Source organism: Anser anser (assembly GCF_964211835.1).
Source record: "Anser anser genome assembly, chromosome: 23".
NCBI classification, from domain to species: domain Eukaryota; kingdom Metazoa; phylum Chordata; class Aves; order Anseriformes; family Anatidae; genus Anser; species Anser anser.
In genome coordinates, this window is record NC_139744.1 from 5,985,141 (window position 1) to 6,217,428 (window position 232,288).

The 232,288-nt window shown below is 55.8% G+C and overlaps 14 protein-coding genes and 1 long non-coding RNA gene across 50 annotated transcripts in view; 4 read left to right on the forward strand and 11 right to left on the reverse strand.

Moving 5' to 3' along the window:
* Positions 1 to 10,607: 10,607 nt before the first annotated feature.
* FZD2 (frizzled class receptor 2) lies at positions 10,608 to 13,068 on the reverse strand. The gene has a single exon (XM_083808909.1). It carries the CDS (start codon positions 13,023 to 13,025, stop codon positions 11,352 to 11,354), a length of 1,674 nt encoding a protein of 557 aa, XP_083665035.1. The 5' UTR covers positions 13,026 to 13,068; the 3' UTR covers positions 10,608 to 11,351.
* A 9,469-nt stretch (positions 13,069 to 22,537) lies between these two features.
* On the forward strand, positions 22,538 to 77,554 carry GPATCH8 (G-patch domain containing 8). 6 transcript variants are annotated; one of them, XM_083808964.1, is made up of 10 exons: positions 22,631 to 22,685; positions 37,556 to 37,630; positions 43,562 to 43,579; positions 45,660 to 45,732; positions 55,822 to 55,866; positions 57,951 to 58,018; positions 58,476 to 58,562; positions 62,530 to 62,673; positions 71,856 to 71,986; positions 72,352 to 77,554. In XM_083808964.1, the coding sequence occupies exons 6-10, from the start codon at positions 57,992 to 57,994 to the stop codon at positions 76,199 to 76,201; spliced, it is 4,239 nt and encodes a 1,412-aa protein (XP_083665090.1). In that variant the 5' UTR covers positions 22,631 to 22,685; positions 37,556 to 37,630; positions 43,562 to 43,579; positions 45,660 to 45,732; positions 55,822 to 55,866; positions 57,951 to 57,991; the 3' UTR covers positions 76,202 to 77,554. The 6 variants fall into 6 exon arrangements, with proteins under 6 accessions (XP_083665088.1, XP_083665090.1, XP_083665089.1 ...); XM_083808963.1 differs by lacking the exon at positions 55,822 to 55,866; XM_083808962.1 differs by lacking the exons at positions 43,562 to 43,579; positions 55,822 to 55,866 and having other exon boundaries at positions 22,538 to 22,685.
* A 1,215-nt stretch (positions 77,555 to 78,769) lies between these two features.
* On the forward strand, positions 78,770 to 87,476 carry ITGA2B (integrin subunit alpha 2b). 11 transcript variants are annotated; one of them, XM_083808970.1, is made up of 30 exons: positions 78,770 to 80,082; positions 80,160 to 80,290; positions 80,366 to 80,463; positions 80,533 to 80,698; positions 80,763 to 80,812; positions 81,065 to 81,110; positions 81,251 to 81,379; positions 81,456 to 81,503; positions 81,669 to 81,712; positions 81,831 to 81,890; positions 82,156 to 82,208; positions 82,320 to 82,528; positions 82,808 to 82,990; positions 83,070 to 83,115; positions 83,193 to 83,297; positions 83,399 to 83,454; positions 83,548 to 83,699; positions 83,821 to 83,946; positions 84,446 to 84,516; positions 84,613 to 84,760; positions 84,871 to 84,963; positions 85,048 to 85,127; positions 85,241 to 85,315; positions 85,391 to 85,493; positions 85,566 to 85,718; positions 85,793 to 85,903; positions 85,991 to 86,104; positions 86,320 to 86,427; positions 86,510 to 86,632; positions 86,867 to 87,476. In XM_083808970.1, the coding sequence occupies exons 1-30, from the start codon at positions 79,916 to 79,918 to the stop codon at positions 86,954 to 86,956; spliced, it is 3,138 nt and encodes a 1,045-aa protein (XP_083665096.1). In that variant the 5' UTR covers positions 78,770 to 79,915; the 3' UTR covers positions 86,957 to 87,476. The 11 variants fall into 11 exon arrangements, with proteins under 11 accessions (XP_083665096.1, XP_083665104.1, XP_083665102.1 ...); XM_083808978.1 differs by having other exon boundaries at positions 80,160 to 80,698; XM_083808976.1 differs by having other exon boundaries at positions 80,160 to 80,698; positions 83,399 to 83,699.
* A 286-nt stretch (positions 87,477 to 87,762) lies between these two features.
* Positions 87,763 to 95,688, forward strand: FAM171A2 (family with sequence similarity 171 member A2). The gene is made up of 9 exons (XM_083809057.1): positions 87,763 to 87,921; positions 89,767 to 89,994; positions 91,570 to 91,662; positions 92,027 to 92,185; positions 92,267 to 92,443; positions 93,216 to 93,332; positions 93,444 to 93,570; positions 93,786 to 94,961; positions 95,501 to 95,688. Exons 1-9 carry the CDS (start codon positions 87,837 to 87,839, stop codon positions 95,553 to 95,555), a joined length of 2,217 nt encoding a protein of 738 aa, XP_083665183.1. The 5' UTR covers positions 87,763 to 87,836; the 3' UTR covers positions 95,556 to 95,688.
* A 158-nt stretch (positions 95,689 to 95,846) lies between these two features.
* On the reverse strand, positions 95,847 to 100,779 carry GRN (granulin precursor). The gene is made up of 10 exons (XM_083809059.1): positions 100,700 to 100,779; positions 99,301 to 99,476; positions 99,085 to 99,226; positions 98,666 to 98,775; positions 98,462 to 98,570; positions 98,279 to 98,376; positions 97,718 to 97,942; positions 96,928 to 97,152; positions 96,138 to 96,380; positions 95,847 to 96,042 (listed from the first exon to the last, which is right to left on the reverse strand). Exons 2-10 carry the CDS (start codon positions 99,460 to 99,462, stop codon positions 95,917 to 95,919), a joined length of 1,440 nt encoding a protein of 479 aa, XP_083665185.1. The 5' UTR covers positions 99,463 to 99,476; positions 100,700 to 100,779; the 3' UTR covers positions 95,847 to 95,916.
* A 715-nt stretch (positions 100,780 to 101,494) lies between these two features.
* TMEM98 (transmembrane protein 98) lies at positions 101,495 to 104,733 on the reverse strand. 3 transcript variants are annotated; one of them, XM_083809088.1, is made up of 8 exons: positions 104,583 to 104,720; positions 104,088 to 104,238; positions 102,810 to 102,993; positions 102,462 to 102,593; positions 102,202 to 102,235; positions 102,004 to 102,119; positions 101,863 to 101,922; positions 101,495 to 101,750 (listed from the first exon to the last, which is right to left on the reverse strand). In XM_083809088.1, the coding sequence occupies exons 3-8, from the start codon at positions 102,938 to 102,940 to the stop codon at positions 101,546 to 101,548; spliced, it is 678 nt and encodes a 225-aa protein (XP_083665214.1). In that variant the 5' UTR covers positions 102,941 to 102,993; positions 104,088 to 104,238; positions 104,583 to 104,720; the 3' UTR covers positions 101,495 to 101,545. The 3 variants fall into 3 exon arrangements, with proteins under 3 accessions (XP_083665214.1, XP_083665215.1, XP_083665213.1); XM_083809089.1 differs by having other exon boundaries at positions 104,088 to 104,205; positions 104,583 to 104,624; XM_083809087.1 differs by lacking the exon at positions 104,088 to 104,238 and having other exon boundaries at positions 104,583 to 104,733.
* A 1,215-nt stretch (positions 104,734 to 105,948) lies between these two features.
* ARHGAP27 (Rho GTPase activating protein 27) lies at positions 105,949 to 117,709 on the reverse strand. Of its 4 annotated transcripts, XM_083809068.1 has the most exons (16): positions 117,331 to 117,709; positions 116,546 to 117,138; positions 112,072 to 112,503; positions 111,735 to 111,950; positions 110,984 to 111,094; positions 110,807 to 110,874; positions 110,616 to 110,703; positions 109,116 to 109,220; positions 108,598 to 108,696; positions 107,835 to 107,928; positions 107,590 to 107,709; positions 107,405 to 107,503; positions 107,063 to 107,140; positions 106,809 to 106,943; positions 106,621 to 106,726; positions 105,949 to 106,446 (listed from the first exon to the last, which is right to left on the reverse strand). In XM_083809068.1, exons 2-16 carry the CDS (start codon positions 117,116 to 117,118, stop codon positions 106,269 to 106,271), a joined length of 2,502 nt encoding a protein of 833 aa, XP_083665194.1. In that variant the 5' UTR covers positions 117,119 to 117,138; positions 117,331 to 117,709; the 3' UTR covers positions 105,949 to 106,268. The 4 variants fall into 4 exon arrangements, with proteins under 4 accessions (XP_083665194.1, XP_083665193.1, XP_083665195.1 ...); XM_083809067.1 differs by lacking the exon at positions 117,331 to 117,709 and having other exon boundaries at positions 116,546 to 117,324; XM_083809069.1 differs by lacking the exons at positions 116,546 to 117,138; positions 117,331 to 117,709 and adding an exon at positions 115,531 to 116,531.
* A 409-nt stretch (positions 117,710 to 118,118) lies between these two features.
* On the reverse strand, positions 118,119 to 138,631 carry PLEKHM1 (pleckstrin homology and RUN domain containing M1). 4 transcript variants are annotated; one of them, XM_083809066.1, is made up of 13 exons: positions 137,020 to 138,436; positions 136,845 to 136,934; positions 134,787 to 134,868; positions 132,935 to 133,182; positions 130,912 to 131,547; positions 128,969 to 129,302; positions 126,030 to 126,270; positions 124,667 to 125,563; positions 122,665 to 122,810; positions 122,357 to 122,550; positions 121,816 to 121,879; positions 121,123 to 121,280; positions 118,119 to 118,936 (listed from the first exon to the last, which is right to left on the reverse strand). In XM_083809066.1, exons 3-13 carry the CDS (start codon positions 134,826 to 134,828, stop codon positions 118,810 to 118,812), a joined length of 3,087 nt encoding a protein of 1,028 aa, XP_083665192.1. In that variant the 5' UTR covers positions 134,829 to 134,868; positions 136,845 to 136,934; positions 137,020 to 138,436; the 3' UTR covers positions 118,119 to 118,809. The 4 variants fall into 4 exon arrangements, with proteins under 4 accessions (XP_083665192.1, XP_083665189.1, XP_083665191.1 ...); XM_083809063.1 differs by lacking the exons at positions 136,845 to 136,934; positions 137,020 to 138,436 and adding an exon at positions 138,565 to 138,631; XM_083809065.1 differs by lacking the exon at positions 136,845 to 136,934.
* Positions 138,632 to 139,560: 929 nt separating this feature from the next.
* On the reverse strand, positions 139,561 to 154,893 carry LOC310885569 (leucine-rich repeat-containing protein 37A-like). 6 transcript variants are annotated; one of them, XM_083809075.1, is made up of 14 exons: positions 154,792 to 154,893; positions 152,669 to 152,740; positions 152,149 to 152,220; positions 149,388 to 149,459; positions 148,871 to 148,951; positions 147,299 to 147,370; positions 146,292 to 146,366; positions 145,662 to 145,780; positions 142,250 to 143,658; positions 142,051 to 142,146; positions 141,095 to 141,159; positions 140,317 to 140,377; positions 140,082 to 140,230; positions 139,561 to 139,997 (listed from the first exon to the last, which is right to left on the reverse strand). In XM_083809075.1, exons 5-14 carry the CDS (start codon positions 148,927 to 148,929, stop codon positions 139,787 to 139,789), a joined length of 2,316 nt encoding a protein of 771 aa, XP_083665201.1. In that variant the 5' UTR covers positions 148,930 to 148,951; positions 149,388 to 149,459; positions 152,149 to 152,220; positions 152,669 to 152,740; positions 154,792 to 154,893; the 3' UTR covers positions 139,561 to 139,786. The 6 variants fall into 6 exon arrangements, with proteins under 6 accessions (XP_083665201.1, XP_083665199.1, XP_083665200.1 ...); XM_083809073.1 differs by having other exon boundaries at positions 142,250 to 143,655; positions 149,388 to 152,220; XM_083809074.1 differs by having other exon boundaries at positions 139,561 to 139,994; positions 149,388 to 152,220.
* Positions 154,421 to 161,319, reverse strand: RDM1 (RAD52 motif containing 1). 2 transcript variants are annotated; one of them, XM_083809084.1, is made up of 8 exons: positions 161,181 to 161,319; positions 160,080 to 160,259; positions 159,572 to 159,694; positions 158,897 to 159,059; positions 158,222 to 158,320; positions 156,594 to 156,682; positions 154,980 to 155,112; positions 154,421 to 154,891 (listed from the first exon to the last, which is right to left on the reverse strand). In XM_083809084.1, exons 1-7 carry the CDS (start codon positions 161,265 to 161,267, stop codon positions 155,011 to 155,013), a joined length of 843 nt encoding a protein of 280 aa, XP_083665210.1. In that variant the 5' UTR covers positions 161,268 to 161,319; the 3' UTR covers positions 154,421 to 154,891; positions 154,980 to 155,010. The 2 variants fall into 2 exon arrangements, with proteins under 2 accessions (XP_083665210.1, XP_083665209.1); XM_083809083.1 differs by having other exon boundaries at positions 154,421 to 155,112.
* A 141-nt stretch (positions 161,320 to 161,460) lies between these two features.
* On the reverse strand, positions 161,461 to 166,010 carry LOC310885575 (somatotropin). The gene is made up of 5 exons (XM_083809090.1): positions 165,861 to 166,010; positions 164,193 to 164,356; positions 163,412 to 163,525; positions 162,888 to 163,049; positions 161,461 to 161,765 (listed from the first exon to the last, which is right to left on the reverse strand). Exons 1-5 carry the CDS (start codon positions 165,868 to 165,870, stop codon positions 161,565 to 161,567), a joined length of 651 nt encoding a protein of 216 aa, XP_083665216.1. The 5' UTR covers positions 165,871 to 166,010; the 3' UTR covers positions 161,461 to 161,564.
* Positions 163,532 to 165,867, forward strand: LOC310885576. Its single transcript, XR_014574856.1, has 2 exons — positions 163,532 to 163,669; positions 164,635 to 165,867. It is a non-coding gene; the product is annotated as an uncharacterized lncRNA (long non-coding RNA).
* A 155-nt stretch (positions 166,011 to 166,165) lies between the features above and the next one.
* Positions 166,166 to 174,847, reverse strand: CD79B (CD79b molecule). The gene is made up of 6 exons (XM_083809085.1): positions 174,645 to 174,847; positions 173,006 to 173,059; positions 172,062 to 172,373; positions 171,451 to 171,569; positions 171,106 to 171,147; positions 166,166 to 170,791 (listed from the first exon to the last, which is right to left on the reverse strand). The coding sequence occupies exons 1-6, from the start codon at positions 174,709 to 174,711 to the stop codon at positions 170,693 to 170,695; spliced, it is 693 nt and encodes a 230-aa protein (XP_083665211.1). The 5' UTR covers positions 174,712 to 174,847; the 3' UTR covers positions 166,166 to 170,692.
* Positions 174,848 to 177,711: 2,864 nt separating this feature from the next.
* Positions 177,712 to 223,171, reverse strand: SCN4A (sodium voltage-gated channel alpha subunit 4). 3 transcript variants are annotated; one of them, XM_083809061.1, is made up of 26 exons: positions 222,072 to 223,171; positions 211,678 to 211,976; positions 211,244 to 211,364; positions 210,324 to 210,411; positions 209,577 to 209,705; positions 209,365 to 209,456; positions 204,510 to 204,806; positions 202,334 to 202,397; positions 201,805 to 201,946; positions 200,673 to 200,885; positions 198,560 to 198,715; positions 198,169 to 198,292; positions 197,371 to 197,609; positions 195,569 to 195,742; positions 194,915 to 195,271; positions 191,662 to 192,093; positions 187,295 to 187,424; positions 186,871 to 187,025; positions 185,765 to 185,938; positions 185,315 to 185,437; positions 184,766 to 185,044; positions 183,366 to 183,419; positions 182,010 to 182,147; positions 181,365 to 181,469; positions 180,389 to 180,659; positions 177,712 to 179,948 (listed from the first exon to the last, which is right to left on the reverse strand). In XM_083809061.1, exons 1-26 carry the CDS (start codon positions 222,979 to 222,981, stop codon positions 178,756 to 178,758), a joined length of 6,459 nt encoding a protein of 2,152 aa, XP_083665187.1. In that variant the 5' UTR covers positions 222,982 to 223,171; the 3' UTR covers positions 177,712 to 178,755. The 3 variants fall into 3 exon arrangements, with proteins under 3 accessions (XP_083665187.1, XP_083665186.1, XP_083665188.1); XM_083809060.1 differs by having other exon boundaries at positions 194,915 to 195,742; XM_083809062.1 differs by lacking the exon at positions 222,072 to 223,171 and adding an exon at positions 221,008 to 221,021 and having other exon boundaries at positions 191,653 to 192,093; positions 194,915 to 195,742.
* A 2,031-nt stretch (positions 223,172 to 225,202) lies between these two features.
* Positions 225,203 to 232,288, reverse strand: part of LOC310885570 (vasoactive intestinal polypeptide receptor 1-like) — an 8,347-nt gene continuing 1,261 nt past the window's right edge. Inside the window, exons 2-12 of one of the 5 annotated variants that reach the window (XM_083809080.1) lie at positions 229,578 to 229,685; positions 228,584 to 228,693; positions 228,313 to 228,410; positions 227,981 to 228,113; positions 227,269 to 227,422; positions 226,737 to 226,797; positions 226,435 to 226,501; positions 226,244 to 226,335; positions 225,966 to 226,095; positions 225,681 to 225,722; positions 225,203 to 225,343 (exon numbers count right to left, since the gene is read on the reverse strand). In XM_083809080.1, coding sequence (XP_083665206.1) covers positions 225,251 to 225,343; positions 225,681 to 225,722; positions 225,966 to 226,095; positions 226,244 to 226,335; positions 226,435 to 226,501; positions 226,737 to 226,797; positions 227,269 to 227,422; positions 227,981 to 228,113; positions 228,313 to 228,410; positions 228,584 to 228,693; positions 229,578 to 229,685 — 1,088 coding nt within the window. In that variant the 3' untranslated portion in view covers positions 225,203 to 225,250. Of the gene's footprint in view, positions 225,344 to 225,680; positions 225,723 to 225,965; positions 226,096 to 226,243; positions 226,336 to 226,434; positions 226,502 to 226,736; positions 226,798 to 227,268; positions 227,423 to 227,980; positions 228,114 to 228,312; positions 228,462 to 228,583; positions 228,694 to 229,577; positions 229,686 to 232,288 lie in introns of all 5 variants that reach the window. The other 4 variants (XM_083809078.1, XM_083809082.1, XM_083809081.1 and 1 more) reach the window with 4 other exon arrangements.

Here is a 232,288-nt window from a genome sequence, read left to right on the forward strand (position 1 = left end):
AGAGGTTCAGGGGTTCAAGGTTCAGAGGCTCCAGGGCTCAGGGGCCCAGAGGTTCAGGGGTTCAGAGGTTCAAGGTTCAGGGGTTCAGAGGCTCAGGGGTTCATAGGTTCAGGGGCTCAGAGGTTCAAGGTTCAGGGGTTCAGAGGCTCAGGGGCTCAGAGGCTCAGGGGCTCAGAGGTTCAGGGGCTCAGAGGTTCAGGGGCTCAGAGGTTCAGGGGCTCAGAGGTTCAGGGGTTCAGAGGTTCAGGGCTCAGGGTCTCAGAGGCTCAGGGGCTCAGAGGTTCAAGGTTCAGGGGTTCAAGGTTCAGAGGCTCAGGGGCTCAGAGGCTCAGGGGTTCAGAGGCTCAGGGGCTCAGAGGCTCAGGGGCTCAGAGGTTCAGGGGTTCAAGTTCAGAGGCTCAGGGGCTCTGAGGTTCAGGGGTTCAGGGTTTAGAGGTTCAGGTGTTCAGAGGCTCAGGGGTTCAAGGTTCAGAGGCCCAGAGGCTCAGGGGTTCAGGGTTCAGAGGCTCAGGGGCTCAGAGGTTCAGGGGTTCAGAAGCTCAGGGTTTCAGGGGGGGAGCTGCTCCACTGTGGGGCCGGGCTGAGAGTTGGGGGGGTTCGGCCTGGGGAAAGGAAGGCCCCAGGGAGAGCTCACAGGGGCCTGCCAGGGCCTGAAGGGGCTGCAGGAAAGCTGGGGAGGGACTCTTCGTTGGGGTGCGGTGACAGGATGAGGGAGAATGGCTTAAAGATGAAAGAGGGGAGATTGCAAAGAGATATTAGGGAGAAACTCTTCACTCTGAGGGCAGTGAGGCCCTGGCCGAGGCCGCCCAGAGGAGCTGTGGATGCCCCATCCCCGGAGGTGCCCAAGGCCAGGCTGGATGGGGCTGGGGGCAGCCTGGGCTGGTGGGGGAGGTCCCTGCCCAGGGAACCTTTAAGGTCCCTTCTGCCCCAAACTATGCTGTGAGGGGAAGGCCATCACCCTGCCCTGGGGACTTCTCACCTCTAAAGAGCATGGGAAGTGGGTACTTTCCAATGGGGACCCCACCACGGCTGCCCTGTTGGCGACACCTTCGAATCGGTTGTGCATGGCCCCAAAACTGGCCACCCCCACCCCTGCCTCTGTCCCTATCTGCTGCCCTGCCTGGTGCCCACAGAGCCCCCCAGGGACAGTGACTCCCACCATGGGCAGCCCCCACCCCACAGCCATTCTGGGGACCTAGGGAGCACCCAGGAGTGGTGTGGGGTGAAATGAGCCCGGGATTGCTGTATTGTAACCCCCAAAATGGGGCTGAACCCATAACCTATAGCTCATAACCCATAAACCATAACTTAAAACCCACAATTCATAACATATAACCAACAAACTATAACTGATAATCCATAACTCATAACCTATAACTCATAACCCACAACTCGTAACCTATAATCCACAACCTGTAACCCATTACTCATAACCCATAACCTATAACTCATAATCCATAACTCATAACCTATAATCCATAAGAGGAAACCCCATTCTGATTGATCACCCGCTGCTTGATGTCTCCAGCAGTGTTCTGGGGGATGCTGTAAGTCCACCAAAGCTCTGGGATCTCATCCCATGGCCAGGAGCACCGGGCATCCCAAACCCATCTGCATCCATCTAGCCACGGACCCGTCCGTTTGCTCACCATATGAAAAAATCCCTTTGTCCTTGTGCAACCCGCGGAAGGGTTTGCTGCTTCATTGCTGACATGGAGCACTTTGGCTGGGATCGCCCTGGATTTAATTAGCGGGCGTAGCTCCCAAAAAACCCCAAACGTGGGTTTTGGGACTACAGCCGTTGCGATGAGCACCCTGCAGCCAGCCCAAGGCTGCCGGCACCAGAGGGTGGTGCAGGCAAAGGCACGGAGCCGTGAGCGCTGCGAGAGGCGACCGCAGCCCCACGCTTCAACCTCTGTAATAACAGTAATGATATTTCTTTTAAAAAGTGCTGTTTTGGGTTCATGGCACGTTTTGTTCAACCTGAAGCACAAGGCAGCCTTGGTTTGGGTGCTTTTTGAGCAAAAGCAAAGAGGGGGAGAGCCACGCAGCAACCAGGGGTGAGCCGTGTGGGTGACACCAGCCTCCGGGGTGGCTCGGGTGACACGGCCGTGGGGGGGGACACAGAGCTGTGGGGGGGTGGGGGGGGTGGGGGGGGTGGGGGGGGGTGGGAGGGGTGGGCAGCACCCAGGCACCCACTTCCTTACGGTGCTGCAAATGAGTGATTCGGGGTGCTGGACTCCAGGCAGGGGCCCCGCTCCTTTGCCACCCCTAACACCTTCCACCCCTTAACTTCTCTGTTCTTTTCACCTTTTTTCCCCAATTTTTGTTTTTGGAAGTGCCTGCCTGAGCTCCCAGCCAGCTGCTGGCTCAAATAAATATTTAACTGCAGGGTAAACACTCGCATTTTCCTTCTCTGCTGCTCACATTCTCCCTCCTCCCTCACCAGCCCCTGGTGTGAATGCACTCTGAGAGCGTCCTGTGGGTCAGTAGGGACCAGAGTGAACGCAGGCCCGAGAGGGCCGTGCTGTGGGGACGCCCCTGGGTCTGGTCGGGGGACACCATCAGCACGGCCTCGTGTGTGTCCCCGCTGCTCCCTTTGTCCCCCTGCCCCTGCTCCCTGGCCCCCTTGGGGTGCACCCAGGATGAGGGGGTGTGTGTGAGTGCACGTGGAACACGGTGTTCGTGTGCACACGTGTGTGGTGTGTGCACACGTGTGTGGTGTGTGCACACGAGTGTGTGCATGATGTGTGCACGGTGTGTGCACGGTGTGTGCATGCACACAGGTGGGCTTTGCATGTGCAGCTGGCGGTGCGCACGTGGGGGCTGCGCATGTGCATGCAAATGCACACCATGGTGTGTGTGCATGTATGCATGCACACGTGTGTGATTTGCACATGCATGCGCAGGCCCACGTGCAGTGAATGTGCTGAAACGTGCGGCGCACACGTGTGGATTGGTGCACGAGTGTGCGCGGTGCGGTGTGGGCCTGGAGTGTCCTGACCCCAGCGTGCCCCTGGCCTGCGGGGCTGCGGGCTGGGGGCTGTGCTGGGGGGCAAAGGGAGAGGGAGGGAGGAGGGAGAGGGGAGGGAGGAGGAAAAAGAAGGAAGAAGAAAAATGAGATGGAGGAAGAGGGATAAAAGAGGGAGGGAGGGAAGGGAAGGGAAGGGAAGGGAAGGGAAGGGAAGGGAAGGGAAGGGAAGGGAAGGGAAGGGAAGGGAAGGGAAGGGAAGGGAGAAGGGAGAAGGGAGAAGGGAGAAGGGAGAAGGGAGAAGGGAGAAGGGAGAAGGGAGAAGGGAGAAGGGAGAAGGGAAGGGAGAAGGGAAAAGGGAAGGGAGAAGGGAAAAGGGAAGGGAAGGGAAAAGGGAAGGGAAGGGAAAAGGGAAAAAAATGGAAAAGGGAAAAAAGGGAAAAGGGAAAAAAGGGAAAAGGGAAAAAAGGGAAAAGGGAAAAAGAAAAAAAAGAAAAAAGAGAAAGAAAAGAAAGAAGAAAAATAGAAAAAAAGAAAAACAGAGAAGGAAAAAGAGAAAGAAAAGGAAAGAAAAAGGAAAAAAAGGAAAAGGGAAAGGAAAAGAAGAAAAACAAAAAGAAAAAGGGAGAAAAAGGGAGAAAAAAGAGAAAAAGAGAAAGAAAAAGAAGGAAAGAGAAAGAGAAGAGAAAGAAGAAAAAAAGAAAAAGAAAGAAAAGGAAAAAGAAAAGGAAAAGGAAAAGGAAAAGGAAAAGGAAAAGGAAAAGGAAAAGGAAAAGGAAAAGGAAAAGGAAAAGGAAAAGGAAAAGGAAAAGAAAGGAAAATGAAAAGAAAGGAAAAGGAAAAGGAAAAGGAAAAGGAAAAGGAAAAGGAAAAGGAAAAGGAAAAGGAAAAGGAAAAGGAAAAGGAAAAGGAAAAGGAAAAGGAAAAGGAAAAGAAAGGAAAGGAAAAGGACAAGGAAAAGGAAAAGGAAATGGAAAAGGAAAAGGAAAAGGAAAAGGAAAAGGAAAAGGAAAAGGAAAAGAAAGAGAGAAAAAGAAAGAAAAAGTAAGAAAGAAAAAGAAAAAGAAAAAGAAAAAGAAAAAGAAAAAGAAAAAGAAAGAAAAAGAAAAAGAAAAAGAAAAAGAAAAAGAAAAAGAAAAAGAAAAAGAAAAAGAAAAAGAAAAAGAAAAAGAAAAAGAAAAAGAAATAGAAATAGAAAAAGAAAAAGAAAAAGAAAAAGAAAAAGAAAAAGAAAAAGAAAAAGAAAAAGAAAAAGAAAAAGAAAAAAGAAGGAGCAGGGAGCAGCCCCACAGGCCAGCACAGGCCGGGGGCAGGAGCTGCCCCAGCCTCCCCCGCCCCGTCCCCCCCCGCCGTTTCCCTTTTGCCCAAATCCCAGCTTTCTGCCCCAAGCCTCCCAGAGCCCGCAGCTTCACCCCTGGCCGAGCAGCTCCTGCCCCGACCCAGGCCCGCAGCAGCGTCCGGCTGCGCCTCCGCGCGTCCTCCTCCACCACCTCCAGGGCCCCGGGAGGCCACGAAGGCCGCGGTGGCCTCCAGCCCAGGGCCTCCTCCCGCCGCCATCCCACCGCACCCCCCTTCTCCACCAGCCAGCCCCTCCCGAGCCCCTCCTGGAGCAGCCCCGTGGCCACGTCCCCGTCCCCAGTCCCCCCGTCCCCCCATGCCCACGTCCCCACCCCTCGCGGCCGTCCCCCAGCCGCAGGGGTGTCAGGGCGAGGGGACACCCGCGGGGACGGGGACGGGGCCGAAGCACCACGGCTCCGCGGGGACACGCTGCTTTCATTAGCTTGGCTTGGCTCGGTCCCGGCGCAGCGGCTCCCCGGGTATTTTTAGCCTCGCGTCCTCCTGCTGCAGCTGGACGGGGCCGGGTGAGATGGCGGCCGGCCACCGCTGCGCCAGGGCTTGACGGGCCTCGACCCCTGCCCCGAGGGTGCTGGGGAACCGCTGGCGTTTGGGGACCTCCAGACCGGGGGGAGCTTCATCTGGGAGAAGCTCTGTCATCAGGGAAGCCTCCGTGGTGAGGAGCCTCCGCTGTGGGGAAGTCTCCATCACGGGGAAAAAGTCCACGGTTGGGTGAACATCCGCTGTGGGGGAAATTGTTTTGGAGGAGCTCTGTCATCAGGGAAACCCTCGTGGGGGAAACCTCCATCATGGGGGAACCTCCACGGAGAGGGATCCTCCGTCATGGGGGATCCTCCACGGAGGGGGAACCTCCATCATGAGGTAAGCCTCCATCAGGGGGAAAAACTCCGTCACAGGGTGAGCCTTCATTGTGGGGAAAGCTTCATTGTGGAGAGCCTCTATCGTCAGGGAAACCTCCATCACGGTGGAAACCTCCAGCAAGAGGAAAAGCACCATTGTAGGTTGAACCTCTGTTGTGGGGTTTTCCCCCTTCATTGCGGAGAGCCTCCATCATCAGGGAAACCTCCATTTTAGTTAAACCTCTTCTGTGGGGGAAACCTCTGTCATAGGGGCACGGAAACCTCTGTCATAGGGGCACGGAAACCTCTGTCATAGGGGCACCTCCCGTCCGGGGAATCCTCCAACACAGGGGAGGCCTCCCCCATGGGGCGCCTCAACTGCAGGGAAACCTCCACTGCGGGGAACCTCTGCTGCGGGGCAACCTCCGTGGTGGGGAAATCCTCCGTGGTGGAGGAATGGCCACCGCCAGAGACCTCCCTCGTGGGGGGAGCCTCCCTCGCGGGGAGCCTCCGCCATGGGGGGAGCCTCTATGGTGGGGAAACCTCCATGGGGGGAGCCTCCCTCCCGGGCACAACCGCCACGTGTGTGCGTGTGCTTACACGTGCATATGTGTGCGTGCATGTGTGTGTGCCTGTTCACGTGTGTACGGCTGTGTTCAGGCGTGTGTGCAAGCTTGCACGCAGACGTGCCTGCAGCGTCACACCGTACATGCATGTGCGTGTGCACATCTGAGCACGTGTGGGCATAAATGTGTCCGTGTACACTCAGGGGTGTGTGTGCACGGTGTGTGCTCGTGCGTGAGTGTGCATGTACGTATGTGCACACGTACGGGCCCTACTGGTCTGTTCACACCCCCCATGCCAGGCGCCTGCTCGCTGGTGTGCGCCCCCGTCTGCTCTGGTGAGCACACGTCTGCACCCCTGCTCACAAGCACGTCTGTGGCGTGTCCCCTCCTTGCACAAGTGTGTGCACGTGCTCCCCCCCCCACATCTGTGTGCTCAGATACCCCATCCTCCTTTGAATGCACACACCACTCTGCACGCATGCAAGACATGTTCTCCTTCAGGCACACACTCCTTGTGCCCCCTTGCACACACACGTGCTCTTCGTTGCACACACACCCTTTAACATGTATGATCCCCTTGAACACACGTGCTCTTTGTTGCACACATGCCCTGCTCACACATACATGCTCTTCATTGCACACACACCCTTTAACCCACGATCCCCTTGCACACACACGTGGACTTCATTGCACAAATGCCCTTTAACACACATGACCCTCTCGCGCACACACAACCCTTTGCACACATGCTCCCCTTTGCACACACCCCATCTTGCACCTCCAAGTGCCTTCCCCTTGTGTGCACACTCCCCTTTGCACACTCACCTGCACACACATGCCCTCTTTTCCACCCACCCGTGCCCCCTCGCACCCCGTCCTTGCGCACGCTCTCCCCCTTGCACGCACCCCCTTGCACACCCCCTCGCACACCCAAGCGCCTCCCCCCCCCCCCCCCGCACACCCGCCCTCCCGCGCCTCTTGAGCAATAACGCTGGGATTAATAAAGCCGCGGAGCCCTCCCCTAATCGACTCCAGCTGCAAAAACATTCCCCGCATTCAGAGGCGGCTCTGTCTCCGGAGCCGCCGCTCGCTGCCCAGGCCAGGCCGAATTCCTGCCCCGGCCCCCGCGCCCTCCTCCCCGCGGGACAGCTGCGCCGGAACAGCCCGCGCGGCCGCAGCCACCCCGGGGAGTGGGAGGTGGGGGCTCCGGGGGGCGGCGAGGAGGGGGACGGGGGTCCTGGAGCAGGAGGGGGCAGCACGGCCCCAGTGGGTGTGGGGAGGGAGGTGGGGTGCTGTGCCGCTGTCCTGTTTCCAGCCGTCCCGTGTCCGTGCACCCTATGACCTCCCATCCCGTGTACACTCATCCCATGTTCACCCACCCCAGTGCATCCATCCCACGTTCTCCAGATGGGGTTCGGGGTGGAGGTTGGGTCTCTTATCCACCCACCCATGTCCACCCATCCCGTGTCGTGTCTGCCCATCCCATGTCCACTCATCTGTGTCCGTCCATCCCACATCCATCCACCCCATATCCACCTAACGGATGTCCCTCCATCCCGTTTCCATCCATCCCCTGTCCATCCATCCCATGCCCACCCAATCCATGTCCCTCCATCCCAGTTCCATCTATCCCATGTCCATCCATCCCTTTTCCATCCATCCCACCTTCTTCAGGAGGGCTGTTGGGATGGAGAAGGGGCACCACGTCTGTTTGTCCCAAGTCCTCAAGGCAAGGCGCAGGGAAGGAGACCATGCGTCGCACCGCCTCATCCCAGGGTCTCCAGGAGGGTGTTGGGGTGGAGGCAGCCCCGTGCCCTCCTGCCCTACACCCTGCAGGAGCTAGGGTCGCGCTCCCACCGGTCCCTCTTTGTTCAGGCAGGGCAGTGGGATGGGGACGGTGTCCCTGTGGGATGGTGTCCCAACCCTCATTAGGGAGGTCCCTAATACCTGGGGGTGCATGACAGCCACCAGTGTCCCCACCAAAGCACTGGGACACCACCGAGGGCTGATAGGAATGATCGGTGGGGACGTGTGACGTCACGACAAGCTGTCCCTTGTTGTCACCAGCTGCTGGTCCCCACCACCTCCCTGACCCTCGGCCACCCCCGCACATCACTGCAGGAGACGCGGGACGCAGGGCGGGGGGTTTGGGGGAGATGGACCCCCCTGCCCCAAGGGGACTGTCACCTGTGGCTGAGCTGCTGGGACTGGTCGCCATGGGGCAGGGACAAGGGGTGGGGGCTTCCATGGGGCAGGGGACAGAGGAGACATAGGCTGTGAGGACAGGGTTGCTCATGGGGCTGGGCATGGGACAGCCCATGGGACGGGGACAGGAGACTTCACGGCTGCGAGGTAGAGGAACCCGTGGGCCAGGGGACCTCATGGGTCAGGGGGCAGCAGCCCCCAGGACATCCCTGACCTACACTTCTCCCAGTCCGACCAGTTCTTTCCCCAGTTCTTCCTTGCTGGGGCTGGGAGGATGCTGTGGGGGCTACCCCCATGTCACCAAGGACCAAAAACCTGAGCGAGGCTTTGGGGAGGTCACCAAAGCTCCGGTGTCACCTACACAACGACGTCACCGGTGGGACGAGCGGTGGGTGCTCAGCGGGTGGGGGGTGGGGGGGCTTTAATTGACTTCTGCTGCGCTGGGACAGCTGTGAAAACAGAGCGGGGCTCATTAGCAGACATCAAAGCCCCCCCTTGGCCCAGCCTCTTCACTTTGCTCGGAAGAGGGAGAGGAGGATGGCGTCGGCACAGCCGAGCACCCCAAAATCCCGGCGGGGACCCCGGGGTTTGTCCCCCGTGGGCGCTGGCAGGGGTTGCACCCAGTGTCCCATGTCCCAGCTTTGTCACCAGCTGGGGGGGGGGGGTGTCTCCCAGCCCTAGGGGTGACCTGTCCCCAGGGTGGCTGGGACACCTGGGGCAAGCTCGTCCCGCGGTGACCCAGGGTTAGGAGGGCCTGGGGTGACCCATCCCTAGGGCGACCCATCACTGGGGTCCTGGACCCGGGGTGACCTGGAGCTGGGGTGTCCTGGACCCGGGGTGACCCGTTCCCTAGGGACATCTGTCCTTGGGGTGGCCTGTCCCCAAGGCTGGACCCGGGATGATGCACCAGGGGACAGTGAGGGGATACAGGGGGCTTTGCTCACACCCTCCAGCTCTCTCCCTGCTCCACTCACACTCCCCAAATCCCGCCCCCCCCCAAAAAAAGCTCCCTAATAGACCCCAGGCTCAGCCCCACAGGTGGGGAAGGATACGGCCAAACTCCCCCATTTGGTTCAAACCCCAGTGCCCCCAAAATGCTGGGGGACCCCGGGGGGGGGGTGCAGACCTCCCAGGGGCACCCCCGGCGCGGGCTGCGAGCTGCCGGCTGGGTTTTGCTGAGCGGGGGCACGGGAGGCTTTAAGAAAGGCCAGATCCTGCATTCCTGGCCGCAGAGTTTACATTCCCCCCGCTCCGTCCCCTGGCGATTCGCGCACTGCAGTTTCGCCTCCGAAAAAAAAAAAAAAAGAAAAAAAAATCCCAAAAAGCACAAAGGGATGCGGAGCTGGGTGTGATCCGTCTTGGTCGGAGCAGGGCTCGGATGCCTTCCTCCGAGCAAATAACAAGAACCAGCTGCCGCACCCGGGCTGGATGCGGCCCCGGGGGGGGCTGGGGGGGTCCCGCTCCCATCTGGTTCCCTTTAGGAGCCCTCGCCCCGTGATTTCCCCCCGCCTCGAGGACGCACGCGCGGGGTGTTAAAAGCCCCGAGCCCACGGGGTGCGGAGGTTTGGGGCGACGGGATGCCCGGCCCTGCGGGGTTTTGTCCCCCGACACAGCCGCGGAAATAAGAACTCGGCACCGCTTAAATTCCCATTTCCAGAGGGCCCTGGCCAGCCCAGCCTGCTGCTCCGAACTGTGGAGGGGGAAAAAAATAAAATAATAATAATTCAAAAAAAAAAAAAGACCTGGAGACGTTTCCCCCCTGCTCTCCCCCCCAGCTCATCGCTGGAAAATTAAACCGGATCCAAAGAGTTTTTCCTTTCCAAAATGTGCACTGGAGACGCGCGAGGCGCTGCCTTAACCCTTTCGGCTCTCGCCCGCAGCTGCCCCAAATCGATTTTTTTTTCTTTTTTTTTTTTTTTTTTTAATTTTGGGGGCACGCGGGATTTGGGGTGTACAGGATTTGTGGTGTTCGGAGAGCGCCTGGGCTGATGCTTTTCTGAGGAAGGAGCGAGAGAAACTTGGCTCGCAAAGCTTTTCTTGGCAGACCCAGAAGTGTCCCCGAAGGCGCAGGGGGGCGAAGCCGCCTCAAGGCGCTGGGGCTGGTTTGGGGGAGACCGCGGGACGCCCCCAAACACCAAACTTTCTCCGTTTGGGAAAGGTTGGGTTTGTTTTTTAATGTAAATCCGAGCGCTCTGTGCCCCGCCGCCGCCAGCGATGCTGCGGGACAAGACTCCAAATCCCTCATTTTCGCCTTTTCAGCCCAAATCGCACGGAACCGACCCGGGGCCAGCCGCAGTGCCGGGACGTGGACTTTTCCACGTGTTTTCAAGCTCCCCGTGGCACAGCCTAAAAACCTAATCCTGCAGAAAATGTGAGCTATTTCCTTCGGGGGAGAGGCGCCCGACCGCGCTCCCAGCCCGTTGCTGCAAGCGTGCCCTGCAGCGGGGAAATCCTCTGGTTTTTGTGAAATAGTTTTTTGTTTTTTTTTTTTTTCTTCTGCAAAAGCTCTTTGTTTGCAGCTGGAGGGAGATGCTGCTTCACCCGCAGGGCACAAAAATCAACCCTGGGGGGGTCCCTGGTCCCTTACACCCTCCTGCCACCCCTCCCAGCAGCACCCATGGGCGACCCCCCAACTGTTGATTTGGGGAATAAAAAAATAGCCTTTAGGAGTAAGTCAGCGGATTGTTTTACTCGTCTGTATTTGCAAAGGACGCGGCTTTAAAAAGGAGTTGGGAAGGAAACGTCTGTACCCGGCGAAGCGGGGGGTGGCCGAGGGGGGGAACAGCGAGGGGAGGTGGGGGATAAAAAATAACTGAAAAAAAAAATCCCCAAACCTTTCTTGGTAAGTTTCCAAACAGCGAGTGAAAAAAAAAAAAAAAAAACCGAGATTTTTTTTTTTTTTGCCCCCACTCCATTTTCCACGTATCCGCGACGCCCCAGCTCGCCCCGCCGGGGGAGAGCCGCCACAGATCGGGCTTTTATGGAAGTTCAACGGCAAGCGGCCGCCCCCGGCCAAGACAAACAGCAGATCCGCCGCTGCGGCTCCGCCGCCCGGCCGCTGCCAAGGCGCAGAGAGGGGAGGGAAGGCAGGAAAAAACCCCAAACCCTCGGTAGCAAAAAGAAGGGGGAGAGAGGGAGGACGAGGCGCCGCTCCCGGCCCAGCCTCTTCGCGCTCTCGGCAGTTCGGTTGTTTGTTTGTTTGTTTTTTTCCTGTTTTGTTTTTCCTCCTTTTTTCCTCTTTTTTGTGTGTTTTAAATAGAAATATATAATTAAATTTACAAATGCTATTTACAGGTTTAATTACAAAAAAAAAAAAAATCAAAGAGAGAGAGAGACACCCCTTAGACGTTAATAAATCTAAAAAATAAAAATACCCCCAATAAAACGGAGCCCCGGGCGAGCGGCGGGCCGCGGTCACACCGTCGTCTCGCCCTGCTTGCTGTTGGTGAGCCGCGTGTAGAACTTCCTCCACGAGTGCAGGGTTTTGCCCGACCATATCCAAAAGCCCGAGGTGATGCCCACGATGAGAGTCATGAGGTACTTGATCATGTAGACGGTGAAGTCCGGGCTCATGCGGGGCGTGAAGTGGAGCGGGCAGGGGATGGCCAGGCTCTTGCAGTTCTGGCTGATCCAGCTGCGCTCCCAGTGCTCGCGGAACGCCTGCTCGTAGAAGTAGCAGGCGATGACGATGGTGGCCGGCACGGTGTAGAGGACGCTGAAGACGCCGATGCGCACCATCAGCCGCTCGAGCTTCTCGGTTTTGGTGCCGCCGTGCTTCATGATGGTGCGGATGCGGAAGAGGGAGACGAAGCCAGCCAGCAGGAAGGAGGTGCCGATGAAGAGGTAGACGAAGAGCGGGGCCAGCACGAAGCCCCGCAGCGGGTCGATGTTGTTGAGCCCCACGAAGCAGACGCCGCTCAGCAGGTCCCCGTCGATCTGCCCCATGGCCAGGATGGTGATGGTCTTGACGGCCGGCACGGCCCAGGCGGCCAGGTGGAAGTACTGCGAGTTGGCCTCGATGGCCTCGTGGCCCCACTTCATGCCGGCGGCCAGGAACCAGGTGAGGGAGAGGATGACCCACCAGATGGAGCTGGCCATGCTGAAGAAGTAGAGCATCATGAAGAGGATGGTGCAGCCCTCCTTCTTGGTGCCCTGCACCACCGTGCGGTAGCCGTCCTCCTGGAAGCGCTCGTTGCAGACCACCCGCTCCTCCAGCACGAAGCCGGCGATGTAGGCCACCGACACCATGGTGTAGCAGCCCGAGAGGAAGATGATGGGCCGCTCGGGGTAGCGGAAGCGCTGCATGTCCACCAGGTAGGTGGTGACGGTGAAGAAGGTGGAGGCGCAGCACAGCACGGACCAGATGAGGATCCAGATGCGGGCGAAGCGGATCTCGTCCTCGTTGAAGAACATGTGGCCGTCGGGGCGGGCGGGCTCGCAGGGCGCCGCGCAGTCCTTCTCGCCCAGGAACTTGTAGTTGAGGTAGCTGGGCACCTTCAGCGCCCGCGGGCAGTGGAAGGGGTGGTCGAGGGTGGCGTAGCGGGGGGCGCCCGGCGTGCCCTGGCCGGCCGGCGGCGTGGCGCTGGTGAGCAGCGCCGGTGAGCCGCCGTCCTCCGAGTGGTTCTGCCCCACGCAGATCTGCTCGGCCCCGTGCCGGGGGAAGTTCTCGCAGCGCAGCCGCTCCGGCCACTGGAATCCGAATTTGTTCATCAGGGCCTCGCAGCCCTGGCGGGCGCGCTCGCAGATGGAGCGGCAGGGCGGGATGGCCTGCTCCAGCACCGTGCAGACGGGCGCGTACATGGAGCAGAGGAAGAACTTGAGCTCCAGCGAGCACTGCACCTTGACCAGCGGGTAGAACTGGTGCACCTCCAGCCCCGCGTCCTCCTGGTTGGTGTGGCCCAGCAGGTTGGGCATGATGGTCTGGTTGTAGGCGATGTCGGTGCAGAGCGGGATGGAGATGGGCTGGCAGAAGCCGTGGTCGGGGATGGAGATGCCCTTCTCGCCGTGCAGCTGGCCCCGGCCGGGCGCGCTCAGCCCCAGCAGCAGCCCCAGCAGGGCGGGCAGCGCCGTGCCGGGGGGACCCCGCATGGTGCCGGGGATCGGGGGGCTGGGGGGGGGGGGGGGGTCCCGGCACTGGGGAGGGGAAGGGTAAAAGGGTAAAGGGGGGGGGTCCGGGGCGGGGAGGGGGAAGGGGGGGGGAGCCCGCCCGGTGTGTGCTGGTCCCGGAGGGGCGCTCCCGGGACGGGACGGGACGAGGCGGGGGGGGGGAGGGGGGGGCTGCCGCCGCCGGGGTCCCGGAGCCGCTCGGGGGGGGGGCAGCGGAGCGCAGCGGCCGCTCCCCGCTCCCCTCCCGCCGCCTTTGTGCGGGGCAGCGCCGCGGGCCCGCCGGGAGGAGCGGCCCCCCCCCGCCCCGCCCCCCGCCCCGCCAATCACATTCAAACGCCGCCGAAGCCCCGCCCCTCGCCCCGCCCCGCCCGCCCCCCCCACCCCCCCCACCCCCCCCACCCGGCACCGGGGGGCACCGGGCCCCTCCCCGCCCCCCCCTCCCCACCCCCCCCCCCCGCCCAAAACTTTTCCGCGCTCCGAAACTTCCCCCCCCCCCCCCCAGAGCCCCGAGCCCCCTCCCGCGGGGGGGGGGGGGGGCTGCCTTTTGGGGGTGCAAAGAGGATTTGGGGGGGGGGGCGGAATTTCCCTTCCCTGGGGGTGTCCCGTCCCCGTGTCTCCCCCCCCCCCCGCCCCCCCCCCGCACGCACCGAGCGCCGCTCGGGGCCCCCCGGGGGGCAGCGGGACAGGATCGGGCCCCTCGGCCCCCGCGGAGCCCCGGGGCGGGGAGGGGGGGGGGGACGGGACACCCCTAAAACGGGGCGGCGGGAGGGGGACGGGGGGCAGGCGGGGGGCAGGCGGGGGTGGGGGGGAGGCCCCCCCCGGCCGTCTCGGCCCCCGGGTCCGGCAGGGGCCAGCGGGCGGCCCGCGGCCTCCCAGCGCCGGCCTCGTCCCCGTCCTCCGGAGCGGGGCTTTCTCGTCTCGCGCCCTCCCTGCCTCCCTCCCTCCCTCTCCCTTTCCTGTAACTCAAGCTTTTGTTGTGAGCAGGAGAAGCCCGGCTGCCTTGAAAAGAGGGCCCCACTGCTTTTCAGAGCGTAATTGAAACCATTGCGCGGCTCCCGGCCGAGGGGGAAGGGCGGGGGGGGGTGGGGGGGGGCTCCAGAAAAAAAAAAAAAAGTCAAATAAAATAAAATAAAATAAAATAAATCAAAGCCGCGGGGGACGCGCGCCCCGCCAGCCCTCCCGGCTCCCTCCCGGCTGCGGGGTGCCGGGGTGTCAGGGACCCCCCCCCCAGTCTGTCCTGCCGGGGGTCCCGCGTCCCCTCGTCCCCAGCCGTGGCGGTGGCACCGAGGGGCGAAACGGCTCGGGGTCCCCCGGCACCCGGGGATGGCTCGGGGATCCCCGGAGCCTGGCGGGCACCCAGCACCAGGCCCCGTCCTGCGGGGGCTGGCGAGGCGCCGGCTGCGGGGGCGCGAGCGGAGCCGGATCCTGGCCTCCCGCCGGGTCACTCGGGCCCGTCCCGGTTTGTGGGGTGGCCCCGGCTCCCCTCAGAGGTACGGGAATGGGGCCCGGTGGTGGCACCCCTGGCGTACCCCACCGCCACGCTTCGTCCCCGGCGGGGGACGGTGGGGGCGCGGAGTTGTCTGCGCGGCCACGTGGATCCTGGCTTCCTAAAAGTTCGGGATTTTGGCTTCCTAAAAGTTCAGGATTTTGGCTTCCTACAAGTTCAGGATTTTGGCTTCCTACAAGTTCCAGATTTTGGCTTCCTAAAAGTTCCGAATTTTGGCTTCCTAAAAGTTCAGGATTTTGGCTTCTGACGGGGTGTGTGGGGGAACGCTGTGCCCAGCCGGGGGCTGTCCCATGGCATCCCCCCTTCTCCTGCGTGCTGGTGGCTCAGGATAGGGGGGTTCCCAGCACCTTTGAGCCCTGGGGACGCTTGGGGACACGGTGAGGGTGCTGAGCCCTCCTGGGGACACTGAGGCCAGGGAACACCGCGGGAGGTCCCTCCTGCTCGCCGTGTCCCCTCGCAGGGACTCGCGCTGCCCCGCTCCGGCCTCGTCCCAGTGCAGCGCTGGGGGTGCTGGGGGCACCCAGAGCTGCCTGCCCCTGCCCCCAGCACCCCGAGGGCCCCAGGGGGTGGCCCGTGGGTGCCACCACCTCGGGAGAGGCCGCACCCGGTGGCTCTGGTGGCCCTGCTGGAGCCTGGCACAGCCCCTGCCCCCCCCCAGTCCTCAGGACACCCCCAGCACATCGGGGTGCCGGCAGGCCCACGGACGGGGGACACAGCAGGAAGCCACCGGGGAGCTCGGGCAGCCCCACGAGCAGCGCCCAGCCCACGAGGGAGACCCACTCTTGTTGTTGTTGTTGTTGTTTTTTTTTGGGGGGGGGGGGGGGGAATCAGACCCTGCCATGCCCAGGTTCCCCCTCCAGCCCTGGGGAAGGGCACGGAGGAGGGCGATGCAGAAAGCGGGGCGCGGAGCGGCTGCGCTGGGGGACGGCAGGACAGGGACCTGCCGCGGGTGGCCCCGGGGGTCCCCGACGGCTCAGAGGAAGCCCCCCCTCACCGCTCCCCCCCCCCCCCCCCCCCCCCCCCCCCCGGCCCCTGCCCTCGGCTTTGTTTCACACTTAAGAGCCGCTAATTAAAACCAGCCACAAAAGGCCTGGCTGGCTGCGGGCTCAAGGTGCCAGCGGAGGCCGGGGGCTGTCACCAAGGGAACAGAGGGGGCCCCAGCATGGGCACCGGGGGCCGCCCGCACCCCCTGCGGGAGTGGCGCACACACGCGTGTACAAGCATGCACACGTGCACATACACGCGTGTACAAGTGTGCACACACGCGTGATGCCCTGGTGGGAGGGGAGAGCGTGTGGGAATGGGGAGGCATGACGGGGGGCTCCAGGGGTGCTGGGGGTGGGAGCGTTGGGGGTGCGCGTGTGAAACGGCTGCTGGCGTGTTTGCACACGCGTCTGCGTGCGTGTGTGTGTCTGCATGCACAGGCGTGTGTCTGCACGCACACGTGTGCCTGCACGCACAGGCATGTGTCTGCATGCCCAAGCACGTGTGTGTCTGCATGCACAGGCGTGTACGTGTGCTTCTGGCTGTGTGCATGCGTGTTGGCACACACACGTGTACGGATGTACGCCCCCGTGCAGCTTTGCTGCTCCGTGCTTCCACTCTATCTTGTGTGGTAGGGAGGTCAGCGGGTCTCGGTTGCTGGTTTGCACTGGTCCGCACTGGTTTGCACTGGTCTAATGCTCTGCAGCGTCTCCGCATGCTGGTGGGGTCTGCGACCAGCACTGGCAAGGGGCTGGGGGGTGCCCCCCTGCGAGGTGCCCCATGACAGCCCGGTGGGCGCTGGGCACCCCGTGGCCTCGGTGGGGTCCCTGGGCTGGGCCGAGGAGGCCGACGGCTGCCCCCGACCGTGGCCGTGCAGAGCGGGGAGGGCTGGGGCTCGGCCTCCCCCGGCCCCGCTGCGGCCCCTGGCCCCGCCGTGCCCCGTCCGCGGGCCGTGCCGCGCGGGGAAGCTAGCTTACGCACACCTTGACCTTGCTGGCAGGGGAGGGATCCCTCGAGCTTGTCTGACACATCTCCTGCCAGCGCCCGGTATTGAAAGCGTGGCGAGCTCGCGCGCGGAGGAGCCGGCATGAAAAGGCAGCTTAGGCATCTCCTGCTGCGAGAGATGGATTAGGGGCTTCGGGGAGGGCCGGGGGGGCAGTACGAGGCACAGCCGCCGCGGCGTGCCGGGGCCGGCTCCGTGCTGGAGGACGGGCACGCGGGGCAGAGCGGGCACGGTGCCGCGGGCCGGCGGGGAGAAGGGGGCAGCGGGCCGGGCCTGGCGGGGCAGGGTGCTCGGGGCCCCCCGAAATGGGCACCGGGAGCACCGCGAGGAGGAAGGGGACACGCGGGCCGGGATGGGGACGCGTGGGCAGCGGCCACCCCCGGCGGGTCCCCAAGGCATTCGCCGCCTGGTCCCGCAGCTGTCGCTGTCAGGACGTGGTATTTTTAGAGCGGCAGGTCGAGCGGTGACAATTTTTGCTCGTGAAAGTGGGCGGCACGAGGCGGGGGCTGCCGGGAGGCTTTGCAACTCCCCGCCAGCTCCAATGTTTCCCCTTTTTTCTGTGGTTTGGGGTCAGAAACGCCCTGCTGGCCCCCAAGGAGGGAAGCCCCTGGTGCTGGCAGGGAGACGTGCCCATGGGGTGCCCATGGGGAGCCCGGGGCTGGGTCGGGATGTGTCCCCTGCATTCCCGAGGCAGCGAGCGATGTCCCGGCTGTGCGCCCCCCATGCCGTGGTCCCTTCCCGGGGGTGGCCCCGGTGGCAGCCGGGGTGGGGTGCCCACTGCAGGGGTGCATGGAGGGGACGGGGCGCCCCGATGGCATGGCCGTCCCTCCTTGTCCCGGGAACAGCTGTGCCTCTGGCAGATGCCGGGGGGGGACCCTGCCAGCAGTGGGCATGTGACAGGAGGTGACAGTGCTGGCTGCTATTTATACTTGTCCCTTGACAGAGCTACACGCTCTGTGACCCCGCGGCGGGGGCCAGGGGTGCCAGGGGCTGTAAACCCCTTCCTGGGGACAGCGAGGGACAGACGGGGGGCAAGCGGCCACGAGGAGCACATGCCATGGGCAAAGGGTGTCCCTCAGGGTCCCCTGCCCTGCCTGTCCCCAGCTGTGCCAGCACCACCCCAAGTCACCCTGTAGGCTGGCCCCCTGGCGTCTCACAGCCACCCCAACTGTCCCCACCGGGTCGGGGGAGTCCCCAGGGAGGAGACCGTGACACTGAGCTGTCCCCGTGCCCAGCGAAGATACTGAACCACCCCACAGATTTGTTCCTGGGGACACACACGTGTCCCCATGGGGCACACACATCCCTGTGGGGCACACATCCCTGCTGGACACGTCCCCGCTGGGCACGGGGTGTGGGGGACAGCTGGGGGGGGGCTGCTCTTCCCCAGCCCCCCCGGGCTCTGTTCCCTGCCCGGCCGGCAGCTCGGGGCCCAGCCCCGCACAAAGCTGCTTTACAAGAGCAGAGGGGGCCCAGGCGGCCTCCGTCGGGCCTCCTCCTCCAGCCCCTTGCGCCTGGCCCGGCCCTGCAGGAAGGGGCCTCCCGCGCTCCCAGGCAGCAGCTCCGGCCTCCCCCTGCTCGCACACACGCACACGTGCACCCACACACGCACACGTGCACCCACACACGCACACGTGCACCCACACGTGTAGGTGTGTGCTGCACGCGCGCGCTGCCACCTCCCAGGCATGCAGGCAAAGGCGGCGCCGGCGGTGTCTCGCGTGTCCCCACGCGCTCACACACGCGTGTGCGCGGAGCACATGGGCAGGGAGCTCACCCCCGGGGACGGGAGCGCTCCCGGGGCTGGCACCCCAAGGCGGGCTCAGCCCCTGCCGCAGTTCCCCGTTGCCGCAGCCGGGCCCTGACCAACCCTTTGGCGCTGAGGGAAACTGAGGCACGGGGAAAGGCCAGGCTGGGGAGGGACAGGAGCCACCGGTGTCCCCTGCTGACCCACGCGGTGGGGGACCAGGGCCAGGCTGGTGCCTCGAGCAGCGTCGCAGAGGGCACCCAGCCCCTGGGTGGGGGCACCCTGGGGTGCCAGATCCCCCCTCACCCCAAAGTCCAAGCAGGCAGGGCCAAGTATCCCCCCCCCCCCCCGCCTTACAAAAATAACCATGAACCCAGCAAGGGGGGGGGGGGAGGCACGCTGACACGGGACGTAAGCCACCAGAAGGGACCCAGCCCCACAGCCGTGTCCCCCAGGTCCTCAGAGCCACCCCGGATCGTGGGGCCCCGTCTCCCCGGCACTGCGCCCCGAACTGCGGGGCTGCCGCCCGTCCCTGACCCCAAAGGCGCGTGTGGGAGCTCCGTCTCCCCAGGCCTCGCACGTCCCTGACCCCAAGTGCGTGGGGGGCTGTTCTGCGTGGCCCCCTCCTGCCGGGGAGCGGCCCGGGGGGCCCACGGTGCGGCGGGGGGCCCACGGCGAGGGTCCCGCTGCCCACGGCGCAGCCCTGCCTGGAGCAGCAGCTCCCTCTCGTGGGGGCCGAGCAGGGCGCAGGGAGCCCCCCCCCCGAGGCCCCACGGGTGGGGAGGCTGCGGGACACGCGTGTCCGAGCCCCGCTCGGTGCGGGTGGGATGGGGCCGGTCAGGTCCCAAAGGGCAGGGGGAGGCAGAGCCCCCCGCCCCGAAACGCAGCCGTGACGCCCGGAGGCCGAGGGAGCAGCGAGCACCCAAGGAGCCGTGAGGCGGGTGCTGCCGGGGCCCTGTGCAGGACAGGGACCGCTGGGGACAGTGCCGGGGGTGGCAGCTCCCAGCTCCCTCCTGCCGCTCCCCGCCGCCTCCACCCCGGGGACACCGGCGGAGGCCCTCGGTGGGCGGAGAGCGTCTGGGAGGAATGACCCCAAAACCGAGGGAGGAATGGCCCCGGGCACCGGTACGGGCTGGAGGGGCGACCTGGCGGAGAGCAGCTCTGCAGAGAGCGACCTGGCGGTCCCGGCGGACAGCGGGCCGGCGGGCAGGGAGGCAGCAACGTGCCCTCGTGGCCAAGAAGGCCGAGGGGATGCTGGGCTGCATTCGGAAGTGTCGCCAGCAGCTCAAGGGAGGTGATGCTGCCCAGCTGCTCGGCCCTGCTGAGGCCACACCTGGAGTCCTGTGCCCAGTTCTGGGCTTCCCAGCACCAGAGGGACGTGGAGCTACTGGAGCGAGTCCAGAGGAGGGCTACGGAGATGATGAGAGGAGTGGAGCACCTGTCATACGGGGACAGGCTGAGAGAGCTGGGCCTGTTTAGCCTGGAAAAGAGAAGACTGAGGGGAGACCTCATCAACGTGTATAAATATCTGAGGGGAGGGTGTTGAGGGGATGGAGCCGGTCTCTTTTCTGTTGTGCCCAGCAACAGGACGAGAGGCAACAGGCACAAACCGAAGCACAGGAGGTTCCAGCTCAATATGAGGGGGCATTTCTTTACTGGGAGAGTGACAGAGCACTGGGACAGGCTGCCCAGAGAGGTTGTGCAGTCTCCTTCTCCAGAGATATTCAAAAGATATTATCTTTATTCAAAACCCGCCTGGGTGCCATCCTGTGCAAGGTGCTCCAGGTGATCCTGCTCGGCAGGGGGTTGGACCAGAGGTCCCTTCCAGCCCCGGCCGTTCCGTGATGCTGTCCCCACGCAGCACGGATGATGCTGGCGCAGGGCGCAGCTCCCCGCCCAGAGGGAGATGAGAAAAGCCGCCTGGAGGCTCCTCTCCAAAAATCCCTGCCTGCAGGGATGGCACGCAGCAGCTTCCCCAGCTCCATCTGCCCACGCCGCCACGTGCCACGGCTGCAGCAGGGATTTGCCCAGGCGGCTTCCCCGGGAAGGGGCCTGGACACGGACCTGATGCAGGAGGAGAGGGGTGAGCCCTGGCACCGCGGCATTTTGGGGAGCAGAGCGCGGACAGGCACAGCTTCAGCTGGATTTCCACAAGGCAACGAGAAGTGCACGAGGGCAGGGTCAGGCCCAGCCTTGTCAGCAGGGGTAGCAGAAAAACAGGTGTTAGAAGTCCCCTCCCTGCCTTGTTAGTCTGGCCCCATTTCCGTGGCATCACTGCTGTCACCTCGCACCCCAGTCCCCTCCGCCCCCCCACAGCAGGCGGTGTGGTCACTCCGCAAGGCGCCAGCTCCGAGGGGCTGCGTCCCTGCCTCTGTTTGGGGGTGATGTTTGCAGAGCGCGGGTTTACTGAGGGCCACTGCTGGTCCTGGCAGTGGGAAACTCGCCTGAGGGTACCCAAAGGGGTTTTGGGAGGAGGATGAGGGGGGCAAAGCTGCGCAGCAGTGCCCTGTCCTGCTCGGCACCCAGGCAGAACAAATTGGGATGGCTGGGGACAGGGTACAAAGTTTTCTGCTGATTGGCAAAAGCCCTCACAGACACCAGGCAGTGCGGAGGGCCCAGCTCTTGACCACAAGGCCTACAGACAGGGCAGCAGACTGCTTCAGCGCTGCTGCCAGCAGCACAAACACGGGGCGGACTGGTCCCACCCTCTGGCAGAGGTGGGGAGAGTCAGGAATCGGAGAATTTCCTGGGGGGATTTCTGTAGGGTGGCTGCAGGGGGATGAGAATGGCATCCCTCCCGGCAAGTGTCTCTCCAGGCGGGAGTCCTGGCAGCACAGCCCAGACTGCCCGGCACTAACAGATGAAGCCAGCTCTCTCACAAGCCCGGCGCAGAGCACTTTGGAGCTACCCAAGCAGCCACCACTTCAGACCCCCCTGCACCCGAGCCACAGCCGGCAGGTGAGGCCCTGCAGAACGCTGTGCAGGGCTCGTCGCCAGGGGCACTCGCCTCACGGACGGGTAACGTGGCGTGGTACAGCCTGCTGAGGCCCGTTTCTGAACAGCCTTCCTCGACAAGCAGAGGAGGCTCCGGGGCGACCTTATCGCACTCTGTAGGTACCTTAAAGGAGGCTGTAGCGAGGTGGGGGTTGGTCTGTTCTCCTACGTGCCTGGTGACAGGTCGAGGGGGAATGGGCTAAAGTTGCGCCAGGGGAGATTTAGGTTGGATATTAGGAAGAACTTCTTTACCGAAAGGGTTGTTAGGCATTGGGATAGGCTGCCCAGGGAAGCGGTTGAGTCACCATCCCTGGAGGTCTTTAAAAGACGTCTAGATGTAGAGCTTAGTGATACGGTTTAGTGGAGGACTTGTTAGTGTTAGGTCAGAGGTTGGACTAGGTGATATTGGAGGTCTCTTCCAACCTAGGTGATTCTGTGATTCTGTGACAGGGCAGCAGAGGGCAGCATGCAAGCAGGAGCCGGGCAGCAGGACCCGTGGCGAGAGACAGAAACGGAACGAAAGGAGACAGACGGGAGCCGACGTTCCTGCTGCCGGGGGCTGCAGACACGGCGGCACACGCGCCATGCCCGCAGCCAGCCGCTCGCAGCTGTGTCACGGGATGGAAAAGCGGGGCCTCGGCTGCGAGCTGGCAACCCCCGGCACCGCGAGGCGCTGCTCCCGTGCCGTGACACCGGGCAGCCCGGCCGGCTGGGCTCCCGGCTCCCTGCAGCGGGCCGGGCTGAAGGCCGGAGGGGCACGGCTCCTCCTGGCCCTGGGCGCTGCGGCCCCCCTCAGGGCTGGCTCCCAGCAGCGCGGAGCACCGCACGCTTTGCTCTGGCTGCCAGGAGCCGCCTCAGGCCGGCCCCAGGCACCGCGCACCTCTCAGGGGCAGCCCGGGCACCGCGTGCCCCCCTCGCGGTCGCCCGCCGCCGCCCCTCTGAAGGAACACGCGCACCCCCCCCCCCCATCCAACGACACCCTCAGCAGCGGTTAAACAAGCCCGCGCTCCTATTGGCTCGCACTGCTATCACTCAAGAGATTGCCGCAGTCCCATTGGCCCGTGTCGCGAGGGCGGGAAGGCTGAAGGCGGGCTCGCGCTCTCTCCGTTCCCCCCCCCCTCCCCTTGGGTCTGCCGCCTCCGCGCACGCGCAGGGCGCGAGCCTCCCTGCGGCCTTCGGCGGAGCGACGGCGGCGCATGCGCGGCGCGGCGGGGCGGCTCCGCGAGGGGGCCGCGCCGTGACGTCCGTGCCCGCCCGCGGCGGGGCGCGTGCGCAGGGCGCGCAGGGGGCGGGGCGAGGGCCGCGGTGCTGAGGGGAGGCGGCGGCCGGGCCGGGCCGGGCCGGGGCGGGCGGCGGCGCAAAATGGCGGACAGGTTCTCCCGCTTCAACGAGGACCGGGACTTCCAGGTAACGGGCGGGGGCGGCCCCGGGAACACCGGGGGGTAGGGGGGGGGCCGCGGCTGCCCCCCGTCGAGGCTTTGTGCTCGCCGGGGGCCGCCCCAAGGTGACCCGGGGCCGGCGGCGGGCAGAGCCCGGACCCCCGGGGCCGCCCCCGGCCCCGGCCCGGCCTTGAGGGAGCCCGCTCGGGCCGCGGCCGGAGAGCGGCGGGGTTAGGAGGGGAACAAAAGGAAGGGGCCGAGCTGCGGCCGGGCCGGCTGCCCGCCGAGCGGGGCTCAGCGGCGGCCCGTGCCTTTTGTCCGCGGGCCGGGCGGGGGGTGTCGGGTCGCCGGGCGGGGGCGGCGGTGGGGACCGCGGCGTTGGGAGGCAGGGCTGGAGCCCGTCCCGGCGTCCGGGGGTAGCTCGGCTGCTCTGTTCCGTCGGGACGCCCCGGCTGCCCGCTCCCCTGGGCAGGCCGTGAGGGGACGCGCGAGGGGCGAGTGGCTGCGCCGCTCGGGTCGCCTCGGCCGCGGGGCGTCGGTGTGGCTCCCCGGCGCTGCCCTAAGCCTGGGACGGTTCCCGTTAAACGGGGTTGAATGGACGGTTTCTTCGTTAAACAAAGAAACGTCTCATAATCAGTACCGAAATGGCCCGATTAGGCTGCGAAGTTCGTGTTTCAGGAGGCGGAGCGGGCCGGATCTTCGATTTCAAAGCGTATTTCTTGTAATAGTTTGGTTTTGGAGGAGAGTACCCGGGAAGCTAACGCAAGCGGGGCTTTGTAGGATATAGCCAAGAAACGGGTAGGTTCTGTAATCCTGTATCGCCCAGCCTGTGCACGGGGGGGGCCTTTTGCTTGTTCTTGTTTCTGTACCTTTGTGGTCAACCTGCCTTCACGAAAAGTAATTGTAGCAGCAAAACCTGTTACTGTGTCACTGCGTTGCTCTGGTCATGCAGGGAGAACGTGCAGTGATGCCAGGGAGGAAACAGGGCTCCATTACTTGATGCCAAAATCTTAAAAGCTGCTGAGCATGCTCGCAGACAGTAACCCAGTCCCAACCCTGTTTTCCTCTGACTTTAGCAAAGGGCACTAGTTTTAATTAGGGCTCTATCCGCGCCAAATGTCAGGCTTTCCACGCTTTTCCCATAGGCTGAAATAAAAGGTAGGGTTTGTTTTTGTCGTGGGGTAACTTCTGTGTTCTCTCTGAAAATTTGTAAGTGAGAAGACATTTTGTGCATTAAGGCTCCTTCCAAGGGAAAAGGGGAATCGGTCCCCTGGGAAGAAACCAAGTACAGAACAATTTGGAGTCGGTTAAGGCTTGCGGAGGACAGAACGTCAAAGCGATGAGTTATAAAAGAGCTGCTCAGATGGGAGGCTGGGGGCCCGCATATCTTGGCCAAGGTCGCACTGGATTTGTGGGAGCTCGGGTGTCTGTGCAAGGAACCCTGATGCTCGGTCAGGCTAATCATTTCTCAGAAATATGCTGGCGGAGGAAGGATTTTTGGATCTTAGTTTTTTCCTCTTTCTTCATCAAAATCGCTTTTGGAGATGACTTCTGGCTTTTTTTTCCATTTTTAGACCGAGGTGACTTGAGATAACACTGGTGTGGAGTAAAGGAAATAACCTGCTATGCTGAGTGTTTGCAGGCCTGCCGTGAAAGCTGCGCCGTAGCACTTGCAAAGCCTAAGAAGAAATACGTCTGCCTTTGTAGGTGATCAAAACCAGCATGCCCAATTACTGCTCTCACAAATAAGATTCTCTGCCTGTTAGTGTGAAGTCATAAACTTGTACGTAGGCTCCCTTTGAAGGACCTTTTGTCAGGGTTAAGAAAGCTTTTTGTCACCCCATTTAGAGCAGTTTTAATTCTAAGCTTCGGCAGCTGAACTTTGTGTGATGTGACAGAGCGTGGCTGCGAACGCGACCTCGTGTTACTGCTCGCCTGCTGGGACCGAAGCAGGCACGACAAAAGGGAGATGGTGCTCTAAAATTACCCGGCTTGGAGCAGGGATCGCTGCAGCATGGCGAGGGGGGTGGCGGCGGCGGAGGCTGCAGAGGAGGCCCTCCGATCTCGTTCTTGGGCGATCTGCTTGTGATCTTGTGATCTGGATGAAGTAAAAGGACGTGTGCAGCCTCGAGAGAGGGAGAGAAACAAAAGGTCGGGAGTAAAGCGTATGGGTCAAAGGAACCTTTTAGCTGTTTGGAAGAAAGACAGATGCCTTGGGATTAGCGATGTGGCTGAAGGAAGAGAGCTGCTGGATGAAACAAACAGCGCTTCAGCCTTCTCTTTATATGTTGTCTGCCTTCTTGCTGCAGAGAAACTAGGAAGAGTCCGGGTTTGGGAGGGTTGGCTTGGCCAGGCTGTGAGCTGAGCATTGATGTGGGCAGGGGAGAGATGAGGTTAGCACTGCAGAGCTTGCGGAGGTGATATTCAGGTTTCTGCACTTGTGAGATGCCGAGAGAAGTGGATTAAAGGTGAGAGAGCTGCTGATTGCTGTTCTTTCCTCCCGCGCGCCTGGCTAAAGGAAGCTCAGCGCGATTAGGGGGAAGGCAGGAATGGAAACGTACAGCACTGGGGGAAATCCCTTCGGGAGGGAAAGGGCCTAAACCGGCGGAGAAGCAGAAGGCGTTAACGGTCTGAAGCACACCGAGAGGGGTGAGGGGAGCCGGGCTGTAGGGCAGGGGGGTCAGCTGAGGACTGGAGAAACAGGGAGGAGGGGGGGGGGGGTTCAATAGGGGTGGCTGTAAAGAAAGCGGCAGGGGGAATGGCCCCGCTGTCAGGGGTTGTTAGGGACGCTGGGAAAGAGCAGTGAGTACACGGGTAAGGTCAGACAGCCTTAAGGAGAAAGGTGGTGGTGCGGAGTGGGAGGAGGAGTGTGCGCTCCCAAGTTACCGAGTCCTCTCTGGGGCAGGGTGGGAGGAACGTCAGAGCTGAGCGTGGTGTGAGAGCTGAAATTGCCAAAGGAGCAGGAAGAGGCATCAGAAAATCTCGCTGCAGCGGGGTGGTTAGGAGCTTTGCTTTTTAGTACATTGTTTTTTTTGGTTTTTTTTTTGGTAGGACTGCCTGGCAGCCAAGTCCTGCTTTGGCTGTGTTGTGTAGGTTTAGAAGCTGCACGGAGGGCGCAGATCCTCTTCCCTTTTTTGCTGTGTGCTCCCAGACCCTACAGAAACCGAAGGGGAAGCCCCAGTGCTTTGACTGTGTTCTGCAGGTGCTGAACTCGAGGGCAGCCACGGTGAAATGCGCTGAGCTTTGCTCCCTGCAGAAATACTTGATCTTTCCCTGGCCAGGGCAGCACAGCAACTTGTTAGGGAGACTTGAGGCCATGAAACGATTTACCGAAGGAGGAAGGATGTTACCCGTCGTCCTCCTTTCTTAACTTACCATTTCCAAGCCTAAAGAGAAGTCTGAAGGCTTACCCGAACAAATCCCGACCTCCCTCCCCTCCCTGTAACGCGAAGGGTTTTTTTGGGTGGGTCACTGCCGGGCTTGCTCCCTCGGTTAGGAGGTCGCGCGACCTGCCTGCGGCGGGGGGTCTGTCACTGGTCAGCTTCCGCGGTCTCCGTGCCTGGCTGGCTTCCCCCCGGCGGGGCCGAGCTTGCCAACCTCTGTAGCTCCCGTAACTGTGAGCGATGGCTGTCGACGGTGCTAACAGGGGGTTTTAAAAAGCGTTACCGAAAGCAGCGTTAAATACACGAGACAGCTGCAATAAGTAAACATATTTTTAGTGTTATTTTTGTGTAATTGCAGGTTTTTTTTTCTGGAGATTAACTAGACGGAGCTCCAAGGCTGAATACCACGGATGTCTGTGTGGCACCGAAATCCAGTGGAGCTCCCAGTTAGTCACAGATGTTGAGAAAATGTTTTGTTGCTATCTCTTTCTCCTTTGCATTGTTGAAGCAGAAATATTACGAGCCATATGTGTATATGTGTGCGATAATTTCCTCTTCCTACGTACACTGCACTTCCTTGCATCATTAGCCAGACGGAACACAGGCTGTTCTGTCTCTGGGTTTCTTCGTTCCTCGTGTAGTCTGTGTCATGGCAGAACGCTTCCGTGAAGCAGCAATGCCAAGTTCTCCAACCCGGCTCGAATTGTGGCCCCTCTGGACCTCGGTTCCCCTCCTCTCGCTTACGCCACGGAGACAGGCAAGTTTTTTTCCTCAAACTCTCCAAGAGCTGCCCGAGTCGGACGTGGGCTTCACGACTTGGCAGCCCGTCAGGCACGCGAGAAGCGGGGCTGAGCTTTGCCTTGGGCTCGCCGGCGTCTGGGCCGGCAGCACAGAGTCCCGCGATCCTCCGGGTTGTCAGCAGCTTCAGCTTCGCTTCGCGCGCGTTGCCTAAGGCAAACCTGCTGGGTTTTTGTAGCCTTCAGCAGGCCGGGGCTGCTCGCGGGTTGTAGGACGGAGTCGGTCAATGGCTTTTCTCTGCGCGGCAGGGAAACGAATAGGGCCGTTTTCTTTTGCCGCCTTGTGCTGTCTGGGAGGAGAGAAAACATAACGTGGGTGGATGGTGGAACGAATAGGAGCGGGGTCACTGCAGAAGGTGATATCCCAAGTTGGGGCGACACAAGATCCATGTGCCCGAATTTGGCTTAGATAAATGTAGCTGGGAGCAGGCCAAGAGGTAGCCCTCTTCCACGGCGTGCTTTCTGTCCTAAGAATTAATCTTTCATCTCATTTATCGTTAGGCCATGGTTAAATGTCCAGCGTTACAGCACAGGACGAGTTCTGCTCTTACCCCCTTGGCAGGGCTCACCGACCCCTCGGGTGGGCAAAGCGGGAGCATCGGGACCGCGATTGATTTTTGTCTGCTTACGTGAGCATGGAAAGGAGGGGAAAATGGGTAAAAAAAAAAAAGTAGATCAAATAGTATTGCTTCCAGTTCTAGAAGATGACAGGAAAAGCTGAACTTGGGCATGAAGTTTTGGAAGCTGCAGGGTGAATTAATTCTCTGTAGACCTGCTGCTTCCTGGGTTGCACCTTTCCCTACTACATTTTTTGCCACTTTTTTTCTTCTCTCGTGCAGCGACGTTCTCTGTTTGCGGCCAAGGCTAACTAGGTGGGAAAGGAAACTTTTGTTCTCTGCCTGACGAACCATGTCTAAGCCATCGCAGCTTCTTGTGAGTCTCCCCCTCTTCCCCTGCCCCACAGCAAAACCCTCCTGAGCGGCCTCCAGGTGCCTGCTGCATGGGGGTCGTCAAGCTTTAGGACATGACCTGATCAGAAAGCCCAGGTGCACTTCCTGGCCAAGATTGCCGCGGTTGGTACGCCTCTTTCTGTTGTGCTCTTCTAAACTCAGTCATTCTTAGTACTTTCCATCTTCAGGCAGCTCTAGGAGTAATTAATGCTTCTGAGATTTTAACCGTTCAGAGTTTTAAAGCCAGAAGTCGATGTTAGGATGTCAGCTCTAAGTATCTGGGTATTGCTTACCTGTCTATTTCCATCATTTGACCCCATTTTGAGTCCAGAAATGAGTGCTTGGCTACAGTATCTTGCGAAGACAACTGTTAGCAGCGAATGTTTTCCGTTGGAGATTCTTCCAGGAGTTACTCCAAAGCGAGGTGTGCCTGCCTCTGTTTTTCCTTCAGATTTTTCCGTTTTCAGCTTTTATCTGTTGTTCCTTGTTACGTCTTTCTCTCCTGTGCCGAAATTTGTTCGTGCCATGCCTCCTGTGAGGGCATGTATAACAATTCTGTCTTAGCCCCAGGCTCTGAGAGCTGTCACAGCCGGATCTCTGACTCCTGTTACCGCAGGACATTTTACTATTCCCTTTGCGTTGTTACGGCTTCCTGCGTCTCAGCGTTTTCCAAAGCCTTCACTGTGTGACTGGAAGACTTGCGTGGCAGCGCCTAGAACACTTCCCGTCTGTGTAACACGCGGAGATAACCGTCTTTTTTACTACTTTATTTGCCGTTCCTTTTCACCCGCCCTTGGGTCGCGTTTCTGTCCTTTTGGCGCTGCGCAGAGCAGGCGCCAGCAGCGCGGGTTCCTTTCGGTCCCAACCCAGGTCGCTGGCACGCAGCTCAGTTTGCTCTGTGCAAACGTGTTGTCCGTGTTGTCGCTCGCTGTTCGGCAGGCTTCACGAGCTGCGGATTCTGTTGACGGTTACTCTGTTTTCCCTGCTGGCCGTTGATAAAAACACTGAATGGCAGCGAGCCTTGTGGAGGGAGCTTGAGTCCATCCCACGTGCTCCTGAGCGAGCTGTCCTGTGATGTTCTGGTGTAGAAACAGTCCTTTAGCAAGTCAAACACCATTTATTTTGTTTTAAAAGACGCCACTAGAAATACTTGCAAGCACGTGGCGGTAAACCAGTCGGACCCTAGACAGTAAATGACTAGCACCCATCGGGGCATTTTCCCTTTCTCTTGCTTGAAAGTCCTTGATGGTGATGAGGATGTGGGTGCTGGAAGCTGCAGCACCTTCTGCATCGCTGTGTTAAGAAGAGGCTAAGAGAAAACCGGGAGAGTTAAAGCAGTGCTGATGCTCCCCAGTACGGGTGCTGGAAGCGTCGAGGAGCCGAACAGCATCCTTTGCGCGCAGGAGCAGATTTAGAGCTGGCATTGGTGGCGGCAGAAGGAATCTGAAAGGCGTTAACTTGTTCTTGGTTGGTGCCAAAGTCTGCAAAGCAGAGCGAAGCAGGGACCTGCCTCTGGCTTCCACTCCTTGGACGAGCTGTTTATCTCTGAGCTGTAGGACATGCTTGAAATGGGACCGCTCTAGCGAGGTGTTTATATGCACGTTTTTGTGGTTTAAAGCTGTGACCTTAAAGCTCTATCGGTAGTCCTGAACGTGCTCTGGCGGGTGTCCTTTCAGTGTTTTTGGACTTAGCAGAATTTTGCCATCAAAATTAATTTTTAGGTAGCTAAACAAAAGGCACCTTCAGCATCTCAACGTGTAATTACAAGGTGCTTCTTTCAAAAGTTGCCAATTTAAATTCATATCCAAATCGTAAGTGATTGCTTTTGTTGTATTGACTCGAGAGGATTTTCTTTTGAAGTACTCTCAAAATAATTGTGTGTTTGCCTAAAATGTGGTTTTGCTGCCGCTTTCACAAGATGTTGACTGCAAATATGAAGCTATTTCTGAGGGTGTGAAGGTGTACACTGTCCGTACCTACACTCAGGTTGCTTATTTACAGGAAGGGGACTAGGGAAATGACTTACGATGTGCCGAAGGCAGTGAAAACATGAGCTGTTGTTTGTGAGTGCTTTAGCTCTGCGTTGCTGGAAAAGGAGCACTTCAGTTTTTTTGAAGTCTTTGCAGTCACTTCAGGAAACAACAGGGGAAAAGAAAATGGTTTTGTTCTGGGAAACATTAACAAAGGCTTTCCAGGTACCACGTTGCTTTTGTATCACTGCTTCTTGTAATTTTATGGAACTGCTTGACTTTTAGAAGTGTCCAAGAGAGCTTCCTATGCGAGCGAAGGGTTGCATGGAGTTGTCTTCGTAAGCGTGTATTGGCCTTCAGAATGCATCTTCACGGTGCATAATGAATATTCAAGAAACACTTCGAAGCTACGCTTTGCAGGAGTTGTTTTTGAGTTCTCTGGATGGATTTCTGAACATCACCACGGTTGTCTACATCAATTACGTTTTGGAGATTTTCCATCATGTGGAGTCATTGGGTCCCGCTTAGCTTATAAGGGCAGCGTGAATTACCGCCCGAGATTTGCAGTCAGCATACATTCGGCAGTATGGATGGTGCGGAGAAATTAGAAACCCATCAAGTTTTGATTGCGTGCTACAAACAGTTGATTAGCCACGGTGTGCCTGACTTGGTTTTCGCAGCTCCCGCCTCAGTTCTGCGTTGGCTGGGCTCAGCGGGGAGGCTGCCCTGTGCTGGAGCCGTGCACACGGGCTGAAGGGCTGTGCAGGCGGACCTGGGCACGCGTGGCTTTTCTCCTTCCGTCTGTACCCGCAGTCGGTTTCTCCCATCCCACGGAGCTCGGGCTGCGCGAAGTTGGCTCCGCACCAGGCGACCCGGCCAGGAAGGCTTTTATGAGAAAAGAGCTGGAGGCAAAGCAGAACGCGATGTGAGACCTCTGTAGGTTGCGCTTTCCTCGACACAGAGGCTGGCGGAGCCTTTGGTTTAGGCGAGAGTGCCTGGTGCTGCTCCGTCAGGTCCTTTCACGCGGCTCCACCATTCCCTGCCTCGCTGCAGCGCAGCCGGAGAGGCAGAACGTGGGCAGCCTGCTGGCCTCCGGCCGTCCCTGGAAGCTGGTGCTGGAAGTTGGGCTGCCCTGTCCCCTCCCAACTGTTCCAGCTCCTTGTGAGAATTTTAGATGTAATGGGATGGCTGTTTCTGGGCTCACTGAGGCTTTTTCTTTACCCAGGAAGGTACCGGCTGCGTGCAGGCAGGCAGCAAGGGTAGCGGAGAGCTGGCGTTTGCCCAGACGTGTTCGGGTGCTGCTCCGGCTCGGCTGCCGAAACCTCCCGTCTGCGCTGCCCTGACCCAGGACGGCTGCGGGAGACGTCAGCTGCGCTTCCAGTTGTGCAGGCGGACCCTGGAGAGTGGAGCAAAAAATGCTGTGACTCGTAGCTAGCTAACACGGTCCACCCCGGCTCTAGCTGCGCTACGAAATGGCCTTGTCAGCGGGTGCCAGCGGCTCTTCCTAGCCATTCCTAGTGTCTCCTCTGCTATTTTAAAACAATGCCTCAAGAGCTTTCAGAAGGTGGGAGTGTGTTTGGTTCAGTACTTTAAAGTGGCATTTTTGGGTAACGACACCCACTCTGGTGGTTTGACTTAGTATTTGGAGAATTTAAGGTTTACTGAGAAAATTCTTAGATAAATAGAATATGCACAGGTGGTGCTAATTTGCTTTAGTGTTTTAAAATTCCATTTTCTAAAGCAAATGGACTATGAATATTGTTTTCTGAGTCTTTCTGATGTTCCACCAGTGTGAAAACTTAATTTTTGAACACGCTGTGCTCTTTTTGAATGCAGTTAAAAATCGTGATCACGCTGTGCTCTTTTCCAGTGCATTTAAGAAATAACGAAGATGAGTATAGTGAGGCTTTTCTGCCAAGTTCTTTTCTTTAGATTATGTGCACGGTCACAGGGGCGTGTTGCTGTACGCCCTCCTGAGCTGGAGGAAGGTGAGCGTGGAAACAGAGATCGCTTCGGCTCTGACATCTCAGCGACTGCGTCCTGCGCGTTCCCTCCTTGGTCACCGCTGATGTTAGCGCCCTTAGCACGGACGCATGGTTGTGAGCTGGAGTCTTCACCTACGTAGCTCTGCTTGCAGTTGTCTGTGTGAGTCTGGAGCAGGCAGGATTTCCCCCAGGTGCTCACACCGTAGGCTCTTTGTCTCTGATTACTGTTGGGTTTTGTGGCTTGCATCATTTGCTTTTACATTAGCAATAGTGTTGGTGTAACTGAGCTCTCTTGTTGAGCAGTAACTGGAAGGGCAGCTGAACGAAAGCGTTCTGAAAGAAAGCCATTGCTTGCACATCTCCATTATGCTCCTCTTTTGTTGTCGTCGGCTGCTCTCTCCGCTGGAGTGCTGCGTTGAAATGTTCAGCCTAGCCGCCGAGCTGTGGACTGCCACGCTTACTAGATGGGTAACGTACAGCTGTTTGTAAAAGAAGCCACTAATTCCCGTCAGGAACGTGCGCTGCATGGGATGCGCTCTGCAAGCTGACATCTTAATATCCTCTGTGTTTGGACAGATCGTAAAGAGCAGTCCGATAATTAATATCCAGGGAGGTCTAATAGCCTTGAGGCAGCCGAGTGACTCATCCTCCTCTCCTCGTGGTGGTGATGCTGTAGGTGACTTAGAAAATGCAGTGCTCGGAAGTCTGGCCTGGTTTTGGATCCACCCTTCAGAAGCAGGGTGAGAAGGGAGGGGAGAGCATGTTTTTCTTCCGCCTTGTAGCTGTGAAGATGCTTTTAGAAGAAGTTTCTTTCCTAGGAAGACCTGTGTGTCCTTAGATGCTTTGTCTTTGCCAGCCTTCTTGAGAGCCTGCCTCCTGGAGATGACCAGCTGCTGGCTTACAGGGGCCAGGGTAAATTCGGGGATGCCCAGCTTACCCTGACAAGTGGGCGTAAAACACCAAATTAATTTCACTTGTATCGAGCTGTTTATTGGCAACAATTCTTGACGCTAAATACTTTGGGTTGGAAGTGTGATTACATTGTTAAAATTTGAAATTGTAGCAGTCAGACCTGGCAAGTATAATGTTTGGGACCTTGGAGGAAAGAAACGAGCAGCAGTGCTCTTCCCTTCAGGCTATTTCACTTGAATTGTTTCAGAAAACCCGGTGACCTTTTAGTCTTGGACAAAATGGGACTTACTGGGCTGGAAGGCCCAAGTATTTGCTGCCCAAGTAAGGGAGCATAAGGGTCAAAAATCCCACGTAGAGGCAGCTTTTGCTGGTTGATTTTCCAAAGCTGTGCTCCGGACTTGATAGTTTAGCGTGCGAGAGCTCCGAGACACAAGGCTTGGCTGAGAGCTTCGTGCACGGATCCAACGGGGAGAGGAGGGGAAAGGGAAGGGCACGGGGCTGCGAGCGACCGGGCGGTGGCTGCAGAGCTGTGATGATGCCGCCAGACGAAGCACAGGCCGCGGGCATCTTGGCTCCCGGAGGCGAACGCAGCAAGCCCAACAGCTGGCGTGCGGCGTGGAGCGAGTGCGCGGGCGTTAAAGGCTTGCCCTTGCTCCTCATCCCGGCAGTGAAATATGTTGGACTTTGGGGTGATCGTAGTGACGCACCTGGCTGGAGCCTTCGCTGCGGGATGGAGTGCTACAGGTAGCACAGAAGGATGCTGGAGTGGAAGCCCGTTGTCTTACTTGCCCTGCTCTTTCAGGATGGGGCTAGCAGCTGCGAGGAGGCAACGAAAGCAGTGCGGCACGTCTTGTTTGACAGCGCCCGGGCCAGGAGGCCCCGGTACAGCCCTGGAACTGGGGGTGCCGCGCTCAGCCCTGGGGAGCGCGCCGCTGGAGCAGGCAGGGGCCTCGTCAGCTGGCAGGGCCACGATTTAGCATCTCTCTGGGGCAGTCACATGGGAAAGATGATTTGGGACTAGGTTTTGAACAAGCGCTGTGGTTTTTCTTTTTTTTTTTAATGTGGCCATTATTTGATGATCCGGTGTCCATTTGATGGGGATTGAATTACTCTCTATGCTTAAAGGTTTCTTCTGAAGAGAGAAGCATTGCTCACATCTGCAGAAGATGCAGATTAAATTCATATTAAAATGTGGTCTGTGCTTACAGTTCTCGTGTGCCAGAAACGTAGTTTATTCTCAACAGATTCAACATTTAGGTTTTAATTAATTGTTAGATTTAAATGTTAAAGTATTTTGTCTCCCTCTGATTCATTGTCTTAAGACACAGCGGCACAGAAATGTGAAATGGATCCGTTCGATGTGCCAGGTTGAGGAACTGGAAAACAAAGACAACAGATTGAATTCCCCCCAGCTTGTTTCGGAGCCAGCTCCAGGGCCGAGGAAGCGAAGGGACAAACTGTGCTGCCTCAGCCCCACGGAGTCCCGGCTCCGAAAGGCCTCTGATCACGCGATGGCAGGCAGCACCGCTTTAGCGAGGGTTTATTGTGGCAGCAGGAGCGGGAGCCCCTTCTCTGCTTGCTCCTTAGGCACCGTTATGATGAATACGCTCATAGATTTGACCTCGGCGCGACTGCTGGATTACCTCCTGGCTTTTTTTCCAGGGTGAGCTACTTGATGGCAGAAGGAAAATTTTTCCTTTGTTTGCTTTAAGTATTGAAAAAGAATGCTCTCCGTGATGCCTATTGCTTTTGGTTTGGTTTGGACACTTTGTTACCCTGGTGGCTTAAATTGCCAGGGGTGGAGCAGACGACTTCCTAATATAGTGAGCGCGGTGTTGGCACCCCCCGGGGCTCGGCGCAGTGTGTGCCGACGGAATTCGCGTTACCCAGGAGTTCGGGGCGATGGTAAGCACCCTGCCTGCTTCCACACGAGGCGTTTGTAGTGCTGCTACTTGTAAGAGCAGGCAGCCCAGCTCCACTCCCATTACCGGTAACAAAGCCCCGGAAGTATACAAATATATAATATAAATCCCCAGGTATATAAAGTAGATAATAGTGAGATCCCTGGGACTTGGAACAGCTTTGGTTGCTTTTTGGCTTCTTTGCATTTGTCTCTGATCTGTTCAGTCTCCTGCGTAGCTTCTGGGAGGAGACTTTTTTTTTTTAAGCGAAGACAAATAGAGTTGTAAAGCCCCAAATCAGCAAGGTGTGCTTTCAGAGTGGAATTGACCCTTGCCTTTTTTAAAAAATAATTTAAATGTGTTGGCAGGCAGTGCACAGAAGGAGACGGTGAGTAGGCAGAAATATTTTGCCAGCTCCAGGTAATTTAGTTGGCATATTCTGAGCTATCTGCAGGCAGCAAAATCACATCGTGAAATCAACGGGGGAAAAGAAGCCTATGCCTTGGCTTTTGCTGGGAGTGTTTTAGGTGCTCGTTACCTAAATGTTTTGTGGATTTCGCTTTTGTACATGAAATTTTACTAACGTGCAGCAGCCGACAGCACAAATTCAGCAGCAGCATACATGCTCTTGACTGCTTTTGTTCTCTTGGGCGCTGTTTTGGGGAGGCTGGGCTTGCTGACTTCACAACACGTCCGTGTATGCTGTGTACAGCTGTGTTGTGCCCATCTCCAAAAGCTACCAATTTTTGTCGTACGCGGCTCAAATGCTGCAAGTGCACAGTAGGTTTGCCTTTAGCTTGCTTCTCAAAGGCTGTCCGAAAAAGTAGTCGGGTGGGAGCGGATTGCTGCCTGCAGGTGAAACCCCGAATCTGCTCTGGGGACGTGGGAAAGAACCGCTGGGTGCAGAGCGTGGCCTGGGTGGGCTGTCTGTGCCCCGCGGATGATGGATAGGGCAGAATTTCGGGTGTCAAGGCACGTTTTCTTGGCGGCAGGTTTCTGTCAGGATGCTCTCTTGCAGATTTGCATCACTGGCTAGGAACACCAGTTTCAGATGATTTTTGGAGGCTGTTGCCTGGCTTGTAAGCTTCCAAGAGGCAGTCCATTACGGCTGTAATTTGCTCTTTCTCATGCTGGCTTTCATTAAAATTCTTGCAGAAGGAAAAGTTGGTGTTGGTGGAAAGGAGGAGAGCAACAACATGTTTCTCTTGGCAGCGGTGAGAGGTGTTCCTGCTCAAAGAAATTGCGGAGCTGGGATGCAAGTAAAAATCCCCCCGTGTTTGGTACTGGCTGAGGGTTCTGGTGGCACTGGGAAGGGGACGGTGACAGCCTTCGGGGGCTGCATGGGGCCGTGACACCGGGCAGTGCCCAGGGGAGGTTGGGAAGCTGCAGAAGCGGCCCCTTGCTGGGCCTGATCCCTCCAGCAGGCACCTCTCCGCTTTGTTTTCGAGCTCGCAGTGAGCAAGTGGAACTTCTTTTCCCCCCCCCCCCCAAGGTCTGTGTTAGCTGTGGTGGTTGTTAGTGATGCGTCGTGAACGTATCGAATGGCCGAAACTGGTTCACAGCGTTAGCGATTTCAGGAATTCGAGGCTTCTGAGAAGCTCCACCAGAGACGTGGATTTCCTGAAATGGCCACTTGTGCTGAGGGTGTTCCAGCACCGGTGGCTGCTCTCCAGGACACCGGCTGCCATTTGCTTCCCCAGCTCGGGAGCCCCTCTGCTCGACTCCTCGGAAGGACGGGGGGTTCGGTTCTGCCCTGCAGCGGGCGCGTGGCACTGGTCTCCGGCTGCCGTCGCTGCTGTGCTGCGCTCACGTGGCCCGGCAGGATGGGGCCTGGGGTGGCCCCGCTCAGAAATCAGCGATCTGAAGCACATGTGGTGTGCGTGTGTGGGAGCTAGGTGTGGCACACAATAACAATAATCCTACTTCCTTTTCCTATCCACGTGGCCACTCTGTAGGACTGCAGACACCTCGCGGGCTGCAGCTATCTTACGGAGTTGATCCAGGAGCGTAGAGAAGCGAGGGGCTTGGATTTATCGCTACCTGTAGCCTTTTCTTTGCCCTGTGAGCATCTGCACGCTTTATTAGTGTGCTGTGCATCTCTCAGTCCTCTTTCCTCAGACGTGTTCATCTGTTTGGCCACTGCCACTTCTGTGTAGCGGCTTTAGGTACCGTGCTCAGAATGCTCCCGCCTGGTGCTTCTGGACCAAGCATCCAGCCTGCAGGCTGGCTTCGTGGCACTGAACCGAGCGGCTCCTGGTGTTGGCGGTCGCTTGGGCTCACCCGGTGCTGTGCGGCTGGGGGTGCGGGGAGGGGGCTGCTTCAGACCATGGCCATGTGCCGGGGCGCGGCGAGGGCTTCCTGCGGTACTGCTGTGGGTTTTGGTTGACTCGAGGTGCGTGACGTTACACATATGCTACAGGCAGTTTGGATTCCTGATGCAAGGAAAGCCTTGCTCTTACTTTAAAAAACAACCAGCCAACCAAAAATCCCAAGCAAGAAACAAACCAAACAAACCAACAACACAAATAAACAAAACACAACGAACAGCAACAACCAAACGAACCAAATAACAAACACGCAAAACAAAAAACACCCCCACAAAAAGCCTTCCTGGAGCTGGTGGGGTCAGTTCCTTCTGCTTCTTGTTCTGTGTGGTTTTGGCCAGCACTGGTGCTTGTGGTCAATGTTTCATAGGCTTTAAAACAAAACAAAATGAAAATAAACAGCCCCCCTAAAGTGTTGGCATCTTAATTTTTTGGTATTTTACCAACTTCTATAACTTGTGATCCTCATTGAATTGGTACAGTTGGGTTTCAGAATGACTTTATTTTTCCTATAGCCTACATACTGAATGGAGGCTGTATTTAATGAGTTTATATTTAGCCAGCAAAACAAGTATAAAATCTAACATGCACAAGATACAAGCACAAGCCTGTATCTTGAAATGACGCCGCGGGCACTGTGTTCTGCTGTAGAGCTAACAGTTTCCTTCTCTTACAGGGCAATCACTTTGATCAATATGAAGAAGGGCACCTGGAGATAGAGCAAGCATCTCTAGACAAGCCTATAGAATCGGTAAGATACATGCTTATCATCATCAAGCCACCAAAAATTAGGCCGTGGTCGGATGGTACTTGATGTAAATGCAGTCAAATTGGTTAGGAGCGGGCTCCTTTTTGAAAATGACAGTGCAGGGTTAATGGTTGTGGTGAATTGCATGCCAAGATTAAGTGGGCCAGGGATTTAATCTTTAAGTAGCTCTCCTGAAATTCTAGGTAACTTAAATTTTAGTTCATTGTGATATTTCAGAACATATTTACGATAATACATTCACTTGTAGACGCTTATTTTGTTCTTTATGCGTTTTGTTGAAGAATCAGTGTAATTCTTATGTGAACCTAATGGAAGACCGTAGTAAAATGTATTTTGATCCTTTATAGTTTTTAATTTCGGTTTAGTACTGGTGTGTTAAAGAACAGTGTTAGGATGACATCCGGCAGTATGGAAACATGGATGCATTAGCATTAGTATAGCAGCCCTTCCCCATCAATCTGAAACTGTGCTGTGAGTTTCTTTAAAGCATTTTTCATTTTTTTTAAAAAAACAACTCTGAATTGGGTATGGAGAGTACAGTCAAAAGATGGGGAAAATTAAGTTTTGTTTAGCTTCACCTTTTTAAGCTTTTTGGAGCTTTTAAATTTTTCTCTCTGCAAAGCATCTTCTGCTAGTCTCAGGCATGATATCTTGTTCAGCCTAAACTTCACCCGCGAGTTTGGCACTTAGCTTTTGCCTTTCAATTTAAATATTCATTTGCAGTTTCAGTACAAGAGGAGGAAAACTGGTAGGGAACAAAGGAGGGTTGCCCAGCAGTGTTCTGATTAAGACTAGTTTTTTGTTAAAGTTAGAACTTCCCAAATATTTCTTTTCCCAGATAATAATTTTGAAGTTTCTTCATGTTAGCGTGCACTTAGAAGAAACTCAGTGTTAGCAAAAGATGAATATATATTTTCATTCGTGTGTAGGTTGGTGTTGTGTGTGTTTGTGTGCGTGTTTAGATGTTTACAAAAATTTACACAACTTGGGGTGTTCGACATTTTTCTTCCGCAGCAGTTGGCCCATATTAGCTAAGCAGCCATGATCTGGTTTGTATTGCACGGTCTGCCTTTTTTAATTTCTTCTCTAGGGTTTCCTTTCCCCCTTCTTATTTCTGTTCTTCTGGTCCAGTGAACACTGCATATAGTACCTACTGTCTTAATGTGCTGGCATGATGCTAGATTTAGGCATGGCAGTAATCGATGACGCATGAGATAATGCTGCAGAGATGGGAATTTGTATTCAATGTTTTCCTGAATACTTTAATCTTATGCTGTGACATGGGGATTTTAATTAAAATGCCAAGCTTGTTTTCTTGTGTAGATATAATGAGAAATACTTGTGGGTATCCTACCTACTCTGTGCTGTGTTGGAAATTAGCATTTACAAAATAATTAAAATACTACCTACAGACTAGCCTGGTTATCTGCTTTCTAAATGTTTTTTCAAACAGGGGAATAGAAATGGTCATAGATCAAATCTTTATGGTATCCTGAAGGAAGTGATGCCTACTGAGGCCTGTAAAGTCTGAACGAACACACAGACTCACAGTGAATCTTGGATCACCTGCAAATGTAATCTTTTGTTGCAGTTTGATTAATGTTGAGCTGTGGCAGAGAACTGCAATTAAATTACAGCTTTAGTATCTCATTCATGCATGTATCACCATCCAAATATTGTGGCATTATTACTGTTACTCCAACTTCATTGTAGGTTTTAATAGACGCAGTGTAGCCTTATGGTTAAATCTGAAAAACATCTGATGGAGAGGAGAATGATTTACCCCTTAAGAGAAGAAAAAGTTAAAACCTCAAGTTCTTATTTTAACATCCTCCCCCCCCCTTTTTTTTAATATCTATTAAGAGAAACAAGCATTTGAGGAGAAAAACCCTTAGCCTGGGACACTGAACTCTAGGAAAAAGTCACAGAAGTGATGAAATGTGTGTTCTGCATTGTCACATCCACTGTGCTCTGTGTTGGAGCGTGCTGGAGCTGGCTTCATGTGCTAGTCCCAGAGTTCAAAAGCTGCAACTGCTGCACAGTGGCTTGTTTTTTCCCTGACTTGTAAACAAGCCTGGTTTTTAAAAAGTGCCATCAGAAACAAACCAGTTGCTTTAAAAATCTTCATTATCTTCATTAAGTACACTGTTGATTCTTGAAAGAAAACCTGTCGCTGGGAAGCACAAATAATTGTCAGGTTTCCTGCCATCAATGACAACAATTTTGCTCCCACCCTAGTAATGACCCATGTGCTTTTGAAACTGGCAAATTGCACGCATTAGAAGGAGTGGTTTCCTTGTCAGAGTCTGGTGTACCTGTCCTGCGAGATTTTTCACTAGGAGAGTGGTGCTCACGCTGCTTTTTCTGGCTTCAGGTATTTCATGCTGTTGGCCCACCCAAAAGTGCATAACATGCTTGAACTGAAATTGAGAGGGAAGGAGTAAGTACAAGTATATAACCTGCGAATGCCACACATCTAAATACTTGCAATATTAACATTTATTCACAAATTGTTTCGTAATTCTTAACCAGCTCGCTGTTAGTAATTCAACTGACCTTTACAAAGGAATGAATCTGCTCTTAGCAATGAGTAAGAGCCTGTTCCACATTGTGGAACTAGTTCAGATGACAAATGTCTTTGTGCGAAGGAGGGTGTTCAAAACAATAGCAGATCAAAGCACTTCCCAGGTAAAGTTTAAAGTTCAGTTACTCCACAGATCACAGTGGATCAAATATATTCTCTTAAACGTGCTTCTTGCAGCTTCTCGCATCTCTTTAGTAATACGAAAGCTCTCTAAAGGCAGCTTGCATTTGGAAATCCCACAGGGCAGAGGGTTTCGCTGGAAGCACTTGTTTGACTGTCACCGCTGAAGTGAGATCCATCTCTGCAGCATTATCTGTTGAGAGGTGCTGACTGTACTGCTACAGCATGCAACTCAAAGGTGGCTGGAAAAATAGGTTTGGGAGTCTACAGATCATTACAATGTTGAAATGTGTCCTCAATTAGCGCACTAGGATTTTGTTCCTGTGGAAATCCTGCTTTGTACAGCTTGTTTAGGCCAAAGATGTCTGGACTGAAACATGCGACTATAACCAAAGTATATTTATGGAAAACAGAGCTGACACGAGCTAGTGGATGTACGTAGGCTAAGTGAGAAGCCAGCTATTTTCCATTACGAAATTGAAGAAAGTATTTCCTATCAATGAACTCTTCGTAGCTGCAAAGACGAATATTTATTTTTCCCCCGCAAGTAACAACTTTTGTTGTTCTTCTGGCTTGAAAGATGCTGCACTTACACTGGCTGGTCATGTCAGTGGAACCACTGGTGTTTGGTGTCCTTGAAAATCAGAGCACTTAGCCTTTCCTTGATTCAAGAAGCTGCATGCGTTTGTTTAAAAATATTTTAAGTGCACCGAGTTCAGGTTTTTCAAACGGGAAGTCACAAAGTATTGCAGCTTTCATAGAATCCAGATTTTCTTCACGTTAATTTACTTGTGTACTGAATCTTGCTGTGAATTCACGGTTTTCTTTGTCCCAGCAGTACAGATCAAGTAGGAGATAGCGATACACCCTTAGAGCCCCCCAGGACAGCAGCTCTTTCCCCCGCAGACCACATGCAGAGTGTCAGGGAGTCGAACCAAGCCGTCATCGTTGCAGGTTGGAGGCGAGGCTGCGTATCGTCCACTGATCCTGGAGCTTGGTAGCTTGTCCTCGTCATCACTAACAAACGTCCTTTCCCTCTCTCTAATTCTGCTCAGTCACACGAGGAGGTCCTTGCCCTGCGCAGGGTTTCAGACTTCAGGTGCTAGGCGCTCGAAGATCCCAGGCCGTTGTAGACGTCTGCACGAGCTGAAGTTGGGTTTTGTCGCACTGTATATCTGTACGGATCTGTGGACTCCACTAGTTCCAAAGTGTAATTTGATGAGGCTGCTGATTTGACATTTAGCAGTAGCCATATGTGGACAGCGCTATAAATAATGTGCTTCTTGAAGCTGAATGGTGTAGCATTACTATTTGGCTTTTCTCTCTAGTCTTCATTGTGTCATCTGTAGTGAGCTATAGGTTTTGTTTTGGGAATCTTTTCAACCTCTTGTTTGCATGGGTTCACCCGGTAGCATCCAATCCTTGCTTATAGATTCCTCAATACACAGTCAGCACAGCTTACAACCCACTCAAGAGACGTATGGTTCCTGCCGATGCCGAGCCGAACAATGCGAACGCAGCACGCGGGGTGGCGTGGGCATCGTACGGAAAATCTGTACTGGGCACAACTGGTGTTGGTTTATTCGTAACGCAGCTCGATCCACCTGTTGCAGATTCTCTCCACATACAACATCATCAAACCCTTTCAGTTCTCGTACGCATCTTTTCATCATACGCATTTTTTTTTTTCCTATTGGCCAGGACCTTTGTCAGAAACTCGTGCTGGGGGTATGGTGCTCAGGAATTGCTGATACCTGGGAAAAGTGAGCAAGGGCACCTGGTCAGGGCGCAGGACGGGGAACTGGGGAAGCCAGTTTGAGCTGTTTGAGAAGGTCACTTTGCAGAAGATTTTCCAGAGCAGCTTAGCCGACTCCCCTGAGCGTCTGGTGAAGCGTAGACCTTCACGTTTCTGACGTGCCTTTGAAAAAGTCGCACTAAATCTGCCACGCGAGGTTCCCCATCTGTAAATGGAAGCGATCGCCTCTGCTGAAGAGCTTCAGTGTGCTGAGAGTAGTGCAGGGAGGTGTAAATTGTTGCATCGGGAGCCTGCCAAGGCACTCGGCCTTACGCTGAGCATCCTGCCATCTGGGGCTAGCGGTGTGCAGCACTACTGCTGGAGAGCCAGGAGTAAGGCTGGAGTAAGCTTGGAGTAAGCAAGAGCTCCTTTGTTCACCCGGCTGCTGCACATGAGCTCCGAAGTGAGCGCGCAGGCACCAAGGGCTGGCAGCTCTGCTCCGATTTCCTGCTGGAGCTGGGGGCGTTTTTGCAAACCACGGCAGCTTTCTGTAGGAAAACTGCTGCAGCACGAGGCTAGGCTAGTCAAAAGGCACGGCAGTTCTTGACAACAGCAGGAGGCTTGGTGTAAGAGAGATGGTTTTTTCCTATGGGAAAGAGTCCACGCTTTTACAGAGCTTTCACTTAAAAATGTAATTGGAAAAAAAAAAAAAAGGCAACCAGCGGTGGCAGCACTTGCAGCCCCGTGTCAGAGTTTGGTCCTGGTATCCCCAGTTACTCGCCTGTCAAAACAGGTCTCACATGCGAGCCTAGCAATTCTGGCCCTCCAGAATTGAATTTTTTAGGGTAGCATTTACACTGAAGAGCGTTGCTGCCAGCCTCCCGCTGTGAGAGGTCTGTGATAGGGCTTTGAAATGCAGGAAAAAGGTAGGACGTGGTTAGAAATCGTCATGAGCAGACGAGTGGCTAGGTCCCAACTTGAATGTTAATACGAAACTCTCGGGGTTGTTCTCTTGGTTCAGTGAAACAAAGGCGCTCCATTTAAATTCGGTGATTTTTTTTTTAAATTAGCAAGTTTCACTGCTTAAGCAAACAAATGGAAGTGATCGGGGAGAAATGCCCCCTTCCTGGGAACTGAGGCACGATAACGTTCAGGCCTAATTCCAATTTTTGTCAAACAACTTGCGACCATCCTCTTGAGTGGTTTTGTAAAAGTGGTGCTAATGTGTATAACCCTTCTAAATTTTTCTTTTTTCCCTTTAACATTTGTTTACCCCTTCACTGTGTCAGTCACAACACACCGCTCTTGAATCTCCCAGCTGGTCTTGACTTGTTGAATTTATTTTATGCTTTCACTCTTCTTTAATAAATACATTACTTGCAAGCAGTGAATTGAAAACAAAGCAAAAGAAAAACTACCATTAGTGATTGGACAGTTTCTTACTTTGTGTTACATTTAACTGTTCTTTTGACAGCCCAGTTTTTAAAGCCAGGTTCGTATGGAAATGCTTTCACTCCACTTGCACTGCTTTTGGAAATAGCATACTGCTTCATCTGTCTGTTTATTTTAGTGCATTCATAACACAACACAGTCAGCACAATGTCTCATCTCCACTTAGCAAAAGATCGCAAAGTACTCCTTGTCCTTTTTTGAAAACGCAGCCATTTTTGTCAGCATCGGCTTTTAAAATCTGATTCAATAATCCTTTGTCAGCTACAGTTGACGTGCTAATGGTAGAACAATTAGTGCGTTATCCGCAGGCCCTATGAACTGGGGCCCTCTTTGCAGGAAGGACCGCGCGGTCCCTGGGGCCGTTAGATAGCGGTCTGCAGCAGGTATGGCCCAAGGTAAGTTTGCCTACACTTCCACCCCGGTAATCTCCATGGTCTTTGTGATTGGAATACACGTTTGTTCGTTTTTCCTTTTATTGCGTACACTGATTTAAGCTTTTACAAGCAGACATTCCCTTACTCCTTGTTTGATTTTTTTTTTTTCATGTAGCCCTAATTATGTCCTGGGGGAGAGCCAGGAGAGTGGGAAAGATGTACGCTGGTGCCTTGGAAAATACAGCGAGACAAAATGTCTCACTTCACTGGTGTATTGGAAAAAACCGAAATTTATACTCGATAGGATGTTTTTTGAGGAAAAATGTCTCCATGCAGCCAATATCTTTGGGAAGATTGTGTCTTTCAAGCTGATTCACCAAAGTTCTGCAAACTGTGTGGTCATTTTCTTCAGTGGGGAATGAATGGAAGGAATCACTGCTGTTCTGATTTCTGTTGATGACTTGGTTATTTAATTACAGAAACATGCAGCATTTTTTGTACGGTTCCATGTACCACTCAATATTATGGATTCACAGCCCGTTGTGATTCGGGGTATTTCTGTGATATCCTGAGTTGTGGTTTGTGTAGTGGCAATTAATAACCAACAAACATATCTGGTTTCTTTCTTGCCTTTTTTTTTTTTAGATTAGAGGGTGGGCACGTTCCTACCCAAGAGCCCATTGGTGAGGAGCTGCCAGTTGCTCACCGCTACTGAACAGCGGATTCCTCAGCTTGAGGGTTACGAGGGTGCCATTGGCACTCCTGGATTTTGTCATTGGGAGGAAGAAAACTTGCAAAAAACCAAACCAAACAACCAGAAGAAAAAAACCCACCCTATAATGAATGACACTCTGAGCCCTGTCCAGCCTTATTTAAAAGCTGACACTTAATTGCTGCCTCAGTACTTTTCCACTTAACTTATTCTGAAATAGCCTTTTTTTTTAGGAAGATGAGACATTATGCTTATTGTTTCCCCTACATGCACTAATGGTTCCTTGCTGTTAACTTATTGCTAGGCCTGTTTCATTCTAACATCTTAGTATTTTTGTTAGTTTACATGTGAAATGCATCACCCAGTCTGTGCTTGAGCTCATTTTATTTAATTGATTTTATTATTTTTTTTTTACTAACCTCACTGTTTTTTCAGTTTAATATTGGCTGCATGCTAGTTTATATATATATATACATATATAAAAACCCAATCAAGTCTAGCCTGGATTTTGCTATGATTGTGTTTTGGTTTCTAGTGGTGGGGCAGTCTTGCACTTACAACTTACTCAGTATTATAAAAGCCTGACACACAAACAAAATGACTAAACACATTGTAGATTTTCTTTACAAAAAAAAAAATCTTAAGTGGTGCTGTCTAGGTGATGGATATGATTGTATAAATAGCTTGATTTTATGCTTTTTACTGTCAATTTTTATTGGTACACTTTATTTTCTCCCACATTGCTTTTTTTTTATTATTATTTTTTATTTTAAACATGATGCACAAAAGTTGCCCAGCACACCATCAGAAAGTGACCGTCCCCGATACCCCGTCCCCCTGGAAAAATTCTAGCCAGCAATTTTTGACATTTGTCTTTCCCTTATATTGGGCATATATTGCCTTTTCAGTAGCATTTTTTTGCATGCATATATATGTAGAAAATCTCTTGCTCATCACATGTTTAAATGTCAGCGGGAAGGGAAGAATATATTATTGGAATATTTTTGGTTTGTTTTCTCTGTTCTGTCTGTCAGGATAATATTGGACACCGCTTACTCCAGAAACATGGGTGGAAGCTGGGCCAGGGATTGGGAAAGTCACTGCAGGGTAAGTCCAGCAGCTTCTGTCTGAAACATTCAACACCGGCTTCAGTCTTTAACAAAATTATTTCTGCTTTTTGTTTCTAGATTAGGTTTTCTTTCCATTATTAATATGTCCAAACAAATGCACTGTTGAGTTTCATGTTTAGCAATTTGCGAGCGGAAGCTGCCTCTTCCCCGACCGGTGCAGGTTAGACGTGACGCGTGCGTGGTGTGTCCCCGTAAGGTCGCCGCGTGGGGCCCTTCTGAAGGGAGGTGACTTAACTGCCTACTCACTAACAGGTAGTTGTGCAGCTTCTGAAACTTCGTGATACTCTGCTGGCTGGATGCTGTGATATTAAAGAGAACTAAAAGCACAAACCAGTTACAGTGATCTGTCTGCATGTTTCACAGCGGTGTCAGAAGCCATTAGAAGGCAAGGCAAAGGGCCCACTGGCGGCTGAAAGTGGTGGCAGAGGCTCACGTGGATGGGAGAGGCTCGTTTCTGGTCCCTGCGGAGGGCTTCCAAGGGTCTCCTTACTTCTCTTACCCTGCAGGCTCCTTGCTAGGGACTCAGAAAACCTCCCTAAGACGCCGTAGCGCTAGTGGAACCAACACACCCAGCCCTCGCTCTGCCCCACGTCAGAACTCTTCCTGGGGCGCCAGAGATGCCCGATTTGAACCAAGCAAATAACTCCCGGTTCCCGGGGTGGGTGGGCTGCCCTCAGCTGGGTTGCCGTGAGGAAAGCCCCAGGTAGCTTCCTACCGCCGGAGCAGCTGCCTGTGTGCTTGGTGTCTGCCTGTGACCCCTGCAGGAAGGCGCTCGGCGTTACCGCAGGTGTGGGACTGTGCGCCCAGGCTGCTCCTGTCGAGACCTTGTGAAGTGTTTGAACCTCAGCGCGCCCCGAATTCCTCAGAGTAACTTGCTCCTGTTCCCATAGCCTTAGTCTGAAGACCTGGGAGCTTGTAATTGGACTTCCCTGCCCCTACAGTGACCCCATTAGAGACATAATGTCTGTGCTGTGGAGGACTGTTGGAGAGGTAACGAGTTCTGAGCTCTGGAAATGCATATTAATCTCTTGAGCTAAGGCGCTCTAACTTCTCAGACAGGACTGCACTGGTGGTTAATGCTTCTCGCTTCCTCTAACCTGGTTTCATGTGAAATTCTCCGGTTAATGCATGGCATTCTTACGGTCCTCTCTGCCCCGTGCTGGTGCCAAAGCTCAGGACGTGGTTGCAGTCATCACCTCTTAGGCTTCCGCTTTGGCATGGCATTCACTGGATGTGTAATTTGGTCTGTTTTCTCTTTTGGGTGCCCCATATTGCTCTGTGTGTCACCAATGTGGAAACATGGAGGCTTGAAGGAAGCTAAAGCCCTCTCGCAGCCCCAGCCGGATTCGGAAGCACGGCCCCGAGGGCACCGTGCGAGCCCTGTCGCAGGCACTGACCTAGTGAAGGAAGTGGCAGATGACTGCACAGGGCGAGAGGTGGTGGCACTGTGTCCCGAGGCTGAGACCCAAGACTGCCCACGGCAGGGTTCAGGCATTTGCGTTTTGATATTTGTCCAGCCCAAGACTTTTACCCACTGTGCGTTTTGGAGCGTTGAATCTGTGCCCTGTCTCATGTATTATCGAAGCTCGCGCGATTTGAACCAAGTGGAAGCTGCAGGCAAGCTGTTGGTACAGTCCGTGAGGGGCTTTCTGCATTTCCTGCATTTTAAGAGAAACGCGGGAGCAAGACCAGCCTGCCTAGTCTGACCCGAGCACGTGCTGAGGCTTTCCTGATGGAGGCTTTGCGGAGGGTACAGGGATCGTGCGGTGCCTTCACCTTCAGGCAGGGCAGGGCGCTGGGTGCCACAGAGCTGTCGAGGGCGCTCCCCTCGGCTGCCAGCAGCCAGAGCCTCTGGTGTTGCTGATGGTCACTCTGGGAGCGCTTAATTCATTATCCAGTGACCTTAATTACGTCATTGTCCCAAAATCCAAATACAAAGTGCAAGGGGGGAAACGTTGGCATCCAATTTTAATCTTGTTCTAGGAGTTTGAAGAGCGAAGTCGCTTGTTGTGCGTTGAGAATAGAAGAACAAAACAAAACGGTTTTCCCTTCTTCAGAAACGTCCAAGAGAGATCTCTAAAGAGAGCGAACAGAAAATGCAGAGCCTCTGTGCCGTGAACCCTGCATGTTTCGAGCTGTGCTTGAGCCTCAAATTATGAACAGCCCATGGGCGATTTGATACAGCGGAAGCAGAACCACTTCAAGTAAAGTTTTGCTGCAGATGTGTTATCTGGCCTCCTGTAGCTGGCTGCGGAAAACCTTTGCAGCAAGCCCTCAAAACTGCATTTGGTTTACACGTATTGAATTGGGAGTACCTTCACCTTTTTCCCCCGCGTAGTTGACGTCAGTTAAGCAGGAAGTTGAGTTCAGTGTGCTTATTTTCATCGTTGTGCAGCTTTTAAATCTAGCTGTTTGTCTGTGCTGGGGCTCCCTCCTTAGTTTCAGTGAATCTGAAAGTTCTGGTACGTTATGCTGGGCAGCCACCAATACCTGCTAATTCTGTAAGGCCCTCAAGTTGTTCAACAAGGGCCTGGTGCCACCAGGCTGTGCCATGGCGATGGCTTCCCTTGTGCTAACTAGCCACTGTGGATGTAATCTAGCAGCGAGGGTGCTGCTTCTCTGGGCAGTAGCCAGAATACCCTAAAATTCACACTTGCCAGTTGCTAGCGGTGCCTCTTGCTGTTCTTATAGTACGGTGATGCCTGGCTGATTGGCTTGTTCTCTGTGCGATGTCAGAAGCAAGCGGGGTAGTTTTGCACCTCCAGGAGAAGCACCTCAAGGCAGCAGCCCTCGCTAACCGTGATAGCGGTGCCTTTGTGGTGCTGGCAGAGGAGCTGAGCCTCTTGGACCAGAGAGCAAGAAACCCCCGTCCTCATTGACGTAGCTGGCGTACTGGGGGACTGCGATCCAGCTGGAACGCGCCAGCATGCTGCTTGATCTTCGATTTGTATCGAGTGGAATATCGGGCAAGGGTAGTGCTCTCTGAGTGGGAGAACGATGGTTTGGAGAGGCTCATAATGAATTCAGCAGTCATCCCTCTGCTCATCTCTTCTCCTGATGTATTTTGCATTTTTCTCCCCCCTGCCAGCAGCTTGTATTTGGAAGTGATGCTTCGACTTGCTGACGGCTAGTGAATATGAGAAAGCAGAACGGGGGCTGCCAGTTGATAGGGATCACTTTAAATCTGGAACGTGCGGCTTGGGGAGCCGTTGTTTGTCTGGGGAAAGATGTATGATGATTTTGTTCTGACATGAGAAGATGGTAATTGTAGACCGTTTCCCATTCTCGGATGGGGATGTGTAATTGATAATCAAGAAATCTGTGGCCTGGTGAAGAAGTTAGCAGTAGGTCAAAAACAGGGCCCGACTGTCGTGTGCAGCCCCCTGCTAAATGGGCCTCCTAAATAAATCACAAGTGACCTGAGAGTCAGAAGGGCTGAGTAAGATCTTGAATTCAGGTGTTCTGGTGCTTTCTCTTGGAATAAGTATTTCATGTGAAGTTGGAGCATTATGAAAAGCATTGGAGGGTTGACATGCAGAAGTAGTATAACTTTCATCGTGCCTTTGAAGAGAAGCCTATAAAGATATTTTCATATCTTCCCCTTGTTTCCAAATTTTTGCTGTAGTATTTTAAAAAAGTTTTTTGTGCTTGAAAACATCTGTGTTCTCTTGGTCATTGTGTGTTTGATAGGTGGTAACTCCTCTAGGAGGAATAGCTGCAAGAGAAGTAGTTGTTGTCTCATTTCACTAGGGAAAACGGAGCAGAGCAGATGAAAGCTCTCCTTAGGGAAGACAAAGGCCATCGGCACTTTGCTTTGCCAGGAAGGACAGGAATATGCAACTCTATCTGATGTGTTCTGAAAGAGAGGATAACGGGTGCCCGCTGAAGCGACCCAGCCTTTCAGGCTGGCAGGTGTTTTAATTTGGCTCTCTGGCATCCTTCAACTAACTCATCGGAGGAGTCACGTCCGAGGAAGTAGGTGGTTGTCTGGGGTGGGGTTGGGGCTGTCGGGGTGCGTGGGGGAATATCTGATAAATGTCACCAGGATGGCTAAGAGCAAGCGGGCAGATTGTAACGGAAAGCTAAATGTCCAGGTCTGGCTTCAGCGAGTTAATTCAGAGCCCTCCTCCCCTTCCTGCGGTCGTCCTGCAGCTGCCCCTGTTGTTGTTGGTTGTGGCGGTGTGTGAAGGGCTCGTTAGCTGGGAAGGTTCGTCTGGCTGGTGCTGGCTGTACAGAGGGACTCCGGCTTTGGCTGGGCACGGCTGGCTCATACCCAGCTGGGTGCCTGTGAGCGGCTTCTGGGCAGCCCTCATATTCCTCAGTTTGGTTTTTTTTGGAGCCCTCTCTTAGGGAGATGTTTGCTTGACTGCAGCCCTGACGCTCAGCCTTGCTCCAGCACCTGTACAGGGCGCAGTTAAGCTAAGCTTCCAGTTACCATTTTCCTCTGCATGCAGCGTACGGTGTGCAATTACTTTGCTTGTAATCCACGTGAGCGTTGATTTCATTCACGCTCTTACAGAGACTGGGGTTACCCTGGTCTTTTGTGGTGTCTCCGAGAGGTGAGTCAGAATTGAGTATTTTGCTATGGCAACAAATAACATGTTTTTGTCACAGCATAGCTACTCTTAAGTACTTCTGTTGCTGAATCGAACCATTTGGATGATACGGAGTTGTTCCCGTAGAACTAGAATCGAGCCTTGAAGCCTTGTTTAAGTTTGCTTCGTGGTAGTCTTTGGGGGACCAGGACAGCCCGTCCGTCACTTGCTTGTGATGAAAACGTTACTCGGTGTGAACTAAGGTAAGCTGAAAGGTGGATGGCACAGCGTCTGGCATGCTGCTTTGCACTAGTGCCTGTCACCTCTGTTTCCAGAGAACAGGAGCAGTAGGTGCATTGGGAAAAGGGAGGTCTCCCTGGGGCAGGTCTGTAGAAGGAGCAGTGACTTCACCTGTAGCCTTCGGCTGGAAAGAAATGTTTCCTGACCCCCGATTCCTATTTAGCAGTGTTTTCTTCTTAATTTGGTTATGTTTTTAGCAAAGCTTTGGCATTCTTTCGACACGACTGTTCTGAAGGGCTGCCTGAATCCTGCTGGAGAGCTGCGATCCCCAGCGATCTCTGAAACCAAGCCTCTGCGGGGTGTCGGGGTGGTGCCGTTCCTGTTGGGCACGGCGTGCTGCAAGCTCGTGGTGCGTTGTACTGGTGACGTGCAGGAGGCAGCAGTTACAAGTGTGCATAACAGAACTTTTGAGTTTGTTTTATCCTTTCATGAGCACATTTTCTAACGAGATTCATTAAAATACATAGCAAAGTCAGGCAGATTTGTTAGAAAGTGCTGGAATTCAGTTCCCCACCTGACTGTATTACTGTTGCATGGCTTCCATTGAAAACAAACTACCAAGTGGATTTGTGTTCTATGACTTGCAAATTCTGTGATGATAAATACAGTCATCACCCCTCCCATCGGTTATACCATAATGCAGTTCTTATTTGGCATGTTCTCACTAAATGTGTTCAGACAAGCTCTTATTTTCCTTTCTTTTAGCATCAAGAGTGAAAGAACAGATCTGCCTAAAAAATGCTAAAAGATGTGCAGAGAGCAGGAGGAGCTCGCAGGTGAACTTGCGGTTAAGGCAGGAGTTATCCCTTTTCTGGCAGCCTCTGTGATAATTTCATGCGTGAGACCAAGCTCGATAAGAGTCACTTTTCCAGCAGTGTGCTAGGTGGCCGCTGGCGAGGCGTGCTTTGGTTCTGGGTGCTGCTTTCTTTGGACATGTGGGGAGCGATAAGTGGAGCTCCGACCACTCAGGCAGCTGAGATCAGTCACAAGTGTGATGGCTTGGCAGCTGCGGCTTGGGGAAATAAGCTCAGGGCTTGAATTCCAGTGGTCTTGAATCCTGGCTGTCAGCAGTTCACCAAATGGCCAATATATTAATGTATTTTTCCATTCGTTAAATCCTCTGATCTCACAAAGGCAGACAGAGTAGATGTTTGTGAGGCTTTGGGAACACAGAACAATGAGCATCCGAGAAAAACAGCACGAGGAAATGAGGAATTCTGTATTTATTTCTGGGTTTTGAAGCTTTGTAATAAATACAAGAGAATATGGAAGAAAAAGACAAGAATGTTTAACAGTGCCATTATTCATTCAGTATTGAATGATTTGGCAGTCTTACACAAGAAAGATGTAAACATGGCCTTATCTTATATCTTAATGTGTCCTCACGAGGAACCTGAGTTCTGGCATAGACTGACATTTCCGTGCTCATGTTTGCAGCATAAATCATTGCAATGGCTTTAAGAGAGGAGTATTTTCATGTAAAGTTAGCTTTAAAAAAAACAGAAAATTGGTAATGCAGCTTTGAAAGCCTGCTATCATCATGCCGATCTTCATCACCGTGTGAAAATGCCCGAGACCGCAGACCTAAAGGAAGGGCTTGCAGGGCTCCCTCTGCTCCACGCGAAGCAGTTGCCCCCATGCTCGCTCTCCAACGTGCAAGGTCCTTCCTTCAATCATAGGCTGTAAGTTTTGGGTAGTTTGAGCGCGTGTAGGCCATGAAATCGTTATTCCGTCAATGACGCAAGGTCACTGTGGTGCTGAGACGTCCTTCTCTTGGCAGGGTGTCAGGCTTTATTGCCCTTTGTGCAGTGTTAGAACAGTTTTAATAAAACCATGAAAGATGTGTTGGTGGGAGGCAAGTAGCCAAGGCCGTGCGCGACCTGTCCCCGCTCCTGCGGCGTGCCCTTGGGCCAGACGGGCTCCTCAGCCCTCTCCACGTACCGAGATGAGGTAAGACAGCGTCTCATGCCTTGGATTTATATTCTGGGTCAATCGAGATTGATGTTCATGCTGTAACATCGTCCATCTTGTTCCTTAATACCAGTCATCAACTGCGTTAGGAAACTGGGGGTGCTTTTTGACCCAGATTCTGTCTTCCCTTACAGAAGTTCAGTGAGCTCTGAAATCACTGACCCCTGGTTTTCTGCAAGGGTCACCCTTGGCTTGTGTGTCTAAGAAGTTTTGGGCTCACTTGAAGTTTCTGATGCGATTGGGGTGTTTGCAACTTGGCTTTCATTTGTTTTTCTCCTGCTTAGTAAGGATGAAGTTCACAGCGCAGTTTTTGCATGCTTGAAAAACAGCTTCTCCTCCTCGGGACTTGATCCCTGTTGCTGAGGGTGGCAGACGACTTCGCTTGAATCTCTTGGTTGTCTGTGACCCCTTCCAGAAATCTGAGACAAACAAGATGAGCTCACAGATCACATTCCCAGAGGAGACCAGCATAAAAGGTTGCTCTTGTTTGTTTGCTTCTTGTAGCAGTCGGCATAAGGCTGAGAATGTAGCTTTGTTTTTAGCCAGCAAGGAGCACCACAGAGCCTGCCAGGGCTTGTTGACCAGTAAAAATTAGTGGATTTCCTCATCCCTTCCCTTTTGTTGTACTGAATGAGGAGTTTGAGTGTTTTACGTGACAGCTCTATGATTACCTAAATGTGCAGTAGACACAGGAAAGTTTATAGTGTTTGCATAATCCTCGTTTTAGAAAACGAAACTAATCCACCAGCAGGATGACTCCTCGCTGTTCCAGATGTTCCTAGAGGCAATGTAGCTGAATGGTGATCACGTCCTGCGTCTGTGGGTGCTTTGCTGTGGGTGTTGGTGCCTGAGAACCTCAGTGGGGTTGGACTGGGTGATCTTTAGGGTCCCTTCCAACCTCAGCTGTTCTGTGATGCTACGGCTCCAGGCACCTCTTTACCTTTCACAGCCCACGGTGGGGTCCGTACTGCTGGTAAGCAACCCAGCTAACCCATATCCATCAGAACCAGTTGGTGTCATCCTGAAACTTCCCCATGCAGTCTTCAGGCGGCCGCGTTTCTCATCGCTGCAGTAGCAGCTCTCCAAGAGGAATTAAAACCTCCTGGAAAGCTGTCTCCTGTCATGGTGCGGTATGAAATTGTAACGTAAAGATAGCAAATAAGTAAAAATCCTCTGTGCTCAACGTGACCCCGTCTCGGTGTGTCCTTCCGAGATGCTCAGTTCATGAAATTCTCCTCCGATGAAGCCTGTGATAGCAGTCAGCCCTCTAGGATTGTTTCCCACAGAGCGTGTACCTGGGATGAATTCCTTAACAGGTGTCAAGGTAGGGAGCAGGATTAAGGCTGTTCTGTTACTTTTGGTACTTGTATGCTATGCGTAAATGATAATATGAAATAGACCAGGTTAAATTACATTCATGCATAAATTTAGGGGTCCTTGTTCCTCAGAGCATTACCTCGTTTATATCTGGTTTTAAACAGACCTTCAGAAAGGCCTTATATCCACTGTGGGTGCATGGGATTGCTGGAGGGAGGAATCCTTCTGAATCTAAATCATCGCCGACAACTGTTTTCTGTTTTGACTGTTTAAAAAAAAAGAAACTGTGCGCTAGCACTGAAAATGCCAACATTTCGAGACGGGCTCAGATGGCAGGTCCATCTGGCGCAGCGTCCTGTTCGGAGGCGCGGAGCAGCATCTGCGCGCCGTGTCCAGAGACAGGAGCAAGCACCCTGCAGCTGGCAACTGTGAAATGCTGATCTTCAGAGCAGAGCGTGACTCGGTGGCTCGTACTCTTGCTGAAATCCTGCAGCATTAGGATTAACTCTTTCTCCGAGGCTTGTTAGTTTGTAGCTGCTGGCAAACTGTTTGCTCATACCCAGTAAGTTTGTGCAATCCAAGAGGAGTGGATTCGGAGGAGCCCGTCCCTGCTGCAGCTCGGCGAGGTGCTCCTGCAGTCCGCTTCCTTTACTCTCAGGTTGTTTTCTAAGGTGCAGCTCTCATGTAAGCCGCTGCTTTTTCTCAACCCTCTTGAGGTTTGTGCTTTTTTGTCCTCCCCAGAAGTGTTTCCCCTTTGTGGAAGCATTTATTCAGCAACCCCCTCTTGGGTGGGGTGTTGTGGCACTGTAACGTGACAAGTCTGTGAAGGAAAGAGCCTGTGCCCTAGTTCTGAACGAAAGTAACTTTTCAGAGGCTTTTTGGGGGGTTTTTAGGGGAAGGGGTGTGGACACAGCTGCATGATTTGCCGTGTGGAGGGGTTCGTTGTCAGGCTGGCAGTGCTCACAGCCCTGGTTTGGTGTGAAGTGCTGCAGTTCTTGGCCTTTCCTGCAAACTCAGCTTTCCCCTTCGCAGTGCTGGTGTACCCGAGAAGGGTCAGCGAGAACCCTAAAGCCAGGAGCCCTGCAACCTCCGAGAACCACGGTTATGTGCTGGTAAAGCTCACTTTGTAGTGCGGAGAACCTTTGGATCCTTTTCCTTGAGGGAGTTCTTTAAAAGAAGAACTTAGAGCTTAACTTAAAAGCCCCATTTTCCCCTTTGGCTGTTCTCCATCTTCTGCCCAAGCCTGCTTGGCATTCAGCGGGGTTAGGGGTGGCTCTTTGGCAACCGACGTGTTTCTTCCTGCCCGCCGCAGTGGCTTTCCTAGGGCATGGCAGGAGGCTCCCCAGGCCCCCGTGACCTAGCGCCGTGCCTGGCAGCGTGTCCTGCTTCCCCGGCCTGCTGTGTGGAGCCCTTGTTTCGGTGCTGGAGACGTGCTCGGAGTGCTCGACCTTGGCACATGCCAGCTGGATGTCACGCTGGGCTCCGGCTGGCTGCTGTCTTATTTCATCCGCAAGGAAATAATGGTTAAGACTAAAATGGAGGCATCGCCTTTTGTGTTAAATATTCCCCTCTTAAAACAGAGCTTGTTTCCCCCCCCACACACACACAAAAAAATATTGGTAATCGCCTGAAGGTCCTGATTTGGTTCTTTTTAAATTGCCTGCTTAAATGTGCCAAAGTGCATCCTTGAAATTGGGCCATCACCAGGAGCTCAACCTCTGCCAACACCTGCAAATGTCAGGTTGCAAACGCAGCCGTGAAACCGAGCAGCAACGGCTCAGATGTACCCACTCCCTGATTCCACAGGGCAAAGCATGGTGCTGGGGTGGAGGGGTGAGGAAGAAGCCTCGTATTATATTAACCCATCCTACCTGCCTACTACAAACGGCCTATTTTCTGCCCCTAATGGTTTCTGCCTAACAAATGGTGTTTCTTTTTTACAGCGTTATGATCCTGGACTTGTTGTGGTGATGGTAAACTTAGCAGTGGTAATTTTTTATTTTCAGACTGAATTACTCCTTTTGTCATCAGTGCACCAATATGTTAGGCTTACTTTCTCTGTTGTAGCCATCATCCTTCTGCTTGGTCTTTCATTTTCCTTTCCTTTCCTTTCTTTATGCACACTTGTCTGATCCTTGTTCATTAAAGGGTATTGCTAAAAAGGGATGTTTCTGTTTGTGTTAGAACTGCCAAAATCAGTTTAAATGTAAATTTCTAATACTGTCCAAACTTGATTTTCCCCAACACGATGGGCACTAGCACTTGCTACTGCAATTTACAAATAGATTTTGAAAAACTTTGACTGCCTTAGAAGGCAAAAGTACTGATGCATTGTTTGTACGCAGGGGTTTACCAAGGCAATGAGGCTGCATCAAAAGATCTCTATTGCTGGAGAAACCAAACCAAACTAAAACAAACAAACAAAAAAGCTTGAAAAAAAAAAATTCTTGGCACTTGCTGCCAGTCATTCCATTTGGGTTTACCACTTACCAGTAAATCCCTGGCTGAGACGTTATGAAAGTGATATTGCACTTAGGAAGTCATTTTTATAACCTGTCTTTAATTTGGTCCTTTTGCTAAAAATTGCAGTCACTGCTTACTTTATTATACCATTGGGCATAAGAGAAACATTTTCAAATGGAAACCGATGTTAAAATACCCAAATGAAAGCTTAAACCAAAGTACAATTTTGGACCAACTCGACAAATGCTTTTGGAGTTGGTGAATATATGCCTGCCGTCAAATGTATGGGCATGGAAATGAAAATAAAACCATTAAATGGATTTCTTTCTGAAAGAAAAATACATACTTCTGTGCCTCTAAGAGTGTTTTTTTTAAAAACAAAAACAAAAAAAAAAAAACCTGGACAAGGCAGGTTGCTGAGGACTCTGGAGTCCGAAATCCATGGATTGCTGCTTTGGCAGAAGTTAGAGAAAGCTAATGCTGAGAGGAGAGCAGTTGATGCACATACGCATTTTCTGAGGCAGTTTTAAAGACTTCAGCCTTTTGTGCATGTGGATTGCGATGTAACTTTTTTGGCATGATTAAAACCTGGAGATCTTTTAGCCCAAAGGTATAATATATGTTGTATGTGTGTATAACAAAACAGTTGTTTACACCAAACCAAGAGCAATATTAAGGGAAGTAAACATTCTGTTTTTTTACTCAAGGTATGCACCAGAGAAGGTAAGTACTTTTTCAGTGGGCTTACATCACAACAAACAGCGCGAGTTGTGATGTAAAATTTCAATAAACAAATACAAATTAAAAAAGCTGTGGTAGTAAAGTGCTTGTCTGCCCCATTTTGCTTTGTTTGGCTGGTTATGAGTGGATTAAAGATATGTTTAAACAACAGCAAAAAAAAAAAACAACCAACAATAAATCTCCAGCATAGTTTGATTAGTTCAAAGTCAATTTTCTTCGCAACTAGTCCTTTTCACAGCTTACAGATGACACAGCAGGTGCTGGAGCATCTCTCCGCAGGAGCTGGGAAGCAGGGCACTGACCACCTGGCCTGGGTTGGCGGCGCTCCTTTTGAGGGAAAGGAGCTTGGCTTACGCGCCGCTCCGCCAGATTAGCATCCTTCCCTCTTGGGAGGTGCCAAAAGCTGGTGGGAGGGAGGCTTCCACGCTTTTCACAGGGAAGTCATGGTCAATTCTCGATGTGGCAGTGCAACAAAACATGTTTAATAGCTTTTTTTTGCTTGTATCAGAAGATTAGGAGCACATATTGCGTGGTGTGGAAGCACTGAGAAGGTTCATTGCTCAAGTCCTGTTAGCATCCACGTGCTAGGACTTGCCACGGTTGAACATTAACCACGAGTACGTTTTACCCAACCGGTTAATGTTCAGAGGATAGCTTTTGTCAGGACTAGAGGTGTGTTAGACTTGAGCCGGTTTGGAGCCGAGAAGCAGGTTTGGCTGTAAGCTGTGAGAATGGCTTGTGTTTGGTTCACTGTAGCTTTCTGGTCTCTGCACTCCAAGGCAAGATCTCTAACCACCCAAACCCAATGTGTCAAGTGAGCTGTGGACACGGACCGGCTGCTGACCACCCGCCTGTGTTCCTGTTACAGGGAGGACGGATCCCATCCCGATTGTCGTCAAGTACGATGTCATGGGCATGGGGCGGATGGAGATGGAGGTAAGTTTGCCCGGCTCCGGCACGGCCCCTCTCACTGACTGCCTGGATCTCGGAGAGTCTGTAGGGAAGAAATTAAAAAGTAAGAATTTGTGCGTCAAAGGTGAAGGAAAAACTTGCTCTTAAATCAAGACAATAAGCAAACATTTCTGCTCAAAATGCACACTGTTTACCACCGGTTACCTGAGGTCTGGATGGCACCCTAAACTCCTCAGCTTTTTGAGTTTCACTTCTGCAAAACTAAGGCTGCTGCTGGCAGTGGATGGGCCTGCTGGGAGCCACCAGCTCGGAAGGATTAGCAAGCTGCTTTGCACGTGGGTTGCACTGTGGGATGACAAAACAAGGAAAAAGAAGTACAATATGCAAAGATTCTGTTTCAAACCTCATCTTTTAAATTACACATTCTGTCAGTCTCAGTAGTGCAAAGTATTTATGGGACAAATTACTTTTTTTTTTAAAGCTTGACTACGCCGAAGATGCCACTGAGCGGAGGCGTGTACTGGAGGTGGAGAAAGAAGACACCGAGGAGCTGAGGCAAAAATACAAGGTACTGAAATAGGGGCACTAACATCAAAGTCCCCAGGGGCTCAGTGGGAGGGGACTTGTTCTAGTAGGATACGGCTCTGACTGTTAGGCTGCGGTAATAGTAATAGGACTTACCTATTGTTTATTATTGGTGTTGAGATTCTTTTTATTTTAACGAATGGGTTATTCACTTCCTAGAATTAACCTTGGTCTTTGTTTCGCTGCTAAAGAGCTGCAGGTTAGCAGCAAGGCTTTCTATCAGTGTGCTTTGCTCTGGAAATAACAGTTTTAGGATGAGCAGAACGTGTCCTTCCCTAGACCTAGGCCTGCCAAAGTTCCCTGGTGAACATGCTACTTTGTCAGTGCAGAGTCTGCAGACACAAATTTCAGATGGACAGTTATCAACTGGAAATGATGTATCATAGAATATGAGAGTTGGGAGGGACCCACAAGGATCTACCCAAGGTGTAGATCTGTTGTTACTGAGTAAGCAGCAAATAATATGTTATGATGTGGTTGTGTACGTGCTGTTCTCTGAAAACACAGGACATGGCCCCAGTTCTGAGAAATCGATAGGCTGTATCTCTTTGGAAGAACCTCTCAGGCTGCATTAAAAAAAATATACGCGTATATTCCATGTTTCCGTAGGGGTTATGAAACCTGTAAGACTTAAGGAAACCCAAGACTTATCTTTTTAATGATAAAAAAGGGCCGTCATGGTGGCATTGAGCATGGCGTGTTGGAGCGTACTTGAATCAGCAGTAACTGAGTTCGCACTTGGCGCTCTGTGGAGATGTGGTCTTTGCTAGTCCTTTAATCCACTCTTCTGCTTAGCAGCCTGGAAAGTACATGAAGCCTTGAGAAAGGCTGCTCCTTCAGTTGTCCTGAGACTTCAGAAGTAGCGGGACTGAAGAAGAGCCGCAGACATTACAATGAAGTGTCATTTTTGCATAAATTTTAATTCTTCGAGGAATAGTGGAAAAGTAGTTTCGATGCCATTAAAATTAAACATAACCATGGCAAATCTAAAATTTCATTTCTCCAGTTGAACAGTTAATACTGCAGGCGGTTTATTCAGCTGTGAAAACTTGTTTCTTCCCTTCTTGATTCTCCCCCCCCCCTTAAGTTGAGACCTTAATGTGTCTTTTACAAAGCAGAACTCCTTTACAAAGAGAATTGCTGGCATATTTGTTCATTTAAAAATAAAAGCCATTGTAATTACTTATAAAACTAATTATTAGTTTGGAGCTGAATGAAATCAATATCTTCTGGTATGCTTTAAAAGTGCAGGCGTGCTCTTAAATGGGCTTACATAGCCTGTGCTGAACGGTTCCTCCGTGTCCAGGTGCGCTTTCTCCTTGAAGCTGTGCCGTCTTTTGTTGTTTTCAATGCTGTCCATGCCGGGTGGCGTACTGCTCGCCCACTGCAACATGAGATTTAGTTCTGACAGAGCCGTTCCCGGGCAGCATTGGACCCAAAGCCTGATCCCATCCCACAATGAGCCCCTGGCTGCGGCGCTGGGGACCTTCAGATGGCAGCAGCTGCAGGGTGCAAAAAGTATTGCTTCATTTCGGAGGGTTATTAGGAGCTCTTGTGTGAATTGCGTGTAATGATGTTTGCCTCAAGTCTGCAATGCAATTTATGGTAAAGTTCTTAGTTTTTGCAATTGTCTTTCCAAATGCAGTTGGATGTGCATTGCTCTCTGAGAGCATTTTCCCTTCCTGCCAGTATTCAGCACAAATCTTTTTCAGGAGTTCCGTGGAGCAGCAGCAATCTCTCCCAACTCGGATGTATTTTTATTAGTGCGCTTCATCGTTAGGCTGTTGCATTTCCATATTAATCTGTGAAAATCTCTGCAAGTGTAAATTTTTCATTGCTCCGCAGGAGTCCGTTATGCAATTGCCAACTGTGGCCGCATCGTGATTAGCCATTCAGTGAGTCTCAAAGGAATTTCAGATAACTCTGCAACCAAGAAGCAAGAAATGTTCTGTAATTCCCTTCTCCTGTATAGGTGCTGATAATTCGAATGGCTGTTTTCATTGTTTAGCCACAGGATGCTCTCTGAAAAAAATACACATGGTGCAGGAAGCTTGTTCGGAGTTTCAGAAGAACTTTAAATGTCATTGTTCTGGGAACCTCATGCTGCTCTGTTTTCCTTTCCTGTCTTCGTGGGGACCTGCCTCAGGCTCAAATCTCTAGATGCCTTTTTCCCTTCTAAGCAAGGGCCTCCCATAATGGATGGAAGCAGGAACTTCAAACAGATTTATATTTAAAGATTGGATAGTGCTTTAAAATGGAAAAAAAAACCAAAAACTTCTAGCAGTAGAATTTCTCAGATTTTTTTCCCCAGGATGCTGAATTTTTTCGCATGAATCTAGCATTACAGAAAACATGATTGGCAATATTAAAGTAATTTTGACGTGAGAACTGGGAGATTAACCACATTATTGTGAACAAAATCTTATCATATCAAAAGAGGAATGCTTTCTATGTGTTTTTTTTAATGCTTACTACCTCCTTTTTCTTATGCAAGAAAATTTCCCATAAAAAGTTGGTTTTGAAGACAAACTCTTAAACTGTTACATGCCTTTTCTCAAATGTTAGGCTGTTTTTTTTTTTTCTTGATTCACGTCTCTTTATTCCAATTGAAATGGGTAAGGTAAATAGCTGTGCTGGGTGTGCTGCTGTTAGTACAGCATACTCTGTGATACAACCCTTGTAGCTTTTTTCAGTACAGTCAGCGTTAAGTGCTTCTGACTTGTAAACCTTCCCCAGCTTCCTGTGCGGGGTGCGGATGCCTTGTTAGCTCTGCTGGCGGGGCTGTAACGGAGCCTCGGCTGGAGGCAGCAGCCGCTCGCCCCGCGGTTCGTCTCGCCCGGCATCGGGTGCGTTCGAGCCCCCGGCTGCTGGCCACGGTCTGCATCGGTGCAGCTGCCCCGCGGGGACGGGGTCGCGGAGCAGCCGGGGCTGGGTTTCAGGCGGCGGGACTCGAGCCGTGGCAGCGGTTTGAGGGTTTGCCCGGGGTTTGCACCGAGCGAGCAGGCGGCCGCGTGGGCGAGTCCCAGAGCTTTTTGACCCTGCCAAGCTGAAAGCTGCTACTTCTCTTTATAGCAAAAGAGGAGGATGTGACCGTTGCCAATCTAGACGCGGCACCTTTTCCTCAGAGGTTTAGTTTTGTGCCTAGAAACGTGTTGAATTATATAAGGAATAAGTAGTGTGTACAGCCTTTAACAAAATGGGGGGGGGAAGACCTCCCTAAATGGCAACTACCTGTGCCCGTTCCTGGTGTAATCGCTGTTTGAACTCAGCTTAATGGACAGTGTTGCTCCTGGGAAGATTTCGCTGACAGAAAAATGACCGTAAAATTACACTGAAGCGAGTTAGGGTCAATGGTTTCTGAGCGGTGCTTTCCCAACCGCCTGTCTGTGTGCATCCCTATTGAATTACAGAGAAGTCGAGATGGAGCAGATGTCTGTTAGCACTCAAAATGGAGGAAGTATCAGTGGTTAAAGTTCTAAGAGTCTGTTCCAAAAGCAGCGATCTTCCATGGGTTCGATGTGGATTTGTTCATTGCCTTTTGTGAGCAGGCAGCTGCCAGTTTGTGTACATGTTAGCTTGAGGCTTTGAACCTCTTCTTTTATTTTCCTTTAAATCTCAGACAATCCAGGAGGCTCACTTCTTGCAGGTGGAAGAGGACTGTCTTAGTGCCGTACTCAGTACTAACTCTTTTTGAGCAGTCTCCTTTTACAGATACCTGCGCTAATGATAAGATTATGTTCTGTCAGGAGACTGAATGAAGACTGGGTTGATAGCACAGCCAAGTTATTCTTCATACTTTTTAACGTGTAAAGACTTACTGGTTTAAAAAAGGTACTTTAATCATCAGTGTATGTTGAGGTTTTCGTAAGGATTATTTTTGCTTAAAGGAATGAATCTTCCTGGTTGTTTTACAGGAATTTTAACAGAATTGTTTTTTCTTAATTTTGCAGGATTACGTTGATAAAGAAAAGGCAATTGCCAAGGCTTTGGAAGACCTCAGAGCAAACTTCTACTGTGAACTATGTGACAAGCAGTATCAAAAGCATCAAGAGTTTGACAACCACATAAACTCTTATGATCATGCTCACAAGCAGGTAAAAAGTTGTTGATAGTATGGCTCGTTAATTTTCTGTTCATTGCAGCGGTCTTGTTTGTGGTTAATACTTTGAATTTCCCCAGTGTGCTTATTATGCTCATAGCCCCAGGAATAGGTGTTTTGTGTCACTGGTTAAGATTCGTATGCCCACCATTCATAACAAAAAACCCACAACACTGTACAGCAAAGCCATTGTTTACATCAAGAAGCACCAGTTTTTAATGACCCTCAAGCAAGAATGGGCTGCTGTTAAACTGGGAAGAATACACGTGGATATGGATGGCTCCCAGTTTGCATCAGCTTTTATAGTAATACAACTCCAGAGTCTGATGATATGCCACGTGGACATTTTAAAAACTTTATTCTGTGTTCTGTCAAGTTACTGAGAAGAGACTAGGAAATAAAGGGCTGTGTCAAAAGAATTGCAAAAGAGGGGCGGTTTTCAAATTCTGTAATGCTCATGAGAAGATCGATTCAGAATCTGTGGAATTGGCTTTTGTCCCAAGGTAGGATGTACTGCAATATCTATGTGATACTTTGTGTGACATAATAAATAATAAAAGTTCATGTGTTAGCCTAATCTATTCGACCATTTGAAGCTGCTAAATGAGATGTAAATTTAAAACAGATAGCAACGTTGTGCTCATCTAGGGATAAAATTGCTCAAAGGAGACTTTTTGGTATTGTTAATTATAAATTCTAACAATACGATCATTAAAACACTGGTAACTTCTGGAGGATGTGCTGCGGAGTACTAGGTCTTGCAAAATGGAAGTGAAGCAACAGCTTTTAAAATGAGAATATAACATTACAGAATATGAATTTTTTATGTGTTGAGTACAGGATGTGATAGTTCAAAGTAAATTTGCTGAGGGAGACTTAATAGGAAATCTCATGGTAGGGCAATTTCTGTCTGAGTCCTGTGATGAATTGTGGTTTAGTAGATTAAGAGCATGTGCTTTGTGTGGGGAAAACAGGCTGTCTTGCCCGAGCTGGTGGCACAGTTGTGATACCTGATAGCAGTGTACTTTGTCTAAATTTTTCCATCAACTTGTTTGTTGAAACTTGACCGCTATTACACGCGTCTGTTTAGGAGGTGGAAGGACCTGTTTGTGGCACATTCTTACAGTGTGGTGATAAAGTGTGATAATGGCTACTCCTGCTCATAACAATTGGGTGGTTAATTAGGGGACCGACACGAGGTTAGTAAGGTTCTAGCCTCTACAGATACCGTGGAAAGAAACAAACCACACCCCTCGTGGATTGTTTAAATGGTCACCAGAAGGGGTGCAAGAAGAATGGCCGGAAAGAAAAAGTCTTGGTACTGCACAGGGTAGCATAATCTTCTCATCCATAGAAAGGGCTTTGGGGGTAGGTTGTTACAGACGGTCATTTGTAAAGCAATTGATGCTCTTGGACAATTTTTGTGTCCCTTGCAGCGACTTCTGGCAGGCTTTGGAGAGAATGAGCCTTTAAAATCTTGATAAGTCACACAGCATTAATTCCTAGTTACACGGGGGTTTAAACAAAGAAGCAATCGTGCTTTATTTAGGGGGGAAAATGCTTGCTCAGCGATTTTGTAGTGCTGAAATGTGTGTAACCCTGTTGGATCAGTGTTCAGTAAGTGAACTTGAAGCTACCTAGAAACAAGGAAGGTAAATTTGCATAAGTAACACTATCTCAAATTTGCATAAGTAACACTATCTTGCTGGTGTTGTTCGTTATCGCTCAAGATAAGGCCCATTTCTGACAGTCTATTCCAAATTGTGAGGTGGTCTCCAAAGTAACAGCTATCTTTTCATAACGTTGCACATTGATGTTTCATGTTTTGCCTCTTTGGACAGGAGGGAAAGGTTACATAAAGGCTAACACAATTTTTTGAGAAAAAGAGTTTTCTTAAAAGTAGGCTAGTCAGTAGGTTTTCCTGGAAAGATGAGACATTACAGCATCCTAGACAATTAAGCAAACCAGTTTGGTGTGTATTGCTTCTGCAACATTTTGTCTTCTCAGCAGTAATTCTCGAGGTGTCAGAGCTTCAGGTTTGCCTTCTCTTGTTGAAGAGATTTCCACAGGATCGTTGTTGCTTTTTAAGTATTTTTAGTTGCACATACCCACGGCATTCAAGTGTCTCCTTGTTCCTTCTGTGGCTCAGTGAACATTAGACTGTCTCTGTAAATAGACGTTCCATCCTCAGATCCCTTTCTTCTCCCGAGTTATAAAGACGCTGTCTTGTATTCCAGGAAGGAACTCAGGATTATTGCGAAACAGGGATGATAGGTAAGTGTATTGATCCCTACCGGATAAATTTTGGACCAACCACCAACTTATTCACACCAAACAATTAAAGGGGAGGCTTTATTATTTTTACTTCCTGACTGCACTGTTTTCATGGCATTTCGTTATGTCTGAGTCGACATCAACACCAAGTTTCTATCCAAAAGGCAGTATTTCTAGATTACCTTAATTGGAAAAATGATCTTAAATTTGTTATCACTAATCACCGGCTTGTATTTTAAACGTCGTGTTGGAGGTATGTAATGTTCTTCTCTAGACTTTTCTTAATAGGTTAGTTCTTGAAATGAATAGTACAAATGTTTTTAAAGAACCATATTCACTGGTTCACGTATTCACTCTGAGGGGGAAAACAGAGGACTAAAAGCAACTCAAGTTCATACAGATGGCGCTGTAAGAAGAAAAAACCTCAGTCCCTCTAAAGTTCGTTCAGTGAGCATTTGGAAAGTGCTGTTACCATAGATGTAATAACTTCTTGTGCCCTGGAAAGCTACTGATATCTTTAATTGGTATTTTTTTTTTTAGCTATAAGCTCTTGAGCCCTGGCAGCTAGAGCTAAGTGGTAGCTTACGAAGGACCCCCGCCTCTGATGCTGCACAGTCGTGACTGCCTTTAATTAACAGAGAAATGTGGGAAGAAGGCAGGTGTAGAAAGAAAACTGCAGTTAGCAAGGAACTTGGGTAGTGAGGATGGAGCCGTTTTAGGTTTTGCGCTTCTTTCCTGTGGATCTGCATATGTGATGTCCAGGTGCTTGAGAGCTTCCACAGTCCTCGAATACTCTGGACTTGGTGGGAATGCATCTTTATGGCATTACATCAGACTTGGCCCTTAATGTGGTTTTAACATCAAGATAGGATACCTCATACCAGAGTTTGGTGGAGAAGAAAAAAAGTCACCTTACCTGGGCTTGTACCCAGGTAGTGCACAGCATTAGTGAATATCAAATAAACCTCATCTGTATCACACACTGCAGAGAGCAGTTTGTTAAATTCCTGTGCTTGGAACTGTCTTAGCAGTAACTAATGTAGTATTTGCAGTCTCCTTTTACTTTTAACTTCATCTGAGAGCTTACATCCAGAATCTCATGTATGGTTTATACTGTAGCCGTCTATTGCTGCTAGCATGCCTGATGAAGGCTGAGCTGTTCACTGAGTCACTGACCCTACAGAATAAAGACATTCACCTTTTGAATTCAGTGCGAAAAACATGTTCGTGTGAACTTTTGCCAGGTTAACTGTGAGAACTCTAACTAGGATTGAAATACAGTCTTTTATGTAGCTTTAATTTTACTTTTTCTAAATGTGTGGCATTTTGGAGGTGTAGATGATTAACTCTGCCTTTCGTAGATTCTCTTTATAAAGGGACAAAGGGAATATATTTCCCTTAAGAGGTTCTTTGAGAAAGGGGGTGGAACTAAGAAGTGAAACTATAGATCTGTGGTTCTCTTCCTGCCCTAATTAACTGGATCTTTGTTTCTAATGCCAAAGGGGAGAGCCCTGTCAAAGCACAATAAAATTACCAACACAGTCACCGCTGTGGTTGATGAGTACTCTAAAACCAAACCCTGAACTTTCTGGTTTGGGAAGAATTGTACTTGTGCTTTCCAAAATCTTGTGTCTTCAAGCACAACGTGAATGTAGAAGAGTTGAGAACGTCTCCAAGATACTTGGTGTTATATGAGAGACTTCTCTACTGTATACTGTAGAAATGCTTTGCCCTCAAGAAATGGGGATGTGCACTCTAGACATAAGTGGAGAGTGTTCAATAAAATAAATTTTCAGCGTGCAGGGCTTGGGCTTCATGGTTACAAGCACTGCTCCCTTCCTGAGGGGTGAGCAGATCTGTGTCACTGGGTTATCTGTGTTCCATTAACTTGTGGTATATTTTCATAAATGGAAGAGAGGAGTTGTCAGGGAAGAAATTAAGATGAAATAAAGCTGCAGATGCCTGCCACTTCCCCTCTGCTCTCTTCACTTCGTTTATTATCGTGCAAAGAATGTTGATTACCAAAAGTAAGCATTGTGTTATCACTTGTATGAAATGATGAAACAAAGGTTGCCATCCTTTGAGTTCATGTTTAGTAATGGTGTAGTTCACTCCCAGAAGCTTTTGTGGCAAAGAATCAAGCATACATCAAGAGTTCAGAAAGCCAAGAATCTGCTGGCATATAATGAAAAGTACATTATTATTTTATTTAACAGGGATTGGCAGAGACTTGAGAACAATAGCTGGGGAGGAGAAGGCTCTGTAATGGGATTGCGCTGTCACGTGGGCTGCCCCCTGTTTCAAGCCAGTGCAGGAATCTCACTGCATGTGAATCTGGTGTGCGCCCCTCTTGTATGTAGTGTTTGTCCTGGAAGTCCCAGATCTCCAGGTCTAGTAAAGCAGTGGAGTGCTGTATTTTTCTGAGAATAGCTTCATCTCCTTCTGCTCTGCAATTTTAGGCACAGAACGCCTGTTAAATAGGCCTCTCCGTTCAGTGAAATTGCCTGGCTTTGTCATGCAAAGAAATTAAATTGAGAAAATCCATTTGCTGTTGGCTGTGAACCTGAAAAGCAAGGCGCTTTAATTCCGTAGTGGGGAAGTCCTGCCTCAGTACGATCTCACGCGAGCAAATTCTCAGGCAGGATTACCGTAGTGCATGCTAAGTTTTTACTCTCGTCCTACTTTTGCAGCAGTTTCTGAATCCTGATCTTCCCCTCTTATTTAACCACCTTCACATGTCTGTGATGCTCTGTCTCTAGAGCTTTAAATTGATGCAGGGGTGCAGCCTCTCTAAGCTGATTTGAAGAGAACTGTAAGGTAATGGTGTTGTATGCCAGTTGTACCCCTCCTGAGCTATGCAGTGATCAGGAGATGATCCATTACTGTAGCTGTCTGTGCTAGATTACTAAAGTAGCTGCAGATTTTATAGAAAACCTGTTCTTTAAGAGCTTGATTGCACTCCCATTGAAACTTAGACTTCTTAGTGATTTTTGTTAGAAATGAGGCTCAAAATACCGTCCTTTGTTAGAAAGCTGGGGTGGGTGGTATCTATTAATAAAGAGCAATACCAGCCTGAAGGAGGGCTTGAGGTAGTGAAGTTCTGCTCTTCTGGCTGCGCCTCGAGTGCAGAAATTCAGATCAACTTCATTTCAGCACCTAGTGATTTGTGTCCCCGTGTGCTGGTCGTGGGGCTTCCCGCTGTGGCCATTCTTCCAGCGGAGGTAATAAAGTCACAGAGTAATACCTCCTGGCTCCGTGGTCACCGTCACTTTGGAAACGTGTTGGAAACTGCAGTTTGAAAACGCGTTGCTGCTTAGAAAAGCATTCTGCTTCCTCAGAGAGCACACTGCCTACCAAGGAAAAAATGCTTGCTAGTTTTTAAATCCTGTAGTAGCACGAAGGGATCCGTTTGGCTTGAGAGAGGACGTGGCAGGTTGGTGGCCCCGACCCCGCTGAAGAAACCAGGGTCTTGCTGGGCACGGTGGGAAGGCTTAAAAGGGCTGGTTTCACCCCAAGAAGATAGGTTCTCAGGTTACTCCTCTTGAGTTCGTGGAGTGAAGCTCCCTGAGGGTCGGCTGAGTGGCAGTGCCATGCTCCTGTTGCTTTTCCTCCAAAAGAGCCCACGTGTTCGGGGCAGCCGAGGCTCGTGGCCCCACAGCCTTTGAGCTGCCTTTGAGGCAGCCCAAACACAACGCGGCTGTCTGGGGGGACTGATGAATGCTTGCCCGAGGATTAGGTGGGAACTTCGTTAGTGTAAGCCTGGCTTAAACCTCGATTTCATTCAGATAGCTTTCTGAGAAGGCTGAGAGCTGGAGTGCGCTGAAAAGCACTGCATGGCTTCGACGTTCCCCTTGGTGCTGTGAAGCTGCTCGTGAGGCTTCTTGCTGCTCCGCCCGGTCATGTCTGGGGAGGGACGGCCAGCACAGCTGTCACTTCGCCACTGGTCCTTGCATGGATACGTTGCTGCTTTCAGACCCGCATTGGGAACAGTTAGCGAAGTAAGGGTTGCTGCGTGAGGTTATTTTGAACAGTTCTGGCCGTTTTAATAGCTGAGTGCTCATCCACTGCCTGTGAGCATAGACTTCTGCACGGGTGCTGTCGTGACCTGGTTTTGCGGGTCAGCCCTCTGTTTTTCTGTCCTCCCTTGTTCCCCTACCCCAGGTTGCTTTTCTGTAACATCACGCGGTCCAGCCAGGTTTGCCGGAGTTTGGCTCCTTGCAAACTTTGTTTCTGCTTTAGAAATGATTTCTAGTGAAAGATCCACCACTCGAGGTCAGCCAAGGATATGCAGCCTAGCGGAGCTTGGCATCTTACACGTTGCAGTCCCAAGGAGGTGGTGTGGTGTGGTCACAGAGATTTTGTATCCTGAAGTTCCCCAGCAAGACCCTTCTTCCTTGTGGCCCCTGTGCTACACAAAGAAACTCAGCCTTGAGATCCCGTGTTCCTTTGGAAACTCGGCTTGCTAAAACCAGACCAACTTTTTGTTCAAGCTGGGAGTAATAAATTCTCAGTGCTCTGGAAAACATGGCTAGTCGTTATCCTCAGTCGCATGTGTCGGTTAGCACAGCTAGTTGTTGCCACATGTTGCATATTCTGGAGCTGCAGTGCATCTGGAGTTCACTTGCTTCATCACTTCTGATTTACAAGTGTTGCACAGTAAGAGGGTGGGAGGCTTGGGCCGGCGGAGGCACACAAAGGTCAGCAAGTAAGGAAACGGGCATTTAATTCTGCTTTCATTTCAGTCATCTGTTGGAATGAAGGCAGGACTGCGCTGTGGGCAGCTGCGTCATCATCCATGGACTTGGAGCCTGTTTTGGTTCGCGGGGAGATGCTTAAGGCTGTGTCAGGGGGATGGAAGTGTGTCTGAGTGCTCTGTTGCACCTTCCTCTTTAAAGCGAAAGGTCACAGTTCGTTTCTGTTGGAAATAGCTGGGTTGTGTTTTTTCCAAATGCAAGAGTGATCCAGAGACTTGGCATCAGACCCCCGTTACATAGTTTTGTCAGCTGTCGGTGATTCTAACTTCCTGGAGCATTTTAGATATGCTTTTTAAATTGGCATGAAAAAGCTGATAGCATTGCTTAGTATGTTATTTTTTTTCTCCCTCTGGAAAGAAATTTCCTATTCAACGCTTAACATACACCACAAAATCCTTGAGCCCTTTACTTGTCCTGGTGAAAGTAGCTGCGTTGCTCCAGGTGGGATCTTTGCTGTGTGTGTGTGTGTGCGTGCATTCCCTCCTCTTGCTCCAGACTCCCCAAAATCAGTCCTGTAGCTTCGCTAGCTCAGCTCCTGCTCCATAGAGTAGCTGGCAGACACACTGAGAGCTGTGTAGTAATGCTTGCTTCGTATTTTTTTCTCTTCCACTCTCGTTATATTTTTACTTTCTTTTCTTCTTTGTGATGTGACATTTTCAGCTGATGTATTGAAAGCAAACCCTTCTAATTTTGGAGTCCAGATCACAAGAGTGAGTTTCTTTCTACTAGTGTCTATAGCTGTATTTTTTGTGTGTCCTCCCCTCTGATTTTGGTAAAGCCCAACCACATTTAGTAAATATGACTAGGTAAGAGAATCCTCTGTCTTGTAAAATCTTCCCCTTTTTCACAAAGCAATGTTCTCTTTACATTGGGCCGATTAAATTTCTTCAATTTGCTCTTTGGGTTAGTTTTCAGATCTACTCTTTTGTGTGTACCAGTATGTGACTTTGCTCCATTAAAGGGGCGCAGAGTCAGCAAGCCAGAAGGATATATTCAGAATTCACCAGTGATTCGCATGCCTTACACAATGATTTTTCTGAAGCGACTACTGCTTCGAGTGCCATTAGTCTTTCAGGCCCTTCATGAAATGCCTGAAAATCACGGATCTTCTTCAGAAGCTGGATACGTGATGGCTTCTGAAATTGGGCCTCTTGAAAGAGTTTCAAATTGTGCATCAAAGCGAAAAGATAAAGGTATTTGAATCCCTTAGGATGGTATAGGTCTTTCTTTGCAGCTTTCTTTAACTTCTGTATAGCACTCTAAAAAATGGCTTTTATGAATTTTCACATGTATTCAAAAGAAAAACAGCAGCCCCTTTTCCTAGAGCATTATGACAAGGACCTTCAAAAATTTTCCAAAGACTATGATGTTCACTTGCTATTAGAATTGTATATCTAGAAATCCTCAGTGACATGACGATGTTTGAAATTCCTTGGGTTTAGGTTTGCTTCCTGATATGATAAGGTTTCTGGGGAACTTAGCGTTTCTGCCCTCAAAAGTATTAAACCCAAAAAGACCTCACTGCATTCTAGAGTGTTTTGTTTCTTGAGAGGCTGTCTCAGAACTGCTGTCAGGAAAGCAAGTAACTGTTTGTGGTGTATGTTGTATTATTTATTTGCTTACTGGAATCATTTGCATGGGATTTTTGGCACCTTCTCCAATGTAATTTGTACATTGCTTTTGTAAGATATAATACCCAGGTAACTCTTGCACTAGCTAATCCCTTTCTGTTCTCTCGCCTTTGCTATTAAGACTTCTGTCATGCACTGTTTGTGATGTACATTTGCACCCTGCAAGAGCAGCAGAGTAAACAGTCTTCTTTTTCCCTTCCAGAATTTGCTTGTTGCTTTGAAATCAGCTTTACTGTACGTGCTAAAGAAAACCAGTAGCATTGACTGGAAATGCATACACAGACTCGAAGTCAGGGCCAAAAGTGTTCAACAGTTGTCTTTCCATTTAGCTGCTGGGAGGAAGGCAGCGTGCTCCATTTGTTTTGTTGAGCTGAGGTGCTGCTACTCTATCCTAGTGCAATGAATGTTACTGGGGAGGGGCTTCACAGCATACCGCCCAGGGCTACAGCAAAGAGACTCTTTGGGACACTTACCACAACCACGTTTATCTAATCCGTCCCTGCTTTCTTTTGCCTCAGAGGTTGAAAGATCTCAAGCAAAGGGAGTTTGCTCGCAACGTCTCCTCGAGATCGCGTAAAGATGAAAGGAAGCAGGAGAAAGCCCTCCGACGTCTTCATGAACTGGCTGAACAGAGAAGGCAGCCTGAATGGTGAGCATGGGGGATCCCTGAGCACCCCTGGAGCATGTGAGCAAGCAGGAGTGCTGCTTGGGACTGCATGAATTTTGAGGGAAAAGCTTCATGCTTAAGTTTGGCCTCATGCTGTGTTTTGTAGAAGAGGATTCACTGAACCGGTATTCCAGAGCGTTCCCAAATTGCTTTATCCAGCAATAATTTTCTTTCATTATTTGATAATGCTAAAAATTTCAAACGGGTGTATAATGCTATTTTAATGCATATCTGTGGTTGCAAGCATACTTGAAATGGGCAAAAGGTTTTAGATGAGGTATGAAACTGCCTGCAGAGGTATACAAATGGCCATCAGCTGTTTTCTCTGTCTTACCTTGTTCATACAGCGCTCCTGGAAGCGGACCCATGTTCAGAACCACCACCGTGGCTGTGGATGAGGAAGGTGGAGATGATGACGATTCTGCAGCCAACAGCGGTTCCTTTGTCCAGACAATGTCTGGCCAAGCTTCAGAGATGACAATGGACAGAGGTTTCCTTAACACCGGACAAGTTGGTGGCACCTTTATGCCAGGCCAAATGCCCCTCCAGTCAGCACAAGCAATCAGTTTTGGCATTAAGAGCGCTTTGGGAACTCCACTGCAAAAGATAGGTGTGTCATTTTCATTTGCCAAGAAGACTCCGGTGAAGCTTGAGACCATCGCTTCTGTTTTCAAGGACCACGTGGAAGAATCGAGTTCTGCAGATGGAGGAAAAGCTGATGAGAGAGGGTCCTCAGATGCAGGAAGTCTGCAGAAGTCTGGTGAGGGTGAAAGCACAAATAATTCTGATGGCAAGACGGATGAAGATGACCAGCATGACAAAGATAGCGGCTCTCTGGCCACTACGTTATCTAAACTAAAAAAGATGAGACGAGAAGATGGACCAATGGCAGTTGAACCAGAATACTATCATTATATTCCCCCAGCCCACTGCAAAGTAAAGCCTAATTTTCAATTCCTGCTTTTTATGAAGTCTACAGAACAAATGGAAGCTGAAAATGTGAATAAAAAAAACACACATGAAGTCAAAAAGGGTAATTCTCCAAAACCCAAACCCGGCAAGCATGCAGAGAAGGCTGCTGAGAGCACAGTGCAGCAGAAGGAACAGAGTACTACTGAAACTACTGCTCAGCAGAGCAAAACAGAGCTAAAAGAAGTCCCAGAAAATGCAAGTATGCAGGAGGGCAAGCATCTTACAGAGAGCAATCTCCCAGAGCCAGACACTACTAAGGAAGTCACTCAGCCTGTCGCAAGCAGTAAAGATGGCACTGAAGGACCAAAACATCCAACAGGACCTTTTTTTCCAGTTCTGAGTAAAGATGAGAGCACTACTCTCCAGTGGCCTTCAGAGCTGCTCATATTTACCAAAGCAGAACCTTCTGTTTCATACAGTTGTAATCCCCTGTATTTTGATTTCAAGCTGTCTCGCAACAAAGATGCTAAAGGCAAAGGGGCAGAGAAATCCAAGGATCCGGGAGGCCTTTGTAAAGAAAATGTTCAGACTCCAGAATCTGGAGAGATGAGCAAACCCAAGGAGGCAGAAAGCATAGCTAACAGTTCTGCTGGGAAAATGGAAAGTAAATCTCTGTCTGCCTGTGGCTTCCAGAGCAAGCAGGAGTCTAACTTGGCAAACATGAGTAAGGTAGAGGGAGATGACAGTAGTAAAAATGTAACTGGTAAGAATAAATCTGGAAAATCCCATAAACATAAAAAGAAAAAGAAGCACAAAAAGTCCAGCAAACACAAACGTAAACACAAGGAAGAACCTGACGAGAAGAGCCGAAAAACTGACCTGGGGGAAGAGAAACCCAAGAAACGGAAAAAACACAGACACAAAAAACTCAAATCTTCTCTTTCTACTGAATCGGAACGGGCACTGAAAACTGAGCTGTCTGAAGACTGTAGCCATTTCCAGAAGAAAAAGCGGTGCTCTCAGGAGTTGCAGAGGAAGTCTCTGTCTGCTGAAGAGGGAAGTAGCTGTAAGAAAGAGGACAGTGGTAACTCCTGCCAAGACCATGGCAGCAAGAAACACAAGGCTGACCTGCAGCAGCTGCCGGCTGCCAGGAGGCGGTGTGCTGGCCCCTCTCTGGGCAGGTCCGGCCGCAGGAGCCGGCAGAGCAGCGGGGATTACGACAGCGACGAGGGCTCCCACAGGAAGCACTCCCGGCAGAAATCTCCCTCGCAGTACAGTGATGACTACGACTCCGGCAGCGACCACTCCAGGAGCCGCTCCAGGTCAGGGCGGAGGCACTCATCTCGACGGTCCTACTCCACCAGTTCCGATGCTTCTTCAGACCAGAGCAGGTACAGCCGCCGGAGGAGTTACTCGGATGACAGCTACAGCGACTACAGCGACCGGTCGAGGTGCCACTCAAAGAGGTCCCATGACTCGGAGGATGACTCTGACTACAACAGCTCAAATCACAGATCAAAGCGGCGCAAGTACTCCTCTTCTGAAGACGACTACAGCTCGAGTCGGAGCAGGTCAAGGAGTCGAAGCAGGAGCCGAACCCACCCTCGAGGAAGGTCAAGAACACGGAGTCGGGGCAGGACACGAAGCAGCAGCTGTAGCCGCAGTCGAAGCAAGAGGAGAAGCCGAAGCGTGACGGGTCGCAGCTGGAAACGAAGTCGTAGCTACAGCCGGGATTGCAGCCGCAGTACGAGAAGCCACTCGCAGAGGTCGCTCTCGCGAAAGGGCTCTCGAGGCCATGAGAGCCCTGAAGAGAGGCGGTCAGGGAGAAGAGACTTCATCAGGTCCAAAATCTATCGCTCGCAGTCTCCTCACTACTTCCGAACAAGCAGAAATGAAGGAGCTTTGAAGAAGGAGGACGGCAAAGGCGAGGATCTCAAAGGGTCTGGCTCTCTCTCCCAGAACAGCAGCAGCAGCTCTGGCACCGGGAGGGCCTCGGAAGGTGACTGCAGTCCAGAAGAGAGAAACTCTGTGACTGCGAAACTTCTCCTGGAAAAGATCCAGTCCAGGAAGGTTGAGAAGAAGCCCTGTGTTACTGATGAAATGCTAGCAGGGGCGAACAAGGTGGGCATAAAGCTCAAAGATCCTCCACAGGGCTACTTTGGCCCCAAGCTTCCTCCTTCATTAGGCAACAAACCAGTTCTCCCTTTAATTGGGAAATTGCCAACCATCCGAAAACCAAATGCAAAAAGATACGAAGAGTCTGGCTTAGAGAGGGGCGAAGAGCAAGAGCTGTCGGACTCTGAGGATGCTTCCCAAGGCGTGGAGGAGACTCAGCTGGCTGGCCAGTCTCTCCTGGAAGAAGTGGTGATGGTTATGCAGGACAAACCTCTGGATGAGCAGAAACGCGACGAACCTGCTGTGGAGATGCCGTCCATTCCCCTCGAAGCACCAGCGCTGCCCGAGTGCTTTAGTTCTGGGGACCTGGTCATGCAGCACAACTTCCTCTCGGACCCAAGCGATGGTGACGCCTTGGAACCCATGGACGGGGGCAGTCAGCCCGTCCCTGTGGAAGCCGGTATGATGCCCTTGGTCCCTGATGTGGAGCATTTTCCCGGCTATGTGCCTCAGAGCGGGGAGCCGAGCATCGAAGGAGATCGAGAAGGAGGAGAAGACTCCTCTCTGGCACCACTCGAGAGCCAGCCCATCACTTTTACACCCGAAGAGATGGAGAAGTACAGCAAACTGCAGCAGGCTGCTCAGCAGCACATCCAGCAGCAGCTCCTCGCAAAGCAGGTCAAGGCCTTTCCTGCCTCCACCGCGCTGGCGCCAGCAGCGCCTGCCCTGCAGCCCATCCACATCCAGCAGCCGGCGGCGGCATCCGCGACCTCCATCACCACCGTGCAGCACGCCATCCTGCAGCACCACGCCGCTGCGGCTGCCGCCGCCATCGGCATCCACCCCCACCCCCATCCCCAGCCTCTTGCTCAGGTTCATCATATACCCCAGCCCCACTTGACGCCCATCTCGTTATCCCACCTGACCCACTCGATTATTCCAGGGCACCCCGCTACGTTTCTAGCCAGCCACCCCATCCACATCATTCCGGCATCAGCCATCCATCCGGGCCCCTTTACTTTTCACCCGGTTCCTCACGCTCTTTACCCGACCCTTCTTGCCCCAAGACCTGCCGCTGCTGCGGCCGCTACAGCGTTACATCTTCACCCCTTGCTGCACCCCATTTTCTCAGGTCAGGACTTGCAGCACCCCCCGAGTCACGGCACATGAAGGACGAGCGAAGTAACCTTGGAGGAAGGAGAATATTTTGCATTTTGGGAAGGGGTTGAAGCTGATCTAGCTGGCAGGTGAGGCCTGAGAATTTCCTTTCACTCTTTAGCAGCCAAAGAAGCCAGGCGTGGCTGGAGGGCTGGGTAGCAGCGGGCGGCAGGTCAGTCCGCAAGCGTTGTGTGCAGCCACTGCCAGGGGCTGTCGCGGCCCCGCCGCCACCGTGTTCATTGCAGCGCTCTGCCGGAGGAGTCTTCTCGAGCGCAGACAGGCGAGGCACTCGGAAAGGCTTTTTTCCCTGGATTCTTACACTTAGTCATCCTCCTGCCGCTGTGTATGTGATAAGTGATATTTCGTGCACACTAATAGGTCTCTAAAATCCTTTTAATGAGGTCATCTAATTAAAATAGTCAGCATGATTGAATCCTGCTTGTAATCAGCGATGAAACACTCAGTAACTGACAGCTGTAGATCCTGGCAAGGAGACTGATGGAAGGGCAGCACCCCTCTTGTTTTGTCTGGGCCAGTACCAGTTTTCAGGCATTGCAGGAGATTTCCTGGCATCCTACTGCTGCGTACTTAGGTTTCTTTTTTCTTAGTGTAAGCAGCAAAGGTGGAAATAAGATCTAATTTTGAAGCAGAAGCGAACAGAGGAGCTGCGTGTGTGCTCCGAGCTCTGACCCTTCTCCATCCTGCATTAACATTCTCCTGTGTGAGGACTGCACCTTGACACCTTCTGTACATTGTGAACTGGAGAGAGGTTCTCAGATTGGTAGTTTGTGATTTCAATCTAGGCTTTGACCACTCTTCTCCTGAGAAAGAAAGGAAAAAATAATCTGCTCTGACTTCCATCTTTAGAGGTGTTGCAAAAGAGGCTCTCAGCTGAGAGAGAAGAAAAATCCCTTTAGGAATTGAAGCAATACAGAGGACTGGGGAGAGTGATGGGAGTATGTAAAGTGTATTCTTTCCTCTGTAATACTGATGGTTTCCTTATTAATTTATAGGATTTTTTTTAATGTAAAGAATTGCACTGAACTCTGTAAACAAAGATGCTGCTTTTTGTAGTTCATATAAAAAGGTTACATTTGTAGTATACCGCAATAATATTTTTTACAGCCAGTTCTTTTAGTGGTACTTGTTCTGGTGGCTTTTGTGTAAATATGTTTGCCGTAGGTGAAATAAGACACTTGTAAAGGTTCAACTTTATAGTTTCAGCTAGATGCAAAACGAACTAAGCATGTATATTTTATCAAGCTCATGTATTTTTGAAGTTTTTATGTACTATAAGATGTAAAAAGAAAAAAAAAAACAAAAAAAATCCACCTTCATTTAGCGTTTTGCAGAAGAAAAACGTGCGACTCGGAATACATGAGGTGCGTGGATGACACCGGTGACTCTAACAGCTAATGAACGGCGCCGCGTGGAAGGTGCTGGCTTTGGGAACGGTGTACTCGGGGAAGCAGCGGGGGCTTGCTGCATGCTCCTGGTCTTTACTAAGCAGCTACTTATAGGAATTGACACTGGAGGCTGTCTCAGGAGTGTCAGGAATTTGGGTTGTCTCCCACAGAGTGCAGAATTCCCCCCCCCCTTTTTTTCTTACCCCCCAGGTTTGTACCGGGTGTGCAATCCGTACCGTCTTCTGCTGACAGAAGAACCTTTCAACCACCTCCGTTCGCCACTGTACGCACAGGGCCAGGTGCTTTGGTTTGTGACTAATCTGTCGTGCCCACACCTCTCCGGTGGGGCGTGAGGGATTTCTGTTCCTTCCTGCATCACTCCCTGGCGCTGGGTAACACCAACCACGGGGGCTCTGAGGCCAACACGAAGCGCTGCTGGCCCCGGGACCTGGGTTGGGTATTTTGGGTTTGGGTTCTCCTGGTGTTAGTGCAGGTTTGGGGCACGCCTGTGAACCGGTTCCACTTCCAGGCCCTGCCCCCGTGGTTGGTTTTGGCGGCCCGGTTTCGGAGCAGGCGGCAGCGGGTGCCGCTCGGTGCCGCTCCTTCCTTCCCTCCTCTCCAGAAGCACAGAACTGAGACCCAGGGGCAGACCGAAAGGATCGAAAACTCTGAGCTTCCTCGTTATTTAAACAAGAGCCTTTGCGTTTGGACAGGTTGGACTGAATCACAACGGTCAGAAAAGGGACTCAATTTCTCTGTAAATAATTAACAGAATACAGTATTAATGTTTCAGTGCTGAGCTTCATTAGCTTCTAGATTCAATATGCGTGTTCTGGCACCCTTCACACTGCAGTCAGGGTTTTTTGTTTTTTTGTTTTTGACTTTCGGAATAGTGCTAAAAATAATTAACCTATCATTACTTAACGAGCATAAACAGACTGTATTTAACTTTGTCACATAAGATATATATAAATATATATATATATGCTGTAAAATGAGGGGAAAAAAACCTTTCTAATAAACCAATGATTTGTGGAAAAACGTGTGAAATGTCCTGAAGCTGCTGCTCACAGTGTAGCACGGGGCTGTTGTTGTGCAATGCCAGCGTTAGCTGCTTGCTTCATCTTCCCCTGGAGCAAAGCTCGTGCTGCTGGGACACCCTGGGTAGGGTACGGTGAGCCTGGCTGCAAGCGTGTGCTCCTGCTGTGCTTGGGTTCTGCCTGCCTAGCGCTGCTCCAAGGCCGTTATTTTGGATTGGAGCCCCCAACCCCCCAAGTGCTCCACGCTCCCCTTCTGCTGTGAGCCACCCCCCTGCTCCCAGCGGGGCAGGGATGGGACTGGGGTTTGTGCTTTTGGGGCTGGAGTGGCAGCTTGCCTCGGGCCCGTCTTTGTGCTGGGGGCTCTGTGCCGTACTCACCACTCGGTGCGCTGGTGGCAGAGCACAAAGACCAGCCCTGGGGCTTGCTGCTTTTGTGGCTCTGCCCTGGCTTTGCAAGCCCGAGTGTCAGAAACTTGCTAGGTCCTGATTCGGCTGAAGAGAAGAGAGGGGTGCTCCCCTTTCCCCTGCCCCAAGCCCCCGGTGTTGCTGGTGGTTGCAGCAGGGCTGCGAGCTGCCCTTGCCTTGTCCCTCCCTCCTTGCTTGCCCCTGGAGCTGGGGGCCTGGACGAACGACAGCACCCAAATGTTGCAAGAAAGGGGAAATTAAGCACTTTGGGGGAGAGAACTGCAGTTGCCTTGGAGCAATCCTGCGGGGCTTTCTCCTGGCTCTGGGTGCTGACTGCAGCCGGCCTGGGCAGCATCCCCCGGTGTGGAGCAGCCTCCGTTGGGGGCCAGGGGAGACCAGGTGGGTTAAAGCAGTGAAAATCCCACAGCTGCTGGCTGGAGCTGCACAGAGCCCCCATCGTGGCTCCCTCTGGCACCATCCCCGGGAGCCCTCTCCCTGGAAAAATCCGGGCTGCGCTTCCCTCCTGGGGCGGCACGGGGACATTTTGGGTGCTGGGCAAGGGGAGATGCTTTGCTGGCATCTGTGTCCCCTGCTCCATCTCTGCTCCATCCGGCTGTGGAGGCGTTAAGTGTGGGGCCGAGGGGGCTCGGGGCCGAAGGATGTGGGCGCTGCGCTTCCTCCGCAGCCGCCTGAGCCCCGAGATAGCGAGGACGGGCAGATGCCGCTGTCCCAAAGGAGGGCCAGCCCCGTCCCAACTGCCCAGCTGCGGGGTGGCCCTTCCTGCTGCGTCCCCCCAGATAAGAACAGGGATGGGGAATTCCAGATAGGGAAGCTCTGGGCTGCACCAGGCACATTTTGGGGCGAGCCAAGGAGGCGATGGGTGCTGCCTGCTGCGCTCCTGCCCCGCTGGGGGCCCTGCTGCTGCTCTGGGGGCTGTGCTGGGCCTCTGGCCCGGAGCTGCTCCACCCCCAGCCCACGGTGTACGAGGGGCCCCCTGGCAGCTACTTCGGCTTCTCCCTGGATTTCTACGTGACCAAGGACAGGTAGGGAGAGGGTATGGAGCTGGGCATGGACCCTGCTAGCCCCTGAGCCCTGACACCCGCTCCTCTGTGTGCCCCAGGACGAGCGTGGCGGTGGGGGCTCCCCGCGCCAACACCTCGCAGCCCGGAGTGGTCGAGCCCGGCGCTGTCTTCCTCTGCTCCTGGCCGCCTGAAGACCCCCCGTGCGACCCCGTCCCCTTTGACACTGCGGGTGCGTGCACACCGCGGGACGATGCCGGGTGCTGCCACCACCGCGGGGCCCATCCTGGCATGCCCGTTCTTCCAGGGGATGAGACAGAGACCAGTAGCTCCATGAGGCTCCATGTCTACAAGTCCAACCAGTGGCTGGGGGCCTCCGTGACCAGCTGGCATGGCACACTGGTGGTGGGTGCACGTGCGGGCGGGCACCCGTGGGTGCTGGCGGGGCGGGCGCCCACCTGTCCCCGTCCCCAGGCCTGCGCCCCGCTGCAGCACTGGAACGCCATCCAGGAGGACCTCGAGGCTTTCCGCACCCCAGTGGGTGCCTGCTTCATGGGAGCCGCGGGGCTGCGCCGCTTCGTCTGGTACTCACCCTGCCGCAGCACCCAAATGGCCTCCGTCTACAAGGAGAACGAATACAGTGAGTGCGGGCAGGGGGCGGCGGGGGCCCCCCCGGCCGGCCTGACGCCGCCCTGTGCCCGCAGTCCTTGACCAGCGCTACTGCGAGTTGGGCTTCAGCGCGGCTGTCACCTCGGTGAGACGGGGAGCCCAGGGCGCCACCGGGATGGTACCGGGGATGCTCGTGGGGATGTGCCCAGGGATGCTCCCAAGGATGCTCCTGGGGGTGGTCCTGGGGGTGCTTGTGGGGACGCCTCTCAGAATGCTCTCGGGGGATGCTCCTGGGACACAGGAGGCTGTGAGCAGGATGGAGCCCCTGTGCGGGGGGGTGTAGGGATGCTGGGCTGGGGGTGTCCCAGGGGGGTGCTGAAGCTGGCTCTTCCCACAGGATGGCATGCTGGCGCTGGGTGCCCCCGGCGGGTACTACTTCAAGGGTGAGTGCTGCCTGTCCGGGGGTACACCTGCCCCAGCACCCCTGGGTGGGCACGGCGGGATGGGGACACCCCTATAGGTGCCACCTGCTGTGTTTGGGGGCTGGGGAGCAGAGTGACGCCCCCATCACTGGTGTCCCCAGGGCTTCTCTATTTGGGCAACTTGGATTCCATCCTTGCCCGCTTCCATGGCAAGTCCCTGGTTTGGATAGAGGGCCCCAGCCGCCCCACGGTAGAGCAGACATCTGTGGACTACGAGGACGCGTACCGGGGTAAGCAGTGGGTGGGGACAGCCCTGCCCGACTCATCCTGGAGACGGTGGGATCACCGGTGCCCATCTCCCCGCAGGGTACTCGGTGGCCGTGGGCGAGTTCGACGGCAATCCCAAAACCAAAGGTAAGGCAGGGCCACCGGCACTGGGGTTCTGTGCACCCTGTGCTCGGGGTGCCCTCTGCTGCTTTGGGACACGGGTCCAGCTCCAGAGCCCTGTCCATCCCCATGTCCCTGCCTGTGCCAGGGGTCTCTCCATGGCGGGGGCACTCAGGGTTCTTCCCCCTGCAGAGTACGTGGTGGGGGTCCCCAACAAAAGCAACACGACAGGCGAGGTGAGCAGTGCTGGTGCCCAGCTGCATGGGGACAGGGATGTCCTGCGGTGGGGCACTGGGCACCCGGGGGGACACCAGGGATGGGGACAGCGATGGGGCCTGATGCTGCTCTGAGCAGGTGGAGATCTTCAGTGAGGGGATGAGCCTGCGCCGGATGCAGGGCATCGCCAGCGAGCAGGTACCCCCACTGCACCACCACCCTATAGCACCTGCTGCACCCTGCTGCATGGCACCACCACCCTATAGCTGCACCCGGCTCCATTGCACCATCACCCCATCACCTGCCCTACTTGCTCCCCTCACCCCAAAGCCTCCATCTGCCCCCAGTAACACCCCTGAACCACCCACCCCATAGCACCCCATGCTCCCCGCTCTGCCCTACTGGTCAGGGGGTCACCTGCACCCCACAACCCAGGTACCATCCCCTCCCACCCCTTTCCCAGGTGGCTTCGTACTTCGGGCACACGGTGGCCGTGGCCGACATCAACGGGGATGGGTGAGGCCCCTGTGGGCGCAACACCCCCGGGTGCCACCCAACCATTGGGGGTGAGGTGGGGAGGAGGGGGGGGACATACGGGGCTGCATCCTGACCTGGTGCTGGGTGCAGGCGGGACGACATTCTGGTGGGCGCCCCGCTCTACATGGAGCGGCGTCCCGAGGGCAAGCTCTCCGAGGTTGGCCGCCTCTACCTGTACCTGCAGCGGGGGCAGTGGTCCTTCGCCAAGCCCCCCCAGACCCTGACGGGCACCCACCCCTACGGCCGCTTCGCCTCCGCCATCGCCAGCCTGGGGGACCTGGACAAGGACGGCTACGGCGGTAAGCGCGGGGTGGTGGCAGGGGACAGGTGTGGTGGCGGGGGGGGGACACACGTGTGCCACCCCTGGTGCCCGCCTTGATGCTGGGGGCACTGAGGCAGGAGCACCCGCTCTGTCCCAGTGCTCCCGGTGCCACCCTGCACCCCCCTTCCAGTGCCACCTCGGTGCCACCCCACCCTTGTCTGCCATCCTGCAGCCCCCTGGCCCCCACCCCACAACACCCCAACACTCCCTGCACCCGGTGGCACCCGGTGGCTGCTTACGCCCCCTGCATCCACAGATGTGGCGGTGGGCGCCCCGTTTGGGGGTGACAGCGGCAGTGGGCAGGTCCTCATCTTCCGCGGGCAGAGGGAAGGGCTCGAGCCAGTGCCCACCCAGCGCCTCGACAGCCCCTTCCCTGGCCCCGCTGCCTTCGGCTTCGCCCTGCGCGGTGCCACGGACTTGGACGGCAACGGCTACATGGGTACGGCGTCACCGCGTGTCCCCCGCGTGCCACCGTGGTGCCACCCACCCTGCCACCGACAGCCCGCTTGTGCCCACAGATCTGCTGGTTGGGGCTTTTGGGGCCGCCAAGGTGGCCGTGTACCGGTGAGTCCCCAGTGCGGGGCTGGGTGCTGCTGGCTCTGTCCCTTGACACCTGAGCTCTGCTGTCACCGGCGCCGCAGGGGACAGCCCGTGGTGGTGGCCCGGGCACAGCTGAGCGTCCCCAGTGGGCTGAACCCTGAGAAGATGGCGTGTGTCATGCCCGATTCCGACACCCACGTCAGCTGGTGAGCAGCATGGTGGGGACACCGCCAGTGGGGACACCACCATGAGGGACACCGCCATGGCGACAGGTCTCTGAGCACCCATGGGTGCTGTCGCCTTGCAGCTTCCCCGTGGTGCTGTGTGTCAGCGTGACGGGCCAGAACATCCCCCAGAGCATCCGTAAGTGCCCGGCACAGGGCTGGCATCCCCCTCCCCGGGGGTGGCACCGGGCACCTCCACGGTGTCACCGTCACCCGCTGTCACCTCCGCCAGGCCTTGATGCCGAGCTGCAGCTGGACCGGCTGAAGCCGAAGCTGTCCAGGAGGGTGCTCCTGCTGCAGGGCCACCAAGCATCCTGGCACCGGACGCTGGTGCTGGCCATGGGGACGTCCCCGCTCTGCCACAACCTCACCGCCTACCTGCGGGTATGGGGACGGTGCCACTGGGCTGGCACACGTGGGGAGGGGGACAGCGGCACCCTGGGCCAAGAGGGTTGGGGACCACCTGCCCCGTGCCTGGGGTGCCATCGCACGGTGGTGTCCCCAGGACAAGGCTGACTTCAAGGACAAGCTGAGCCCCATCGTCACCAGCCTCAGCCTGGCACTGGCCTCGTCACCGGTTGCCCAGGGGCTGGGGCTGGTGCTGTACGGGGACACCCTGGTGCAGGCGCAGGTAGGGCCCGGTGGGGACACCGCTGGGGACAGCCACCAGCAGCCCCCGGGGCGCGCACAGCCCCGGTGTCAGGCTGGGGCTGTGCTATGCTCTGGCCCCACGGCCCCCACCCTTTCCCTGTGTCTGTCTCTGGGACATGGCCCTGTCCTCAGCACCTCCCTGGGATGTCCCCACTGTCACCCCTGCTGTCCCCAGTGCCTCCCTGAGATGTCCTCCCTGTCCCCCTTGTGGTCGCCAGTCCCTGCCCAGGATGTGCCCTCTGTCCCTCCCACTGTCCCTGCTCCAACCTGAGGTTGTCCCCCCCTGTCCCCACCCTGTCCCCACTCCCTCCCTGGGATGCCCCCCCCTCCTTGTTCCCCCGCTGTCCCCGCTCCCTTCCTAGGACATACGCCATGCCCACCCCATTGTCCCCTCTCCCTCCCTGGGCTGTCCCCCTCTGTCCCCACTCCCTCCCCACCTCCCCCCGCCGCCGCCCCCACCTCCCCCTGCCCCGGCCCAGACCCACATCGTGCTGGAGGACTGCGGGGATGACAACGTCTGCGTCCCCGACCTCAGCCTCGCCGCCCACACGTGAGCACACGCCGGGCCACCATGGGGGGGGGGGGTTCAAGCCCCTGACCCCTGTCCCCCCCCCTACCCCGGTGCTGAGCCCTGCCGGGTCCCCAGGCCAGACACCCGCCTGCTGATCGGGGCCGAGAACGTGGTGTGCCTGCGCGCCCGTGCCACCAACGCGGGTGAAGGTGCCTTCGAGGCCGAGCTGCGGGTGCAGCTCCCAGAGGACACCTACTACCAGAAAGCCCTCAGTAACATCCAGGTGGGTGGCGGGGGGGGGACGGACAAGCCCTGCCCTTGGTGCAGGGGGGGCACCTGCAGCAGGGTCTGTGCCATGTCCCCGCCGTGTTGCTCCTCCCTGTGCCACCGCAGGGGCAGGAGAAGCTGAGCTGCATCCCCAGGAAGGAGAATGGGAGCCGCGTGGTGCTCTGCGAGTTGGGCAACCCCATGAAGGCAGGCGCCCAGGTGTGGGCTCTGGGTCACCCGCTGCCACCCACTGCCACCCACTGCCACCCACCCTCACTCACTGTCACCCTCCCTGCCCCGCAGATCACTGTGGACATGGAGCTGAGCGTGACCGGGCTGGAGGACGTGGGCGATGCCATCACCTTCCAGCTCCAGCTCAGGAGGTGACACTGTGGCCAGGCTGCTTGTGCCCATGCTCAGCGCATCCCCAAACCTTGGGGGGGGCAGTCGGGGGGGCAGTGTCACCCTGCCCACTCTCACCCCCGTGTCCCCGCAGCAAGAACAGCCCCACCAGCGCGGTGGTGACGGTGGCGGTGCCCGTGGAGGCGCAGGCGGCGATGGAGCTGCGAGGGTGAGGGTCTGTGGGACATGGCAGGGGGACACCGGGGTGCCGGGGGGGTGACACTGACCCCGCTAATGCCACCAGGAAATCCCTGCCCACCACCATGGTGCTGCCCACGAGCTGGCACGGGGCGGAGGGCAGCCGCCGGCTGGAGGACCACGGCATCCGCGTGGAGCACGTCTACCAGGTAGGGCGCAGCACCCAAGGGTGCCACCTGAGGCCACGTGTCACCCACTGCCACCTCACTGTCCTCCCCCAGCTCCACAATAAGGGCCCGGCCACCGTCACCAACGTCACCCTGCGCCTCGACGTCCCCACTGAGATCGATGGCCGCATCCTGTTCTACCTGCTGGAGCTGGGCACCGAGGGTGGCATCAGCTGCGCCCAGCCGCCCGACCTCAATGCCAAGCAGGTGGGACACAAGGGGGGGACAGCACCCATCTGGTGGGTGCTGGGGGGGCTGAGGGTGTCCCCTTCTCCTTCCAGCTGGAAATGCCCCAACCCACAGGCGTGGGACCCCGCAACGGCACCCACTGGCGGGAGCGCAGGGAGGCGGGCGAGCCGGTGGCCACGGCGCTGGAGAAGCCCATCCCCGTGGTGAGCGGGTGCTCCCTGTGGGACTGCAGCCCCGCAGGGGCCTTGGGGACAGCGTAGGGGCAGGGGTGACACCCGCTGTGCCCGCAGGACTGCGGCAATGCCACCTGTGTGGAGGTGACGTGCTGGGCGCCCAGCCTGGCCAAGGACCAGCGGGTGCTGGTGAGCGTCCGCGCCCTGCTCTGGATGGACACCTTGCAGCAGGTAGTGGCACCCGCGGGGGACAAGGACATGCTGGGGTGGCACCGTGCCCCCCTGGTGTCCCTGTGGAGCTGTGCCACGTCCCCATACATCCCAGGGACCTGTGGAATGCACCCATGGGGACACCAGGCGTGGGGACGCAGGTGCCCCTTTGGCTACTGGCACCTCTCTTGCTGTGTCCCCATGCGTCCCCGTGTGTCCCCCATGTCTGTCCCCAGCGGGAGCACCTCTTGAAGCAATTCCTCATCCAGTCACGGGGCTTCTTCAACACCTCGGCCATGCCCTACCGTGTCCGGCCCCATGCCCTGCCCACCGGCAAGGCCGAGGTACGGCTGTCACGGTCAAGGGGGGAGTGACGGCCAGTGCCAGCGGTGGCCCCGGTGGTGGCACCCCGCTGTCCCTCTGCAGGCTGCCACCGAGGTGATGCGCGCCAGCCCCGACGGCAAGCGGGAAGTGCCGGTGTGGTGGGTGGTGCTGGGCGTCCTCGCGGGGCTCCTGCTCCTCACCCTCCTCATCCTCCTCATGTGGAAGGTGAGCGTGTGTGTGTGGGGGGGGGGGCACACGTCACAGCGCTGCCGGGCACCCCTGGGGACAGCTGGGGAGGGTGGTGGCCCGGTGACACCCTGCCATTGCAGTGGGACCCCAATGGCAACAGAAGGGACCGGAGAAATGGGGAGCCCTGGGGAGGGGGCTGTGGGCGTGGGGTGGGGGCGATGCTGGGAGCGGGTCCCCGAGGGTGGGGGTGTCACCATGTCCCTCTTCCAGATTGGCTTTTTCAAGAGGACCCGGCCACCCATGGAGGAGGACACGCAGGAGCCGGGACAGGCCCAGGAGATGGGGGGCACCCAGAGCTAGGGGGGACCCCAGGGTCCCCTGCACCCTCTGCACCCCCACCCCACAGCCCTGGCCCTGCCCCGATGTCCTCAGCACCCATGGGTGCCCATGGTGCTTGTCACCCCCCCCCCCGCTGCCCCTGGACAATAAATCCTAGCACCCGTGGGGTGACGTGGGGTGCCACAGCGGCGTGGGGGGGACACGGGACACTCGGTGGGCATGCACGGGGACAGGGGGCGCCCAGCGGGTGCCGGGGTGCCCAAGGGTGGCGCGGATGGGTGTCACTGGGGGGTGCCGGGGTTGGGAGAGGGTTGGGATGCTGCTGCTGGGACTGGGGAGTGGTGCCGGTAACGGGGGTCGGGACCAGGGGCTGGTGCAGAACCGGGGTCGGTGCTGGGACCCGGGGAGTGGGACTAGGGGCCGGTGCCGGTAACGGGGTTCGGTGCCAGGACCAGGGGTTGGTGCCGGTACCAGGGGGCCGTGCCGGGACCGGGGCTCGCTGCCGGTCCTGGGGACCGGGACTAGGGGTCGGTGCCGGGACCGGGGGGTCGGTGCCAATAAAGGGGGGCCGGGACCGGGGATCGGGGCCGGGACCGGGGGTCGGTGCCGGGACCGGGGGTCGGTGGCGGTCCCGGGGTCCGGGACTAGGGCTCGGGGCAGTGCCGGGGGTCGCAGCCGGCCCCTCTCTGTTCAGCCCCGAGTCACCGCCGCCCTCCCGTGCCCGTCTCCCCCTCCCCATCTCCACCCGGTGCGGGCGGGCGGCGGTGCCCGGCGGCACCGGCAGGTGGAGCCCGGTCCCCGCGGCTGAGCCGAGCCGAGCCGAGCCGAGCCGGGCTGGGCGGGGCGGGCCGGGCCGGGCCGTGCCGGGCCGGGCATGGCGGGGTGAGGGCGCGGAGGCACCATGCGGCCCCCCCGCCTCCTGCCGCTGCTGCTGCTGCTGCTGGCCGGCCGCGGGGCGCGGGGCGCGGCGGAGCCGGGGGCGCTCGGTGAGTGCGGCCTTTGTGTGCGCGGCGGCGGGGCCGGGGCCAGCCCCCCCCCCACCCCCCCGTTATCCTCCCCCCACGCCCCCCAGCATCCTGCCCCCCCCCCCCCCCCCCAGCATCCCCCTCCTCGTCCGTCTGTCCGTTCCTCACCGGCCGTCTGTCCGCCCCCCCCCCCCCAATCTGTCCGCCCATCCCACCTGCGGGGGTGTCGTGGGGTGTTGGGAGGGGGGGGGGAGCACCCCCCCTGGGTGCATGGGGGGGGTCGCAGTGTTGGGGTGGGGGGGCTGGTAGCACCCGTGGGGGTGGTGGGGGGGGGTGGTGGCTCTGGGCGGTGCTGGGGGTGTGTGATGGGGGGGGGGGGTCCCGGGGCGGGGGGGGGGGGGTATTTTTGGTAGGGGTTGGGGTGAGCCCCGTAGCGGGCACCTCCGGTAGGCAGGGTGGGGCTGGGGGCGCTGGGTGCCACCGTGGGGTCCCTGCGGCCCCCCGTGACCCCTCCCCGCACCCCAAACCCACCCACCAGGGTGAGGGGTGCCCGTGGGGCTGAGACGGTTGGCAAGGGTTGGGGGGGGGGGGAAGGATGTGGTGTCCCGGACCACCCCCAGCCGGCATCACCCGCGCCCATCCCCGTGCCACCCCGGCTGGGAGGTGGTGACGGGGGCACGGGGCCTGGCACTGGCGTGGGGAGAGCGCTGGGGGCTGCGGGGCCATACTGGGAGGAATGGGGGGGGGGGGCACCAGTGTGGCCGTGCCACCCGGTGGGGCCCCTTCATGGGTGGGCAACGCTGCCGTGCTCACGGCTGGGAGGGACACGTGGGCCCCCCGCTCCCGAGGACGCCGTTGGTGCCAGCTGTCCCCCGGCAGCTGCGGGTGGCCGGCACGTGGCCGCGGGGACATTCCTGCTGCCCTGCGGGTGCCGGCTGTCCCTGGTATTTGTGCACCCCCCCGCTGGACCCCCATGCTTATTCCCCCCCCCACACTCAATCAGGCGCATCGCCGGAGCAGCTGCTGCGAATTCCTCCCCTCGCCCACATCTGGGCAACATCTGGGCGCGGGGCGGCTGCCCCCTGCCGCGGGGGCTTTCGGGGGGCAGGATGCTGCCGGGGGGGCACACGGGGTCCCGAAAGCGCCCGGGGCGGGCGGGATGAACGAGGTCGTTGCCTGGGCGACAGCGCCCGAGCCGGGCGGGCTGCCAAGGGCTGCGGGCTCATGCGCAGGCAGCCGGCGGCACGGGGGGGGGGGGTGTGGAGAGCGGGTCCCCCCCCGGCTGTGCCCACCCTGCCCCGCACCCGTGCCACCTGGGGACCCTGGAGCGCGGTGGCAGGGGCAATAGACCCCCCGCTGTCTGCATCGGGTGGGCACGGAAATGGGCAGGGGGTGGTGGCCGTCACCCTGTGGTGGCCGGGACCTGCGGGGTTGGTGGCTGCCACCCCACATCAGTGGGCCCGGGGACCTGCCGGGATGGTGGCCAGCACCTTGCTGGGGTGGTAGCCGTGGCCTTACTGGGATGGTGGCCACCACCCACGTGGGGTGCTGCCCATGAGCCCCTTTGGGGTGGGTCCAGCACCTGGCTGAGATGGGTTTCACCACCCTGCCAGGAGGGTGCCCACGACCTGCTGGGATGGGTCCACCAGCACCTTGCTGGGCTGGGTCCTAGCACCCTGCTGGGGTGGTGCCCCTGACCCCATGGGGTGGTACCTGCGACCTTACTGGGGTGGCTCCCACCACCCCAAGCAGGACGCCACCCACCACCCACGAGGATGCCACCCCACCCCGTGCCACGCCGGCAGGGTCGTGCCTGCACCCACCACGTCCTGTCCCCGTCCCCCCCCGCCCCGCGTGTCCCCACAGAGGTGCTGCTGAAGGTGCAGGTGTATGAGAGCGGGGCTCTGGCCCCGCTGGCCCAGGCCACCCTGGAGGTTTTTGGCAACCGCAGCTCGCTGGCCACCGGCACCACCAACCACGAGGGCGCCGGCGTCCTGCCCCTCGCCTACCGCCTGGGCTCCTGGGTCCTCGTCACCGCCACCCGCCGCGGCTACGTCACCGCCTCCGTGCCCTGGCGCGTCACCAAGCTGCCATGTGAGTGATGGGGACCCCGGCCCCTTGGGGAGTGGGGGGGCTCTCAGATCTTATGGTGGGACCCGATCGCTTAACAGGGGGCTCAGAGCATTTATAGGGGACCCCAGCCCCTTACTGGGGGGGGGTCTGTCACATATAGGAGAACCTAGTCCCTTACCGGGGGGTCTCTGAGCCCTTTTAGGGGACCCCCAGTCCCTTAATGGGGGGCTCTGGCATCTTGTGGGTGGAACCTGGACCCTTACTGGGAGGTTCTGAGCCCTTGTGATGGGCCCCCAGTCCCTTAGTGGGGGATCCTAATCCCTTACTGGGAGTCTCTGGGCCCTTATGGAATCCCTTACAAGGGGGCCCTGATGCTTTACAGGAGGCCCCAATCTCTTATAAGAGACTCAGATCCCTGAGTGGGGGGCTCAGATACCTTATAGGGGACCCCAGCCCCTTACTGGAGAACCCTGATTCCTTACTGGGTGGCTCAGAGCCCTTGTGGGGGACCTTGAGTCTTCACTGTGGGAGCTGATCCCTTACTGGGGGACCTGGTTCTATACTGGGGGCCTCAATCCCTTATGGGGGGGGGGGCGTGATGCCTTAATGGGGACCCTCGCTTCTCCAGTACTGGGGGGCTCCAATTCCTTACTAGGTTCCTTGCTGGGTGCCCTTGATCCGTTATTGGGACACCAGTTCCTTACTGGGACCCCAGTCCCTTACCAGGGCACCCAAAGAGCTTCTGGGGAGTGGTCTCTTAGGGAGAGGAATTTTGGGGGTCTGGCCCTTGGGGCTCAGCATGGGTGGCCCTGATGGGTGATGTGGCACAGCGGGGGTGCGGCCGCGTCCTGGTGGCCCTGACGTCCCCTGGGGGGGGCACCCTGGGCTCGGCGCCAGCCCATGGCCCCTGGGGCCGCTGCGTTGCGGAGGGGGGGCAGCGCCGGGCGGCGTCGATGCGGTGACCTTGCTGGGGGGCCAGGACGAGTGGGAGTGCTCAGCCGGGGGGGTGCGGGGGTGGGGACTGGGATGAGGGGTGGTGCAAGAATGGGGTGTTGGGGGCGTAAAAGGGTGGGGAGCACTGAGGGCTTGGGGTGTGCAAGGGTCGATGTGCCTGTGGTAGTGCCAGGACTGAGGTGTGCGAGGATCGGGGTGTCTGTGGGTTGTGCAAGAATTAGGGTGCTTGGGGAGTGCAGGGCTTACGGGCGTGCAGGGGGTGTGCCAGGATCGGGGTGTGCAAGGACTGGGGACGTGCATGGGGTGTGCAAGGATTGGGGTGCAGGGGGTGTGCCAGGATCGGGGTGTGCCAGGACTGGGGACATGCATGGGGTGCCCGCCAGCCTGCTGCGTGCCACCGCCCGTCCCCGCTGTCCCTGTCCCCACGTCGCGGCAGTTGCTACTCTATTTTTACCCCTCCCCAGCCGCAGCCTATTTTGGGCTCTGCTGGAGGCCTCCAAGGGGGGGGGGTCACCCCCCAGTGCCCGTCGCGACCGATCCTGCGCCCTCCTCCTCTTCCTCCCCAACCCTGTCACAGGCGGGGTGCTGGGGGGAGGTGTCCGGGGGGGCTCCCCCACCCATCACCACGTCCCTCCTCCGCAGTGTATGCCTCCGTCAGCCTCTACCTGCTCCCGGAGCGCCCCGCCACCCTCATCCTCTACGAGGACCTGGTGCAAATCCTGCTGGGCTCCCCAGGTGAGTGGGGGCATCCTATAGCTGGCTATGGGGGGACACCAGCCCCAGACATCCTATAGCTGGATATCGGAGGGACACCAAGCCTCTTCCCAGCACCCCTAGGTGTCCTATAGCTGGTTATCGAGGGAGCCACCAACCCCAGACATCCTAAAGCTGGCTGGGGGTGCGGGGCACCAACCACCTCTAGCACACCCAGACATACCCAGATGTCCTATAGCTGACTATGGGGTGCCACCAACCCCCAGAACCACCAGACATCCTATAGCTGGCTATGGGGCCACCAACACCCCGACATCCTACATCTGATTATGCTGTGTGTGTGTGGGGGACATCACTTGCCCGTCCCCCCTTCTTGTCCCCGCAGGTGCCCGGGGCCAGCCGTGGGTGCAGTTCCAGAGGCGGGCGGCGCGCCTGCCCCGCAGCTCCACGTACAGCCAGCTCTGGGCATCGCTGACGGCCGCCACCGCCCCGCGGGACCTGCGGAGCTTCCCTGCCTTCCTGGGGACTGAGCACAACGGCAGCGGTACGGGGTGGCCAGGGGGGAGCGGGGAGCCTTGGTGCCTCATCCGCTCACCTGCCCCATCCCCTGCATCCATCCCTGCAGCCAATGCCACCTGGCTGGAGCTGGTGCCCGTGGCGGCCCTCAGTGTCCACCTCTTCACGGGGAACGGCACTGAGGTGCAGCTCTCCGGCCCCGTCCATCTGTCCATCCCACTGCCCCCTGACACCGGCACCCTGGTGGCCACCAGCGTGCCTGCCTGGAGGTTCGACCCCAAGAGTGGTGAGCGCTGGATGGGGATGCTGAGATGCAGAGGGGAGTGGGGTGCGGGACACTGGTATTGATGGCCACGGGTGGGATGGGTTTGGGTGGTGACAGCCATGGGCGAGATGAATTTGTGTGGTATTGGCTATGGGCAAGATGAGTTTGGGTGGTATTGGCCATGGGTGAGATGAGTATGGGTAATATTGGCCATGGGTGAGATGAGTTTGGGTGGTACTGACCATGGGTGAGATGAATTTGGGTGGTATTGACCATGGGTGAGATGAGTTTGGGTAGTATTGGCCATGGGTGAGATGAGTTTGGGTAGTATTGGCCATGGGTGAGATGAATTTGGGTGATTACACCCCTTCTTGAGATGAATTTGGGTGGATGAGCCATGGGTGACATGAGTTTAGGTGATGATGGCCATGGGTGAGATGAGTTTGTTTGGTAATGACCATGGGTGACACAACGGGGCTTTGACCAACCTGCTCTAGTGGGAGGTGTCCCTGCGCATGGTGGGGGAGGGTGGAATTAGGTGACCTTTAAGGTCCCTTCCAACCCTAACAATTCTGTGATTCAGTGAGCTTGGGAGGTGATGGCCATGGGTGAGACGAGTTTGGGTGGTGATGGCCACGGGTGAGATGAGTTTGGGTGGTGATGGCCACGGGTGAGATGAGTTTGGGTGGTGGTGGCCATAGGTGAGATGAGTTTGTGGGTCTCAGCCTGCTAGGGGAGTCACCTGGGAATGTGGACAGAGCCACGTGGTGATGCTGGATGCTCGTCCCTGCAGGGCTGTGGGTCCGCAATGGGACGGGGCTGATCCGCAAGGAGGGCCGGCAGCTGTACTGGACCTTTGTCTCCCCCCAGCTGGGGTACTGGGCAGCGGCTCTGCCCTCTCCTAGCACAGGTAGGAAGGAGCCCCTGCACCCCTCAGGCTGAGCACCCCATGGGGAGGGGGGGGGGAGCACCCATGGGAGACGTGGGCTGGGCCATGTCCGACCCTGGTGTCCCCCCCCAGGGCTGGTGGCGATGGCTGCGGGCATGAAGGACATCACCGCTTACCACACCATCTTCCTGCTCACCATCCTGGGCGCTCTGGCCCTGCTCGTCCTCACCCTACTCTGCCTCCTCATCTACTACTGCAGGTCAGCACCGACCCCCGGGCACCTCCACCTGCCTGGCACCCCCAGATGTCCACCTGGCTATGGGGGCCACCAGCCCCCAGGAGTCCCACAGCTGGTGGACCCCTATCTAACAGCCTCCAGCCGGTCGTGGAGGCTGGTGGGGTCAGGCCACAGGACCCCAGTGCCACCATGCCGTCAGGCTGGTCATCACCCTGGTGCCACCGCTGTCCCCACAGGCGGCGATGCCTGAAGCCGCGGCAGCAGCACCGCAAGCTGCCGCTCTCGGGGACCTTGGATGCCTCCAAGCGGGACCAGGCCACCTCCATGTCGCAGCTGAACCTCATCTGCAGCAGCCACCTAGAGACGGCATCCTCGGGGGGGGACACCGAGGCGCACACCCCCGTCCTCAAGTCCTCCTTCGCTGCCTCCCGTGACTTCGACAGCTCCCGTGAGGACTTCTTCAAGCAGGTCCCGGCCCCCCCAGCCCCCCCGGCGCCCGCCAGCACCCTGGGGCGCCGCCGCGTCCCCCGGGAGGACTTTGGCCGTCCAAGCGAAGCCTTTGGCCTCGCGGCCGCCCGCTCAACGGAGGGGCTGGTGCCACCTCCGCCGGACGACTACCAGCGGGGCCACCCCCCGGCCCCCCGCCCCGAGCCCTTCGAGCGGCCGGCGGGAGGGGACCTGCCACCTACCGAGCCGCTGCCGCCGCCGCCACCACCGCCGCGGCCACCCTCGCTGGGCCAGCCGGGCCAGCTCATCCTCTGCGGCCCCCTTGACGGCGGCCAGGAGGACGTGTACCGCGGCGTGGTGCCCACCCTGCTCATCCCTGCCCGCTACATGCGCCTGGACGGGGCGCCCGAGGGGACCCCCCAGCCGGATGGGGGTGGCCCGGCGGTGACAGCGGCAGCGGCGGCGGCGGTGACCGGTCCCCCTCCCGTGGCGGCGGCGGCCCCCGGGGGCGCCCCGGTGGCCATCCCGGTGCTGCTGAACGAGTCGGCGGTGGCGCAGCTCAACGGGGAGCTGCAGGCACTGGCGGAGCAGAAGCTGCTGGCGCCGCGCGCCTGGTTCGTCTCGCTGGACGGCCGCGCGTCCCACGTCCGCCACTCCTACATCGACCTGCAGGGCGGCGACAGGGGGCCCCTGCCCCGCGCCCGGCCCCCCCGCGCCCCCCCCTCGCCCGAGGACAGCGCCCTGGCCCCGCTGCTGGGCGGCCCCCAGGGGCGGCGGGGGGCCGGGGGGAGCGGCGGCGGCGGCGGCGGCAGCACCCGCAGCAGTGCCAGCGAGCCCCCCCGCGACTCCCCCAGCAGCCCCGAGGACGAGGCAGGCGAAGGGGGCGAAGGGGGGGACGAGGCGGGCGACCGCAAGAGCCCCTGGCAGAAGAGGGAGGAGCGGCCGCTGATGGTCTTCAATGTCAAGTAAGCGTGGCCCTGGCCCCGTTTCTGGGCCCGTCCTCATCGCCATCCCCATCGCCATCCCTGTCCACGTCCCCATCTCCTCCTCCATCACCCATCCCCGTTCCCCCATCCCCGTCCCCCCTCCGTCCTTGCCCCGGGGAGGTGGGGACACCCCAGGACCCTGCAGTGGCAGCAGGGACGTGGTGACACTGGGCACGACCCAACCATGCTTCCACCCCCACCCTGATCCCATACCGGCCCCATCCCATGTCCCTGACCCTGTCCCCGAGCCCCCTCCCCTTCCCTGTGAGGCCACCCGTGTCCCTGTGGGAGCCCCTCCAGATATTTTGTGTCCCCCCCCGTCCCCCCCCATGCATGGGGTCCTGCTGCCCTGCACCCCCCACCCCCAAGTGCCTTCCCCAGAGGGGTGCCAGGTGCCCCCCAATGCCCGCTGCCCCCCCGCCCTTTGCCATGACACTGCCATGTGTACGTGGGGGTGGGCAGCAGGTTAGTGCCCCCCCCCCCCCCACTGAAACGTGTCCCTCCTTGTGTCCCCACAGGGCGGGGGGGGCCGGCAGCGCCCCCCGGGCCAGCGGCACCTCAAAGCTGGCATAAGAGCGGGGGGGGGGGGGGGGCACTATCGCCCCCCCCGTTTGCCCCCCCAGCCCTCTGCTTTGAATTTTATTTGTCTTTCTAAATGTTTTATACGGGGCAAGGCAGAAGAAGGGCGAGCGGGGCCGTGCCTGCAGCGGGGGGGGTGGGGTGGGGTGCGACCCCCCTCCCCCCGCGTGTTCGTTAGATGCCATTAATATATAAAAATCCCGTTGAGACACCGCAGCCTCCGCCTCTGCTTCTCCTCCCCCCCCCCGGCAAAAAAAAAAAGGGGAAAAAAAAAAACAAAACAGGTGCTTTTCCTAGAAACCCTTTATTTTGTGGGGCCCATCCAGCCGGTGTCCCCTGCCCCGGGGCGGGGGTGTCACAGCAGCGTCCTGCTGGAGATGCCCCCCCCGACGTCCCAGCGCTGGGGCCAGCACTCGCGCCCCCCCCGGGCGCAGCGGTACCCGGCGGGGCAGCAGCGACGCCCGTCCTCACAGCAGGAGCCCTACGGAGAGGTGCAATTGGGGACGTCGGTGGGGACATCGGTGGGGACGCAGCCCCCGCCACATGTCCCCTTCCCCCCAAATGCCACCCACTGACCTGGGCGAAGGGGCAGCGTGCCCAGGAGCCGTCCTTGCTGCGGCAGCAGCGCTGGCCGGGGAGGCAGGCACGGGCGGTGTCACCGGGGATGGTGGCCACGGGGCGCAGCGGGGACAGCGGTGGCCCCGCGGGGGCCGGTGACCACAGCAGGGTGGCCGCCAGCAGCTTCTCGCAGCTCTGGGTGGCCACGTTGCAGGTGTAGCCCCTGGGGCAGCAGTGCTGGTGGTCCTTGCAGCAGACGGCCTTGGGGTGGGGGGGTGCACACAAAGGCTCGGTGACATCCTGCACCTCCCCCCCCAGCACCCCGTGTCCCCCCCCAGCCCAGTGCCACACTGCTGAAGCCGTTGGGGGGGGGGGGGGGGGAGGAATGTGCGTATGGGAAGCGCCCCCCCCCCCCCCCAGGTTGGCACATCCCCATAGCCAGGGTGCAGATAGAGCTGGGGGGGACAGGACACAGGGCACTCCCCCACCATGTCCCCTCCACCTTGGGTGGGTGTCACATCCTGGACGGGGGGGTGCTGCTGAGGGGGCTGTTCTGGGCATGCAGCCCCCCCCCGAGACCCCCACACAGTCCCTACTGTGCCCAAAGAGGGGGCACTGGGGCCGCCTGCCACAGCCCTCCAGCATGGCAGGGGACATACGGGGGGGGGCAGCGATGGAGGCTGCGCCGTGTCCCCTAACTGTCCCCGAAGAGCCACATCGCACAGTGCCACTCTGCCCAAAAGCCCCTCCCAGATGCCACCCTGACCGCCCCCCCGCCCCTTTACTCGCCACCCCCCGCGCCCCCCACCTGCTCCAAGGGGCAGCACGCCCAGGTGCCCAAGGTCAGCTGGCAGCACGTGCTCCCGTCGGGACAGCTCGTCTCGTCGTCGCACTTCACGTCCCCCCCCCGGCCCCGCGCCGGGGTCTTGCTCAGCCAAGGCAGGCGGACCCCCCCCTGCAGGCAGGAGCTCCCCTGGGGGTCGCAGGTGTAGCCCTGGGGGCAGCAGTGCTCGTGGTCGGGGCAGCACACGGCCTGGGGGGGACACGGGTGGCACTCAGCATGACCCCACAGGGGCACCTGGCTGTCCCCTATGCTGTCACCTGTGTGGGGTGGGGGGGTAGTGGGGTGTCCCAGAGCACCCCGGTGGCCTCGCGGCTCTTTGTGCCCTCCTGCCACTGGAGCCCCCGGCTTGTCCCAGTGAGCAGCAGGGGACAGGGGACACTGGGGGACAGGGGACACTTGGGGACAGGGGACACTCGGGGACTGGGGACACGGTCCCATCATGCTGGGCACAGGGGACACCCACCCTCGTCCCACCCAGGGCGTGGGGACACCTGCCCTTGTCCCATCAGGGGACAGGGAACATCTGCCCCCATCCCTCCCCAGGCCCAGGGGACAGCAGCCCCACCCCTCGCCCCCACGCATGTCCCCAAGCCCCCCACCCACCTATGGGATCCCTCCAGCCTCATCCCTGCCCACAGGAACACCCCTGGGTGCTCCCCCAAGCCCCCCACCAGGGCTGAGCCCAACGGGGGACCACAGCCTGGCCCCGTCCCCCTGCTGCCCCCCGTCACCCCCCTGCCCCGTGCCCCCCCACCTGCTCCAAGGGGCAGCACCCCCAGGCGCCTGAGCTCAGCCGGCAGCACGTGTTCCCGTCGGGACAGCTCGTCTCGTCGTCGCACTTCACGTCCCCCCCCCGGCCCCGCGCCGGGGTCTTGCTCAGCCAGGGCAGGCGGACCCCCCCCTGCAGGCAGGTGCCCCCCTGCGGGTCGCAGGTGTAGCCCTGGGGGCAGCAGTGCTCGTGGTCGGGGCAGCACACGGCCTGGGGGGGACACGGGTGGCAGTCAGCACGGGGACACCTGGCTGTGCCCTGCGTAGGGTGGGGGGGACGTGGGGTGTCCCAGAGCATCCCAGTCTCCTCCTGTCACTGGAGCCCCCAGCTCGTCCCAGTGAGCAGCGGGAGACAGGGGACACCGGGGGAGAGGGGACACCCACCCTCACCCCAGCCAGGGCACGGGGACACCTGCCCCCACCCCTCCTGGGGCACAGGGAACACCTTGGGGGGGGGGACACGGTGCCCTGGGAACATCCCTGGGGGATGCGTCCTGCTCGTCACTCCCCTGGGGACCTTTGCGTGTCCCCCCCACGCCCCCCCCACCTGCTCCAAGGGGCAGCACCCCCAGGCGCCCGAGCTCAGCCGGCAGCACGTGTTCCCGTCGGGACAGCTCATCTCGTCGTCGCACTTCACATCACCAACTGGGGACAAAGGGACGGTGACAGCCGGCGTCCCCTCCGTCCCCAGGATGGCACCGGGGGGTCCCAGCCCCCCCCCCAACCTTACCGCGTGCCGGCGGCCGTGCCGGGTCCTGCACCGAGGTGCACATGGAGCGCTCCAGGTCGCAGGTGGTGCCTTGGGGACAGCAGTGCTGCCCGTCGCTGCAGCACACGGCCTGCGCAGGGGGGGGACAGCCGCGGGTGACAACACCGCAGGTGACAGCCTGCCGCCACCCCGGGGTGCTGCGTGGGGACGCGGGGACGCACTCACGTTCTGCAGGGGACAGCAGCCGTACTGCGCTGAGGGCAGCCGGCAGCACGTGGCACCGTCCGGGCACGCCGAGCGGCCATCGGGGCACGTCACCTGGTGCAGCGTGGCTGCTGGGGGGACACGGTGTCACCGCGAGCCATGCCCCCGCCACCTCCGTGTCCCCACAGGTCACGGGGGACAGAAGGCGAAGGGTCCCTGCCATCTGGGATGATGCTGCACCTGGGGCAATGGTGTGCCACAATGGCTTGGGGACAGCTCTGGGGCACTGGGGACAGAAATGTGCCATACGCAGAGCTGGGACATATGGGGGGGACAGGGACGTGCCATACCTGGTGCTGGGACACTGGGCATATTGGGACAGGGATGTGCCATAACCAGTACTGGGACATTGGGCATATGGGGACAGGGACGTGCCATACCCAGTGCCCGCCGCTGGCTCTTCCAGGCGGGAAACTTTGTGCTCAACGGCGTGTCACCGTGGGGCGAGAGGCAGCGCCCGTGGGCCAGGTCACAGGTGGTGGCATGGGGACAGCAGTGCACCTTGTCCTCGCAGCACGATGCCTGCGGGCGCCGGACCCGGTCACCACGGTGGCTGCCGCAGGCCGGTGTCCCCGTCCCCGTGGCCGTGCCCGTACCTGTGGCATGGGGCAGCACCCCCAGGCGCCGCCGGGCGTCACGCAGCAGGTGGCGTTGCGGGGACACTCGGACGTCCCGTCGGGACACCGCAGCGCGGCCACGGCAGCGACCCCGGCCAGGGCCAGGGCCAGGGCCAGGCACAGCGTCACCGTTGTCCTCATGGCGCGGGGGACACCTGCGGGTGGCAGCGCCCCCACCGCGCGCCCGTGCCTCAGTTTCCCCACTCGCAGAGCAGGGCTGGGCTCTGCCCCTCTCCCCCGCCCCCGTCTCTCACTTCCCCTTTCTTTTTTGTGGGGGTGGTGGAAAACCCTGACCCCCCCCCCCCTTACAGCACCCTCCCCATTCCCCCCCCCTACAGGTGCCGCCATTCCCGATAAAACCACAGCACAAAGTCCACAGCAGTGGGCAGGGGGCTGCGTGCCAAGGGGGGGCCCTAAGAGCCTGGGGGGGACCCTAAGGGCCCGGGAGGGACCCTAAAGGCCAAAGCCCCCCCCCCCCCGTGTGCCATCTGGGGATGACAGGAACCTGGGGGGGGCCCTGCGGTGTCCCACGCCCCGACCGCCGGCCGCAGCGCCCCGATAGCATCTCGCTGCGGCGGGGGAAGCTGCACGTGGGGCGTGGGGGGGGGGCAGCACCCCGTGGTGGCACCCATGGGTGCGCTGCTCCCCCCCCCCCACACTCTCCCTTCCTGCTTTCCCCCCCCCCCCTCCACTTTCACTTCCCCTCCCTGCTGGGAACTGAGGTGCAGGGGGCGGGGATGGGGCTGGGGGGGTCACGGTGCTGCCCCGTCCCTTTGGGGTGTGCGGGGAGACCCCTGGGGTCACAGCACAGCCCCCCCGCCCCATGTCAGGGCTGGGCCGACCGTCCCAGTGCCCTCCAGTTCCCCCGGGGTCCCCCAGTGCCTCCCAGTACCCTCCAGTTTCCCCAGGGTCTTATAGTGCCTTCTAGTTCCCCCCGGTGCATCTCAGTTCCCACCAGTACCTCCCAGTTCCCCCATTCTTCCAGCTCTCCCAGTGCCCCCCAGCACCTTCCAGTTCCCCCCAGTTCCCCCCCGTGCCTCCCAGTGCTCCCCAGCCCCCCCCAACTTCTCCCAGTTCCCCCCAGTTCTCCCAGTTCCCCCCAGTGCCTCCCAGTTCTCCCCAGTCCCCCCCAGTTCTCCCAGTTCCCCCCCAGTTCAGCCATCACCTCCCAGTGCTCTCCAGTTCCTCCGGTTCCCCCCAGCGCCTCCCAGTTCCTCCCAGTGCCTCCCAATTCTCCCAGTTCCCCCAGTGCCTCCCAGTACCACGTGGTTCCCAGTTCCCTCAGGTTCCCTCAGATCCCCCCAGTCCCTCCCAGTGCCCCCCAGTCCCCCCGGACCCCCCAGTCCCCCCTGACCCCTCCGCGCCCCCCGCCCCGTACCGTGCTCGTGCCCGTGCCCGTGCTCGCTCCCGACGCTCACCTCCCCCCCGCCGCTAGCCCCGCCCCCTTCCCCCCATTGGCCCACCGCACCCCCCTCCCTCCTCCCATTGGCCGCCGCCGCCAAGGGGCGGGGAAAGCGGCCCCCAGGCCTCAACCCCGCCCCTCCCCGTCGCGTGACGCCGGGTCACGTGACCGCCCCCCTGCCCCCCGGGGCAGTGCGAGGGGTCCGGGGGGGCTCGGCCGTGGGGGGGGGGGGGCCGCAAGGTGCCCCCCCGAAACCTCCCCACCCCGCGGGACCCGGCCTGGGGGGCGCAGGGACCCCCCCAGGGAACCCCCCCCCGGGGTTTTGGGGGGCCCTGACCTCGGAATTGGGTGTGGGGGGGGTCCCCGCAGGGCCCCCCCTTGAGCTGGCGGGGGGGGGGGGGGTCCCAGCAGAGCCCCCCCCAGGCCTGGTTGGGGTTGGGGGGGGGGTCCCTGCAGGGCCCCTGCCTTAGAGCTGGTTGGGGGGGGGGGTCCAGCAGAGCCCCCCCACGGCCTGGTTGGGGTTGGGGGGGTCCCTGCAGGGCCCCCACCTGGAGCTGGTTGGGGTTGGGGGGGTCCCTGCAGGGCGCCCCCCCACTGGGCCCCGTGGCCGTGAGGACAGAGGAAGCAGGAAAAGTCCCTCGTCCCCCCCGCGGCGACCCGAAAGCAGAAGTGGGAGCAGTGGGTGGGTGGTGGGGGGGGATACGGGCACAGGACACAGCGACAAGAGGGCCCCCCCGCAGGGACAGGTGGCCCAGGCACAGGCAGGCAGCATCAGTGTCACGGGGGTTTATTGGCGCTGGTGGCACTGGTGGCGCTGGTGGCTCAGATGGCCGACTGCTCCTGCCGGAAGGGGTCGGTGGCCGGCGGGCGCTCGGGCTCGGTGGCCATGGCGGCCTGGCGCAGCGCGGCCATGTGCTCCTCCGCGGCCGCCAGCGAGCGGTCCACCCAGTCGCGGGCACCGGGCTGGTGGCAGGCGCTGCGCGTCACCAGCACCAGGTGGCTGACGGACAGCAGCAGCGCCGCGGCCCTGCGGGCGGCACGGCTGTGTCAGGGCAGACGCCCGCGGGGTGGCTTCGAACCGCGGCCCCCCCCCCACCCATGCGTCCCCCACGTGTCCCCCTCCTGCCCGCCGGTGTCACCTGGCGTCCAGCAGCTTGGGGTCCAGCGGCGGGTACATGGATCTCACCACGTCGTCCACCCTGGCGGCACCACGGGGACGGGGTCAGCACTGCGGGGACGCCGGGAGGGCCCTGCCACCGCACCCCCGGTGCCCCCCTCACCTGGGGCTGATGCGTTTGGCCACCACGATGATGTCACCCAGGCTGGAGGGTGACTTCACGCGGGCACCCGAGCCCATGGTCATGGCCACCAGCTTCTCCGTCAGCGTGTGGCAGATCTGCGGGGTCGGGGAGGTGGCAGGGTGGCTGCTCGGCACCCTGGGGACCGTGGGCACATCGGGTGCCACCGCCCGGACTCACCTTCAGGATGGCGATGCAGTGCGAGACCAGGCCCCTGCGGACAGGAGGAGACGTGACTCTGGGCAGACCCCGTCCTCGCCTCCATGTCCCCATCACCCGCCCGGCACGTGAGCCACCAACCCCACCATGGCCGCATCTGGACCCGTGGGGGTGTCCCCACACAGGGACATGCCTGGGGACCGTCCCCTCCTGTGGGTTCTGGGGACACCCAGAGCTCTGCTTGGCGGTGGCGGTTTGGGGACCAGTGGCGCGGGGCTTACGAGGCGTCCTCGATCCAGTCCTCGTTCTCCAGGATGGCCTCGATGTGTGGGTTGGTGATGACCACGTCGTCCAGCTCCAGCTCTGAGGGCTCCGACTGCGTCTCCATCGCCCCAATGAGGTCCACAATGGGCCTGGTGGAGATGCGGGTGGCTCTGGGGACAGTGCCACCTCCACGCCCCTCCTGGGGTTCCCCAAGGCTTTTCCCACCCTATTGTCACAGTGCTCCACGTGTCCCCAGCATTGTCCCCAACCCCACAGGATGTGTCCCTCCCGGACCCACAGCACCTGGTGGGGACAGACCAGGGGACAGGGACAGAGCCACGCGTGACGACGGCGGGTGCACTCACTTGGTGTCGTAGGGGTGCAGGAGGTCTTTGGGGCGGCAGTAGCGCTGCCGGCACACCACCACCAGCGCCACGAAGGACGCCAGGAAGATGGTGGCCAGCACCCCGATGGCCACGATGACGACCGTCTCCATGGCTTGTCCCCGCCTGGCTCAGGCGCGTAGCTCCATCTCGGCCCCGGCGGTGCCTGCAGTGGGGGAAGCCGTGCCGCGGGGACGCAGGGGATGGTCCCCACCCCATCACCGTGCCCGCAGGGACATGGGGTGGTGATGGGATGGGGGGACGGGGATTGGTGAGGGCTGGTCTGCTGGGGGTAAGGGGACCCCAGAGCCTGGTCCCTATAGGGACTCCCAAATCCAGTCCCTATGGGGTTGCAGGGATTCCAGAGCCTGGTTCCTATAGGGAACCCCAAAGCCAGTCCCTATGGGGTTGCAGGGAGCCCAGAGCCTGGTTCCTATAGGGACCCCCAATGCCAGTCCCTATGAGGCTGCAGGGACCCCCTGAGCCCAGTCCCTACAGGTCCCCCAGAGCTGGGTCCCTACGGGGCTGCAGGGACCCTCAAAGCCTTGTCCTTATGGGGACCCTCACACCCAATCCCTATGGGACTCTGGGGACCCTGCAGCTGGTTCCTATGGAGACCCCCAGAGCCTGGTCCCTGTGGGGCTGCAGGGACCCCCAAAGTCTGGTCTCTAGGGGGCTGCAGGGAACCCCTGAGCCCAGTCCCTAAGGGGCTCTGGGGATCCCAAGACAGGCTCCTATGGGACCCCCAGAGCCTGATCCCAGTGGGGCTGCAGGGACCCCAAAGCCCAGTCACTATGGGGAACCTCAGACTCAGTCCCTTTGGGGCTGTGGGGACCGTGAGACTGGTTCCTACGGGGGTCCCCACAGCCTGGTCCTATGCAGCTGCAGAGACACCCAAAATCCATACAGGATTATGGAGACCCCACAGCCCAAGGCTACACAGACCCCAAACCCATTCCCTATAGGGCTGTGGGGACGCCCTGAGCCTGATCCCTATGGGGCTGCAGGGCCCCTCAAAGCCCGGTCCCTATGGAGAACCCCAGAACCAGTCCCTATGGGGCAGCAGGGCCCGCCAAAACCCCCTCCCAGTGGGGCAGCAGCGCCCCCAAAACCCCATCCTGAAACCCCATGGCCCGTCCCTGTGGAGCTGCGGGGCCACCCGGCCCCTAGGGGGCTCCCCCAAACCCGCTCCCTACGGGGACCCCCCCAAGCGGCTCCCCCAGGCCCGGCCCAGCCCCCCCCCCCCCCCTCGCTCCCTACCTGCTGCCAGCCGGAGCCGCTGGGGACGGGACCGGGACCGGGACCGGGATCGGGATCGGGATCGGGTCCGGGATTGGGATTGGGACGGGGTCCGGGATTGGGATCGGGACCGGGGCCACTTCCGCAGGGAGCGTGCAAACACCGCCGCGACCTTTACACCGTGACCAACACCCTGCCGCGGGGGGGCCACGCGTGTCCGGCCCCCCACGCTCCCTGCATCCCCCCCCCAACCTTTTTCCCCTTTTTCCCCAATCCCACTGAATTTTAAGCGCTTCGGCTCGGGGGCGCTGTACTTGTGCCCCCCCGGTGACAGCGAGGGGAGGGGGCCCCACGCCGGCCCCGGCCCCCCCGGCCCCCTTTCCCACCGCGATTAGCGCCTTAAGGCGGATTTGGGGCTGGAAAGCCGCTTCTGAGCTTTTAACCCCTTGGTGCCCAGCGGGGGGGTGGATTCCGGGGTCCCCCCCCCCGCCCCTCTGCGCGCCCCCCCCCCCGCACCTGGAGCCGCGCGGCCGCGCACAAGATGGAGCCGGGGGGCGCCGAGCGGGGCCGGCAGCGGGACGGGAGCGGGGCCGGCAGCGGGGCCGGGGCTCTGCCGGGCCGCCCCCACCCCCGGCCGGTACCGCCCCCGGCCCGGCCCCGCCCGCGGCCCTGCCGAGGGGCCCCCGGGCGAGCCACGGGGTCCCAAAGAGTGCGGAGGTACCCGCGCTGCACCCCCGGCCGGCCCCCTCGGGGCCCCAAGTGGCCCCTTGCGGCTCCAACCTGTCCCAAAGTACCCCTTTGTTCCCCCAGGTGTCCCCACTGCAGCCCGAAGTACCCGCTTGTGCCCCAAAGTGTCCCAGAGTACTACACTGTGCCCCCAAACGTCCCCACTGCAGCCCAAAGTTTCCCTGTTGCATCCCAAACTGTCCGCATCGAATCCCAAAGCACTGCCTTTGTCCCTAAGTGTCCCCACTACACCCCCCAGTATCCCCGCTGCAGCACAAAGTGACCTCTTTGTGTCCCAAAGTATCCCCACTGCATCCCAGAGCCCCTCCGTTGTGCCCCAAAGTGTCTCAAAGTACCGCCCTGTGTCCCCAGATGTCCTCCCTGCATTCTGGTGTCCCTTTGTGTCCCACAGCATCCCCTCCTGTCCCAAAGACGCATCGCCCTGTGCCCCAGGGTATCCCCATTACATCCCAGTGTCCCCACTGCATCCCCAAATGCCCCTGTCGTGTCCCAGAGCATCTCTGTCATGTCCCGGTGTCCCCTCCACATCCCAGCCATTCCCCACCGTGCCCCAAACCACCCCCGCCGTACGCTGACCCGTCCCTGTTGCAACCCAAAGCATTGTCACCGTGTCCCAGAACATCCTCTCCATGCCATATAGTGTCCCCATTACGTCCCAAAGCATTTATGTTGTGTCCCTGCTGTGTCCCAAAACATCTCCAGCACGACCCAAAGCATCCCCACCCCCCAAGAGGTGTCTCCAGGGGACTGGGGCTCACATCCCGCCAGCACCCGCTCCCCACCCTATTGCTCTCAGCACCCATCCCTGCTGCCTGTGGTCCCCAGGCCAAGGGACATGGGGTTTGGTGATGCCAGCCAGGAAACGTCCTACTCCAAAGCATGGGGAACATGGTCATCAGGGTGGCCTGCACTCTGACCCTTTTGGGGACACCAATTCCCCCCCCCCTTCCCCCAAGCATTTCCTTCATCCTTATGGGGTACCAAGGGCACACACTGTCCCCAAGGGCCAACGGCAGCAGAGCCAAGAGGCACCGAGCCCTCCTGGCCCCACTCGGGGGGACAAGAGCTTGGGACACCCCTGTGTCCCTGTGGCGGTGGCCACCTGGCTTGGGGTCCCCATGGGTGCCCAAATGTCCTCGCGGCTGAACGGGCTCTTTATTCAGGAGCACCAGTGCCGGCCACCAGTCCCAGCCACAGCTCCTCCCTGCCCTCCCCATCCCAAGGGGTCTCATCCCCAGAGGGTCCGTGCCACCGTCCCCAGCGGTGTCCCCATCCCTCCAAACACGTCCGGGAGGCTCGAGCCGGGCCACCGCGCACCAGCGCTGCCCATCGCCGAGACGCCAACCGCCGTCACCCGCGCCCCGAGGTGCCGGGCAGCCGAGTCCTCCCCCGAGTCCCCGCCACTTCGTGTCCCCGCCACTGGGCTCGTCCCCGTGCGTGTCCCCATGGCTGGGATTAGCCGTCAGGGAAGATGTAGCTGTACTGGTTGAGGATGTGCTCCACCACCTGGTTCTGGAAGACCATGTGCATGGCCATGTTGCCTTCCTCGCTCGCCGGCCGCAGCAACGTGGGGCCGAAGACAATGGCGACGCTCTGCACCGACATGCGGTTCTCCTCCTTGTACTCGATCACCCTGCGGGGACAAGGGACGGTGTCACCACCAGGCCCCTGAATGTGGCCCCCCACCCACGAGGTGGCCCCCTCTGCCCTCCTGCCACCACGGTTTTGGATGCTGGTGGGTTTTGGATGCTGGTGGGTGGGCAGGAGCGGGGACACAGAGGCGCGTGGCAGTGCCACGTGGTGTCACCTGCAGAGGTGCCGGAAGAGGAGCATCATGGTGTCGTGGTTGGCAGGCGGGAGGGAATACACCAGGTCACGGATGCAGCGTCCCCGCCGCGCTGGCTCCTGCATCTCTGCAAGGGGACAGAACAAAATAGGGCGATGGCTCCAGCGGCTGGAGCCATCCCTGTCCCCGTCCCTGTCCCCATCCCTTACTGATGGCAGCAATGAACTTGTCAAAGTGGCCGAAGGGGACAAGCGGCTCAGGCAGCTCGCGGAAGAAGAGCTTCAGGGCACCAGTGATGACGTGGATGTCCTCCCAGCGCCCATCGTCCAGGTCCAGGTGCTCATCTGTGGGGACAGGGTGGCACCTCAGGCTGGTCCTGGGGCACAGCCGGGGTGGGGACACCCATGGGTGTTCCCAGCTGTGGCTTTCAGCCCAGAGGGGACACCCGGCATGGGGACCCTACCGTGGTCCACTTTGTAGCGCAGCTTCTGGATGGTGGCCAGGTTGCCGCTGACCCGGTACAGCCCATCTATGTCCAGCCCTGGGGGATGCGGACAAGATCCTGGTCAGCCACAGCCACCCAGGTGGCACTGCCACCAGCTGTGGTGGCAGCAAGTGGCACTGGTTGCCATGATTGTGCCAGCTCGCAGCCCTAATCTGGTGGTTTTCATTGAAAACCCATCTGGGTTCCCCATCAAGTGTGGCCTTTCGCCAGCGAGGGGAGCGACGCCAGAGCTGGCACCACCCCGTCACCCTGTCCCTTTGTCCCCTGGGCTGTCCCCGTCCCCAGGCCCCATGGCAGTACCTCTCCTCTCCACAGTCTGGATGCACTGCTGGACGAAGCGGGGCACGGTGCCGCGCTCCCGCTCACACAGCACTTGTAGGGAGCAGCCGAAGACCTGGTCTGGAGAGGACACGGAGAGGTGAGCGGGGGTGGGGGGGGGAGTGGGGGGACGCTCGGGGGCGGCTGTGCCCGTGGGGGGCCCCTACCCTTGATGTAGCCCCGCTCACGCAGGGACTGCAGCGTCGGCCGCCTCTGCAGGAACTTGCGGAGTTTGTTGCGCACTTTGCTCGAGTCGCTCTCGGCCGTGCCCGCAGCCTGCCCGGACGCTGATGGGGATGGGGCAGGGGGTGAGCATCGCCCGTGGGGAGGTGACGGAGGTGACGTGGGGTGGCTCCCCGCGCCCCACGGATGGCTCCGACCGTGCCGTGGGACAGCAGAGCCACCAGCTCACCTGCGGCCCTCCTCTCCTCGCCGCCTCCCAGCTTCTCCCGGGACCCGAATTCCGTCCCACTCTCGGCGTCCTCCTCGGCAGGGAAGTCAGCGCCCTAGGGAAGGGACAGCGTGGGACAGAGTCCTGGGGCCACAGCATGGCTGCGGCCAGAGGCAGCACCGGGTCCCCCTGCTCCAGGCCCTGCTCCAGCCCAGAGCAGGGTGCCCAGGGCCAGGTCCTGGCGGCTTCTGGAGGTCTCCCAGGAGGAGCCCCCACAGCCTCTCCTGTGCCAGCTCCGCCACCGCCAGGGCACAGAAGCGCTTCCCGGCGGTCAGAGGGCACCTCCCGGGCCCCGCTTCGTGCCCGGTGCCCCTGGGCCCGGCTCCGTCCTCCCCGCGGGGATTTACGGGCACGGCCGGGATCCCCCGCAGCCTCCCCTCCAGGCCGAGCAGCCCCAGCTCCCGCTTTCTCTCCTCCCAGCGGAGCTGCTCCGGTCCCCACAACTTCGTGGCCCTTCCCTGGGGTCTCTGCAGCCTGCCTGGCCTCTCTGGTGCCCGGGGACCAATTTACTGAGGGTGTCCCCTACCCCATCACCCAGACCACTGGTGAGGATGCTGAGCAGGACTGGACCCGGCACCGACCCCTGGGGAGCTCCCCTCGTTACCAGCCTCCGACCAGGCTTCGTGCCACCGACCTCCACCCCCTAGGTCCAGCCGCTCAGCCCCGTTTGGACCCATCCTGCTGCCCGCCCATCCCGCCCACACGGCGCCAGCTTAGCGCTCACCAGCCGGGCGATGCTGTCCGCGATGGCCTTCTGCCAGGTGACGATGATCTGCTCCGAGTCGTGCTGGATGAGGAACTCGGAGCCCTCCCGCGTCCTCAGCTACGAGAGCAGCGGTCAGGCCAGGGCCACTGGGCTGTGGCCGAGAACGGGGCGCAACTCATTGCACCGATGGCCCCAGTTTTGGCTTTTTGCCTGTGGGCTGGGTGCTGCCCAGGCTGGAAATTTCCTCCCTGTGCCAAGCTCGAGAGGAGAACCAACACCCACCCCCCCACCCCGTGAGCAGGCAGTGCCAGCCCCCAGGGGGCAGCAGGGATGGCCCTTGGTGACATGTGGCTCAGGAAAGGCACTGCAGCACGGTCCCCGGCATCCCCACGGTGATAAATCACAGCAAGTCCCACTCCAGGGGAGGTTGTGGCGTTGGCAGCCAGGCAGGTGGGTGCTGGCTTTGCCATACAGCCTGCAGCCCCCACTCTGTCCCCGCTGGGTGACCAAGGTCCCTACGCCACCACCGAGCTCACCTCCAGGACGTGCTTCTTGCTGGACTTGTCCTTGCTGGCCCAGGTGACAGTGGCCCCACGCAGCTCCACCGTGTGCTCCGGCATGGTCAGGCTGCCCGGGTGCCTCTGCAGGAGCAAGGGGACAGGGTGGCACTGCGGCCAGCGTCCCCCTGGGGGACCGCGAGCTGGTGCTGGCCCCGCATGCTGGAGCTGCTTTTGGCTTTTCTCCACCCAAAATGCAGCCATTCCCCCCTCATGGGACCGCCATGGGACATGTCTTTCCCCAAGGGCTCCCTGCTGAGGGTGGGGCAGGCATTGCCCTGTGCCGAGAGCACTGCGGCCACTGGCTGGAGGGGTGGGGGGACTTAAAGCCACTGTCACCCGGTGGGGACAGCCCCTGCCCTGCACCGAGTCCCGGGGGCCAGGGTCTGTTGGTGACAGCCTTGCACTGGCACCGTGTTTGCATGGGGAAGGCTGAGCTCTGTCCCTTGCAGGCTGCTGGGTGCACGTCCCCCCTGGGGACACCGTGGGGTTTTAGGGGGACTGGCCATCTCACCCATGTCCTGGCCTTGGGGCCGCTCTGGGCACGCGCCCCTCCACCAGCCCCCATCCACCCACATCGGGGGGGTGCCGGAGCCCCCCGTGCACCACGTCCCTGCGGTGGGGACAGCAGCGTTCCCCCCGCTGCCGGTTCGGCCTGGCCCCGTCCCTTCCCTGCAGCACCGCAGGGTGTTGCAAGCCCGCGGCACCGCGGCAGCTTCTGCATTCGGTGTGGGCTGGGGGCTGGGCTGGGCCCCGCTTCCCCCGGCACTGGGCTCGGTGTGACGGCAAAACGCCGGGCACAGCCCATGCACAGCTCGGACACACCGTGGAAGTGTCCCACTGCCACCGCTGCTGTGTCCCAGAGTGTCACCGCACCCTGCCTCTGCAGGCTCTGTCAGCGAAACGTGGGTGCTTGCTCTGTCCTGTGGGTGCTGGCCCCAGCCCGTGGGTGCTGGCCCTGTCCTGCTGGTGCTGGCCCTTTCCTGCAGGTTCTGACCCCATTCTGATGGTGCTGGCCCTGTCCTATGGGTGCTGGTCCCGTCCTGTTGGTGCTGGCCCTGTCCTGTGGGTGCTGGCCCTGTCCTATGGGTGCTGGTCCCGTCCTGTTGGTGGTGGTCCTGTCTTGTTGGTGCTGGCCCCTTCTGTTGGTGCTGGCCTTGTCCTGCTGATGCTGGCCCTGTCCTATGGGTGCTGGCCCTGTCCTACGGGCTCTGGTCCTGTCCCATATGTTACAGCCCTGTGCTGCAGCTGCTGTCCCCATCCCATGGGTGCTGTCCCTGTCCTGCAGGTGCTGTCCGTGTCCCATGGGTGCTGCCCCAATCTCATGGGTGCAGCCTTGTCCCATGGGTGCTGGCCATGTCCTGCAGGTGCTGCCCCATCCTGTCAGTGCTGCCCTGTTCCGTGGGTGCTGGCCCCATCCTGCAGGTGCTGGCCCTGTCCCACGGGTGCTGGCTCTGTGCGGGGCCCCATGGCGCTCACCAGGGCACCAGTGGACGAGTGCTTGGAGTCCTTGAAGAAGGTCAGGATCCCGCCCTCCAGCACAGTCCAGGACGAGCTCCAGTTTTTCCTGGGGACGAGATGGGGGGGGTCACGTTTGGGCACAGGCACAGGTGTCCCCCCGGCCACCCTGGGCTTGTGTTGCAGCTGGAGGGGCGTGGGGACACACTTACCGCAACCGCTTCCCCCTGTCCACCGTCTTGGTCCTGTTGAGCACGCCGGCCTTGTCGAGGCTTTTGAACTGGAAATTCAGGCACGGGGGGGTCAGCTTTGCCCCTCGCGGGCTGGCACAGACCCCTCCCCCCCCGCCCTCTGCATCCCCTGGGGTGGTGGCACCCCAGGGTGCTCACCTTCTCCTCCTTCAGCCCCGGTGCCGTTGGCGTGCAGCTGGGCCAGGCGAGGAGCCCGCTGTCCTGGCTGGAGCTGCTGCTGGCTCGGTGGTGCCGGCCGCCCGCCAGGACCTGGGGGACAGTGACCGGGTGATGCTTGGCTCCGTGCCCGCTGCTCCCCAGGGCTGCTCCCCTCGCTCGCACCCCCCCCAAGGTTCTTGTGCTTTGCCAGCCATCTCTGCCCCCGTCTCTGTCCCCATCCCCATCCCCATCTTCATCCTTGTCCTCAACCCCATCCCTGTCCTTATTCCTGTCCCCATTCTCATCTCCATCCCCATCCCAATCCTCATGCCCATCCCTGTCCCCATCCTCATTCTTGTCCTCATCCTCGTCCTTGTTTCCTTCCCCCTTCCTGTCCCTGCCTGTCTCCATCCCCATCCCAATTCTCGTTCTCATCCTCATCCTTTTTGTCCTCATTGTCATCCTTTTCCGTATCCTTGTCCTCATCTTCATCTTCATCCTCATCTTTGCCCTTTTCTCTGTCTTCAACTGCATCGTCTTCATCATCATCCTAATCCTCATCTCATCCACGTCCTAAACCTCATCCTCATCCCCATCCACATGTCCATCCCCATCCCCATTTAAATTTTCATCCCTATCCCCATCCTGTCTCCCATCCCCATTCCCAACGTCCTCCTCCTCATCATCATCCCTGTCCTCATCTTTGTCCCCATCCCATCCCGTCCCGTCCCGTCCCGTCCCGTCCTCATACCGTCTCTGTGCCGAAGTGCTCAGGGTATCCGGGTGCTCCCTCGGGGTGGCTGTGCCCGTACCAGCCCGGGGACGAGCCCAGCTCCTCAGGGTACCTCGGGGGCAGATAGTGAGCAGCCCCCTGCTCATAGGAGCCCAGGGGCGAGTAGTCCTCCTCGGGGTAGCCCTCCAGCTCATCCGGAGACAGGTCGGGATAATCCGTTTCCGGAGTGGGCGGCTGGGGAATGGAGCAGGGTGAAGGTGGCGCTGGCACCGAGCGCGTCCCCGCTGCATCCCCGCTGTGTCCCCGCTGTGTCCCCGCTGCGTCCCCGTCCCCACGCGCCCCGCAGGGTGCTCACCCGCTGCTCCATGGGGCTGTACGGCGTCAGCCCAGGGTACATATCCTGGGAGCTGTCTCCCGTGTGTGGGGGGTCCCACGACGTCTCACCTGTTACCGAATTATAGAAAAAAGCCTGTCCGCTGGCTTCGTCCACGTACTGGCCCCACTCGGCAAACTGCGGGCTGTGGGCGAGCGAGGAGGCGGGCGAGGCGGCGGGACTCACTCCATCTTCTGCCTGCTCAAAGGGGCAATCCCACGTGGTCTCGCCGGTGACTGGGTTGTAATAAAACAAGTGTCCAGAGTCCGTGTCCATGTGGGTTTCCCAGTCTGTCCTGGAGCCGCGGGGCTCCTCGGGCGCTGGCGGGGCCGAGCTGCCCGTGGCGGCTTCCTCCTGCAGCTCCTGGATGTTGAGGTAGACGTGGGCAGGCGGCTCCTCCGACTCCTTGCGCACCTGGGGGGGATGGGGACATGTCACTGGGGTGTCCTGGCTGGCACTGGGGTGGCAAGCAGCTTGTCCAAGCCTTGGGGACATGGCACGGGTTGTCCCGTCCTGTGGGGCCGGATCCTGCCCTGCTCTGGTAGCGGGGATGTCCTTCACGCGTGGGCACCAAGCGGTGGGACCCTCGTGCGGGGGCGAGTGATGGGAAGTGCTGCCAGCTGGGGGGGGGGGCATCGTGGCCCCTGGAGTCATCACCCGTGTCATCACCTGCACCCACAGCGCCTGCACCCCAAGGTCTGCGCTAGCATCGCCTGCAGCCCCAGCACCAACACACGCATCCTCTGCACCCCCTGCCTCTTCCTCCTCACTCCTCACCAGTGCTGCAGTCGGGGCCATCAGCACCCCAACACCCGCCCCCCCCCTCACCAGCCCCCACTTTACCTTCATCTTCGGTGCCCCCAAAATCTGCACCCCAGCACCGGCACCCGCATCACCAACAGGCACATCACCCGCACCCCCAGCCTCTGTCCCTGCATCATCGGCACCCCCAGCACCTGCACCCACCTCATCTGCACCCCAGCAACTGCACCCACATCACCTGCACACATCTGCACCCCAACCTCTGCACCCCAGCTGCACCCACGTCACCTGCACACATCCGCGCCCACCTCGCCACCACCCCGCTCACCCCCGCCCATGCCTCCAGCACCCGCAGCTGCTGAGCTGGGGCCGCCAGCCCCAAATAGACGCCTGCTTCCAGCCGCGATGGGGCTGCTCAGAGAGGAGAGGCTCCCCTCCCTCCCCGGGTAGGACCCCTCCTCCAGTCCTACCCATGCTCTCTGTGCCCCAGCTTTCGCCTCTTCCCCATTTTGGCTTCATTGCTCGAGGTCTTACTGCATCTTCCAGCCTTCGAAACCAGCCCGCAGCTTCCTGAGCCTGCGGTGCAGAGCCAGCCCCGGCCCCACATCCCTCTGGGTGACGGTGCCCAGTGGGGGGGGACCAAGACGGGCCCCCGTCCCCACTCCCAGTGACACCCAAGCAGGGCTCGGTCCGGATGGGGACATGTCGCCGCAGGGTCGGTGGCCAGGAGCAGGAAGAGGTTGCAAACCCGCACTGTTACCCTTTGCTCTCCCCAGCTTTTACAGCCCCCGAGCCTTCCTGCAATGGCAGCAGGGACAAAGTTTCCCCACCACAACCCTGCCTGTCACCGGGGGTGGGGGGGACAGCAGTCAGCAGCCCTGTGACACCCCATCACCCCCTGCAGCAGCACGCTGGGTGATCCATCACCCCCACACCAGCACCCTGGGGTGCAGGGGCAGAAACATGGAGCAAGAGGCCACCTTCATCCTGGGGACAAGGGACACAGGCCAGGGACAGGGCACCTGGTGGTCCTGCCCTCCCTCCCCCCAGCCCAGAGCTCCCCACTCACTCACACCGTTTGTATCTTCAGTTGTTTTGCTTCCCCAGGGGGTAGGAAACCACAAGCTGGTTCCTGTCCCTGCTTGGGGACAGACATTTCTGCACCCCTGCACCCATCCGCTGCCTCCTCCGGCACCCGCAGAAAATTCAGGGAAGACCTGGGGTCACCGCACAGTGTGCCAGGGCTCTCCAGGTGCCGGAGCTCTCCCTACACCCCACTACAGCTGGGGTCCCCCTCGAACCCCTCTCCCGGTCCCTACCTTGCCCAGATGGAGCAGCCGCGACACCCTGCTGCGGGAGCGCTGCAGCACGCTGCCTGCCCGCTCGCCCATGGCGGTGGGCGCAGTGGGGCCGAGGCGCTCCGACGGGCGCAGCGGGGCTGAGATGCTCCTGCACAGCAGCGACGCCGGCCAGCCCCGCTATGGGCCCGAGCGCGTCGCCCGCTTCCTGTTGGCTCGGTGGGGCGGAAGAGCGGTGGCGGCGAGCGGAGCTCCCCCAGATGCGGAATCAGCTCCTGGGGACATTTTTAGGCGTTCGGCGGTGGGGGCTGCTGGGACTGTGCAGGGGGAGCAGCTGAGATGCTGCAGCGGGGATGCGACCGGCACCGTCCCAGGAAAACTTCCCCCAGCATCAGGTTTTCTCAGCTGGGATGGGTTGGGGGCCACACCAAAAGCACAAGCATTCGGGAAGGTGACGAATGCACGTGAACACCCGAGTGTCGGGGCAGCAGCTCCAGGATGAGGTATGGCAGCTCCTGGGCTGCAAAAGCCGGCTGCTTTGAGCGGCCGTGAGGTTCAGCAGTGCCGGTGCAGGCGGGGCGGATGCAATGCACTTTGGGACCCTGCTCACCAGCACCCATGGGTGAGGACAGCAGGGAGGCAGGGGGGGAGTGTCCCCAGAGCTGAACCCACCCAGCTTTGGGGCCATGGGAGCTCAGGGCAAACAGAAGTGCCTGGCTCTTATTTCCTGCTGGCTTCGCCCTGCGGCCCAGGCCGGTATCAATGGCTTTAGCCGAGCAAAGAGCACCGGGAAGCAGCCGGTGCCTGCTGGGAACACCAGGGAATGTCCCCTCGGGAGGCTGCAGAAGTCCAAGCAGCCCAGGGGTGACCTGCCCCCCGCCCCAAACACACGGAGCTCTCTCCCTCGGCATGGCACAGCCGGGGTTGCAGCTCTGCTCCAACAGCGATAGACGGGGTGCAAAGCCCGGTCCCCACAACGGAAACCCCTTTTCCCCCACCCAAACACCCCCAGTATCAGCCCAAGGGAGTGGGGGACACCCCGGATGCCTGGGCTGCGGGTGCTGAGCCCATGGGTGCTGCGGGTGTGTGCATGGGGTGACGCCCCGGGGGTGGTCCTGGGTGTGAGGGTGACACCTTGGTCCCTCCCTCCCGGTTCAGCACCCACAAGCACCCTGCACTGGGGGTGACCCAGGGAGAGGTTCCGGGGCTAGGGGCGAGGGAACGTGGGACCCCTCCACCACCACCGTGCCCCGGCTGCTGTCACCACTGAGCAAGGGGCTGCGAGGCTCCCCCCACCCTTGGGTGCCCCCTTGGCAAAATGTGTGCAGGTGGGAGCAGCACCTGCATCCAGGAGCCCCCAGGAGGGCCCCTCGCTACTTACTGGAGTAGGGTGAGAGTCGGTTTTGGGGTGCCGAGGTGCCTGCCCGCCTGGTCCCAGGGTGCACCCAGCACCCCCCTCCTTGCTGAGTGCTGCCTGCAGGTGAGACACCCGCCCCGCGAGGGAGGAGTTGCTGCACTTCCCTGTTAACCCCTTTCTGCCTCTTCTTGCCCCAGAACAATGCCTGGAGGAGGCACAGGGACTCTGACGCCCCCCATTCTGCGCTGCCACACTGGCTTGGCATGCTGGCTCTGTGCCCTGCTGGGACCTGTGATCCTTCTGCCTGGGGGATAATTCAGCCCTCGGGACACCGGCTGTGCCCCAAACCTGCTCCCACTGCCCAGCTGGGGGGCGTTGGCCCCCCATGAGCCCCTCCAGTGCCAGTGTGCGTCCTCCTGTGGGTGGGTTAGGATGAGAAGCAGGAGGGGACGATGGCAGCTGGGGACAGCATCGCTCCCCACAGACCTGTGGCCAATACCGGGGTGCGTGGGTGGGTGATGTGCTCTGGACCCAGAGCCCAGGACCCCCACAGCCCCTCTCGGCACATCCACGCCACCCTCAGTCTGACACCAAAACCCCGGGGCGCACCCTGCTCCTGGCCCCGTTCCCCCGCCTGCCCCGGGGGACAGTGACCCCCAGGGATGGGGAAACTGAGGCACAGCACAGCAGAGGCTCGCTTTGGAAAGGACCTCGGGGGGGGGGGGATTCCTCACCTCTGGTTGCCGTTGTGGCCCAGAGCCGGCAGCACAGCTGCCCTGGCTGGGCTGGGGGCTTGGCCCCGAGACGCCGGCATTTCCTGCAGATCAGGTTTGCCCCGTGGGGCCAGCTCCGTGGGGAGCTGCGCGGGGCCCTGGCAGTGGCAGCGGTGCCGGGGGGCCCTGGGTGCCGAGCCCCGTTGGGTGCAGGGAGAGGACAGCGAGGGGGGGCTCTGTGCTTAGGGGAGGGGCCCCAAGCGTCCTGCTGTCCCCCGCCCCCCTACACCCTACATTTGGGGACAGCACTGGGGACGTCACCGTACCTGAGCCATGTGGTCGGACCCCGGCCGCCTCGCTGTGTCCGTGTCCTTGCTGGGCACGCAGAGGGTTTCCGAGCGGCTCTTGCTGAGTGGCCGAGGGCGTGCGGGGGGGTCCCCATGGGGTCCCATGGTGGTGGCACCATGTGGCACCGGCGTCGCCCTGGCCAGGTCGTCCAGGGACTGCGTGGGCCGCATGGGCTCAGCGGGGTGGGGGCTTGGCGCTGGGGCTGCCCGGAAAGAGCTGAGGGTGGGCGGCAAATCCCCCCTGGCCGTGGGCGCCGCGCCGATGAAGCGGTACTCGTAGGCTGCCGGCGGCTCCGGCTCCGGCTCCGGCTCCTCGTGGTAGAGTGGCGCTGGGGAGGCGATGGGGGGCAGCTCCTTGACGTACTGGGCCGGGATGTAGAAGGGCCGCGCGTCCCGGCTCTTCCTCACGTGCCACCAGTGGTCGTTGGTGCGCTTCAGCAGGACGTAGCGCTCGTTGGGCTTGATGGAGACCAGCGTCCCGTCCTTGGCCCGGTACTCGAAGCCGTACTCCACCAGCACGTAGACCTCCTCCGGCGCCCCCGCCGACTCCATGGCGGGCCCAGCTCCTCCGCCTGCGGGAGAGGGCGCGGGGATGGGGCTGACGGCTCCTCCCCACCCGCCCCGGGGCATTTTGGCAGCCCCGAGCCCCTCTGGGGGACCCCCAGCCATGGGTCCCCACCACCCTGGACGCCCCGCGCTATCCGTGAGCGCCCGAACCTGCCCGGAGTGTCCCGGGCCCGTCCCCGGCGTCCCCCAAAGCTCACCTGGGGCGGCAGCGGGGCCCGTCCCGGCTCGCCCTGCGCTGCTGCTGCACGGCCCTGAAGCGAGGGGGCGGCGGGCCCGGCAGCCCGGCCTATTTCCTCCCCGGGAGGGAGGGAAGGGGTGATGGCGGAGGGGACGCGAGGAAGCGGCTGCTCGCGGTGGTTCCTGCCGCAGGAAGGGCCCTGCCCGGAGGCTGAGCTGGATCCGGCCTCGCCGGGGCCTCAGCCTCCGTGGCGGGCGATGCCGTCACCGGGCCTGGGGGTCCCCCCGAGGGGTTTGTCTCCAACCCAGGCGTGGGGAGGATGCTGTGGGGTGGGGGTGGGTGCGCCCCAGGGCACCCCTGGTGTCGGGGAAGGGAGAGGGGCAGGGGAACGGAGGTGGCACCTCGCGTGGGAGATGCTGAAGGACGGGGGGAGCAGGTGGGGAGGGATATGGGGCTGGAAATGGCGGGACAGGGATGGTGCCACAGGCCCGAGGGTGCTGAGGGCGAGCAGAGGGACAGGATGGGGACTATCCCGGTGAGGAAGCAGGCAGCATGTCCCACACCAAGGGACAGGGAGGCACCCTGGGGTGCCAGGAAGAGCACCCCAACAGCCCGCAGTTCAGCTGGGCACCCTGCACCCACAGCAGCCCCAAAAAATGCAGGTGGATGCGAACATGGAGGACATCAAATATGGAGACAAGGTCGCATCACTGACAGCAAACCCCTCCTGCCGAGGCACAGCACGGGCCCGGCTTCGGCACCCCCTGCAGAGAAGCAAACCCAGGAGATACAAACACGGCAGATTCACTTGTTGTTAAATAAACTTTAATCGTTTTTGCACCGGGGTGAAAAGAAAATAAAATGTTCTTTGCGGCCTCACAACTGGCCAAGGATTAAAATCAGCAGGCAGGGGGAGCAGCTCGGCTCTCCTCTCGGGGAAGGCCACGCGGTGCCGTGGGCTCTCCCCGCAGGCGATGCTCTGCCTGCCCCACGCGCTCAGATCGCTGAAGGCACAAGTGTCACTTCGTCCCCCTGACCCCGTGCTGCGGCTGCCGTTAGTGCCCCCACAAGCAGGCAAGCGAGTTCTGTGCAAAACCCCTACATATAAAAATAGCGGTTTTCTGTACCGAACATCCTAAAAAACTAGAGCTTTAATTAATGTCAGTTTATCCACACCCTTGATTTGAAATCCTGACGTGCACCCGGGAAACCGCTGCATCTCCATCGCCGGGGGAAGCGCTGCTGGGGGATTCGGCGGCGGGTGGCTGCTGGCCCCGGCCCCACACAGCGCCAGCTCGCTCCCGGCTGGCTCTGGCTGCCCTGGCTCGGCCCCTGGAGGCTGCAGGGTCCCTGGGTGCAGGAGCAGCCCCCAGCCATGGCTCATTGCTCAGCACCGGCAGCTCCTGGGGTCCATGCTCGACACCTCCAAACACGCCAGCCCCCGACTCTCGGCGCTCTCGGAGAGGCCAAGTGCTGTCTTCGGGCCAGTCCACATGCGCTAGAGGCTTGGCCCCGCACCGTCCGCCTCCCGTTCCCGCTGGTATCGCCGGCGGCGCTCGCAGCGTGGGCAGGACTGGGCACTGGCCTGGCACTCCCGGTGGAAGACAGTTTTGCAGTCATTGCACCTAGGACAAAGCAGGGAAAACCCCATCCTGTTGGCAACATCGGGCAAAGACCACGCTTCTCCCGCGAAACCGGACCTGGGGATGCTTCCTTGTTTCCCTTTCCTCCAAGTAAGTGCCCAGCGAGAGACGAGCCCTGCCGACACGTCGGCTGGCCCTGGCAGGGCCCAGCCACCTGCTGGACACAAAACGGCAAGCTTTGCTAGGAAGAGCAGTAATTCATCCACCAAAAGCCCTGCCTCCAGCAAGCACAGGAGAAAAGCAGCAGCTCTGCCCAAAAGAGCAACCCCTGCACCGAGCATCAGCTGCCAGCACCTTGCTGGCTTTTTGCAGATGAAAGAGCAAGATATCAAGTGAGCTGTGAGCTTTGCACCTTGCTTTCAGAGCGGGGCAGCAGGGCGAGGAGGCTTGCAAGCAGCACAAGATCAAGTAAAACGTCGCAGGCTGAGCCCCTAAACCCTGCGATGTCGCAAGGCAACTCGAGCCCAGCCGTAGTGGCCAGGATAGGATGCGGCTCTGTGCAAGGCTTTCCCCTCTGCTCGCCACGTTGGGGGCACAGCCTGGAGACCCCCGCCCTGCACAGATCAGTGTCACAGCCTGCAGAACAGCCAGGGACATTGTTTGGGGACATGAGAGCCACCCTGGGGTTGGGCAGCCTCTGCGTGCAGCGTTTGGAGCCGGCCTGCACCGGGGCGGCCGCGATGCAGCAGGAATGTAAACAGCTGCAAATTACACCTTGTGTGGGGCCGGCTTGCGGGAGACACCCATTTTGTGAGGGGCGTTCACGAGTTATCTTGAGTAAACAGCAGTCAGTGCTAAGAGGCTGGGCTCACTTTCCTTTTTTCCCTGGTGAGCCCCCACCTATCTCACCTTGCAAGCAGCAGCAAAATGCAGCTGATCCGCATGCCGGCGGGTCAGCTAGCTGAAATGCCCTGAACGCTGCAAATGCCTGGTGCTCAGCTGACTGCAGACGTGCCTTGTTTAATGCCGTCAACCTGGCGCTGAGCTTCGAGCGCCACGTGAGACCTGAGCTGCATTTCCCAAAGGAAGCAGGGGCTGCCAGACAGAGCAACGGCAGAGGGAGTGCAGGACGCAGAGCAATGCGCCAGGAGACCGCCAAAATACCACGGGATGAAAATTCTGGGCTCAAGCCTTGCTCCCAGCAGGCGGGTGCAAGCCCAGAGTTGCTCGAGATACGGAAACCACCCGTGCACAGACAGACGGGACAGCAGGGTGCTGCCTGGCGCCGTGTGCTTTCCCAGTGGAATATTTTTCAGGCGGCTTCTCCGGATGAGCAGTAGCAGCGGCTCCTCCTCCTCCTGCCGCTGCAGGGGGCGGGTTGCAAAGCAGGGTTTTGCCCTGCGAGTTTCTGAGCGAGCCAGTGCCCAAAACCAGCAGCTTCTGCCTCCACCTGCAGTGCAGCGGCCTCAGGAAGCGGCTGCTGCAAATGCAAACGTCACTCGCCCGGCTGGGTTATTGTTCGGAGGCGTTTCGGTCGCATCCTGCAGCGAGTCGCGGTGTGACCCGCGCGGCTGGCTGTCACACGCGTGGCGGAGGGGCAGGAAGCTGGGTTCAGCTCGCCGAGGATGTTATTGAGCTGCCTTCCTGCTGCAAAACCCCACTCGGCCTCCCCTGACACAAAGGAGGACGACAACTTCAGAGCCCAGCTCCCAGCACATGCGACCTCTGTCCTGCTGCCGGCGCAGCTCAGCCCCACGTGCCAGCTCTTCCCAGCGCCTGCAGGCTCTTTACAGGGAAAATCAGTCCCCTGGGGACACTGTCCTCTTAACAAGCACGGTGCTGTCCCTGCAGCAAGGAGGGATAATGAGCGATCCTGCTCAGCCACCCTGAGAATATTTGCAGACAAAACGCACCAGGGGACCCTGGTCTTGGTGACATTTTCTGCAGCTTCTGGATGTCACTAGTGGCTTTTAGGAGCTGCTTTTAGGCAAAGCAAGCTCGTGCAGACCAACAGCCTGTTAAACGTCTCTGCCAGGAAAAGGTTTATAATCAGTTCTGAGCTGAACCAGTGAGACAAGAATCTCCCTGCAGCCACAGCAGCTACACCTTGCAGCAGGCTCCATGTGGGAAGGATTTGATCTCTTTAGAGGAGGATTTCTACAGAAAACACAAAGCCCAGCAGTAAACACACCCGTCCTCAGGCACAAAGCGAGGGAGACGTCACTCACCTGGCGGTGGTGTCAAACTCGAAGGGAAAGATGATGTCGCTGCGGTTGCAGATCTGGCAGATGAAGCCCCGCTGGGTGCACAGGTCGCAGTTGTAGACGTGATGGGACGCGAACTGGATCAGAGACTGCAGGAACGTCTCGAAGACGCCGTCAGCTATCTGCGGAGCAGAGGCATCAGGCACACGGAGCCTGCAGCCAGAGGGGTGTGCACTGTGCAAAATGCACGTTGCACCCACACTTCGTGCTGCCTATGGAGACAAGGCTCTCATCCCAAACCAACCCAAGATCCCACGTGCCTGCCTTGGGGTTTAGCATCTCAATGGGATGCCAAAATAAACCCACAGCAGCACCCAAAAGCTGCCAGGATGGCTCCTAGCTTTGGGGCTGCTACTGACCACCTCCAAAAGTTGTGACAGACGGCAGTTGGTATGGTGATGAGCAAGACTGACTTAATGGGAGGTGAAACAATTTACCGTGTAATCTCCATAGTTCTTGGAGGATACAGGTCACTTATTTTAGCCTCCAAGCTAATGTGCAAGACTTGCAGAGGGCACGTGATAACAGAAAGCAAGGCAAAAAGGAACTGAGCAGCCTGAAATCTTCTGCTGAAGAAGTGCCGTGTTCCACGCAGCACCTCCACAGGCGGAAATGGGGATGTTCTGTATCAGCAAAATTACAGCGCAAAGCTCTCACCTGCTGCAGATCAGCGACACTGTACTTGTGGGGACACTCCAAGAGGTAGTTCCTGTGATCGAGCCTTCAAACAAGCACAGAGGGGAGCGTGTTAGACACTTTTGACCACATCTCAAACAGCCTCACAGTGAGGAAGAGCCCAGGGGATGCAGACTAAACGTTACTGTAAACCTGATTTCACACCAAACAACACATCCCAAATCCTGCCATTGAAAATTGTTTGAGAGCATTTCAAAGGGGGGAAAAAAAATATCTCATCTATTTTCCCAGGTGTTTCCTGTCCAGCCTTGGTCAGGAAAATGCTTCCTCAGTCCCATCTCCACGTGCTGCCCCACAAACAGACGGGTAACTTCTTCCAGCACATGACACAGAGGTGAAAACCAGTCCGTGCCCTGATGAGGCGATAAGGAGCAGGGCACAGACCCAAGGGCCAGGAGATGATCCTGCCCAGTACCCTGGGCACCCCCAGCCTACGGCAGCAACGATGACAGATGGAGCAAGGTGAAACGCCGGAGCACGAGAGGGGACTCAGGGTGCTCACCGCTTGCTCAGCTCCTTCAGGGCGCCGCTGCGGCACATGATAAGGTAATCTCCGAGCAGCTTCAGCTGCTCCCTGCTCTGGAGGATTCTCCTCATCCTCTCCACGTGGTCGTAGAGGCTCTCGTTGACCAGCTTGAGGTCGATCAGTGGCTGGTTACGGATCTGCGTGAGGAACTTCAGCGCCTGCCGGCAGACCTGCAGCAGGGAGAGGCCAGGTGTGAGGAAAAGCTCAGGGAGACGTTTCCACCCCTGCTGATGGTGGGAGAGGGCCACCTCCTTGCACCCAGCACAGACTCAGCCTGGGCTTACTCCTCGCTTGGTCAGGTCCCAGTTGTGGATGAGGCGCGAGGGGATCACCGTCTCGTCGTCCCGGTGGCAGCTGTCACAGTAGTACAGACCGGAGAAGGCGCAGAGCTTGGGCTTCACGAAGGAGAAGCCGATCTGCCTGGAGCAGCCTTCGGGGAGCAGACAGAAGATGGTGAGAGGGGACCCGCGCTGCCCCAGGGCCCAACATGCTGCTGCTGGAGCAGGGGAGAAGCTTTCGTGGGGGAGAATGGGGCAGGGAAATCTTTGAGAGGGTCAGAGACTGGCTAAAGCACGTGGCCGGACGCTGGCTGGGAGCTCCCAGCACCTTCCCACGCAAGGGGTTGGGATTCAGATCAGGATGGCCCAGCAGGAACACTCCTAAACAAGGCGCCTCAACACACCACATTTTTTAATCCATAAACGGGTTCAATTCAAACTGTTTTTCTCTTTCTTTTAGGAAAAGTGACTCGTAGGAACATCACAGTGGGCTAGGGAAGGACCAAAATCCCACCTGCCTGTTCCACCACCAGCCCCAGCAGCTCTGCCCGGTTCTGCCTTCCGCACGGCACCGCTGCAGGGAGCAGCACCAAAACCCGCGCTCCGCACCCATGAGCAACAGCGTGGGGTTGGGAGAAGCAAAAGACCAGACCCCTCTATCACAGCAGTGTGCAACCCTGCAAGAACCTGGCTTAGGTCTCGGGGGAGGCGTGCAGGGCTTTTACAGCTGCTGGAGAAGCGAGCACATCTGAGTTGGAGTCGTAAAGACAGGAAAACTCTGTGCTATTTTTACTGGGTTCACTTCTCTAAAATAACCGACAGTGTCGGTGGGTCTCTGAGCTCCAGCGGGTGCAGTTGGAGGCTGTGTCTGCCCTGGGAAGAGCTGGGGCCGCTCCACCACCCTCTGCCAAGGCTTTAACGCCCAGCCCTTTGCGCTCTGGAGTAGCTGGAGTGCATTAAGAAGAAACGATGGAGCTCAGTTGTTGCCCTCTGCATTAACAAAAACGCTTCTATTTCTTCTGGCTTGTCCCACTCTGACACACAAAGAAACCACTCCTGTGCCAAAAGGGTGTCGCAGCAGGAGAAGGGCGAGCGCGGGCATCCTGAGCCTCAGGTCGGCACCGGGCAGGAGGCAGAGCTGCGGAGAAGGGCAGGCAGATGCCCAAGGAAACCTACGCAAAGAAACTGGGAAGTGAGATCGGCCTTTTTGGCTTGCTGCTTCCATCTATTGGTAGGTGGAAGGTGCAGGACAGAGCCTGGAGGGGAAGGTAGAGACCAAATAAAAAGGACTGAAAACTACATTAAAAAAAAAAAAAAAAGGAGATCAAGAAAAAAAACCTGCTGGAGGGTACAAGAAATATAATTGAAGCAGGAAAGAAATCTGAAGTTTAATTAACTTACCGAGGTAAAGAACAAATTACACCTCCCATAGAGGTCAGAGAGTGTTATCCTATTAAGCCAGTGTCACCCAGCGTGCTGGGAGGCGTTGTGCTGAAGGTCAAACGAACATTGCACAAAATCGGCTTGTCACACCCATCGCAACGTTCGCTCCTGTGCTGCATTACTGGAAAAACAGCTCTACCCCCATGGCTTGGGTTTGCCCTTGACTACACCTTCCCCACAGGTTGGGGCCACCGAATGCCCAGAAAGGGGGCCCTGGGCCCCTCAGCTCCACCAGGTCCACCTGAGTTTGATTGAAGCCAATGCCCCCGCTGTCTACACCATAAATCTCTTAAGCAGGACCCCAGCAGCAGCCCAGTTTGACCTTGGAGGCCGTGCAGGGGTGTGATGGGGATCTGGTATTTGGGGACTCACCCCGTGCCCAGGGACTGCCAAAGATGCCACTGCTTTGGGACGTGAAGCCCAACCCAGGGGCTTCGGTGCCACCTGCTGCAGGGGTTGGCAGCAGGGCTCAGAGCATTTGGTCACCTCGTTAACCTTAATGAACTTGACATTATCCTCCAAGACAGAGCTGGGATCCTTGTTTTCAAGACCAGCCCTCGTATACCTGCGCAGATGAAGCTCTGAGAGTCCAGGCCCTTCTCCATGGGGATGGCCACCAGGTATTGCAGCAAGAAGCCGTTCTCCTTCACGATGCTCTTCAGGAGGACCTGGGAGTTGCCGTCCAAGCTGCCACCCAGCGTCAGCGCCTCCTCCGCCGCCTCCAGGTAGGAGGCGAGCACCCCTCGGACCAGCTCCCTCCACGATGCTGCTTCTTCTGCGCTCTCAGCCTGCAGCTTCAGGACGGCTTTGGAGGTGATCACCTTGAAGAACGCCGGTCCCCCGAGGCTGGTGTCTGGAAGAATGTCCTGGATCGTCTCTATGCCGTAACTGTTGCTTAAGATTTTGTCGTTGTTCCTCACCTTAAAGCACTTTAAGGTTTCCAGTGACAGGGAAAAAATAAATGGGACCCACGTTTTGTCTACGTCCACGTACAGAACAGACTCTTTGATTGCATCCAGTTCTGGTTCGTGAGCCGAAGTCCAATCGAAGCTGGTCCCAGGCGCTTCGTTGTACTGGAGGACAGCAGCGGGATCGCCGCCTTCGCTGCCGTCCTCGGGGTACTCCAGCGTCTCCCACTCCTCCTCCTCCAGCTGAGGCCGGCACTTCTGCAGCGCCTCCCGGATCCTGTCCAACCAGTCCTCGGCCTCGTCTCGAGAAGGAGCTCGTAGGTAGAGCTTTTTCCCCAGGAAAACCAGCTCGAAGCGTCCGTCCAAGTGCGTCAGCGCCAGCGACTCGCACCGCAGCAGCGAGTAGCTCTCGACGCAGATGCGGTCCTCGTGGTCCAGGAAGAGCCGGAGCTCCAGTGGCGACAGCTCGCAGGAAAACTCCTTCCAGATGCCCATGGCTCCTCTCCGCTCCAGGGTGCCGAGCTTCAGGAGTCCTCGGAAGGGGTTGGAAAGACCTTGGGCAAAAGCAAACGCCTCAGTATAACCAAAAGGGAAATGAGGGGGGCAGAGAAGAGCCGACAGGCAGCTGGCGGGGAGCAGCCAGAGGCATCGCAGCTTTGAGTCAGTCCCGGTGGGAGGTGGGACGGGGCAGGAGTGTGCAGGACCTGCTTGCGGGGCCCCTGTAATCGTCCCCATGCATTCGGTTTTGAGGGTAAGAATGAGAGGGATGGCATAAAAGAAATCAGTCCTGCAAGGTGGGCAGAGCCATGGGGACAGAGGCACGTCCTCTGCCCCTAAAGGGTTCCCACCAGAGCTATGGGGGCCTCGGCAACACTGAGGATCCCTGCTCCTTCTGGAGCCTCCAGCACCACCACCAGCTGATGGCAAGGGCTGCCCGCAGACAGGCGACCACCCGAATTCCCTGCCCAGCCCTTGAGCGCTGCCCGCAGCAGACGCGTGCTTAAAGCGGGGGCCACGCACCCATCTGCCGGCGATGCACGACGCTGAAGCCCTTTTGTTCCCGCTCGGGTGAGAGCTTGGGCTTCCCGCCCCGCGAGGAAGGCACCGACAGCCGTTCCAAGTCGAGAGCACTGATCAGCCCCGGGGCCAGGCCCTCCCCAGCACCCTCTGGCACGAAGCCGTTGATGTCAGCCAGGCTTTTGCCACTATCTCCTGCAGAAGGCCTGTAGAAATCATCTTCCGAGATCCAACTCTTTCTTTTCTGTTAAAAAAATACATGAAAAAAAAAAACCTCATCAGCAAACTCAAACCCATGCATCCACGGTGGCCCCGTGCACACCCAGCACGGTGACTTTGGCCCCCCCAAGCACACCCTGGCTGCACGCTGCCAGCGAGCGGCCGCATTTTGGGGAGCGCAGACGGGCTGCCAGCTGCCCCAGCTGCCTGGCTAACGCAGCTGGGGGGCTGACGGCAGGGATGTCCACGGGTGGGTGGCAGAGCGAACACCACCCCGCAGGGAGGTTGTCATCGCTCGCACCCTGCTCGCACCGAGGAAGAGGCGCTCGATGAGCCTGCGCTTGCAGCTGGCACCACTGCGCATCGCCTCGCCACGTCGGGCTGCTGCCTGGCTGTCCTCACCTGTCCTGGTTTCAGCTAGGGTAGAGTTAATTTTCCTCCTAGTATGGTGCTGTGTTTGGGAATTAGGATGAGAATAATGTTGATACCACGCTGACGTTTTGATTGTTGCAGAGCAGTGCTTACACCAAGCCAAGGACTTTTCAGCTTCTTGCTCTGTCCTGTCAGCGGGCAGGCTGGGGGTGCAGCAGGAGCTGGGAGGGGACAGACCCAGGACAGCTGACCCAAACTGGCCAAAGGGGCATTCCATACCATAGGACGTGATGTGAACAATTAATGGGGGGGGGCTGGCTGGGGTGGGGGGACCGGCTGCTCGGGGGTAGGCTGGGCATCGGTCAGCGGGTGGTGAGCAATTGCATTGTGCATCACTTGTTTGTACACATTATTAGTAGCAGTACTATTATCATTATTATTTTCCTTTCTTTCCTGTCCTAATATACCGTCTTTATCTCAACCCACAGGCTTTCATTTCTTTAACTCTCTCCCCCATCCCATAGAGGGAGGGGGGAGGGTGAGCGAACGGCTGTGTGGTGCTGAGCCGCTGGTCGGGTTAAACCACAACATCACCAAACCGCCTTCTGACCGCGGGTTTAGTTGGGGCACAGCGAAGTGCAACGTACGGTGCCCCTGAAGCGCTGCTGCAGGGCTGAGAGCACCCATCTGCTGAGCCGCAGAGACGCGCTGCGATCTGGAAGCCCAGGAACACGAACCGACTGGTTCTCCCCCCCTGAAGTCACAGCAGGGCTGTGGGGAGGAACACATTCCCTGCAACATCCACGTGCAAGGCCTTTGGTTCAGCAAGCATTTCTGAGGTGGGGTGAGACACCAGCTCGGTGCAGTGGTGCAGGCTCACCTGGAGCGGGGGCCAGGAACATTATTTATTACCAGGGAGAAGCAGAGAAGACATCTAGGTCCTAGTCCTGTCTTACAAGCGGATGCTACAAACACCATTCTTCTGTCTATTTGAGAAGAAAAGCAAAGCAGGGAAGGCAGAGAAAACCTTTGTCTCGCTATGTCACGAGGGGCTGAGGCCTGAAAGGTGAAGGAAGTCTGTTAAGCTGAAAGAAAACAAAGCTGTAACTTCTCCGGGAGTCTGTCTGGCTGCAAGCAGGGAGCGAGGCTGTGGGACAGGCCTCTGAACAAACACCAGGAGCAAAACAAGACCCAGATCAGGGCTCCTGCAAAAGCGAGCAGCCTTGCCAGACCCAGAGCATCCCTTCCAGGGCTGTGTCCCACCAGGAAGGACCCTACCTTGCTTTCAAAGAGCCTTTTATTCCGACCACAAACCAAATCACAGCGGGAGAGTCAGCGCCACCCTACAGGAGGAACACAAGGCGGCTCAGCTCCCGGGCTATAGGAAGCCTCTGTTTACTCTCAGGCGAGGAATGCAGGTTGCTCCATGAGTCATGCGAAAGCAGGAGGGGATTTCCTGTTGACACCGTATGTTATACATAGATTAGTCAGCCTGGCCCAGCGCCGGGAAGGAGCAGCGGAAACGGGACAACTGGGAAGGAGCCGAAAGGAGCAGGGACCCAAAAGAGAAACCGCTCGGGGGCGCGTGAAGCAGATCCTAACCTCCCTGGGGTGGAAGGATGAGTCGGGCGCGAGCCAGAGTTAGGCAGGGGACAGGACTGTTCGAAGGGTTTCCTAAAAGCAAAAGCAAGTGGATTGCAGAGGACGGCAAGAGGGGACGTGCACTGCTGCTGAGGCGAGCCTGAGCACCAGGGAACGCCATCCTGCTTTGGGAACAGATGTGTTGGGTGAATGTTCTCCCACTGCACAACTGCAATTTGTTTCCTGCCTAGGCAGTGCTTTTCCCTCCTCTTATGAGGGCGAAGGAAAGTCCCCTGGCCCCAGCCCAGCAGAAAATCCATTCTTGAGCTGTTCTGTCAGCTCACACAGAGCTGAGGGCTAGATTTGTGCAAGAGCTCATCACCCTTCAGATATCACTAATAAAACAGAAAACTTCTCTTGTTGGGGACTGGGTGAGGGACGACCAGCTTGCCATGTGGGGTTTCTAATGCTTTGGTATTCTTTTTGCCAGGGAATATTTACTTCGGTCCAACATGCCCAGGATGGCTGCACGGCCACACCTCTGTGGGGCCCAGGAAGGTGTGCACGGAGCAGAGAGCACTCCCACCACCTCTCCCTGCTGATTCCTGTGTTATTTACATCAAACGTGCCGCCGTTAGCCCTGAAGATGAGAATTCAGAGAAACTGGAGCCTACTGAAATTGTCACCACCTTCACCTTCCTTTCCCGTTAGATCGGGAAGCATAAAAACAAGGATACTGGGGAGCGCAGCACACGAGCTGGAACACCTACCGGGCAACCCGACAGCGGAGAAAGGAGGTACTCGGCTGCGGGGCTGCGCACCGCGTGGCCGCCCTCGCTGCTGCTGACCGCACCGCGGCCGCCTTCCTCCGCTCCATCGGTGCCGCTGGGACGCGGGGCTGGGACGCCAGCATCACCCCGGGGGAGAGCGCGGACGCTGCCCCTGTGCCTGGTGGGAGGCGGCGGCGGGCGAGCATCCTCGGAGGGTGCCAGGGGTGCTGGGGGGCAGGCGGGCTGCGGCGGGGAGCACCCCAGCACGGCGGGGACGAGCTGATCTGGTGGGGCGTCGTGGCTCGGCTTGGCTTTGCTGAACTCGGACAGCACCCTAAAAAAGAAACAGCGGTGAGTTCAGTGCAGCTGCGCTGACCTGGACCTAGCACGCGGCCGTGCCTGGTTCTTCAACGCCAGCCCCCCCAGGAGGGCTCGGCCCCGGCGGGCTTACGGCTCTGCGTGGCTGCAGACGAGCTGCCAGGCACCGGCCCTGCCCCCAGGAAACGCGACTTGTCCGGCCGCCGGCCAAAGACCCCACGAAGGATGCTTTCCCTGCTGACCCGCGTTACAGGATTTTCATTTACTTCTGACACTAAGGGGTTAATGGGCCCCCAGCCCATCCTACGACTCCTGAACACCCCCCCGAATTTCAGATGTTTTTGTAACCATTAACAAGCAACTTTTCGTGGAGCTTGGCCATGCCAGATGCTGGTCCCATGCCTCTGCTGCACCAAGTCAAGCTAAACCAGCCCAGCTTAAAATTCAAAACAAAGTCTTTCCATCGCGAGTTTAGTCAAATCAAGGGCGGTTCTTCCAGGATTATCATAAAATGCAAAATCCTAGAAGCAGGTGACATTGCTGTTATCGATGGGGAAGAGCAGGCAGGAGCTCTAAACCTTGGGAAATAGCCGAGCAATTAACCAGCTTGCCAAAAACGTCAGCTTCAAACACTCCAAAGCTCCTCATGAGCTTGGGCTGGTGTGCACAACTCTTCTGGCCAAAAAACATTTACAGCAAAGGTAATGTTTCATTTACAAGTCTCCCATTTCAGTTTGACCATTCCATTCAAAATTCTACTTCTGTTTTAAAATTTGCCTCTGTGTGGTTTTTTTGCTTGTTACGTAGGCATAAAGTGACCAGAAACAAGACGGTTTTAAAGGCATTCATTCTGCTGGTCGACTGGAAGCAAAGTGCTTCCGCTTTTGTGGGAATTTCAGCATGCTTGCTGTTTCAGACCAATGTGAAATGGCTATTAGGTCTCAGTCTGAGAAAGCCCTTGCTCAGCTCTGGCTCTGCCGCTGAAGGTGGCCTCTTCCAAGCAAGCAGGGCGAGACACAGCGGTTGTAGCTCTGCTCACAGCCTTGCAGCCCTCTCTAAAGCCGACACCAGGCAGGGTGCATTCGCCAAACAGCACCCCAAGGCCAGGCTCAGTCAGACAACACATCCTTCGTTTTTTAGGGCGGCGGGGAAAATATTTGCTGATTACTCAGAGCTTATACAGCCTGCTGGAGATCCTTGTGCTTGCTGTCTGAGTGTTTCGCAGAAATAAATCACGAGGATGACAAACTAACAACCTTCCTCCTTTGAAGTATCTGCAGAAGGTGCAAATTATGACCCCTTCCTATGACCAAATTCATTTCTTCCCTGCCAAAAAGCCCCAAGCGTACGCCATGGAGATGTCACATTCCTGAAAGCAGGGAGCAGCATTTTTCTGACGTGTCTGCCCTGGCAGAGAGGACAGGCACACACTTCAGTCCTCAGGTGCTCATTTGCCTTGGCAGCAGGGTCCTGGCAAGCTGTGCCAAGCTTTTCGTCTTTTTACCTTTCAGGCTCTTTCCAGGAGGAAAAAGCGGCCTGTTAAAAAGGGGAGAAAGCCTTCCTGCCTACAGAGAGAAAATAAAGGGGTTAGAAATCCTGCTGAAGAGGTCTGGGGAAAGACTCACTCTTGTAGTGACTTGTCCAGGTCCTCGGCAGTGGCCGTGCCCAGGTCGGAGTCGCAGGAGAGCGGCTCCTCGCTCCGCTCGGGGCTCTGGGCGCAGTGAGGCTGCAGGGCGCTGTCGGAGCCGAGGCTGGAGGACAGCTGGGACGAGCCCGTCGTGTTGAGGCTCAGCGAGGACGACGTCAGCTTGGTTTTGACGCCGGCTTTGCTGATGGGCAGGACGGAGGGCTGAATTTCAATCTCATCCGATCCCGAAGACTGGGAGATGGAACCCAGCGACGCTTTTCTCCGGGGCTCGGATGTCGAGGACGTCAGGGGCTCCAGCAGCTCCGAAACAGGACACAGCCCGGACAGGGAGAGAGGGGTGACAGTCCATTCGTTCAACACCGCCGATTTATAAGACAGCTGAAAGGTTAAGGATGTTAAGCCCTGCAGGTAGCTAAGGAGGAACTCGCACTCCTCAGCGTCCAAAAGCAGAGCCGTGGACTGGTAGTACTCGGGCAGCCGCGGCCTCTCCCGCAGCAGCAGCTTCAAGTAGCACTCCACGAGGCCATCGTTCAAAGCCAGCCTCAGCCAGGCCCGGCAGCGGCCGACGTCCGTGTTGATAAAAATGAGTTGTTCCAGCTCTGAGACAATGTTCCTGGGGCAAGGGAGAAAAAGAATAGAAGAGGAGGTGAGGGGCTGCGTTTCCAGTCCATCCCAGGCTGCCAAACTGCTCTGCTATGGGAGATTAGGAGTTGGGTTAGAACAGGCTGCGTAAAATCTTTGTTCCGTGGAAAATGTGGTTTCCCACAGAGAAAAAAGACCTCCTGAGTTCCCCTAAACCAAATATATTGGTGACGAGTCCAGCCATCCCTGGGGGGTGCCCCTGGGCACTGCTCCTCTGGCTGGAGGTATCTCCCGTGCCTCTGTGCTTGCCCTGGACCACGGGCAGGAGACAAGGGGAAAACTCATTTGTGTCACTCACTGGTGACAACCGTATGTCCAAGCTCTAGTTCCACATTTCCCACCGGCCAAAACACAGTGGAAACTGCCATGGCAAGCCAAAAAGCAAAGCACAAGGCTTGGGTGAAGTTCCTCAACCAGTCTCAGCATCCTGACTTCAGCTGTTTTTTCCCCAAATCCAACAGCGACACCATGCTTCCTAATCCCCCCTGGCCCCAGCTCACACCTCAGTAGTCGACGCTGCAGATGCTACAAAAAATAGAGCAGAAGTTTCTGAAGTTTTTAGTCTGCCTCTCACAGACGAAAATCTTCAAAGGGCACAAAAATATCCCCCATAGCGTGTGAATCTGCTATTTTCATCCACTCTTTCATAATTCAAGAGTCGCTGATGGAGTTGGATGAGGCTTTCAAAACTACTTCTTTGTGGGTTGTTACTTTGTGTGGAAAGACTCTGCCTAGGGAGTGGCTCAAAAACCCCAGCAAATAATGATAGTTACACACACGAGAACTCCACAAGGTTCACAGATAAGGTCAGTCCTGATTCTCCTCTTTTGGGCGTGGAGAAAAGGAGCATGATTGTCCCCAAAAGGTAAATGCCAGGAGGGAGACCAGGCCCTGCAGCGTGCAGTCACGGTCCTCCGGTCCCACTGGGGACACCAAGCCCCCCTACACAGCCTGGTTCCCCAGATTTAATCAGGAGCATGCCCCAGGCTGGCACAGCAGTTTAACGCCTGGTGCGGGCAAAGCTTTAACTGGTGACACTGCCTAAGACCCAAATGTCGCCGTACCCACAGCACATGCTTAGAGGCTGTGCTGGCACCAGCAGGTGCCCCGTGCCCAGCCCCGCAGCATCACTCGGCTCCAGAGGGGCTTTGCCCTCCTCCGGAGCCCCCCGTGGTCCTGGGCAGCCCCTGCCCAGCAGGACACCCTTTGAGACCATCCAACATTTTGGCTGGAGGGATGAAGCGTACGGGGAGCGGGAGCAAAGCAAACCCCTGTCCAGCCAGCTCCCCTTAAAATTTTGTGGTGTTTGCCCCTCTTGGTGCCAAAGGGAGGGCAGAAACCTGGGTGTGCACACTCACCGGTGCGTGATGCTCTTCAGCAGGCCCCAGAAGACGGGCTGGGGAAGCGGCAGGCGGCCGCCTGCTTTCTTCCCTTTCCCCCCTGTCTCTGTCTTTATGTGCTTCGCCTTCAGCCCGTGCACAAAGACGGCCTCCAGGGCGCTGCAGAGGGTGTTGGCGTTCCCATCGTCGCTGGTCACGACGGCATCCGAAGAGACGTACTGCTTCTGCAGCGCCTTGATCGCGCTCACCAGCTGCTTCTTGATCAGCTGCAACACAGGAGGTGCAGGCTTAGGTAGTAAGGATAAGTGTCAGGAAAAAAGGGCAAGAAAAGGGCTCCAAAACTGCAAGGCTCGTCCAGAGAGGCGCCACGCAGTTCCTGCTTCATCCACGTGCCCCGCAGAGACCATCTGCAAGCACTGCAGCTGAACCTGTCCAGCTGGGGACTCACGCTCTTGGCATCAGAGTCGATCTGGCTTTTTTAAACAAGTAAGTTATGCAAATAGTTCTTCCTTTAGCTCACGTTTCGGGGCCCACTGGGTTTCTGGGGTTGCCTTTAGAGCGTGCAGCACTTCCACAGACATCAAATTGCTTAAGAGGGTGGGGAAAAGAAGAAATCGGTTCTTTCCAGGCACTTGCTCAGGGAAAACACATGGATTAAATAAGCACGGGTGATAAACGAGGAACGCTAAGGAGGTAACCCCTCACAGAAATCAAAGCCATCGTGGCAGATGCTTTTGAGAGGACAGCTTGTGTTGTTTGCTGTACTCTTCTGGGAGCTGGGGTGAGCTCTGAAGCAGTAACATGGGGATTTTACATTCCAACAGTTCTGCTTTCCTCCTCCTTCCACCAGAGTCAAAAAGAAGCAAATTCAATGAATTTAACAATTTTATGCTGGTGGAAACAATTTTTTTAAATGCAGCTGAGCCCAGCTGTCTCAGTCAGCCTTATTTAAAATGAAAGCTGCACTTCCCAGCAGACATTTGGCAAACTCCGCCAACTTGGCCGTGAACCTAGCAAGCACTTGGCGCTCGGGTGTCAGTCACGCAGCCCTCCGAATTCATACCGAAAGGCACCAGCCGCTGCCACCGAGCAACGGAGGGGGCAGAGCCGGGGTTCAGATGGGCTGCTCAAGTCCCAGCTCCAGAGAGAGACTGTTCTCCTTGCAAGGGAGATGTTCGGTAACATTTTCTTAAATGATTTCTCCTCTCCAGCCTTTCTCAGCCGCAAATTTTCTCCTATCGAACTTCCAGCCCTGAATACTTTTTCAGGAGGGGAAATGCACCTAAATAAGGTTTGTGGCAGCTGTAGTTCAACGACACATGCCGTATCCCTGTTCATATCGCCCCTTCCCAGCTGCCCCCAGATCTGCCAGCACAAGCAACCCGCCTGCGAGCAGCAACCATGGGCTAACAGGATTAAAGGGTGCAAGCGATGTTATCTGTCATGCATGAATAATTCTGCTGCAGGATGAATTAAAGACACAGACTTCACCACCACGTTTGAACCGTGCTTGTGAAACGTGTTCAGACTCCAAAGGCTGGGTGAAGAAAGCCCAGACACCCCAAGCAGCCTCGGCAGCAACGCTCCTTCCCCAGGTAAGGGGCCGAGAACCCTCCCCAGCCCCTCAGTGCACGTCCCAAGGTGGAGCCTGGTGGGGTTTAACTCGCAGCCACCCACCGCTGCTCCACCTCGGACAACCAGGCAGACCGCCCGAGGATGCTCCGCCAGCAGCAGCCACCCTTCGCCTGCCTGCAGCGTCCCAGCCCCGGCTGGCAGCGCAGCCACGTCCGACCACGTCCCGCCAGGAACTGGGGCTACACTGGGAGCAACCGGAGCAGGCTGGGGTTCAGGGCGCGGGTGACGTGCTCACCTGTATGACTTCCTTGGGGTCATCGGCGTGGCTCGAATGCATCTCAGCTGCTGCTGCTCCCGGCACTGCATTCACATGTCACCTTTGGGACAAGGAGGAGGAGCGTGGCTGAGCGCTGGGCGCACGGGGGACCCGCCTGCCGTGCAGAGGGCACCCGGAGTCACGCAGCAGCGAGCGCTCCCGGCCGGATTGCTGCCACGTTCAAGTCGGGACCAACCCAAGACCACACGGGAACAGACAGAACAGAGCGTGGCCAACAGTGAGAGACCAACAGGGAGTAATTAGCCTCTGCAGGTTAATTACTAAACCCGGTGAGACGCCAGGCTGCACGCTGGCCAAGCCACCAGCGCCCTGCGCAGGGCCAGGGACTGCTTCCCTTCTGCTCCCCCACTACCTGCAGTGCCCAGCGCCAGGCACGCAGCGAGGACAGCAAAACGCGTGCATTTTGCCGGGCGGCCCGAACGATGGGACGCAAAAAAACAAGGATGACACCGCCACTGTGGTGGCACGGGGGGATGCGGAGGTGACAGCAATTCTGCCTGGCACAGAGCGGTCTGAGCAGCCTCTTCAGGGCTCTCCGTACGGCTCTCAGTTGCTCCATTCAGAGGCAGATGCTCCAGCATCGCCCCTTTCCCAGCAGAAGGAAAAAACCCATTGTCCTCCACTACGGGAAACCCTGGCAAAGCCAGACTGAGCACTGGCCGCCGTGCCAGGGCTGTCTGTAACAGGAAGGTGGGAGCAGAGAACAAAGAGACTTTAATTCTGATGTCTGGCCTCCTACCCGGCTCTTGGGAGCCGTCTGTCGACACCGGCGTGTACCTGGAGGCTCTGGGAGCAAAGGTGCGCGGCTGCTGGCGCGTGGCCGCATCCCAGCTCCAACACAACGCGCTCTGGTGCTTAAAGGAGCTTGAGAGCAGCTCCAGCAGCAACTGCTGCGAAGCTTCCCAAAGACTCAAGGGGTTGGAAACGCGTTCCCTCGAGCTGGGAGCACTCGCTCTGGCTTTGCCATTGAAGCAGAGGACAGAGCCAGCAGTGAACAGCAGGGTTTGGGTATGCCCATGCACTTCCACCGCGAAGGCCAGTTGTGAAGGCAAAGGTGGCCCAAATCCTGTGAATCCCAAAGCCCGAGCATCCCAAAGCCCGAGCATCCCAAAGCCTGAGCATCCCAAGTCTTGGATAGTGCGGGCGGTTGGTCCGGCTTGGCGCAGCAGGTCAGGAGCTCTTTGGTGAGCAACCCCAGCTCCATTCCCAGCGTGGCCGGAGTTCAGCAGAGTTTTATAGAAAAGGAAACTGTTTTCGCCACTGCTTGTCATAAGATTTCCTCTCCCTGGATTGCGACACAGGCAGGCGGGAGCGCAGTGATTACGGGAATGGTCACCTCTGGCTCCGAGCTGCTGCCCGGCGTTTCGGCAGGGGGCAGCGGGTGCGGGGAGGGCGCCGAGGTGACAGCAGCAGTGGGTGAAGACCACGGGGAGCCGCCCCCGTCCCTGCCCTGTGCCGTGGAGGCTCAGCCAGCGTCAGACTCTGCCCCTTCACCTGCTGCCTCCCTGCTAACGGGTCCCACAGCTCGCCCGACACCACCCCGAGGTTCAGCACTGCTCGGGGGACAGACACACGGCTGTGGGCACGGGGTGGCACGTCTGCTGCTGCACCTGAGTGGCTCCTGCAGAGCCAGTGCTGGCGTTGCGGCTCTGGGGCTGCCCCAGCCACCTTGGTGTCCCCAGCTGTCACGGCGAGGGATGATTTTGCGAACTCTTCCAGACTTGCTAAGCACAGGATGGACCCCAGCAAGAGCTGTCCCCAAAACCTCCGCTCCCTTGGTGGCCTCAGCTCCTCCAACCCCAGCTCCTCCAGCCTCCCTGAGAGGCAGGAGGCTGAGGACGCGCGCCACGACCAGTCCAACCAGTTCATCCCAGTGCCATGAATTCACCCAGCGATCTGCTGGGGCAGCACCTCCCTGAGCGGCGAGCACAACAAACGCGCTGTGGTGGCGGATCTCGCCCGACACGCTCACGGCGCCCTCGGAAAGCCACCGCCGGTTTTGGTCTCAAAGCGCACCTGGCGCAGGACGGACGTGGGAGCGCGGACAGGAGCACGTCCACGGCACAAACCCCGTGTGGCTTCCCAGCATCCGCCGCCTCCAGGGCTCTGCAGGCAGAGCAGAACAGCCAAAGCAAAACAAAATAAACCAGAAAGCAAGAAAGCAGAAAGCAAGCTCGTGCGGTTTACCTACCAAGGAAGGGAGCCCGCGGTGCGTGCGCAGAGCTGCCCGATTACCAGAAGGCAACAAAGCAGCCCCAAGCCCCGGAGCTGCTTGCTGAGATCGAGCCGAGGCGGTGACCCCCCGCTCCGTCCCGAAGCCCGGCTCTTTGCTCTCCCGACAAGTTATAAATAAACACCGAGTCACCACCGGCACTTTGTGCATGGAAAACAACCGCCGATGGGACGGCGTCGGCCGGTGACTCAAGGCCTGGAGACGGAGCCACTCATTTTCCAAGCACGAGCGCGTGGCCGGGCCCCGTCCGCCCAGGGAAAACGGGAGCTCTGGCGGGACGGGCAGCCCGAGTCCTGTGCCGGGACAGCCCCGTCCTGCCGTGGCCATAGCACGAGGGAAGCTTTCGGCCTTCCACGAAGGCCCCACGAACGCCCAGACGTGCTTCAGCTACAGAGGGGCCCCAAAGCCCCAGCCTGCGGCCCCGGAGGACCTCGAGGCCCGACGCTCTCCAGCCGTGACGTGATTGCACCCTGGCAGAGGAGCGCCCGCACTGAGCGGCGCATGGGGGCCATCAGGATGGAAGGGAGCTGCCTCTGGCTAACAAACCCGCCGCCTTCTGCCCCGGCATCGTGCCCCGTCGCCCGCAGCCCACCTGCGCCGAGCGGGCTGCTCCCGGCGGAGGCGAAGCGGAGGCTGAGCCTCCGACTGTGAGGCCGCGTTCCTCAAGCACCGGGGCAGGAGAATTTCCTCCAGCCCGCCCCGTGCCCCTGCGCGAGGTCGCCGCTTGCCACGGGCGAGCCCAGCGCCATGCTGGCCATGCACGTTGGGGAGGCCCCCCCCCAGCAAGGTACCCCCGGGCTCGTCCTCCCGAGCCGGTGCCCCCTCCGCGCGCCAGCCCCGGCTGGTTCACGGCCACCTGGCGCCACAGGGAGGGCACGGCCCTGGGGGGGGCAAAGCGGGGACCCTCTGCCGGGGGGAAGGCAGCGGGAGCGGCCCCGCGCAGCGCCGGGGAGGCTGGAGGGGGCCGCGGTGGGTGGCAGGAGGGGACCGTGCGGACCGACCGGGGGCAGGGCAGGGCTGCGGCCCCCAGCCCCATCCGGCCTTGGGCACCGCCAGGACGGGGCAGCCCCCGGCAGCTCATTATAGCTTCGCTAATGAAGCTCCGGAGGCCCGGGGAAGCCAGAAGGGGCTGTGGGGGGGCGGCCTGGGGCGCAGCGGGGCTGCTGGCAGGGAGTGGGGTGGGCTGGGGACAGCGCCCAGCGCCCTGCACCCAGCAGCACCCAGCACCCATCGCCGAGCACCCAGCAGCACCCAGCACCCAGCGCCCAGCGCCCAGCGCCCAGCACCTATTGCCCAGCACCCATCACCCAGCAGCACCCAGCAGCACCCAGCACCCATCGCCCAGCACCCAGCCCCACCAGCTGGGCGCTGCCCAGCCCCGCTCCCAGCCCCCTGCCCCCCCCCAGCCCCCTGCCCCCTCCGCCCCCTCCCCCCCCCAGCCCCCTCCTCCTCCCCCCCAGCCCCTTCCCCGCCCCCCCCCGGCCCGGCCCCGCCCCCGCTCACCGGCTGCGCGCGCCCCGCCGGCAACCCGGAAGCGGAGGCCGCGCGCCCCGCCCCGCCCCGCCCCCCCTCGCCCCCCGTGACGGCAGCGCGCGGCGGGGCGGGGCCGGGGGGCGGAGCCACGCCCCCAGGGGCGGGGCCGCGGGGCGGGGCGCGGGCACTCGGCAGGCGCGCGGGTGGGGGCGTGGGGGCGTGGGGGTGTGTGCGAGGGGGTGCGCAGGTGGACAGGGACATGGACACACACGTACACACATGTACACACACTTAAACCCACAAGCACACACGTGCACGCATGTACACATGTACACATGTACACACGTGTACACACACACACGAGCACAGATGTGCATACGTACACACATGTACACACATGTACACACAAATGTACACACGTACACACATGTACACGTGTACACACGTACACACGTACACACACGTACACACATGTACACACGTACACACATGTACACACATACACACATGTACACGTGTACACAGACATACAAGCACACGCACACACAAGTACACACATAATGCGTACACAGACGTACATGTACACACATGTACACATACACATACACATGTACACAAAGTACACACATATGTAGACACACGTACACACGTACACACACATACACACAAGTGCACATATGTGTACACATACGTACATGTGTACACACGTACACACACGCACACACATGTACACACACGCACACACGTACACACACATACACACAAGTGCACATATGTGTACACATACGTACATGTGTACACGTACACACACGCACACACATGTACACACACACACACACACACATACACACACATACACACTCACCCCCCCCCCACCCGCACACAGCACACACCCAGACCCAGGCACACCCCCCCCCCCCCCCGTCACCACTACACACACGTGTGCACACAGCCCGGCCGCACACACACGCAGCCACCCCCCGTCCGCCCCCAGGAGGCTCACATGGCTCACCACCCGCACGGTTCAGTAACGAATCCTTTTAATTTCAACCCCCCGAGTCCTTCCTGGAACGAACGCGCCAACTCTGTGCAGCCCCTGACACGCGGAGGCTCCCCGCGCCCGGCCTCCCGCTCGCTGCCGCCAAAGAGGCCGCAGCGGCCTCGCACCGCCTGGCAGCGGGGCCGGCCGCGTGCCCCTGCGCAGAGGGCGGCTCTCGGTGCCCGGCGCCGCACCGCTGCCGCTGCCGGAGCCCTACGAGGGCTCCCCGTCCCTCGCAGCCCCGCTGCTCCTGTCCTGCCGGGCCGGGCTTGGGGGCATCCACGGCGCGTGGCCTCCCGGCGCGTCCTCCTGGGCGGAGAGGGGGTTTTGGGGCGCAGCGGGGTTGCAGGGCGGAGGCGCCGGGTCTCCAGGCAGTTGCATTTCCGCGAGATCGCAGCCCTTCCCAGAGGCCGTGGACGTCCTGCTGAAATAACAGCAAGGCAGCGAAGGGAAGCGTAGCAGCTCTGCACCAGAGCAAGAAACAGAGGCAGGCAGCGTCCCCACTTACTTGAGCTCAGACTTGCCAAAAATCTCCTCCTCAGAGGACTCTTCATCATACAGCTCAATTATGGCCTTCTTAAGTTGGTCGTCAAGAGGTTTGTACAGGTCTATAAGCCACTGGGGTTTGGTTCTTCTCTGATCTGATACGTGAGAGCCCTGGGAAGCACGAGGGAAGGGAACGTTTCTGTTCGGTGGGCAGCCAGCAGGCAGAGGGACACACCTCAACCAGTCTCGGCCCTTACCTGCTCTCCAACGTCACACTTGTTCTTGCGCCACCTAAGCGGCAGGAGTTTCTGAAAGAACCTGAAAAAAAGGAAAACAGGATGAAAAGTGAAGGAAGCTGGTCACGGCAGCGTGTAGAGTCGGGCAACTGGCATTTACAGTGCGCAACACGTCCGGATCCAGTGCGTGGAAGGAAGCGGGAGGAGAAAGGCTTGTGTGCATCATCTCTCCAGAATTCACCTGGCCCTGCAGCCCCGCCGGGGCAGGAGCCTCTCCCCACGTAGGGTGAAGTTTTGGCTGACCTTAACAGCCACAGAAAGCACCCAGGGACGTTCCGGTTTAGGATGTGACGGCATCTAGAGAGCACAGGAGCAACTCTGCAGGGCGAGGGGCAGGGGGCAATAGGGCAGCGCTGCCATCACGCCGAGCAGCGAGGTGGGATCGTGACCGGGCAGCTCGGTCAGGCTGGGGCTGGGTGAGCCACAGGGACACGGGGCCTGGCAGGAGACCTGGTCCAACAAACCCACAGCCAGGACGAAGCATCAGCGTGCTGCCTCGTGCTGCCTGGGCGTCTGCGGAGGTGCTGGCTGAGAGCTGAGCGTACAGCTGTGCTGATTACTCACGCTTCGGGGTCCCTTTTCTGGGTCTCCTAAAAAACGGTATGTTTTAAACGCATCCACTCGGCTGGTGAGCCTTCCGTAACCAGTGCCTGAGTGCTGGGGGCCCTCTGGGGTTAGGTGCTGTTCAGAGAAAGGACTGTTTGTGGCACAGCAGTGGCACGGAGGAGGGAGTAATTACCATCTTGGTCGTGATTTACTGGTGGTTTGTGGTTGGGAAGCAGCCGCAGGTTTTTGGGAGCAAACCTGGTCAAGGAGAGAGAGAGAGAGAGACTTGTAACATCAGGATTTTCTCGTCACACTCTGCGAAGCAAGGGGAGGCCAAAAGGTTGTTCCTTAAACCAAGCGTGTTATATACATGTGCAAGCCTGTGCCAGCAGCCACATTTTTTAGCCAGAGCCCATCCTCCCTTCCTGCCTCCCCGCTCTCTGCCTTAGGAATGACCTGAACTCCCAGAGCTCTCCTAATCTCAGAAATGTTTATGTCTGCCTTTCTTATCTGTGCAGTGCTTTGCAGGGTACTCCCCTTCTGTTTAAAGCCGACCTGAAACATGTAGGTAGGCTTTTAAAGAAATAAAAGCTTTTTCCAGGGAGAAGTGCCCGTGAAGGAGGCTGATACCTGCAGTCACGCTGGGCCTTCGCCCCTGTCTGTCCCTGGCGCTGCTCTGACCCGCGCAGGGCAATTGCAGCTTGCACAAGTACTTGGTTTTGGCAAGAGTGAAGGAAGCAAGGGAATCACTGCGTGGCTGGAAGCAATCAGCACCCGCAGGAGAGCAGGGCAGGGTCAGGAGAAGAGCCTGGCAGGAGATTCTATAGGGCCAGGGTGGCGCAGGGCAGGGGCTGTGGCATAAAACTCAGGGAGGGGCTGCTGGGAGAGGCTGCGATGGCAGGGAGCCCCCCCCAAAGGAGCTGAGAAAGCAAAGCTCAGAGCTGAGATCTGGACAGGTCGTGAAGGATGCCAGGATGCCCCCCGAGCTGTACGGTGTGGGAAAACACCCCCTGCGCCATCCAGGATGCCCACAAATGCCCACGTTGGCACCCTGGCTCTCAGGCTGTGCAGGGAGGCACCACCCCAGCCCACGTGCTCCGGCTGCAAGGCTTGACTGCCAGCTGCCCGCCTCACGAGTTATCTGCTCACCTCGATGAGACAAATCACTGTGAGATTAATCGTGATGATGAGAGACACCGGTATCGCCAACAGCAGCTTCTTGCCGGAGCTGTGCTCTGCTTTCCACTGGGACAAAAGGAGAGAAAATCGGGGAGGGAGAGACTGTTACTCCTCCCATTCCCCACTGCCCAGAAGGATCACATCCAGCAATACCCCGCATCCGCCCTACCTTCCCCGCGAGTTTCCTGCCTGCTGCACCAGCCTGGGCCGTGCCGATGGAGATGTTCCCTTGCAGGAGACACCAGCCTGTGCGAGAGGAGGCTCCCTGCCCAGCTGGCCTCTTGCTGAGCAGCTTTACGAGCAGCCCTGTCTTTGAGACCATCTTTGCACAGGACAGCTGGACATCAGGCAGGCTGCAGTCCATCCTCAGGGCTCGCGCCACCTGGGCGATGAACGTCCGCAGGGCTTTGTCTGGGACCAGCAAGCGTAGGTGATGCTTGGCCTTGAGTTCAAAGAGGTCTCCTTGAACCAGCGCGTCGTCCGGGCTGTCTGAGCTTCTTTGTTTAATGAGGGAATCGAATCCTTCCTTTGGATGCTTCCAGTGTGGTTCTGTGCTCTGATGGGTGCCCAGGAAATGCTCACCCACAGAGGAGCCCTCATTTTCAGCCATGTTCTCCAGCATGCTGCTTGCAGGGGGGCGACTGTTGTTAACTGACAGGTTAGAGGAAAAAGGTTGTTTCATGTTTTCTCTCTGTTCTCCTTTACTTTTTGTTGGTGTGGGCTCTTCTTCTGGATTCACATCATGAAACACATTGTAGAAAAGCTGATTATTTTTATTCAGACATGGGCTATCCTGCTGCTTGTGCTTTCTGTAAGCCCAGACATAGCCCTGCCTTGGAGATGGTGTTTCCTTTACATCTTCTGCATCCTCCACATCCCCCATATCATGACTTTTCTTGGTCTGTTCCACAGCATTGGGGTAATTTTGCATCTCAAAAGACGCAGACAAATGAGAGGCCTCTGCTGGGGAGAGTGAAAGGGAATGTTCTGAAGGAAGTATGGATCTTTTGTGTTGTCTGAGGACGGAGATGTTGTCAGTAGGGTTTAACCTCCCAGCTACTTCCCACGGGCTTAACGGTGCATGGTTCAAACCTAAGTCACGCAGCTTTTGCACCCAGCCTGAGGCTGTCTCTTGCTCTGGGATCTCATAGCTGGCAGGTGTCGGCAGGTGTGAGATGGTGTTTTTCATAGTTACGACACTTTTAACCATGTGCAGCTTCTTCTTGAGCTCAGCCACTAGTGCTTTCGCTAGGAAATAGAGTTTTCTCTTATCACTTTCACTGGTCCAGTCCATGTGCTGAATGCTGTGCAGCATCAGCTCCTTACTGTTTTTGCCTTCCTGCCTGGAGAGGTGCTGAGGGGAATATGAGTTTGTTCTGGAAATGTGATCATTCGGGTTACTGAGATCACCATCAGTGCCAGCTGGGCGCAGGACAACTGCAAGCGTTGCGGTTTCTTGGTCTCCAAATGAAGGCTCCTTGGGCTTGAGGCTTAACACCGTGCTGGCGGTCAGTTTTCTGGATTGAACTGCTTTCATTATTTCTGCTTGCGCCTCTGCCAGAGAATCTGTGTGAGCTGCTGAACACCAAGAGAGCAGATCAGTGACTCCTGCGTCACGAGAAACTTTCTGCCAAAATGCAGGGTCAAAGGTTTACCCTGAACAGCAGGAGCTTGTCTTTAAGACAAAGGAGTGTGTGAACTGAATGGTGGAAGTGTTACAGATGGGAAAAGTCTTGTTAAATCAATCAGATTATCTCATCGGGGCAGAACAGATAGATGTTTTTTCTGGTGTCTCCCAGGGCTCTGTTTGGATCAGTGTGAAACATCCTGGGGGAATGGGTTTTCTGTGGGAGAGTTTCCCATAGCTTGATACGAGTCAGCGTTGAGTTGCTAAAGTCACCGTAAAGCTTTTTAACTAGGAGTGAGCCTGGAAAGCAGAATACCCAAAGACACGGTGTTTGTCCCTGCTCGGTTATCCCAACTAGCCCTTCTCCCTGCAGGCAGGAAAGCCTGGGATATTTCGCATTAAAGTGCCTCTGGGTTATTGTCCAGCTCCCCAAAGCAGTGATGGGGCTGCAGTCAGAGCAAGTCCCTGACAATGGAGAGCTGATTCTCTGCGGATGGATGCAGTTCCCTTCAACCAGGCCTAGAAGAAGTGGAAGATGTGGACATTTGACCCAGAGTGATGCAAAAAGTCCAGGAGAGCGCCTGCCCTGACATGCAAAAGGAACATGCTGAGTCTGCAGCTAGCATAAGTCTTTCCAAGAGTCCTACACTGAGGCTGCAAACACATCCTTATCTCTAATCCTGCTTTGCAGACAGCTTAATGCTAGAGGCAGGGTGACATGGCCAAGAATCTTTACAGATCACAAAGGTATTTCACCCTTTCTTCCTGTTAAACTGATAGGAAATTGGACACATGAGCATCTTTGGGCGTCTAGCCCTAAATGGATTAAGCGGCCTGTTTTCCCTAGATGTGCAATGAGGTTAGGCTCATTTGTCCACATCCAGTTAGAAAATGAGTTACCTGGGGACCTTGGAAACGTTGCTGTACCTATTTGCAGAAGTCTAGCTTGTCTCTGCTTTGAGTAGGATGGTATTTACCCTGTGCAAAGATTGAGCAGGGCAGTGCTCACTCTGCACAGACTAGCAAGACAATAATGCCTGGTGTTCACATAGTGCCCGGCAAAGGAGATCCGAGTTACTGCTCCCTCTTCTACAGAGGGCAGACATATCTAGCAATTTTCTCAGGTCACCCAAGCACTTTTTGGAGCCTGAGTGTCCTGGCCCCCCTCCAGCAGATCACGAATTACAGGAGGTTTCAGCCGAGCCTGCCTAGGGGCACCCATGCTCGGTTATGGTTCCTGGGGCTCCCAGCACGGATGGCAGGTTTGAGGTCCAGCTCAGCATGTCCCACCCAGCCAGTGTGATCTGAACTCTACAGGACCCTTTGGCCATGCCAATGCTGTGTCTGGCGCTGCTGTCACTGCTGAGCTGTGACTAGCCAAGGTATGGTGCCACTGGAAAGGCTCAGGAGGTTTTCAGGGAAAACCTGGGGGGTTTATGTGCCTTCCAGTGCTTGGGAATAGTACTGGGCACACATGATTTACTTGGCTAGATGTGCTGTGTGGATTGGAAGCTCATGTGTTTGTTTAGCCCTGCAAGCTATTTCTTCTCAAGATAGTATTTGACACAAAAGATACGTGTAATCGCCAGTAACTTTTCAACCCTTGTTTTTTTCCAAGTATTGTTCTGAAAAGGGAAATTTTTGTGCCTGTAGCTCAGGGAGCACAGTCTGAGGTCTCCCAGGTCTCACCTGAGCTGCCTGCACTGGCCTGTGGGCTGATTAAAGGCCTTGCTTAGATGAAACTCCTTGAGCTGTGCTCAGTGAGCCACACAGCATCCACCCAGTTTTAGTGTCCCTGGGACTGGCCAGGAATCACCAAGCTGGGCTGCTGCCATCGGGGTGGCCAGCACAGGCTGGGAACCCACAAAATGGGGCCTTGCTACAGCACCTTCTAAAGCTAGAGCAGATTTGGCAAGCCTACACCAAAAGTGGCATAAAGCATGAGCAAACCTACCGCACTGGGGAGTGCTGGTGGTGCACAGATCCTCGCAGTGGAACTGGATGGTCCTGCATGGGGTTTCAGTGGTGTGTTTCTCCTGGCAGAGGCAGCAGGCTGTATCACTGGGCAGTTTGCTAAAGATAAGAGGTTACTGGAGAAAACCCCAGCTTCTCAATCCATATCTATGAGTCTAGCTCAGGTAACAAAGATAGTGCTCGGTTTTGCTTGGATTTCTTCTACAGCTCTGGAAAACTTCCCCCCAAACCCCAAATCCCACTGGACAAATACGTGCTCCAGATTTCTAAGTGAGGTTTTGACAGGTTTCTAAGAACAAAATGTTCATTTTACCTTTGAAAATGGAACCAATCCCAAAATGCAATTTGAAACAGAAACACACCCCACCTTGACTTAAAACTTCCCTTTGAAAAACCTGGAACATGTCACCTAAATAGTGAAATTCTGATACTTAGCAGGTGAGTTTGGGAGTTCTCAAAAGTAAACACCAAACCTTAGGCTTGTGTGTGTGTATGTGTAGAAGGTGGGAGTGTTCTGATTTAACAGTAAGCTGATTTGTCTCCCATTCAGATCCCTTATTTCAGCAATTGCAATCTGCTGGCAGCTGGGACCAAGTCTCTGCATACTCACAGCTTTTCCAAGTGGACTGTTGTCAGGAGGAGTGTGAGCAATGTCAGCTGAGTCACTTGTGTTGCACCCAGGTCTCTGAAAGGATTTGAAAAAACACATTAAATTTTTAAGCCACTTTATGGAAACTCTGTTCCGAGAACAAGCCCAGGTCCCTGATGAGCGTGGTGTTCTCAGAGGGATCCACTTCTGCTAATCAGACAGAAGTAATTCAAAACCCCATTCCTTTTCTGCTTTGATGTGCTCCCAATCATAGGGCCTGAAGCAGGAGGGGGTCCTGCAGATCTCAGGGGAGCCTGATGCAAACAGAAAAGATTCCCCATCTCAAAGCCCTCCTACTGCTGTCCTGAGAGCGAATCCAGTCCTTCTCCCGTGCTTGAAGGAAAACTCTTCTTGCCCAAGATGATGTTTGACCTCGGAAAGAGAGATTACACCAGTGAAAGGAGAAAATGTGCTGAGCAGAAAGCTAAGGGTATCTGTGGGATACCAGGGCTGTGAGCAGGAAGGACCTCTGCAAAAAGCACGGGCGCTTTCCTCCCTGAAGAGTCATGGAAATATGAGTAAGAGCCATAGGATGGTGTGAATCATGATCAACACAGAGCATCACCTGCCCTGGGCTGTGTCAAGGCAGCAGGCTCAGGACATGGGGTGGGCAGGAGCCCAGGACTGCTGGCACGACTGTTCTGGTTACCGGGAGCTGCTCAGCACACAGGCAGGTGTGGGCACATTCCCAGACCCTTCAGGGCACTCCACAGCCCCAGGCCTGGCTGGTGTTTTGTCTTTTCCAGTTTGTGTCCCAGCTCCTTGGTTACTTTGCATCTGGGTCTGTGCTGGGGACAGACCAGAACTGCTTGGCCTTTGCCTGGCTCTGCTGGTGCCAGTTATTTGTGCCTCTAGCAGAGTAAGGCTGGGAGAAAAGATTTTCTACCAGATCTCTGCTTTCCTGACAGCAGGGCACTCAAGAGAGACAAAGTTCTATATGAATCTGATAAAAATGAGTCAATACTTACAGATATTTGACTGAAGGCAGCTCAAAGAATGATGTGTCATTGATAGCAGACAGGGGGTTATGGCTTAGGATCCTGCAAAAAACAAGCCACTGTGACTGGGTGATGGGAAGGACGTGAGCTGTGTGTGCAAGGGCACATGCAGAAAGCATGTCCGTACGTCCCATGTCCTCTAATGTACAGAGACCCAGAAGTCTGTAAAACCAAGCTCAGCTGTGCAGTAGGCACTGGAGAATTGGGAAATGGTTAAAACACTTACTATAGAGAAAAAATCCCAGTGGTTCCTGAACTGTATAAACACAGCTAAATCAAAGTGAATTTCCACTAGATCATTGCAAAGCATTTCTGTGATCAGCGTTTTTTTACTCTTTGCCAGACTTCAAATTTCTACCTTTTAAAATCAGAGAGGCCCAAAGAGAGTTGTGTGTGCTGGATCTGATGCTGAATTATACTGAAATCCCCTTTCCAGGCTCTTCTATACAGTGTGAGTGGTGTAAAGAGGTTTATGGTTGATAAGGATCCAGCCCACTTTTATGGATGGCAGATGTGGATTTGGCTGAACAACTTTTACTCAAACCTCCCCAAAGAATTTCCTTTCAAGTGGAGAACAAACATAGGAAATTTCAGCCTGAAGATAAAAAAATTGGCTCAGTACTACGTGTGTGAGGAAGGGCCTGGGATGAAGGCAACAGACAGGAACAGATGCTGATGGGCTGATTCACACAATACAGCAGGTCCTGATTATCTCCAGCTAAAAGAGCAAAAGGCCCAGAAGTGTTTCTTCTGGAAAATACAACATCTCTTTCTTTCCTCTTCAGCTCACGCCTTCTCTTTGCTTCCCTTGACCAGGACTTTGATGTTATTTTGGACTTTTACTTTCCATATTTTCTTACATTTCCAGCGTCCATAAACTTTTACTCTGTTACTGCACCCAGCCAGCCAAAGCTGCGGCCTAGCCCTATGGGAATTGCTATTCATCATTTCTTCTCCTGCCTTATTTGGTATATCATGTGAGAAGTATTGCTGTTTTCAGGAGAGCAGGGAGACTGTGGCCTTTTCTTTATGTATATGAACCCTCGGTGGGCAAAATGCCCCAGCTTCCTTTGGGTCCATATGGAAACAGTGATCCTATCCTTGGAAGGGCTTCTTGACAGAACTGTCTAGGGGTTAAGCCGTGTTTTCTTAGACACCAAAAGAACAAAAACCCCACCCCTTTTGTGGATGTTTTTGAGCACCTTTATTTTTAAATGCAAATAGGCAAAGTGAAATTTCTGACTAGAAATCCAGGTCACATCCCAGACCCCTCATTTCCCTGCCTCTTCTCCCTTCCTACCAGCATTTCTTACTTATCCATCTCCCTGGGCTCCCTCCACAGCTGTTTGAACCCAGTGTTGGTTTGAGGAAGCCCCAGAGAAGAGGAGCAGGCCAGAAAAAGTGGCTTTCGGGATGCAGACTCCTGGTGGACCCTGGATAACATCTAAAGCAGGATTCAGCTCTTTACAGACAGCAAATCTGCTCTTTCCACTGTCACTGCAGAGACCCACTCCATCTACCTTCAGACCTCGTTATACTCACAGATTCTGTAAAAACTGCATCCCATGCCATGCCTGGAAAGTGCCATTCTGGATCTGCATGATGAGATTTCCACGGAGGTTTCTGGAGGAAAATAAGATTGCAGAAATGAATCTGTTCTGTCCTCCAGGAAGCTGGAGTGGGGCAGTATTGATTTGTAGGAAATATGCAAATCCAAGGTAGAATAGGGAGGAAACTGCCACTTTCTCATTCTTTTAACCTGTCAAGGAGAGGAAATGAACTGCACATGTGCTTAATCTATTTGTGTTCCAGGATACAGTAAACCTTCAAGAAATGGCTCCTATTATGGCTGCATTTGGACAACCACACTGATCTCTCATCCTGTTGTGGGTCATCCAGCCATCTGCATTGATCTCTCTAGCTCTAGCTCATCTAGTCTTTATGCAGAAGAAGTTTAGACATTATTTTAAAAATAAAAGGAACATTTTCTAGTACACAAAGGGTTATAAATGCCAACAGACTTCAGCAAATACACTAGAAAGAAATTACTACAACTCACATAAGCTGCAAGAAAGGAAGTGGCTCAAAAGCATGCTCTTCAATCGACTGGATTTTATTGCAGGATAAATCCCTGTTAAAATTAGAACATGAAATGTTGATTACATTTGCACCGTTGTATTTACTTTCCCTTGCTTTGACACTGGCAGCATACATGTCACATGGCTCTGATTTCACAGTGTTTATATCTGATACTAGCTTGCAGTGGTGTGTAACCTGTGATAACCCTCATGACTGGAGGTGGCTTTCGTCTCAGCAATTTTTTTCTAGCTTTGATCCCACAAGAATTATTTCAGGACTTCATTTTTCCTCTATGATAACAAAAAATAATCTTTAGACAGGCACAGTTTAGCAGCTGAGGAAGCATTTGCATGGACCACAGCAATATGTGACCCTCTGGATGTGCTACAGAGATTCAACCTGCCTTCCTGGGGTGCCATCTGGGCTTTGCTTGCTGGAGACAGACAAAAGAGTGTCTGAACACTCTTCTAGGGCTCAGAGATGGCTTGGTAAGTACATGTGTGACAACAAATGGTTGCTTTTCTCTTAATCCCTCCCTCCTACAATGCAATTTGTTAAACAGTTATATTCTCCTAAAGATGCGAAATCAGAAACATGGAAGTTTGGAAATGGCACAATGAAGGGTTAACCAAAACTCCACTTTCCTGCACAGCTCTGCTGTGAGATGTGTGCAGAGACTCGGCTGCTGTGGGATTCACCTGGCCTAGCTTTAGAAATGAAAAGGTTCATCGTCTCAGCCTGAATCAGCTGCCCAGGCTTGTTCTGCAGTAAACAGCGAGAGAGAAATACTTCTGGGGAGTGATTCATCCCTGCCTCAGAGAGGTTCCTAAGATCATTTGGGTGAATGGGAAGTGCTTGTTCCTCTCCATGCGGAATGAGAGCCTGAACAATTAGCGTAATCCTAGGCAATTATTAAGCGTCTAAAATTAGAGGAGATGAACGCACAAGGTTTCTTCTGTAGGACATGGCCTCACTGCTGGAGAGCGTTGAGGAAGAGCATCAGCAAGCAACTGCAGCTCTCGTCTGTGGGACCTGGACATCTGAGGAGGCAGCTCCAGCAAAAGCCCAGCAGTGGGGCAGCCAGAGCAGGTGGGAGGAAGGTCTTGGCACATGCGATCTCAGAAGTGTTTTGGAGAGTTCAATTTACAGCCTTGTGGAGGAAGCCTGTTTGTGCCCAACCTGACTGATTTAGCCTGTAAACCACATCCTGCAGAACATGCTTTCTGCTTTTAAGTTTTTGGATCCTTCTTTTCTAAGATGTGGGGCATCAGTACCTGCTAAGAACACACAGGGAGGGACACTACCTAGTTTTCCACTCATTCCCCAGCACTGAGACAAGGCCTAGATGCAGCCCTGGGGCTGCCTCACTGCAGGAGCTGCTCCAGAAAGGCCAAGACCACCCAGTATATGCCTCCTTCCAAGCCAATGTAAGTACTAGAAAATACAAAACCTCCCTTTTTGTGAGAAAAATGCTAGCATGTAAGGGCCACACTCTATAAATGACACTACAAATGCAGATGGCAGTGGAGCTGAGATAGTTGCAATGATCTACAGATGTGAGCAACAGAGATTTTTTTGGGACACGTCTCTCATTTCAACTGTTCTAGTAACAGTCAGACGAGCGGGGCCCAAAACATGACCCTCATGAGCCAACTCCAAGCCAGGGCTTCAGTTGCTGTCAACTTTTTCACACCAGTAGTAATTTTTAATTCAAGATGAGATTTGTATTGAGAACTGTAAGGCTCAGGAAATGTGGGCTCTGGGCACTAATGCTCTGAGCCTCTATGGTGGATTTATTTCTTGGCTTTTAGCCTTTTCTAAGCAGTCTGGGGATGAGAAAAGAGAGGATGACAGTGGCCAAGTAAAAATCAGAGAACAGGGCAAGATTTTGCTGCTCTTTTCTCACTCTTCCTTTGCATGTACCATACAGGCAAACCCAAAATATGTAAAAAACTGAACTTTAAGGAGAACAAAACCTAGTACTTCACTGCTCCCTCCCAGACAGTGTTAGAGTACTTGTTGCAAATTCATGTGACATTGTGTGGTCTTAGATTCACATTTGTTTCTCCTCCAAGAAGAGAGGGGACTCAGCTGGATACAGCCTCGAGCAACCTTTGAGGTTAGCCCTACTCTGAGCAGGAGGCTGTAGCAGAGACCTCCCAACCTCAGTCTGTCTGGGATTTCAGCACAGGAAGGGACATAAGCAGCCAGGGGAGTTTCAGGAATACAGTAAGCAAATGGAGAGACCATCCCAAGAATGATCAACAATATGGGGTTCTGTCTTCACTGCAGCAAATATCTTTCCATCCAAAGCTTAGCAGAAACAAGGCATATATGGGTTTTGCCTTGTTCTAGGTGACTGTCACCCCTAAAAAAATTGGTCCTCAGTTAAGAATAGTCAGAGGCAATCTCCCAGGCTGTGGGAGGCCATGGTTACATTCAGGTTGTCTACAAGTCAACCAAAGTCCTGTGGGAGAGGGGAGCAGCCTCCTCATCTTTGTTAGGTTTGGGGAAATGAAAGCTGCACCACATCTCCATGTGCATCATCCCACTGGCCACTGTTGCAGCACCAAGACACCCTGTTTTGCTGTGAATGTTGCCTGAAACGGGAAGAGTAAAGCACGCTTTCATGGGGTGGGAAGAGCAACGGGCCCAATGGGAGGGTGAGCCACTGTCTCCTCCAGCAGTGTGCTCGTCTGGGCCTTTCTGCCTGCCAGGAAGAGGACAGAACCTGTACATACAGGTGCTTCAGCAGGAGCAAACCCTCCAGTGAATGCCTCTTCACTGCCCTCAGATCATTGTCCTGGAGAACTCTGGAATGAGACAAACAGACATTTACTGCTACACCAGGAGGAAATAGTATTTTCAGGGGAAAATATCCTGCAATAGCTATACTAAAAGACCTCTTTGAGTCATTACAAGGGTCACTACCACACATCTGAGGAACAGGCACTTTCTCCTGAGCTGCTGAAGCTAACTGTAACGTGATCATTGATTAAATAGGCACAGGGATGGTCCCAATGGTCCCATAGGATGGAGACCATTAGACTTTCCCATGAGGGTCACAGCTCATAGCATTTCTTGCCATTCCAGGAAGCACAGGGGCTTCATGCCCGTCCTTGGTGAGCAGCTCAGCTTTGAATTCACATGGAAATTGTTTGCGTGGCTGCTTGTACTCTTCATACTCTTGGCTCAAAAAACAGACTGCCTGGATTGAAAATATCTGAACCCCTGACATTTAAAATGCTAGAGAATACTTACAAGTACTCGGCCCATGGGTATTCCCTCCACACTTGCTTTTCAATGGAAGAAATAGAGTTGCCAGTGAAATCTCTGCAAAGAAATGGTTGGCACATCACTATCATTACTAGTGTGCTGTATATAAAAGGTCTGCAAAATGGCAACTTGCAAACACACGCCCTGTGCCCTGTGTCAGAGCTGCTCCTTCCCCGTAGCACAATTCTCGGGGACTTCAGTCAAGACTTTTATAACATTATGTATAAAGTCCTCTTTTCCATTCCATAAACCTCACTGCTTCTTTGGAAGACAGAGGGGTCCTTGGAGGGCTAGGTATGCAACTGGAAAACCCACTCCCCTGCAAATTTGGCTGCTAAGGTAGAGCAGAGTTGCCCTGGAGACTCAAACTGCATAGCCCAGCTTCACCCCTTTAAATTTCCACACAAACCCTTGGAAACCACCAACACCTGCAGCTGGCCCTCTGTTGGGTGTCCCCTGTGGTGAGGCCAGTACAGGGTGGGTGGATTTCAGCTGACGCCCTGCCTTAGCTCTCTACCAGGCAGGGGTCAGCAGGTGCTAAAACACCGAGGAAGGGACAACGGAGAGGTCTGGACGTGGGGGAGCAGCGCTTCCAGCCCTGCCCCATGGTACTCACAGGATGGAGAAGGCCCAGCGGCGGGTGGCCCGGGGCACCCCAGCCATGGAGGCCCGGCTGCAGTTCAGCAGCCGCTGGTGGCAGCGGCAGAAGGCCGGGCAGAAGCCCCTGGGCTGCTCCCGGACCGGGGCTGCTGCCAGCAGCAGTGCCAGGAGGAGGAGCGGGCAGCGGGGCCGGGGCAGGCCCATGGCGCTGCCGCAGGCCCAGCCGGGGTCGCCGGGCAACCGGGCCACAGGCCTGGGGTCTGCGCAGGCCTCGCCTCACCTCACGGCTCACAGTGGAGGTTTTGGTTAATTTGGATGTTGTTTTTTTTTTTTTTTCCTTGCTGTGGGATGTCCTGCCCCTAAAAAGGAGCATGTTGAGAGATTTTCCTGTGTATCTGGCATTCCTGTGAGGAAGGCTGACCCCACCACCACAGCACGCCTGCACTGGGAGGGGGCCCTTCCACCAGGCTCTCACTGCTTCCACTCAAAAGATGAGTTATTAAACATGCTGATAGGAAACAGAGCAATGGGGCTTTAATTTCACATCAGCAACAAGTATTTCCAATGTGAATAATAAGAAAGAGGAAGCTGGGTAATTTGCAGCCAGTGTTTCATTTTATAAATATGATCTCCTGAGAACTTGCCATGATGGAGGTTTTACCACATCCCTCCGAGGTCTGCTCTCATGCTTAATTATTTCCACTTGTAAAACGTTGCATCTTACTTCCCATTTCAATTTTTCTAAATTCAGCTCCCAGCCACTAGATCTTGTTTCACCTTTGCCTTCCAGGTTAAAAAACTCAACCAGTATCAGGTGTCTTCTCCTTGCAGAGCCGCAGAGTCCTGGATTAAATCACTTTTTTTTTTTTGTTTTGTTAAATAAATATGCCACACTCTTCTCATTTCAACATTTGTACTCCAGACCTACAGTCATTTTCATGGGTCTTCCCTGAGCTTTCCCATTCTTCAGTTGTCTTTTTACCAAAGACAGAAGGCAAAAAATCTGAGCAGGGGTTTGTTATCAAATACGCATTCCCTCTCCCACCACATGCCCTTGTGATCTTGGGAGCTCAATGTACCTTCCCACTGAATATGCTGCCTCAAAAATTCACGTATCACACGAACAGAAATACAAAATAAGATTTTTCTCAATTTAATAAAAAACGTGTTCTAAGTTAAAAAGAATCTGCTTTAAATTGTAATAATGTCCCAACTGCTTGGTTCAATACATCAACACAGGACTTAGGCTTATCTCTTTAAGCGAAATTTCACCTAGAGAAGTATTTTTTTTCTGTGCCTGTGCACACATGTGTAAGTACCAGAGCTACTCCTGCTGGTAAGACATCTCTCCCTGCCTCTGACTTTCTCCTGCAGTTCAGAGCTAACCTGAGCTGCAGGCTCTTGCAGCGAGGTTTTTTTCATTTTATTTTTCTGTAAGTGCTATGCACATCTGTTATGCTGTCCAAATAATAACCATGCAGGTAAGCTGGCTTCCAGATATAGCTGACCTGGATAAGCTGACAGGAAATCACTTCCTCTCCAGAAACAGCATACATTTTTGGGCTTATTTTAGCACCAGTAGGTTTATTGCCCATTTCTTTTGTTGTTCTGTATTTGGAGAAAAACAAAACATTGGAGATGAGGCATACGTCATTGCACAGCTTTAGACTTTCATTCCTAATCAAACGCTACAGACCTTTTGGAAATGATCTGAAGAGAGACCTGCACTAATTAGATGGCATCTCCCAGCTAGGGAACTCATCATCAAAACTCAGATCAGAAAAAAGTTCTTCTTCAAGGTCAAACTGTTCCAAGGGCAATTCATTGACCTGGGGAGAGAAATCCAAGAGTAAATTTCTTTCTCTACGAATTTTTGCTTCTTCTGTCTGCACCTAGAAACACAGTGTATTTTTACCATGTATAAAAGATGGCCTCCATAGAATTTACAAATTCAGGAACATTTCTGTTTTGGAAATACTGAGCAGCATCACAAGAAAATGAACCAAAAAGGACACCCAGAAGCTCTCCTCCCAAGCAAGTCCTTCCAAATTCCTGTCTGTACGCTAGCCTCATCAGCCTGGTAGGTGCCTTGCAGAGAGAGAGATGAATTAACTCCCCCACACCACCACCAGGGAAGTGAGGTGGCTGCGGAAGTGAGGGATGACTCTTGTTCAAACAGGGGTTAGGGAAGCAGCAGGTTTTCTCTGCGCACTTCTTTTATGGTCACTGCATGTTAGGACATTTCTCTGTGGGTTTAAAAGAAGTCAGATAGAAGAGGCAGTACAGAGGAAAATACAGAGAGAGAACAAAATTACAGAAATTTAATCATCTCAACTGAAAAAACAAATGGGGTAGATGTTAGTTACTTCACACACAAAAATACCTCATATTTTAGTTACTTTTCAGTAAGAAAGGAAGACAGTTCTGCCTGTGGACACTAGGTGACTCAGTGTCATCAAATGGAGCAATGTGTCACAAGGCTACTTAGACACTTCCTTCATGCAAACTGCAGGAGTTTGACACTATGCTGTGTGTGTTGCTGATGCATCATATGAGACTGATGCTTGCTTCAAAAGAGCACCAACCATCCCTGGTAAATAGCATTTTTCAAATGAAGGGAGATAAAAATCTGCTCAGGACTGGTTGTATGAAAAAGCTGGCATTCAGAACTCATCTCACTGTGCATGATTATAAGAGTTTTACTGTTGTACCTGGGTATTTTTGTTTGGTGCATGCTAACAGATCCCACAATTACCTGCAAGGATTTCACCAAAGCTTTTACTGATCTTTGCCTGGGGTAAAGGTAGGTTCACAAAGCAGATTTCTAGATGGGCAGTTTTATTTATTAAAGAACTTATTAAAAAATCATTTGATCTAACCTACTGTAACTTTACTGGGATTTTCACTTTCACAGATTCTATGAAAAGCAGGCTTTTGCACTGTCATGTGTCAGACCTATCAACCTGCACTTTAACGGTCCTGTAGCCTAACTGCTCGCTTTCCTGCTCCAACAGGGGGACTGGACTAGATGATCTTTCAAGATCCCTCCAATCCCTAACATTCTGTGACAATATGATTCCCGTGATGTCTAAAATATACATGCATTTCTATACAGAGTTGCCCAGGAAAGTAAGAGTTTTAAAACCTTAGTGTGCTGTACAATTCCCAGATGTGATTACTTTCTGAAATTTGAACGAGGTAATTGCATAAAAAGAGGATGTGAACGGTTGTAATAGTTGATAGCTGTATCTCTGATCTCTAGATGTACCATACAGATACTATGCAAAAGCTAAACATCTGCTGGTCTTACCTGAACAAGCCCCTTCAGTTCCTCTTCTGTTAAGGAGTCTGTGGGCTCCTCTTGAGTGTGGTTGTACTCCACAGCCACTTTACCGTTCTCTGAAACAAGCACACAAAATAAACAGCCAGAGATATGCTTAGTGTGCGTAATGACAATAAACCTACCCTCAGCTCCAAATGGGACAATTCTACTTCATAATGCTTTCCGAGTGGTTGGCTGGTCTGAATGAGTGTGTAAGGAACAGGTCATTTTATTGTCCCTTAGCATAATGTGGGGCTCTAATTTATTTTCTTAAGTAATATAACCATTTTACTTTGAAAAATTAATCTCTCAGTAATGGTTTAAGAAGTGCTTGTGGGCTGCAGCATTACTACAGATGTGGACAGAGCTTCTGATTCCTGCTGCCATGCCTGGACTCAGAAATAAAGGGTTTGATCTTCTTTCTACTGTCAAGCAAGCTTCAGTGTAAGCAGGATTGGGCGGTGCCACTTCCAGGAGTGCTGCAGTTCTGAGAGTTGAGGAAGGAAAGAGCTGAAGGGTTTGTCACGTTAATTATGAGGTACAGAGGAAAAGAGCGCTAGTTACTGCATTGTGTAATGCTGTGTGGATCTGCAGAACTGCTTCTTTCTCTGGCTTGCCTGCCTGTCTACTCTGCAAAAAACGGAAAGGCTCTGACTAAATGGAGTGGAAACTGAAAGTAAGGAAGCAGAAATCTGTGGAGAAGATGGAGCATGTTAATTACCGGTCTCTGTGTATGTGATGGACTGGAAGGCAGGAAGCACTGCAAAACACCTAAATACAGAGACTCGCCTTTCTAAGGAATACCTTAAAGAATCCAGGGGAGGAAGCTGGCAGATTATTTAAATCCTGCTGAATTCAACAGAATTTAAGTTCCTGCTCAAATGGTTTGCTGTATCAGTACCACAGCATGAGATGACAAAGTCCCCTCTCTGTGAAGTGAGGATAGTGGCACTGACCTGATTACATGAGAGTCTGTCCTGAAGTTGAATGCATTACAGACTAAAGTATTCAGATACCACATAAACAGGTGTTATCTAAAAGCTCAGAAAGCACAAGACCTGGAATCCAGAAGCAGCAGATCTAGCAGTTTCTGTATAGGCACAGAGCCAGCTTCTATAATTAAAAAAACTCAAAGGAGATAGCAGGCCCAAAGATGCAGCACTGAACACAACAGTGGGGCAGGGACCATTGACAGCACCTGACTGGCTTGGAACCAGGTCAGGAATGGGCAAAGCTCTGCAATTCAGTTCACATTACCCCTGGAACTAGAAATTCTTCACATCGCCATTCACCATGCACACGTACTGTGCTAATAAGCTCTACCTTAAACCCTGGCTTAAATATAAAGCCAGGGTTTATACTTCAAGCATTTGCATTTTTTGAAACAGTTTCAGTGTCTTTATCATAAAAAAATCCAGCTCCTTGCCAAGTTTTCCTTTCACTCACATAGCTTATACGGTGAAACTACTCAGTGTTACATCAGCGAAGATCACAACACAAGTTTGATCCTTTCTGAGACCCTCCATACAGTGAATCCTGAGAATTCATGTCAATTATCATGGAAGTCATATCATTAGTTTAAGCATCCCAGTGTTTAATACAAAAATAGGCCTTACCTAAAACTACGAGGAGTATCTTCTGAAAGGCGCTAGACAAAGCTTTCCCAACTGCGAGTTTCTGAACTCTTCTTGTAGCTGTGACAAACTCAAGAGGATCTATACCAAACAAACAGCATGTTATTAAGATGATAATCTGCATATGAAGCACACCAGCTGTATTACAGTAGCATATGTAACCAAACACAGCTTTATGGATCTGGTAACAAAGCTGCTTTTATTTTGGGAGTTGTTGGCTGCGTGGCAGCACTTTCACAAAACCTTCATGGGTCAACCCGAAGCAGCACACAGTCCTCAGCCCTGGGTCAGAATCCTGCCCAGGGCAGCTGGCAACGGGGAGCCCAGCTGGCATCAGAGCTGCATCACAGACACAAAATTTCTTAAGAATCATATGGTATGGTTACATCAGGAGTGATCGTGGTGGGGAATGAATAGCCTTACAGGTGAGAGGATGAGAACCTACAGGGGAGGTAAGTGTTCCTGGCATGACACTGGGAGGGAAGAGGCATGCTCAGGATCCCTTGCTGTACAGCACAGCAGTGCACAAGTCCCTGCACAGATCCTTGTCTCCAGCTAAATTCATATACTACATCAGATCCTCAAACTGTGGAAACAAGATTGCTCAGTGTCTGTGAAAGGTGCTAGAAGAAACTTTCATATGCATGCAAAACGTACCTTCACCGTTTTCAATGTCTGCCTCGCCGAGGCCAACTCCTCTGGTGCGTATCCCATGGTTGGGCAGTGTCACTTCCACAGCACCCAGGTATTTCACAGATCGCTTCTGTAATGTCTTTCCCAGGTCCCCATTCTCATCATCAAAGCCAGATACATTCTGCAGCTGTTGGGAACACCACAAATGATTAGTTAAGATTAAATAGGAAGGGGTATTGTGACCACTTAGGCCTTTGCTTGCATAGCACAGACCTTCTCTGCAGCGCGTGACTCCAAGGTAGCACATGGTGGAGGCAGATCAGGGATGCTTACTGCTTTGACCCTATTTTAGAAATGGCTCATAGTCCCCATCTTCTGGAGTCTCGGACAACTCACACACTTTCAGCACACGAAGACAAGCCCTGGCACTACTTTAATCACACTTAATCACACTTGCATGAAAACCTGATGCCCCCATTTGTATAAACAGAAGCTCAGCCAATGCCCTCACCCACAGCAACCTTTTCTCCCTAAGCTTTCGGAAAAACCGCAAAACCCAAACTGCAGCTCCTGTAGCTGTCTTCATTATTTGCTGATTTGAGGACAATTCTGTTTATTCTACCAACGGCTCTAATTCAGAATAGGGGATGGAAAGAGAAAGAGGGGAAAGATGGTGAATGAATATAAAGGGCCCCTTACTGTGATAATGCGACTGGACCAGCCATTAAAGCCAAGGTAGTGGTTGGCCAATTCCTGGCACTTGTTGCTGTTGAGAGCAAGGACTTGTTGCTGAAGTCCCTTCTGCTTGGTGCAAACACAAACCTGCCCAGGAAAGAGGAAACGTGGTTAGCAAGGCTTTGCTTGCAAGATTTCCACTGTGGACACATCATTGACGGCTCCAGGAGAGATATACATACATTACCTATTTCCTAACAGCACAAGTATATCTGATATGCATGAAATATTGGTTACCCAGGAACAGGGCGCGCAAACAGAGGGATTCTGGCATTTTACTCCTTAAGTGCCACCTGGGAGCCAGTGGCGGGTGATGTCACCACTGCAAGGCATGCAGCAAAAAGTTAGTCAACTTTTGATGAGAGGCACAGGGAACATCACTGAGATCAACAAATATTTCCTGTGATTCTACCCTACTGTTGGAAGTTGCAGTGCTGAGTGCTGCAAGTGGCTCATCTGCGGCCTCGCTTACCTTCAAGGGAGATTTCTGAAACAGCCTTTGCCCATTGCACGCACGCTGGGCTCTGCTGGCATCTCTGTCTGAGTAAAACTTGATGATGGCGTAATACCCAGGCCCTGCCACGGCAGCGTTTCTGTGTGCTCGCACGGAGTACAGCAGCCCAAATTTTGAAAACACTGAAAATAGGGAATGCTGAGGAAAAATGAGAAAAAAAGGGTCTTTTGAAGAACATCCGCTGGTACTCCAGGGAACAAGCAACCCTGACAGAGACAGGACCACTCACAAGACCTAATTACCTAGAAAACGAGGAATGTTTCATTACTGTTCCTGCTGTATAATGGCAATGAACCCTGGAATGAGCAGCAAGACTGGAGATGAGGAGATGAGGCTTTCCCCATAAAAACAAGCTCAGCCTGACGGGACCCCTGACCCTGACATCTCACGAACAGCATCTTCCAGCCTCTGACCCAGGAGGAGAGCAGACAGACGTGGTGTTTCCAGCCCCCCGAGTTATCCTCAGCCTTGACTGCTTCTTACCCTCTTCCATCCTGCTTTACGTGGCCACGCTGTTTTGCTGAAACTTTCAGTTAAACACTAGCACAATATTTTGCATGCTAAAGGGATTTTGTTTCAGCTCTTGGACGTTTTGGTCTCTTAGTTTTGCTTTGCAGACCACAGGGGCAAAAATCACCCTGCGGCAGCCTGCCACCCTCCCTGCGGTTGCCGAGTGCCTCAATGAAATTAAAATAGGATTTAAAAAAATAAAAAAGAAGGGAGGGGGTGGTGGTGTTAAAAACTATATTAGCACACGGGGAAGGTGATGGGAGAAGTGGCCAAGTGCTGATGAGGGGGACTGGGGCCTTAGGTCTGGGTAGGGAGAGGCCTCTACGGGGTCCTGACCCCGCTCCCAAGCCTCGGCGGGGACCCAGGCGGTGCCGACCCCGCTCCGCAGCCCCGGGAGGGGGCCCGGGGGGTCCCGACCCCGCTCCTCAGCCCCGGGGGGCCCCGTGGAAGTCCCGGCCTCGCTCCCCAGCCCCGGGGGGACCCGGGGGGACCCGTGGGGGTCCCGGTCCCGGTCCCGGCCCCGCGCCCCAGCCCCAGGCCCGGCCTCACCTCCAGGCCCGGCGCCGGCTCCAGCCCCCAGACCAGCAGCGTGTGGGCGCTCCCCGCGGGCACCCGGAACGCCAGCACCTCGGCCATGCCCGGAGCCCTCCCCGCCGCCCGGGGCCCGGCCCCCGGCCCGCCCCGTTCCCCGCCGCCTCCTCGGCCCTGCCCGCCCAGGCCGGGTGCGCGGGCCCGGCGGGTGTGTGTGTGTGTGTGTGTGTGTGTGGTACGGGGGAAAAGCGCCCCCAAATCCGCCCCCCGTCCCCCCAGGCAGGCAGACAGGCACAGCTCAGCGGTAGCGGGTTTATTCTCCTCGGGGCAGAGCGATTTTCGTGACGGGGGACGGGGCAGGCCCGCAGCGAGGGGCCGAGATGGAGGGCGGCCGTCCCGGCCTCAGATGGTGCAGTTGCTCTCTCCGAAGCGCCGGCACTTCATCACCTTCAGGTAGGTCTCCACCTTGTGCAGGTCCTTCTTGAAGCAGGAGAGCAGCCCGTAGTTCTTCAGCAGGGCGTCCTCGTTGCGCAGGTGGATGTCGAACTTGTCGTAGGTGGGCTTGAGGATCTGCGGGCCCCGCGGGCTCCGGTCCTCCAGCTCCTGCAGGAGGGAAAGGGCCGGGGCTGAGCTGGCACCGGGGGCTCTTAAAACTGGGGCAAGGAAGCAGGGTCTGGCCGTAGCCACTGGAGGGGAGGAGGTCATGAGAGGGGTCAGTAACGCTCTCTTTCCTCCCACTTTTCCAGGGACCAGAGCTTGAAGCCAGACCCAAGCCACGTGCAGCTGGAGCTGCAGTCCGCCTCTCCTCCTGCCCCGCTTTGCTCACCGTTTTTGTTCAGTAAACAGGGTGGTAAAAGGGCTAAAGTGTGATCGTTGTCTGGTTTCTGTGTACTGCTTCCCATTGTCCAAGCTTATATCAAACGGAGAGCAAAACCTGGAAATGCTACAGACTGCAGTCAGGACAGAAGATCTCTGTTTACTCTCAGTGCCTGACTTTTGTAGTTATTTAGGTGCTGGATGATGAAATTCATTGTCCAGACTTACATCACATGGATACAGGTCTTGGGGCTCTAGCTGTGGTGATGCTGAGCAAATCTAAGATGGGATCCTGACAGACAATAAGTAATGTCATTTAAGATAACAAAGCCCAAAGTAACCGTTCTGAAGAAGAACATTCTCCAGCTGTCAGTTGTCTGCATGCTATGTTAATTTAAATGTAATATAAGAGAGAAACATCAGAGTATAGGCTTCCATCAGTACGCAGACTTATATGGGTTGTTTTTATAAAATGTCTCGAGTCTTGGAAGTCAGTATGCAGAACTCTGCAAAATTTGCTTCGCTTTAAAGTGTTTTATGGGGAGATAGGGCAAACATCAGGTTTAACAGCAGGTTTAACCAATGGAGTATTCTTTGGTGCTGGGTTTGTAAAGACTGAGTCTAGAGTGTTGTGATCTTCCTGGCCTGTGCTGCTATGAGTGGTTATGGCAGTGCTGTTAACGTCTGGTACAAGTTTTCTCATGCTCCCAGTGATAAATTGTGTGCAGTGGAGTGTTGTGGTGTGACTATGTTAAAGTAACCCAGTCCAAAGGATGCCAATGGTCTTTGGAGTGGAAAGTGGGGAGACTTCTCATGGTCTTTGGATCCTGTAGAAGACCCTGAGAGCTCAGTGCCCTGTGTCTAGGAGATCGCTGTTACTCCGTAATCGTGCTACCTGCTGCAACTTACCCTCATCAGAGCTTGGATCCCTTCTTCCAGGTCCTTTAGTTTTTCAAACACTCTGTCTGAGGTGCCAAAAACCAGATTGTTTGTGAACACCTTGCTTAGGTATTGCACTGGGGTCAACCAGGACTGGATGAGAACCAGTGAAAACCGAAGAAGCTCCATGTCCTGAAATTAAAAGAGGGGGTCAAAGGTGTGCAGGTGAGGTGTTCTGTAATGTTACCTGTGTGTCTTGCTCCTTCTGAAACAGCCCAGAGGTGACATGGGTGTGCCACTGCTTCTGCAGCTTTGGCAAGTGTTAGAGACTGAGGAGCACCAGGCGTACAGACATACATCCTGTTCTGACAACAGTTACTCTTTGGGGTGGGGGTATGATTTATAGTCTAACCCAAAGGTGTCTTTCTTTTTGCATGCAGGTGTAAATAGTACAAGGGGAGAGGAGTGATACCTCAGCAAGCACTGAAGTGCTCACAGATGAAACGCTCTGTTCCTTAAAAGAGTTCTGCGCTTGCCCAGGGGAGACAACTTACTGATTTCTGCTGGGCATCATCCTTCCCAGTGGGAGCTGGGATGGTTTCTGAGTAACAGAATGCCTGGGAATTCTTGTTGGTGTGTCTCTGGTCCTCCGGAATATAGCTGCGTTCCTGTGGAGACATCCCAAATACACTCAGATCTGTTGGCCGTGTACTGGGAGAAGAGCGTTGACTCTTTCCTCAAGCTGTCCTGACAGGTTGCTCTTTTCAAGAAAGAAATGTGAGACGTGAAGTGTGTCTCTACAGGACTGGCAGGTAGGAAGCTGGAAATCACATGTTGGCACAGTAGCTACTGGACCTCTAGCTCTTGCTTGCACTAAGCCAAAGTGCTGAGGTGAACACAGACCATATGGACTGCGTTCTCCTGAGGAGCAGATGACCCCCTTGGACAGCTCTGGCCAAAGCAGAAGATGGATAGCTTCAAGTCAGTGCCGTAGGTTACTGTCACAGGAAAGAATTGCAAAATGCCTGCTGCTCCCCACAGCTCCCAGGACTGGGTTTCTCTTTGAGGCAGCTGGCTCTGAGTGGTGGGTTTGGGTGTGGGCAGCTGTGGCCATGAGGAGGATCAGGGGTGGAGGCAGAGAGCTGTGAGGAGGAGACAGGCTGGTAGAGACCGGTTCTATCCCATTAAGACTGCTTTTTCCTCCTCAGGATCTGACAGAGGACACCAGTAGTTGAAATGTATCTGTTTCTAGAAAATTGGGCTGGGTGGGAAGCCGTGGTATGGTCCTGAAAACATCAGGTTAATGAGGAGATGCCCGGAGGCTGTGACACTTACGAACTCTTTGTACGTCTCTGCGGCCAGGAGGTGGAGGTGCTGAGCCCTCAGCACAGCGTTGGCAAACAGGTTGGAAAGGGGCATGGCTGGGAAGGTGGCAACTTCTTGTGGCCACTGCAATCCCAGGGTGATCACAGTGATGACGAGAGGAGAAAACCACGACCCTGCAGCAAAGTGGAGAGGAGTGGTGTTAACTGTCCTTCAGTGAGGGTGGCACCTGCATATTACTTCCTGGCCTCTTCTGCCTGTGCTAACCCTAAAGAATGGCTTGTTTGTGTTCATACATGATCTTAGCCCTCCAGTGAAACCCCATCCCCTTTTACTGGATGTGCCCTCGAGGCTTGTGCTGCTCCCAGTGTTTTTCTGCCTTAAGAATGATTGTTGCTCCATGAAAACCGCAGTGCGTCCCTGTGTCGTTCCTTAACACGCTCGTGTTTTTCAGTGGGTCTTGCCTTCATGAATGGAGTATGATGCACCTGTCACTGCATGAGCAAACGGGATGGTGAGTACCGGGGGAGGGACTGGGAATAGCTCACTGTAGCCTTGTTTTACACCGTGCTGCTGACATGAAACTGTCTGTCTGCCTTCACTAGGGTGAAAAGTGACTGCATTACCTGTGTTGTAACTGAAAACTTCTGCTCTCTGGCACACACCTGTAGAATCCAGTGATCCCTGACAAGCCTAAAGGCTATTAACCCCTGGCATCTAGCTCACGCAAGTGGTCTCTGTAAGTACAGATGGACACAAAGTTAATCTCAAACAAGCACCCTTCTGTGGAGGAATGCCCTGGAGCCTGTAGGACATGGACATAGGCATTAGACATCATCCTGATCCCCGTCTTAAGCCTTGAATGTGAGTTTTAATATCCCTGCCACTATTTATGTTAGTAATAACTATTCCTGCTGTGGCTTGCATGTCTTTTCTTCTCGTTCTCCAGCCTCTCCTTGCTCCTTGCCTTTAGCATTAAATGCCCCTTGCATTTGCATTATTAGCATAATGAATACCTGAGTCAATCCGTGGTTAAAAGTCACGCTGTTGGGAAAACTATTCTTTTTCCTTGATTTTTAAGTTGCCACATTTTAATTTAGGGTAGGCACTGAGCATATATGGGCCACAGTACCATCCTATCATAGTATCCCATCACCCAAAGCACATAATCAGACTCATAGAATCATTCAGGTTGGAAAAGACCACTAAGACCATCTAGTCCAACCTTTAACCTGATACTGACAAGTCCACCATGAAAACATACTACTAACTTCTACATCTACATGTTTCTTGAAGACCTCCAGGGACAGTGACTCAACCACTTCCCCGGGCAGACCCATTCCAATGCCACACAACCCTTTCAGTAAAGAAATTTCTTCTAATATCCAACCTAAACCTCCCCTGGCACAACTTGAGGCCATTTCCCCTCATCTTACCACTTGGTGCTTGGGAGAAGAGCCCAATCCCCACCTTGCTACAACCTCCTTTAAGGTAATTGTAGGGTGTGATAAGGTCTCTCCTGAGCCACCTTTTCTCCAAGCTAAACAACCCCAGCTCCCAGAGCTGCTCCTAGTAAGACTTGTTCTCTAGACCCTTCACCAGCTTTGTTGCCCTTCTTTAGACACAATGCTGCCTGTAGCCACAATGTCAATCCTTGTAAACAGAAATAAAGAAGAGTACCTGGAGCCATTTCTGCCTGGAGAGTTGCTCAGATGTTGCTTGAAAGTGAATGTTTCTTCCTTTCATCTAGGCTGGTAATGGCAACTGTTGAGACACCCCTTATATAGTAGGGGGTCTGTTTAAAATGTATGTATGTGTTCATGATCACAACAACCTCTCTATATCTTCTCCATGCATAAATGCACGCGTGTTCGCAATGGTGCTACCTAATTGTAGTCATTTATACATAGATGGAAAGGTTGGGGAGGATGTTTGCCTGGGGATGAAATTAGTGCTGAATGATTTCTCCATATTCTGCTGTTTATTGCAAATAACGGTTTTATCATCATGGGAAGACCCACTCCAAATCAGATCAGTGCTTTTACATGGTGGAATTTCCCCACATAGGTAGAAAGTGCTCCTAATTTTCCTGCCTGCTCCAGGCAGGGTCTGGCCCACAGTTAACAGGGCTGACAAGCCAGTTTGGGAGACCTCTGACATAAAGCAAAGGAGATGGTTTCCCATTTATTGTTAGTGGGGATAGAGCTGGATGGATGTTGCCAGATGAACCACGTTTCTGCCACATAACTTCTGTCATGCTACCAAAATTCAACAAATAGTTTTTGTGGAAAAGGGATATTTTGAACAAGTTGATTTTTTTTTTTTTTTGGAAAATAACAATTTCTGTTCCTTGAGGTAATGGTTTGATTCAAATTTTCAGCCAACGCATTATTTTACTTACATAAGACATTAAAAGCACCTAAGAACAAATGTGTTTTTCCCTCATGCAACAGCTCAAGCATTGAACTGCAGAAGTAATTTGCAAAGCCCTGCTTTGGGAGAGGAGATATCAACCCCTGTTGAAAAACAGCGTGGCAGTTCCCAGGCAGAGACAGAACAAGGTCCCTGGGGTCAGCTGGTTTGTCTGGCACAGGTTTGGTGAAGAGCTGTCACATGTAGGTGTGTTACTGGGTACCAGCCTGCCTGCTGCAAATCCAGGTGCCAGAGCTCTGGGAGGTTTCTCACGTCCTCAGCTGGGCAAAGCTGTGAGAAGATCTGGTCATCAGCTGCTTTCTGCTCTTGCCTGAGACAGGAATGAGAAATATCTCTGCGTTGAGCAGAGGGCTGGTGTGGAGAGGAGGGAGAGGAGATGGGGAAGAGCAGAGGTCACAGCACACACCCTGCTTTTGAGCAAGACAAGACAGAACCTGGGATGGACAGCTGGGGGGGTGGGCAGGGGGTGGTGGTGCTTAAAGGACTTTTCCTTCCTCCCAGGGCCCTGGGTGCCCCAAACCGCTGTGTTTGTTCGGGGCCCTGTTTGCTCCCCGGTCAGGGGCAGTGCTCCGGCTCCCCGAGCCCCTGGGTTGGCCTGCCCCCCTGCTTCGGCTCCACTTTCCATGAGGCAGCATCATCACTGCAGCAGAGGGTGCGAGAGCTCGTTAATAAACATGCTGGGGAGAGCGTGATCTGTTCCGAGAAGCCCCTGGGTGTTCACTCGCATGGTGGTGTCACGGAGTAAATGTCAGTCCCTAGAGAAAAGGGAACAGTGGGTCCTGCAGCTATCAGGTATCTGGTCACCCAATAGCCAGCAACATCTGGGTGTGTTTTTCTACTTCAGATTGTGTTTAAATATGTCAATATTCGTCAGAGATGAGCAGAGCAGCAGCCCCGCCAGCCAGCACAGGCTCTGCTGCCTGCTCGCGATGATGCTCTACCACTGCAGCTAGATTAATACGGCACCTTGCACCAGACTGCTGCCCATCACTTGCTACCCTGCTGCCCCTCCAGCTCTGTTAGCAAAAGCACGGTGCTAAACCAGCAATTTTCATCTTAGAGCCAAGCACAGAGATGCCAGCATGTTCCAGGCTGTGCCCCTGAGGTCTGTTTTCTCCCCACTCACATAATTTCTGTGCATTAAATGAGGCAGAAGCTTTGTGGAAATGGCAGTGCGTGGCTGGGATCCTGGGCTGGGCAAACACACGCCACTGGCACAATTACAGTTGCATAAGCAGCTTGCAAATATCAGCTTGGCATTTTTCTAGCTTCCAAGTGCCCGCATGTGCGACCCAAAGTAGAACATCACAAAGCAGCATGAGGCTCAGTAATTTCCAAGTTCCTTTTCTTATTTGAAAGAGAAAAAAACCCTCCATTCTTTTCAGGGTGGTCCCACGTCCACCCGCCTTGCCCTGTGGACAAATGAAGCAACTTTCCGTGGAGGTGTGTGTACGCCCTGGCTCCTCCCGGCCCCCCAGGAGGGGTTTTGTGCAGAGGTTCCCAGCCGGGGACCTGCAAACGGTGAATCCTGACTGAGGAGCCAGATGCTGGCCCACAGCCCAGGCTCTGTAGCTCCGTCAGTAACAAGATCGATGATAGAGGCTTTAAGTGATGGTTGACTGCCTTTGCTAGCTCACTGCCCTGAAGGTAAATAGTCCTTCTCAGTTTGAATTGTGTGTGTGTGTGTATTTTCTGGAGCTAGGACTGCTCAGTTTCACCCAGCCTGTTTCTAAATGGCAGATATCATGAGGCTGAAGGAGGTCCAGGACTGCAGCCCAGTGGGACTTAAAAACAACTGTCTGCCCAATCATACTTCAATGGTGGGGATAAGAATCAGGATACAGAGCCTGGACTGTATATATTGAAATGTATTTAATTACACTGAGTGCATTTTAAATACAAGCCTATTTCAGTATAAAATTAAAACCCATCTCTGTACTCCCCAGAAACTAATCTAAGCAATTAAAGTAAACCCCTAGCAGTACAGAAATACTTATTTGCTTCTGGCGTTTTAAAGGAAGCTAAGGCCCTGGGCTAAGAGAGTAGCCAAGCGGCAGAGCGGAACTGGGGTCGCCGAAACTGCTTTTGACATTGCTTCCTCTCCAGATGCAAACAGCAAATTCTCTGTCTTTCGTGTGATTCGGTTAAGTCAGTTGAGTGAGTTGTTTACACAGAGCTGAGAAACCAGTTGGGAATTGGGAAGGCCGGGAAATTTGCCTTCCTCTCCCATTTTGTAACTGAAAACAAGGCATGGAGGGATGAGCCTTGCTAGTCCTAAAATCTTGGCAAACATGGAAACCAGGAATTCATTTCCCTCACTGTGAGTACTCCTTCAGTTAATCAAATTTACAAGACACGTTTAAGTAACATTTAAATACATGTATATGTAGCCAGTTTAGGATAGCTTATTTAACTAATAAAAAACAACCTTAAAATGCTGTTTTTTTGCTATTTAGATTGAATCCCAGTTTTCCATTAAGCTGATTTACCAGTAAACAAGAACCAGCCTGTTCCCTATTTGCTCGTAATTTTACTCTAGCTTTTTTTGTTGGCTGTCCATGACTTGGGGAGGTCTCATCTTTCAGCCTCACAGTTGTTGTCACCCCCCTGATGCCCGTCACCCTGGTGTCCTGCCTTGTCCAGCTTCGTACTGTCAAACCCACCGTGATGGGCTCCCCATGCCTTTGGGGACCCCCCCGGCAGTGAAAGCCCCGGTGTTGTGTGCCCAGCCAGCCCTGAGCCCCATCACCCGCACGCCTGCTGCTGCCGTGCCAAAACGGTTTTTATTAACAGAACCAGTTAGTGCCGTTGTGCTCCTCTCCAGATGTTTTCTAGCTTTTCTTGCAAGAGCAGATGTAGCTGGAGCAGAGCTCAGCTCTTTGCTCCTGGCATTGGGCCCTGTTCCTCCTGCTTCGGTTCCTGGCGGTGGTTTTTGTCTCGTCCCAGGCTCAGCACTGACGTCTTGGGGCCGCAGTGGTCCCCCCGTGAGTGCTCAGCCGGCGCTTCCAGCAGAGCCCACGGCTGCTCTCGACTTCACATCCCTGCCTGCGCTTGGGGCCCTGAAGGGGTGAAATTTGGTTTCCAGCTGCCTGAGCGGAACCCACAGAAAGCTGCTCCTTGTTCCCAGACATCCCACAGACCCTGGCACCAGGGTTATGGTGGGGTGGCACCAGGACGTGCCACCAGGACACCCCTGGATCAGGCACGGCAAGACGCAGCTTGGATGCCTGGAACGGGAGGTGCAGGATGTGAATTTACCCATTACCTTTATTACGGCTTGAAAAAGCAGTCGTACACCTGTGTCCCACACTTTAAATCTTTCCCATAGGTTCTGAGGTTGCACTTGTCCCTCACCAAGGGGACGTCCTTCTGACACAGGCCAGCTCTTGCCTGGTGAGGAGCAAGACCTGTGCAAGACCCTCCAGGTGGGGGCTGCCTCCCCAGCCTTTCTGTAGTCTTTGGAGAGAACGAGGCACTTTCAGAGGATCTTCCAGCTTGTACAACTTCCAGCTTGGCCTGCTGGGCACGTCTATGGCTCGAGACCTAAACAGTGGCCCCAAATCTACTTATAGCACCCCCATGGTGCTGCTCACCTTGGCTCCACTGCCAGGAGTACAGGGCCCACAGCGGGGTCTCACAGCCCACAAGGGTCCTTGCAGCATGGGGAGTGATCAAGCGTGGTCCTCTCCTTCCAGGAGGTGGTGGGGACAGAGGAGCCCCAGCACCCAGCACCGTACTGCCATTGTGGTGGCCACGCAGGAGCTCAGAGCGTGATGTGGGGCTGCCTGGGGATCGGGGCTGCTGGCGACCAGGGGGCTGGGGTTGGCTCCTAATATCTACATGGGCTTTAGGGGTTCAGCAGCGGGGCAGTAAGAGCAGCAGCCAGGGCAGGACAGTCTTGGGGGGTGCAGTGAGCACCGAAGGGCAGCGAGACTCGAGCTCTGTGCAGGGCTGCTGGAGGCGGCTGAAGGTCCGTGGTGGCAGATCGGGACCCGGGTGCCTGTCCCCACGGGGCACTGGCGCGGTGCTGGCAGGGAGCGGTGCCACCGGTGCCGGCCTGGCGGTGGGTGTGGGACCCCTCACTCCTCCCCTGGGTGTTCCCCGACCGTCCATTTGGCCTTCACGTCACGGAAAGGAGTGATGTCCTCGTAGGTGGCCATCTGCTCCACCTCCAGACCCTGCGCCGAGAGGAAGGAGGTTGAGACACAGGAGGGGGACCCCCAAGTGGGGACCCATCTCCAGAGTGCTCCCCCAGGGATCAGGGCAGCTTCTGGAAGGGGAGATGGAGACAGATGGGTGAATGTGCTTAGAGCTTGGCTTGGGGTCTACAAGCTGCTCTATGGCCAAGGAGCAGCAAGCACTTCGGAGGAACGTGCCCTGTGTGCCCTGCGAGGGCTGCTGTACCTAGCAGGCACCCAGCAAGGGCATAACTGGCTGTTTCAAGGCTCAGACTGATATTACAGAGGTATTTCTATAATTAATTGAGCATTACCTCATAGGTGTGGTCCTCGTCAGGGCTCTCTTTGCCTTCACCCTATAGAGAGGAGAGTCACAGGTTGGGTGTCACCAGCACTCCCACAATAGCTGGTGCAGCCTGCGCTGGGATCCTCCACCCCCCTCCCAAGGCCAGGCCCCATGGCCTCCACAGGCAAATCTGGACAGTCCCCCCACTCCACTTCAGGTGCTTTTTTCAGGTAGCCATGTCCCCAAACCTGGTCCTTGCCCATCCTGGCCCCAGCAGTGCCCTCGCTGCCCTGCCCAGGACACGGGGCACTGCTGTGAGCACCGCGGCGGTGGAGCCGGGGACGTCCCCGCTGCTGGCGATGCTGCCACTCACTTTGTCTAGGAAGAGGAGCATGGGGACGCTGATGAAGACAACCAGCAGGACGGACTGGATGATGATGATGGCGTCTTTCAGGGTGTTCCTGCTCTGGATCTGCTGGATGTTGCTGTGACCTGGGAGCAGCAGCACAGAGAGAGCCCTGAGCCCCGTCTCCATGCCAGGCTCCCAGGGAACAGGGACGAGCTCAGCATGACCACAGGTTTGTGTCAGAGCAGGGGAAGGGACTGGGGTGGTGTCTCTTGGAAGGGACCAGGGCATTGCAACCCCCCGAGGCTGGCAGCAGGGACCAGTTCTGGAATGGGACACCCTGGAAAAGACCCACCACTGACCAGAACTGGGAAAAATGGGATTTTTTAGGGCAATGCACTCCCTGGGATGCATTTATATGGGATGGACATGCCAAGGCAAACCTGGGGGGTTGTCTCGCACACAAAGAAACATCTGCCACGTGGTGGAGCACCTACGGTTGTGTCTGAAGGGGTTCCACCAGCACGGGAAAGGTGGGTGCCAGGAGTGTGATGTGGGCTTCACGTGGAGGGGGGAAGCAGGAAAAGCGCGTGGAGGTCACACACCAGCGGTGGAGGTGACGGGGGGCTCCCACTCACCCATGACTCTGAGCTCCGTCCCGCACATGTGCGGCCGCTTGTTCTCCGACGTGAGGTTCTTCCTGTCGCACACGTAGATGCCGTTGTCCTCGTATCTGATCCTGAAGATGGTGAAGTTGATGAAGTTTTCTTTCCTCTTGACGCTGAAGCGGGAGGTGCTCTGGTCCATCACATAGATCTGATCGCTGTCCTCCAATGTCTTGTACCACTGCATGCTCTGGGGCTCTTGGGTGTAGCAGATGAAGGTGATGGGTGTGTTCCTCTTGGCAGCCACGTAGCGCGGGTGCTGGTTCAGCTTTCGGCACCCATTGCCTGCCAGGGGACAAGGATGGGCACGTAAAGCCAACGTGCTTGTAATGGAAACCCATTTTTTGTGGAAGTGACTTCACTGGGACACTTTTTCTGCTGCTCCCACCCATCTCTATATACATATGCCTTCTTAGCCCCAGCTTGGCTCCCAGATTACAGCCTGCACTGGCATGCATCACAGAGCCTTTGCCAAGACCCCCAGTTGGCTTCCCTCCCCATCACTTCTACTTTTTTTTTCATTTTGCTCAAATTTGTGTTTTGCCTGTTTTCACATCCCAGAGCTGGGACTTGTTTGGGTGGCAGAGCTCATGCTCAGCATCCTGGGGGTGGGAATGGCACAAGCGTTGTGTGCACAAGCCCATCACCTCTATCACCTGGTCCCGAGCCATGGCCCGATCACCCAATGCACTCTGCAAATGCTTAGTTAAAATGCTCACGTCCTTAGGAAAGACAAAACGGATCCGGCTTTGCAGAGGGAGAGCAGGGGAGGGAGATGCCCCGGAGGAGGTTGCAGCCTGGGAAGGGCTCTGGGGACATCTGTGGCTCTGCTGGGGCTGGCAGCCTCATGGCACAGCCAGAGGGTTGGGAGGGACCCTGGGGACACAGGGAAGAGCCCAGTGGGTCTGAGATGTTACCTGTGCTGTTACTGGTGCTGTTCCCGGTGCTGTTCCCGACTGCTGAGATCCCACCTGCAAGACAGGAGAAGGGGCCTGAGACGCTGGCCAAGGGCTCCTGTAGGAGAAGCCCACTGAGGACATCCCAGATGGGACGGCACGCATGGTGGGTCCTTCACACCCTCCCCATATGGGGCAGCGAGCTCAGGAGCATCAACCAGACCCCACTCAGAGGCCATTTGAGCACAAACCCTCCTATTTCCACCCCATCTCCTGAATTAAGTAAGCTGCTTTCTGGTTGACAACCCGGTGAAACCTGCCTTTGCTATTAAAATGGGCTGGGCCGGGGCGAGGAGCGCGCTGCCCCGTGGGTGCCCAGTTCCTCTTGCTGCAGCTGGGCAGGAAGCACCAGCCCTGTTTGCCGCGCCGCTTCAGCGCCCAGCTCCGTCCGCTCGGGGAGCGTTCGCCAAGCCCTGCTGCAGGGCAGCTGGCATGGAGGTGGGGGCTGCACCACCTCCAGCGTGCTGGGGCTGCTGCAGAGCCCCCCAGAAGAAGAGAATAATAATAAGAAGAAGAACAAGAAGCCAATTCCCCAGCCTGAGCTTTGCCCCACACTTTGCTGCCCCGCTGCAGACCTTCCCGCCCCGATGAGCAGCGTGGTGGGGACTTGCTGGCTCCAGAGACTTGCCTGGGACCAGGCTGCCCAGTTTGTCTCCAGTGCCTGCCCCCCTGCAGACAAATTCTCCCTTCTGGCCTCGTCTCATTTTACAATGCAGAGATGCCCCTTGTCCAGCCTGTGTGCTGGGTTCCTGTCCCTGCCACCTGCAGCTGGGGCTTCGCTCTCTGAGTTCTGCTGCTGTTTCTGAATGACGACCAAGCTGGCTCCTCACCTTGCAGCCTTCAGACCCTCCAAAGGCAAGATTTCCATTGCATCCACAAGCAGCTCGAGCTTTCCCCACCTTCTCTGAAGCCACCCTGAGAGTAAGGATGAACCCTTGCCACATCAAATCTGCGCGGTGGCTACCCAACAGCAGCCTTTTACATGATTTTCCCCCAAGGGCACACGTTCCTCAGCCTGAAGACGAGGGTGGGGGCTGCTGCAGGGTTTGTGGGTGCCCCTGCATCAAGGATGGGGAGGAAGGGGACGGGAGCCATGTCCTGGGTTGAAAGGCTGCTTCTCCATGGGGATTCAAAGGGAACAGCATAGGGATGTTCACACTGACCCCCCAGGTCAACCCCAAAAGCCTTTTTCCTCCCATTTCTCCTCCACTCTTGGACACGCAGCCCTGTGGAGTAAAGGCAGGTGGCTTGGCCCTGGCCTCAGTGATGTGCTGACCCCAGCTTGTGCCCATCCTCCGGCCTCCAAGAACAATAAATGGTGAAGAAAACCCTTCTTTCCTGCCACCACAGCCATGAATACTCTGCACCCACTCGGCACCCGGCTCCCCAGTTCCTTGGTCCCAGCTGCCCACCAGCTCCTGCGCCCTGTCCCAGCCCCGGGCTGGCTTTGTGCAAAAGCTCATAACCTGCAAAGTTTAAATTATTTAAAGCCAGATGTGGATGGAGTCCCTCAATGCACAAGGCAAGGGACACATGCCAGTGTGCATGCTTTCTTGCTCCTTCAACCCTCTACAATGCAAAGCCCGCGCTGAATGCCTACCTGCAGCCAGGGCCATCAGCCAGAGGTTTGCCTGGAGCACCCAGAGCCTCCTGCAGAAATCAGCCATTTTTTCACCACAAACAACAGGGAAGCATCCAGTCGCTGACCCTTGCTTCTGCAAAAACACCACGGCTGCTCCAACCAGCTTGGCCTTTGCACCTAAAAATGGCAAAGCTGCTGCTACGCAAGACGGCGTCTTTCCTGCTCATGTAAATCGGATGCGGTGGGGACTTTCCCTGGGGCTGGTTTTGAATGCGGCGCAGACGCTGGGGCGGCCGTTGCTGTGCCCGCCCTTGCCTTGTCCAGCCTCGTGTCCTCGGGCCGTGCTTGCCATGGCAGAGTTATTTGAGGGAGGGGACCGAGGCCAGTGGCTCTGCACCCCCAGTGGAGGTGAGCCTGTCCGTGGAGCGCTCGCCAACTCCATGCCCGGGCTGGCAGAGGTGCAGCACAGGGAGGGGGTGCTGGCACCAGCACGGCTCCGTGGCACAGGGCAGGGGATGGGGTTACCCCAGGCGAGGCAGGATCACACCCCAGCTCCCTAACAGCACGGGCTCTGCCCTGCAGGAGATGGGGAACGAAGCCACAGGCAGTGGTGGAGGCTGGACCAGTGGCTGCGAGGTCAGAGCAGCACATGAAGTGCGGGAAGGAGGCGGGTTGTGGGTTTCTCCTGCTCGCTGCAGATTTGGTGGCATCGGTGCACAGCCCCTGTCCCCAGCACCCCAAAGTGTCCCCAGGGCTGCCCATCCAGGTAAGGGTAAAGCCTAGACAGGATGTCCAAGACACAGAGCCCCCTCCTTGGGTGATCACCATGCCTGGTCCTTCTCTGCAGCACAGTTGCCATGACCGAGACCCTTCCTCCTGTGTCCTTTGGGCACAGCCACCACAAGTGGCACCCAAGCTGTGCCCTGGCCCCATCTCTCTGGCACATAGGTGCAGTTCCCCCTCACACTGTGCCACAGCACCTCTCCAACCGCCGTGCTCTGCAAACTACGGGTGAGCACTGAACTGTAACTCCATCTGAAAAACACCTTGGGGTACTTTTGCCAGCCGGGTTGGTCCCCAGAGCCCGGCTTTGTCTTCTTGGGGCCTCCCCAAACCTTCACTTTCTGCAGGTCGTTTCTTTTTTGCTGTTTCTGAGCATCCGGCAGCTGCTGGGAGCCAGCCCAAGTCTCACCTTGTGTGCAAGGGGGTGTGAGCCGAGCAAGAGCAGAAATAAAGGTTTCCAGAGAAATTGTGGCCCCGGGGAAAGAGATGATGGGAGAGGTGCCTTCTTGCAGCAGAGCAGCCAGGCTGTGCCATGCATGGAGCTGTACGCTGGGGCTAAACTGTCAGCACCCTTGGTATTACTGCTAAAACTCAGCCTGGCTGTGATGTCCTGGCAAGCCAGCAGTGATGGAGATACCCAAGGGCTGGGACAGCACAGGAAGCACAGGAGAGATTTGGTAATCATCCCCTGGGGCTGGATATAGGAGCTGCAATGAGCAATGCAAGGAAGGCCAGCAGCTGCTCCCCGGGCTGGAGGTGCCTGGGAGAGACCTGATGGTCCCATAGGAAGGTCCTGTGTCCCCACAGGGGGTGGTGGGATGAGCACAGGGCACAGCTGAGCCAGGGCCAGGCAGCTGCACCCTTCACCAGCCCATTCTTATTCATGGTGGCTTGTGTTTCACTGCTGTCCTTCCTGCCACCGCAGGGGGACGGGGACACGGGGGCTGTGCCACCTCCTCCCTCCATCCTGCTGCCTGCGTGGGTGCTGTGATGCATCCCACTTGAATTACACCAGCCCTGGCACGAGCTGTTCTAGGGAGAGAGAAAACAACGGTGAGGCCGTGCCATGGCCCCTGGGGACACCAGCAGGTCCTGGAGGTTACTCCCAGCTCAGATTCTGGCCACGCATCAGCACAGAAACGTTCTTCACCCGCTGCTGCCTCCTCCGCGTGATGCTGACCTGCTCCCTGGCAGCCAGTGGGGCAGGTTTGGCTCCACAGAGCCCAGTATCGGGCACCTCCTCCAAGCCCTCCCTTCTTCTTGGCTGAAGCGACAGCGGCGTCTCCTATAGCTGGGGCTCATTGCTGGGGGAAGCAGCAAGGAGCCCATGGGACACATCCACGAGCAGAGCAGAAGCTCTGGAGACTGGGCTGGAGGTGCTGGGGGGAGCTTTCATCTCGGGAGGTCTCTTGAGCAGAACGGGACCCCACTGGGGGTCCTGCAGAGGATGGTGCGTCCAGAGGCTCCCTGGAGGGAGCAGGTATTTATGACTGGGGCAGGTGCTTTCCCCCTCCCAGTGGTATGGAAAACACTTCCTCCCCTAACACACATCAACACATTTGGTATTGTAATAATTGACCATTTACGGTTGTTTATTTTAAGAAATGTACAAAGAAAAAGGGCTTTAGCTCACACAAACTCTGCTCTTTGGCATTTTTCCATCACCGACGACATGTACGTACAAGCAGCATTGATCGTGAACCACAACCTGGGCTGGAAAGAGCTGTGCCATGGATGCTTCCCATGCAAAGGCATTTTAAAGCAGCATGCCACACCGTAAGAAGCTCAGGCTCCTGTTCCAGGGAGCGTCACCCTATGCACATGGAAATGGAAGCACAACGTGGTGTGATGCAGTGGGCAGAGCAGCCCCGGCTCTGCCGCCTGGCCAAAAGCACATGGACGCAAGCGAGCTCCGTGGGGTGCCATAAGGCATCTGCAACGGCTCTGAGCCAAAACCAGCCCAAGGGAGAAGATATAATATTAATAATTAAAAACAAAACAAAACAGAAGAGAAGAAAAAAAGACAGACCCTTTGGCTTCAAGCAGCAGCCCTTGTTTTAACTGGAAGTTTTGGTTAGTGGTTTTTTTGATCTTAAGAGTGTTTTCCCTTTTGTAGAAAGAAGGCAGTCCAGAGATTAACCGGGGTCCTTTTGCTCATTTTACTCCATTTTCTTTCCTTTTGGCCACCTATGGGAGCAATGACAGGACCTTCCCCTGGGAGAGCCCCTCTCCGTGGGATGTTTCCAGCTGCAGGGACAGTTCCGGAGCCCTGACCGAGGGAAGGACACCCTGCCTGAGTATTGGGTAATTTGGAGAATTTACACCCACCTGCCACCCCTCCCGAGCGTTTCTGGGTAGGAGCATTCATTGTGTTAAGGCCCCGGTGCTTGGTAGCTGATGGGGTTTATGGGACCCCATTGAGCGACTCAATGCAAAGACCACTCCCCACTCCCCGGGGACATGTCTCATTAGCTAAGGCTAGTTTCCGCTTGATGTGGGGCTCGAAGAAAAGTGCTCAAGGTGTTTTTTTGTTACAGGGAACTCCTGGAGGAGGTTCTCCAAATGCTACCTCTGTCCATCGCTTTCCTGCCACAAAATCTGGATGGAACGGGAAAACAGAAGAGAAGCATGAATATACAGTTTACATTCGTACCATGGAGACCTGAATGATTTATGATTTCAATGTATATTCAGAGACCTTTAAAATCTGATATTTAACCCTGAGAACATATCTGTAGATGCTTTGTTTTGGCTATGCAAACAAATCTTTAAGACATAATTGCACTTTCTCTGTATATAACAAAAATCCATAAAGCTTATTAAAATATCCAAAAGAAAGGTGCTACTTTAAGACATTGGAGATTTTTTTGTTCACAAAACCTTTCTGTAATTATTCTTAATATTATTTCACTTGGCTCATCTTTCACTGGTTACTTGGCTGCACTCTGGAAGAATAATAGGAAGAAAATATCTTCATTGTGAAATAACATTAATAAACAATTACTTTAAGTAAAAGGACAACCATCCTCATTTGTTAATGTCCGAAAAACATCATTATCATGATTAGATCATTTCAAAACTAAAATGTTTCTCTTTCACCAACAATAGAGAGATTTCACATTTCAATCTCATAAGAAAAATATTAAGCCCTTTGCAAGTGCAGTGAGCTACAAAAACCAGGATCAGTAAGAGATCCTGCTCAGAAAGTTAAGGTGTCTGCTTGAAATATCTGAAATTAGCTCAACATCTGAGATCTATTGATCTGAACATGGAAGATTTCTGAAGAGGAGATACAAATGGAGTCTTTTCAGGCTGGGTGATGCCACCAGATGGAAATCACTCCCCGTTACACAAGCGACTCCTTCACAACGCGTTTCCCATCCCACACTTTCATTTCACCGGGAGCATCTTGAGTCTCTGAGCTTGGCACAGGTGTAAGGCTGAAGGCTGGGGCTGTCTCCAAGTCTGTCCCACTGTTCCCGTACATCTCATGCATTTTGGTTGCGATCAGACCTTCCTTCTCGGGCGCGTCCCCTCTCAGGGCGTCTTCGTCCTTACTGTGCCTGTACATGTAGGAGGCCTGCTTCACTGAGCGCCTCAGGAGGTACCTCCGGAAAGCCCTTTGGATTTTTGTAGCACACACTTCCTCGTGCTTCCTTTTCAGAGTGGTGGTGATGGGTTCGTAGGAAACCTTTGAGGGGTTCGCGGCCATGAACTTCTCCTCCATGGTGGCCTTCAAAGCATCCATCTCTCCCGAGTCTCCCAGCACTTCCTTTGTCAGGGCAAAGAGGATATCCAGACAGTGGATTTTGTCCCCAGCAACCATCGGTAGATCCATAGTGATCAGCTTGATCTTGTTTGGTTTAGGAATTTTGAGCGGCTCCTGCAAAGTGTCCACGAAGTCAGACAAGGTGCTGTACGCGATGAACTGGGTGGCATCCGGGTCAAACTTCTCCCATGTTTCATAAAACATTTCAAAATCATCTTCACAGAGTGGCTCGCTGCTCTCCTCCGTGGCCACATTGAAATTCTCCAGGATGATGGCAATGTACATGTTCACCACAATAAGAAAGGAAATGATGATGTAGCTGCAGAAGAAGAAGATGCCGATGGATGGATTGCCGCAGTTCCCTTTTACTGAACTGCCAGGGTTCTCCAGTTCGGGGTCGCAGTCGGGGGGGCCGCTGTTGAGGATGGGGCTGAGCAGACCATCCCATCCGGCCGATGTGGTGATCTGGAAGAGGCAGATGATGCTGTTCCCAAAAGTTTCAAAGTTGAAGATGTCATCGATCCCTGCCTCTTTCTTTACGTAGGCGAAGTTGGACATCCCAAAGATGGAGTAGATGAACATGACGAGGAACAGCAGGAGGCCGATGTTGAAGAGGGCAGGCAGGGACATCATCAGAGCAAACAGGAGAGTCCGGATGCCTTTTGCTCCTCGGATCAGCCGGAGGACACGGCCAATCCTCGCCAGCCTGATGACCCTGAAGAGCGTGGGTGATACAAAGTACTTCTCTATGATGTCTGAGAGGACAATACCTGCAAAGGGATGAAAAAGAAGTGAGTTTGCTGTACTCTGCAGCTGACACAGGGGGGCCAGGTGGAGCTTCTCCATCATCTACCAGGGCTGGGATGAGACCAGCCCCAAGCGCATGCAGTTCTCTCAGCTCCTCCGGCAGTAAAGGGAACATATTCAAATCTCTGAGTGCAGAGCCAAAGATTAAACAGTGCTGCTGCTCTGCTTCTGCAGTGCAGCCATGAAACATTGAGACAGAGGGAGTGGAACACATCTCCTGCTCCTCACCCTGCCTTGGTGGCACAGGGTGGCCTTGCATCCCTCTTGTCCCAGGGTCCCTTCACCCTGCTCAAAGGTGTGGGCACGGGGGGTTGGCTGGTGATGGCTGCGATCGGACAGACCATTTCTACTCTTTGTTACCCAGTGGGGTCCCCGAGGAACTGGTAGAGCCTCCAGGGCTTACCTGCAATGGAGAGGATGACCACCACAAAGTCAAATATGTTCCAGCCGATAGTGAAGTAGTAGTAGCGCAAGGCGAACATTTTTAGCACACACTCTCCAGTGAAGATGACGATGAAGACCAGGTTGATTTTGTAGAGGATGTCTGTTTTGAGCTGGCTTTGATCATCTGTTTCGACCATCATGGTCACCATGTTAAGACAAATCAGGATCATGATGGTTATGTCAAACACTTGCTTGGTAACAAAGTCAAACACCATCCCTTGAAACTTGTTCTGCCGTGGGGGCCGTGGGGGCAATGATGGAGAACCAGAGATGAGGTGGGAACACGGAACAGACCCACAGAAAACAAAGACACAACAGAAAGAGAAGAAGGAACCATATTTAACAGTGTGCAGGAAATCTCAGGGTCACAGCCCCTACGTGGGTCTCAGCCCAAACCGCGGGAGGAAAACACCCGGCGCCTCGCAGGATGAGGCCAGGCTGGTGACACTGTGGGTGAGGTGTGGGCACAGAGCTGTTGTTTTCCAAGTATACCCAATGCTAATGCATCAGAGCAAAAAAGAACACACGGGAAAAGACCTCACTTGATCTGGGCCACCAAGAAGCCCAAGTCACAACTGTGTATATATTGACTGGACCAGTTTCCCTTCTAGGAGCATTGAGGTTTCGCTGACTCTAACTCATTTGTGAGAGAGGAACTAGGAGAAAAACCTGATCCCTATGAAAGGGATCCCCCTCTTGCCCTTGCCAGCAGACCCAGGGCTGAAGAACAGATCCAGGCAGGGTTGCCTGAGGTGAACCTCTCCTGAAGCCCCAGCCCTTACAAAGATCCCGTCTGAGGAGATAAAGGGGGAACCAGGATTTGGCTCTTTGTGCCGGCAAATGCTCTACTCCAGACCTTTCTTGTTCACTTGGAACAGTCGGTGGCTTGAGGCACTCCCTCCCCACTGCGCTCCAAGGAGGTTAACCCAACGTACCGAGGGCCTGGGGATGGGCTTCTGGGGTTTCTTGGAGCCAAGCTTCTTCATGGCGTTATAGTATTTCTTCTGCTCTTCCGTCATGAAGATGTCTTTACCTCCAAAGTATAAAAGGAATCGCCACAGTTAGCCTTGGGGACTCACATCTTCCCACCAAACATCCCTGACCATGCCCCGCTCCTTCCCACCATGCATCCCCAGCTGGGCTTTGCTCACTGTGCTGACTCAGCGAAACCTGCTTCCTCCCCCTGCTGACAGCACCTATGGGTGCTAAACCCAGCGCTGTGGTTTCCTCCTGCTGAGGCAAGATGACGGCACTGGGGAAGCACCTGGTGCATCAAGCAGGGCACCCCGTGCCCTAGCGGCGCTCACCCTAGCTCCGTGTTCCCAGATCCTGTGAGCTCAGAACTTGCTTGGTGCGAGCAACACGTGCTGCATTACGCACTCTCTGCCCCCGCATTTGTCCCATGTTATTTGCTTCAAAACAGCTCAGAAATTTTCATTTTCAGAAGTTCAGTCTTTCCCCAACGCATGGAAAAATGACGAGAAAGGGTCGCGGTGGGAAAAGGAAAGATGCTGCTCCCCTCTCTCCTGGACCAGGGCTCCAGGAGGCAGAGGTGGCTGCGGGACCCAGAAAATACTTATCTTTTTCTTCTGCTGGTTGAAGTTGTCAATGATGACACCGATGAAGAGGTTCAGGGTAAAAAAGGCACCAAAGATGATGAAGATGACGAAGTAGATGTACATGTACAGGTTGATCTCGTACGATGGCTGTTCTTCAATCTGGCCAGGAGAGATGGGAAATCAGAGATGAGTACATGACACTAACTCTCCCCCAAAAGCATGTCCCCAAGCCCCTGGTCCAGGGGCCACCATATCCTGACAAAGCATGTGGTGGCTGCTGCAAAGCCTTTGGCAGATGCTGGCTGGGTTGTGTGGTCCCCAGGGGAGCAGGCACCAGCTGGGCTGAGGACAAGGATGTCCGGAGCCCTGTGCTGGGGAATAGGAAGGCTGCACAGGACAGGGCTGATATTGATGAGCAAATTGGGCTTCTTCCCAACTGTCAACTTTCCAAGGGCTGAAATACAGCCAAAAGGGGAAAGGAGAGGTGGTTTAATTCACATCATGCCAGCACCCGGGGGTGACACAGCCTGGCAGCCTGAGGAGGGTTTTCCAACCCTCCTCATCTCAATGGGTGTCATTTAATTCTGCTAATATTTGAGCCGAGACGTCCCTAGGTGTCACAACTGACTTCCCCCATTTCAAGGCAAGCTCCTGGCAGAGGAGAGCACATTTTCTCCCGTATCAGCTTTATGGCTGGGTGCTTGGCAGCTGCAGCCGGGGTGAGCAGAGCGGCTGTTTCTGAAGCTAAAAAAAGGCAGTGAAAACAATGTGCTCGGGGTGTGGGTGTGCGGGGCTGACCCTCAGTGGGGCACGGGCGAGTCTGCTGTGCTCCCTTAGAGAAAGGCAGGAAATCCCTCCCTCAGTATCAGCCCATGGCCATGGTCAGGGGTGGTGCAGGGACACATCTGGGGATGGATCACAGCACAAACATGAAACTCTTCGGAACACTTTTTTTTTTTTTGGGTATATATATATCACTGTCTCCAGGATGGGATAAGTTCTTCGAGCTGGAGGAGCACACAGAGGACGTCACACAGAGCTGTAGGTGCAGTATGGGGATTTTGGACCGCGAAGCTGAAGCTGGGTGCAGCCCCAGCTGTAGGGTGGGCTGGGAGCCTGGCGCAGGGACCGGGGTGCAGCTGGGATGGCGGCTGGGATGAAGGTGACAATGACATGGGTGGCAGAAGGCTCTGGGAGGGACACAACCGACCGCCCTCTTTGAAGCTGCAGACCTTGGCAGGGGGACTTTTTTGGGGGGGGGTTCTCCACTCTTTGGCCCATGACCCAGCTGAAGCCGCGGCCAGCTGGGTGGAACCAGCCCTATGGGATGGGTGACACTTGGTGCTGGCAGTGAGATGTCCGTGTTTATCCCCTCACCTCACGCGAGTCCACGGCGGCATACATGATGTCCATCCAGCCTTTGAAGGTTGCCTGCAGGGACAGAGAGAGGAGCGGGCTCACCAGGAGGCAGCTGGGGCTACGGGGGGTGTGGAAGGCACTGAGCACACACTTGGGGCTTAGGTTGGGGTTTGGCTCCATGCATGGAGCTGCTGCTGCACCACAGGCGGCTCCTCAGGGGGAATGGCAGAAGGACCACGTGCTGCATCCACAAGAAACACACATCCATGCAGAAGTACTGAAGTTGACACAGGTGCATGCACACCTATGGGCATATAAGCTCCATTCTGTGGCTGAGGTTACCAATGACTTCCTAAAGCACCACATCAAAAGAGGCTGGGAAAAAGCAGCTGTGGACTCTTTTCTCCCTAAAATAATGAATTGCCCCAATTTTCCTGGCTGCTGCTTTCCTTCTCCCCGGACGAGTGCCACCTCCATAAATCCTGCCTTCTGTCTTGCTGCCTCTGATGGCTGGTGGACCCCCATCCTAGCGAGGTGAAGGTACACTGTGTATTTACAGGCTTTTGCTGCTGATTTGCTAAGCAAAAAGCCTGAACATCTTGTTTCCTGAGTCTGATGGAACAACAAACCTTGAAGAGGAAGCTAAATTTATAGGTGGTTAATCAGTTTGGGTTCACTTTGGTTCTGCAACCACCAGTTCCCCTGGATCCAGTGGGAGTAACCCCAGTCCACCCAATAACAGAGCCCACACCTATATTTTTATTAAAATTGTGGTGAGCAGTTCCCCTTCTGCTTGCCTTGCTCAGCTGCAGTGGGTTCAGTGGAAGCACGGCTGCATTCGTCCACTGCCCTGCAGCCAACACACACATGTTCTTTTTCCAATCGTCATCTTCCTCATGCAAAACTCTTGCAGCCTGTGACTGTAACAGACCTAACTGTAGCAAGGGGAACATCTCCCTGCCAGGAATCTGTTAGGCTGCAAAATTGGATTGGGAGTCTGGAGTTTAGAGAGCCTGAGAGGTGGATTGGGCAGATGGGAGGCTTTGTTGGCTCCAACTCCCCTGCATTATGTCATATTCCTTTTCCAAATAATGGTGCTTTAAAACTCTCTTGCCTCCTTGATCCTGCATCCCCTGCTGTGGAGGACTTCCTGCAGCTCCAGGCTTGGTGCTACACTCATTCATCCACAACAGTTCCCTGGTGACAACTACCTTTTCCCCTCCCATCTTCTATCTTCCCCCTTTCCTCCTTGACTCTGCAGGTTTTTGGGGTTAAATACCAACTCTGGAACTAAGCAGCAGCCAAGAAACCCATCCTAGGCATCAGGGGAGCACCTCATTTTAACCCTGATGCTACTCACGCTGCCCTGCTAAGACAACGTGCTGCTTGGAGGGACAGCAGTTGCTTTCTGTACGTACCACCTGCAGCAAGGACAGGTATCCCAAGCCCACGTTGTCGAAGTTGACCTTGACATTGACCCATCTGACCTCGTTGGTGTGGAGGAGAGCCATGCAGTCACTCTTATTGTTCACCACACTGATTTCAAAGAGTTCCCCCGAGGTGGTGTTTACGCATCGGTAGTACTTCCCCGCAAAGAGGTTCACCCCCATGATGCTGAATATCAGCCAGAAGATGAGGCAGACCAGCAGAACGTTCATGATGGAGGGGATGGCGCCCAGCAAGGCGTTCACCACCACCTGCATGGAGAGAAACAACCATGGAGGCCCTGGCCAAGGAGCCAGGTTGGCAGCCAGGTGGCCCTGCACCTCTGTGTCCCAGCCTTATCCTCCCCTGCAGCACCGAGCGGGCTCAGGCTGGGCCAAGGGTATTTAGCATTGACCCCACTGATCTGGAGACCTTTGGAAATTGTCTGGGATGGGTTCCCAATGTTGGTGACCAGCCAGGGCCTAGCTCTGCTGACCGGTGCTGCATCATGCAGCCGTGTTGGAGCATGAAGAGGCACCTACCCGCATCCCTTCAAATCTGGACAGGGCGCGCAGCGGTCTCAGGGCCCTCAGTGTCCGCAGGGACTTGATGGCTCCCAGTTCGGAGTATCCCAGCCAGTTTGCTGTCAGGCTGATAATAGAAACCTGGAAGGAGCAGCCCAAGGAGTTATCAGCACCTCAGATGGAAACAGCGGGGAGGAACTGAACCCCATCTGTGCGCCCCTGCCCTTCTCTCCCTCCCCAACACCCCCCTCAGGCCGGTGTCATCATGTTGTCTTGGGACACAGGGACTGGCATTGAGTCCCCAGGTCTCTGGTGACCAGGCCACCCCAAGGAGGTCCCTGCCTCTTGGGTGGAGGTGGTGAGGGACACAGAAATGGCCTGCTGTGTCACAGAGCTTTCAGAGCTTTTCAGAGCTTTTTTTTAACCCCCCTGGCTAAGTGTGATCCTGCAGGCACTCGTTGCACTTACATCGACGATGAGGAAATCCAGCCAGCACCACGCGTTGGTGAAGTAAACCTTGAAGCCGTAGGCCACCCACTTGAGCAACATCTCGATGACGAAGACGTAGGAGAAGACTTTGTCAGCGTACTCCAGGATGGTGCGTATCACCCGTCGCTGTTCAATGTAGACGTCCTCAAAAGCCTGGAAGAGGCGCGGAGCTACGTGACAGTCGTTCTTCCACTAGACCCGCTGCCTAGCTCGGTGCAGCCATGGCCACAGTGCATCATCCCTGCTTTCCTGGGGCAGCCTGAAGAGTTGAGAGCCTCGCTACAGGTGGCATTTACAGACCAACGTGGGGTCTAACCCTTGTTTGCAGGTTCTTGGTGGCTATGTGGAGCAGGGTTCGTCCCGGAGCAAAGCTGTGCTGAAGCAAATGTCCAGCTGCACCTAATTCCCAACAGTCTCCATGTGAATCAAAAGCCAGGACACCTACCCGCACCTTTGGGTGCCCAGGTAGTTTTGGAAATTCTCTTAGGAGTTTGGGTTCCTGATGTGTCCACGTGGCATGTAAAGTGTGAGCAGAGGTAGGGGCACGGTGACCAGGTGCTGCACAGCTGCTTCAGCACAACTTTCGATTCCCACACAGCTACAGCCTCAGCTGGCCCCAGACTGCACGTCAGAGCGTGGTGTGGACACGTGAAGTGCACCTGAAGGCACGTCCAGTCCCTCTGCTCGCCTTCCCTCTCTCCTTATCCCCAGCCCTGCAGAGGGATTGGTCTCCCCATCAGCTCCGTGCATTTACAGGGGCAGCTGAGCTACGCCCAGCCCAAACACTCAGGGAGGACCTAACGGCCGACGTACAGCTTTTTAGTGAGGTCATTGCAAATGGAGACCCAGGTGCTGGGAAAGCACACCCGTCAGCAGCTGAAAGTGCTGAACAGCAAAATAATAATCATCAATTATCCATAAAGCATCTCCTGCCAGTCAGTTATGGAGGCAGCAAAGTGATGAGCCATCCACATCAAGCTAAGCTGAAGGTGCAGATGGTTCGCAGCTGAGATTAAGGGTGGGAGGAGAAGCTGCAGGGAGTTGCTGCAGAGCAAAGACGGGGTGAACGGTGGGGTGGGACCTACCAGCGCCCCGCTGCTGAGGAGGATCATGAAGACGATGAAGGTCTCGAACCAGTCATGCTCAACGATGCGGAAGCAGGTTTTCCGGACGTTCCACCAGACCTTCCCTCTCTCGCTGGCGATGTCCACGTAGAGGCAGGGAAACCTCTTCACGCAAGCTGGAGATGGGGACAGAGAGCCTGGGTTGCCTCTCCACCAGAGAGAAGTTTTTTGTGCTTTTACTGATGCTTTAACCCCTCCCAGGTGGAGGCTGGGGAAGGACCCTGCTGGGTATGGGGACGCCCACCCACAAGGGCAGGAGAATTGGAAGCTTGGGTTGAGCTAGGCGAGCCCTAGAGCTGTGACACTGCAAGCACTGGTTTGCAACAACCCCTCCATGCCCACCACCCCCTCTCCATGGAGTGCCCAGTTCTGCTCGATCCCTCACCTTCGGTGAAGCACTCCTCGGGCTCGCTGCTGTCCTCAGCCTCTTCTGCCTCCGCCTCCTCCTCTGGCGGCGGCGGCTTATAATCCACGGTGCTGCACAGAGACGAGGCATTGTCGCTGGAGAGGGGGTTCTGCAAAGAGGAGGATTCGGGCTGGGCAGTGGTGCCCATGGGCTGCCTCCAGCCCCTTCAGAGGCCAGGCAGGGCCAGGGGCTGCTCCATGGGCGGTGCATTGGGAACAGACTTGGTAGGCGCGGGGGATGCCCCGGTAGGGCTTTGCGCCCTCCTCCCATGGGGACTGACCCCACGTGGGGCCACGATAACACTTTCCCAGTGGGACAAGCAGACGTGCTGAATCCTCTGGCATGGAAACAACCACACAGACACCGTGTGGCATTGTGTTGGACATCGGATTTTTTTGGGGGAGGGGGGCACCACACTGTCAGTGCAGACCTCAGCCCTTTTCCTGCTGGGGGCAAAACACGCTGTGGTTCCCAGCACGACGAGCAGCGACCAGAGCTCCCTGCCCCCAGAAGCAGGTGACGGCTCCTCCAAGCGTGTCCCCGGCTGCAGGGACAGGCACCGTCACAGCCGCCGCCTGCACCGGCCATGCGGAGAGAGCTCGTCCTTGCTACCACAAGCGATTAATTCCCTTTGACTCATTTTCTACAAATTTCATCTTTATCGTGGAGGTGTTTCTAAAGCTTTCCAAGTTTTTGGAGCAGGCTCTGCACCCCCAGCACATTCTTGGCTGATTCCCCAAAGAGCGAGCCCCCAGCTTTCATGAGCCTTTGCAGTAGATTTAAATCCAACACAAAGAGAAAGGAGCTACCCGACATCGGGCTTTTATGGGAATAGGATGGATTTGTCCACCTGAGTGCAGGTGAGGTGCCAGGAGTCACTGAGGGAGCCTGCCCAAGGGTTTGGGAGCCTTTTGTGGGGGTCTTTGCTCAGAGGCAGCTCCAAGTCCCTTTCCTACGAAAAGAGCACAGAGCGGGGCCGTGGGATCAGCCAGAGCTGAGAGCCTTGGAGCATCTGTGTCGCGTGAGCTCGCAGGAGCTTCACTTTTCATCTAGGTTCAGAGGAGCCAGAAGCCCCCTGTGCCCAGTCGCCCTCACATCACTGCAATCTCCCATCCCCTTGTGCCACCATCTCGGGCTGCTTTCACCACCTCCTCCCCGTGCCCCGACCCGACGCACGCTCTGCCAGGTGTCCCTGTCCCAGCGGGCCTGCGGAAGCCCGGCTGGCCATCGTGGCACGTCTCTCGCGTCCCGCTGGCGTGGCCGATGCCGGAGGGCTCGTAGGCTGAGGTTCACCCAAGTTCAAAGCCTGCATCCCAAATAGCTCCCGCCTGCTCCATCCCGCCATACCACTCGGCTTGGCTGTCTTCCCAGACACCACTCAGCATGGCCCGGAGGGGCTGATAACGAGAGAAAACCTTAGCAAACCCTCGGAAATTTTTTCTTTTTTCTTTTTCAGAGGAAACTTTGTGCAGCACGTGCAGGAGGAGCAGATTTCCAGACCTGCCCTGCCTGGGAGCAACCAGAACCCAGAAGACCTTGGATGGGGATGGCACAGGGAGGAATGCAGGACGGTATTGGCTTGCGTGGAAGGAGATGATCCTTCCCTGAGGTATCTCGTGCTTTCAGTAGCACATAAAGGAGCTGCTCCCTTCTCCACCAGGCCAGGGCACACACCCAGATCATGCTGGGGTAATTTGAAGCACTGTCATCACCAGCAGACCCAGGGGCCATGGTCACAGCTCTAGGAGCAAGCGTTGCTCCGGGGGACCCTTGCAGTTGGAGTACTGCGTGCTGGGGACACACAAGGCACTGCCTCAAGGAGCAGAACAGAGCAGCAGCAGTGGCACCAGGTGGCATCTGGTGGCTCTGTGGGAGCAGAGGGCAGCTCCCTGCTGGGGCTGGGGAGCAGAGGAGGGGCAGGGGGATTAGGAGGCCTCGGCAGGGAGCCAGGCAAGCTGTGACCCCGGGGAAGGACAGACAGAAAGCATCCGCCTCCAGGACAGACCTTGCAAGGGCACGAGGTGGGGTGGCACCAGCCCAGCAGCTCCGGAGGCTGGGGAAAGGTGCCCAAGAGGTGCACCGCAGGCTCCTGTAACCCAGCAGCTCCGGGACCTCTGGTGCCCGGGGCAGGTCCTGTGGCAGGGACTGGGGTGCCCGTGCTGCTCCCACTGCGTGGTCCCCAAACCCATCCCTTCTGACAGCCCCACCACGTGCCTGCATCCAACAGGCTTGCAGGGCTATTTCTGTCCCACACCCCGTACAACACCTCCAGCCCAGCGGGGTGTTTCACCAGCATCCACGGCTTTCCCCATCCTTTTCCTGCACACAAGTGCTGCACAGCCTGTGACCCCGCTAATTTGCGGTACTTGAGGATCCTCCTGCTCTGGCACCACAGCCCAGAGCATCCCACGAGACGTCCCCCTGCCCAGAAGCACGGGGCTCCAAGGCAAAAAGCACCCAAGGAGAGCCCTGAGCTGCGGCACGGACTCTGCACAGTCCTAGCACACCACCACTGCTGTCCCTGTCCCCTCACTGCAGACAATAAATCAGCTCAAAGAGGCAGGAGCACTCGAGGAGAGCAGCTGCCACTGCCTTGCTGCTGCTGCTTCACCCTGAAAAATATCTTTGTCTCGGAGAGGAGCTGCTGTTGAAGGGAGAGAACATTTATCAGCATTTTCTGAGCACTCCCAGCTTGTCATAGTCACCAGCAGCCATGTCCCCAGCACGAGGTGGTGTGTCGGGCTTTGGCTCCATCTGGAGCTGATCAATGGCATGTGAACACAGCGAACTAGCAGCCTCTTCCCCGAGGCCCAGAGCTCCTATCCCAGAGCTAATTAGTGCCTGATTTCTAGTTACTAGGCAGTCATTTCTGGTGCTGCCTGCCAGCCCGTGTCCCCTCCTGCCCGTTGAGGCAGGGGATGCGATGTTTGTGCATCCCCCTGGCTTGCACCCTCGCCACTATTTGACTGAATTTCTCCACCAAAACCAGCACAGATGACGGGATAAGCTGGTATTTGGTGGCTGCAGGTGGCGGTTTGTCCCCTGCACACGGTGAGCAGCCCGGGGTGGCTCTCAAAACATCAGCCCTGGGATGCTGGAGCTCTGCTGGGACCCCTCTGGTAGCCACACACAGGGGCTTTTCCCCAGCTTCTGGGTCACACGTCATGGTGGCGAGGAACTGAGGTCCCTGGGGATCCCATGGGTCAGACTGGGAGCGTTCCCCTGCTATGGTCAGGCTGGTGTTAACAGCATCACCTCTGTACAATGTGACCGCACTTCTAGTGCGCTATGGAATGGCCTGCGTGTACGGGGGGGGGGTGTGGTGGGGTGGGATGTGCTACTAGATTGGACTTATAATAGGAAAAATGGGGGGAGAAACACCAGTTTTCAGGCCTCCTGCTTGTAACGTTAATGGGAATGACAACAGCAACTCCCTTGCCCAAGGAGCTCTGGCAGGTTTGTCCCTTCTGAGCGCACCAGAGCAGAACAATTTCAACAGCTCACAGCCAGCCACGGCCCTTCCTGCCGCCTTCCCCCTGCAGCTCCCACTGCCGAAAACACCCCCTTCTTCCCAGCTGAAAACAAATAGCAAGGATTCGCCTCTGCATGCAAACCCCTCTCCCTTCCTGGATCGATGAGGTTGCTCCTCTCCACCACGACATCTCCACTGCCCTGCATTTCCCCAGGTTTTTGGTGCAACATCATGGCAAGCAGCGATTTCCCCTCAGAACACCAGCTCCATTAGCATGCCTGCTGTTGTTTTCCTAAATTTCTTGTCTCAGCTCCCTCTCATCCCCCCCAGAGCACCAAGGCGACCGGCATCCCACAAACCCTGACAGCCCTCACTGCGCCTCGATGCCCACATCAGCTGTCTCGTCAGCTTTCAATGCGAAATGCATTGCTTCATGTTCACTCGTGCTAAGCTTCGTCTGGTTTCGTACCCTCCCTGATGATGTTTTCAGAGGCATTAGCAGTGGATCCAATGTTAGTGCCATCAGCATATTTCCTGGCATCAAATTCCTCTTGGACATCTTTAACCCCAAACCGAGTGCTTTGACGCTTGCACCCATCCCATGGGGTGCAGGAGGACCCCTGGTGTTTGCAACAACTCTGTATCCTGACCCAAACCAGCCCAAACCTCAAACCTCTGCTTGGACACCCCCCCCCCCCCCCCAATCTCATGCTAGGAAACGGAGAGCTCTTTTTTGCTGAAACACCCCAGGTTTGGCCTATGTCATACCAGATGTCATATTGTGGAAAAGTGAAAAGTAACCAAAAATGGCACCGCTCCGTGGGCAGCACAAGGTCAGTTTTGGAGCTGGAGCCCTGCCACCCACCTTTCTCACCTTGGCATCCTCGGTGTCAGACTGGGTGCTCGTCTCCTCCTCATAGAGGTCGGACTCCTCCGAGGCAATGGGGACCTGCACCGTCAGGTTGGGGTTGTTAATGAAATTCATGTGGTCCAGTTCGTCCATGAACAAATACTCCTTCCCAGTGACTCCATCCATGTTCTCCGACTTGGGCTCCTGGCCAGTGTCCACGTGGTTCAGTGCAGAGTTGTCCCCCTTGCTGGGCTCCTGCTCTTCCTCTGGGGCCACCTTCTTCCCCTTCCACAGCCTGCGGAGCAGCATGAGGACAGAGCTCTTTACGAAGTCGATCCCCCTGGTGATTCTGCCTATAGCAATCTGCAAGTTGTTCATCTCGCCGTCATCGTCTGACGCTGCCAGGCTGTCGGCACTGAAGGAGCTCAGCAGCAAAGCTAAGAACAGGTTCAGCACCTGGAGGGGATAAAAGCAAACACCAGCGATGACATCCATCCCCGCAGACTGGAGCAGCAGAGACCAGCGATGGCCACGGAGAAGCCGCCTTCACCGAGCCTCTTGCTGGGACGCCCTCCCTCTGTTGCCCACCTCTGGGGGCCGCAGAGATGCTGACCCCATCTCCTGGAGAACAGAGGCATGGCCCAGCTCCTGCTTGCTCCTCCTTGGGGTGCAATGATCCCTCCGATCCATTTGCAAGCATGTCCCGTGCCTGTCACTGCTTTGGCCCTTCGCAAACGACCTCCATGTGGGTCTCCCAGGGCGTCCCTCCATCCACTCGTCTCTTCACTGGTCCCCACATGGGACCCAAGCCCATGGTGCCCACCACCAGCCGGGAAGCAGCTCAGCTCTGCTCCTTCTCTCTCCGGGGAGAAACCTCCTGCTTATTGCCCTCCAACTGCAATTCTTCCTCTGCTCTTTGCTACTCTGGTAGCTTGGATGCCCAGCAAGCTGCTGAGGGCCTCCAGCACCCTGGAGCCACATCCGTAACCTCGTCCCTTTCTACCAGCTCCCCACAGGGAGCAGCATTTCATCACCTCCCGGAAGCAATCGCAACGCACAATCTCTCGCCAAGCCTGGGCTCCCTCCTGCTGCCCCCAGCTCTCTCCCACCACACCATGACGGAAACGTGCCCAGACCCCAGGGCACCTCAGCGCTGACGCCATGGGCCGGCTCGCGGTGTGCTAGGCACTCAGAGCAGCACACGAGGATGGAGCAGGATGGGCTCTCTGCAGGGCATGGGCGCATCGGCAGGACCCAGAAACATGCTCGCTGTGCAGAGCGGCCACAGGGCCAAGCCCACAGCTGTCAGTGTTTGTGCCTTTTTGTGCCAGCAGCGTATCTGAGAAGGGAATTAGCTGCTATTCAAGGTCACTGCTGTTTTCACATGGCTCATACCATATGACTTAAACCGCATCTTTAAATAAATCCCCAGTATCCCATCAGTTTAATACTCATGTTAGGTACCAATTACAGCTAATAGTTTCTGTTGGCTCTGCCTTTTTGGACAGGAGTCTGTTACCTTGTCACCTGACGGACTTCCTCCCTTTTCCCTTAATAACTCCAAAGGAAATGCTCTAAGTGTCATTAACAGTAAAGGACGAGTGGCTGCTGCCTTATTGCTCCGGAGGGGAAAGGGGGGAAGAAACATCCCCCCCCCTGCAGCCGGGATGCTGGAGGGGCTGCGCGGGACAGGCTCCAGCACTTGGAAATACCTGAGACGTGGCCAGGAGAGCCTGGCAGAGGGGGGGAAGCACTGTGGGTGGCTGTGGGTTGTGCTTCTCCAATTCGCTTTAAATGAAACCCATGCTGCAGCCCAGAGTGGAGCTGCAAAGCTTGCCCTAAAGCTGGGGTGCGAGCTCAGGGAGGGCTACACCTCCCCAGCCCCACGTCTCCTCCAGGAGAGCCTCCTGGAAGGGCGCATGGGCTGCCCTGCTCCCAAATCTGCCTCCAGAATGGGAAAGGTCTCCAGGACATCCTTGGGGAGGGTCTCCAGGGAGCCTGGCTGGGATTCCCATCTCCTGCAACCCTTGTAAACTGTCCTGGAGATGCTCCTGCTGGTCACGGGTGATTTCCAGCCTGGTTCAGCATTGCAACACAAATAAATGGGGTCCCCTGAGGAAGGCATGGCCATTCCCTGCTGCGGGGCCACGCGCTGCATCCACCTGGCCTCACCCAGCCTAGACCCCAGCACAACCCATGCTGTTGCAGGGGCCAGCTCCAAGCCCCAAACACACTGCATGAGCCAGGGAAGCAACACAACACCCAAATCCCAACTTTCTGTCCTCAAAAGTGGGACGCTCCATGCTGCCCTGCCCTGATCCAAGCCACCGAGGAGGAGGGGGGTGGTCTGGGTTTTCCCTGGAGCTGCTTTCACCCATCCAGGGCCAGAGCAGCCATGCACCGTGCTCAGGGAGGCGTCAGCAGCTCCCCGGGCAGATAGTTTTTCAAAGCAAATTCCAAAGGGCTTACACAACCCCGGCAAGTAATAGGAGCGATTCGGCAAGCCGCCGCGCTTCCCTCCCCTGCCTTGCTCCTTAAGAAGGGAGCGCGGGGCCCACGCAGCCTGCAAAACAAGCTTCAAAGCCGCCAGCGAGCGGGTTACCAAGTTTAGAAAGGATTTGATGCTCGCCTGGAACTTGCAGGCAGTGAGCAGCGGTGAGCGGCTCGGGTTAGCGGGGGGCGCATGGGGCCCACCAGGACCTGGGAGAAGGAGCTGTGTGCTGCAGGGGGGTCGCGCACCCCTGGGATGCCACCTGGAGCACGGTGATGCTGACGACCTGCTTCCAAAAGTGCTGTGGAGCAACGGGCCAGCCCTGGGGTGAGCTGGGAGCATGGGTTTATTGTGCTGCCTCTGTCCCTTGTCACCAGAGAATGGGAAGTGTGGGTGGAAACCCCAAAGACGTGTGTGGAAAAGAAAAGGCAGCTTGAAGGTGAGCCCTCGCAGGTCCCAGAGTTGCTCCCGTATCTGCCTAAAGCCTGTCATAAAGTTTTCCGTGCCTCGGTTTCCCATTCTGCTCCTGATCTATTTTCAGCAGAAGGCCCTTCAGGTAGAGATCGTGTCCTACCCTGCTTTGGTAAGACCTGAGCACACAGCACAGCCCCACCAGCTATATGGGAGGGAGGTCAGGCCCTTGGCCTCTGCTCCTGTACAGCTCCAACAAGACCAGACCTTCACGGGCAGTCCTGTAGAAGATCTGAGCTGGACGGCATCGGCCAGAGCACGAGGGATGGAGGTGGGGACCTGTGGCCGAGGGCTTCCCCCACCTCTGGTACTCACCACGAGGTTCCCGATGACCATGACCATCATGAAGACGATGAGGCACATGGTCTGGCCGGCCACCTCCATGCAGTCCCACATGGTCTCGATCCACTCCCCGCAGAGGATGCGGAAGACGATGAGGAAGGAGTGGAAGAAGTCATGCATGTGCCAGCGGGGCAGTGTGCAGTCCAGGGAGATCTTGCACACGCACTCCATGTAGCTCTTCCCGAAGAGCTGCATCCCCACCACGGCGAAGATGAAGACGATGATGGCCAACACCAGGGTGAGGTTCCCCAGAGCACCCACTGAGTTGCCGATGATCTTGATGAGCATGTTGAGGGTGGGCCAGGACTTGGCGAGTTTGAAAACCCTCAGCTGCGAGAAGCAAGGAGACAGGGTGGTGAGTTGCCTGGGGCTTTCGTTGCCACAAGGTGTCAGCAAGGCCGCGAGGCTGGGACCAGACCTCTGTGTGGCAGTTTTGTTAAGGCAGGAGGGATTAAACAGCCAACAGCTTTGCAAAGAGCACAGGCTTCTGTGTTCCTTGATATTTGTGCTACCTTTAACCTGGGACGGGTTGGAGGCCGCCACAGAGGACCTTGAACAAACCATTCTCCACCCTGGTGCTGCCTGCATCCCAAACCCCCTGGCACCGCTCGGCCCTGTGGCACGTACCAAGCGGAAGGAGCGGAGCACGGAGAGCCCCTGCACGTTGGCCAGACCCAGCTCCACCAGGCTCAGGGTGACGATGATGCTGTCAAATATGTTCCAGCCCTGCTGGAAATACTCGTACGGGTCCAACGCAATGAGCTTCAGGACCATCTCTGCCGTGAAGATCCCTGTAAAGACCTGTGGGGAAAATCACACTGTCAGTTTGCTCGAAAGCCAGAGCACCAAGCTTCTGTGTGGACTGGGTAGCACTTCATTTTGGGGCTATTTTTCATCCCTTTGGGTCCTCCTTTGGGAACCATCTCCCAGCTGCTGCCCAGTATGACTTGTGAGGAGCATGGGGAACGCTGGTGACTGGGTCTGGAAAGACTTGGCCAAGGTGTGTGCTGACAGGTGGAAATTAAAAATAAGAAGTTCCATTGGTAAAGGGACCCAGTACAAACACTGGCTGAATCGCAGGAATTCCCAGCACTGGGAACTGTGATGATACTGGGATGTTCTGGTGCTCCCCTGGGCCCCATGAAAGCCAACACAGCTTTTACACATTGCTTTTCCTGGGGCTACAACAGCCCTGTGCATTATCACATTACTCCAGAGCAGGATCAGCGATGTGACAATTAACATCCTCGATGTAATTGCATGACATGGCATGCACAGAGGGTGCCCGGTGACAAATTTTGCCCTGGATGTGAATTGTGCCGGAAGGGGAGGCTGCAGGGAGGCTTCTGCATCAGCACCCCAGGGGTTGCTCCCTGACACGTCCCATTGCAGGAGAGCTGCTTCTCCTGCTCCAGGCGACACCTGGATTCCCCAGCAAAGCCCCACGGTCACGCTGGTTCTCCTGCTGGCTCTACACACAGACAGAAATCGCTGACGGCCAAGGAGAATCTGGAACTGTTTTTTGCAGCGTGACCATGCTGCTTCGAGCAACAGCCAATTAATCCCCTTGTATTTCCTGAATGAAACCAGAGACAAAGCAGCTATGTGCTGAGCATCACCCTGCCTGCCTGGGGCTCGGGCCCCATGTCACCCGCATGCTTGTGCACGAAGAGGCCCCGGCAGGTGCTGGAGCAGGGCAAGGTGGCAGGAGAGAAGATGAAGTCCTCCCTCCCCTCTCTCCTGGCCCTTGGCTGAGCTTCCCAGAGCAACCAGGGGCCTCCTGGGCCTGTCCCCCCAGCAGCCTGCATCCAGCTGAAAGCCCTTTACCCTGAGCTCCAGCGAGGAGCAGCCACAGCTTGGCATTAAATATGCCCATGAAATCAGAACAGCACAGATTTGTGGTGATTTCACTGGGAAAAGTCTTAATCATTACTATTATATATTTTTAATGCTGCTAGCACCACTACCTGCTGCTCAGCAGGGACTTTTCCCTGCCAGCACGAGTGAGCCACCCAGCACCACGAGGCCACTGCGGCTCAGGCCAGGGCTGGCAGCAGCTCCTGCCAGACCTGGGCTGAGATATAGGAGCTGGCCCTACAGAACAGCCCTGCAAAGCCACGTCTACATTGGCATCACTGAGATGCACCAGGTGAGATGGGCACCTGCCCAGAAGCTGCAGCAGGAGAGCAGGGGATGATGGAGCCCCACCACCACGTCACCTCCGCTGCTGCCCCTTGATCTGAAAAGTCCTGGAGCCCATCCCATCCCAGGGGTGCTGTGACCAGACCTCCCGAGTACCTTCTCAGCAGCTGGGAAGGGCTTCCAGCATGCTGTTCTGGTGAGACGAGGGGAGTTGGGGGGATCATCCCACCAGGCTTTGGCTGCTATGGCTCTAAACAGGAAAGGACGGGGCACCAGGAGCTGCCTACCAGGTTCCCCACAGTCAGCACATTCTCAAACTCCTCTGTCATGGGGTAGTGCTCCATGGCCATGAAGAGCGTGTTGAGCACGATGCAGATGGTGATGCCCAGGTCCACAAAGGGGTCCATCACCACCAGCTTGACAAACTCCTTCAGCTTCAGCCATGGAAGGCAGCAGTCCCAGATCAGGAACGTGTGAGCAAATTTGTACCACCAAGGCGGGCACTTCTGGTGAGCCTCCTCCAGCTCTGAGGGCAGGAAGGAAAAACTGACGTCAGCCTGGGCTTCTCCTGCCCTCCCCTGGGTGGGCCAAGTGTGAACCCACCAGAAGAGACCTCTGCTGAGGTCCTAGATCCAGCCCTAGGCAACCTACAGGATGCGTTTGGGGGCTGAATGGAGGTGCCTGGGCACAGTGGCTCTCCAGGAGGGCAGGGCTGAGGAGCCTGGTGCTGCTGAGCCTGCGGCACTTTTTGCTAAAGTTAAGACAGGAGCTCTTGGGAAACTGCTCAACAGCTCTTGATTTACTCCGAAGACTGCTGTAATCAACTGCAATCCCATTCTTTTGCATGAGAAATTGTATGATTTCCTCTGGGCAGCACTCTCGTGAGATGGGATGAAATACCTTGCTTGAACACCACTGCAGTATATTGACCCCATATGGAGACCCTGGGCCCAGGGCCGCCCCTTGCATGGGGCTGGAGATGTGTGACAGCCCCTGGCACATGCTGAGCACCCCCTGCCCACCCACCCACCCTGGTCGTGCTTAAACAGCCGGCGCATGGAGTCTGCGCCTGGGCGAGGACATACCTTCCACGGCGTTGGAGATGACACTGATGGCACTCCCCACTCTCTTCTCAAGGCCTGGCCCGTCTTGGTTGCCCACGGTGAGGTGGTTGTGGTTTGATTTCTCTGCCTCGTTGCCTGGGTTGAACTAGAAGAGGGATGACTGCGTTTTTAATGCACTTAAAGGTTGAGAAGACAAAGAAAAAAAAAATGGGCATGGGGGCATGGTCTAGAGAGACCTTGGGGTGCAATGTGGGAGCTGCAGTTGGGCTGCAGAACGGCTGCTAGGACCCACTATAAAGTGGGCACTTCTAAGAGAGCTTTGGGGTTGCGTTGGGGCATGGCACCCTGCACTGCAGCAGCCTGCCCCTCCGCTGCGCTCTGTCGGGTGGGAAGGCTGGGACTGAGCACGTACTTCAATCACCGTGGCGGACCGCTCCAGCACCACCTTGGGGACCACTCGCCCATTGCAGTCCTTCGCCTTGTCCTGGTCACTGTTCAGGTCCGAGTCGCTCTTCTTCTCGGCCGTGCTGCTGCGCAGGGAGCCGCTGCTGGACCGCCTGTCCTGCAACTGCAGCCACCCACATCTCCATCACCCACACATCTGCCACTTTCCCAAAACCTCTGCGGGGCATCACGCTACGGAAGGGGATGAATTGAGTCCTAAAACTGTCCTGAGCAAGGACTTTGTGACCCCAAAGTTTGCTGCTGCAAGATCTGGGCAAAGATGAGCTCATCCGCAAGCTCACATCCTAACGAGCAGCGATGAGGAATAGCTATTGGCAAGGGTTCAGCAGCACGTGCCTGAGGTTGCCAGCCTTCCCTTCTCAGTGCATACCCCACCGCGCTAAGCCAGAGTGAATAATTCATAAAGATGAAACTATGCAAAACCTCTAATTTCTTTCTTGAGGGAAATTTTAATCTTTGAATGTGCTTTCGTCTCAAATGGAAAGAGAAGCAAACTCTTCTGGGGTCTCGGTGAAATGGGATGTCCAAGACTTTTGGACTTGCACTGAAGTTGTGAATGATTGGGTCAGAATTTCAAAATTGTTTTTCCAGAAGTTGGTTTACAATTTTTCATTTGCACATTCTGTTGTTTCATTCAGTTTTCTCTGACAGTGATATTAATGTTTGAAGTTTGCAATGACCACTGGTAGCACTAAGCATGTCGTGGCAGAGCAGGAACCTCTCTCTCTCCCTGTGGCTGCAAAATATATTTGGATTTCCATGCTTGCTCTCTGGATGTTAATGGATCCAAGTGCCCATTTCTCATACGTGCTTTGTCCTCCCTCTCAGCCACTTCCCTCCATCTTCTCCTTTATTCTAGGTGACAATCAACGAGAATCATCCCTTAATAAAGCCTTTGGGCAACTTGCTGGTTGATGTGTCCAGGGAACTAGTCAGGGCACCAGCTTCACACCCAGCCCTGGAGTCCCCATCCCTGGGGCAGGGCTTGCTCAGACCCATCCTGTGAACAGCAGCAGCCTGATAAGAGCAAGCCACTTCCTTGGAGGATGCTGTGGCTCAGCACAGATAAGCAAAGAGAGAGAGGCTCTAGAGAGAGGAAAACACTGCTTTGTATCTCTCTCTACATGTGAGGAAGCTGGTCTTTTGCCCAGACTAATGATTAGATTTACAGACACGTCTCCTGCAGACATTGCTGACGTATGCCAAAATGATGACTAGAGATAGAAAATGTCTGGGCAGCAGTGTCAAACATCAGAGAAGCTCTTGCTCACATTTTTGTAGGTGTATTGTGCTGAAGAGAGAAACCCATGGACCAGAAAGAGGCTAAGATAACACCCAGAACTGCAATGGAGCAAATGGATGGACACCAGGCACCTCCAGAGACCACCTGATAATGCCATCTGAGACGAATATCAGTGCAAACCCTGCTGTAGATGTGCACATGTTGGGGCACACCTGCAAGGCTGGACCCCCAAAACTGTCTCTCTGCTCCTGTAAGGACACCGGGACCTCCGTGGGCAAGATTCAGGGTCTCTTGTGTCTTCTCTTCTGTTTCCAGTGTTGGTCATATTTCATCAAACTTTGCTGCAACTGCCCTATCTCTCTTGAGTGGTTCTTTCATGCCCTGATTGTAACCTGCCCCTGCAGGCTCTCTGCTAGGTTTTCTGCTCTTGATGTGCTGTAGAAGGGCCTATTATTAGTTCTCGTGTCCTTCCTGCCTTGTTTCTCACCTCTTCCTTTCAAGCTGTGCCGGACCTGTGCTGCACCTCTCTGCTGCCTCCCAGTGCTCCTTTTATTGGTGTTTGGATGTTGGAATTTAATATTTTCAGCCTTTTATTCCCGACCCCTCCCTCCCCCCCCCCCCCGAGAATATGTCAACTTTTGATTCAGCTGGTGACCCCAAAATAGGTACTCAGTTCTCGTCTTTGTTTGGTAGGGAGCAAGTGGGGCTTATTCTTAGATTTTACAGAAATAGGAATATCACCACACTTGTCACTGCCTCTCCTTTTCTCCTTTTATTCCTAAGGTTCCTCATCGTGGCCTCAATGCTTTCCACCAACCTGCTTCTCTTGCTCCTCCTGGTGCTTCTTCAGCTGCTCCATGAGCTGCTGAAATTCCTCCTCCTTCTGCTGTGCCTCCAGCATCGTGGCATCATTTTGTTCTGCGTAGGCCATGGCCACCACCGCCAGGATGAGGTTGATGAGGTAGAAGGAACCCAGGAATATAACCACCACGAAGAAGATCATGTATGTCTTCCCTGCTGCACGCAGGGTCTGTGGGAAGGGGAGGAACAGGCTGTCACACCTCCTCAGCATGGTTTCAGTTTGGTGGTAATGAACGAGAATCCTTGCTCTGGACACCCTCCCATTCACGGTAGTGATATAAGATTTTGCTCCCATTTTCCCTGAGGGCTGCTCGCTGCCCAACTGACCTTCCTGCAGTCCACAGCACTGGGTTAGGACTGGTGTGGAAAGGCTGGAGGTCTCGGCAAAGCCATCTGCACCGCTCTGTGCCCACCGGCGGCCTGGGGCAGGCGTGCGTAGAGACAGGGCCGACATTCGCAGACCTGCACCTCTGGGACAGGGGCCGATGTCCCACAGCCCAACTGCTCAGGTCTCATCCTTGGGACAAGTTCTTCTCTAACTCTGCATCTGGGTGCCATCGCCTCCAGAGGACACAGGCACTGGCTTGCCCTTCTTATCTAATCAGTCCCAGAGCCGGGGCTGCATCCATTTGGCCAGGGGAATTTCGTGGTGTCTGCAGCTTCTACCTATAGGATACCTCAGTCCAGGGGACAACCAACCTAAGGGAGAGGGTAAGGAGGGATAACTATCTCAAGCTGGAGATGTACCAGATACTCCTGTAAATCCCTGATTTCCCTGATATGCTGACAGGGGTATAATTCCCTGAAGCATACCTGGGCTTTGAAAGCGTCCTGCACCGCTCAGGGTGGGGAGCAGGACAGGACCATGCCCCGTCTCTGCTGATCCCCATTAGTTCCCTGAACTAACAGTCCCACAAGTAGCCAACCAAGTGACTTTTTACCTGTCCTAGACCAGGGGCAACATTGAATTGAGAGTATTTGCATGGAAGGAGTAAATATACAAAATAAATAAATGAAATAAAAGTTGAGGCCATTGCCCAGAGGGATGGATGACTGAAGCCATGCGCCAGGGTCCCACGAGCACCTACCAGCTGGAAGAGGTTCTCCCAAAAGTCCTGCGTCATGAGGCGGAACAGCGCCAGGAAAGCCCAGCTGAAGGTGTCGTAGCTGGTGTAGCCGTAGTTGGGGTTCCTCCCCGCCTTCATGCACTCGTATCCCTCAGGGCACTTCCTGCCAAAGGGCAGCCAGCATCAGGCCCTGTCACCGCCCCGTGTGCGCCCTCAGCCCGCAGAGCGGTTTGGGTTCCAAGGAAACCCTTAAAGACCATCTAGATGTCTGCCACAGGCTATTTTTCCCTGCATCGTGTTGATCAAAGCCCCACCAACCCAACATTGAACACTTGCAGTGACAGGGCATGCGCTGCTTTTCTGGCCAGCCTGTTCCAATGGGCTGCTTGTTCCATCCCGCAGGTGGGAACTTGCTATGTTTTCTGCGGCAGAAACATGCCCACAAGGGTGCCGTTGACATGCCCAGACTGTTCAGCGGTCCTGCAGGCTGCCTTGACCCCTCCCCAGGGAGCCAGAGGGGACCTAGGCCAGCAGCATGAGCTGCACTCACCCAGCATCGCTGCTGTTCCCGCAGAGCAGGGCATCGAGCGCTCCCTCCAGAAAGTAGAAATTTGCTTCGCAGATAGGGAAAGAGCAAGACACAGGAAAACAAAACAAAACAAAACAAAAATACAAACATTCACTTTCAAGTTCTTGGCAGCTCCTCACTGTCAGGGAAACCATCCCAGCCCCCAGCACTGGGCTCTGGGCTGTCTCCTGCCTGCTGACTTTGCTATCTGTGCTGCACTACTTGGCACCAGCTCAGACCTCGCGGCATTGTTTCACCTGCCCAGCTGGATGGCTTCAAGCCCGAAAAGAGCTCTGGAAACAGCCAAGTGGCAGGGCCAGGCCTCGCGGGAAGGTGGGCTAGCAGATGGTCAAAGGGACGTTACCAGCACAGGTGTTCACGGGGATGGATGAAAGCACTGGGGGGTGACAGGGCTCAGATGAGTGAACGCTGGGACCTCTGCAGACCGGCAGCCTGGGCTCCAAAAAGCCTGGGGAAATGGCCCATGGCCATCACCTTCATCCTGCTGCTCCCATCCCAACAAGTCCCTCCCTGGTGGAAAACCCCACCTGCTCACAGACATGAGACCAGAACTCCTTAAAGCTCATCTCTCCAGCTCAGGCACAGACCCACAGCCACAGGAGCTCCCAAGACATGCCACCACCAGTCACCTGCCCCCAGGGACATGGAGATGAGCCCCTCGAGACACCCACCCATGGCCTCAAGCATCACCTAGCACAGCAACTGGGACCCACACTGGGATTTCTGGAGCTTCCTAGGAGCACCCCTGGCCATGCTTGCCTTCTTCCAACCCGGCTTTTATTTAACCTCTGTGGGAAGTGTTGTCCCCCTCATGAAGCTCCAGGCAATGTGTTTTTGGCCTGGCCCCAGGAGCTGCTAACCTGAAGGCACAGATGCAGGGTGCTATTGCTATTTGCACTGCGCTCATTAGAGTCTATATATTGAATTTGCACCCCTGCATAGAAGCCTTCCTGTAATTAATGCCAGAGCTACTTACACAGCTGGTCAAAACAGCTCAGCCGTGTCGTAACCCAACCTTCTGCTGAGATTTGAGTGCCCAAAATGGGATGTGAAACATCTCTGTTAGAGACCATCCCCAAGGCACAGCTTGCTCTAGGCAAGTCTGCTTTCAATCTGTGACCCGTGTGGATTTTCCCAAGTGTTTTCCAACACAGTATTGCTTTTGGATGCTGCTTCCTGGTTTTTTTTTTTTTTTTGTGTGTGTGTGACTGCGTCTGGCAAGTGCTCAGTTTGGTTGCACAAGGTGAGGTTTGGTCAGAAGTTCAAAGTCAGAGCCTGTGTTTGGGACTGGGCTTTCCCCAGGGTCTGGGAGCCAGAAGGAGTTGGGAGGAAAAAAAAGGAATAAAGCCACAATTAGTCAAAAGTCCATTCCATAGGAAAACAACAATTAAAGGCAAATGAAAACCTTTCTGACAGGTTTTCCAAGATCTTCACATTTTCATGGAATGTTTTATAAAAAACAAGAGAAAGAAGAAAAACTCACAACACCTTTTGGGCCAAACTCATCTCTAAGAAGTGGTAGTGACATAGCAAACATGAAGACCTGTCCATGGACCTGTGCTTGATCCCACCTCTCCTCCTTTCCCTCCTGTCGGCTGTCACGGTGTTGCACACTGTGCTAGCCGGAGGCACAGGTACCTGGGGAAGGAACCTGCTCTGAAGCAATAGTGAAAATGGGAAATGTCATTCCTGCATCCCTCTGGTTGTCCACCCCAAGTCGCATCACCTCCTAGAGGGCTGCATCCCCCTGCTGTGACCAGATGGAGCAGTCATCCCCCAGAGCTCACCCTGATGGGGAAGAGTGAGACCTTGCTATCACAGGGCAGAGATGGAGATGCCGGTTTTTGCAGTTGCCTCCCTACCCTGCAACATTCCTGGAAGAGTCTAGCACGCCAAGGGAACTGCATTTTCCCTGACAAGGAAGATTCAAGCCCATCTGTCCATTCTCTGAGTATGCACATCCATCATCTCACCCACCATCCATACCTCCTTGCAAAACCCAAACCCTGTTGAAGCACCTCAGCAGGAAGACCCATGAGAACAAACCATCTTGGTCGGACATGGAGGAAGAGAGGGGTAAACCAAGGGGCAAGGAGTGTGATGTGCTTGACGGAGAAGGGGAGCAGCAAGCATTTACCTTCATCGTTGATGTAGGCCTCAAAATCAAAGGTGTTGTTGCTGGTGAAGTTGCTGTCAATGCTGTCGGTGAGGTTGCCATAGAGCGTTGCATTGGCCAATGTGTCGTTGTCTAGCCCGAAGTCCCCCAGCAGGGTGTCATTGAGGGGGGGCCACCGCACGCACTTGTGCCGGAGGTTTCCCATGAAGAGCTGGAGGCCAATGAGGGCAAAGACACTCAGGCAGAAGACGGTGAGGATCATGACATCTGAGAGCTTCTTCACCGACTGGATGAGCGCCCCAACGATTGTCTTCAGCCCTAGGAGGGAGGCGTTGCTGCTGAGCTAATTGCTGGTTTGCTGCTGGTGGAGATCACGCTATGGTGCTCCCCAGAGGGTCTGGATCTGGTGGGGACACGCAGTATCACCAGTTTCACCCTATGGACTCAGACCCACTGCCCTGCCCCATGCTGTATCCTGGCTACCCCTCTGTCCCCACACACGGCTGGGCAGCATCGACCCTTCCCCAGATTTGTCCCCCTGGGGGGGGGGCAGCCAGGCCTCCCTGCACCAGCTTTGACCTCAACATCACAACTCAAAGTCCATCCCATTTGGCTTTGCACTTTTCCCAAATGCCCCTATCTGGCCATTTTTGCCCCAAACCACCAGGACAGATCACTTTGCTGTGGCACACGGGAAAGCCGTTTGGCAGCCCAGTTGGAAGATGCTCAGCACCGCTCTTGGCTCTGGCTGCACAAAAGCCTCCATGGTCCAAAACCCTCATGTGTGCTGTGGCCAGGAGCCCAGCTGGTCCATTCCAGGCAGAGAAACCCTCAGGCATCCGAGCAGAGGTGATGGAAGCGACAGTTTGCATTAAGCACTGGGATTAACTTGCTTCCTCCACAGACAGCGGCAGGGAGGAGGCTTGCCCGTGGATCCTTGCTGGGCTTTTGATGAGGAATTTTCGTTCCTGTCTGCGTGCATGATGGGTGACGCCAGGACATCCTGACGTTGATCTTAAAGCAGCTCGGAGCAATGTGTATGGAGGCAGTTCTCCAAAGATGCAGGGTTTTTAGCCCTGTCATCATGCCAGTTTCCCCCTGCCCAAACTATTTAGGTAAAACCCTGTTCTCCAAGGGCTTGTCTATGTTGCAAAATGCTTAGGACAGCCATTCAAAAACAGCTTATTTTTGAAACTGCTATTTCTGTAGAGCCTCTTGGGGGGATGTCATTCCAGAAATAAGAGCCCTGGGACCAAGAATAAATGCAGTTTTTAGCCTGTTTGATGGAGGCAAAATAAAACCTTTCAAATAGGAACCCAAAAGATGTGGAAGCTACAGGAACAAAAGATGAAGCAGGATTTTTCCACCACAACAAATTATCACTCACAGCTCAATCTCACACTTCTTCTGGGGGTCTGACCTATGGTTTCTGTATGCTTCCACTGGCTGGTACTGACATGGGGCATTGAAATGGCATCAGGTGTGGGAAACAGACACCAGAGTTATTTGATAACAAGCTCCCAACACCCTAGGCTGGATATTTGGGTTGATATAAAATCCTCACCGCTTAGCACTTGCACCACAGTCCACTAAATACCCCAACCCTGGCACAAGAGCAGCCAGCTGTGGGGACAAAACTAGGCTTTATGAACTAGGTAAGAAGGGGGATGGGGATGAAATAAGGCTTGTTAGAGGTGTGCCAGGGGAACAATGTCAGGGCCGGGGGAGAAGGTAATGGCACGACTGAAGTACATCTACACTAATGCATGCAGCATGGGCAACAAACAAGAGGAGCTGGAAGCCATCGTGCAGCAGGCAGGCTATGACTTGGTTGCCATCACTGAAACGTGGTGGGATCACTCCCATGACTGGGGTGCTGCAATGACTGGCTATAGGCTCTTCAGAAGGGACAGGCAGCATAGAAGGGGTGGTGGCGTGGCTCTCTCTGTTAGAGAGTGTTTTGATGCTGTGGAACTCGAGACTGGGAATGATAAGGTTGAGTCCCTATGGGTTAGGATCAGCGGGAAGGCCAACAAGGCAAGCATCCTGGTGGGGGTCTGTTACAGACCACCAAACCAGGATGAGGAGACAGATAAGGAGTTATACAGGCAGCTAGCAGAAGTTGCGAAATCGTCAGCACTTGTTCTCGTGGGGGACTTCAACTTCCCAGACATATCCTGGAAATACAATACAGCTTGGAGGAAGCAGTCTAGGAGGTTTCTGGAGAGTGTGGAAGATAGCTTCCTGACACAGCTGGTTAGAGAGCCAACCAGGGGAGGTGCCCTGCTAGACCTTCTGTTCACAAACAGAGAAGGACTGGTGGGAGATGTGGTGGTTGGGAGCTGTCTTGGGCAGAGTGACCACGAAATGGTAGACTTCTCTATTCTTGGCGAAGTCAGGAGGGGGATCAGTAAAACTGCTGTCAGAGGGCAGACTTTGAGCCGTTCAGGACACTGGTTAGTGGAGTCCCTTGGGAGGCAGTTCTGAAGGGCATAGAAGTCCAGGAAGACTGGGCACTCTTCAAGAAGGAAATCTTAATGGCTCAGGAGCAGTCTGTCCCCACGTGCCCAAAGACAAGCTGGTGTGGAGGAAGACCGGCCTGGCTGAACAGAGAGTTGTGGCTAGAGCTTAGGAAAAAAAAAGAGGGTTTATGGTCTTTGGAAAAGAGGGCGGGCCACTCAGAAGGATTATAAGGATGTTGTAAGGATGTGCAGGGACAAAATTAGAAAGGCCAAAGCTCATCTGGAGCTCAATCTGGCTACTGCTGTTAAAGATAACAGAAAATGTTTTTATAAATACATTAACACGAAAAGGAGGACTAAGGAGAATCTCCATCCTTTACTGGATGTGGAGGGAAACAGTGACGAGAGATGGGGAAAAGGATGAGGTGCTTAATGCCTTCTTTGCCTCAGTCTTTAGCGGCAAAACCAGTTGTTCTCTGGTTACCCAGTACCCTCAGCTGGTGGAAGGGGATGGGGAACAGAATGTGGCCCTCATAATCCACGAGGAAATGGTTGGCGACCTGCTACAGCATTTAGATGTACGCAAGTCGATGGGGCTGGATGGGATCCACCTGAGGGTACTGAGAGAACAGGTGGAAGAGCTGGCCAAGCTGCTTTCCATCATTTATCAGCAGTCCTGGCTATCAGGGGAGGTCCCAGTCGACTGGCGGCTAGCAAACATGACGCCCATCTACAAGAAGGGCCAGAGGGTAGACCCGGGAAACTATAGGCCTGTTAGTTTGACTTCAGTGCCAGGGAAGCTCATGGAGCAGACTATCTTGAGTGTCATCACGCGGCACTTGCAGGGCAACCAGGCGATCAGGCCCAGTCAGCATGGGTTTATGAAAGGCAGGTCCTGCTTGACAAGCCTGATCTCCTATGACAAAGTGACATGCTTAGTGGATGAGGGAAAGGCTGTGGATGTGATCTACCTTGACTTCAGTAAGGCTTTTGACACCGTTTCCCACAGCATTCTCCTCAAGAAACTGGCTACTCATGGCCTGGACTGGCGTACGCTTCGCTGGGATAAAACCTGGCTGGATAGCCGGGCCCAAAGAGTCATGGTGAATGGAGTCAAATCCAGTTGGAGGCCGGTCTCTAGTGGAGTCCCCCAGTACTAGGGCCAGTTCTCTTCAATGTCTTTATTGATGATCTGGATGAGGGGATCGAGTGCACCCTCAGTAAGTTTGCAGATGACACCGAGTTAGGTACGTGTGTCGATCTGCTCGAGGATAGGATGATCTGGATAGGCTGGACCGATGGGCTGAGACCAACTGTATGAAGGTCAACAAGGCCAAGTGCCGGGTCCTGCACCTGGGGCACAACAACCCCAAGCAGAGCTACAGGCTGGGAGATGAGTGGCTGGAAAGCTGCCTGGCAGAGAAGGACCTGGGAGTATTGGTTGATAGTCAGCTTAATATGAGCCAGCAGTGTGCTCACGTGGCCAAGAAGGCCAACAGCATCCTGGCTTGTATAAGAAACAGTGTGGCCAGCAGGACTAGGAAAGTAATTGTCTCCCTGTACTCGGCTCTGGTGAGGCCGCACCTTGAGTACTGTGTTCAGTTTTGGGCCCCTCACTCCAAGAAGGACATCGAGGTGCTCGAGCGAGCCCAGAGAAGGGCAACGAAGCTGGTGAGGGGTCTGGAGAACAAGTGTTACGAGGAGCGGCTGAGGGAGCTGGGGTTGTTCAGCCTGGAGAAGAGGAGGCTCAGGGGCGACCTTATCGCTCTCTGTAGGTACCTTAAAGGAGGCTGTAGGGAGGTGGGGATTGGTCTATTCTCCCACGTGCCTGGTGATAGGACGAGGGGGAATAGGGTAAAGTTGTGCCAGGGGAGGTTTAGGTTGGATATTAGGACGAACTCTTTACCAAAAGTGTTGTTAGGCATTGGAATGGGCTGCCCAGGGAAGTGGTTGAGTCACCATCCCTGGAGGTCTTTAAAAGATGTTTAGATGTAGAGCTTAGTGACATGGTTTAGTGGAGAACTTGCTAGTGTTCGGTCAGAGGTTGGACTAGTTGATCTTGGAGGTCTCTTCCAACCTAGATGATTCTGTGATTCTGTGAAAACTGTATCAGGATCATTAATCAGGCCCATAAACCCAATGTTAGCACTTGGAACATCTCTGAGAAGCCCTAAAAACACCATGTCTGGCTTGACAGAAAATTTAGTCAAACAGTGAGTGAGTGCAGCTAAATTAAAGGTGTCAAATCAGCTGGGCCTGGCCCAAAAGCTGAATTACTGGCTGGAAAATGATTTAAAAGTTTTGAATACCGTGTTTTCCACTTTTTTTTTTTTTTTTTTTTTTTTTTAAGAGCTTTGAACATTGAAAACCCTGACCTCAAGAAAGGGTGAGGAGACCCCTTCTCTAATTCCCACCTGGTATCACTGTGATGGTTTTCAAGGCACGGAGGACGCGGAAGGTCCTGAGAGCAGATATGTTCCCCAGGTCCACGAACTCGGTGATGTAGCTGCAAGATGCGAGAGGAGAAGGCATCAGGGGCTGGGCCAGATGACCACCCCCCCAGATTCCCAGCTCTTCTCCACAGGCCTCCCCCCCCAGGTCTCTGCCCCCATCCCACTGCACTCACGCCATGGAGATGACCATGAAGTCCAGCCAATTCCACGGGTCACGCAGGAATGTAAAGTCATCGATGCAGAAGCCTCTCGACAGTATCTTTATGAGGGACTCAAAGGTGTATATTCCAGTGAAGGTGTATCTGAAATGGGAATGGTGACCCAGGGGATGCTCATCCAGGTCCAAGGGTCAGCTCTGGAAGAAGTTTGGGCCCCAGGAGGTTTTGCTGGGCCCTGCCTGTGCCCAGAGCCGTGGGACAGTTTTTGGAAGCAAGTTCTGGAGTGTGTGGCAAGGGGCTGCCGGGTTCCTGACATGCTTCAGCACTGAGGGAGGTTTTCCCACAACCTCAGTTCACAGGGCAAACTGGGACTCCTTCAGGCGTCACCACCATGGGTGACTACCCTGCATCACCTCTGATCTCTGTGCACGTCCCACCACCACTGCACTCTCTGTAAAACCCTGCCACAACCTGTCCATGCAGAAAATGCTGCATTTCCCCCTTCCCACCTGGCAGTCCATGCTCCTTGGCTTGGTGGATCTGCTCAGCCTCCCCACGCCACCATGGTCAGCCCAACCCAACCGACAGCGGTCCCCTGTCAGGGGGCCCCACCAGCTTTTGGGCAGCTCTGAAACTCTCCTGCCCTTTGCAAGGTGCAGAGCACAGATGTCCCTTTGGAGATCGAGAGGGCCACCACCATCTCCCAAGGACACCTCTTCTCTGAAGGGTGCCTGGATCCCCCTCTGACCCGCAGAGACTTACTCCACAATCTTGGACCACGCTGGCGGGTTGCTCAATGTCATAAACACGCAGTTGGTTAAAATCGTGATCATGATGAACATGCTGAATAATTTAAAACCTGGTCAAGGAGAAATGCTGGGACTGCTGCCTAATTCCTCCTTTGCACGGGTACTAATGGGGGTAGGAAGGCAAGCACTCCTGCTCCTCTTGTTGTGGTGCCCACCTTGTCCCCGAGCTCTGACTCGCTCCTCCTGCAGCTCTGTTCCAGCTCTGTCCCATGCTCACACCTTTCCACAGTCCCCTGCTCCCATGCATGGCCCTGGCCTCGCTTTCTGTTCCCCTTCCCACCTCCTTGGTGTTCCCTCCTCTCCGTCACCCCAGGATACAACTTCTCAGAACCCTCTGCCACAGTCACTGCCCCTACTGGGGCTGCTTCCCACCTGCCCTAGGACCCCTCCTGCTCCTGGGGTCCTTTCCTGTTTGTCCCACTCCAGAAGTCCCATCACTGCCCACATTGCCTCCTTTCCCATACCCCAGTGTCCTGGTTCCTCTGCCTCCCCTCTCCCAAAGAATCCCTTGAGCTCCCAAATTCACCCACCACCCACTTGGGACAGGATCCTCTGTCCTGTAAAGATGTTTCTTCCTTTCCAAGTCTCTCCAGACCTGGAAGACTTGTACTTCTTCCTAGGAAGCCCACCATGTAGACATCCTCCCTTCTCCAACCAAATTGATGCTTTGAGCTCTTGGTGTCGGAGTGCTGACTGACATGAAGGCATCCCAAACCCACTCCTTGGGAAGGGACAAAAGCACTGGGATGGCTCTTGGCCATGGTGGGGACCAGCCCATGAGACCTGCATCACAAAACACCTCTCTCAGCCCTCTTGCAGGGCTGTTGGCCCTTCCTGCATCAGGATTTGCCCTGGCAAGAGTGCATCAAGGATATGAATGGATGAGCACTTTGATGGCTCCTCTCCGGATGGGGTGGAAGGGACCCAGCAGGTAGAGGGCAGGAGTCGCCGAGAAGCGGAATATAGACTTCCCTTTGTTGAGGACTATGAAAGTCTGCAGAGAAAAGAGAGGTGATGCATTAGTCCTGCTGCACAACCCTGAACCCCCACGGACCATGAGGTGCTGTTGGAGGTGGGAGCTCTGTGCATATTTTCAATCTCCAAAAGCTTGAGAATTTGTAATGGAAAGGATGCTCTGCTTCAGAGGAGAAGCAACCAGAGCAATTTGGGGCTGTGGCTCTCCAAGGTGGGCTCAGATGAGACCCAGAAGCACAGGTGAAAGAAGGGGAGGTCCATGGTTTTTTTTATTTTTTGGGGGGGCAGCGTGTCTTACACCTAATGCTCATGAGCTAAGCTCTGTCCCTCACCTTCTTATCCTTGTAGAAAGGGTCCAGGTCCTCCAGGGGTGTCCCGATGAGCTCCACGGGGGGGTCACCATAGATGAGGGGCAGGTTCTTGCCGGCTTCCAGGTCACTGCTGGGCTTGAGCTCCTCTTCCTCGGGCAGCTCCACCTGCTGCCGCTTTACCTTGAGCGCCTCTGCCTCGGCGATGCGCTGCTCGATGGCAGCCAGTGACTCGGGGGTGAAGGGGCGGAGGTTCTCAGGGCCCGGGATGTGCGGCAGGCCGGCCATGCTCTCATTCTGCTCGCAGGATGCCTGCGCTCGGCCTGCTGGGGAGAGGGTGGGCTGAGGGGTCGATGCTGGGTGGTGCTATGTGGGGGGCATTTAGAGACTTGGCCACTGAAGCTGGATGGTGGCAAGACCTCAGTGGGCTCCTGCAGGTGGCTTTATTTCAACCAGCAGCTTCAGAACTGTTGTAATCACAAAAAAAATGCATGGATTGCACGTAGATGGACACACACAGGCTGCAGGCACCCTTTCCGTTCCTTCCACACAGACCCAACCAAGAGTACCATCTCATGGGACTTTCCTCAGGGTGCTGCACCAGCCGAGCAGCTGCATCCCTGACACCAGCCAGCTCATTCGACGTGCAGCTTCAAACAAGACAGGGTTGTTCAACGAGACCAGACACCTCCAGTACCAGTAGCACCACCCCTGCTCTTTCCCCTTAGCTTTTCCTTTTATATGCAAGCAGCTTGCATGGCTCAGAGCAAGAGGGTCCTGAGCCGGAGGAACCCGGTCCCATGGGCCAGCGGCCATTCCACGGCTCCCATCCCCACGAAGAGACAAAAGTGACCTGCGGCTCTGTGTGGCTCTGCTCCCAACAGGAAGGAGTTAAGGCTTATCTCGAGCCAGAAAGCAATAGTGGCACTTTCATACAGAGATCAGGGCCACTCTCCAAACCAGAATAGGATGGGCCATTTGGGAGCGATAAGGGTGGCTCCACAGAGAAGCAGAGCAACTAAAAGCATCGGAGGGAAGGTGCGGAGTGGATGGGTGATAGCACCCAGGGGCTGTAGCACCCAGCAAGGGCTTTCTGGGCACCAGGGATGTTCTTTCTTGGTGGCATCTTGCCTCAGCTCCACCTCGCTGCCTGCTGCACCCACAAAGACCAGCTTACATCAGAGGTGAATTTTCAGGAAATTTTGCTGGCTTCATGTGGTTTCACCCAGAATCTTGAAGTTGACTAAAATTAGCTTTCTGAAAAATATCAATGTCAGAATCAGAGGTGGAGGGAAATGTTTTTTGTTCTGGTTTCACCATTGTTAAAAAAAGTGAAGTGCAAGAGAAGTGCAGAGATGAAAAAAATGATCTGAAAACTAAAGATTAAGATGTTTTGTTTAAAAAAACCCAGCATACTGAAATAGGGAAATTCAAGATCAGTGTTGCCTGTAGCAGAGCCCTGATATTTTGGGGAAGGTGAGGTGCACACCCTCTCCTACACAAGCATCCCACCAACAAGCTGAGCCCTGAGCATCAACTCCTCCATGTGCCAACGCTTTGCACAATACTGCTGGACAGCTGCCCCTGAAAGGGCATTAGTGTCAATACTCCTACCCCCAACCTCAAACCATGCTTAAAGCTGAGAGACTGAGACCTCCAGCCATTTGTAAGTATTGAGAAGTGGACAGTTATAGCTCTGGTGGGAAAAGCCAGTGCACAGCCAGTATCGACACATTCTTTTGCTGACTATAAATCCCAGCGATAAAAGTAAAAGCAAAGGGAGGTATTGATTTCAAGCAGTGGTGGATAACTGCATTTTAGGGACTGCCACACTCCCTTACTAGTGCTGCTGAATTGAATCTTAGCATGCAAAATGGATTTCCTGCTGCCAAGGGCTGGTGATCCCTGCAGCGGCACAGTGTTGGGGGTACCAGTGCCCACCCCCTGAGGCATCCAGCCCCAGAGATGCAATCAGAGGGCAGGGACCCCCACCATCACTGAGCCCAAGCAGCCCCTACCCCCCATGGGGTTGCGCTCCAGGGCTGCAATCAGCTTCAAAACGCAGCTGGTAGAAGGATGGGAGCAACTTGCTGCCTGTCAGGCAGCCTTGGGCTGCTGAAAAGGAGCAGCCTTTAGAAATCAAGAGCTCTAATTTTCATTTTTTTCAGTTTTGAACCTGTTTCAATACGGGGAGAATTGTTGTCCTTGCAAATTGATTTATTTAATAGGATATACTGAGTCACACCTCTGCCAACACAGCCTGGTGCTGACCACAGCCCAGGTCAGGTACCGAAGGCCTGCCATTCCAGGCCCAAGGCTGGGACCTGATGGAAGCAAGCAAAATGGGAACTTCTGCCACCACGTCTGCCTACAGCAGCAGGACCCCACTGTTGCTTTTCACATTGATCTGTTAGAGGAAAGTCACTGCTGCATTCTCCTCTCTGTGACACTGGCGTTATTCCCACCTTACACCCGTTTCAGGCTCTGTTGAGCAGCTCTGGAAACCTGCTCTCTCCATTCCCTTCGGCCAGCCCAGCAGGTGCAGGGCTGCATCTGGCTCCAGTCAGCCCAGGTCCCACCAGGGGCACGCTGGTGGGTGCTGCAGCAGGACCCCCAGCAGGACCAACCCTCCCCTTGTCCCGGAGGCTCCGAGGACACAGAAGCTTGCTGGTGTACCCAGCCTCATTTTCCCTGGAAACTGGGTTTTGTGGAGCAGTTTGGACAAGCCTGCATTACAGATCACGCCTGTGCTCTGGCTCCTTCAGCCGCGTGCTGCCCCACAAGGCTTCAACACATGGGGTGCTGCTCCCCATCCACCCCCAGGCCCCCAGCTGGATGCTGCCCCCCAAAACCCACAGCAAGGCCCCAGCCCCACTTGCTACACCCAGCCTGCGGTGTGGCGGAGGTGGCTGGGCCTCCAGCTGCCGCCGGCCATCAGGGCCGGAGTCAGGTTTCAGCAGCCCCATGACTCTGCTCATTCCTCCCCGGCAGGAGCCGGCGCAGGAGGGGAGCGCGGGTGAGTGGCACCGGCTTCGCTTTCGGCATCGAGCACTAGGCCTGTGGCAGTGGGGATGCGCGGCTGTAGGGCGCAGAGCAAGGGGAGCTGCTGGGGCTGTCGGTACAGCCTGGAGCCGCTGGCATGGCCTGGGTCCGAGCAGAAGGGGCTCTGAGGAGATACTGCTCTGGCCGTGAAGATGCCGCATGTTTGTGAGCTGCTTTTCTGTGGTGCCTGGTCCCATGCACCCACGCTGTCCCCTTTGTGGATGTCCAGAGACACTGGGGTGACAGCAGGGGCAGGACTAGGTCTGCAGCTCCCACACCGAGCCACCTCTAGTCACTGCTTTCCAAAAGAGAAGGGGCTGAATGCAGGCCTGCCCCACGGGTCCCCAGCCCCACGGCGGTGTGGGGCTGACAGCAGAATCCCACCACACCAGGGACACAGTCACCCCCAGGTGCCAGGATGGCATTGGGGCTGGACTCTGCTCCCAGCCTGGCGCATCTCAGCCTGAGAGCAGCTGCTAGAATAAACCAAGATCCAGCTCTTTGCACCTCCAATACGCTTAAGTGGTTTGGGAGCAGCAACAGTTGCTGCCCAGGCATGAACCACCCTGGGCGCTCAGCCCCAGCCCTGCCCAGGACACGGGATCCCCAGAGAATGGAGGTGCTGGGAACAAGAGACTGCTCACCAAGATTTCTTTTCCATCTGGACAAGTTTTGTTTAAACTATATTTAAAAACCAAGCTATCAAAAAGTGCAAGCCTCTCAAACTATTTTCTGTCTCTACAGCAACTAAAGCTGAGATTTAAGGAGCTCAGAACCAGCATGCTTTCCTTTCTTGGCACCAGCTTAGCAGGGCTGGTGGGATCCCAAAGCCTCTGTGAGCATCTACAGTGCTTCTGCAGGGATAAAAACACCCCCCCCCCCAAGCAGCCATCATGTGCACAGCTTATCAGGTGTTGTTTTTGGACACGTTGCCCATGTCCAACACCATGGGTCACCACTGAGAAGCATCTTACCTCCAGTTCAGCATCACCAAGTACCAGCAGGCAACTGGGAACAGCTCCATGCAGTCTTTGCCTTGATGGAAACTCAGTTTCCTCTGATATTTTCTGCTGCTCTGAGGCCACACAAATAAGTCAGCCTCCAAAATAACAGGGGCGGTTTGGAAGCTACCAGAGATGCTGCGTAATTGGTCCTGGATAATCAAGGCAGACAGAAGGGTAACAGGGTGAGCAGTCAGAGTGCTTGGACAGCCACCCTGTCCAAAGCTGGCACTTCACCCCTGCACAGAAAATAGCCTCCTGGGGGCCGAGGAAGAGGGGAAGGAGTTTCTTGGCTGCTATGTGGGCCTGTGCATGGAGAGGTGGCTGCGGGTGATACAGAGCTGCTCAGCCCATCTGCCAGGACATTGTTTTGGGAGGGCACCCGCAAGGCCAGAGTTCCCTGTACCTTAGAACCAGCCTGCTAAGCCCAGAGGGATGCACTGGTTCTCCCCCATGCTCAGGGCTGGGCACCCAAGTTAAGGCACAGAGATAGGACTGGGGCATCTTAAGTGGAGGCACCACTGCCATGAGGTTTCATCTCTAGGGATGTCCACAACACAGGACACAGCAGAGGGACCCTCTGATGATCTGCTGTGCCATAGCAAAATCATTGACTGGGGCTTGGAGAACCTGTCCCTACCCGTCCGCAGGCCTGCTGTCAGGTGTCGTCCTTTTTAATAAGAAGCATTCTGGAAAGACCTCAGAAGAGGCTGATAGAGCCACAAGTCCAAGATGAGAAACAACCACTCACCAACAAGTGTAAATCAGCTTCATTCACCAAGGCAATGCTCTGCCAAGTGCTCGCCGTGCGTAACACTGGGAGCACTCCCCGCAGCAGGGATTAACAGGAAAACAATTAGCTCATGCACCAAAGCCAGCTCCAGGAGAGCTGTAGCAGCCCCCGTGCTCATAGCTGTGAGAAGTTAACACAGGGGGGGATAAACCAGCACCTAGCAGCTCAAGGGCTGGGTGAGATGGAAAGCAGCCCCAGACCCTGCCATGCACACAACCCAAGCCCACCACATGCCCACCCCTGCAGCACCACCCTCCTCATTGCCTGCACATCAAAACCTCATGGGAGACCTCACTTCCACCAGCTGAGCACCCAGCAGCTGCCTGCAAACAGGATGAGCCAGCCCTACCCACCCCTTGCTCATTTATCCCCACGAGGAGGTCAGGGTGGGGCGGCTGATGCAGCGGGACCCAGCTGGGAGCACGGGGCTCGGGGACGAGTCACAGCTCGGGGACAGGTTCTCAGCCACATGGGTGCCAAAAGCTGCTGCAAACGGAGCTTGCAAGGCAAGGACGCGCATTGCCCAGGGGCTTCCATGGGAGATGGAAGGCTCTGAATCAGCAGGTGGGCATCCCACGTGCTCAGACCCACATAGCTGCTCCCCTCTCCAACCCTGTGTGCGTTAATCCAGGGTTTAGCTTTAAAAAATAAAATCCCATAGGCTGGGATACCCACTGCTGCCCCACAAAAACCTATTTGGTTCAAACCCAGCCCAAGGACATGGATGCTCCATGCTGTCACAACGGCATTTATACGGCCACGGACTTTACGGGGATTAAATACCCGAGGTTTCTGTGTCCTTGTCCCCTGCTGCCTTTCACACCTCGTTACACCACAGTGCTCAGTGCAGGGACCACAGTGCTCAGTGCAGGGACCACGGGGGACAGCAGAAGGGCCACATCCAAACATTCCCAAACCCTGCTTAGTTCAGGCTGGGACGCAGGAGGAGTCGGGAGCCGTGTGCCAGGGCGGCGAAGCCATTGGCTGCCGTGGGTCTTGTTTCAGCTTGGGGACATTTAAGCTTTTTTTTGGGATGCCTGAGTGCAAGGGGTGACATGGCTCCTTGTTGCAAAGTTTGATGGTTGGAGACAAAAAAAAACACCTTCAGGAATGGTTTTAGGGATGTCATGGCTTGAGAAAGTCCTGTGGGGTGTTTACTTCCCACTGTATTTTCCCTGAGTTTTGGAAAAAACAGTGGGAAAATTGAGAAAAATCTGAAGTGAAGTGGTTTTTCTTTGCCCAGGGATAGCGTGGGGGGTGGAGAGCTTTGCTTTAAGTCACGCGCATGGGTGATTTAACGCCGCGCAGAGCAGGGCCTGGAGCTGCATTAGTGTGTTTGAGATTATATGAGTTTCTAGCAGCAACTAGGATAAACACCGCTCAGTTGTGCCAGACAAAATTAGCCATTTTATAAACAAGTTTATGTTCCTTTCTGTAAGACGATAACATGCTATTTAAGAGTCTGATGTTTACTATCCCCAGATATATGGGCATGCCTTAATGCTTGGCTGTAACTACTTTGCAAAGCCTATCTGGAAGATATGCGAAGTCTCCAAATTTTTCTTCTGCAAGCAAACGATTTGCCTGACCCTGCTGTGGGTCACCGTGTCTCGTCTGCTGCTGTGTTTCTCAGCCCACTGTGCGCTCACAGTTCTTAGGCTGCCCTGTTTTAAAGGGAGCTGATGTTAAGGCTTAATTACAAGCAAGTAACACCAGTAAAACAAATAAAAAGAATAATACAAATCCTTTCCCCAGCTCTGCTTTCAAATAGGGGCAGGCTCGACAGGCTTAGAGAGCAAGAAAGAAAATAATCCCTCTTTTGCCGGCATTAAACTATGCATTACTGAGGTTTTTGATGGTCCCCAAGAACATCACCCTCCCAGTGCTGCTTGCTGTCCCCACCATGGTTTTTTACCCTCCTCTCAGTATATTTGGCAATGCAGGAATGCAGGATGCTTCCAAGCAGCATCCATCACGCTGGGGAGATGGGTGAAGTGCTGCAGGCTGCGATTTGCCCGAAGTCGAGCAAAAGGGCTTGGTCTGTGGAAAGCTGCCCTTGGAAAACAAGCGAGGCTGGTGCTGACAAACGCCTTTGCCAAGCCAGGACAGGCAGACAGCGATGCTGCAGCCAGTTTGTGCTCCTCGGTGTCACTGCGGTCCCCCAGCCCAGTGCAGACCAGCCGAGGTCTCTCACCGCCTGTTAAAGCAGCGCTGGCATCGCTGGTACATCTGCATGCACCAAAGGCTGGATTTGCAGGTGAGGTCTTTTCTTTGCTGCCTCGGGGTGCGCTTTGGGACAAGGATTCCCCAGCTTTGCTTGGAGGATGTGATACATCGCCCTGCATGCCACCTGCCACCTGCACATGCAACCAGGGTGCTGCTCCCCAGCTGCTCACGAAGGGGTCCCTGTCGTCCCCGGCTGGCTTTGGGGAGCCAAAGCCCTGGTGCTCGGCATGCCACTGCCAGCCCCTGGGACCACGGCTGAGCCCCTGCTCTGCCCTTCCCCGCGTGGGATTCACATAGACAAACCCTGAAGAAAGCATGGCAGATTTTTGCTTTCTTGTCTTGCTCAGGGTCTCATGCAACCCCTGCAATAGCGCAGGGCACCTGCACCCCTTCTCCCCCTCCGTCTGCCCCCGCAGAGCTGCCTCTGCTCCCACACCCGGCACCATGAGCCACATGGAAATTAATTTTCTGATATTCACCAGTCGCTATTGACCTGGATTTACTTGAACATGGGCGCTTTAATGCCTTTTTGCCCCCAGGGGTACCTCGATGTACTTGGAGGTGGGGGTGGCACACGCATAGGCTGGAAGCTGTGAAGTCCTCGGATACTCTCCTGGCCGCAGATGGAAATAGGAGGTTGCAACATCCTGCAGCAACTCGCGCTAACCCCGTCCTGCCCGGACAGGGGAGCAGGGCTGTTACCTCGTCCCACCGGGGGGGTGACAGGGGACACCGGGGATGGGTGGCCACTAGGGTTTATTTGGGGGATTTGGCTGCAGTGAAGGCTTGGGAAGGGTTAAAGCGGGGACCCTGTACTTGCCCCCTGCCCACTGCTGGCACTCGGGTGACATCCAAGCCCTGCTCCTCCCTCCCGGCCCTGCCAGCAGCTCCCATGTCAGCCTTGGAAAAGATCTGAGCATGGCGGCAGTGAAGGCAGCAAGGGGGTGGTGGGGGGGAAGGGAGGGTGGAGGTGGGCTCGGGGACCCGCACCCTCACCAGTGGGACCCCAGCACCGTGCTGCTGCCCATGGACGTACAGGCAGCCAAAATCCCGGGGTCACCAGCATGCAAGGTTTCCCCACGGGAGATGGACCCACTCCACGGGGGTCCCTTTGCCCTGGGTGATGCTCACCAGACCCTTCTATACACACCGCAGCGCGGAAAACAGCAAATGCTGTGCAAATATTAGCATGGCCGAGTCAAAGCAGGACTCTGTGTGCTCTACCCAGTTCCCGTAAACGTGCCCTGTCCCCATGAACTGTCGCTACGTCAGGCATTTTCCTAGCACAGACTGGAGAAGTTCACAGCCTTGGTCCATCAACCTCACGTGCAGGATCTCTCCCGTAAAGCTGAGGACTGACTGGTCATATCCTGCCATCACTGGGGTTTTATGCAAGTGATGCTCATCTGCCATGTCCGCTATTAAATGTTTTGCAGCGTGCTTTGCTCACTGCATCCCCTTGTGATGGGGTGGGCAGGGAGGAAATGCTTGCGCTTTCCTGCAGACCTCGCTCTGCAAATCAGCCCCAGATCCAGCTGAGTGCGACGGGTGGGGGGACCGGGGTAACTATGTGCCTCTGGATTGACCCCAAAATGAGACCGGGGTTTCAAAGAGGGCCCATGAGCAATGGGAGCCCCGTGTAGTAGGGCTGGCGGGGGTGCACCCCAAAACCGAGCTGAGTTGCACCCTGGTGCTGCCGGTTTGTGTGCTGACGGGGGCAGTGGCCTTGCACCACGGCGTCCCCAGTATCACAGCAGAGCAGTCCCATTGCGTCCCGCCTCCCTGCGGGGACAGGAGCCTTCCCGAAAGGGGACACTGCGAGGCACTGCGCAGACCTTTCCTGCAACCTTGGCTTGGCCAGGCCGAGGTTTATATTTAGATCTCCAGGAGAAGCCAGGAGAAAGGCGACTTGTGACTTTTCAGCTGTGCCCACTGCTCTCTTCCTCCGGCCGGCGGCTCGCAAACGGGTGGCCCGTCACCTCCCCCCCACCGCCCCTCTCGTCCCATAAAGCTGCCGAAGCTCCGGTGGCTGCTGACACCCATGTCCCCACACCCTGCCAGTCCTTTTCTAGGGACTCTACCCTCTGCTCCTGGCTGTTTTTGGCACAGGGGGGATCAAAACCCCAAACCCCCAGAATACCAAGCTCCTGAAAGGGTGACGACTGCGGGGGCTTCGCTGTCCCCACGGTGAAACCCCGTCACTAGCTTGCACTGCCAGAAAGAGAAACCTGGGGACATCCAAGCCCCTGCCCGGTGGCCTGGCATCGTCCCAGGGCTGGATCTGGCACTTACCGTTGGGTGGAAAGAGCGAAATCCCAAGGAGAGACCTTTCGGGGCCAGATTTTCCCTCTCCTTCGACTCCTGGAGGCTTTGGCTCCGCGAGTGCCTGTTGGCAGAGCAGCTGCTGCTGCTGTCAGATGGTCATGAGTGAAACCTGAGGACATGCGGGGTCCTTCAGGTAGCCTCCAACGTCTCAGCTGTGGCATTCGTCCCCGGCAGCGCCAATCAAGGGGGTGGCGGCGCCTGCATCGCCCGGCGGACCCCCCCTCCGTGCTCCACAGCCACCCGGCCATGCCCCGAGCTGGGGACGTGGCCACCCGGCGTGCCCCCAGCAGCGCAGCAGGACGTGCCAGATGTTGAGGTGGACTCAGGCTTGCTCTGGCCCCAAATTGGGCGTGGGGAGGTGGTAAGGGACCCCGGCCAGCACCTCCTCACCTCTCCCAAAAGTGACGCGCAATTGGAAAGTGCAGCGGGACAACTGCAAGGCGAGGGGGAGGACGGGACGATGGGACGGGACACGGTGCCAACCCCACTGCCAACATCATCTCCAGCCCTTTGGCAGCGTTACTGCAGCCACACAGCACCCAGCGCTGGCCTCAGCTCCTCCTCTCTGCTCTGGGGGCTCCAGCTCCTGCCCCACACGAGCCCCACAGAACCACAGCACCAGCAGCACCCCACAGAACCACAGCGCCAAGTGCTCGGGGCTGGCAGGGACCTCTGGGTCCCTCTGCTCCAACCCCTGCTACAGCAGGGCCACCCAGAGCAGGGTGCCCAGGACTGTGCCCAGGGCTGTGCCCAGGACCACGTCCACCTCATGACGGCCGCAGTGCTGGGCTTGCCCTGCTTCATGTCTTGCTCTGCCTTTCATGATAGGGCTTTTGGGTGCTCTTTGCATGTTTTGGGGGGTGCATGGGGGGCACAGCGGGCACCCAGGGCAGGGAGGAAGGTGCAGGGGCGTCTGTGCCCATCTCGCGAGGTTCATCCCTTTTGGGGTGCATCGACCACCCAGCACCCAGCCTGATCCAGAGGGGACTCACCATCAGCTCTCAGCTCTGTGCCACCCTTCTGATGCTCACCTGGTCCTAAATCACCCAGCAGTGAGTTTCCCAAAATCAGTGAGCAGCCAAAACCAGAGGAAGGAGGTGGTGAAGAGCCCTGGCTTTGCTCTGAGGAGTTTGCTACAACCAGCCAAAGAGCAGCCCTGATGCATCTGGTGGTGGAGGGCAGGGACAGGGACGTCCTCCCTCTGTGGCTCTGGGGACTTTCCGCTTGCCCTCTTGGCTGTAGCAGGATATTTGGGGGATGCTTGGTGGTTCCCGTCAGCTTCCCAGCCCCCAGCTGCCCCCAGCCCAACCTTGTCACCACCGGGAAGCCCCTACAAGCTGCATGGGGTGTTTTGCTTTGCATACAGCCTAGAGCAAACCTGATGGGGGGCATACAAAGGTGGAAGCTCCAGGATGTGCTCCGGGAAGCTGGGGGCACCCTGGGGTGCCCAGCAGGGCACTGGGCATGCAGGAGAGCACAGCTCTTCCTGTGTGGATAGGCTGCATCTCTGCAACCAGAATGGGAGCTTGAGGTGCCCGGGGTGCCCGTGACACTAATGTGGGTGCAAAACCAGCAACAGAAGTGCCTTTGGGGTGACAGGGTGGGATAAGGGCAGTGCCTGGCACAGCCCATGGGACCCGTGGGTGTTTGAGGTGCTTTTGCTTGCAGCTCCCCCCAAGCAGCCGGTGCTGGGTGCATCCTGACCCTCCTGTACCACCAGATCCTTGCTGCCTCTGTGAGGGCTCTGCGGGGCTGAGCTTTGGCAGGATCCAGCCCACAGGGAAGGGGCACTTGCAGCAGCAGGGTGAAGTCCCCACAGCACAGAACTGGGCACGTCCCAGAGCAGGGATGAAGAAGCGGGCGAAGCACTGGGGACACCCTCAGCATGGGTACCTTGTGGGGCACCCCGGCGTGCCCAAGCAGTGCAGCCTGGCGTCCCATGGCAGATCCAGGGATGCGAGCAGGGAAAGAAGCAACAGGCAAAGGCACAGCACCCCTATCCCCGTTGCTGCGAAGAGGGGCGGGCAGAAGGGTCCCAAATCTTGCCGAAGCCTTGGGACATGTGTGGGCTTGGCTGCCTGCTCCCCCCAAGCGGCGAGGCCCCTTACCTTCCTGCCTGTAGGGTCCCTTGGCGCTGGAGCCCGGGGTCCCCAGCCGAGCTTGCCAGAGGGCGGCTGCGGGGCCGCTGCTGCCTCCGGGGCTGTCCCGGGGATCCGGTGTCAGTGCCCGCGGCACGGGGCCGCAGTGCCACCCACCGGCTCCCGACAAAACACCCCCCCACCCAGCACCCCCCTGCCCGCACCCCCAGGGCACGGTGGGCGATGGGTGGGCGATGGGTGGCCGCTTCCTGCGGCACCCCACGCCGCGGCCCCACTGAGCCGGAGGACAGCCGCCCCAAATCTGAAGTTATAGGGCGCGATGCGGGTAGAGACACAAAACCTTTGCAAACTTTTTGCAAACCTATCGCGAAGTCCCTGCGGCAGGGTCACATCAGCCCCCCCCGTGCTCAAGGTGGAGCCGTGCCTTTGTGGGCACCACTGTGCTCTGGGATACCACGGATTCGATGCACAGCAAGCCCCAGAGGGACATTTGGGGTGCAGGTTTAGCACCAAAAAGGGCCCATCCGCAGCTGCAAATGCATGCAAAAGCCAGTGCTTTTCAAAGCTTTATGGCAACGGTGACATTCCCTCTGAGCATCCCCATCCCTGGTGCAATCTGTCTGCCTCCTCTCCCTGCCCTTATCTTCCTCGCTAATGATGGAGAGGGATGTTTATTCACCTGCGGTCTCTTGGCAGCTGCAGGCAGGCATTTATTTGGCAGCTGCTGTACCCCTCGGGAGGTTTCCTGGCCAGCGAGGCAGGATGCTGCTGGCCCGTGGGGCTGGTTAACGGAGCATCCTCCATCTCACCTCAAATCAGGTCTGGGGCTCTGCTTCCCTTTCAATGCCTCTTCGTGAGAGCAGGCGGGATCTCTGGAGATCCGGCAGTCTGGAAAGGGGCCAATACGTGGGTTTTATTTAAGGAAGGACATGTGGCTACGCGGAGAAATTACAACCCGGGAAGCTTGAGAGGCTCTGCCGAGATCGGATGGCTCGGGTCTTGGAAAAGCAACGCGGCTGGGGGAGGTTTGGGAAAGGGCATCCGAGGCCTTTCTTGCTCCTGGAGACGCCGTTTGCCAAGGCAGGAGCTTGGCGTGGGGTGAACGAGGGTTGCTCGTGGGGCGAATGGGACAGGCTGCGGCATGGGGATGGCTCTGACCGGAGGGGACGCTGGCCAGAGCTGGTGCCTGTGGGACACGGCACGCTGGCACCTCCAGGCCAGCCCAGCCGCATCCCTCCCGCAGTCCTGCTGTGTCCTCTCCATCCCTTGCCCCTCTCCCAGAGCCTGGACGCTTTACCAGGCATACAGAAAAGAGATGCTCGTTCTCCCGAGGTATTTCCAGGTGTTACCACTGATGGCAGGGTTTCCACCAGCTAGCAAGCTTGGCACTGAGTTTGTGGTCTGGGTTTGTGCAGCAAACAAGCCTCTGAAAAGCAGTGCTGGATTACAGAATAAGATTTTATCGGCAAATGCCCACCGGTTCCTGCTAAAACATCCCATCCCTCTGGTGCTGGGCACTGAGTGGCCAAAGTGACAGGCATGGGAGTAGGGGAAACATCTCAGAAATATGGGGAGAATGTGAGTCACGGGAGCACTGGGGGCTTGTAGAGAGCCATTGGGTTTGGTTTGTCTTTGTATTTGCTTCTTCCACCCCCAGAATGGCTGCCAGGGGCTATGTTTAGGCGTCTTCTCCTAAGGGAAATGATTCTGTAAATAAAAGAAGGAGGGGAAAAAACCATTGGTAAATCCCTCCAGCACTGGGGCCACTTCAGTTTTCATTCTGGTGCCAAACAAAAAATGCCAGATGTCCTTCTTAAAATATTTATGTTTCCAAGCCAGCCCCAGGGCAGAAAAGGAGGAGAAGCATGCTTTGCCTTGCTGAGCAAATTGCAAGCGGAGCTCTGGGCAGGTGAGACCCCACCACGTATCAGCAGGAAGCCTCCAGAGACACCAGCACCCAAGTGGGCAGAGCCTTTTCTCACAGCAGCCTCTGAAGGTGCAAGACCCAGAACCTACAAATCCCCTTTTACTGTGTTTCTTGGGGCTGTATTCATGGAGCTGCACCACCACCACCATCCTCGGGGAGGAATTCCCCCTGAACGCCATCTTTGTCACGCCGTGAAGTCTTGGGTGGCCAGGTTGAAGACATTGCTCTCCATGGACGACTGCCACTTGCCCCAGTTCCTCTTGATCTCAGCCTGGACCTGAAGCGACAGCACAGAGTGGAGCTGGCTCCAGGGGCACCCACCAGCACGCTGTGGGGGGGTGGGAGCTGCACCCCAATCGAGGGTGGAGTCGGGGTGCAAGAAAGGGGACCCCGTGCATGTCTGCGTGCCCACGTGTGCACACAGGCATGGCTGTGTGCACATGATGCGCAGCGGGGTGCACCCTCAGGGTGTCTGCACGCCCACGTGCACACACAGGCACGGCTGCACACATGTGATGCACATTGGGGTGGGCCCCTGGGGGTGTCTGCGTGCCCATGTGCAAGTCAGTGGTGCTCAAGGGTGGGTGCTGTGCATGCCGTGGGGTGACACTCACCTCCCCGTTCAGGAAGCAGTACAGCAGAGCCACCAGAAACCCCTGAAAAGCACAGAAAGAACCTGTTCCACCCAAGAGAAGGGGCCGGACCCCTCTCAGCTGCTGCCTGCATTTAGCACCCACTGTGCCTCTTACTGCGGGCAGCACAGGTATGGGATTGAACTCAAACCCCAGCAGCACATCCTGGGGGCTACTGGTGGGATGGGATGGGATGGGATGGGATGGGATGGGATGGGATGGGATGGGTACCTTGGGATTTCACCTGCCCATCTCCCCCATCTGCACCTGGTAGGAGCCGAGGACCAGCTCAAAGTACAGCCGGGCATCTACACCGATGTGTTCGGGGAAGAGCGCGAACACCACGTAGTGCACCCCGAAGAGCGGGATCAGGAGCAGTGTGGACTTGGTCAGCCTCCTGCAGAGAGGGATGGCGTGAGTGGGGCTGAGTGCGGGTGGTCGCAGTGGTCCGGGGGCCCCGGGGATGGTCCTTCCTTCAGGGAGCCCCGGGGCCTTCCGAATACCAGGGTGAGGGGAGCTGCCCTTTGCCCGAGCTACGTACTCACATGTACTGCTGCTTATAGTTTTTGCTGATGTCTGGGGACCTTATCTTCTGCGCTAACATCCTGGTAACATTGAGGAAGATGAGGAAGTTCACCTGCCATGGAAGCATTGGCTCAGGATCTGCACAGAGCCCCAGCTGGGTCCCTGCATCCATCTGGGCCCCCCGGGATGCTTGGAGTGGGGACATACTCACAAATATGGCCAGGAGGATGGGAGCCTTGATCACCCACCAGTACCGGCTGGTGTAGTCATCCCAGCAACTGCGGGAGAGGAGAACAAACCCACCCGCTCCCTTTTAGCCCAGGTCCCAGCCCCTCGCCCCATTGGCATGGGTGTGTTTGTGCCCCACCAGAAAATAGAACGAGCATTAAAATAAATTGCTGCCCCAGTTCTCCCCTCCTGAGCCTCCCACGCAAGAGGTTTGTCCCCTTGGACTTGCACAGGGGACACATGGCCAAGCTGGCCTGGAGGAAGAAGAGGGGTGGCTGCTCTTACCCATGGTTGTCGTACTGCAGCCTGGTGGCCACCCAGACGCACACCGTCAGCATGGGGACACCTGCAAGGACAGGACCCGGGCAGGGATGTGGCATCACCCTGGGGCTCTGGGCACCTCCCTTCCATCCCTTGTCCCCCCAGACCCATGTCAGAGCCAGGCCTGAGGCCCTGGAGGTGGCAGGAGGGTTCCTTCAGGTTTTAGAATGGGATGGTGGCCACTGATGGTGCTGCGCCAGTGTGTGTGTCACCTCCTGGCCACCCTCCTGCCAGCTCCTGCACCCAACCTGGCTCTTGGGACGGCTGTTTGCAGACCCAGATAGAGGAGGGGAGTGGGAAGGGTTTGCCTGTGCCCCATCCCGATCATATCCAGGATGGGTGGGCAGCAGATGCTGTGAAGCCTGGCACCAGCGGAGCCATCTGGGTGATGGCTGGGAATCAGTGACGATCTTGGGATCAATGACTGCCAGGTTCTGCACTGCTGGGACCTCGCTGGAAGGGGCAGATGTGCCGGGGGGGGGGGGGGGGCACTCACCCCAGCCGATGAGGATGTACCACCAGATGTAACTCCTGTCGGAGGTGAAGGTGAGCAGCAGGAGGGTCTGCAGGTACATGCCCTCCACCAGCAGCCAGTAGAAGTTAGCCAGGACTGAGTACTGAAAGAAGGTGATGGCTGCTTTGCAGTTCACCTGTGAGGATGGGGAGGAGAAAGGCTCAGTGGTGCTGGCCGGGAGGCAGACCCCATCCTGGGGATACAGGGGAGAGCTGGCCTCCCGTCCTCCTGCTCGACGAGACCCGTGGTGCCCTTCTAGTGCAGCCCCAGCCTGGGGCTCCAGCCTGGCACCTTGCACAGCTTGTCCCATGGACTATGCAGTTATTGTAGGACCTTTAGAAACCTGTATTTGTGGGTGTCATTGATGTTGTATCTTTGTCCTTTCTGTTCTTATTGGCAACCCCAAACCTGCACATCTGGAGCTGCAAGGTTTGTGTGCACGTGAGCTCTGCTGGGGTTGTGCAGAGCTACGGCTCTGCTGGAGACCAGGGATGGCTTTGAGGGCAAGAACATGTTCTCTCACAGACAGGACCCATCCAGAGATGCTGTTGTGAACCTCCCGAGGTCCACCAAGCCTTTTCCAGAGATAATCACGGCCTCTGTGTCCCTCTTTGCAGTGCTAAATCTGCTGCAAATGCAGTCAGACCCCTCCAGACCAGCACACACGGTGCCTGTGCAGGGCTCAGCACCTCACCGTTGACATCGTGCAGTGGTCGACGGACTCGTCTGAGAAGAGGACAGCATCCTTGATGAACACGGCGGCCCCACGCAGGATGAAGGAGGTGAAGAAGTGGATGTGGATGGAGTTCCTGGTGCAGTGCAGCTTCCTATGGGTGGAAGAGATGCACTGTGTCCAGGTAGGAGAAGAAAGGGCAGCCTGAGGGTTTTATGTCTGTCTGTCCCTGGTCATCTGTGGTGCAGGGATGGTGCTGGCAGCACTGGGAGGGGAGAGGTGGAGAGCAGCCATCCTCTGCTCATGGTTCGCCTCCAGCCCCAGCTCACGGAGCAGCCAGCGTCGAGCCTTACCTGAAGCAGGAGAATATGCCAATGGCCAGGAACAGGGCTGCCAGGGACGTGGAGTAGCCGCAGGTGTAAAGCACCTTCATGGTGACAAAGTAGCCTTTCTGGAAGGGAAAGCACCAAACGAATGAGGTGGCACAGGCTGGGGGTCTCATCTGCGATGGGCAGGGAGATGGTGAAGCCTTTGCCTTTTGCAATCATGCGAACAAGCTCTGATCCCACCAAGTGACAAGGACGAGGCCACCAAAATAACCCCAACAGCATGGGACCCACTTGCCTTGGCCTCAGTGTCGTTGCCACTCCTGATGTCCTCCAGCTCGCAGGCGTTGTAGTAGGGTGGGCTGGGGAGGCTCCATCCTGCCTCGGTGCAGTTCCTCTGGATCAGCGCTGCAGCGGCAGGACGGGACCTCACAAGAGCACCATCGCCCCTCATGCCAGCCCCGGCTTCTGCACCAGCACCCCCAAAATGTCCACCCACACCTTGAACTCCGGGATGGTGCCTAAAATCACCTCCCAGAAGGATGCCCACCAGTGTGGGGGCACTGGCAGCGAGGGGCGGTGGGCACCACAGGAGCACGAGCACATCCCATCAGTGCTGTGCTGTGCTGGCAGGGCAGGGCAGGGCGCGAAAACCGGCGTGACTACCCACAGTGGGAGGGAAGGAAGGGTGGATGGGGACTTCTCCATTCATCAAGCTTCCCCTAAGCTTTTTTTTTTTTTTCCCCCCCCTAAAGCAAACATTCACCAACCCTCCATCGCCTTTTCAATTACACCCAGCCAACGGAGCAGCCGGTGGCCATGTGGGTGCCCTCCTTTGCACTCCACTGCCTCCGAGATGGATGGAGGCGGCTGCTCCCACGGCAGCAGTGCCTGCTCTGGCCCTGAAATAATCATGATTTTGTGCTATATTTTTCACCCGTGCGGCTCAGGGCTGTACTGAGCATGTCAAGTGCATTAGTCCGGTCTGCAGATGGGGAAAGAAGCGCACCAAGCAGCTGGGGGACTGGCTTGGTGCCACCCAGCTGGAGGATGATGCCCCCAAATGCTCTGCCCACAAGGGAAAGTATCCTTTGGGTGATGAGGGGGCTTGGGGATATCCCTGGTGTGGCAGCACCCTGTGTCTCTGCTTTCATCCACCCCCCCTTGGGTTGTGTTTTGCATCGAGTTTTAAGAGGGGACAGGAGCTGTGGGACCGGAGGAAAGGGCTAGGGCGGCACCAGGATCCGCGCGAGTGGGGATGAGCATCTGGGGCTGGGTTCAGAGCCCTGCACCTTTGGACTTCTTGAAGACATGGAGGATGTCGGGACAGGCGACGGCTTGGGATTGACCGACGGGCACAGCTGGCCAGCAGCTCACTCCGTCCCACGCCGTCTGGCAGCCTAGGAAGGGACGGGACGATCAGGGGACGTGCTGGGGCGGGACAGCCCCCAGCCCCACAAAAACACGGTGTGGCTGTAACTGGAGAGTGGGGACCGGCTGGCCATCACCATGTCTTGCTGTACCCAGCAGGAACTGGGAGCATCCCAGTTCTAGGAACAACCCAAGGGGTGCAGGGAAGGGCTGGGAACTCCCTGGTGGCACCTGAAATAATGCAGGTTTCCTGAGCTGAATTTCTATTGCAGGGAGGGCGCAAAGTGCCACCCCTGTAAGTCCTGTCTGGTGAAGGGGATGTGACGGGAGGATTTGGAGGGTCCTGGGTGAGTCAGCAGCCTCATTTCTATATGGGATGCCCTTAGCGAGGCTCCCATCACACCAGGAGCAGCAGAGCCACCAGAGGTGCTCCTTCCTCTAAGCACTTGCAAAAAAGTTGCCAGGACATAGGAGGGGATGAGGCAGAGAGAGGGGAGGAAGGAAGAAGAAAGGAGAAAGCACCACTAGACTTGCTGGAGGGCAATTAGCTAAGCCACATTGTGCTCCCCTCTTTAGCACTAATCTAGGGTTTAAATGACTCCCTAATTGCCTTGAAAAGGAGCACAGCGGAGCAGATGTAGGGCCTTGAAGAATTAGTGCTGCAGCGCAGCAGGACGAGACACAGACATCACACGTCCAGGACAGCTCCCCTCCTCGCACACGTACGTGATTAACCTTGGAGATATACATTATTAACCTGGAGCCACAGCTATTCCCAGCCAGGGAACGGGGACTCAGACACGTCTAATTAGTTTTCTCTGATTTCAGCGAGGCAGGCTGGGGGTATCTGGCCAGGCTTGGAGGGCTTTGCAGGGCTGGCATTACAGCACTGAGGTACGTCTTCGTTTGTCGTCTGCTGGGACTGTTGCTGAGTGGGGTTGCTTTGTTTTTGGGGGGTGGTGCAGAGCATCTGGATGTGTCTGCCCCACTGTATAAACGCATCTTTTGCTGTATGCAGTGGTGAGAGCTGTGAGATGCCTGGTCGGGAACCAGAGGAGCTCTGCAGGGAATAAAGGCACTGAGATCAGGGGAAAAGGTTTAAATCCCTCTTCCCACTCTGTTTGCCTCTCCTGGGCTGTTGCAGCAACCAAAAAAAAAACCCACATTTCTAACAACTGTGGAGAATGGGCACAACGTTGCCATGAAGAAGAGGTGATGGAAGCAACTTCTGCAGGGACAGAGCAAAAAATTGTGAGCAGAAAAACAGCAGTGAGTCTCTGCAAACCTGCCCATGCCTGCAGGCGGCTGCTGTGGCTTTGGTGTCCCCACACTGTCCCCAGGAGCCACCACTTCCGCATGCTGTCCCCAGGCTGCTGCCAGCCAAAGCGCACGGCTGTGGTTTGGGTTGCCCCAAAGCACCCTAGTTCATCAGATTTTGAAACTTCCCTGAGCAAAACACTATCCTCACGGCATTCTTCTTGACGTGGCAGAAAGGAGCTTTTTCCATCAAAATGCTGTTTGATGGGAAGTTGCAGCTCAGCATTTCCACTGGTTAATTGTATGCGGATGTGCCAGGGCTGGTGCCCTATTTTGTGCTGCTCCGACCTGCACCTGGAGATCTGCAGAAGCCTCACTGGGTGGTGATTTCTTCCCAAATACCTCACTGCAGTGAACACCACGAGTACCACAACACACTTGGAAGAAAAAGCACTGCAAAAGTGAGATCTCTAAGCAGGTTTCGAGCTGGGTTCCCCAGCATGATGCTGAAGCCTCAGGTCCCTGTCCTGGTCCTCGCTATATTGCCGCCATGCCCAGGACAGCGTCCCCCCAGCACTTTATGCCAGCTCTCAGCAGGACACTCCCCACGGTGGAACCAGCAAGCAAAGGGAAGGGATAAATTCAGTTCAGGTGGGCAGCGGGGGCTGCAGCCAAGCAGGAAACGTGGGATTGAACACTGAATTTAATTAATCGTGCCTCTTGGTTATTTTCCTAGAGTGAGATTCCTTCTCCTTGGCTGGCATGATCTGGGCTACACAACAGAGCTTTTAAAATCAACTTGGCTTTTCCCTGCTAAGCAGGAGGATACGTTATATCTCCGCACAGTTACTTAAGCAATTATGCACCTTAACATGCATTTATTGAGATGCTTCATTTTTACATTTGTATTAGATGAGATCCATTGAGTGACGCATTTCTTATTCACTAGGTGATAATTTTTATCCAGAATTTGAGCCAAGCTGCTCTTGGATGGAAATTGAAATGCAGTTAAAAAAAATGTATAAAAGCAGCACTTTACTTTTTTTCTTTTCTTTTTTTTTTTTTTTTTCTTCAATTAGTTAATCAGTTTAAAAGTCCCGGATATGTAAAAATTAAGTTGCTCAAAACATGTTTTGCACTGAAACTAACTGAATTAGCAAGGCAAGAAGGGGCGCCGCGCTGTGCGATGCCTGTGGTAGGGGCCAGGGCTCTGTGGTGCCCACGCCCAATGCCTCTGCTTCGGTCTGGGGCAGATCTGGGGCAGGACGCTCTGCCTGGGGCAGAACCACGCCATCCTTTTATTACACATGCCATAAGTGTGGGGGGCCTCAGCCTCTGTGGCTTTTTGCAGCTCCCTGCCCACCTGTACCCCCCC

What these genes read in the sequence shown, in the direction of transcription:
- CD79B (XM_083809085.1), bottom strand. Translation starts at nt 174,711, where the DNA reads ATGGCTGATTTCTGCAGGAGGCTCTGGGTGCTCCAGGCAAACCTCTGG. An exon ending in CAGCACCAGTAACAGCACAG is followed by an intron (nt 172,374 to 173,005) that starts GTAACATCTCAG and finishes GTCCCCTGGCAG; the next exon opens with GCAATGGGTGCCGAAAGCTG. An exon ending in ACGAGGACCACACCTATGAG is followed by an intron (nt 170,792 to 171,105) that starts GTAATGCTCAAT and finishes CTCTCGGCGCAG; the next exon opens with GGTCTGGAGGTGGAGCAGAT.
- RDM1 (XM_083809084.1), bottom strand. Translation starts at nt 161,267, where the DNA reads ATGGCCGAGGTGCTGGCGTTCCGGGTGCCCGCGGGGAGCGCCCACACG. An exon ending in GGTCCAGTCGCATTATCACA is followed by an intron (nt 159,060 to 159,571) that starts GTAAGGGGCCCT and finishes TGTTCCCAACAG; the next exon opens with CTGCAGAATGTATCTGGCTT. An exon ending in AGACATTGAAAACGGTGAAG is followed by an intron (nt 158,321 to 158,896) that starts GTACGTTTTGCA and finishes TGTTTGGTATAG; the next exon opens with ATCCTCTTGAGTTTGTCACA.
- ARHGAP27 (XM_083809067.1), bottom strand. Translation starts at nt 117,235, where the DNA reads ATGGCTGGGGGTCCCCCAGAGGGGCTCGGGGCTGCCAAAATGCCCCGG. An exon ending in ACAGCCCCATGGAGCAGCGG is followed by an intron (nt 111,951 to 112,071) that starts GTGAGCACCCTG and finishes TCCATTCCCCAG; the next exon opens with CCGCCCACTCCGGAAACGGA. An exon ending in CTCTTCCGGCACCTCTGCAG is followed by an intron (nt 106,447 to 106,620) that starts GTGACACCACGT and finishes TTGTCCCCGCAG; the next exon opens with GGTGATCGAGTACAAGGAGG.
- PLEKHM1 (XM_083809063.1), bottom strand. Translation starts at nt 134,828, where the DNA reads ATGCATTCGAGCCACGCCGATGACCCCAAGGAAGTCATACAG. An exon ending in CTGAAGGAGCTGAGCAAGCG is followed by an intron (nt 121,880 to 122,356) that starts GTGAGCACCCTG and finishes GCTTGTTTGAAG; the next exon opens with GCTCGATCACAGGAACTACC. An exon ending in GTGTCGCTGATCTGCAGCAG is followed by an intron (nt 121,281 to 121,815) that starts GTGAGAGCTTTG and finishes TCTGCTCCGCAG; the next exon opens with ATAGCTGACGGCGTCTTCGA.
- GRN (XM_083809059.1), bottom strand. Translation starts at nt 99,462, where the DNA reads ATGAGGACAACGGTGACGCTGTGCCTGGCCCTGGCCCTGGCCCTGGCC. An exon ending in GGTGCTGCCCCATGCCACAG is followed by an intron (nt 99,227 to 99,300) that starts GTACGGGCACGG and finishes CGGCGCCCGCAG; the next exon opens with GCATCGTGCTGCGAGGACAA. An exon ending in GAGCCAGCGGCGGGCACTGG is followed by an intron (nt 98,776 to 99,084) that starts GTATGGCACGTC and finishes GTGTCCCCCCAG; the next exon opens with CAGCCACGCTGCACCAGGTG.
- LOC310885575 (XM_083809090.1), bottom strand. An exon ending in ATGATGCCCAGCAGAAATCA is followed by an intron (nt 163,050 to 163,411) that starts GTAAGTTGTCTC and finishes TTTTAATTTCAG; the next exon opens with GACATGGAGCTTCTTCGGTT. An exon ending in GGATCCAAGCTCTGATGAGG is followed by an intron (nt 161,766 to 162,887) that starts GTAAGTTGCAGC and finishes TCCCTCCTGCAG; the next exon opens with GAGCTGGAGGACCGGAGCCC.
- SCN4A (XM_083809060.1), bottom strand. Translation starts at nt 222,981, where the DNA reads ATGGGACGCCAGGCTGCACTGCTTGGGCACGCCGGGGTGCCCCACAAG. An exon ending in GCTGGGTGATTTAGGACCAG is followed by an intron (nt 211,977 to 222,071) that starts GTGAGCATCAGA and finishes TCTCCCCAGCAG; the next exon opens with GCCGAGCGCAGGCATCCTGC. An exon ending in GGCCTACATCAACGATGAAG is followed by an intron (nt 202,398 to 204,509) that starts GTAAATGCTTGC and finishes CTATCTGCGAAG; the next exon opens with CAAATTTCTACTTTCTGGAG.
- TMEM98 (XM_083809087.1), bottom strand. Translation starts at nt 102,940, where the DNA reads ATGGAGACGGTCGTCATCGTGGCCATCGGGGTGCTGGCCACCATCTTC. An exon ending in GACTGGATCGAGGACGCCTC is followed by an intron (nt 102,236 to 102,461) that starts GTAAGCCCCGCG and finishes TCCTGTCCGCAG; the next exon opens with GGGCCTGGTCTCGCACTGCA. An exon ending in GCCAAACGCATCAGCCCCAG is followed by an intron (nt 101,923 to 102,003) that starts GTGAGGGGGGCA and finishes TGGTGCCGCCAG; the next exon opens with GGTGGACGACGTGGTGAGAT.
- FZD2 (XM_083808909.1), bottom strand. Translation starts at nt 13,025, where the DNA reads ATGCGGGGTCCCCCCGGCACGGCGCTGCCCGCCCTGCTGGGGCTGCTG.
- LOC310885569 (XM_083809072.1), bottom strand. Translation starts at nt 149,542, where the DNA reads ATGTATGCTGCCAGTGTCAAAGCAAGGGAAAGTAAATACAACGGTGCA. An exon ending in GCAGGAAACTCGCGGGGAAG is followed by an intron (nt 142,147 to 142,249) that starts GTAGGGCGGATG and finishes CTTTTGTCCCAG; the next exon opens with TGGAAAGCAGAGCACAGCTC. An exon ending in TTTGGCAAGTCTGAGCTCAA is followed by an intron (nt 139,998 to 140,081) that starts GTAAGTGGGGAC and finishes CTGTTATTTCAG; the next exon opens with CAGGACGTCCACGGCCTCTG.
- ITGA2B (XM_083808968.1), top strand. Translation starts at nt 79,916, where the DNA reads ATGGGTGCTGCCTGCTGCGCTCCTGCCCCGCTGGGGGCCCTGCTGCTG. An exon ending in CGGCAATCCCAAAACCAAAG is followed by an intron (nt 81,504 to 81,668) that starts GTAAGGCAGGGC and finishes TTCCCCCTGCAG; the next exon opens with AGTACGTGGTGGGGGTCCCC. An exon ending in GCCGACATCAACGGGGATGG is followed by an intron (nt 82,209 to 82,319) that starts GTGAGGCCCCTG and finishes TGCTGGGTGCAG; the next exon opens with GCGGGACGACATTCTGGTGG.
- GPATCH8 (XM_083808962.1), top strand. Translation starts at nt 22,641, where the DNA reads ATGGCGGACAGGTTCTCCCGCTTCAACGAGGACCGGGACTTCCAG. An exon ending in AGCTGAGGCAAAAATACAAG is followed by an intron (nt 58,563 to 62,529) that starts GTACTGAAATAG and finishes TTAATTTTGCAG; the next exon opens with GATTACGTTGATAAAGAAAA. An exon ending in ATGATCATGCTCACAAGCAG is followed by an intron (nt 62,674 to 71,855) that starts GTAAAAAGTTGT and finishes CTTTTGCCTCAG; the next exon opens with AGGTTGAAAGATCTCAAGCA.
- FAM171A2 (XM_083809057.1), top strand. Translation starts at nt 87,837, where the DNA reads ATGCGGCCCCCCCGCCTCCTGCCGCTGCTGCTGCTGCTGCTGGCCGGC. An exon ending in GCGCGTCACCAAGCTGCCAT is followed by an intron (nt 89,995 to 91,569) that starts GTGAGTGATGGG and finishes CCTCCTCCGCAG; the next exon opens with TGTATGCCTCCGTCAGCCTC. An exon ending in CTCCTCATCTACTACTGCAG is followed by an intron (nt 93,571 to 93,785) that starts GTCAGCACCGAC and finishes CTGTCCCCACAG; the next exon opens with GCGGCGATGCCTGAAGCCGC.